Here is a 288,358-nt window from a genome sequence, read left to right on the forward strand (position 1 = left end):
TTGAAACTGGAGGCTGACAGCGATTTTTCCTGCTGTCCCAGAATTGCAGCCAGGGACCAAAGCTGAGGATACCAAGGACTGAGGGCCTCTGGTCTGAGCTCAGAAATCTACCTGGGGGTGCCAGCCCCTCCTCACAGACTCAGGAAGGGGCTGCCCCCCACCAAATGCCAGGTGCCCTGTCTCCCTACCCACTGGTGGTGCTGGAAGGTGCCCTGTCTCCCTACCCACTGGTGGTGCTGGAAGGTGCAGAAGGTGCTGGAACCTCCCAGCGCCGTGGGGAGGCGGGAGAGGGGGCCTCCTCTCCTGCAGCCTGGGTGGTAGACTGTCTATGGTTCCTGGAGGCTGGTGGCCTGGCCCAGGCTGGGCAGATGTTCAGAGCCACAGACCCAAAGCCAGCCCTGGGGCTGCTGCTGCTGCTGGAGGTACAGCAAGAGCAGCCCTGGGCACCCTGGGAACAAGTGTCTGATGCAAGTTCCCCCCATCTCCCATAGTGGGAAGAAGAGGGTGTCTGGCAGGTTCCTCTGACCCCCAAGATCAGTGTTTAACTCTGCTCTAGTTTTCTCCGAAGGCAGAAGCCTTGCCAGGAGGGCTCCGCGCAACAGAGGCTGTGTGTCTGCAAGGAAGATAGGGCAGTCCACCCCAGGTTTTCTGCCCCTGGGAGAGCCCAGATGGACAAGCTGGAGGTGCCTGGGGTCTATGTAGATGCTGGAGCACTGGGGTGAGCAGAGAGCAGGAGCAGGGGAGGCAGCTGGAGTGATGGAGCCCCAGCTCTGAGCGGGGTTCTGCAGGGGTTCATTGCCATCAGGGACGAAGGTAGACACCACCCTTCTCAGGAGGGGTTCAGACCCTAGCTACAGAAGGGACTGCAGGAGCCAACCATAAGCCCCAGAAAGCCTTGAGCGCCACCTCTGCTGAGCCCACCAACCTCATTAGCACCACCGGCATTGGCCAGAACCACCCAGAACCTGAATGAAGTGGGACACCTCTTCCCTACCACTGAGGATGGGCCAGTTGTGTGTCCAGAACCTCCTCGCCTTCCCAGGGGGCCCTGTACAAGGAGGGGCTAGAGAGTAAGAACTGGGGGGTTTAGTCTGAAGAGGGGATAGAGGGATGTTCAAAGGGAGAACAGAAGGTGGAGTGTGTGAGGAGCAGACCCTTCTCTACTCTCCAACCAGCGAAGCTGCAGACACTGTCGCCCAACACAACAGTGCGGAGCTGAGTCTGAGTTAAACCTGATTTGAAGCTGTAAAATAAATCCAATTGAGTCTAAAATACTGAAATAAAACTGCTCTGATCATCAGAGAGCGAGAAAAAAAAATGACATCTGACCAAGTTATCACCAAAAGACACCAGCTACCCAACCATTAAAGGAGGGGTTGATGTGGCCCAGAGGTCGGCAAACTACAGCCCTCGGGGTAAGGATGGTTTTGACATTTTAAAGGATTGCAGGCAGAAGGGGAGATATAGGCTGTATGTGGTCTGCACCACTAATATTTACATCTGCCTTTTACAGAAAAGGTTTGCTGACCCTATTTGTAACCTAACTGGGGAGGGGAGTGCAGCTATTTAAAAAAGTAAAACTTTCGTATTTTAAATTCTATATGAATCCTTCTGTCATTTGCTTCTTTCATTCAACATTGTGGTTTTAAGCCTCATCCATGTTAAAGACTGGGGTAGTGATTCATTTTCACTGCAGTAAACTCATCATTGCAGTTGGTTCATCTGTTCTTTTAGTGATGAGCATTTAGGTTGCTTTCAGGTTTTTGCTATTCTGCTTCTGGAGATGTTCACGTCTCCTTGTGTCCACGTGCAAAGTTTCTTTGGGATCTATGCTCAGACTTTCTGGGTCAGAACCCATTGTTGATTTGCTAAGTCATGTCCGACTCTTTCGCAACCCCATGGACTGTAGCCCACCAGGCTCCTCTGTCCATGGGATTTCTCAGGCAAGAATACTAGAATGGGTTGCCATTTCCTTCTCCAGGGGATCTTCCTGACCCGGGAATTGAACCCGTGTCTCCTGCATTGGCGTGCATGCGTGCATAGTCACTCAGTCGTGTCCGACTCTTTGTGACCCCGTGGACTGTGGCCCATCAGGCTCCTATGTCCATGGAATTTCCCAGGCGAGAATACAGGAGTAGGTTGCCATTTCCTCCTCCAGGAGATCTTCCTGACCCAGGGGTCCAGGTGGGAAGTCCATTAGGACATGTGTGTGGCTTCAATTTTTATAAAATAGTGCCAAATCACTCTCTAAAAATGTTGTGTCATTTTAGGCCTCCACAGTTAAGTGTTTTTGGGTTATCTTCCTTCACATCCTCTCCCATGCTTGATGTTGGTGGAATTTTTAATTTTTGCTAATCTGATGATGAGAAAGAGTAACTCCTGGTTCTAATTTGCCTTTGTCTAGACACACAGAGGCTAGGGACACACAGACATTGTGTGATTTTTATGTTTATGGCAATTTGGGTTTCCTCTTTTGCTCACTTGGGGGGTATATTTTTCTTACTGGTTTGTGGATGTTCTTTATATATTCTGGATATTAATTCTTTCTTAGTTTTATGGGTGCTAGTTATTCTCTCCCAATATGTAACATGTTTGTTTTGGTTTTAATGTTTTTTGAACAACAGAAATGTCTGATTTTAATGTAATCAAAATTATCAACTTTTCTCTAAAGTTTGTGCTGTCTTGTTTAATTTGATATAAATTTATAACACTTTTTTAGTTCTGCTTTTCACATTTGGATTTTTAATCCATCTGGAAAATATTTTTTGGTGTAGCAGAAATATTTGGTGTAGCAAAAATACTATTTTTTTTCCCATTCAGATAACCAAATGTTTTCATCCTTTTGCAATGTATTTGTAATGATTCTTCTGAAATATCTCAGGTTCCCACCTGACTACGGGTCTATCTGAGTGATAATACCATGCTTTTGTAATTACTGTAACTTTATGTCTTGATCCCTAGAATTCACCCTTTCTACTTCCAAGTACTTTTGCAACGTTTGGTTCATTCATTTAGATTCTACAGTTGGTTATCAGGTTCCATTAAAAAAAGACAGAAGTGGATTTTTATTAAGATTGTATTGAAAACATAAATTAATTTGGAGATAATGGGGTCACACAGAGTCAGACACGACTGAAGTGACTTAGCAGCAGCAGCAGCAGCAGCAACCTCATTAGGATATTGGCTTTTCACATCTATGAGCATGTTTTTTTCTCTCCACTTATATCGCAAGTTATATACTCCATATTGTTTAGTTTCCCTCATTCAACTAATTATTTTGAGATTCATCTATGTTCATTATTTTTTGCTGCACAATAGTATCCCATTGTTTGGATATACTTTAATTTGTTTATCCTTTTACCTATTGATGGATATTTGTTACAGAAAGCTGCTGTGGAAGTCTTCATTATGGACATATGTTTTCACTTCTCTTGGAAAATACCCAAGAGTGAAATGGTTGAATCATATAGAGGATACATGTTTAACATTTTAAGAAATTGTCAAACTGTTTTCCAAAATGGTTTTACTATTTTATATTCCCATCAGTAGTGTAGGTTTTCCATACTTCACCAAAAGTTGATATGGTCAGTCTTTTTAATTTTATCCATTCTATTAAATGCATTGTGGTGTCTCAGTGTAGTTGTTTTAATTTGCATCTACTTAGTGATTTATGTTGCTAATCACTTTTTCACATGATTATTTACTATCCATGTATCTTCTTGGGTAACACATCTCTTCAAGACTTGGGCCCATTTTTAAATTAGGTCTTTTGATTTCTTATTATGGGCCTTTCAGTTCAGTTCAGTCACTCAGTCGTGTCCGATTCTGCAACCCCATGAATCACGGCACGCAAGGCCTCCCTGTCCATCACCAACTCCCGGAGTTCACTCAAACTCACGTCCATCGAGTTGGTGTTGCCATCTCATCCTCTGTTGTCCCCTTTTCTTCCTGTCCCCAATCCCTCCCAGCATCAGAGTCTTTTCCAATGAGTCAACTCTTCGCATGAGGTGGCCAAAAGTACTGGAGTTTCAGCTTTAGCATCATTCCTTTCAAAGATCACCCAGGGCTGATCTCCTTTAGAATGGACTGGTTGGATCTCCTTGCAGTCCAAGGGACTCTCAAGAGTCTTCTCCAACACCACAGTTCAAAAGCATCAATTCTTTGGCGCTCAGCTTTCTTCACAGTCCAACTCTCGCATCCATACATGACCACTGGAAAAACCATAGCCTTGACTAGACGGACCTTTTTTTTTAGCGTTCTTTATATATTCTGCATACAAGTCCCTTGTTGGATCTATGCTTTGCAAATTTTCTTCCAGCCTGTGGTTTTCTTTAGTCTCTTAACAAAATCTTTTGAAGAGCAGATTTTTTTTTTAAGGAGTCCAGGTTTATTTATTTATTTATTTGACTGTGCCGGGTCTTCACCACTGCATGGGCTTTTCTCTAGTTGCGGCGAGTAGGGGCTACTCCCTTGTTGTGGAGCACAGGCTCTCAAGCTTTTGGGCTTCAGTGGTTGCAGCAGGTGGGCTCAGTGTTGTGGCTTCTGGTCTCTAGAGCACAGGCTCAGGAGTTGTGGCCCATGGGCTTAGTTGCTCCAAGGCACGTGGGATTCTCCCACACCAGGGATCAAACCCGTGCCTCCTGCATCATTGGATGGTGGATTCTTTACCACTGCAGCACCAGGGAAGCCCAAGAGCAGAGATTTTTAATTTTGATAAAGTCAAGTTCATCAATTCATTTTTTCATGGGTTGTTTTTTTTAGTGTTGCATTTTTAGCAATCTTCGCCTAATCCAAATTTACAAAGATTTTCTATGTTTTCTTTTAGAAACCTTACAGTGTTAGGTTTTACATGTAGGTCTATCATCTATTTTGAGTTCATTTGTGGATATGGTGCAAGATATACATTGAATTTTGTGTGTTTATTTGTTTTCTGCATATGGATATTCAATGGTTCCAGCACATTTGAAAAGTAGGGTCCTTTCTCTCACCTATTTAATGTTGGATAGCTTCTCTTGCTGAATCTTGAAGCACTCAAGACCCCCTTTACCGTGATCCTCCACCACATGCTTTCAAGAAAGACAGAGAAGGCAGAAGGCTTAAAACATGTGGCAGTTGGCATGTAGCCTGCCCCCTGTCTCAGCCCTGACTGCATCCTCCTCCTGCCTGGGGTCCTCAGTGAGGCATAATGCTGGCTTCTGCTGCTTCCCTATGCTTCCATATCCAAGAGTGAGATCTCAGCCAGTCACTAGGCAGGCCCTTTGTTTCCTCAAGAACCCGACACAGCACCCTAGAGACAAGGGGTCACACCAGCATCCCCGAACCCAAGTGTGGAGTCCACCTAATAGACAGCAGACTCCAAGAGGGCTGGGATGTGGCACGGCAGCCCCCAAGGGTGCAAAATCCATGCAGACACTCACAAAAGATGTCTGCCATATTTACACAGCGGAAGAGAGCAGTGTGGAACAATGTGAGTGGTGTGCACCCCTTTGTAAAGTCTTTTTGCTTTACAAAAGAGAAAGAGAAAAAAAGAAAAGTAAAACTATCAAGTGAAAATAAAATTTCCTGAAAATAAAATTTCAGACTCCTATCCCCAGCCTCTGTGTCCAGGAAGCAAGTTCTGTTATTACTGTCTGTGAGATCATATTCTTCCAAAAACATTCTATACATAAAATAGCATATATATGTATGTAGTAGATTACACAGACACACTTGCATATTATATTAAATTTTAATACCAGTTGGAACCATTCATTCATTTGTTCATTCAATTGTTCATTTTAAATGGGCTCAATGCTAAGGGCCTGGTCCTTGTTCTCAGAGTCCAGCGTGGGGTACAGATAGTCACCAAAAAAACCATGCAAATGAAGTATGTTTAGAAACAGACTCAGGGAGAAAATAGGTGTGAACATCTGAACTAAGTCTGGCAGGTGACAGCCCCATCTGTCAACGTTTGAGGGGCAGTCACTAGCAAGCTGGGCACCCTGGCATGGATACATTCTGAGTCGTCAGTATGCTTCCGATGAAGACTATGACTCACTGCCCTCCACCATCTGCTGCACAGGACTCACGAGACTCAGGGCCCCTGCCCCTCCCCGCCCCCCAGGAGTGCTTCTGAGGAACTACAGACAAAATTATTTCATGTGACTCAGGCAGAGAGAGACACAGCCCGGTCTGTTCATGCCCACTGCTCCCCTCCTGCCTGAGAGACAGGGGTGGGCACTGCCCTGGCCTCTGAGTGACACGTCTTTTCAGGGATGTGCTAATGGAGGGATGGTCCCCTCCTGGCAGGGGTCCTCAGAGCACAGGCTGTGATTAAGTTCTCAGAGCAGGAGCTGAGGAGAGTGAGGAGGCATGGCTCAATTCCACCTCCGGCCTCTGCAGGGCCCTCCCTGAGCATACCTATCTGCAGAGACTCCCAAGGGGTCTCTGGTCCTCTGCCATGCCAAGTCCAGGCTGGCATACCCACGTGTTTGCACAGGGCTGCCCTGCCCCAAACACCCAGGCAAAGCTCACCGTCCTTTGCTGAAGCCCAACTCTGCCTCTCGCATCTGCCTCCTTGATTGACTCCACTTTTGCCCTGAATCCTGGTTGGTCCTGAAATCCCAGAGTTCACATCAGGTCCTCCCTTTCCATCAACCCCATCATCTAACCCAGCAGGTCTGCCCCTTCCTTCCGTCCTCCTTTTGTGCCCATGCTTCTGCCTCCTTTTGTGCCCTTTCTTCCACAAGAGCTCTTTCAGGACACCCCTCCCCAGTCTTGCTGACTCCAGGCTGCAGACTTCTCCCCCCTCTCCAGGTGGTGTATTTTCCTAAACATGACTTGGTGGCAGCTCCCTGCCCTCCACTGTCATCTCCTTGGGGTCTACAGCAAAGCCATGAACTCATAGGCCCATGGAGGGCAAACAGATGACAAATAGGAAGGAAGCAGGCTCAGGGAGATAGTGAAGGACAGGGAAGCTTGGTGTGCTGCAGTTCATGGGGTTGCAAAGAGTTGGACACGGCTTAGCGACTGTACAACAACAAGGCTGAGGGGACTTGATGAAGGGCCACGGTTCAGAGGGGTGAGAACTAGGGCTGAATGGAGAATGCTTGTCCTGTTAGGGGCCGCTATCACTCAGCAGGAGCCAAGTGTGGCTTAAGGGAGCCAAGGTCCCAACATGCCAGACCTTTCAGACTTTCATGAGAACCCAGCTTTGCTTACAAAAATCTCTTGATTTATAGAAGTTGGCAACTAATCCACAAATGAAATGCTGACTAAAGTCCTTGTTCCTGCATTGCGGTCCATTCTTGGTCTGGATCCCACATGTGATTCCAGTGCCATCTCTCCTGACAGCTGACTGCCCTGCCCGTGGCCAGAGCTGCACCAGGCTGTGCTGTGTGCTTAGGCACTCAGTTGTGTCTGACCCTTTGCAACCCCATGGACTGTAGCCTGCTAGGGTCCTCAGTCCATGGGATTCTCCAGGCAAGAATACCAGAGTAGGTAGCCGTTTCCTTCTCCAGGGGATCATCCCAACCCAGGGATCCAACCCAGGTCTCCCACATTTCAGATTCTACCATCTGAGTCACAAGGGAAGCCCACGCTGTGACACTTGGCTACTCACCATTCCCAGGACACGTTTTTGCCCATCACATGGACGCTGGTCCCCTATCGCCCTGTGCTTTCCTTTCCACATCTCTCCAAACCCCACCCACCTGCTGCCATCCCTTGGCCCCAAGTCTGATTACTCTGTCCCCCTCCACTTCCGTGTTTCCCCTGAATGCTGCCTCTCTGTCCTGGTACAAGATACAGTCCGACCTGTGTCACCAGCTGTGTGCACTCCCATCGTCCCTGCGTGACTGGAGACCCTTAGATGAAGACATTGTCTTCTTCACAGAACCTGCATATAGTAGAGGCCTCAGAGATGTTTCAGACATCGTGCTAATTAGAACTGAAGAAAGTGGACCACCCCCCTTAATTGTGTACTGGGGAGTTGGGGGAGCTCTGTGTCCCAACCCCTTTGCACTCAGCCCAGCTGGTCACGCGTGGAGAGCCGCACCTGAGGATGCTCTGAATCACCATCTGAGCTGCGGCCTAATGGGCTCCGCAGGCTCGTCCTTAGTAATCTGGCCCGCTTCTTGTTTCGCATTTCCCTCAGTTTATGGCTAAAAACATCTGGAGGAAAATGGGCCCTGCCAGAGCGCGCGCAGCCGCAGCCCACCCCTCCTCCTCCGGCACCTGAAATCCTGTCCCCTTCCGCCCATTTACGACTGTTTGCTGTGGAAACGGCTTGCGGAGCGGCCCCGAGGGAGCTAGTGGGAGAGCACAGTTCACGATGGAGCCCACGGCCTGTTTCCCATTCTGACCCCGAGGAGCGAGCGGGGAACCTGGGCCGGAGCAGCCCCGGGAGGACCGGGAGCGCAGTGAACTGCTGGCTGCTTGGCCGGGAGGGGTGAGTGGGGCGGGGGGAAGGTCAAGTGGCCTCCAAATGTGGGTCCCAGAGGCCCCCAAAGTTTGAAGCAGCGCTGTGGGGAAGCAGAGCGCCCTGGACGAGAGGCGGCTTCATCTGCCTTCCTGCTCACAGGCCTGGCCACGTGGTCTCTCCCACGTGTGCAGCCCCTTGGCCCAGCATGTTCCCCGTTCCGCCACCAGGTCAGCTCCTCTGCAGGCGCCCCTGGTACCCCTGCATTGGGTTCACATTTAAGTGAGAGTTGTTGTCACTGGAGGGCGCTGTTTATGCTTGGTGATCGTATCCTTGGGCCGAGAGAGACTCACAAGCTGCTAAAAGACAAACCCCACTGGCAGGGGCTCCTTAGTCTGTGTTCAGATCTCTCATTCAACAAGCTCCTTTTAAGCTCCTCCTGTTTGCAGAGCGTATTACTAAGCTCTGCAGGAGACAAGGCACAAGCCAGAAGTCCTTTTCAGAAGGCTTCACAATCCATGAGGGGAAGTAAAACATACAAATGTCTTCAAGTGCTGCAGACGGTAAGAAAAGGGGGAGGGGGACCGCCCAGGAGGGCAGCACCTACGTTTGTGCAGATATGGGGAAGGGCATCCGCAAGCAAGGTGCAAATGGTGGGGGAGTGGGGTGGGGCGTGGGGTGGGGTCGGGGGGTGGGGTGGCAGTGGGGAAAATAGCAGAATTTGAGCACACGAGAAAGGTGGGAGAAGGTCGCCTCATCGAGCACACTCACTGATGGCTTTTCAGTCTTTGGGAGTTGGTGGAAGTCTGGCTTTGGTGGAGGGCTTTTGCTTTAGGGATTCCCTCAACAGTCACAGACAGGGGCTGGTGGTGAACAGAGGAATTGGCTGATGCAAATGGAGTCTCCTCCTTTTGGGTCAAGAGGCTGTTTCAGTGCTGACATGGAATCACTACCAGACATGGACTAATGAAGGACTCAGATCGCATCTGCAGCACCTGCTTTGGGAAATCCAGCACTGCCAGCCCCTTGGGACAGGGTGCTGACCCCAAGGTCAAGGCAAGGCCCTGCAGCTTCCTCTTTCAGGAGATGGTTAGCTGCCAGGCTCCTCCTCCCTGACTCTGGCCTTGACGTTGCCAGTTCCTCTGCTCCCTTTCCCTTCAAGTAAATAACCATCTGGTCTCCTCAGAGCCTCCACAGCCTTGCCAAAAATCACACCATTTCTGTATGGAGCCAAGCATCTGCCTGGATTGTTTTAGTACAATATCCCTCTGGGGCTTCCCAGTTGGTGCAATGGTAAAGAATCTGCTTGCCAATGCAGGAGATGCAGGAGTCACGGGTTCGATCCCTGGGTTGGGAAGATCCCCTGGAGAAGGAAATGGCAACCCACCCCAGTATTCTTGGCTGGAAAATTCCATGGACAGAGGGGTCTGGTGGGCTATAGTCCATGGGATCTCAACAAATCAGACACGACTGAGTGACTATGCACAACCACACACAATATCCCTCTACTCAAGGTCAGTGCTCTTGCTACACAACAAGAACTTCTACAATTCCTCCTTCATATTTGGAATTACTACCTTGAACAAAGTGAAGCACAAGTCTTCCCTTCCTCTCTTATCTCCTTGTGATGAATTCCTGTCTCCTCCAGAGTACTCCTTCTCCACAAGTTAAAGGGCTGACTTTTGTTGGAGGTGGGGAGGGCCCCTTCATCCTGATATTAGAAGGCTTAATTTTTGCTTCAAAGACTCCTTCCCAAGAGTTCCCATAAGGCCTAGGAGGTTTATGCAGATTTAGCTCTCCTCCACTTCCCCACCCCTCACCTGTACCAGAGTACTTGGGCAGGTTGGCAGAACAGGCAGGACTTTGACCCAGGGCCACACAGCTAATGAGGAACATCTTCATTATTCAAACAGCATCCATGTTCTTCTACTTAATAAGCCTCCCAGCTCTGCTAATAAAAGCTCTACTCAAAGAGAAGACACATGTGTCCTGAGCTCACTCATCCAGCACAACAGCTGTCAGGCCAGAGGAGGCCTATGTTCTACACAGATTTCTTATTTTTAGCTAAGAATGATCTAGATCTTATTAGCTGCTTCAGTGAGCAACTGCATAATTTTGCACAACCCCTCAGTTGGAATGATTAACCCCGTGGAACATTCGCATCAGAGGGAGACCATATGCTTTTCAGAACAACCCCCCGGTACCCTCAGAAAAGTGAGTGACACTGGAGTCTGTTCCCCAGTAGAGTTGTGTGTGATGGAGATTTGGGGAGAATTAGCATCCGCCGTGATCAGTGCATGAGCCAAAGGAGCTGTGGACATCGTCAGCCAGCCCTCCCCACCTTCCTGCCATTCACATTCTTTGCCAGGTGCCCTTTTCCAGATCTGGAGCTGCACTATAATTCCATGGGACCTAGAATAAAAATTACAACTGCAAACCTGGGAAGGACATTTTTCTGGAATGTTACCAAAGGATGATTGTAAAACAACTTGAGGACCTCAAATGAAAGGTATGTGGAGATACACTCAGAAATTGGTCTCTACATCCTTTCTGTCCATGAAGGACTTGTGATCATCTGTTCCATTTGGAGAGGGCTTCCAAGCTGTGCCCACATTGACCATTTTAACTGATCTACCCTGGGAAGTGGGAAAAAATGAGATTCACCCCACTTTGCAGGTGAGAACATCAGAACTCAGTGGGACTGCCTGGCTTGCTCAAGTCTTAAATTCTGCCTGCACACGTCTTCCTGTCTTGCCTCCTTAGCACATAGTTGACCACTTCTCCATGACCGACTTGGCGGCCTCCAGGGCCTGCTGAGCTCCAAGGTCTTGTTTCTATGGCATGGTGAAATCAATGCCTTCCTGTCTTCAAGGACTGACTGATTCTTTCTAGGTTCCTAGAAATCCTCCAGCTCCGAGGAGACATTGGCTGCTGTCTTCTGGCTCTGGGCCTTATTCCTGTCTGGAGGGTTATGGAGGAACCCAGAGCTCCATGTTCACACTAGTCTGACCTTGGCACAGCAGGATGTGTCCAAGGCTATGAATTTTGGGAATCCATGTGAGCCCAGTCAACTCTAAGTGTGCCTGACTTCCTTCCAGCCTCTATCCTGCCCCAGCCTGCTAAATCGCTTCAGTCATGTCAGACTCTGTGCGACCCCATAGACGGCAGCCCACCAGGCTCCCCCATCCCTGGGATTCTCCAGGCAAGAACACTGGAGTGGGTTGTCATTTCCTTCTCCAATACATGCAAGTGAAAAGTGAAAGTGAAGTCACTCAGTCATGTCCGACTCTTTGCAACCCCATGGACTGCAGCCCAGCGGGCTCCTCCATCCATGGGATTTTCCAGGCAAGAGTACTGGAGTGGGGTGCCATCACCTTCTCTGCCTGCCCCAGCCTAGGGAAATCCATTTCCCTGATGGTCCAGGGACTTTTGAATTGGGTGCCCAGAGGTCTGGGCTTCAGCAGAGAGGCTTTCTCATCTACTATGGAGATCCCAGGGGCTATGTGACTTGAAGACCCTGGAGCTGTGGCTCCCAAGTCCCAAGACTCTTAAGCCTCCTTCTCCCCACACACCAAATTTAGGTCTTTATGAAGCCTAAGTTTCTTGAAAAGATAATTGCACATCACAATATAATGATCATTACTTGCCCCTTTGCCTCTCTCCTGTGGCTCTGGTTACTAAGGCACTTCAACTCCTCTGCTGTCTCTGAGCCTCGCAGCAGCCCTTTGAAATAATATTCAAGTCTCTGAAGACTTGCTCTTCCCATTGCCTGAATCCTGTCTCCACCCTCTTCTACTTCACCTCCCCCAAGCCACGTCTCTATCTGGAGAACGCTTCCTCAATTAGGACACAGCTAGAACCTGTCACCGTGTCTCCTTTCACCTCTAGAACCACTGTGGGCACAGGCCACGGCTGTCTGTCTGTGATCCCACCCAGCTAGTGCCTACCTTCTCTGAGAGTCCTTACCACATCAATGGACTTGGGGTGCTGAGCTCAAAAGATGACCCCCAAACAATTCTGCCTCTTCCTGTATGTGCTTTCTTCTGCCCCATCCAGAATCGGAATCTATGTCTTCTCTGCTTGAATTTTGGCTGGGCCTGTGGCTGCTTTGAGGAAATGACCTGTGCCAGAACAGGCACCTTCTGCCTCTTTCCTCTTGGAATACTTTTCCTGGGGTGCTCCTTGGAATCCAGCCATGATGCATTGGGAAGCCCAGCTGCAGAGCTAGGCCACACGTAGTCCCTCCAGTTGCAGTCTCTGCTCCACTCTCTGCTGCTGCCATGTGAGCAAGCCACCTTGGATGTCTGGGCCTCCTGAGGACTGCATCCCTGGCCGACATCATGTGGAACAGAAGAACCACTATGCTGAACCCAGGCAACCAACACAGTCATGAGATAATAAGAATTATTTGTCGTCACTAAGTGTTGGGTGATTTGTTATAAGCGATGGAAAACTGAAACAGTTTGTTTGTATGCTCTGCCAGACTGTAAACTTCTGGAGGACAGGCGCCAGTGTCTTGGTCATATTTATGTGCCCAGCATCTAGTGCAGTGGTCTAGCTCAGTGGTTAAGAACTCAGAATCTGTTTTCAAAGGGCCTGGAGTTGATCTCTACTCCACACCAGTTGTCTGGCCGTATCAGTCAGGGTTCAGTTAGGGCAGAAGAGCTACTAAGAGTATTATAAGCCTAAGAGACTTATTCCAGGAATTGGACCTTAAGAAAATATGGCAAGAGCTGGGAGGATGGAGGTCTAGAAGGGGAGTCAGAGGTTCAGAGTGTCTACTCTGTCTGTCTGAAGTGGACAAGTCAGAGCTTTCTGGGAAATGATGATACCAACGTGCCCAGCCCCTAGAGTAGATGGATGCACAGTAAGGTCCAGTGAAAACTGCCCCCTGCCTATGCCTACCTACTGCCTCTGCGGGCTTACTATCAATCTTCCAGTTGGGAGTGGGGGCCTCTATTGTTCTGGAGGATCAGCAGTCAGAGTGACAAGCTAGATATGAAACAGAAGAGAATGAGGACAAGCTGTGACCTGCTAGATGCCTTTGCATCCGTCCAACACCATATGCAACCAAGGTAACCTTCAGAGAATAATGGCCACTGCTCCACTTTCACCTTCCAAATCTCCTATAACCCATTGCCGGATGGGGAAGGGAATCTGGGAAGTGTAGCTCTCATCTAAACTGGACTGACAGCACCATGCAGCTTTTGGCCTGTAGCAAATTACTTTTCTCTGAGCCTTGGTTCCTCATCAGTAAAGTAAAGATAGTCATACTTACCAAACTCAGATTACTGGAAATATTCAGTGAGAAATACATGCATAGTTGTCATATTCTAAATTCTCAATGCGTGCTAGCTGTGTTCTTTGTATTAGAAGAAGCCCATTCATGTTTGTTGGATGAATGAATTGAAACTCTTTGGCAAGGCATAAAGGGGGCAGGAAATAAGTCATGCCTTAGAAGTTCAGGGCCAAGCTGGAAGACTGTGGACCTCTTGTGGGACACTTGAGGCCAGAATAAATCTAGAAAATGTCTGTTAGACATCATCTGCGCCAACTGGCATTAAGAATCAAGAAACCAGTACTGTGAGTTCAGTCCCATTTCATATCAATCCATCAATTCAGCTCTTCCAAGCCCATATAAAGGCTTCCCTGGAGACCAGGATATCCAAGTATCGAAATCCTGAGTCCTAGCTCAACTCTGCCACTATTTACTCTATAAACTTATAAACTTAGGTAAACCTTCATCTGCTATTGGGCTCTGTCTTCCCATCTGTGCATGAAACAGCTGGACCAGATGATCAGAGGGTCTTTCTGTGCTTTCCTTCCACAGGGACCACTGAATGGAGGTGACATTCAGTTCAGAAAACTGCAGGCCACTCTAGAAGGGTCAACTATTCCACCTCACAGTGAAAATGAGACCACTGCATATGTGCAGCTCACACTAACCTCTATAATGCATGCAGTCCAAATTATAGTTATGGGGATAAATCTGAAATGCATGGTGGTAGATGCAGAGCCAGCCCGTATTAGCTACCAGCATGGGGGGCAGGAAGTGATGTGTTTTCATCACCTACAGTGTATCATGTGTTTGACACTCAGGATTTTATCATCCTTATGGTGGCCCTGAGCTGGGCATTATCATCCCTAATTTCCAGTTGAAGAAATAGAAGCTCAGAAAGGTTGAGCAGCCCTGAGCTCTGCCCAGGTTCAAGCAGTGGCTCCATGATGACTTTGAGGTTGAACTCAAACTGGCTTGTTCTCAGAGCCTGTGCTCATTTCACAGCACACACTTCCCCTTTGGAAAAGTCCAAAGTTCCACCCTGAGAATGGAATGACTTTCAATCTCTTCTGAAGACAGGCAACTCAAGCTGGAGCTTTACTGACAAGGCAGGCAGGAAAAAGAGCTGTTGGCACCAGAGGTCAAGTCATGGTGAATGTCAAGGGTACAAATGAGGGCAGGGATGCCAAGCCAGGCTTCACTCATCATATGGTGTTAGCTAATTCGTGAACACCAGTATTAGGGCTCCAAGGGAAGCAGAGGGTTCTTAGCCTTCTATCTTTAGTTTGAGAAAGGATAGGGGGAAAGAAGCCAGCATTTAAACTGGACCTGTGGTGCCCCATGAAGGCTTTGCTCTATCATGGGACGTTTTGCAAATGCGGACATTTCCCCACCTTTAATTCTCTAAGGCTGCCCAGAATTTCAGAGATACTAGCCATAGTGTGTGTCTCCAAGATATCTGCCAAAGGTGGGTGGGCCGAAACCAGTTGTGGGAGCTAGGACAGGATCTGGGGCCTGAGAGCACATGTCTTTGCCTGGATCTGCACTAAGCAGATTTTGACACATAGCAGGACATTGATTTGGAGAAGGCGATGGCACCCCACTCCAGTACTCTTGCCTGGAAAATCCCATGGACGGAGGAGCCTGGTGGGCTGCAGTCCATGGGGTCGCTAGGAGTCAGACATGACTGAGCGACTTCACTTTCACTTTTCACTTTCATGCATTGGAGAAGGAAATGGCAACCCACTCCCGTGTTCTTGCCTGGAGAATCCCAGGGATGGGGGAGCCTGGTGGGCTGCCGTCTATGGGGTCACACAGAGTCAGACACGACTGAAGCGACTTAGCAGCAGCAGCAGGACATTGACTGAGTGGCTAGGAGGGTGGGCCAAGTCACTAGGCCTTAGGAAAATCTAGGAGAGATTCCAGAGCAGGTTTGGCAGAAGGCAGGGGAATGTGAGATGCTGGTGCTCCCTTTTGTAGGGCAAACAGATGCCTTCATCTGGTGGCTTGCCCTGACCTCACAAGCTCATCACTCTGGTTCCACTCTTAACCCCAATGTCCATCCTTCACACAGCCCTAGTGTGATCTCGTTATTCACCACGTAACTCAGTGTGACAGTTCTCCAGTAGACAAGCAATGTGCAATGTACATCTTACACTGTGGCCCACAAGGCCCAGCTTCCTCCCACCTCCTACCACACTGCACCTCAGTTTATTTGCTGTAGAAACTGAGCAAATATTCCCCATGCACACCTCAGCCAGTGTAGGCTCAGTAAGTGCTGAACGACTTAGTAAGTGGGCAAGCAGACCTGAGCTACTGATCAGATTGTGTCTGCCCCTTTTCCAGCTTTACTGAGGTATTGTTGACCTGCAACATATGTAAGTTTTAGGTGTATATCTAAAAATTAGTTATATCTAAAAACACTACAAAATTATGACCACAGTAAGTTTACTTAATACCTCTATCCATTCACATAATTATGATTTTATGTGTGTGGTGATAGCATTTAAAATCTAGTCTCTTAAAAACTTTCTAATATAGAACACAGTTGTCAATTACAGTCAGCATGCTGTGCAGTAGACCCCAGATCTTATTTGCATACAGCTGGAAGTTTGTGCCCTTTGAAACAACAACTCCCTATTTCCACCCAGCCCCTGGCAACCATCATTCTGCTTTCCATGAGTTCAGCTCTTTTAGGTTCTGCATGTGAGAACATACAGTATTTGTCTTTCTCTGTTCAATTTATTTTACTTAGCATAATGCCCTCAAAGTGTTAGTCACTCAGCCATGTCTGACTCTTTATGATACCATGGACTGTAGTCCACCAGGCTCCTCTGTTCATGGAATTCTCCAGGCAAGAATAGTGGAGTGGGTAGCCATTCTCTTCTCCAGGGGATCTTCCCGACCCAGGGATCAAACCCTGGTCTTGTGCACTGACGGCAGATTATTTACTGTCTGAGCCACCAGGGAATGCCCTCAAAGTCAATCCATATTGTTGCAAATAGCAAGACTTTCTTCTTTTTTCTGGTTGAATAATATTCTGTTGTAGTATGTATCACATTTTCTTTATTCATTCAGGTCATTGATGAACACTTAGGTTGTTTCCATGGCTTGGCTGTTGTAAATAATTTTTCAATGAATATGGAATGCAGATATTTAGGATAGTGTTTTCATTTCCTTCAGATAAACACCCAGGAATGAAATTGCTGGATCATATGGTAGTCATATTTTTTATTTTTTTGAAGAACTTCCATACTGTTTTCCATAATGGCTGTAACCAATTTACATTCCCACCAACAATATACATGGGTTCCCCTTCTCCATCCTCACCCACACTTATTTTCTCCATGTTGACCATTCTAACAGATATGAGGTGATATCTCATGGTTTTAATTTGCCTTTCTCCTAGTGATCAATGATGTTGAGCATCTTTTCATGTACCTGTTGGCTATTTGTATGTCTTCTCTAGAAATATGTCCATTTAAATCTTTTGCCCATTTTTTAGCTATTATGTGAGTTCCTTATGTATTTTAATATTAACTCACCAGGCAGATGATTTTCATCTATTTCCTCCCATTCTGTAGGTTGTCCTTTTATTTTGCTGATTGTTTCTTTTGCTGTGCAGAAGCCCCTTTATCTTTTCCAATCCCCTTCTTCTGAGCATAAGGACTTCTTTGGAGAAAGTCAGTTTTCCACTTTCCTCTGACTAGATTTGGCCAAATTCCCATTCACTCCTCCCAGCATCTACTAATAGAAGAAGTTCTTAAAGGGACTTGTTCAGCCAAACATACATCCTGACGCAGTGATCGTGGGAGCCCTGAAGAGGGGAAGTGACTGGGCCAAGGTTAGGGAGAGGCAGGGCAGGGCCTGGGCTCCAAAGTCAGGAAGAAAACTCTGGGACTTGCAGCCACCATGGAGGACCCCCAGATGGAGCCAGTGGCCTCAGCATTCCTTTGGACCCCAGTAGGCTGTGACCCAGGATGGGATGTAGTCCAGCATCTGCATACCCTGCTCACTCCACAACAGCCTCTTGGCTGAACCTGAGCCCCTGCTGCCTCCAGGACCTCTGAGCACATCTTGAGTCAGCCCCAAGAAGGATGGCCTCCCTGTTCTAAGAGCAAGAGGGAAGCCAAGGAGGAAGATAGAGGAGGCGTCTAAGTTCACTGTGAGGTGGGAGAGGAAGATGCTCCCAGAAGGAAGATTTCACAGTTAATGGAAGAAGGGACCCGGGGTGAGGAAAGGAGGTGCAGCAACGTAGCAAAAGCGTGCAGGTAGCATTGCTTTTTACAGTCCACACAGCGGGGATGAATGCAGGGGCCCCAGAGCCAAACCTGCTGAGTTTTCCAATCTCAGCTCTGACTCTAGGGCCTTGGCTAAGTCACTTAACTCTCTAAACCTCAGTTTCCTTGTCTGTGAAGCAGGAGAGCAGTAGGTACCACTCTACAGTAGACTCCTACTCAGAGGCCCTCAGTGCAGCATGCTACTACCCTGGTGAAGTCCCCTTCCATCCTGACTCTGGGTGTGGCTCTGTGACAGGCTGTGGTCAAAGGGACATGTGCACAGGTGAAGCAAGTGGGGGTCCGGTAAGCACTTGCACACTGGACCTGGTCCTTTGAGGACATCTCTTCTTAGAACCCAACCACCACACTGAGGAAGCCCAGGCAGGCCTGTGGAGGAGAACAAGGCCTGGCCAAGAGCCCCACTGAGCTCCCACCAGCCAGCAGCAGCGTCACCGGCCAGCCATGTGACTGAGGCCATTGTGGACTGTCCAGTGGGTCCAGAGCCCTGGTCAGCACCATGTGAAGCAGAAGAAATGCCTGGGCAATGCACAGAACCACGAGAGAGAGTACATGTTGTTACTGTAAGTCTCTAGGGCTTAGGAGATTTGTTACCCAGCAATAGAAAACCCAAGCATGGTCCCCTGAAATGCCAGGGAAGATTCAAAAGGATAACCCACATAAGATGTGCAGCACAGCGCCTGGTGAGAAGCAAGTGCTCCGTAAAGGTAGTGACTGTACTGTGGCCACTTATCATCCACCAGCCATGGTGGCTCATATGGTAAAGAATCCGCCTGCATTGCAGGAGACCTGGGTTCGATCCCTGGGTCAGGAAGATCCCTTGAAGAAGGGAATAGCAATGGAAAAGGCAATGGCAACCCACTCCAGTACTCTTGCCTGGAAAATCCCATGGATGGAGGAGCCTGGTAGGCTGCAGTCCGTGGGGTCGCTAAGTCGGACATGAATGAGCGACTTCACTTTTACTTTTCACCTGCATGCATTGGAAAAGGAAATGGCAACCCACTCCAGTGTTCTTGCCTGGAGGATCCCAGGGACGGGGGAGCCTGGTGGGCTGCCGTCTATGGGGTCACACAGAGTCGGACACGACTGAAGTGACTTAGCAGTTAGCCAGTATTCTTATCTGGAGAATTCCATGGACAAATGAATCTGGTGGGCTACAGTTCATGGGGTTGAAAACAGTCGAACATGACTGAGCAACTTACACACACACATACACTCTCACACAGCCGTAGAATATGAGCCCTCTCACTATCCACACACAGACAAGAAGTTTGCAAAGCACTTTCCTGTACTTATATTATGGCAATAGAAACCCCAAAAGGATTAAGGGCCACGCCCACGATGACTCAGTGCCTACATGGCTGGGCTAAACCCAGACTCACAACATCCATAGCCCAAGCATCATGCCACATAACCCCAAACACTTGCTCACATACAGCGACGACTGGTCTTGGGAAGAAATGCAACAGCGCAGATGTAACGCTTCCCTAGAAAAAGCTATCTTAGAATCCCATCCTTAGTGTGTGATTAGAAGCAGAATACTTAGAGCAAGTCTTAGGTTCCACATCTCACAAGTGGACGCAGTGCATGGGGCCTGGCTTCCAGCAGGGAATGCTGTGAGATTCAAAGCAAAGTGTGTGTGGAACAGGGGGATGGGTTTTTGGCAGTTTTCTGCAGAAATCTTTGACAGGGTTTGGCCTCTTCCCATGCCCAAAGTGGGCATGCGCTCTGCACCAGATGGTGAGGGGCACACAGTAGGCCTACATGCCCTGGCCTCAGAGCACGTGGTGTCCGGGAACCTCTGCCCCCACCTCTGATTGGGAAAAGGGTGCCACGGGCCTCATCACCGACCAGCCTGCTTCTGGCCCCCAGCCCATGAGAGAAAAGTGGTGAGCAGAAGCTGCCCCTTGTTCTGCCTGACAGCACCCCCATTTGGATGTGAGCAGCCCCCCTCACACTCCTATCCCCTGACCTTCTTTTCATCCAGCCAGAAAAGGTGACGCACTGGCCTGGCCGCTCCCAGATTTGATATTTGTCTCCTCATCTCAATAGGAAGACTGTGGGGATGTTTCCCAAAAAGTGAGTGGGGAGCACGTGGCTTGCTTGAATGACAGACGCCCTCAGTGGAAAAGTTGATGACTCCTCAGGCCTCGAGGTGTCTGAATAAAGCCAGGAAGGGACTGAATGAACAAGCCATGTGTTATCTGGGAAACAGTGTGGCAGCAGGGACCGCAGGGAAAGAATTTTGATGAGCATGGTTCCTCCAGCTCCCCAGATCTGACACCCTTACACAGCCAGAGGACGGTCATCCAACCCAGGAACTGAACGTTCCTACAGGAGTGCTGACTAACTTACAGAGCACAGGCAAACCTGCCAGGGTCCAGTCTGGGGTCCCCGTCTGTATTTAGTGCCATGAGTAGAGTCACGGGTGGCCTCAAGGCAGCCAGTCCCATGGCTCCTCAGGACCAGTGAGGGCATCGCCACAGCAGGGGCGGGCAGGGTGGAGCTGGCAGCTGCAGGCCTCTCTCCTCAGAATGACCTGGTTCCTCAAAGCCCCGTGTGCCTGGCATCTGGCTGCAGGCCCAAACTCACCTATCACTGGGCATGCACCCTCCAGGCAGCCTGTCCCCTTCCTCATCCACTCGCTGCTCTGAGGGCCCAACAGGGAAACTGAATCTGCCACTCGATCCCCTGCAAGGGTGGGCCACTCATGGTAACCTCCCGGTTCCAACAGAGGTCTTGCAGAATAAAGAGGTGAAGAAAGACGGACCCTCCCTTCAGCCTACCCGTGAGATGGAAATACCCCTATGGGCTATGGCCCTTTGTCATCTTACGGCAGTTTCTGACATAGCAGTGCTAGCTACCATCTGCAACGCCTCTTTCCCCGGGCAGTGGACTGAGGGTGGGTGCCCCTGCTCACCTACCACATGCGGGGCCCCTCCAGCCCCGCCTGTGCCCAGACTTTGGCACCGGTAACAGTTTGTGCTTTGGGCAAGATGCCCTCTCTTGTTGACCCTCTTCATTTCTGTCTGGTTGGCTTCACACCTTGTAAACGGTTTGTGTTTTGCAGAGAAGGAAAGCTTGTGTGTGGGCAGGAGGGACAAAGAGTAAAGCCCCCTCATCTTTGCTCTGTCCTCTGTGCAGGGCCCCACAGGCAGTGAGAAGATAATAAATATTTACTGAATTAAATCAGCTCAAACTTCATCCAGAGCATCTCAGACCAAGGGGCTCATTTTACAGATGAGGGTGTGGGGACCCGGGGAGGGGACGCCCTCTGTGTGGGGCCTGAGAAGGGTGGACACACTGGACACTTGTTAGTATTGTCTGGGAACCTTGATGGCACCTGATGCTCAGCTGGCATCCTGACCGATTAAGTCAGAATTCTGGGGTGGGACCAGGTGGAGGTGTGAAAGCTCTGAAGATGATCCAGGTGATCTGGTTGGCAGGCCCTGGCCTCAGGGGTAGGTGAAGGCAGAGCCTATATGTGGAGACCAGACCAGAGAGGGTGCTGTCTGTGCCCCTACCGACCCCCAACAAGGAGGGGTATCTTTGGTGAGTTGAGTGGATGGAGAGAGCACTGGGCATTCTAACACATGCGCATCTTGTGTCTCTTGGCCCTGCCGAGAAACCTGCACTGCAGTTGGATGACCCAGGACAGGCTAAGGGGCAGCAAGGCATCCCAAGGTGGTCCCGAGCCCAGGCTAGAGAGAAAGGGCCAAACTCAGAGTCCCGCTGTCCTGAGGGACGAGACAGGACCCCAGCCCTCCACGCCCAGCTTTCACCAGACGTCTGTGCCTTCTTGTCATCAGCAAGAGAGCTAAAACAAGTATGGATCCTAAAATCTCTCAAGGCAGCAATTTTGTTTACCATTTTCTTACTCCAAGGGCACACTTTAGAGAGACCAGAACAATGCAGGCTCTCCTACCATCAGGAGACACAGAGCCACCCATTCGGGGTCTGCGCAGTCGTTTTCTGCCCCAGACAGCACAGCACTGCATCAGGTTCTGCAAAAGATAAGACTTTTTAAAAATCATAATCACACACCATTTCACACCTAAAAATAATTCCTTAAGATCATTAAATATCCAGTTCGTGTAACTGACTATCTCATAGTTTATTTTTATGGTTTATTTACTCAAAAAAGGACCCAACAAGATTTACCCACTGCATTTGATTAATGTGACTCTGAAGTCATTTTTAGTCTATAGTTTTTATCAGTTATAAGCTGGATTACTTCTATTGAGAGAAATTTTCCTTCATCAAATACTTAGCTTGAGATACAATTTATGTAGGAAAGGAAGGTTAAACGCTAAATTCTTTTCCTCTAGATACCACTGTTCAGAGTAAATAATTAGTTATCCAGAATCCTCTAAATGTATCAATGTGTGTTTTTATTTATTTTGAGCATCATTAACTCTGGGCTTTTTACCACACTTGACATCTTTCTCTGTATTTCAATTATTTCTCTCACTGATATTCAAACTGTCTCTCTTTGAGCTGCGGGAGCTTGTTTAAGTTGGCTCCTGAGTCTTTCGGTCCTGACATCAAAGGTTTTTCGGGTTTTGTTGTTGTTATTTTTAAGATTTTATTGAAATATAGTTGATTTACAATGTTGTGTTAATTTCTGCTGTACAGCAAAGTGATTCAGTTACACCTATATATATTCCTTTTTCATCCATCGTATAGAGAGTAGTCTGCATCTGCTAATTCCAACCTCCCAGTCCTTTCCTCTCCTATCACCCCTTTGGCAACCACAAATCTGTTCTCTGTATAGTATCTCTGAGTGTGTTTCTGTTTCATAGACATGGTCATTTGTGCCATATTTTAGATGCCACATATAATATTATTTGATATCATATGGTATTTGTCTTTCTCTTTCTGACTTACTTTGCTTAGTATGATAATCTCTAGGTCAATGCATATCGCTTCAAATGGCATTATTTCATTCTTTTTTGTGGCTGAGTAATATTCCATTGTATGCGTGCACCACATCTTCTTTATCCATTCATCTGTCAATGGACATTTAGCTTGCTTCCTTGTCTTGGCTATTTTAAATAATGCTGCCATGAACATTGGGTGTATGTATCTTTTTGAATTATGACTTTCTCAGAATATATGCCCAGGAGTGGAATTGCTGGATCTACTTTTAGTTTTTATGAGGAATCTCCAAACTGTTTTCTGTAGTGGCTGTAACAAATTTATAGTACCATCAACAATGTAGGAGGGTTCCCTTTCCTCTACAACCTCTCCAGCATGGTACTTATAGACTCTTAAAATTGTATTTTGTTGTTTATCTTTGACTGCACTGGGTCTTTGTTGCACGCATGGGCTGCTCTCTAGCTGCGATGTGTGGCTTTCTTGCTGCGGTGGCCTTGGTTGTTGCAGAACACACGCTCTAGGGTGCACGGGCTTTAGTAGGTGCAGCTCAGGGGCTCTGGAGACCATATAGATTCAGTTGTTGTGGTGCATGGGCTCAGCGGCCCTGTGGTATGTGGAATCTTCCTAGATCAGGGATCAAACCTGTGTCCCCTGCATTGGCAGGAAGGCTTCTAACCACTGGACCACCAGGAAAGTCCTAGACTTTTTGATAATGGTCATTCTGACTGGTGTGAGATGGTACCTCATTTTAGTTTTGATTTGAATTTCTCTAATAATTAGTGATGATGAGCCCTTTCTTATGTGCCTGTTGGGTCATCTGCATATCCTCTTTGGAGAAATGTCTATTTAAGTCTTCTGCTCATTTTGCTATTGGGTTGTTTGTTTTTGAGCTATATGAATTGTTTGTATGTTTTGGAGATTAAGCCCCAATCACTGACTTCAAAAGTCTTTGAAAACTTCCTTGCTTTTGAAATAGTATCTCAAGATGTCCAGGTTTACCTTCTACAGTCCTGGACCATTTGTCCAAGAATCTCTGGTTCGTTTGAATGGAAAATGATTTTCCATTATATGGAAACTAGGCTACTCGATGGTTGGCCATTATTTATGGCGTCTTCAATGGACAGGACAACCAAGTAGCTCTCTTCTGTTTCTGTTTCATTTTCAAGACCAAATATGTCATACATTTATACTGATTATTTTCAGTTCAAATTTAGGATTATGGGGATTTTATTGAAACTTTTAAAATTCTATACTTATATATCTTTTACACTGAAGATCTTGGTTCTAGCAACATTATCATAATCACTTATATGCTTAAATTTAACAATAAATGCAATAATTTCAGAAAATAAACTGGTATCATTACTAACAAAATGAAGATAAAAACAAGTTTTTTAAAAATTCTTTTTGCCTTAAAATATATAGTTAAGGATATATAATTAACTGAAACCGTTCTTCTGTGTGTAGTTATTCCACAAATTTGATATGTTAGGGTCATTTGTTTAATTTTCCTTTTTATTTTTAGAAATTGCTTTTTACATTTTTCATTTAATTTTATTTAAAAACATTAAAAAAATTTTTTTTGGCCATGGTACACAGCATGCAGGATATTAGTTCTCCAAACAAAGATTAAACCTGGGCCACCACAGTGAAAGTGCTGAGTCATGGTTAGTTTTACAAAACTCTCATTTAGTTTTATAATTATACAAAACATTAACTTGGTTCCAAAGTCAAGCATATAGCATAAAATAAGGTACATACAAGAAATCTAGTTCCTATCCTAGTCCCATCCATCAAGCTCCTTCCCTTCCCCCATATGTTACCATTTTACTTTTATAATTTCTACGTTAAAATTATTTTGAATTAGCTTTGAAATTAAGCATGTGTGTAGCCTCACCTTTTTTGATAAAAGATAGCATAACTATATACCTTGTTCTCTATCTTTCTTTTTTCACTTAACATAGTATTTTGGAGAAATATTTCATATCAGTGCATGGAGCTGTGCATCACACCTCTGTGCAGAACTCAATCATATAATTTTACCATGGTGTATTCAATCATTCCCTACTACGGACATTTAGCTTGTTGGTAGTACTTTATTCTTACTAATAGAGCTACAATGGAGAGTTCTGTGCATGCATCTTTTTTTTTTTTTTGGTCAGTGCATTTTGGGGGATAGATCAATGCATAAGAATTATGTTAGATATTGGAAAATCCTTTATTTTCTTGGGCTCCAAAATCACTGCAGATGGTGACTTCAGCCATGAAATTAAAAGACGCTTGCTCCTTGGAAGAAAAGCTATGACAAACCTAGACAGCATATTAAAAAGCAGAGACAATACTTTGCTGACAAAGGTCTGTCTAGTCAAAGCTATAGTTTTTCCAGTAGTCATGTGTGGGTGTGAGAGTTGGACCATAAAGAAGGCTGAGCACCAAAGAATTGATGCTTTTGAACTGTGGTGTTGGAGAAGACTCTTGAGAGTCCCTTGGACTGCAAGGAGATCCAACCAGTCCATCCTCAAGGAAATCAGTCTTGAATATTCATTGGAAGGACTGATGCTGAAGCTGAAGCTCCAATACTTTAGCCACCTGATGTGAAGAACTGACTCATTTGAAAAGACCCTGCTGCTGGGAAAGATTGAAGGCAGGAAGAGAAGGGTACAGCAGAATATGAGATGGTTGGATGGCATCACCAATTCAATGGACATGAGCTTGAGCAAGCTCTGGGAGTTGGTGATAGGGAAGCCTGGCGTGCTGCAGTCCATGACGTCGCTAAGAGTCAGATATGACTGAGCAACTGAACTGATTGGAAAATTCTCCTCTACAGGTGTAGCTGGGTGGAGGTGAGATTAGTTGGACAAGACTCTTAAGGATGCATATTAAAAAAAATAATTTTATTTATTTTTGGCTGTACTGGGTTTTTGTTGCTGTGTGGACTTTTCACTAGCTGAGGCAAGCAGGGGCTACTCTTTGTTGCAATGCTTGGGCTTCTCATTGCGGGGGCTTCTCATGGGCCCTAGGGCACTTGGGCTTCAGTAGTTGTAGCACATGGGCTCACTAGTTGGGGTTCCCAGGCTCTAAAGCACAGACTCAACAGTTGTGGTGCATGGGATTAGTTGCTTCGTGGTGTGTGGGATCTTCTTGGACCGGGGATTGAACCCAAGTCTCCTGTATTGGCAGGAGGGTCCTATCCACTGAGCCACCAGGGATGTTCTCAGGATGCACATTTTGAGACAAGTTTCTGCTTTTAAGACTTTGGATGCTAATTTATTTTGGTAAATCATACCATCAATCAAAAATGATTTGATTCATGTAAAAAAAAAAAAAGCTAATTATTTCCCAGAAGTAGATGGGTTTGCATTTCAAATTTTTGTTTTTGTTATGTTAAATTTATAAAATTTTGCACCCAGCTTGAGTTTAGTTCAGGATCCTTTCTGAACGACTTCCAAGGAATCATTGTTTAGAATTTACTGTACAAAAGGAATTGGTGAGATGCTGGGCTAAACACTGTTCAGGATAAGAGAAATATGAGACATTCTTATCTTGGCTTTCCAGAAGCTTATAATCCAGCTGAGGTGATAGGACTGAAAAATAACTATAACATAAGATAGTATGTAATACAGCTAAGCAAGATTTGCAGAGAAATATCACCATGAGAGGAGGACATTTCAAGCTAGCTTGATCAGGAAATGGTTCAGAGAAAAAGTGGGACTTGACTGAATTTGGGCTGTGAAGGAAGCACCTTTATGAGCGAAGGTGGGAAAAGGCAGAGGGCACGGGAGTTTTAGGCGAAGGTCCACATCTGGGGACAATCCTGGGCCAAGGTTAGGCTGGGTTGGGAGGAACATGGAGAGAGAGGTTGAGTCTGGGCTGCCTGACATCATTAGGAAGTCCCTGAGGGCAATGAGAAGTGGGGTTCCATGATTAACTAGCACTGTGGGGATATCAGCTGGGTCCTGTGGACAGACAAAGGCATCATCTCCTGGAGCAGGGAGAGCTGGTAGATGGTGCAGACTTGCCAGATTTAATGTAACAGGAATGAAGAGCTGCCCCTGAGGAGGAAGGCACATGTGGGGGTGATGACTTGACTGTCAGGGCAGGTGAGGGAGGGATGAGTGACATGGTGAGGTTCTGTGTCTGCAGTGCTGGGGGAAAGAGGACTGCATTGGCCAGTAGGGAGAGAGCTATACTTTCACCGATTTCCCATGGAAATGCTGTACATACTGTCTTAAGTCCAGGTGATCTGGGTGGAGGTCATGACTGAAGTCCTCAGTGGGGCCACTTGTTGATGAGGTTGTCCGTGTGCAACTCTAGAGAACCTGCGGACTCTCCGGTGTCTCCTGGGGTGAGGGAGAAGGCGGCCGAGCTACTGTGTGTCTCGCACAGTGCAGGTCTGGGACTCTCGCTGGAAGCCATGCCAATTTCCTCCTGACTCCACTGGGAGGTTTTCGAAGTTTCAGAGTCGAGGTGGACATCTGGCCATCCAGCATCATTTTTATCCTGTTCTCAATAGCAATCCTCTTAAAGTTCATCCCTCCCCAACACCTTGTCCCTGTGGTCCAAGGGGACACCCTCCAGACCTGGCTCTAGGAGGTGGTGAGTAATCCAGGGATGCAACCCACCTAATATTTCCAGGCAAGTGTGGTTCAGGAATACCATTGCAACCCAATTTAGAATTTGTGTTGAGCCCCTGGGGAAGGGGTCTCTCTGGCTCTTTCCCCCTGGATTTGAACCTGAGAGGATGTAAGGCTGAGGTGACTGTGGGCATCAAGTCACCATGTGGCTCCTGGGAATGAAGTCAATACCAGCAAGAAAGCACAGGTTGTCTTTTAAGTATTTACTTTAAAACTGTTTTGGCATGAAGAGCGCACTGCCTGAGTGCAGGTTAGATTCTGTGACATCCTACGGCCTACTAGCTGGCATTTGAAGTACCTCATCAGAAACCTGCCCTTCACAGGGAGTTGCTGAAGCCCTTTATATAATTTATCAGTGAAATGAGTGATGTGGAAGCACATGGGTGACCAGAAAGACCCTGCTCTCCTCTCCCCTCTGTCTGACCAGATTATAGACATGCCGCCAGCCTGATGACCGCCGTCCTGGCAACCTGGCTCTTCTGGTCCTGCACACCCCTTTCCCAGAGAATGGTGATGGGAGCTCCCCTCAGAGTGAATCTTTCAAGCAGATGCTCATTGGAAGATCCGAAGACAGAGTGGGGCACGGCAGAGCTCAGGTTCTGCAGGGAAAGGAAATCATTTTCCTTCTCTCCTTCTGGGTTCTTGAAATATCAGACAGATTAACAAGAGGAGAATAATCAAAAACTGATTAGCATGTATCATCCCTCCTGTATTCATGGAGATACCCAGGGAAAACTGAGTAACTCCCTGAGGTGGCTTAGAATCCAGCCTGAAATACCACTTAATTGAAAGGGGAGAGTGAATGGTGATCAGGAAAGATGAATGGGACCTTGGAATGGATGGTGGTGGTGGGGGGTGGGGAGTATGGCCTTTTGTGACAAAGTGTGTGGGTGTGTTCTCTCCTCTCCTGTGACAAGTCAGTCAGTTTGATCAAACTGCCAGGGAGGGCATTTATGGAGACTGAGTTCCTTTCGGAGGATCTCTTTAGGTAGAAAAGGGGAGTTCAGAGACAGCCCTTCCCTGTATTTGCTATTTTTCAAGTTCCTACAACTGAAAATAATCAACATACCAACGTGGTCTATTTGAGGTAGCATGCCCTGAGCTCCTATATGCCTATATTGGGGTGGGCATATTCTGCTACCCTTAAGTCCCACAACTTTTGTGTCCGTTGGCCAAGTATGTTTTTATGCACTTGTCAGGCTTTGGTAAAAGGTTTGTCTCCCTAGTTCCAGATTCCCTGACAGTGGAGGAGAATGAGTAGAGTCCCACTTGCCTCTTACAGCTGCTGAGGTGGATGTTTCCCATTGACCCCTATTCTTGTGGAATGACCACATTCCCTTCAGGCTGAACTGAGAGATGGAGGAAGAGAATGTTCTGAGGACATTCACTGAGCCCTGAATTCGGCTGTGGCCCCAGGACTTTTTCAAGAATGAAGGCATTATATCCCCTTTTTGCTCTGGCATTTTGTTTCAAACATCTGTGAAAGAGAGTCCTAACTGATCAGCTCTTCCCCAACAGGACACACGGTGAGCCTGTAACGACATGGCACCCAGTCAGTCATCCCTGCACGAAGAGAAGTCCAACACACATGTAAACGCTTTGAATTCATTCCACTTTATTCTGGGATGGATACTAGAGACCACACCTCACAAACATACCAGTGAACATTGAAAACTAAGGCCATTCTGTGAGTTATTTTTAAAACCTAGTGTTTTGCACATAATGATCTTTTTTAAAAAAGTGAATTACCAAAACCAAGATTTCTCTTCTGAAATAAGAATATAAGGTCGGCACAAGACAACTTTAGGGCCATATCTAATCTGAAGCTCATCATGTGACAAGAGCATCTTTGTTTTCTACGACATAAATCACAGCCCTGAGGCAACCGCTGCCCTCAGCATCAAGTTCTCTTTTCCAGATGTCATCATACAGTAGTACTGCCCACAGGGACCAGTGTTCTATAAACCATGTTTCTCCCAGTGAATAGCAAAGAGACTTTTACCTAAGAGACACACTGCAGGATTCTTGGAACAGGAAAAAGAAAGGGACCTGTAACTAAGGCACTGAAAGCACATTATTTATATAAAGAAATGTAAACAATTTAATACCAACAGGCTCCCTCCATTAGTCTGTTATAAAAGTGCACAAGGGCAGCACGGCCAGGCGCTTGAAGTCCGGGTGAGATGGGAACGTCTCCCTGGAGTCTCGGCTGCCGACGGTCAACAACGTCTGACCTGGGGCTGTGGACGTAACTCATTTCAAAGTGACTCAAGAGGAAGCTGTGTTTTAGTAGCATGACAAACAAGGAGAGGATTTTACGAAGAGCTTTAAATTATGGGCTCTGACGTTTATTTTTCTTTCGGTCTTCCACCATGTTCTTCCCCTGAATTTTACAATTCCTTTGGCTTGTTTCATCAGAGAGGCCTGGTGGGAAAACTTGCAGCCTCATCAGTGCCCTTCCTTGTAGGTTCCTATTTTAAGTGTAATAAACCACACTCGCTGTATTGAAAACGTTTCCGAATGGGAACGATGTGACAAGTGGACACACAGCACTGTAAATATTTCAAACTCCACTGAGTTTACTTTTGATGGACTGAAAGGGCTTTAAGATGAAGGCGAGGGCCCATATGCAGCCAGACAAGGGGCTGCTGAGTCCAGAGTGAGGGTGGCAGGTGGGGAGGGGCTCCTTCCTGGGCCAAGCAGGACCGAAGCTGCATTAACCTCTACTTGACACTACTACTAATCTCTACTTGCTATCCGTTTTAGAGTCCAAACCATGGACCATATATTTCTTTAAAGAAGAGAAGGAAAAGTTGGGTAGGAAAACAAATAATTACAATTTTAAAAGAAGCCTTATTGCAACCCCCTCCCCGCCCCCGCTAAAAAACACAAACAAAACACACCCTCCCAAACACACAGAAAAAACACCCCAAAAAGGCAACTTTTTTCTTTTTAAAGTTACCATTTCTAAGTCTTAGAGCAAGTACAATGTCTCAGTTTCTGGGCTTATGAGTTCTGGGCACTAAAAAAGGAGCTTGCATTTTATCATAAAATATGTTTGTATTTAAGACCAAAAGAAATCATGTTTTAAAAAGGAAGAGTTCCCCCTTTACAGGTTTCAGAGGGTTAAAGAGGACCTGCCATTAAAGCCAGAGGAGCCATGAGAAGCTTGGAGGAAGGGTTAACCGCCTACATTACAAACACCTGTAGGGTAGAAAGTGCGGCCTCTCTCTCTCACCCAGGACAAAGGCAATCCTGATTGCTAAACTATTTCTTGTTTCCAAATATAGCCAGAAGTCGTCTGAGAAAGACCTAAATTAAAAACTTCTTTTACTGGGGGTTGGGAGAGAAGGTTTAAAAAAACTAACCACCTTAAAAACCACTGAGGAGCTGGGTCTGGAGCAGATGTGGGTAGTAACAAATCAGAAGCCCCAGCAGTACTGAAAACAGCCTTGGGGGAGGAGTTAAATAGGCTGGGCCTTCCATAGAGGCACTAGTTAGAACTCTCCAAGTGAGGGTGGTGTGCTGACAGAGGGCTGCTCAACCAGGACCTTCCAGAAGAGTCTGCCTGGTAAGTCCAGCTCACAGCGTGCTTGCCTTTCCTGGCGATGCCTGTGTCTGCTGTTCACTGGATGGAAATCACCGTCCAGCAAAATAAGACATCATTAAGGAGAAAGCACTTGTGCCAAGAGTATACCAAGCTAGAAAGAGTGTTTGAGGCTGGTTCAAGGCAGGAATAAGCAGGCAGGTTTGCTTTACAGCACAAGACTTTTAATTGCCCCATCTTTTCTGCTACTCTGACCAGCATTCCCATTAGGACAAAATAAATAAATAAAATTTAAAAAGTAATTGCAAGGCTCCAGTGGAGTGGAAACCTCGACCACATGCTTTTTTTTTTTTTTTTTCTTTTGCCTCAGAAGGAGATTGGTACTGTTGGCTTGCTGGATTTTCCACTGACTCCAAACGACAGGAATATTTAGGAGAACAATTGGTTAAAAGTGGGCTTAAATTTTACTAGTGAAAGAGGAAGCCTGAGACTAAAAAAGAGATCCCTATCATTAAGAAAGGATTCATTTTTGTGACCGTTTTGATTTTAATAAAATTTGTCAAGGCTACAAGGGTTGAATAATTTAGGTTAAACCATTACGGCCCTGTCTGCAAGTGTTTTTGTTTTTTTAGTGGCAGAGGTTAGACACATATGCACATGTAGAAAATACAATAACCTTCCTTTTCGTGGCAGGTTTTAAAGAAATATTTCAACCGAGACACAACTTCAAAAGTGAGTTTCTGACGGCAATACCAGACTGTTCTCAAAAAGGTAAGTGACTTTGATGTATACCATTGTTAATGCAGAAAAGCGACACCTGCCAACAAGCTGTAATGAAACAAGTGCTAAATATGCAAAGGTACACAGAAGTGAAGAACTAAATTGTTTGAACTCCGAGCTTTAAAAATTTAAACTAAGGGTTCTGAGTGGAGAGCCTGTGGTTGCTCCCTGAGACTCGTCTAGGTCTTATTTTCTGCGTGAGAAAAGGGCACCGGTGGTTTTCTGATGTCTCGGTCAGTGCAAGGCTAAATGCCAAGGTTTCATGAATAATGAAGGGCTTCCTATCAAAATGTTTGTTCGGCTTAAGGAGAAGGGGTTTCTGTCTTCTGGTCTTAAGGAAGGATGCGAGGGTTTGATTGGCATAGAAAGGGGTGCAGGGACAGCGCCGAGAGGGAGCTGGGAGAAAGGCCCCTCACCTCCACAGTCAAGTGCCAGCACTTGATCTGGGCTGGTGCTCAGGAGCGTCAGCTCTGCCTCTGGGGAATCTGTCAGGAAGCAGGACTGGACCTGTGAGATCTGTGTGTACCTTGACTGCTAACAGCCTGATGATTGTTTACTAATACTCCGGCCTGCGATAATTTTGCCGCCATCGCTCCCTGCTACACAGTGTTGAAATTACATTCAGAGATTTAAAAAGAAAAAAAAATCGTGTGTGTAGCAATATTGTTCCACAAAACTAAGTGCAAAATATCTTTAACAAATAATGACGGTTGTAAGAAATATTTGACAGTCATGCAAAAATGCATCTCCATTTACAAAGGCTTAAAACATTTCTGAAATACGCCCTAGGCTTTTCCGCCCTGAACCTTAAACATCTTACTCATTTTTCTTTGCGTTTAAATGTGGCTGTTTGTGTAAGAGGCGGTAACATGCAAGTTCGAGGATCTCCAGTCCACCAAATATTCTCTCCTGCAGCACGAAGATGACAATGATGATGATAAAATACCACCGGACAAGACTGTACAGGTAGATGAACAGGCACATTGTGGGGCTGAACAGGGTCCAGTAGAGGATGGAGAGAAATTTGACCACCATGACCCTGAGCTCTGACTTGCAAGGAGGAACGACTGTCTGCCCCGTGAAGGAAAAATTCTTCTCCCCTTGATAGAAGGAGCGCAGCCTCTCTTCTTTCTCCTCCCACCGCTTGTGGCACCAGAGCTGGAGGTCCTCCTTCGACTCGGGGAGGGTGTTCACGGGGTACCGGTGGACGTGGAAGTGGATCTCCTTGGGAAAGTCCCCGAGGAGGAGGTGCTTCTCCGTCTGGGGAATGTTGTGAGGGTACGCCACCGTGATGTCATGGACGGCATCAAGGTTCTTACCTAGGTTTTGGAAAAGATAAAAATACAGATGGAGTAAAGATCCATCTGGACAACAATGCTGATTCACACTGAAGGCAGGGGAAAAAAAATCAGTACAGAGTGAACCAAGATGAACAAACAAGGGCTATAAATACCTGTGTTCCTGGGCTCTTGCGTCAATATTTACCAGTCACTTAGTTTTTTATCTGCTTGTTAATTACCACAAAGACCTTTAGAAAGAAATTATCTTTGTTCCTAGAAATAGGAATCTGCCATTCAAGAATTAAATAAATAAGCACCTTAAATTAGATTTGAGATAGGAATTAAAGAACACAGCTCTTCTCCACCAACAGGATTCACTGTTTAGAGATCTCCTATCAATAGACATCCTCTCTCCAAATAAAAAACTTTCTTTTGACCCAACATCACTACAAAGGCTACTGGAAAGAAAAACTCCGTGTCAGAGTTGATACAGTGGTCAGACACACCTGAAAACTTCCATGACTTTTTAATTTCTAGAAATTAAAAAGTGTGAAGTCGAATTCAGAGACTGAATGAGATCCTGATTTAGTATGCCATCATCCTTAAAAATTTCATTGTTTAGATACTGTGGGGTTAAGTGTTTTCAGCAAAGTCATATGCCAGGTGTTGGAGATGGAGAAGTGAACCAAAAAATGCCAATCCCTAATTTCACTCCAGAGCTCACAGCAGAATCAGGGAGACGGGCAAGCAGAGTCTCCTAAAGGGGAGCCATGGCAGGTGAACCTCCCAGCAGAGAGCACTGGAGGGCTGAAGGCGTTCAGTGAAGGTCCTCACTGTCAACACTGAGAATGAGAACTCAAGCCTGTAGGTGACAGAGAAGCACCTTAAGTGGTAGAGAACCTCTTAAGGATTTTAAATAGACAAGGAACCAGAATGTTTCATCTGAGCAGGGGTTAGCTTGAGAGCAGTAACAAGAATAGTTTGGAGAGGACCAGGGGCAAAGAGGTTGGAAGAGTAGTTTGGTCATCACAAGGCAAGAAATGAAGAGGAGGTAGGGACTGAAGGAAGTGGCGTGTTAAAAAAAAATCACAAGGAAGGACTGACCTGACAGAGTGCTCAACTGGAGGGGGTGGAATGAGCCCAGGTTTATTTCTGTTTGGGGTTCTTGAATGGACTGAGGGAAGAGGGAATCTCTGAGATTAGAAATGTGACCAGAGTGCCATCTTTAAAGAATCAAGAGGATCACCCGTGGAATCCTGTAAGAGGCCCAGGAAGGTTAAGTTTTTGGCCCAAGGACACACAGCGTGTTGATGCATAATCTCTGAATGTTGCTTTCTTCCGTACCAAGTTATCTTCAGTGACAGACTTTTGATGTGAACTCTTGATTCATCACAGGACTCTATGATGTAGGCAAAATTAACCTGTGGTGGAAATCAGAACTGTAGTTGCCTGTGGGGGTGGGGACTGGTGGGAAGGGAGCATGAGGAAATTCTCGGGGGCGGGGGCAGAGACATTCTGTATCTTGATTAAGAGTTTGGATTCCATGAAATGGTACATTTAAGATCTGTGCAGTTTCACTCACTCCAAATTTTACCTCAGTCTTAAGAACAACAAAGATATGAAGCAAATTCCCCACCATAATATCACCATGTTTCCCCTTCCTCCTGAACCATTAGGTTGTGCTCAATTTCTCTGTAATGTTGGCAGTCAGTCTCCTCTCCTCTGTGATTTACTTTAGGGAAAGGACTGGGTTTCAATCTGGTTTCAGAACTGTCTTATAAAATACTCAGCCCTTAAGAGCTATGTCATAAGAAATGACAATACCCGTATCAACAAGGTTTACACTCGGAACTGGAGGGAAGTCCTTTCGGGACGCTGCACACTGTTTACCTGGCGGCAGAGGAGGCAATCAAAGGTTGGTGGAGGCAACTCCAGTGCACTCGTACCTGATGGCCTGGGGGAAAAAAGAGGCCAGGCCTGTTCGACTTCAGAGGAGGGAAATGGGTCCTGTGGTGAGAAACCACAGGAAGATGTTTTTTAACAGCTGTCAAGAGGTGATGTGTCCACTGTTAGAGAAAAGGCTGGTTGACTCCCACCTAGTGGGCTGTAGCAGGAACCTATCCACAGGAAGGAAGGCTGTCTGGTCAAGCATCCAAAGACCAATTCTCACTGGTACAGTGAGCACGATACATCCACTAAGATGGTAATATGTCTTACCTGTTAACCTCACCTGCATTACAAATTGATCAACCTTTTGTCAATTCAACATTAATCATGATTACCCTGCTCTGTATTGATCAAACTTTTCCTTGACAAGTGAGTTTAATGTTTTAGTGCCTCCTCTACCTGCAGACCTCAGAGCCTGTTCATCGATGCCCACCAACCAGAACCATACTCCATAATCCAATTTATTAACACAAATTGGTAGCAAAGTATATAGAATACATACTGTATAGTAGTAAGAAACTGAAGATGCCCCTTTCTGCATTCCTCTTAGCAATCTGTAGGGTAGGAGGTGTGTGTGTACATGCAGACAAGTGTCTGCTCAAAATACAGCAAGTTTGGGGACAGAGATGGTACCACTTACAGAAATGTTCTGTGAAAAAATTTCTAGATTTATTGTAGTGCAGAGCACGAGGGCTGTGGAGGCAGACTGCTTGGGTTCAAATCCTAGCTCTGCTTCATAGTAAGTGAATGAATTAATCTCTGTGGCTTATTTATTAGTTCCTAGATCTATAAATTACCTCATAGGGTTGTTGTGAGGAATAAATGAGATAAGTAAAAACACAAAACAGGATCTGATATGTAGTAAGCACTCAACAAATGTTAGCTGCTGTGGCTGTTACTGAATCATATCGTTAGCATGTTGGGCTCTAATGTGAATTTAGCTTTGAGTAAAAAGCAGAGACATTACTTTGTCAACAAAGGTCCATCTAGTCAAGGCTATGGTTTTTCCAGTGGTCAGGTATGGATGTGAGAGTTGGACTATAAAGAAAACTGAGCTCTGAAGAATTGATGCTTTTGAACTGTGGTATTGGAGAAGACTCTTGAGAGTCCTTTGGACAGCAAGGAGATCCAACCAGTCCATCCTAAAGGGAATCAGTCTTGGGTGTTCATTGGAAGGACTGATATTGAAGCTGAAGCTCCAATACTTTGGCCACCTGATGCGAAGAGCTGACTCATTTGAAAAGACCCTGATGCTGGGAAAGATTGAGGGCAGGAGAAGGGGACGAGAGAGGATGAGATGGTTGGATGGCATCACTGACTCAATGAACATGAGTTTGGGCAAGCTCCGGGAGTTGGTGATGGACAGGGAGGCCTGGCGTACTGCGGTTCATGGGGTCGCAAAGAGTTGGACACGACTGAGGGACTGAACTGAACTGAGTCCACAGATGCCAGCATGGACAGTGGGGGAAATACTGCATTCAAGCATCTTCTTTAAACCACTGTCCAGGGCACTGCTCTTCTGGGCCCTGAAGACACCAATTACAGACCGCATGTCTTCCACATAAGACAAATGTTCAAACTATTATTTCACAAAGTGGCCAAGGACACTGCTCTGCCTCAAATATTTCAGACTCTTTCCCTGAAATATTTTATCTCAGCTTTATTCAATGACCAGCTTAAATTCTAAGGGTTCTAAGAAGAGTTTCCGTATGTATTCAGGCCAAGTGGTCTTGCCTGCAGTGAGTGCTTAAGACATATGTTTTGATGTGCTCATTTGGGCATTCACCTGCCATCCTGCAGGACAGTATGAGAAGCTCACGAGAACCCAGTGTCCCAGGAAAACAAGAATCTTAAGGGCAGGACCATGTCTTTGACTCCTTAGAACCTTAGTAACTAACATACTGCCCTGCACTTAAAAAAACACATTTTACCAATATCTATAGTCTATCTATCTTCTCATCTAAAGATATAGGAGGGAATTATCATGCCTTCTGCATGAGGCTGTGTAAACAATTCAGTGAACTTTTATACACAAGGCTCTTTGCATAAGACTGGCACATGGCAAGTTCGTAAATGTTAGCATCCACTACAACTTCTATATTCAGTTAATGAGACTAACTTCCTCCACTGGATCTTTTTGCAACTTGGTTCTGTGAATTCTTGGTTCTGAAAGAATTACAACAATCTTGGATGAGGGTGTTGGGAGATCACCTTACAAAAAGGCAATATTCCAGAAGTTTCTATAAGTTGCTTGTTTGGAATTTAGAGCTGTGGAATGATAGAACTCAACATTATTAAAATAGTATTATAATAGTATTTAAATGCTATTTATATTTAATAGTATTTAAAATACTACTAAGATATTATTTTAATTATGTTGAGTTCTATCAACATAATACTGCTAAGAAAAGAGATTACTTTTCACACCATTTGTTCAAGACCTCCTGCCCTGGGGCCTCTAGCCCAGGGGAGTTCTTACTACCAGACAAGGCATCTTCCTCCCAGGGGCGGGCAGGCTTGCAGAGCTTGGTTCATATATAAGTGATAATAATGAAATGGATAGTCAAAAGTTGAGATGTGCCTTTATTTCATTTACCAATTTATAATAGCTAAAATAATGCATAATAGATTGAGATAAGTTCCTGCAATGACAAAGAAGTTACACTACCTTTAAATTTTCTGGTGTGAGAGCAATAGACTTTTTAGTATGTGAATCATGATGGTTGGTTGCCATCAGTAAAAGCCATTTTTAAAAGACTATTGCTTTTTAGACAGTTTAAATTAAAAATCTAGATGCTCCATCTGGGCTAGATGCTCTCTGCCTACATGGGGCTTAGAAAATGGATCTGCTCTGTTTCTGATGCTGTGTCTACTGGACAGTTTCATACTTCAGTATAATTTTGAAAAGCAACCATTCTGTTTGAAGAACAACACTCAGCTGGGTCCAGAGATGTTTGTTCTCTAGAACACAAAAAGCACTTGCTTGATATTCCAAGTCTTAATTTTTAGTCTCAGACTGAGACTGGGGGAATTCTTAATACTTCAGTTGTGTTTAACCAATAAAAGTTTAAAAGGCATGCCTGGACTTCACGAGTGTCCTATGCAGAAGAGCGGTTCTCCCCGAATAGCAAGGGAGCCGATGATTATCCGCAGAGCTCTACTCACCAGGAATGGGGGAGGGCCAAGTCTTTACACATCTGTATGTTTAAAATGAAAGAGCTAAGAGAAGAAATCCCATTTTGCCCAGATTCAATTATATAGTTCAGTGGCAGAACAACAGAAATGTTATTTTTATTTCTTTTTTAATCCAAAGTGATCTTTAATGGGGCTTCTCCTATAGCTCAGCTGGTAAAGAATCTGCCTGCAATGCAGATGACCCCGATTCAATTTCTGGGTCAGGAAGACCCGCTGGAGAAGGGATAGGCTACCCACTCCAGTATTCTTGGGCTTCCCTGGTGGCTCAGATGGTAAAGAATCTGCCAGCAGTGCGGGAGACCTGGGTTCGATCCCTGGGTTGTGAAGATCCCCTGAAGAAGGGCTGCTGCTGCAGCTGCTAAGTCGCTTCAGTTGTGTCCGACTCTGTGTGACCCCAGAGACGGCAGCCCACCAGGCTCCCCCGTCCCTGGGATTCTCCAGGCAAGAACACTGGAGTGGGTTGCCATTTCCTTCTCCAATGCATGAAAGTGAAAAGTGAAAGGGAAGTCGCTCAGTCGTGTCTGACTCCTAGCGACCCCATGGACTACAGCCTAACGGGCTCCTCCGTCCATGGGATTTTCCAGGCAAGAGTACTGAAGTGGGGTGCCATTGCCTTCTCTGCTGGAGAAGGGAAAGGCTACTTATTTCAGTTTTCTGTCCTGGAGAATTCCATGGACTGGATAGTCATGGGGTCACAAAGAGTTGGACAACTTTAATGAAGTTGATAACAACTGAAGTGTTTTTTCTTTCCCTATACCATAATCAAATGTATGCAAAATATACAAAAATTTAGAATTTAATTTTAATGCCTGCTTTTAAAAAATTATACACACACTTTCTATTAGATCTAGATCCATAAATCTACCTATATGTATTGGAGAGTTTTCAATAAAGCAGCTTGTCGTCTAAGATGTGTTTGTGTTAAAATGCTGAGGTCACTGGTTTTGTGCACTACTTTATTAGACTGAAAAAAAACCAGGATAAAAGTGAGAGTTAGTAACTAAGCAGTCATTCACTGTGCCACTTTGATACTGAATAGTACATGGCTAAAAATAAGCATGACAGACTGACACTAGTTAGTACACTTTGAAGAACAGCTTTGAATGGACAGATTTGGCTATATTTAGACACAAAATACCAATAAAGAAGAAATCTTTCAGCTTCAAAATAATGGGGCATGCATGAATCACTTAAAACCAACTAGTATTAAGGCTCAAACAGTACCATTTTCTTTGTTAGAGAAAACATTACTGTTCCCTCCTAGGAACATTATTCATTTTTCCTTGTACAAATTGGATGCATATGGAACAAAAGGTGGTGTCAGGAGGCTTCCAGCCCTGCCTCTTATCAGCTCTATGACTTGGCAAGTTCACAAGAAGCCTCATCTGTAAATGCAAATGAAAACAGTAGCGACCCTCATAGGGTTTTGTGAAGATCAGTTGGGAACAAGACTGCAGGAGGCCTACAGAAGGGCTTGGCAGGTGTGTGCTCAAACTCTGTTATTGCTCCACGTGGGAAGATCACTGACAGCACCTGCTTGGTTTAGGCTGCTATCCTTTACCTTCCATTTTCCTCTAGATTTCCTCTTTCTTTGGGAGACAGACAAGTCTCTTGTAGAGACACTGAGGTCTACTGTCTAATATTCTGTCCACTCCTCTCCCCGGTAGAGCAGTAAAGTCATTCAGGGGCTGACCTTGGCTCTCCAGGTAAGTCCAAGCATATCAAGCCAAGTGCATCAAGGTCCCAATTTATCTCCTGATACATTTTCTTTTCCAACCTAATAACTCATCTCTTGGACATTTTAAACTCAGCATAGAAACTGAATCCTCTGATGGCATTTAGAATTAGAAGCTGATGACATGTGCTCTAGGATCACTGGTCTCTTGTCCCAGGTTGCTGTTACAGTTTTTAATAAGCTGAAGTTAGTGTCTACTCTTTTTCTAAGAAAGAACCATTCTGCACTTAAAAAGCAACCTTCAGCTGAAAGATGACACTAAAAATGGTATCCCTGTGAATAATCATGCTTATCCAGGAATTCAGCTCTTACCTACAATTTTAGGGAGACATATTTTCACTTTCTTGTCCTAAATCTGTTGAACTTTTTGTTTTCTGTGTAAATGCATGAATCTGTTCAATTACAAATCTCTATCTTCTGACAGAACTTCAAAACAAGTTTTATTTTCTAGGTACAATGGGAACCTGTTGACATTTTCCATAATTCAACAATATTGGTGCATTAGAAGATCATTAAGGCGAGATATGAATAACAGTATAGCACTTGCTGAGGACAGACAGACATACATACACTCATATGCACACATGTATATAAAACATGTGCCTCAAAAAAAGATACAGAAACTTTCAAAAATGAGATCATACTGTATATACTGTTTTATAACTGTTACATGTACTTTCCACTCATGCCACTATAATTTTCTAAAATATCATTTTATAGATGTGTATACAACATTAAAAATTACTTTATCAGGTATTTGTTTTCACATAATATTAAACATCAATATTTAAACAGGTATCTTTGTAACTAATAATAAAGATTTTATACGGTAAATTCCAGTAATTTAACTTGCTGGATCAAAGAATATGAATAGGTTTTTCCCTCATATGGGAAACTGACCCCCAGAAAGGTCAGTTTAATAAAAACACACAAGAAATGTATGATGGTGCTTTCTTTTTCATGCTACTAATGCTTGCAATTGCTACTTTTAGAAAGTTGCCAAAATATGTCATTTTTGTTTTAATTTGTATGTCTTTGGTTAGATAAAACAACGTATCACTGGGTACATACTCTAGGGTTTTCCCTATAGGTTTTGGGATTCAGTGATTTGTTATCTTACGGATTTGTAAGACCTCTTTATACATGCTTTAAATCTTTTATACCAGTGTTGGTCATCTGACACTCGTGCTTCCCTGGTCACTGATGGGTTTATTTTGTTGCCGTCTATGAAATGTAGCTTTACGTCTTTTCTAGTCAATCCGCAAAACTTGTTCTTTACCATGGATTATTAATACTCTGTATCCTTTGTTGCAAACAGTTTTATAAATCTGTTATCTGTTGCTATTATTTATGGCATGCTTTCAATATGTGTGGGTGTCTGTGTCTATACAAGTTCATTATTTTTTCTGTTATAGCTTTTAGATTCCTATCTTTTGTCTTTCCGGCCCCTAGACTGTTTGTATACTTTGTAGTTTTCTACAAGATGAAAAAACATTTTTCATTTAATTTTATAACCCACCTTTACTTTCTTTCAAGACATTTGTTTTTCTAGCATCCTTTATTAAATAACTCTTTTTTCTACTATTTTGAAATACCACTTGGTTATATATTAGATTCTCAAATATACAGCTATCCAGTCTCCTTTCTCTCTTTTGCTCCAATGAGCTGTGTTTATTCCTTTTCTTAGTTACTTAATATGTAATAAAGCAAATCTTTCTTTTTCACACTGTATTGGGCTCCTGCTAGCACCTATTTTGCAATATAAATTTAAGAGCAACCAGGTAAATAACCCTGCCAATTAAGGGGACTTAAGAGACAGGAGTGCAATCCCTGGGTTGGGAAGATCCCCTGGAGGAGGGCATGACAACCAACTCCAGTATTCTTTCCTGGAGAATCCCCATAGACAGAGGAGTCTGGTGGGCTACAGTCCATAGGGTCTCAAAGGGTTGGACACAACTGAAGCAAATTAACACACACAATTCTAACACAAAAAACCACCCCCCTCTCAACTTATCCTGAAATTGCATTTGCATTATATTTACATTATACTTTTGAAAGAAATGGTCTGTCTTTCAAAAGTGAGAGTTGGACTATAAAGAAAGCTGAGTGCTGCAGAATTGATGCTTTTGAGCTGTGGTGTTGGAGAAGACTCTTGAGAGTCCCTTGGACTGCAAGGAGATCCAACCAGTCCATCCTAAAGGAAATAAGTCCTGAATATTCATGGGAAGGACTGATGCTGAAACTGAAACCCCAGTACTTTGGCTACCTGATGTGAAGAACTGACTCATTGAAAAAGACCCTGATGCTGAGAAAGATTGAAGGCAGGAGGAGAAGGGGACGACAGAGGATGGGATGATTGGATGGTATCACTGACTCAATGGACATGAATTTGAGCAAGCTCTGGGAGTTGAAGGAAAGGGAAGCCTGGCCTGTTGCAGTCCGTGGGGTTGCAAAGAGTCGAACATGACTGAGCAACTGAACTGAACTTTAAAAGAACTGATACTTTTATATTGTTTTTTCAAGAAAAATGTATTTCCATTGTCTTAAATCTTAGTTTATCTTCCAACAAGACTTCAGGTTTCTTAACAAAACTTTTGTGACTTTCTTTAAAATTTATTCCTAAATAATTTCATAATTCTTTGGACTACTGTGGATGGGATATATGTTCCTACTTCATGCTTTTAGGCAATCACTGCTTGTTGTTCAGTCATTAAGTCCTGTCCGACTCTTTGTGACCCCAAGGACTGTAGCAAGCTGAACTTCTGTGTCCTTCACTATCTCCTGGAGTTTGCTCAAACTCATGTCCATTGAGTGGGTTACTCTCTCTAACCATCTCATCCTCTACTGCCCCCTCCTCCTGCCCTCAGTCTTTCCCAGCATCAGGTTCTTTTCCAATGAGTTGGCTCTTCACATCAGGTGGCCAAAGTATTGGAGTTTCAGTTTCAGCATCAGTCCTTCCAAAGAATATTCAGGGTTGACTTCCTGTAGGATTGACTGGTTGGATCTCCTTGCAGTCCAGGTGACTCTCAAGATCTTTTCCAGCACCACAGTTCAAAAGCGTCAATTCTTCGGTGCTCAGCTTTCTTTATAGTCCAACTCTCACATCCATGCATGACTGCTGGAAAAACCGTAGCTCTGACTATATGGACCTTGTCAGCAGAGTGATGTCTCTGCTTTTTAATATATGTTGTCTAAGTTTGTCATAGCTTACTTTCCAAGGAACAAGCATCTTTTAATTTCATGGCAGTCGTCACAGTCTGCAGTGGTTTTAGAGGTCAAGAAAATAAAATCTGTCACTATTTCCACTTTTTCTCCTTCTATGTGGTGGGACCGGATGCCATGATCTTAAGATTTCTGAATGCTGAGTTTTAAGCCAGCTTTCTCACTCTCCTCTTTAACCCTCATCAAGAGGCTCTTAAGTTCCTCTTCACTTTCTGCTATCACAGTGGTATCATCTGTATATCTGAGATTGTTGCTATTTCTCCTGGCAATCTTGATTCCAGCCTGTGATACATCTAGCCGGACATGTCACATGATGTACTCTCCAAAGAAGTTAAATAAGCAGGGTGACAACAAACAGCCTTGTCATACTCCTTTTCCAATTTTGAATCAGTTTTTTGTTTCCATGTCTGGTTCTAACTGTTGCTTCTTGACCTGCACACAGGCTCCTCAGGAGGCAGGTGAGACGGTCTGGTATTCCCATCTCTTTAAGAATTTCCCACAGATTGTTGTGTTCCACACAGTTCAAGGCTTTAGTCAATGAAGCAGATGTTTTTCTGGAATTCTCTTGCCTTTTTTTTTTTTTTTTATGATTGAGAGGATGCTGGCAATTTGATCTCTGGTTCCTCTGCCTTTTCTAAATCCAGCTTGTACATCATGAAGTTCTCAGTTCATGCACTTCTTTGGCATTGCCTTTCTTTGGGATTGGAATGAAAACTGACCTTTTCCAGTCCTGCAGCCACTGCTGAGTTTTCCAAATTTGCTGGCATATTGAGTGCAGCAGTTTAACAGCATCGTCTTTTAGGATTTGAAATAGCTCAGCTGGAATTCCATCACTTCTACTTACATTGCTTACAGTAATGCTTCCTAAGGCCCACTTGATTTCACACTTCAGGATGTCTGGGTCTAGGTGAGCGACCACACCATCATGGTTATATTGGTTACTGAGATGCTTTTTGTATAGTTCTGTGTATTCTTGCCACCTCTTCTTAAATCTCTTCTGCTTCTGTTAGGTCCTTGCCATTTCTGTCCTTTATTGTGCCCGTCCTTGTATGTAATGTTCCCTTGATATTTCCAATTTTCTTGAAGAGATTTCTAGTCTTTACCATTCTATTGTTTTTCTCTGTTTAGAATACAGAAAGTCAATTGTTTGTGTATATTTATCTTATTTGTAGCCATCTTAACATCATAAAATTAAGTCTAGTTGAGTTTTTTTTTACTAGACTCTGACTTTCTAGATTTTCTATCAGCAGCAAAAACATAGCTTTATGTTCAATTTTCTCATCTTTACGGTCTTTTCTCAGTGCTTTCACTAGCATTTGCTTAATAATAAAAAGCACAGATCTGACATTAACTAAAATGTGGGTTTAAATGCTTTAGCATATCAGATACTGTTGAGTTTTGGAAACATAGTACTACATTTAAATAACTTCTATTTTTTTTATAATTTTTATTATGAATGCTTTATCAAGAATGAAAAAGAGAATCAATGGGATATAGTTAAATTTTGAATGCCTTCCCTAAACATTTTAGCATTCTAGCAAAATTCACCAAAAATAAATAGTCAAAGAATAAACAAATGCAAAAACTAGGTATTTGATGAATAAAAGATTAAACTCTATGAAGGAGATTAAGGGGGAAAGAGAGCATACATATTTCAGATCACAGATAGCAAACGAAGCAAAATCACAAATACAGAAGAGATTAAAACAACTGTAACAATGTCAGTCTACACATGAGATAATATATTAATAAAAAAAACCACAGTAGCGGATCCATGTACATATATACTATACTTTGTGCTTCAAATCTGATTGGTGAAAATTTGTGTTTGCTTCAAAAATTGTAAAATATCATTAGTCAGTCTATTTTGAACAGAATGCAAGCTCTTCTTGCTATGTACTAAGGACAAAGAGCATGGGTGCTAATTTTACAGGCAGGCCAATGTAGCTCATGCGCTGGGTCTCCTTAGCCCTCAGGATTTTAGTATAGAATTTACAGAGCAAACATAGACAGCGAGGGATAAAACCACACCGTGCTATGATGGGAAAAGGACGAGTTCTAGTTTCAAACTGTTTTCATTCCCAGGATCTACTAAGCATAACTGCTACTTACACTGGTGCATCTGTAGATTGTGTTTTTGATGACACAGACTTATTTTGCCTATTCTTTCAAAACTTCATACTCTTTGTTTTCATTATTCTTTAAAAAACAAAAAAACATGTGCTAGAATGTTTAGAGAAGGCATTCAAAATTCAATGCAAAAAAAACAAGAGCAATATAATTTATCGTACTGTTGGATTCAACAAATTTGTTTAGATGTTCCAAAGCCCATGGACATGAATCAATACTGGATTAAAAGATCAGAAATGTTAGCATATGCATACTCTACTAATTTGCTAGTGTTTGAATTAAATGAGATCGGAGACAACACATTATTATAGTCTCTGTGCTCTGAGGTTAGGATTGAAGATGCCTAATGATGCACTTGGACATTACTATGTATTATGTGTGTATGTGCTTAAGTTGCTCAGTTGTGTCTGACTCTTTGCGACTCCATGGACCATCAGACTCTTTTATCCATGTATTGAGTGCTTACTAAGTGCCAGGCATAACTGATTGAACAGTAGGACCAAAAGCTGTAGGCATGTGGGGTATACTGGTGGACAAAAGGAAGACCCTTCCCTTGTGGCGTTTATCAGGACAACACTTTTGTGGTGGTATCCCTCTTTAGCAGTTGTGGAAACTGAGGCACAAAGAAGTGTCACTTGCTGAAGATCAGTTAGTAGAAATCATTGTGGCTGATTACAAAGCCTTTCCACTATGCCGTTCTACCTTCTATGAACTGCACATTAAGAACAGTAGGTGCAGAACCAGACTGACCTGGTTTATACCCAGGCACAGTCTTATTAGCCATGTGACCTTGAACAAGTTACTTAACCTCCCTGGGCCTCAGGCTCCTCACCTGCAATCTGGGAATAATGCTTCCCTTGGAGGGCTCGAAGAAACAAAACATATCTGTCAGCCAGTCTGTAAAGGCAGTACTTAGTAAGGGCATCAATTCTACAAAAATGAAAGATCCTGGTGTTTTTCTTTTAGTCTTGCACTATATTATTCTCAAGTATATCATTCACATATTCTGATTAACAGTCTTGCTGTAGTTTTATACAAAGTATAAATGATTAGATCTTGTATACATTTCTGTTATATACTCCTCAGTTCAGTTCAATTCAGTTGCTCAGTCGTGTCCGACTCTGCGACTCCATGAATTGCAGCACGCCAGGCCTCCCTGTCCATCACCAACTCCTGGAGTTCACTCAAACTCACGTCCATCGAGTCGGGATGCCATCCAGCCATCTCATCCTCTGTCGTCCCCTTCTCCTCCTGCCCCCAATCCCTCCCAGCATCAGAGTCTTTTCCAATGAGTCAACTCTTTGCATGAGGTGGCCAAAGTACTGGAGTTTCAGCTTTAGTATCATTCCTTCCAAAGAACACCCAGGATTGATCTCCTTTAGAATGGACTGGTTGGATCTCCTTGCAGGCCAAGGGACTCTCAAGAGTCTTCTCCAACACCACAGTTCAAAGGCATCAATTCTTCGGTGCTCAGCTTTCTTCACCGTCCAACTCTCACATCCATACATGACCACTGGAAAAACCACAGCCTTGACTAGACGGACCTCTGTTGGCAAAGTAATGTCTCTGCTTTTCAATATGCTATATACGTTGGTCATAACTTTCCTTTCAAGGAGTAAGTGTCTTTTAATTTCATGGCTGCAGTCACCATCTGCAGTGGTTTTAGAGCCCAAAAAATAAAGTCTGACACTGTTTCCACTGTTTCCCCATCTATTTCCCATGAAGGGATAGGACCAGATGCCATGATTTTGTTTTCTGAATGTTGAGCTTTAAGTCAAATTTTTCACTCTCCTCTTTCACTTTCATCAAGAGGCTCTTTAGTTCCTCTTCACTTTCTGCCATAAGGGTGGTGTCATCTGCATATATGAGGTTATTGATATTTCTCCCAGCAATCTTGATTCCAGCTTGTGCTTCTTCCAGCCCAGCGTTGCTCATGATGTACTCTGCATAGAAGTTAAATAAGCAGGGTGACAATATACAGCCTTGACATACTCCTTTTCCTATTTGGAACCAGTCTGTTGTTCCATGTCCAGTTCTAACTATATACTCCTGCTGCTGCTGCTAAGTCGCTTCAGTCGTGTCCGACTCTGTGTGACCCAATGGACGGCAGCCCACCAGGCTCCCCCGTCCCTGGGATTCTCCAGGCAAGAACATTGAAGTGGGTTGCCATTTTCTTCTCCAATGCATGAAAGTGAAAGTGAAGTTGCTCAGTCGTGTCCGACCCTCAGCGACCCCATGGACTGCAGCCTTCCAGGCTCCTCCGTCCATGGGATTTTCCAGGCAAGAGGACTGGAGTGGGGTGCCATTGCCTTCTAGGACAAGCTTAATTGACTGGTTCACCAAACCACAAGCTAGACCCTACCATCCACTTTGTAGCAGTTACCTAAACCACAGTGGAGTGTGTAAATTATAATCTTATAAATCTAGAAAATTAATAGTAACAATACAGTTTAAACTAGTAAAAAGTATGGCCCCAAATCAAAGCCTAACACTACTACTCTACAGCTTTATTATGTATGTGATTTTGCATATAACACAGAGTCTGCCGCAGTTTCATCCTTTTCTCCTTTGAGAGGGAAAGTTAATTTGGTTGGGGATGTGATCTTATTAGTGGGTAGAGACCAAGTTGGTTTCTTTAGAAATAGGTAGAAGGTAGAGTAGAAGTGAAGGTCTCTGCTGCAGGTGACACATTTTGTCCTTTCTGTGGCCCTGAGCTCTGCATTGGAAGCCACACTGATCGGTCTCAAGGTTAGGTTTATGCTACACCTCCTGCCTAGTCTTCTACGTAGATGACCCAAGAATTAAGTTACCTGCTTTCAGTCACTTGGAAATCAAAATTCCCAATCAGTAAACTTGACCTCCGCCTGACTGGGGATTGAGGATCTTACTACAAGGTTTTGCTGGTTTTTTTTCCCCCATCAACCAGGACAGATCCAACCATGGTTGCACACCTTCTACAGCGGGGGCTTAGCAATCCCAAAGTCCTTTTGGTTGATGGAAGGTGTGTGAGGTGGTATTTCTGAACAAGGTTATTCTGAAGGCTGGGTTTCCTACTTATTCCCTCTTCCACAACCCACTAATATTCTGTTCTCCTAAATGACCAAATTAAATATTCTACTAGGGAACTTTATGGCTTTTGTACTCTTTTAGTAGAAATAGTCATCATTTATTCATTCTTTTTACTTTGTTTTAATGAGTCCTGTAAAGTGCAGTGGTGGTAGTAAAGAAATGGGTCAACACAGGAAATATCCAAAATTTCAAACGTTGAAGTCTCAAATGCAGGTCTTCACTTACGCAAAAGGGAAGACAGGATCATCTAATGGGACTGGGACTTCTCTTCCAATAAAATGATAAAGAACCAGACGGTGTGTAGCTCAGCTGAAGGATAAAATTCTCAGGTTCTTCCAATGTGACAAAGGAACAATAGACTCTGTTCTTACAGCATTTATAGAGTATCTTCTGAAGTTCAAAATGAGAAAAAGAAAATGGACTTTGTGCAGTTCAGAAAGATGTGTTTTGAAGAACAGAGCAGACATACCGATAATATCATATACAATTGATACTTCTGACCAAAAGAGGTGACAATTTCCTCTTTTTCTTTTAGTACTTTTTTTTCCTTTTTGTACTTTTTCTCCCTCCTTCCCTCCCTCTCTTTCTTTTTTTCTGTGGATAAAGTTCAAAGACACATGCTAACATTACACCAAATTGAAAACGAATCCAAGTATTCTACACCTTTGTAAATGAGCAGAATCCATACACGTGGTTATCTACATTTATAGACTTAAAATTCCTGGTTTTCAATAGCTGTGGCCTGCTGTATCTTCTTCCAGGCAGGAAACTTATTTTCTTGCATCCTAAGAAGTCAATTGCTGATACAGGGGAGGGCATGTTCTATATAACACTTGTTTTTTCAGCGTATTTTATTCCTAAGATGAGAAAGGATCAAGGATTCTTCTAAACATTTCTCAACCATCAACCAACCAGAAGTTCCTCAGTGCTGACAAACTTCTCAAAACAATACTCCCCAAAGCATCAATGGAGACTGGGTGGTGGGGGAAGATATTAAGGTGAATTCATTTTCTAGTTAACTCTGTCAAATTTCCTCAGTCAGACCTCAAGCAGAGGTCAGTGCTGATGATCTAGCCCAACTGTTGACTAAACAGCTGCTTTATGTGAGCCAGAGAGGGGGAATCAGGATGGAAACACTGCAGTAAGTAAAGTATTAAAGAGCAGATGCTTTCTTTGAAGATATTCATTAGGAGACAGGAAGTAGAGAAAAGTGCTTCCATCCAGGGATCAACTCCTACGAATTGGCATAAAAAGTCATTTGAGTAATAACTCGACTTTCTGTTTAAATTAAAAAATGTAAGGAGAGTTAACATCTGGATGAATAGCTACTATGAAACTTGAGCTGTAAGAATAACAAAAAATTAGGGAAGTAAATCAGTATATGTAGTGGGTTGAATGGTCTTTTTCTGGTATCTCAGCTAGTAAACAATAAGCCAGCAATCCAGGAGACCCCTGTTCAATTCCTGGGTCAGGAAGCTCCCCTGGAGAAGGGATAGGCTACTCACTCCAGTATTCTTGGGCTTCCCTGGTGGCTCAGATGGTAAAGAATCTGCCTGCAATGTGGGAGACCTGAGTTTGACCCATGGGTTGGGAAGATGCCCTGGAAGAAAGCATGACAACCCACTCCAGTATTCTTGCCTGGAGAAACCCTGTGGGCAAGAGGAGTCAGGCAGGCTACAGTCCATGGGATCTCAAAGAGTCAGACACCACTGAGCAACTTAAACACACAGCACAGTGGGTTGAGTTTTCTCTTCCCCAAAATTTACTGTCCAGCAAAACTTCAGAATATGACTTTATTGGGAAATAGGTTCTCGCAGATGTAATTAAGGTTAAGGACTAAGATGAGGCCACAGTGGATTAAGGTGGACTTTAAATGCACCTTAAAAGATGTCCTTTTAAGACAGAACAGGGGATCGTGTAAAGATGCTGGGAGGACTAGAGTTATGTAGCCAAGCTAAGGAATGCCAGGAGCCAACAAGCTAGCGCAGGCTAGGAAAGATTCTCCCTTAGAGCTTTGGGCAAGGGTATGGCCCCTGCCAGTACCTAGATTTCAGACTTATCTTTTTTATTTTCAAGGCATCAAATATGTAGTGATTTTTTTAATGGCGGCCTAGGAAACTGATACAATACACATTAAGCAATATTGAATGTCAAGGATTGCTTCTTTTTTGAGGCTTTATTTTGGGAAAGGACATTTCTTCTAGAGATTTATTGTACTTTTGAGTTATAAAGTGGCATTTTGAGAATAAAGAGCAAGGTCACCTAACTGTCAAAGACAGCTGTACGGAAAATGAACACTTTGTTTCCTAAATTTATCTGAGGAAAGTAGCTACAGGTTCTTATGGAGAATGCAGAGCTACCATTTTATGGCAATTCCTACAGACTGCTGAGACTTGTTCCTTAGTTGAGAAAGAGAGGCTGTGCCAGTGGTTATTAGCCTTCAGTGGCCTAAGTCACCTGGGGAACTAGCTGAATATGAGGAGTCCTGGACCTCATTCCCAAGATGCTCATTTAACGTGTATGGGTGAAATCAAGGAATCTATGTTTTAATAGGCACTGCAGGAGATTCTGATCTGATGTAGAGGGTTGGAGGGCCACACTTTGGAAAACATAAGGATGGCTCTAAGCAGAGGAGTAAATGTAAATGCAAAAGTGTAACATTTCTATAGTGAAACATAGGAGAAAATCTTTGTGACCCTGATCAGGCAACAATTTCTTAGGTCACAGAGAGCAAAAATAAGAAAGGAAACAGTGGAGAAATTGTACTTCATCAAAATTAAACACCTTGACTCTCCATAAAACAATTTTAAGAAAATGAAAAGGTAAGCTGCATATTGGGAGAAAATAATTGCAAACCATATATATGATAAAGGACTTGAATCTAAAATATTGGGCTGGCCAAAAAGTTCATTTCATTAGTGAATAAGATTGTTCAATAAAATTCTTGATGAAAATGAAAAAAAACTTATTTTTACTTACAACCTCACGGACGTTTTGGCCAACCCAATATTAAGAACTTTTACAACTCAGTAATAAGAAGACGGCTGGGTTTTCAAGAATACGTAAAAGAATGGAATTGGCATCACCAAAGAACGTATATGAAAGGCGAGTAAATCCAGGAAAAGATGCTTGATGTCTTTATTATTAGGGAAATACAAACTGAAACGACAGTGAGTTACCACTGCATATCTAACAGAATGGCTAGAACTGAAAAAGCTGACAATAACAAGTCTTGATGATGATGTCTAACAATTCTCCAGCACTGATGACGGGAATGTAACTTAGTACAGCCACTTTGGAAAAGACAGTTCGGCAATGGCCCAGCAATCACACTTTTAGGTATTTACCCAGGAAAACATTAGCCTATGTCAATCCCTGTATGGAAATGTTCATGGCAATGTTATACATAATATTCTTAAACAGTAAGCAACCCAAATAGCTATCAGTCCATGAATGGGAAAACTGTGTTATATTCCACACAGCAGAGTACCACTCTGCCATAAAAAGGAATAAACTGATAATGTAAAACAATATGGACGAAATTTAAAAAGCATTATGCTAAGTGAAAGAAGCAAGGTAAAGTCAACTACATACTGCTTAATTCCATTTATATAAAAACCTACAAAAGGCCAAGTTATAGTGACAGAAAGCAGATCAGCAGTTTGTAGAGGCTGTGGGTTCAAGGAAGAGGTTTCATGGCAAATGGGGTCCTAAGAGAACTTTTAGGGATAATGAAATACTCTGTATTTTGACTGTAGCAGTAGTTATATGACTGCATTTCTCAAAATGCATCTAACTGTACATTTAAAATGTACTTGCACTTAAAGCAAATAAATTGTACCTCTAAAAGTTGTTATTTTTGAAAGCTTATCAAATATGTACTCTAAAGTAATATGTAAGAGATACAATAAAACAAATTTGTAGTATCTGCTATAATCCAAATATAGCATTATTTACACTGGTTGGATTCTCATCAAACTAAAATGTTAGAAAACAGAGTATTTAAAGTTTGAAACAAGTCCAAAATTTATTCACATGCACTAATTTTTAATGATTTTTTTTGGTTTTAGCATTTTATTGGAAACAGAACATTTTCCTATTCAAATAAACACTGACATATTCATAAGTTTTGCATTATTGTTTTGCACAAGTTTTTCCTTTCTTGGCTAATATAATTCCCTAATTAAAAAATTATGTTAAGTGCAACATGACATTTTAAAACTTCTACCATCCTAATTTCTTTCAGGGTCACAAATAATACTCAAATGTTTTCTTGCTTAACCATCTAGAAAGGAAAAGGATTGAATCAACATACTTTTGGAGCAGTTGCAAATAATTCAATTAGGATTGACAAAGAATAAAGATAACAATAAAGTGGGAGACCATGTGTCTTGCGATCAATATTTTAGAAGCAGAGCCCTCTGATTAGATTACCACAGTGGTAGCACGGCAGGGCTTCAGTATTATCAAACAAAGCTTGTGTGCGCACATGTACACACACACACAGACACCACTGCACCCTTCAATACTGAGACAGTATATCATCTGTTCTAATAGTTTAGATTTTGGAGGATATATTTCTGCTTTTAATCAACACTAGGACATAGAAACTTATGAAACATTTGGGAACTGGTTTAACATACCCATTGTAACCTCTCTCTCCCCCCAGCCGCCCCTACCACTGCCCTCCACCAAATACTTTCTCTACCACCATCCAAAATGGAGCACCAGTCTTCTCACATACCACAGCAACTCAACAGCAGCACTCTGTCAGTGCCACAGAATACGTGACCCTGGCATCAAGATTACTTTGCTTAGCTTTGAATTATTCACACACAGTGGCCAATGACAAGGCCAGGTCAGGCTGATGGGGAGGTGGTCACTCTGTGCGTCCAGAGGCTCCTGCCCTGGAATCTAGTGCCCTCCTCGCCTTTACTCAATGGGGAAGGGTCTCATTACAGTACTTTACACAGGCTGATCTATTGACTGATTATATGATATGAATAGATTTCTTAACCATTCAACCAGTCTTGAGACATAAAACCAGGAAGAAATCTGATTTAGTCCTCCCGATGATAACTTACCTTTTCCTGGTACAACTTTTCCTCCATAGCTTCGTAACGCAAGTAAGTGAAATGGAATTTGCGGGCTCAGTTCCTAAGATTTTATATCTCCTTTCACTTTACTCATTTACATAACCTCTCTGCCTGCTGGAGGTTTTTTGTCTGCTGCCTCCTCCTTGCCCAGACACTCACTTGAGCCTGTTGGATGGGTACATGCTTTGACAGGAGTATTTGATTTTTTGTTGTTGTTGTTTGTTTACTGGGATTGGAGGCTAGTGAGGGTCCTTGGTAAATTCATGATTATTAGCTGAAAGTTGGCCCTCAGCACTGCTCGGTAACCACACTGGTTTCTTTAGTCTGTTCTGTGTCTCAACCACCCGGATTTGAGTATTTCATGCCTCTGTTTTTCTTTCAAACCTCCACTACACTTCATCATCCCTCAGTCTCATCCGATTTCTCTAAGAAAACGACTCCTGAGAAACTTCTACAAGCTCTTACCACCGCATCTACCCACCTACTTGCAGGTAAGTCCATACATATACTTTGCTTTCTCTTCTTTATACAGATGACCTGCCCACACTCCTACTTAGGGCCTGTCCCTCCACCTGTGTCTCTATTCATCCTGTCTAATCTAGTGATTCTGATGATGACATTTCTCCAGCGATAATCAATCACTCCTGTCTTGCCGATCAACATGCATGTAATTCCTCCCATCCTCCCCTATTAACACATGTCCCCTGGCTACTGCTCACTTCTGTCCTCACCCATGCAGCTAAACGTCTTGAGTTGTCTGCACTCACCATCTTCAGTCTCATCTTTCTCTTGAACCCGTGCCCATTAAGCTTTGCCAAAACTGCTCTCCAGAGTCATCAGTGACCTTCAACAAAACCAACTCCAGTGATTCCCCACCTCCTTGAAAAACTATTTCACCTTGTTCCCTGCCCTTATTAATTTCTCGCTGCTTTTCCAGACTCGCTGATCAGTGCCAAGTCTTTATTTTACTTTAGTTTATCTGCACTCATTCCCTAGGTGATCTCTTTCAGTCTTAAAGCTTATGTGCTGATGCCTCCCAAATCTGTACCTCCAGCCTGCCTCTCTCCCTTCAGACTCACGTATCTGACTACTAACTTCACTTCTCCCTTTGGATGCCTATTAGAATCTCAAGTTTAACACAGTCTTGGCTTCCCACCATGGCTGTCTCAAGGAGGAAGGTAGCTGTCCTTCCTCCAGGCCAAGAACCTTGAGTCATCCTTGCTTCCTCTCTCTCATACTCCACATGCATTCCATCATAAGGTCCTATTGGCTCTACCTAAAATAGATCCAGAGTCCAGCCAGTTCTGGCCACCTCCCCAAACTTTCTCTCAAGCTACCACCTCCCACCCGATTACTGCAAATATCTAATTGGTTTCTCTGTTTGACCACCGTCCCTTCTACAGATTCTTTTCAGCACAGCAACCAGAGTCATCCTTTCAGAATGTTAGTCATTATAACCCACCTTGGTTTCCTCACCCCATTTCACTCAGAGAAAACGCCCAAAGCCTACACTCACCCAACAGCCCGTTACCCTTCAGCACTCATTTTATTCTGCTGCCCACCAGACTCACTGCTCCAGCCACAATGAGTTCTGTGTTCTCCTTTGAACACATCAGTCACAGTCCCATTCCGGGACCCGAGCTGTTCCTCTACCTGAGATGTTCTTCCCCCAAATTGACCTTTTCAGGGGGCCCCAAGGACCCTACTTAAGATGGCAGGCTTTCCTCTTCCCAGATTTATTTTTCCTCTGTAGGCTTACTATTGGATGAACTATATTTGTTTTTACTTACTTGTGTATTGCCTGTTTTTCTGCTGCTAAAATGAAAGCACCAGAGGGGAGTAGTATTTTTGTTGCTTTTACTCACTGACTTATCTCCAGTGCTTCTTCAATATGCTCGGTGAAATAGCTATTTACTGAATACACTGAGTGAGCAGAAAGAGGGAAACTGAGCAAAGCTTCCCTCTCTGGAACACTTCTGGCAGGAAGAGCACCCAAGAATAGAGCCTTTGCTAACGGCCTGCAGGAGGAAGGGGCACGGTGGGGGGAGGGAGGAGGTGGTGGCTGGGGCTTGCTGCTGTACAGTAACTGTGATGAATGATCCTCCACACCAGAGGAGAGAAGGCAGACGGAGATTTATGCTTCTGTGCTGGGAGCATCAGACACTCCTTGCTAAGTCCCAGACATGCTGTGCTTCGGGTATTCTCCACCTCCATTTGTGCAAACACTGCTTTATATTTTTTTTAAAGCACTGGTATTCTTCACAGGTTATTGGGCAACTTGAGATAATAATAGATTTCAGGTGATATACTGGGACTCAAGATCATGTGTGTGGGGCAGTAACAGTAGGTCGAGGATGCAAACCTAGGAACATGAGGACATCTCCAGGCTGTCACAAGGCCAGGAAGCTGGGGGTCTATTCACCGTGCGTAGGCGCCCCTTACAGGTGTAGAGAGCTGAGTGAGGCTGACATTCCCCCTCTCACTCCCTTCAAATCCCCAGATGAATATTTTCTGGCTTATGGCATATTCGACAACTTTAAATACATAACGCTACTTTTAAAGTAAAATTCTTTCCTGAAATTCTGGAATGGAATACTGAGAGCTTTCTGCATCATTACTCTTGAACAACAAAAGATACGTCATTAAGCCTGCTGGCATGTTGCCCTTCATTAATTGAAGTATTACAAAGCAGAGGCATTTGTTTCCTAATCAATTCCAAACATATGTCTTTAAAGAGAATCACCAACCTCCTCAAAGCCTTGTAATTTCTCTACCGTGCTATTTTTTTCTTTCTATCCATGAGACACATAGGGTTCTCACTAGCTTGAAAAAAATTCTCGCAGAGTTGGCATTTCCATTACTCTGAAACCAGTAATTGTTGCCTTACATGACATGCCATGTCTACTCTAACCGCTGCCCAGAGGGGTCTCCTCTGCAAATGACCACAGTACTCCACGCTGTTATTTCACGTGGCCTGCCACTGGGTTCATCAACCACCTCCCCTGCTGACCAGACAAGCCGCTTAAGCCTCCTCAAACCACCCCAGACCTGTGAGGAATCTTAGCCTGACCTGGTCTGAGATTCCTCTGCTGCTGGTTCGGACTCCAAAGCACCTTCTATTTAACTTTCGCCCTACTGACTCAGGTCCCTACCAAACCAGCTTCCACACGAGAAGTAGTTCACATGGGGGCAGAGGAGGCAGTCAGCCACTCTCAGGAAGGTGGAAGCAGAGGGCCCGGCAGCAGATGGCAGCTCAGGATGCTGGACTGCCTTTCCTTCCTGCCCCATGGCCCGCCTGCCCTCTGCCGAGGGCTCCACTGAGACTATGCGTGGACACAAATACATATACTCATTCACCTCTCCCCTCCCCGGGGTTTCCTGAAACTGGAGCTAAATTGTGATCAGAAGACATCATTTAGTTGGCTTCATAATAGGCTTCATTGGTATCACATACACACAAAAATGTATTTTCAGGTTTTTTTAAGCTGCAGCAAATTAGAATATATGTTTTGGGTTCATATAGTTAATTGATGTAGCTTTAATCAATTCACATGCAGACAGCAATGTAAACTTTCTCTTGCACACATAGTGGGGAAGAGGAAGGGCTAAAAGAACCAAAAAATGAAAACCTGGGCAAAAGGGTTAGGAAAAGTTATAAGAGCAAGTGGTGGGGCCAGACGTGGATAAAGTAGGAGGAATGTTGGGGAAAAGATGATTAAGGAAGAAGAAAAAGACACCAAACAAAATTAAATTCAATATCTATTAAAGGTCCATCAATGAAAAACAGAGGGAAAACAGAAGGAAGGTAAAGGGTGAGGAAGCAATAATGGTCAAATTCAAGGAGTTAAAAAAAGTTACACTCATGTCCATGGAGGCCCCCATTTCAAAATATACATCTATAAAGCTTGTTTCTATTAAAACTGAACTTCTGGTAAAACTGAAAAGGCATATTTAAATGTGGTGAACCAACTAATTGGGATGAAAACTGACTCCCAAACCAAAGGAACATAAGAATATGTAACTTTAAGGTCAGTATTTTAATATAAAACAGAATGAGTCTTCTGTTTTCAATGAGGGGCTGTTTCAGTACATGTGACACTCCTGAATTTAGCAGTGACATCACACCTAGGTGTACAGAACGATTCAAAGAGCAAGGTCTTAAAAACCCGAGAAATCTGTGACTATAAAGATGATCTTAATATTTCTAATGCTCTGGTGTTAAAAACAATTTCCACCAGACCTTGATATACAAGTGGATAAATCATATTAAATTAAATCGGTCTGTACTTATTCAGAAAGAGATTTAATGAAAAGCCTTGGCATAGATGAATCCTCTTAATTATTACAGGCTAATATTTGTCCACAAAGAAGAATTTGTTTCAGGATTAGTCAGAGACCAGGGGAAACCAGAGATACCAATTCAATAATGGAAGGCCTAATTAAATGATAATGAATCATAATTATAATATATTGCTTTCCCCTGCACATGATTTATTTACCACAACTGCTTTTCACTTGGTTCACTAAAGAAAACTAAGTAAAATGCAATTACTAAAAATAAAAATGGAACAAAAAATAGGTAAATTAAAGCTTTGTTTTTTAAGTGTGGAGAAATTCAGATGTAACAAAAAGTTTAATGATGCAGGGGTTGGGGGGTGGGAAGTCCTGCTGTATTAGACAGGGCTGTGTTCAACTAGTACATCTAGAAACTGGATGTCTGTCCAACATTCTTTAATGATCAGGGATCTGACACCTGATGATCTGAGGTGGAGCTGACAATGTGATAATAACAGAAATAAAGCATACAATAAATGTAAGGCACTTGAATCATCATGAAACCATTCCCCCCTACCCAATCCTGGTCCATGGAAAAAGTCTTCCATGAAACTGGTCCCTGGTGCCAAAAAGGCTGGAGACCACTGCTTTAAGTTAGTCGTTGCCCTTATGTGCTTACAATTCAGTTAAGAAGACATACATCCATCAAATCAAAGGTACTGATGTAAAGTCTAGTGCATGAGTGCTAAGTTGATTCAGTCGTGTTTGACTTTTTGCTGCCCTATGGACTGTAGCCCCCTACCTGGCTCCTGTCCATGGGATTCTCTAGGCAAGAATACTGGAGTGGGTTGCTGTCCCCTGCTCGAGGACCTTCCTGACCCAGGGATTGAACCCGCGTTTCCTGCATTGGCAGACAGGTTCTTTACCACTAGCACCACCTGTGAATCCCCAGAAAGTCTACTAAATCATGGCTACAATGACAATTGCAGATCCTGTGCTAGCTATAGCTACTATGGTAAACTCAAAGTCATGGAAATACAAGATATAATCATGTGAAAAGTAATAACAAGGGAAATCACTCAAAGTTAACACAAAATTTTAAAAGAACTAAGTGCAGTGGAAAATAAATACTACGGGTGAGTTCAGAGAAGGATAAGATCTCAGGGCTTAAAGGCCTAAACAGTTCTGAAAACAAGGATATTCCGGTTTAACATATGCATGAACTAGTTCCTTGAGATTTAAAAGAAATAGCATTTTCGATATGGAAAATACAATCTAAAAGAATCAAGTAGTTATAAAAAACAAAATCAGATGTCTCAAAAAAAAAAAAAAAAAGACTAATACCATAGAGAATAGAGTTCAAAGCCATTCTCATGGATACATGGGAATTTAATGTACAACAAAGATAACATCACAGATCAACAGGGGAATGACAGATGTATAATACATAGTCTTGGAGAAAAATAAAACAGCATCCTCTCACCAACAACATATTTAAAGGAGGACTTGAGATGATAAAAATTTAAATGTAAGATACAGTTATACACTTACCAGAAGACTATTTTTCTAATCAAGTAGCAAGAAAGGTTTTATTAAAATACTTCTAAGAGCATAAATTATAAGAAAAAAATCTTAATGATTTTGATTATAGTGAACATTTCTGTTCAGTCTATATGTAATAGAATAAAATATTTGCAATACCTAAAATGAACAAGGGATTAAAATCTATAACTCAAAAAGAACCAGTACAAATCAATAAGTCACTAAAGTAATCTCAAGAGAAAAATAGAAGATATAAATATAGAAAAAGAAATGCACAAACCTAACTGGCAGATGAAAATCCTTTGAAATCAGACAACAGCAAACAAATACCAATAAGGGACTTCTTTATACAAAGTAGAATGCTGGATAATGCCAAATGCTGGTAGCAGTGAGAGGGTGATGCATTGCCATAGGGAATTAAGAGGGGAGTAATCATTTTGGAGAGCAACTGGGAGCTAGTCAAATTGGGGCTACCTAATTAATCCTCCTGACTCAGCAATTCTACTTTTTCTTGTTGTTGTTGTTAAATATTTGCTTTATTGCTGTGGTCTTGAACCAAACCTGCAGTACCTCCAAGGCAGGCCTGTAGTGTTTCAGCAGTTCTTAGGCATTGCTGTGAAAGTGCTGCACTCAATATGCCAGCAAATTTGGAAAACTCAGCAGTGGCCACAGGACTGGAAAAGGTCAGTTTTCATTCCAATCCCAATGAAAGGCAATGCCAAACAATGCTCAAACTACTGCACAATTGCACTCATCTCACACGCTAGTAAAGTAATGCTCAAAATTCTCCAAGCCAGGATTCAGCAATACGTGAACCGTGAACTTCCAGATGTTCAAGCTGGATTTAGAAAAGCCAGAGGAGCCAGAGATCAAATTGCCAACATCTGCTGGATCATCAAAAAAGCAAGATAGTTCCAGAAAAACATCCACTTCTGCTTTATTGACTACACCAAAGCCTTTGACTATGTGGATCACAACAAACTGTGGAAAATTCTTCAAGAGATGGGAATACGAGATCACCTGACCTGCCTCATGAGAAATCTGTATGCAGGTCAAGAAGCAATAGTTAGAACTGGACATGGAACAACAGACTGGTTCCAAATAAGAAAAGGAATACGTCAAAGCTTCCCAATTTCGTGGTCTAGTGGAACGCAATTTAAGCGCTTCTTGAATCTGTAGCTCCTGGGTGCTGTCCTAATAAACCCCACATAAACACCTTATTTCAATAAAGTCTCCTAAAATTTTGGTTAACAAACACAAATGTATTGATATTTTAAAAGCAAAAGGCTAAGTGAAAATGCAAGAAATAGACATCTAGGGTGTCTCATTTGTGTAAACTTAAAAATACAGGAATACAAAACAACAAAAATTTTACAGGAACAATAGAAGCAAAAAGGTACATGTTAAATAAATAACATGTTTAGAAGGGAAGATTTAACAAAATTTTTGAAGCAAGATTTAAAGCTCAATCCTCACTGCCATGGAACAGTATAATTTTAATACACATCATGGGATGGGGGAGGTTTGTCTTGGCCAGTAGAACCTATTCTAAACTGGAGTACTACAAATTCTGAGGATGAGATTATTTAGATCTCTGGTTTTAATGTGCAACATTTTAGTTTTGGGTTGTAAGTCAAATGAAACCTGTCAAAATATTTTTAAATTTAGAAACAGCTTTGCTGTGACTGCTCAGCTCAGTCCCCTTTAATTCTCACATGTGAATCTAAGGTCTTTACTTGAACTATCTTCATCTGCAAAGGATTTATATGAGGATCTATAATTTCAAGGTTTATAAAATGTTGCAAAGTAAGCATTAAAATGACTCGGAATGAACTTCACCCACCATCCCCAAAGATTAACATATTATACAGCTATAATACAATTAAATAAAACCAAGAGATTAACATTGACACTTTACTATATTAGCTAATAGTAGATTTTACTATTGATCAAATTTTACCCAAACTTTGCTTATTTGTTCCACTATTGTCCTTTCTTCTGATTCAGGATCCAATCCAGGAACCAATGTTGACAATTATTTTCTTTCAATTTGGTTTGTCTGATGTTTCCTTATGATTAAATCCAAGTTATACATTTTGGCATGAAAACTTTCGAAGTGATGATGCACTCTGCTCAGTGAAGCATATCACCATCCACTATCTTTCTCTTAAAAAACTTTTTATATTATGTTGCAGTATAGTCAATTAACAATGTGTGACAGTTTCAGGTGGACAGCAAAGGGACGTAGCCATACATATACATGTATCCTCTCATCCAGGCTGCCACGTAACAGTGAGCAAAGTTCCATATGCTGTACAGCAGGACCTCGTTGGTTATACATTTAAATATAGCAGTGTGCACATTTCGATCCCAAACTCCCTAACTATCCCTTCTCCCCGTTCTTTCCGTCCTGGCAACCATAAGTTCATTCTCTGTCTCTTTTTTGTAAATAAGTTCATTTGTATAATTTCTTTTTAGATTATGCATATAAGAGATGTCATACAGTATTCCCCTTCTGACTTGCTTCACTCAGTGTGACAATCTCTGCGTCCATCCGTGTTGCTGCAGATGGCATTATTGCACTCTCTTCTAATGGCTGAGTGATATTCCATTGTATATATGTAGCACATCTGCTTTATCCACTCCTCTGTCAGTTGACACTTAGGTTGCTTCCATGTCTTGGCTATTGTAAACAGTGCTGCAGTGACTGTTAGGGAGCGTGTATCCTTTCAGAACATGTTTTTCTCTGGGTACATGCTCAGGAGTGGGACTGCAGGGTCATATGGCAGCTCTGTTTTTAGTTTTTTAAGGAACTTCCATACTGTTCTCCATAACGGCTGTACCAATTTACATTCCCATCAACAGTGAAGGAGGGTTCCCTTCTCTCCACACCCTCTCCAGTATTTACTGTTTGTGGAGGTTTTTGATGACAGCCATTTTGACTTTTAATACAAACTGATGCAACTTGGATGGGCAACATTCACTTTCAATGTACACACTGCTGTGGTTTACGATAATGATGATAACATTCAAAGGTTATGTTTTTTCCCAGTTATTTGAACTCTGGGAATCGATGATAATATATATATATTATCACTTCTCTAAATTCTATAGCTCTTTCTGTAAACTTCTCTTACAGCACTTAACATTTTTCTAGTTTATATCAGTTTTTGTCACTTATATTTCTTGGATTAGATTATATATTCAAGGGCAGGCTGCATGTCTCTCTCTCCATATTCTCTACATTGCTTTGGACATACCACTTATACAAAACCTGTTAGAGAAATGATTCCTCTGTATTATGAAGGCTAAGAAAAAAGAAACACACTAAACCAAACAGTATGCTATGTACCTCCTCATACTATTTTTATTCGATATTCAAAATAACCCTATGAAGTGGGTACTGAATCCCAGGTTAAGTAATTAATGCAAGGTTACAAAGCCAGTAAGGGACAAGGTGATGATTTTAACCTAGGGCAATCTGATTCTAAAGCCCTGGGGAAAGGATCAAGAATTCAATATAGGGAGACAGTTCAGGATTTCTCATTTTCAGTTTGGTAAACTGAAGATCAGAGAGATTAAGTAATTTTTCAAAGAGGCTTAGAGTTAGCTGAATTAAAAAGACTAAATTTAGAAGTCAGGTTTCCTGCCTCCGAGCTCTAGTTAGCTCTTTCCATTGCATAAAAGGACTGGAGTGCAGGCCCCTAAACTGTACTTTAGTATTCTCAATAAGCACAATTTTTAAAGGTTAAGATCTAGAAGAATATAGTTGGTCTTTATGTTATCTTTTAAAAAGTCTCTCAAAAAGTTAAGTTTGGCAGCAAAAGCCTTTTAGACAACTTAATATCTTAATTTTATTTCACTGCAAATATAACTGAAATTCTTTCCGTTTCTGAAACACATTACAAACAAAACATCAATTAATCTACATTTACCCACAGGAGAAGAAACACACTATTTTAATTGAGAATGTGTCCAGTGGAAAAGGACTGGGCTATGGTATATTTTCTTGCACGTTTTTCTGAAATGGAAAAGTTTTCCATTACTCTTCTAGGTATGATTATGAATACCTAATTCTACCCGAAAGAAATAGCAGCTCACACGTGAACTTTTAAATGGTCTTTAATTGACCTGTAATAAAGTGAGAAATGGTATGGTCTATCACACTTCTAGGGCAAACTAGGTTATTTTTTATTCCAGTGAATGAACATTGTTTTAGAATAAATTTGCTACTTAATATGAATACACCTCATTTTAGTAAAGTATCTATTATATCCAGCCTGACAGAAAACTAAAGATTACTAAGTGAGCAGGATGACCATATAAATGAATATTCTCCTGTGGTTCATTCATCTCTGTCTACAGTTTTATCTCTATGGTGCTGCTACTATCCATCATTCTCTTGAAAACCCATCAATGACTCTTGGGGCAATATTTCCCTTTCTCTCTAAAGAAATAGAAATACTCTGTTATACCTGGCTCAGCTGGAGGTATAGCATTACTTTGAGTCTGACATGACTCGCTGTAAGTCTCTCTGTAGATATGGCCTCCACCTTTCTTAACCATAAGTATACATACAAAACCATTGCCTACATGGAGAAAGTTAGGAAAGGCAAATTGATAGTAACATACATTCAATAAGACTCACTCAGAGACAGAAGCTTGCACAGTTAAAATGAAGGCTGAACTTACATTTTGGTGCATCTTTCAGTCTAGGAAAAAAGCTCAGTCATTCTAAGACTGACTGACTGCTGTTTTTCTCATTTTCTCATATTCTCCTTGATGCAGCTTCTTTTGAGATCACGTGTGTGTGTGTGTGTGTGTGTGTGTGTTATTTGCCCCGAGTTCCAAGGTCAAAGTTGGTTTCAAAGTCAAACTAAGCTGTCCTTGCTTGTGGGAGACATGGGGCAGGGGGCTTAGAGTGGTCCCTGAAAAAAGACATCATTCTTTATTCTACTCGTGTCTAGAATGGTTTAAAGTAGTCACAGGATCAGATCTAGAGCCCTCTGAATGCCTACATAAGTAGGTGTTTAATACTTAGGCGCCCCCCCCCCCCAAAAAAAAATACTTAGGCATCCCAAAACTGACCTTAGAAATTCATCAACTCATATTGAAAACAGAATGCTTTTAATTTCATAGTTTTTGTAATTGTTTTGTTTGTAATTCACCAACTCAGTCAGAAATTATACTGGATTGTACAGGTTCCTCAGGAGTAATGTCTGAGTATTGCAGTGTCTTTGTATGTCATATAGCACTTACAGTTTGATGCAGTCTCACTATGGACATTGAATAAATATCTGCTGTGAGTTATAACTATTGTAACTGGCTTAATAAAAATGCCTTAGCCTTGCTAACAATCATTTCCATTAAAGTACCAATAAGAGACAGTTTAAGATAAAATGATTATTTAATCCTTTAATCAATGATTAAAACAGTGACTTATGTGGCTAAACTCTAAACTCATGACTCATATACCCTTGGGATAATTAATGATAATGATATCACACTGGCCAGAAAATTGGGTGCTTGCTTTTCTTATTGAATCTGAAGCCTAGGTGTATCTGATCCGCAGTCATGAAGCTGAAAAAAAGCTGCATGAGCTACTCATCCAAGAAACACAGAGTGGAATGCCACTTGCTAAACTATTTTATAATGTCACTAAGGCAGGTCTACATTTATAGCCCATAAGCAACCAATAGCCCTAGGGTGGTACCTTGAGCTACCTTTTACTCATGAAGCTTGAGAACAGAGTAATTTTAGGACTGACTGGGAATTATGTTCAATAAAAACTTCAGATGATTTGAAACTGTTGATAAAATTAAGCCCCCATCCTCCATTCCTAAGAAGGAATAACATAAATCTCTGTATGGTGGCCATGGAAGAAACTGAAGGTACACGAATGAGGGAGAACTATGATTTCACTAGGTCATTATTCACGGGATGGGACTCTCATGTGTATGCTTGGGCGAAGAAGTACTTGACTCTATTCAGTGGGTCTAGCACAAGATAAATTTTGAGCATTCATGAAAAGGAAGAGGTGAACTATCCTTTGATTTTCTACATTAATCTTTGTGGGCCTCCTCCTAGAATACTTCTAGCTTGATGAGTACATAAAAATGGCACTGATGAACAAAATGGAGAAGTTGAGAAGAAAGTAAGTACTTTGGTATTAGAAATATTATATTTGGGGTGATAGAGACATATCTATAAATAAAATGTCTACTTGTTGGAGATCCAGGTAGGTCAGACCTCAGGAGACAGGTTAGTTTGAAGCATACATTTGAGAATTATTAGCAAACAGATGGCAGTGGTAGTCACAGAATGGAGGCGTATTCCAAAGGAGAGACTATACTGAGAGAAGAGCCGATAGCAGAGGACAGAACTCTCGGGAATGATCTTTCTGTTGGAGATCAGAAAGGAGGAAAGGACGCCAGCAAAGGACACCTAAAAGGAAAAATAATCGTGGGGAAAATCGGCAAGATGTGAAGGTCCTGGTACATGTGTGTAAGGAAGAGTCCAAGATACCAACAAGGATCTAGTCGGCCCTACCCACTGGCATCTGCATTTGTGTAGTGCATTCTGATTACCGGTTTGGGGCACAGACTGGGAAGGAGAGTCTTAAGTTTTGTCAATGTAGCAGCAGCCTCTTGGTTATCTCCTGATTAATGTTTCCTCGTGGGAAATCAGTCAAAACTCAAGATTTTTAGGAATAAAAATATGAACCTGGCATTTAAATGGGCACTTTCAAAACATAAAGGATAATTTAGAGAACTTCATATGACAAAGGATTTTGCTCATCCATTTTTCTACCTGGCACTATCTAGATTCATTCTGATTGTTCATGAAAACGGTTACTCAATCTTTCTTTAAGGTGAAGGTTCGGTGCTACAGGGGGAAAAAACCATGTGTATTTCACTCTAAGAAGGGGGATTTATGTCACTAATGCAGAAACTATTAAATAGCTTTCAGAATTTTTTAAAAATTAATTTTGCGAGGCTAAAATTGCTTTAAATATCTAAATATATTAGATATTTAAACACTTCTTTAAACATGAAAGGAATTCCTAAGAAAAGCAACACAGAGAGAAATCTGGAGAAATAAATGTACTAAAATGCGACATGCAAATTGGTCTGCTTTAGAATAAATCTGCATATAGTGTCCCGCAGTGGTACATTTTACAAAGAGAATTAAAGCCATGAAATTAACATTTTAATGAAGCAGACAGACTACTGACGTCAGGACTACTCACTGATTGCAGCTTCCAGGTGGCCTAATGAGATGAAAATGAAGTTTATACCTTCAGCTAGTCTAGGCTAGGGCTGTTTGGAGATTATGATTGAATTTAAATTAGAAGATACTGCTGTGTGCAAACATGTTTAAGCTAGCAAGTGGTCTTTTCAAACCTTGGCACCATAAATGCTTAATAGAAAGTATTTATGCCTCTCCTCACCCTCAGCCCTCAAGCACACGTTCTAGCCTAACTTTTCCTAAGCACTGTCCTAAAACCAGTGGGAAATGACTGTACTTTGAAAAACAATAAACAGCTTCATCAGAATGATTCATCTTAATCATGTTACAGGGCCATGAAATGTAAGGATAAAGGCACATGGACACCAAGTGCCCCCTCCCACCTTAGGGTGAACGTTTCAAGCACAGGGACACCTTGGGGCAGTCTTTTTCATTGCAGGCAGCTTTTATTTTACAGTAATGCTCTCATTATGGGAGGAAATTTGAGGCTGAAATTGATCCCCTTGGGACTCTCACTCCTTTGTTCTAGTTTTGTTCTCTAAAAGCAAACGTATGATGCTATTAGCTTTTGTGTGTAATGATTTTTTGAATATTTAGAGCAGGGGTAGGCCAACTGCAGGCCAGTTCCACCTCTATTTGTGCAGCCTATGAGCTGAAAATGTTTTTTTTCCTGCCATTTTTAAATGGCTGGGAAAAAAAAATTAAAAGAGTATATTTTATGACATGTGAAAGTCATGAAATTCAAATTGCAGTGTCCATAAATAAAGTTTTAATGGAACACAGACCCTTATTCACTTGCACCACAACAGCAGAGTCAAGTAGTTGCGAAAGAAACCATATGGCCTGCAGAGCCGAGAATATTTACTATCTGGACCTCTCCAGCAAAGTTTGTCAACTCTTCTCTTAGTCCTTTCTAAAAAGTCACAGTTCCAATGAATGCAGGAAAGATTTCCAGACTACTGGACGGATTCCAGTCTGTCCTTGTCGCTTGCAGGTTGCTGAGGTCCCGGAAGAAGGAGTTGACGGGTCACACAGTTGCAGTCCATAAATGACACACATCCCTTCACCTCTGTGTGGGCCAGAGCTAGTCCTATGGTTCAGCAGCTGGAATGGTATTTGGGCACGTATGTTTCTGTTCCCCCAGGAATAAGAGAACAATATGGATGAACACTAGTAACCACCATGGCTTCTAATCAATATAAAAAGCAATCACCTGCCCAATTCCTCCCTAACCTGTAACGTCACTCCCCATAGATAACCACTTCCAACACTTTAAGCTGTTTATTCTCATGTTTACCTCCATACAGCTATGTAAAATGCCTATGCTGACATTTCCTTTTTTTTTTTTTTTTTTTTTTGCACTCTTCCTGTTATCTACTTTCTACTATGAAAAATGAGGATTTTGTAACATTTATTCCGGTTCCTTCCTTTCTCAATGGCCCTAAATACAGTTGTATCATAATCTTGGTAAGGTTAACATTTATAGTGTTCACATTAAAAAAGCAGCTATTCACAGTGTTGTTTTCTAGTTGCTGTTACATCCTTTTCTTGTGCTACTAATCACTTTCCCTGGAGTTAATAATCGTCTTGTTTTTCTGTTTGCTTCGTTTTCTAGAAACCTGCCACTAGTTCATCTCCCAACTTAGCCAGAAGTACAAATCTTCCAGTACAGTCACACACACCAGACAGTCTATCAGGTTCATCCCCCTGGAGAAGTTTTTTGTAGAACTCTCCATGCTCCTGCTCTGATCAGGACGATGGTCTCAAGTCCTGAGTCTGCAGCTGCCATCCTGGATCTCCCTTCATCATCATGCTGGAGATTCCCTTTCCTAGTTGAAATCTTATTATTGTTTTACTCTCTCTGAAAGAAAAGTTGTACAGTCTCCATTTCTAGAGATGTCATCTTTCTCTAGATTTATATGTGCTTGATCTAAAGACAAGTGGTGGGAAACGGGCTGAGTTAGCATGATTGAAAGAGCACACCATTCAAGGATGGATGTGTGGGCAAAGCCTTTGAAGTAGATGGCCACGGCTTGCTTAGGATCACTCCTGTATTTCAGAGCATTAAAACAAAAGCTTTCCGTTACTAAATGTGTATAATACATAGAAAGGAAGAAAGAGAAGGGCATTTGGGAGAAATGATTAGATTAACTGGTCATCAAAAGCTCTTAAATGAGACTCAGAACCAATGATTTTGGACAAGCTCAGAGTTTAGAACAATCCCCAGTGCATGTGTGTCCAAGTAGAAAACTAAGACGGCCAAAGATGAGCAGGATCTCAGTCCAGGATGAGGAGTACAGAAAGGATAACAGGTTACCTCTGACACAAACTTTATCTCTTTAACCATGTTACTAAAGACTGGCTTCATGAAAGAACTTCTCAAGGCTCTCTAACTCTTGGGGTTCAAATACTTGACCTGGTTGTATAGTGCAGAAGGAATGAAATAAACACTCTTCTGGAGGGGGCATTTTCCAAGCTGCTAGTAAGATTCAATAAGATCCACCATAGTAGAAAGTGTCTGAGATTTTAAAAGCTCAGTAATCTACACTGCTGTACTGTTAACACAGCTGCAAGGATAATCTCTCACACACACTTATCAGCCCATTATTTCCTGGTAAAAACCCAATGAGTCTTCTATTTCTCTATCTGAGTAAACCTACTGTAGCCTAAGGCTGGAAATCCTTTTGAGAAAGAAACTGGGTAGATAGCAACCAACCAGTCCCCTAACAGAGTTTTCACACTAATAGCCTACTGTTGGAGTTGGCCCCAAATCTCTCTTGTTCCCAAATTTATGCTATTCCTTTCTTTTGTATTTTTAGTTTTTTATTTATATGATCAGTTCAGTTCAGTGGCTCAGTTGTATCCGACTCTTTGTGGGCACATGGACTGCAGCACACCAAGCTTTCTTGTCCATCACCCTCTCCCGGAGCTTGCTCAAACTCATTTCCATTGAGTCGATGGTGACATCCAACCATCTCATCCTCTGTCATCCCCTTCTCCTCCCACCTTCAATTTTTCCCAGCATCAGGGCCTTTTCTAATGAGTCAGTTCTTTGCATCAGGTGCCCAAAGTATTGAAGCTTCAGCATCAGTCCTTCCAATGAATATTTAGGACTGATTTTCTTTAGGATTGACTGGTTTGATCTCCTTGGAGTCCAAGTGACTCTCACGAGTCTTTTCCAACACCACAGTTCAAAAGCATCAATTCTTTGGCACTCAGCTTTGGTTATGGTTCAATTTTCACATCCATATATGACTATTGGAAAAACCATAGCTTTGACTAAATGGACCTTTGTTGGCAAAGTAATGGCAGACAGACTGAAAACCACAATCACAGAAAACTAACCAAACTGATCACATGGATCACAGCCTTGTCTAATTCAATGAAACTGTGACCCGTGCCTTGTAGGGCTATCCAAGACAGATGGGTCATGGTGGAGAGTTCCGACAAAACATGGTCCACTGGAGAAGGGAATGGCAAACCACTTCAGTATTCTTGCCTTGAGAACCCCATGAACAATATGAAAAAGCAAAAGATATGAGACTGAAAGATGAACTCCTCAACTGGGAGGAGGAGTTCTCAACTCCTCATTGGTAGATGTCCAATATGCTACTGGAGAAGAGTGAAGAAATAGCTGCTTGAAAGAATGAAGAGGCTGAGCCAAAGCAAAAACAACACCTAGTTGTGGATGTGACTGGTGATGGAAGTAAAGTCTGATGCTGTAAAGAACAATACTGCATAGGAACCTGGAATTTTAGGTCCATGAATCAAGGTAAATTAGAAGTGGTCAAACAGGAGATGGTAAGATTGAACATTGACATTTTAGGAATCAGTGAACTAAAATGGACTGGAATGGGTGAATTTAATTCAGATGACCATTTATATCTACTACTACGGGCAAGAATCCCTTAGAAGAAATGGAGTAGCCCTCATAGTCAACAAGAGTCCAAAATACAGTTCAGTTCAGTTCATTTCAGTCACTCAGTCGTGTCCAACTCTTGGCGACTTCATGAATCGTAGCACGCCAGGCCTCCCTGTCCATCACCAACTCCCGGAGTTCACTCAGACTCACGTCCATCAAGTCAGTGATGCCACCCAGCCATCTCATCCTCTGTCGTCCCCTTCTCCTCCTGTCCCCAATCCCTCCCAGCATCAGAGTCTTTTCCAGTGAGTCAACTCTTCGCATGAGGTGGCCAAAGTACTGGAGTTTCAGCTTCAGCATCATTCCCTCCAAAGAAATCCTAGGGCTGATCTCCTTCAGAATGGACTGGTTGGATCTCCTTGCAGTCCAAGGGACTCTCAAGAGTCTTCTCCAACACCACAGTTCAAAAGCATCAATTCTTCAGTGCTCAGCCTTGTATGGGCAAGAATCCCTTAGAAGAAATGGAGTAGCCCTCATAGTCAACAAGAGTCCAAAATGCAGTACTTGGGTGCAATCGCAAAAATGACAGAATGATCTCTGTTTCCAACGCAAACCATTCAATATCACAGTAATCCAAGTCTACGCCCCCACCAGTAATGCTGAAGAAGCTGAATGGTTGGTTCTGTGAAGATCTACAAGACCTTCTAGCACTAACACCAAAAAAGAGATGTCCTTTGCATCATCAGTTCAGTTCAGTCGCTCAGTCGTGTCCGACTCTTTGCGACCCCATGAATCGCAGCACGCCAGGCCTCCCTGTCCATCACCAACTCCTGGAGTTCACTCAGACTCACGTCCACCGAGTCAGTGATGCCATCCAGCCATCTCATCCTCTGTCGTCCCCTTCTCCTCCTGCCCCCAATCCCTCCCAGCATCAGAGTCTTTTCCAATGAGAGGGGACTGGAATGCAAAAGTAGGATGTCAAGAGATACCTGAAGTCACAGGCAAGATTAGCTTTGGAGTACAAAATGAAGCAGGGCAAAGGCTAACAGTTTTTCTAAGAGAACACACTGGTCATAGTAAACACCTTCTTCCAACAACACAGAGAAGACTTTACACATGGACATCACCAGATGGTCAACACCTAAATCAGACTGATTATATTCTTTGCAGCCAAAGATGGAGAAGCTCTATACAGTCAGCAAAAACAAGACCTGGAGCTGACTGCGGCTCAGATCATGAACTCCTTATTGCCAAATTCAGACTTAAATGGAAGAAAGTAGGGAAAACCACTAGACCATTCAGGTATGACCTAAATCAAATCCCTTAGGATTATACAGTGGAAGTTACAAATAGATTCAAGGGATTAGATCTGATAGAGTGCCTGAAGAACTATGGATGGAGGTTTGTAACATTGTACAGGAGGTTGTGATCAAAACCATCCCCAAGAAAAAGAAATGCAAAAAGGCAAAATGGTTGTCTGAGGAGGCCTTACAAATAGCTGAAAGCAAAAGGCAAAGGAGAAAAAGAAAGATATTTATATGATACACCAACTGAATTATACTGTTTACAAAGAAATTACATGCAATATCTATGTCACTTTGTTGGTATGTCTCTGGCACTGCATTGGAAAAAAAAAAAAAAACCTTGCCAAATAACTTAAATGCTTTCATTAAAATGTATTATTTTCTGCATCTGTTAACTTTGGAATATGAAATTTGCACCACTGACCATGATAAATGGGTTTGTGCTAAACCAGTCATATGCATGTGAATAATGAAAAATATTTTTGGGTGGGAAGTTAACAGCCCACATGCAATTAAACCCACAATCTTGGTCTTATTGGTCTTTAACCAAAAGAAATAATAAATATACTGAAGTAAAGTAAGTGTTCTGCCTTGGTTGTTTTACCACTTCAATAATTATCTTCACTCACAGAGGAACTTTAGTGTTGAAAAATCGCCCAGAAATATGACAACAGTTCTTGGCATGTAGTAAAAATATTTGAAAAGTGATAGCATACCATATTCAGACTTAGAATCCCAAAACAAGGCGCTCTCCTACAAAACTATGCAGACCTATTATTTGAAGGCCTTGGTATAAATATCACCTTGATATAAATAAACCTTTTAAGGTATTATTTTTAAATATACCTAATTAAGGTCAGCAAAAGCTCAGCGTAGCTGAGTCTTGATGGATGGATGAGAACAGCACTGGCGAACAAGGTCAAATATTCCAGTTGAGAATGAGCACAGTGTGTTCAGGAAGCACTGAGAATTCCAGTTTAGCAGAATGAAGATAAGGTGGAGGTATCAGGATAGCTCAAGTTAGAGCTTGCACATAACTGTACTCAGTTCATTAGTGACTGGAATGAAAGACGAAAACTTAAGAAAACTTCTAGGTCTTCTATAAAAATCAGGAAGAGAAAGAGACAAGGAATGGGAAACCAAGTAAGAAGGAAAAAAGTCAGGAGCTGGGGTACACTGGTTAATAATTTATCATAGAACAGTAACTAGAAAGAAAATAGATACAAGATGGAAGAAATTCCATACTAAGAAATGGGTGTATACCAGAAAACAATGAAAACTGATTCTCTTTAAGTTTCAGGGAATAAAAGATACATAAGAAACTTATTCACAAAAAAAGCTAGGATTAAAACTGATCTTTAGAGAACACAAAGAGAAGGAAAAAAGGTCAAAGACAAACCAATAAAATTTACAGGCAGCATTTCTGAAAACTAGCATAATCAAGGAGATAGCCTTTAAGTTCATGATTGATGGCGGGGAATATATGTGTATATAATGCTCATTTTATGTTTCATTAAAATAAGAGGATTATATAACAAGATTCCAGTATGGAATAAATGTTGTAGATACTTTTTAAAATGTCCAATACTTTGTTTCATTGTTTATTCCTAGAGAAGTATTAATTATGTACTGTTACATTTCAATTAAAATGGAATTCCTGAGACAAAAGTAGAAAGATGGGAAATCAAAATCTTATACATTATACAAAGAGACCTTCCCAAATAATAGTTAATACAACAGAAAAAAACTGGCCACTTTGGTATAAATACCTGGAAACTGTGATTTTGAAAATGTATACAGACCCCCACACACATTATTAAAGGAATCTCAGATAATGAGGCTAAATGAAATAGCAGTACAACTTGATGCCAATTAATAAAACTAGTAAGCCAAAAAAGGAATTCATAAAAGAGCTCTAGTCTAAGATTTGGAGAAAGCAATGGCAACCCACTCCAGTACTCTTGCCTGGAGAATCCCAGGGACGGCGGAGCCTGGTGGGCTGCTATCTATGGGGTCGCACAGAGTCAGACACGTGAAGCAACTTAGCAGCAGCAGCAGCAGTCTAAGATTACCTAACAATCAGTTATCTAACAGATTTTTTATCAAATAGAGTAAAATTTTGGGGGCAGAATCTAGATGGTGGGTACATGGGTGTTCACTGTTAATTCCTTTGAATTGTGCTGTATATTTAAATTTTTCATAAAGAAAAAATTGTATAAAAACCAACTAGGTGAATTGACAGGACTCTGAATACAGAGAAAACATGTATTCTGGCATAAACAAGTTTCTGAAAGTTTTGATTATTTTTCCTTAATTTTACAATAACATACACACATAGAGTAATAATTCAAATAAGCACAATGAGGCTCATGATGAAAAATGGCACGCCCCTACCATATCTTTGAATGTGTGGGGGGAATAAAATGGAGAGTAATGGAATGATAATTTTAGAATTTTCCATATTCTGATGAAACTCACAGGAAGTTGTTTTCTAAACACAGGGAGCCTAGTACAGCAGCAGTTTCTTAGTGGTGCTTTGAGGCAAGAGAAAAAGGAGAAAGCTCAGCTGACTAAGAAAACAAAACAATAATCACTGAGACCTGAAAATATGTATCATTGCCCAATCCATTGATTAAAACTCCAGCCTGAGTAAATATTACATGAGAAGACTGGATTATATTTCCTTGAAAAGTGATTCAGAAAAAACTTTGTATTAGTCTCTAACTAGATAGATGCGGAGAAGGCAATGGCAACCCACTCAAGTACTCTTGGCTGGAAAATCCCATGGACGGAGGAGCCTGGTGGGCTGCAGTCCGTGGGGTTGCTAAGAGTCGGACACAACTGAGCGACTTTACTTTTACTTTTCACTTTCATGCACTGGAGAAGGAAATGGCAACCCACTCCAGTGCTCTTGCCTGGAGAATCCCAGGGATGGGGGTGCCTGGTGGGCTGCCATCTATTGGACAGAGTTGGACACGACTGAAGCGACTTAGCAGCAGCAGATAGATGCTAGGATCAATCTCAGGTAAAATCTATAAGGAAAATATGCCATCTGCCAGACTTTTAATATTTTCATATGGAGCTTGCAGACATATTAAGATTTAATCGACCAGCCAGATTAACTGGCTAGTGATACTGTTTTTTAAAGGCGATAATAAATTCTAATTAAATAATCCCAAAAATAATTTAAATGAACAATTTACCAAGCACAGAAAAAGTATTTTCTTAAATATGACTTTGGAAAGACAAAATATAATCAATCTGATACTTTACTGACGTTTAATATTGAATTGTATTATTTAAGTATAATATTCTCAATAATTTTTAAGTTTAGGACTTCTTTCATTTTGCCTTAAGTAATTAGATAACTGAAAATAGCATTGGATTTCTGGAGTGTTAACTTACATGAACTGAGAATCAAAAAGACACAAAGGTGAATGCAGAGGTGAGGGGCAGGCAGGTAGACTGATACGCAGTTAAACAACACTCACGAAGTCCAGGAGATACAAAATCAATTCCAGGTCTATTAAGTTTTTATCTAAGTCCAACTTGGTCATACAAAACAAATTTCATTTTAATATACATGTAAAACTAAATGTCTTTGTTTTCAAATAACAAATATGGTTGACAAGAAACAACTTAAAGAATTAGAACATTATCCTAAAATATTTAATTTTGTTGCATAGAATCATAAAAGGGTCAAGTCAGGGCAACACTGAAACAAAAATCAGCATAAGTAATAAATATAATTCTTTTTCCTAATGAAGTCTTAGATTTAGCTCCTTTCATTTCACAAAAAGTGGACTTTCAAGTGTTGAGAATGATTTTTGAATAACAGCTTTGAGATACATCTACTAAAATCCTTGATTAAAATTAACCACCAGTGAATGCTCTGTCATAAATAATGATTATTAGTATGATCCATATGCCACAATATACTTATCTATTGGATTTGATTTGAAATTATAAAAGTTTTTCAACTAAGCCTTTATTGTCCAGTCTTTCAACATTGAGGGTAGGGAATTCAGGAGCTCTTTAATTTGAATTAACTGGGAAGAGCTACTTCCCAGTTCAGATTGCTTTAAGAATGGCATTTTGATTGTTTTATGTATATTTTGTAAAAGGAAACAACCAGTAGCACTTTGGCAAATAACAGTTCCTAATGGACATACCTTAATAAATAAGTGACTCTGTTGTTAACATTTGTAATCAGTCCAGTAACTGAATGGATGTAAATGGATGCTATTAAAATGAAACAGATTAAACAATCCCCTCCAGCAGTTTTATTCACACTGTTCTCTGCTTTGCAACCCCCTTCCTTATATGTGAAATGATGTATTTCAGTACTGTTCTATAAACAATATAACTCATTCTGAATTGAGAAAGTCACATTCATAAAGTTTCATTATACATGACTAACTATTAAGCTAGAAAAAATGTTTTCTTGTCTATCAAAATATTTAATATTCCCTTCTACTAATGAGTTCTGGTTCATTTCTGAGATGCTCCATCACTTCTTTTCAAGGTGTGTGTTAGAAAATGAGAAACAGATTGGAGAGGGAAGAGTAGACAGTATCCATCCATCCACATTTATGGAGTGCTTGGTAGGTGCTAAGCCCTGTGCTGAGAACTGAAATCACAAAGATGAACGATAACTCTTATGATATTAACAGTCTGGTAGGAGAGACAGGCATGTAAATAAACAAATCACTATATAAAGAAAGCTGAGCACTGAAGAACTGATGCTTTTGAACTGTGGTGTTGGAGAAGACTCTTGAGAGTCATTTGGACTGCAAGGATATCCAACCAATCCACCCGAAAGGAGATCAATCCTGGATGTTTGTTGGTAGGACTGATGTTGAAGCTGAAACTCCAATACTTTGGCCACCTGATGCGAAGAGCTGACTCATTTGAAAAGACCCTGATGCTGGAAAAGACTGAGGGCAGGAGGAGAAAGGGACGACAGAGGATGAGATGGTTGGATGGCATCACCGACTCGATGGACATGGGTTTGGGTGGACTCCAGGAGTTGGTGATGGACAGGGAGGCCTGGCGTGCTGCGGTTCATGGGGTCGCAAAGACTCAGACACGACTGAGTGACTGGACTGAACTGATACTACCAGTATAAGAATGTACTAGATACAGAAACATTCAAAGAAAGAAAGAGATATAATGGAAGGGGTGAGGCAAGTAAATACTTATTCTATTTCTTTAAAAAAAAAAAAAAAAGATGAAATGGTGCAGTATGTTATTAATTGTTCACATGTTTGTTCCCTTAATAGCCTGTGGGCTTTAGATCATTAAGGAAGATAGGCTATGTTTTATTAACTTGTAGTTTCAGGGTCTGATTATAGGGAGTGCTCAATAAAACTTTTGCAGGATTATTTCCTCTGTTACCATAACATTTCAAAAATAACACAAGAATATAATATACTTGTTTTTAACAGCTGTACACACTGATAACCTACATTTAAAAATTAAATAAATATATTATTTTATTTAATGCAATAAAAATAGTGCCAAAAGGACTTTCAGTTTTTGCCCTTAAAGGGTCCAGTATAAATACTCTAGTTCTTAATTCAATGCTAAACTCAAAGCTTGAGTGCTAAAACCTGTACCTGAACAGTTAATTAGTAATACTTACGATGTGTTTATGGAACACTTTAGTGTGGCCCAGGTAATGAGCTAAATTCTTTATACAGACTGTCATTTATGTTCCCAACAATAATCCCAAAAGGTGAGTATCCTCATTTTACAGATCTGATGAGGGTAGTTTAGCAGGTGGAAAGTAACATTTTTTTCTTCTATAGTTGTAATACATACATTTTAGATATACAAACTATTTGTACAATGCACTAATCTGTGGAAATAGCACCCTTTTACCTGCTGATTGACAAATGCAAAGAAAACTGCATATCAGCTACCCAATTTTACCTCTAAGTTAAAGGACTGAAAAGAAGGGAACATTTAGAACATTAAACCTGTATCATCACAGCATGCTTTGATGTTACATTAGTGTATTTCATTAGTGGTATCTGGACAAGTAATGTCTGGCACATTAATTAGCCTTGGCTAGGCATATCCTTGCTGGTTTACAGGTCCTTACTGTTTTTTCTGGCTTTAATATGATTTTGGCAACCTTGAACTTATTTATGTAAAAATAAATTGACCTGATCCTTTTGCATGCTCAAGGATCTGAGTGTTCTATATATATTTAATATTATTTCCATGTTACTACCTGCTGCTAGATAATTAGTTCTTGAAACTCTTCCTGAGTTTCAAGCGGTGAGCACATATGATGATCTGTTTTAATGTCAAGTTTCCATTCCAAGTTTGTAATTTGTCTATTAATTTCTCTCTGCTATGTGGGAGCCATGCTTCATCACTCCCAGAATATATATGAGGACCCACCATCACATTAAGAGTGGCTAACAAATAGGTGTATTACCTCGTGGTAGAACAAATCAAATCTCCTTTCTAATGCATTCTTCACTTCTTTTAAAAAATCAAGTGATTTCCTTGCCCCCTATAAAGCTGTTTCAGCTAATGGATAGCTAAGCAAACTGCCTTTTTTCTTCTCTAAAAGGCAGTCTCTCAAAAGACCCCTTGAGTATTTTAAGATCAGTGGGAGAGGTTCAAAGTGAATAGCTGACAAGAACTATTTTAAGTGGTGTTTTAAGCCACATCTTTACCCACAAATATTCTAGAATTAGGAACAGTTTGGAGGAAACCCCTTTTTAAGCAGAAGGATCCAGAACTCTTACACAGGAGGTTCCAAGAATCTTGTCTAGATATTTGTCTACGAATTGAATGATTCTATGAGTGAAATCATGGAGAAGGCAATGGCACCCCACTCCAGTACTCTTGCCTGGAAAATCCCATGGACAGAGGAGCCTGGTAGGCTGCAGTCCATGGAGTCACTAAGAGTTGGACATGACTGAGCGACTTCACATTCACTTTTCACTTTCATGCATTGGAGAACGAAATGGCAACCCACTCCAGTGTTCTTGCCTAGAGAATCCCAGGGAGGGGGGAGCCTGGTGGGCTGCCGTCTATGGGGTCGCATAGAGTCGGACACGACTGAAGCGACTTAGCAGCAGCAGCAGCAGCAGCATGAGTGAAATCAAATACACCTGAAGGGCAGAGCTGAAGGTAGATGTCCTTGAACTCTGAATCATGAAGAAACATATTTAATATATCACCTCTGTTTTAAAACAAACAATTCAATAGGATAAAATAGAAAATGCCATATATTAGAGAAGCTGGTTACAAGGGATCTTTCTCAAATGCTGGACAAACAGCAAGAAAGAATCCTACCCTGTTGCTAAATATTCGTCAAAGACAGCAAAAGAGCCACAGAAGCTTGTAAGAGCAACAGAAGACCCAAAGGGCACTACTGATACAAATCTAGTGGGTGAAAGTTCATCCCTTTATAGTAGGATACTCTGATATAGCAAATATAAAATAGCTTTTATTTAGAGTTTATCTATCTACAGGTATACAAATCTTGGGTTTGTGTTGTTGCTTTGATTTCTAGTGTAATACATAAACTCGATTCACTCTGATAATTACTAGTGCTTAAAGAACATACATCTAATTTCAATAGTTTTATAATTTGGGAATTAGGGGAACAGGAAAAAAACACATTCTTACTCAGCTCTATGTCTAATTTAAGTCTTTAGTAGATGGCAATACACTATCCCCTTTCTCTGCTTTTTTCTCAACATGGCACCCCTCGTAGTGGTGCTCCAGGCTCAGAATAAACACACATTCCAGTACCACTCCTTCCTAAATTCAACCAATTAAAAATAAATAGAAGCAAGGTCAGCATCCAGTTCTGTTACAGAGGACTCTAACATGATATCCTAGAACTCGTGTTATTGTGCTGCACGCAAAAACCCCAGAGAGATGACAACATTTTGTTCTCAATAAAACTAAATGTGGAATTTGAAGACATAATATTTAAATGTTCTGAAGCACACTGTCATGAAAGAGCTATGGCAGTAGGAAATCCCAAGGGAACCTGAGATTTACTATCTGATGAACTGGAAAGCAGGCCAATTTGCTAGAGGTTTGATTTGCCAAATAACCAATTTGCAGAATTTACAAAATGTACTCTTTACCAAAATCTTGTTTAACTATGCAGTTCGTAGCAATTCAAATTGGAAAGGAAAAAACTTTTATTTTTAAATAACTTTTGACGACTTCTGAGGTTTTGATTGGCTTTCATTGGCTTTTATTAATTTGCTACAGCTGGACAAAATTGAGGGGGAAGGGGTAGAGACTGAAAGGTAAAGGGAGAGTCTGAAGCCTCAGGATCGTGGACCTCTGGTTCCAACGGCTGTGCTGGCCTCTCTGATGGGACTTTGCTTCCACTCTTCTGCCCCTTCTCTGCCACCACTTATGTGAATGTATGGTCTGGCAGAGAAAAGAGACCCTCTGAAGAGGATGTCTGGGGCCTAGACACGGGGCAGAAACTGGTGAAAAGGAGGCAAGGTGCTTTTCCCCAAGGACTGAGTCCCAAGGAAAGAGAAAATTCTGACTAAAAGCTCAAGGAACTCTTTCTGGAGGGACTTTTGCCAGGATGTGGGAACACAGGGCTGCCTGGCCCTTGTAGAGACATGGAGCCATGCCTTAGGCAGCGACACAGTGTCTCACGCTCATGCCAGCCATGGGATGACCTGGTCATGGTGTCTTCCCTGCGTGGACTGCAGAGTAGACTTCTCCCAGCAGGTCAGAGTCCATGAGACAGCAATACTTGGAAATTCTTGGTGGACATTGGGGAGAAATGACAAGGTTCAGCAGCCAGGTTGGAGGGGGCTCCAAGATAGGACTTTCTGACATTACTCCGAGCTCATCTGCACCTTTGGTCCAGGAAGACTTGGCGACATACTTTTTAAACATTGTTCTTGAATTAAAACCAAGTTACTCCACGGCTCTGCTGACACCCCGATTTCAGATTTCTAGGAGAAATAAATTTCTGTTGCTTAAAGAAAAAAAAAAATCAGGGATTTCCCTGGTGGTCCAGTGACTAAGACTCTGAGCTCCCAACGCAGGAGGCCTGAGTTCAATCCCTGGTCAGGGAACTAGATCCCACTTGCAACAACTGAGACCCGACACAGCCAAATAAATAAATAAAAATTTTTTAAAAATCTTCTAATAGAGACAAATTATTTGTCTAAAGGAAGAACTGTTCAAAAAATTTGCCTTAAACAACTGAGTTCATACTATAGATATTGTTAGGAAAGGGAGGAAATTATAAACTATTCAGTTTTAACTCTTTTATGCCATTTAGTTTTCATTTTCTCTTAGATTATTTGTCATCCTACTCTCTGAAAAAAATAAATTAGATAAAAAGTCTATTCTAATAGATGTAAAAACCTTATATTACAAGAGAACATTTCAGGCTTCAGAACTTCAGATGATAAGTTGATGCATCAAAATCTGTATCTCTGAATCACAGAATTTTAAATTCAGTACAGTTTGTTTCTATTTAAAGTTCCCCTAATGTGTTTTCTATTTCTGAGAAATTGTATAATAACAAATACAGTTACTAAGAATAATCTCTTTGAAATTACAGTAACCGCATGAGAAAGATGCTGCATTCTGTAGTCTCAACATTTTTTTAAGCACTACTATGTTTAAATAGCCAAAAATTGCTGAGAATTTTTATAAACAAAAAGAGCTGAAGATTCTTGAAATCTCAGAAAACCATCAAGCCTTACTGAGAGTTGGGAGAGATCGCAGAAGTCTCCTAGTTCTATTTTATCCTCTCCCCTAGTTCTCAAGGCTGGGGCTGTTTCTAGAAGGGAATATCTACCACAGTCAAGTGTTGGTGGGGAGGGCAAGAATGGACAAGGTTGGGGTTTTATGAAACTGGGGAGACTGTCATGGTTCAGTTGAATGTAGGGGTGGGAGACTGACTGCAAAGCTTGTACAGCTGCTAGGGGTAAGGCTCTGGCAATAGTGTCCACAGCTCTTCTAAGAAGTTTGTGTATGAAAGGAAGAAACTGAGCTAAAGGTGTTACTGTGTAGATGAAGTATGCGGATGTTTGGACCAGGGTGGAGTGGAAGGCTAAGAGAGGTGCTAAGTTTCTTCTCTCCAGTGAAATCAGGGCTGAGGCAGAGGATGGAGGGGTTTGACTGATATCTGAGAATGGTAAAAGTTGCCATATTTGGACACAGAAGGCTCAGAAAAGAATCAAGTTTTTTTTTTTTTTTTTTAACTCCAAGTTGCATTACATTAGAGTTGAATTAAGATCATAAGGTAGTAAGGTGTGACAATGACTAGTTTTTCCTTGAGAGGAGAACAGGGAAGAACCTACTCTGCTGCTGACTGAATTTTTCTTATCTACCTCCTATTTCTCTTACAGAGATTGCAACTTGGCTAGTACAAAGCTACTCTAATATCTAACACTTTACCTTTATTCATGTCTTTTAAGGAAGCCTAGAGTTTTTAAACACAGTGATGTTGGTAGCTTATTGATTGGTTCTTCCTTTTTCAATGAGCATCAAAGAACATTGTTGGAAAGAAAGATCACTAATACTTTATGGTGTGCTTGAGCAGCATAGGACATCACTGAAGACATAAGGATTTATATCAGTCTAGAATAGCTTACCAGTTCTTATGTATTCTAATCATGAAGGAAGTCTAGTAACCTAAAAGTGGAAAAAAAGTCACACTAATTGTCACTACAGAAAGATTTTTTTTTCTATAAGCTGCATTATCAACTGTGATCAATTTTAGATGACAATTATAAGAAGACATCCAACGAACCTTCCAGAATACTGTCAGAGTGTGGCCATATGCCATCAATCTCTACACTATACAAAACAATAATCTTCTTTAACCTTCTTTAAGACTGGCATCTGTACCTACAAAACATATCTTAAATGTATTCATTCAAGTCACCAAGAAGCACCCACCCCTAGCAAAAAATAAAGCCATTCTATGAAAGTGAAGAGGAACTAAAAAGCCTTTTGATGAAAGTGAAAGTGGAGAGTGAAAAAGTTAGCTTAAAGCTCAACATTCAGAAAACTAAGATCATGGCATCCGGTCCCATCACTTCATGGGAAATAGATGGGGAAACAGTGGAAACAGTGTCAGACTTTAGTTTTGGGGGCTCCAAAATCATTGCAGGTGGTGACTGTAGCCATGAAATTAATAGACGCTTACTCCTTGGAAGGAAAGTTATGACCAACCTAGATAGCATATTCAAAAGCAGAGACATTACTTTGCCAACAAAGGTCCGTCTAGTCAAGGCTATGGTTTTTCCTGTGGTCATGTATGGATGTGAGAGTTGGACTGTGAAGAAGGCTGAGCGCCAAAGAATTGATGCTTTTGAACTGTGGTGTTGGAGAAGACTCTTGAGAGTCCCTTGGACTTCAAGGAGATCCAACCAGTCCATTCTGAAGGAGATCAGCCCTGGGATTTCTTTGGAAGGAATGATGCTAAAGCTGAAACTCCAGTACTTTGGCCACCTCATGTGAAGAGTTGACTCATTGGAAAAGACTCTGATGCTGGGAGGGATTGGGGGCAGGAGGAGAAGGGGACGACAGAGGATGAGATGGCTGAATGGCATCACTGACTCGATGGACATGGGTCTGGGTGAACTCTGGGAGTTGGTGATGGACAGGGAGGCCTGGCATGCTGCGATTCATGGGGTCGCAAAGAGTCGGACACAACTAAGCGACTGAACTGAACTGAACTGAGATGTGAATCAGATCACCAGAATAATTAACAACAGAAAAAAAAACCTAACTGAAACAATGAAGCTATTTTTGGCTATATGTACTGAGGACTGCAAAAACAGGGATCAAAAGCAGGGTAGTCAACAGGTTAGTAGTGTAGAAAAGTGAGGTTCATGTATGCAACTGCAACAAAAAGTGGTGTCTTTTTTAAAAATTGAAGTATAGTTGATTTACAATGTTACATTAGTTTTAGGTATACAACATAGTTATCTAATGGATTTACTCATTTAAAATTATTATAGAATTTTGGCTATATTCCCTGTGTTGTGCACCATATTATCTTATTTATTTTACACCTAAGTTACGTCTCTTAATCACCTTCCTCTATCATTCCCTTCCTCTACGCATTCCCCACAGGTAACCACTAGTTTGTTCTCTGTATCTATGAATCTGTTTCTATTTTGTTATATTCATTCATTTTTTAGGTTCCACATATAAGTGAAAACATACAGTATTTGTCTTTCTTTGTCTGACTTATTTTACTAAGCATAATATCCTTTAGATCTACCCGTGTTGCTGAAAATGGCAAAATTTCTTTTTTTAAATTGAATTATAGTTGATTTACAATGTTGTGTAAATTACTGCTATATAGCAAACTGATTTAGTTATACATGCATATACATTTTTTATATACTCTTTTCCATTATGGTTTCTCGTAGGATATTAACTATAGTTCCTGTGCTTATACAGTAGGACCTTGTATATATCCATTTTATATATAAAGGCTTACATCTGCTAACCCCAACCTCTCCTCCATCCCTCCTCCAACCCTCTCCCCCTTGGCAACCACCAGTCTGTTCTCTATGTCTGAGATTCTGTTTCTGTTTCATAGATTCTGTTTCTGTATCATTTGTGTCATAATTTAGATTCTACATATAAGTGGTATCATATGGTATTCATCTTTCTCTTAGCATGATAATCTCTAGTTGCATTCATGTTGCTGCAAATGCCATTATTTCATTCTTTTTTATGAATGAGTAGTTGTTGCTGTTACTCAGTTGCTAAGTCATGTCTGACTCTTTGAGACCCCAGGAACTGCAGCACACCAGGCTTCCCTGTCCTTTACTATCTCCAGGAGTTTGCTCAAACTCATGTCTACTCAGTCAGTGATGCCATCCAACTATCTCATCCTCTGTAGCCCCCTTCTCTTGCCCTCAATTTTTCCCAGTCTTTTTCAGTGAGTCAGCTCTTTGCATCAGGTGGCCAAAGTACCGGAGCTTTAGCATCAGTCCTTCCAATTACTATTCAGGGTTGATTTCCTTTAGGATTGACTGGTTTATCTCCCTGCTGTCCAAGGGACTCTCAAGAGTCATCTGCACCACAATTTGAAAGCATCAATTTTTTGGCACTCATTCTTCTTTATGGTCTAACTCTCACATCCATACATTACTACTGGAAAAACCATAGCTGTGACCATATAGACATTTATTGGCAAAATGATGTTTCTGCTTTTAAATGAATGAGTAGCATTCCACTGTATATATATACCACATCTTCTTTATCTTTCCATCTGTCAGTGGATATTTAGGTTGTTTCATGTCTTGGCTATTGTGAATGGTGCTGCTGTGAACACAGTGGCTCACATATCTTTTTGTGCAGATATACAAATAGCAAAAATTCATTTTATGGCTGAGTAGTATTCCACTGTGTGTATAAATGTGTATGTGTATATATATTTATATATACTACATCTTTATCCACTCATCTGCTAATAGATTGTATCCATATCTGGTTAAAACTGAGTTGTCTCAATATGAATACAGTTAAATGGCTATAGAAATTTAGGGAAAGAAGAGATTACTTCTAGATGATAGAATCTGGAAGGTGCATGGATGAGGTGGCCACAACTAATATGATCCTCTTTAGCTCATCTTCTTGACCATATCAAATATCTCTATTTAATAATTTCAGCAGGAAAAACAAAACAAAGCTAAAATACTGAGTGATTATCCAAAGAAAATACCCTATACGATACATACACCAATACATAGGAACCTGAAAAATCCAATGAGTGGAAATTTAACATTATAGGCAGAAACTAGCACAGAATTGATGGCAGTTTTGGCAAAATTGCTTTTCCTCTTTCCTCTGCATTTTATTTACTTCAGTTGATAATACACTGGCCTACTCTGGACATGTCAAGAGATAGACCTAGACTTTGAGGGTTTTATCTGTTGTAACCATTTCTTCTCAAGGCAAGAGTATGACATTTTAACAGTATCTTACCAGATACTGTGCTGGGGTTGAGATGGGAAAACCTGGATACAAATGGATGGACAAGTATCACTGAAATAAGGAAAAAAATCAAGAGTATGTTCTCTGGGCTTTGGGTATGGGCAATGGTGATGGGGAATACTTCTATTGCTATGGTGATGTAGAAGTCAACATTTTACTGCATTTCAATGAAAATAATGAAGTCTGTGATCTTGGAGTTGAATTATGATTGCTATTTGTACCTCTATGCCCATATGGCAAAAGAGGCAATTAGAAGCATCTGAGAAACTTCTATTTTCGCTCCTCAAATGAATAATGCCAAATGAAATTCTGTAATGCAAATTAAGATCTAAATACAGAGTTTTACTTTATCAATAAGCCAAAATAATATCCTCTGAATTGATACCCAATAAATGACTAGTTGTATCTCTTAGGTAACTTACCTATATCTTAAATTTGTGTAGGCCAACACTTTAAAAACACCTCCCCCTCAAGAGGAGCTAATTAAAGTACAAAATGGAATTAACTGGTTCATAAAGAGGTCCATCCACCACTCTCACACAATTTGGTGGATTTGCTTCATTCACTAATTTATTCATTCACTTTTACTGACCGATAGAAGAGCACTGCCCTAGGCAGAGAAACGGAAACAAAGACAACTGGCAAACCCATGATTCTTAGCCCCCCAAAAACCTACAATCTAGGAAAGAAGATAAAACATACTTGCAAATTACATGATTCTTAAGAGTGGTTCAGCTACTGTAGAAGACTACAGGGTGCCAGCTGAAGAATTCAAGAAATGATCTACCTGAGCTGGGTATAAAAGAACGGTAGTTTTGCAGAAAGGCTGAAGAGACAAGACAGTTGTAAAAGGTGACGGGAAGGAAGGAGTGAGATGGGTGCAGGCAAAGTGAGTCTCCACTTTGGCTGAAGCTTCAGTTATTGTGGGAAGCCAGACTGGGCCTGGAGCATGAGATCAGAGAGCTCAACAATGCTTTTACTTGTTTTTATCAGCTTCCTTTTCTCATTTTCTACAGCAATTATTCCAAACTCTCATCATTCACCTCTGCCCCCATTTTTCTCCATCATAAACATCACATTACCACCTAACCTCTGACCTGACAGAACAGTTTTTCATCAAAGCACCTCTCTCTTACCCCTTACTCCCCAAACCAATATATATATATATTCAAGCTCAGCTATGTTTCCTGCCTTAGGAAATGAGGAATCCCTTTAATTTTGTTTCTGTTCCTAATCACTCCTATTTCTCAGAAAATTTGCTCCATCATCAATCCATTTCTCTTTCAGAATTTCCACTATTAAATTTCCTCAGCCTTTAAAAACACTCAGCTCCACTAGTAATACTTGATATGGCTTCCTCTTCTGCTGATTACTGCAGCAAACTCCCTGTAGGAAGCACCTATACTTGCTGTCTTGACTCACTCCATACACATCTGGTTTCTGGCAGCCCCAACTCCCGTGAAACTACTCTAAGGTCAACAAATGCATTCTAATGCTGCACCCAAAGGGTTCTTCTCTGACTTTACATCCAAAAAATCTATTGGCACCTAGAATTTCAGATAAGTTGATATTATTTTAGAAAATGAATCCCTCAAAGTCAATGAATATTGAGCCCTGCAAATCAGCCAACTATTGCTGAAGAAGATTGATTTAGATGAAATCAATATTTACTGATATTTATTAAGGGACTCCCTATCAGGTCATGGGTTTCCAACTTCAAAAACACACTTTAAGGCATAGCTATTAAAAGTATGAACTGGGGTATTATGGAGTAGGGATTAGGTTTTATGGCTAACTCTGTAGGTCACTAGAGTGGCAGTCACTAAGTAAATGGTCCCACACACACAAAAAATTGCAATATAAAACCATGGCCATTTACAGCCATATACAGAAAAAGCCAAAAAAATTTTCTTTAAGTCTGAAAACTATTTGTAAAAACACAAGTAAGACATTTCTCCAATGATTCTTTCTTAGGGAACAGCTTTGTAATTAGGATGAATCATACTTTTTTCCCTACTATATGCCATCATGCAGTCTGCAAATACCTCTCTCATAGATCAAAAAAGATGTTTAAAAAAAAAAACATGAGATGCAATCACTTTTACTGAGTCTTCCTTTAAGATGAACATAATTAAGGCAGAAATCTCAAAATAAAAGACTATTTTGGGATGACTATGAGGATGGAAAGCCAATAGATCTTATTTTATCTGAGAACAAGTAGTAAATTGCTTAGGAAGATAATCAACTTTCTTAGAATACTAAGAAGGGAACAATTTACTAAAAAAGCCCAGAATTTTTACAAAGTAACAAAAACTACCTTCATAACTTCCACCATTTCTGACTCCTTTTGTTTTTCACTTTGTTAGAAGTGGGATTTCACAACAACTAAGACTATCTATGGATCACAATAAACTGTGGAAAGTTCTTCAAGAGATGGGAATACCAGACCACCTGACCTGCCTCTTGAGAAACCTGTATGCAGGTCAGGAGGCAATAGTTAGAACGGGACATGGAACAACAGACTGGTTCCAAATAGTAAAGGGAGTCCATCAAGGCTGTATACTGTCACCCTGTTTATTTAACTTCTATGCAGACTACATCATGAGAAACGCTGGGCTGGAAGAAGCACAAGCTGGAATCAAGACTGCCGGGAGAAATATCAATAACCTCAGATATGCAGATGACACCACCCTTATGGCAGAAAGCGAAGAACTAAAGAGCCTCTTGATGAAAGTGAAAGTGGAGAGTGAAAAAGTTGGCTTAAAGCTCACCATTCAGAAAACCAAGATCATGGCATCCAGTCCCATCACTTCATAGGAAATAGATGGGGAAACAGTGGAAACAGTGTCAGACTTTATTTCTTGGGGCTCCAAAGTCACTGCAGATGGTGACTGCAGCCATGAAATTAAAAGATGTTTACTCCTTGGAAGGGAAGTTATGATCAACCTATATAGCATATTGAAAAGCAGAGACAATACTTTGCTAACAAAGGTCCATCTAGTCAAGGCTATGGTTTTTCCAGTAGTCATGTATGGATATGAGAGTTGGACTGTGAAGAAAGCTGAGTGCTGAAGAATTGATGCTTTTGAACTGTGGTGTTGGAGAAGACTCTTGAGAGTCCCTTGGACTTCAAGGATATCCAACCAGTCTATTCTAAAGGAGATCAGTCCTGGGTGTTCTTTGGAAGGAATGATGCTGAAGCTGAAACTCCAGGACTTTGGCCACCTCATGTGAAGAGTTGATTCATTGGAAAAGACTCTGATGCTGGGAGGGATTGGGGGCAGGAGGAGAAGGAGACGACAGAGGATGAGATGGCTGGATGGCATTACCGACTCGATGGACGTGAGTTTGACTGAACTCTGGGAGTTGGCAATGGACAGGGAGGCCTGGCGTGCTGCGATTCATGGGGTTGCAAAGAGTCGGACACGACTGAGCAACTGAACTGATCTGAAGACTATCTAACTCTTATCACTTAAAAAGATGAACTCTGAGTTCCAGTCAGGCCAGTCTCCATCACTGGATCTCCAACCCCAACTGTACTCTCCCAATATGTTTACCAAATCAAATGCCAACTGTTCCTCAGGATCTAAGTCAAAGTCTGGTTCCCTAAACTCTCCCCTTGTTCTGCCAGCTGTTATTCACCCTTCTCTTCTGCCTGGTGTACTGTCTCCATGGTAACTGACCATACACTAACTTAATGAATGTGAGCACAAGAAGATGCTCATCATAAATTTTTATTCTCATGCTGTCAGCAGCATGCCTTGATCATATAGGATTATGTTTTTTAAATAAAACAGTTTGGGGTTCCACGTGGGAGACTTTGATAGAACTTTTGAGACTGTGGTACGAAAGTTTTAAAATCCTGTATTCATAGTTTATTTATGATTTACATCTTCCGAATTTCCTCATAGATTTAAAATGGCCTTTAACAGAAGATAAAATAAGAAAAACATGGCTCACAGTGCCAAAGTCGGGTATTAAAATATGTGTGTGCACAGGGCTTGCAGGAAAGGCATATTATTATACAAGCTAAGACAAACTGCTCTAGTCAAACATAAACCTTAACAATGACCTTCTCAGAAGTCAAGGCATAGTCTTCCTAGATTCTGCTCACTGCATTAAGCTTTTGGTGATTTACAATGGTGATGAGCTAGCTTATAGCAGAAAAGAAGTGTCAGTCAGTGTCTTTTCTGGGCACAGTTATCACTGCTCTTGGGGAGCAGACCTGACTGAATCTGGTTAACTAGCACTCCTCAAAGCTGAACAACAAATTATTCCTGTTTTTGCAGACTGCACTTAGACATCATTATTATAAAAGATCTACCATTTGGCCCTGATAATGCTTCTAGTCAGGAGAGGGACTCCACACTATTGGTGTGAATACATGGAAATTATACTTTGAACATGCTTTTCTGGGTCAGAGGACTTAGTTGCTTTCATCCAGAACAGAATTTTAACAACGACATTTAACAACGACAATAGGTTCACAACAGTAATCTAAATGAAGTTTCCAAATAGTTAATGAATTATTTTGTTAAATTATTAATAATACCCTCTCTTATTTGTAAAAATATCATTAATATGTTGGTTCCAATATTAGTTTTCTTAATAATTCAAGCCATTGAGACACATGTGCTTTCCCCTCCTATATAACTCTATTATGAGAAAGCAGGTGAATTAGAAAGTTACAAACACACTTTTCACATCTTACATTTCATGAAGTTCAGAGGGGCCAGCTTGGGATAACTGCATCAGAACTTGTTTTGCTCAGTCCATCTATGACACAGTGCATTTGAGTGCTCTTAGCAATCAGATGATAAGTAGGGGATGCCTATATAGTAAAATATATAATAGCACATATAAATGTAATTATTTTATTTTATATGAAATATAATTATGTGAAATAAAATGGAATAATTCTTTCATCTAGAAAGCCATTCAGGTAATTTTCAGCATTAATAAGCAAATAATTTCTGTACTTAGTTTCATGTTCTTGTGGAACTGATTCCTGGTTGGAATCTATGTTTAAAAAGTGAAGGCACATGAACTTGGCCTACATGTGCACACGCATAAGCATACACACACCCACCAGCAAAGGTCAGTATTGTTTTAAAAATACCTTTGCAATACTCAAAATGAGCGTCAGTTCATTTAAAAACAAAACAACAAAAACAAAATGAGAAGAGGTCCTGGCAACTGCAAAATATAGAAAAAAATTATTTTTAATTATATTTAATTATTTTAAATAAAGAAGGAAAAAGCCTATAAAGCAAATCTACAAAGCTAAAAGAGAAAGGTACTTTTAAAAGTACTGAAATGGACATGTGCTCAGAAAAAAGGACAGGCCCCAAAAAGAAAAATGATACATCCACAATGAAATTATACACTATATAAAACCAAAAAGGCAGACATAATTTCCTGTTCAAAAGAATTTCTGTATGAAAAGGTCTACAGCAGTTAGATTCAGGCCAACATCTCCACGCTGAGAATTAACTTTGATTTTCAGATGAACAGGAAGATAAAATATATTGTTACATACATTGTGCATACGCACTGAAACTCTTGTTTTGCTTCATCATAAGGACATGAAGATTGAGTGTTTAGGTGCCAGTTGGTGAGATGACACCATGAGGGCAGAGCTGCTAGCATTCTCTGCTCTTGATTCATCTCTCTCCCTAACACGTTCAGAGTGAAAAACTGAAAGATTTTAATGTATGTAACAGTATTTTTTACAATCAGATACAGCGTACAGAAAATTATCACGCAAAGGAAGTTCCACAAATTTTACTTACAAAGCTTCTTCCACAATTCCAAACTTTAAAATAAACATATTTTATAAGTGTCAGTTATCAGCATTTTTCAGTGTACTACTTTTAAGATAATAATATAAACATTACACAGAGTACCAATACTTGTATATAATTTTCACTCATTTACCCAAATGATAATCTTCTAACCAATAGGAAAATATGTATTTTGAAAATTTTAAATAATGGTGTCATAAGACATGAACTCATCACCAGGCCTACCTTTCACACTATGATAAATAACTACCTTGACATTTATCATAGATGGCTAGTGTTAGAGAAATAGTACATAACCCAAGAACAAGATTTCTCTCCTACTGAATTCAAGTGGTACAGAGAGGCAAAAGTCTGCAGTGACTGTCTTGTGAGGGCTATCTCAGAAGCTGAAACTGGTTGAGTAGAAATACTAATAAACCAGGCAAACATTTAAGAACTCCAATTCTATACTGATTTTTACATGATCAAATGCCAAGAGCTGGTCATCTAAGTTACAAATAATATTCTTCTGTATGTCCCTTCTAATAGTATAAATAATCTGGAAAAAGCCTTACATGTATCCTGTAGTAGTACAAAACAAAAGAAAACAAAACAGGCAAACTGTCTTAAGATGGCTTTAAAAAAAAAAATCAACTGTGCACCTGCCTTATGTGGCCCTGAAGCACTGCCATAAATCTCACCTCCACTAAAATGAAGGGGTCTATGTGGAGTGTCTGATCTCTAGACTGAACGTGATAGAAGGCATTACCAATCACAAGTGCATTAACAAGCAAGTGAGGTCCATCTGTGTATCTGTGAGATGCTGAAAACAGTATCTACAAAAGTCTGTACAAATCTACACTGAGTACCGGTAATATTCATGACACAAGGACCTCAGACATAAAAACAGGACAGTATCTACCCTAAAGGAGCTCAGGGTCCAAGCTGCTGCTGCTGCTGCTAAGTCACTTCAGTCGTGTCTGACTCTGTGCGACCCCATAGACGGCCCAAGAGAGAGATTAAAAAAAAAAAAAATCACTGATTAAAAAAATATAGAAAAATGATTAAGACAAATGCATAGAGTATGATGAGAGTTAAGAGGACAGAACCTGATCAGGAGATTGTCTGAAAAGGAAAAGACATTTGAATTGTTTTGAAGGACCAAGAAGAGCTACCCAGATGACTGGGACCAGTTCAGGAAAAGGAATAGCATGAGAAAAGCATGTTCCACCTGTCTAAAATGAAGACAGGGCATGCTCTTACAGCAAGAAACAAGACCAGAAAGGCCATACAGACAGGGACTGAGCTTTGGGCAATGGTCTTCTCTCTGTGCAAGGCACCATTCTGTTAAACATTGCCAGCAGTATCACATAAATCCAATTGTTTTATGCAGACCACACTGGCCACCCTCAGTTCAGAGGTACAGTCACTGTGTAAAATCTCAGTAGAGAAGCCTACTTCCAGCTCCACCTACAACTAAAGCCCTTGGACTAGAACTTAACTTATGATACAAAATATGCCTTATGAAGAGTCACCAAAATCTGTACAAACTAATTCTCATCCAAAGCTCATGAGTGAAATACCAATTATGGAGAATGGTTTAAAGGACATGCAGCCTCTCCATACCTTTAGTTAAAACAATGTCTTGACCTCTTATGAGGCTGCTTTTACTGAACTGCTCTTTCTCATTCTGCCATTAGCCAATGTGGGCAAGCACTCTGAGGCTATGTGGAACACTGAACATGAAGGCTGCTGGACACCACGGTACACAATGTCCTTGGTGAGGAACCAAAGAGCTTTAGTTTCATAAATGGGCATGCTTTTTCCGAGCATGTGGTTTGCTTTATTTTTTCCAAAAAAAAAAAAACAATAGATTTATCATGAGGATACCCTTGGGCATAAGTAGACTGGACCATTAGCCCCAGGGCCAAGCCTCATGGGAACTCAGGAACAGTTGTTCACTCAGGCCTCAGAGGCACAGGAGGGAACAGGGTTGGTGAACAAGGAGATCACTGGGGTCCAGTGGCTGGGTCACACATCCCCCAAGCAGCTGGAGTTGACAGTCCCAACTGAGGTCCTCTGCAATTGGAGGGGCTCAGCTCTTTGATATTTATCCTCCAAACAATCATCTTCCTCTTCAATGTTAATATCCTTTAGCTTCTTTTACTCAAGGGTCCTCTTAGTTCTTGTTCTCGTCATCTTCTCTTCCTCCTCCTCCCCACCACCACTGCATCCTCCTTTTTCTTCTTTTTTAAACAATGTTTACTTTGTTTGTTTATTGGCTATACTAGGTCTTTGTTGCTGGGCGCGGGCTTTCTCTAGATATGACGACGAGCAGGAGCCACTCTTTACTGCGATGCACAGGTTTGTCATTGTTGTGGTTTTCTCTTTTTGCAGAGCATGGGCTCTGGGGCACACAGGCTTCAGTAGCTGTGGCTTGTGGGTTCCAAGCACAGTCCTAGCAGTCACGGCAGGGGCTTAGCTGCTTCACAGGATGTGGGATCCTCCTGGACCAGGGACCGAACTCATGTCCCCTGAAGAGGCAGAGAGACTCCCAACCACTCCTTCCCACCAGAGAAGTTCCCTTTCCTTCTTTAATGGCTTCTGCCTTCTAATATCTTCTGGTTCTTCTACAGCTTTTAATTATGTCTTCTATCAACTCATGACCTCTGCTGTTTCTTGGCCTTTGCTACCCTACCTCCTCTCTCTATGTGTCTTTCTGCTTCCGAGGCATGTGGTTTGCTGTAATCTTATGGCCCCTTGTCAATGATACCATTCGGTTCCTTTATTTATAGAAGGTGCCAGAAAGCTCAGGGCCAATTTATAGATCCATATTTTATAGGAATATAGAGCTTATAATATATTTTACATATACAATAACCTTGTAAGACATACTTTGTCTATTAAATTCATACCTTTATTGTCCCTTTACCTTAATTTTTCTTCTTATGTTGTGCTGCTGCTGTTATCATAATATACATATTTATGTTTGCCACTTTAAATCAGTGTTGAACCATGGCAGAGTATAAATTACCTCAACCAAATAGGGATTAGTTGAAAAAATCTGAAGAGCATCTTTAATACGCCAGGCCTGTGCTGAAGTCTAGGATAAAAGCTGTCAATGGACCTGACCTGATCCTTATGGTCAGGAAACTGAGAGTTAATGGACAAAATGGATAATTAAATAAGTGACAATATCACAGGAAAAAAATGTTTATATAGGGCAAATATAGTAGGAAAAGCATTCACATAGAGAATAAAGAAGTCTTACAATAGCTGGGAAGGCTTCCCAAATGAACTGTCATCTAGGCTGTAACCTCCAGGCTGAGCAGGAGAAGCTCTGCTCTAGGGGAAGGCTCAGAGTGTTGTGCACCCTGGGAGAGGAGAGGAGATCAGCATGGCTAGGACAGTGGGACAATCAGAGATGGCAGCTGCCCAGAAAGGCAAGCAAGGACCAGGTCACACGGGGCCTGGCAAATAGTCAAAGGAGTAGATTTAACCTTGGAACATGGTGAAACCCGAAACCGTTCACCGGGAGCTGACAGAATCCAATTTGCACTGTAACATTTATTGAGTGCTTGCTATTTTTCAGGCACTGTGCTAAGTGCTCTTGGCTGCTTCAGATGGCACTGTTGTAAAGAATCCACTTACCAATGCAAGAGACGTGGGTTCGATCTTTGGGTTGGGAGGATCCCCTAGAGGAGGAAACAGCAACCCAGGCCCAGTATTATTGCCTGGAGAATCCCATGGACAGAGGAGCCTGGTGGGCTACAGTCCATAGGGTTGCAGAGTCAAACACAGCTGAGCAACTACGTGCACACACAAACACGTGCACGGGCTAAGTGCTTTACGTGCCTGGCTTTACTGAATCCTCCAGAGTCCTACAAAATCACAGGAAGTAAGCACTGTTATTACACCTATTTTACAGAAAATGAAAATGAAGCTTGATGAGAGAAACGGATCTGACCAGCCACATACTTCCTGGTCCCAAGGAAACCAGGATTCGAGGCCAGGTCTTTTGACTCCAGGCCCCAAGTGCCTAATGTAGTGTGCTGTCACATTCATCTAGAAGTGGCCTGATTGACAGTGATGATAATGATGCCACGGTGTGAGGACTAGAGGAGGAAATGCAGTTTAGGGCAAATGATAAACTCAATTATGAGCATATTGAAATGCCTGCAGAAACTCCATGTGGCAAAGGGCACAGATATGGCTCTGAACTAAGAGTGGTTTTGGACTAAATATTTAGAATTAGGAGTCGCGAGCACATGGATGATTATCTGAGCCACCACCCCGAATGACACGTCCCAGGGAGAATGTGTGGCATAGAACAAAGGAGTCTGGGAGACCCTTATGAGGAACACAGAAAGGAACAAAGAACCTGCAGAAGTCTTGAGAGGAGGCCAGAGAAGTAGGAGAAAAAATGTAAAAGCCAAAGGGAGAGCATATATCAAGAAGAATTAACAGTGCCAAATGTTGCTAAGAGGAACGTAATATAAAAGCATGAAGGTATTCATTAAATTTAGAAATAAAATCTTTGCCCTTAATGGTTTAAGTGACATAGCCGTTGCTGTCCTTTTAGGAAGGTAAGAGGTAAAATGTATTAAAGTGGCTATTAAGGGAAGTGCTAAGTCCTATTAGAGAGGAAAAGGATATTCAGTCCAGATGTCTGCCAGGCAGGGGAAATGAGAATGGACCCTTAGATGAAGATCATTAAAGGAAGAATAGCATTTGGAGGTTAAAGATAAGAGCAAAACCGGGAAGGTTTCAGCCTGGACAGATATAACCAGAGGCAAAAGTCACAAAGCATAAGGCACAGTCAGGAACAGTCCATTAATTCAAATAGGTTGGCTCACACTGCGTAAAATTTAAAAAATAGATTGGAACCACATTATAAAAAGTCCTGACTAAGGAATATGGAACTAAGGCAAATATTTAAATGTTCTTTCTCCCTGGAAAATGCCTCATTATTCTTTCTCGGTTCACATGCCACCTATTCCATATCAAAAAAGACTAACTTTTCTGTATGTGCTTAAGTTACTTTTTATCATATCTCTTGAATGATAATGCATTTTAATGTTTCCTAACCTGATGTCTTGGTGTCTCAGAAAGTCATGTAACATATGTGCCCAAGAAATATTTTCTGAACAAACGGAAACACACACAATTACATTAGAGTGGTATTTTATGAAGACCAACTGTTAGCTGTGTGCAATACGGATTAGCAAAGAAGACACCAGAGGCAGACCAGTGAGAAAGCCAGGAGGAGTGCAAAGAGGTAATGGGACCCCACTGAATGGGGCCACTGTTTGAAATGCAGGAAGTTTCTCTAAGAGATGCTTCCAAGGCAATATCATAGAATTTGGTGACTGAATGAAATGCAGCAGAGCATAAGACAAATATTTTTTTTTTTAACTTAAAAAAAACATTCCCTGGACTCAGTAATTAGATTTGGAAATATATCCTAATAATTAGAGATGTACACACACTTTGGCATTATCTATAAGAGTGGAAAACTGGAAACCATTTTAACTGAATAACAGAGGCCTCATTAAATAAAGTGGTACCTCTATCTGATGAAGCCCCATGCATATATTAACACAGCATACTTATAAAAAATTATGTAAGAATGGTGAAAATGTGCACATTATAGTAAATAACAAAAGAAAAACTTTACTAACAAAATAGAATTTACCCAGATTTTAAAAATAAAATGTGGAGAAACACAAGAAGACTATGTCATAAGGCACTGGATGTTTCTGAGAAGTGCCTGCCAAGACTATGGGTGCCATTTTCTTTTTTGTAATTAATTTTCCAACTTTTTTTTTTTTTTTTTTACAATAAATAAAAAGATATATATCATTATATATGGGGCTTCCCAGGTGGCACTAGTGGGTAAAGAACCCTTCTGCCAATGCAGGAGACATAAGAGATGGCGGTTGGATCCCTGGTTTGGGAAAATCCCCTGGAGAAGAAAATGGCAACCCACTCCAGTATTCTTGCCTGGGAGAATCCCATGGACAGAGAAGCCTGTGAACTATGGTCTATAAGGTCTCAAAGAGTTGGACATGACTAAAGCAACTTAGCACACACATACACATCCTACATATATAGGGGTGTGTGTGTATACACACATATATATGAAAAGAGCTAATATGGAGAATATCAAGTCATCAAGCTATTTGAGAGTTGGTGGCAAAAAGAAAGAAAAAGATAGTTTAAGCTTTAAGGATCAGAAAAATAAAGGAAGAGCTGGTAAATAAAGGAACCAGAAAAAAAAAAAGGTGCTTACAAAAAGGAAATCCTTGATGTATTTTTCCATTTAAACAAAACTCAATAGTATAGCCAAGGATATCAGACAGCAATCTGGGTAACAGAGAAAAAAACCTCTACACAATGATGATGGTTTTTTTGTAGCATCTGGAATAGAAAAACTGTTAACTTATTACATAGCAGGAGGAAACATAGGCTTTGCCATCAAAGAGACCTGAGTTCATGGTACTCCACTCAGCAGCCATTGAGACCTGGGCACGCTGCTAACTGAGCCAGTCTCCTTTGGTGTAGCACAAGGCCAACCACCAGGAAGCACAGTTTTGAAAACTAAGTGATTCGTAAGAAAGCAGCTAGTGAGGTAGCTGAGCCCGGGAGTGTACCACCAGACTCTGACTCAGCAGATCTGAGCCTAAACCCGAGTATGTATGTCTTAAAGAGCTCCCTGGGCAATTCTACTGCATGACAGCAACATGTGAACAGTTCAGTGCATGGAACCTGGCAAGTACTTGATCAATGTGACCTGGCTGTTTTTATGGACCTAATAGGGTTTCTACCATTTTTAATTAAGACTGTCATGACTTTCTTCACTGAACACAATGGCAAGTTCTGTCCGAAGTGAGCATCTCAGATGTTCTGCTATGACAGAGAGAGAGAAAATGAAAATGAACAATATAAATGCCATTTATGATCTAAAGCAGTACCATGGCATTCAAAGATTTGAAATGAGTGACTCCAAAGGTCTTTAACATATGGTCATATATAATTTTGCTCAGGCGAGTGTGGATCATTTCTGCTTCATGATGTATTAAGACCAAGTTATTTAGTTGATCTGTGTGATTTCCCACTGATCAATATCCAAATTTCCTTTAGGTTTTGTTGTATTTTATTCATCACCATAGATAAAAGCTTTTAAAAGCTTTTTAAAATGGCCTCAAAAGAGAGTCTACAAAGATATCTGCAAATTTGGGGAAAGATGAAAATTTAGGTCTCAGGAAATATTCTAATAAATCTCAAAGATCTACTTCCAGAATTACATTTTTTTTAACATAAGGGAAAGGTCTTATTGTATTTTGTAAATAGTTTCCAGCAATAAAAAAAGTCACATAGAAAGGTCAGAGTGCAATGACACTTAATGTACAGAATATTCCAACAGTTGGTCTGCCTTTTCTTCCTGGCCTCCTCGAACACGCTGTTGGGTAGGAAGGGTCATCAAAATGCAATCCTGGGGGAGGTTCACCAATTAAGATAAATGTAGTGTTACGGCTCCTGCTGGCCACTGTTCATCCCCCATTCACACAGCCACTATGGGCAAGAAAAGACTGGGTTATCAGCAGGTAGCAAAAAGCCCAAGACATAAAAATGGTCTAAAAACGCCACTGAAGACTGAGCTCTCTATGATCAATATATGGTTATTACTTCCTAGAAAACAACCAGCTTTCTCAGAACAAATAAGAACTACCACAGACCAAAATGAGGGAGCCCAACTCAGGACTATCAGATACTGTAAGTGTAATCTGGGTGTTCAGTTAATGCTTCTCTCTCCCTGAATATAAACTGAGGAATTTTGGTCAGGTGTGCTGATCCAAAATGCCTAGTGGGAATTTACTTAATCTTTACCTGTTAAGTGTATATCCCCTAGATTAGTGGCAAGACAGTATTCTTCTTCATATTCAGAATTTAGGCATATGAACTAAATATGAGCTAAAATATGGATTGTTTTACTTTGACTTAAAAAATATTTTATTTCAAATCTGAAACTTAAATATATCCATATGTTTTAGAGTCTTAACACATGAGCTGTTTGCTTGAGTGACTTGATCTAGAAATGGAAAAAAATAAAAACACGACTCTTTGGGCGCAGGAATTAAGTTTTTCAACAATAATGGCTCCACACAGCCTTCTTAAGTACTATCTGTTAGTTTACGGCACAGGGCTTCAGCTCAATCAGATTGGTTTTCCCCTAGCTGACCACTCAGCTCCACCTGGCCCAAACTCGGTGCCCGTTCTTGTACTCTCTCTTTCTTGTCCTCAGCCATCCTTATTTTTTTTATGCCTATCCTAATTACATAAGGTCTCTAAGCTCCAAGGGAAATGCAGCTTCTTGAAGAAGCCTTACCTGAGTATTTCAACATGAGCTCTCTTCACTGAACATATCTGTAGTTGTGTCAGTCAGTCCAGTTGCTCAGTCATTTCCGACTATTTGTGACCTCATGGACTGTAGCAAGCCAGGCTTCCCTGTCCGTCACCAACTCCTGGAGCTTACTCAAACTCATGTCCATCAAGTCGGTGATGCCATCCAACCATTTCATCCTCTGTCGTCCCCTTATCCTCCTGCCTTCAATCTTACCCAGCATCAGGGTCTTTTCCAATGAGTCAGTTCTTCACATCTGGTGGCCAAAGAATTGGAGCTTCAGCTTCAGCATCAGTTCTTCCAATGAATATTCAAGACTGATTTCGTTTAGGATTGACTGGTTGGATCTCCTTGCAGTCCAAGGGACTCTCAAGAGTCTTCTGCAACGTCACAGCTCAAAAGCATCAATTCTTCGGTGCTCAGCTTTCTTTATAGTCCAACTTTCACATCCAAATGTGATTACAGGAAAACCATAGCTTTGACTAGATGGACCTTTGTTGGCAAAGTAATGTCTCTGCTTTTTAAAATGCTGTCTAGGGTGGTCACAGCTTTTCTTTCAAGGAGCAAGTGTCTTTTAATTTCATGGCTATAAGTCACCAACTGAAGTGATTTTGGAGCCCAAGAAAATAAAGCCTGTCACTGTTTCCATTGTTTCCCCAACTTTTTGCCATGAAGTGATTGTATAATTCAGCATAATAGTGTATACTATATACCACACAACCCAGCACATAATTAAAGTCATATTATTTTTTTTATATTTCCATGAACACTGTTCTTATCTATCCAGGAAGATTATAAACTTTTTAAAGGCAGGGTTTTGTTCAATGGAGTGTTTGACTTGGGAGTGTTTGACTCACTCCCAACTACTTTAACTTGATTTTAAGTTGCCTCAAATGTGCACACTTGTGCCCTCTAATGATGAAGGCAATTACTGCATGGTTACAACTCAGTGATGGCTTCCAAACATGTAACAAAACCAATGGTTGGAGGAAATCCTTACTTGTTTAAAATCAAAGAAGAATAAAGCTACTATTGTTAAAAATAGTATAGCAGCAGTGATAGTAATGAGTATAACTACATTTCAGTGCATTGAGTTGTGTGATAAATTTATTAACACTGTGTAACTAAAAATCAAAACCAAAAACTTTCTCGTGGAAAAGCTCTTTTCTAAGTGAGCAACTTCTTTTGGATCTGGGTTAATCTAGTACCAAAAAGAGTTACATAATCACTTACTGAATTGTCCCATGATTAGAGGGGGGACATATAAAATAAAATATCCGTGATAGATACTGATCAGTGTAACACACACTGTGCTGGGAAGATGGTAGTACACTGTGCTTATCTATTCAGACAAAAGAAAACATTCAACTCACCTAATACTGATTTAGTCTTTATTACGTGAAAGACAATACATATCCTTAAGAAGGTTATAATCTAGTAAAAATATAGAATCAAGTACAAAAATGGAGATCAAGGTACTCAGGAAAAACTTTTCACCGTTATGATTACAAGAACAACACATCTGTATCATGTTATATAATGGGTGCTGTATTTCAGGTTAAGTGTGTGTTTCTAAATATTCTTAGTCTTGGTGAAATATATTGTAAACACAGGCTCAGAAACGACTTTCTTTGTTAAGCATTTTCTCTTCTTCAGTATTTCCTGCTAAGACTTCTTAACCGTAACTTCTTTATGTCTTAAACTTCTCACCTGCCTTGTGTTAGCTATTAGGTGTCAGAAACAGTGAATTCAGTTACATGCATGAGTTAGCAGTAAAGATGTTCAGTTCAATTCAGTTCAGTCGCTCAGTCATGTCCGACTCTTTGCGACCTCATGAATTGCAGCATGCCAGGCCTCCCTGTCCATCACCAACTCCTGGAGTCCACGCAAACTCATGTCCATCAAGTCAGTGATACCATCCAGCCATCTCATCTTCTGTCATCCCCTTCTCCTCCTGCCCCCAATCCCTCCCAGCATCAGGGTCTTTTCCATTGAGTCAACTCTTCACATGAGGTGGCCAAAGTATTGGAGTTTAGCATCAGTCCTTCCAATGAACACCCAGGACTAATCTCTTTTAGGATGGACTGGTTGGACCTCCTTGCAGTCCAAGGGACTCTCAAGAGTCTTCTCCAACACCAAAGTTCAAAAGCATCAATTCTTCGGTGTTCAGCTTTCTTCACAGTCCAACTCTCACATCTGTACATGACCACTGGAAAAACCATAGCCTTGACCATAGATGGACCTTTGTTGGCAAAGTAATCTCTGCTTTTTAATATGCTAAGTAAGTAAGTGAAGTCGCTCAGTCGTGTCTGACTCTTTGCAACCCTGTGGACTGTAGCCTACCAGGCTTCTCCGTCCATGGGATTCTCCAGGCAAGAATACTGGAGTGGGTTACCATTTTCCTCTCCAGGGGATCTTCCCGACCCAGGGATCAAACCCAGGTCTCCCGCATTGGAGGCAGACGCTTTAACCTAATATGCTACCTCATGATAATTGTTCTTTTAATTTAATTTTTACTTCATATTAGAGTATAGTTGATTTACAATGTTGTGTTAACTTCAGGTGTACAGCAAAATAATTTAGTTATACATATATCTGTTCTTCTCCCGTATAGGTTGTTACAGATTACTCAGTAGGGTCCCCTATGCTATACATTAGGTCCTTGTTGATTACCTATTCTATATACAGTAGTATGTAGATATTACTGCCAAACTCATAATTTGTCCCTCCTCCCACATTTGCCCTTTGGTAATTGTAAGTTTGTTTTCAGAGTTTTATTTCTATTTTGTAAATAAGTTCAGTTCAGTTCAGTTGCTCAGTTGTGTCCGACTCTTTGTGACCCCATGAATTGCAGCATACCAGGCCTCCCTGTCCATCACCAACTCCCGGAGTTCACTCAAACTTACATCCATCGAGTTGGTGATTCCATCCAGCTATCTCATCCTCTGTTGTCCCCTTTTCCTCCTGCCCTCAATTCCTCCCAGCATCAGAGTCTTTTCCAATGAGTCAACTCTTCGCATGAGGTGGCCAAAGTACTGGAGTTTAAGCTTCAGCATCATTGCTTCCAAAGAAATCCCAGGGCTGATCTCCTTTAGAATGGACTGGTTAGATCTCCTTGCAGTCCAAGGGACTCTCAAGAGTCTTCTCCAACACCACAGTTCAAAAACATCAATTCTTCGGCACTCAGCTTTCTTCACAGTCCAACTCTCACATCCATACATGACCACAGGAAAAACCATAGCCTTGACTAGACAGACCTTTGTTAGCAAAGTAATGTCTCTGCTTTTGAGTATGCTATCTAGGTTGGTCATAACTTTCCTTCCAAGGAGTAAGCGTCTTTTAATTTCATGGCTGCAGTCACCATCTGCAGTGATTTTGGAGCCCCCCAAAATAAAGTCTGACACTGTTTCCACTGTTTCCCCATCTATTTCCCATAAAGTGATGGGACCAGATGCCATGATCTTCGTTTTCTGAATGTTGAGCTTTAAGCCAACATTTTCGCTCTCCTCTTTCACTTTCATCAAGAGGCTTTTTAGTTCCTCTTCACTTTCTGCCATAAGGGTGGTATCATCTGCATATCTGAGGTTATTGATATTTCTCCCAGGGATCCTGATTCCAGCTTGTGCTTCTTCCAGCCCAGCGTTTCTCATGATGTACTCTGCATATAAGTTAAATAAGCAGGGTGACAGCATACAGCCTAAATAAGTTAATTTGTATCAATTAACTGTATCTGATCTAATTTGCTATTTAAGGCCAGTGTTTCCTGATTTTCTTTCTAGATGATTCTGTCCACTGATCTAAGTGTGGTGTTGAAGTCCCCCACTATTACTGTGTCAATTTCTCCTTTTGTGGCTGTTAGTATTTGCCTTATATATTGAGGTGCTCTTATGCTGGGTGCGTATATATTAACGGTGGTTTTATCTTCTCGATCACTTGATCATTATGTAGTATCCTACTCTGTGTCTTGTAGTAGTCTTTTTTAATGTCTATTTTTTCTGATATGAGGACTACTACTCCAGCTTTCTTTGAATGCCATTTGCATGGAATATCTTTTCCATTCCTTTACTGTCAGTCTGTATATGTCCTAGACTGAAGTGGGTCTCTTGTGGACAGCATATATACAGGTCTGATTTTTGTGTCAGTTCACCCATTTTGTGTTTTTTGGTTGAAGCACTTAATCCATTTACATTTAAAGTAATTGTCAATATTTATGTTCTTATTGCCATCCTGTTAATTGTTTGGGGTGTGTTTTTTGCTTTTTTTTTTTTGGTTGTTTTTCTTCCCTTCCTGTTTTGTTTTCCTCTCATGTGATTTGATGGCTATCTTTAGTGTTTTGTTTGTGTTGCTTATCGTGTGTGTGTGTCTACTGTAGAATTTTGGTTTGCTGTTGCCATGAGGATTTGATATAGCAGTCTATACGTGTGTGTATGAAAATACACACACATACACAGACACACACAAATTAAGTTGCTGGACTCTTAATTTCAAATGCATTTCCAACATCTTTCATTTGTAATTTCCTCTTGTCAGAGCTGCTCATTTTGATCCTGCATTTGTGAGTGGGTGATTTCTAGCTTTACTGTATGTTTGCCTTTACTGGCAAAGCTTTCTCATTCATAATTTTGTTTGTAGTTGTGGCCTTTTCTTTTCCATCTAGAGAAGTTCCTTTAGCATTTGCTGCAAAGCTGTTTTGGTGGTGCTGAATTCTCTCAGGTTTTGCCTGTCTGTTTTGATCTTTCCATGGAACCTGAGTAAGAGTCTTCCTGGTTATAGTATTCTTGGTTGTAGCTTTTGCCCTTTCATCACTTTAATATATCATGCCACTCCTTTCTGGCCTTCAGAGTTTCTGCTGAACAATCAGCTGATAACTTTATGGGAGCTCCTGTTATGCTATTTGTTGCTTTTGCCTTGTTGCTTTTAATATTTTCTCTGTGCCTTTAATTTTGGTCAATCTGATTAGTGTTTGTCTTGGTGTGTTTATCCTTAGGTTTCTCCTGTATGGGACTCTCTGTACATCTCGACTCAGGTGACTATTTCCTTTCCCAGGTTAGGGAAGTTTTCAGTTATTATCTCTTCAAACATTTTCTCAGGCCCTTTCTCTCTTCTGGGACCCCTGGAATGCAAGGTGTGTTTAATGTTGTCCCAGAGGTCACTGGTACTGTCCTCATTTCTTTTCATTCTTTTACTCTTTATTCTGTACTGCAGCAGGGGTTTCCACCAATCTGTCTTCCAGCTCAATTATTCTTCTGCCTCATTTATTCTGATATTGATTCTGTCCAGTGTATTTTTTCAGTTAATGTATTGTTCATCTGTTTGTTCTTCAAAGCTTCTAGCTCTTTATTAAACATTTTTGTATCCTTTTGGTCTGTGCCTCCATTCTTTTTCTGAGATCTTAGATCATCTTTCCTATCAAAACTCTGAATTCTTTGTCAGATACATTACCTATCTCTAGTTTGCTTACCTGTTCTTCTGGAGTTTTATCTTATTCCTTTCTCTGGAACATATTTTTCTGCCATCTCATTTTGCGTAACTTTCTATATTCATGGTCTCTGTTTCTTAGGCTGTAGGATTATAATTCTTCTTGGTTGTGGTTTCTGTCCCCCAGTAAGTAAGGCTGGTCCAAGGAGGCTTGTGCCTGCTTCCTGGTGGGTAGAGCTGGATTCCAGCTCTCTGGAGGGCAGGGCTGTGTCAAAGGGTGTGTTTATAGAATGGCTGTTGGCTCAGGACAGCTTTAGTCAGCTTGTCCCCTGATTGGTGGGGCTGTGTTCTCACCTTGTTGGCTGTTTGGCCTGAAGCGTTCCATCACTGGAACCTGCGGGCTGTTGGGTGGGGCAAGATCTTGGTGCCAAAATGGCAACCTCCAGGAAAGCTCACACTCAAGAGAATCCCCTGGGTGTCAACCATCAGTGTCCTTGTCCCCAGAGTGAGCCACAGACTACCTCTGTCTCCCTCAGGAGGCCCTCCAAGACCCACAAGCAGGTCTGGCCCACGTTCTTATGGAGTCATTGGTTTGCTCTTGGTCCCTATGCACATGAAACCTTGTTTGTGCTCTCTTAGAGTGGAATCTGTTTCCCCCAGTCCTGTGGAGCCCCTCTACTCAAGCTCCACTGGCCTTCAAAGCCAAATTGCTCTGGGGGCTCCTTCTCCTGCCAGGAGGGGAGGACCTGCAGGCTGGGGAGTCTGAAACAGGGCTCTCAGTTCTCACTCCTGTGCGAGAACCTCTGTGATATGATTATTTTCTAGTTTGTGGGTCGCCCACTCAGAGGGATGGGATTTCATCATATCATGAAAGTGCTCCTCCTACCATCTTTTTGTGGCTTCTGCTTTGTCTTTGTGGGTAAAGTATCTTTTTTGGTAGGTTTGTGTCTTTTTTGTTGATGGTTATTCAGCAGTTGTGATTTGGGTGTTTTAGTGAGAGGAGGTAGGTCTGAGTCCTTCTACTCTGCCATCTTGTCTTCATAGATTTCTTCAGTAATTGGTTTTAATATGTGGTCTCCAGGTTGCCACTGGAATATTTATTTATGATGGTCATTTGTTTAACACAAGCTGCTTTTTCACTTAATTGACTACTAAAAGCAGATCTCAAAAAGATAAGACAGTTGTGCTGGGCCCTGTTTGAGTATTAGACTGCTTTTCTAAAAGGACACTCTGACTAGATGGTGGTCTAAGAACCACTTTACCTCTGATTCTTGATGAAACCTATTCTCCTTCTGTCCACTTGCCACCTCCTCACCCCAACCAGACTGTGCCTGCTCCCCTTGTTATCTCAGGTAGCATCATAACCACTTCAACTTGTGACTACCATCTCTCCATTATCTGGCCATTTAGCCTCTTTTTTCTTTTAAATACTTTCCTTGAAGAAACCAGCCAGCTCACTATTACAAAGGTGCTTCAACTGAAATCACACTATAAATACAAGAGGCACCATATTACAGTAGAAGGAGCACAGCCTACTCAGTCAGACAAACTATATTCCAATAACTCTGAACTGATTCTTCCCCTCAATTTCTGCTCTATAAGTTAAATATTGGTTGTTGTGAGGGTTAACTGACTTTACGCACACAAAGCACTTAGCATAATGCCTGGTACTTAGTAAATGTTCAATAAATGTTAGCTACTGTTCTAATTAGATTACTATTATAATTATAGCCATCACATTTCTTGTTTCTATTATTATCATAGTATATAGGACCCATTCTACTTTTCTAACTGAAGTAAAGAGACTCATCAACTTTTTTTAACTGAAGCAAATGGAGCCGTGTGTATTACCTTTTTTTTTTTTTTTGACTGGTACATTGAAGGGGGTACAGTTGCCAGTTTGGGCAGGAAAAATTATATACTGTGGTTGTTAACTAGTACTCTGAGTGATGACTAAGCAATACACGTTCCCCAAAGTTATAAATCAGTGTGCTACTAAAATATTTTCCAGATTTCAGAACAGATAGTTCTATAGATATATCCTTATCCACTGTAAAATAATTTCTCCATTATCCTGCCTACAATTAAAAAGATCTTTATTAGCAAAAGATGTGTTCCAACAGAATGTTCCATGATGTCAGAAATACTTTAAAAGTAATCATTAAATACTATAAAATAGTAGACAATTAGAAAATAAAAAACATATTATGGAATGAGAAGGGTGAGCCTAAACTGAATGCCACAGTAAGTGGTACCATGTTTTGGGGAAGAAGAAAAAATAGCAGGATCACTGCTTTAATGTCTTGGGGCTCCCTGTCCTATTCCATGGGCATAAAGAACTGTGTTCTCCATGAGTTTCTATGGGTAGACGGTCATATACAATATGACCATCAAGCCCATGTTTCCATTTCATTTTAGTTATAACCACTGAATTCCAAAGGCAAGCCAAACTAATAGGGGCAACATCTTTAGTTTACTATACTAATGTGATTTTGGACTTCTTATACATTTCTTTAAACTCATGAGTACTTAGTTGTAAAGATACTTCTTTTGGCAGGGTTCACTAAATGAGGTTATACATTCCATCTTAAAGTACATTAAACCCTAAAGGAACAACAGTGATGCCAATTAGGGTGATTCTGGATAGTTCCTTTTCCATATATATCCATATGTCTATTATTTATTTGTATGTACATATGTGTATGAAGATATAAATACTTAAATATGCAGCTAGAACAAAATGTACAGTTGTTTCTTTCCCCATAAAAATATCAAAATGTAAACATTTAAATGAGTGTGACATGGTCAATGGAATCAACCTTATCTCTAGATGCCCTTCGATAGACATGGTTCTAGAGGACATGAGGGGCAGAGGGTAGTACAAGCCACAGAGTAGGAAGCAGAAGAATGAGGTTCTATCCATGACCTATGGAAATTTACTAACCACCTTGGATGCAACTTCTATTTAACAATAAAATGGAGGTAGCAGTACTTCCTTTCTACCAACCAGAATCATTTGTTGCACTTAGTGGAATAATGAATATAAAAATATTTTTTAAGCTATAAATAACTATAGGTGATAAGATACTCTCAAGACAGTTTCACGACTTTTAAGAAACATTTAAAAATGGAATGATAGTCTAACTATGCATTATTTTATTATTTTCTATTCCAAAAAAGGGGAAAAAATGTTTTCTTTTGATTGTTTTAAAACATTTTAGTGCATGGAGTCAAGTCAGTATAAAAATACAGTACTATTCTTATTTCTTGAAATAAAGTATAAAAAAGTGCTTTGTAAATTCAAAAGAGCTACATGTGAAGTTCACCAATTTTTGCCACTTACATAAAAAAAGTGCATTTTGAGACAGGTGCTTACCTTTTCTTAGACGGTCAACTACAAAAGTAAAGCCTGTAGTTCTTGGATGTAAGACATATTTGTATTTCTGAAGTCCATTCTTTTCAGCAAATTCATTACTTCGAGTCATGCTATTTTCTAAACAAAACGATAGTAGAAGCCATAAAATAAAGAATGATAAGTAAAGAAAGGAAATGGTACAAATTTTTTATAAAAATGGCAATTAATTTTTCTGTAATTATTCAATATAACATGCTGAATCAAATGATAGAAATACTTTATTAAATCCCTAACAATAATCCTAGAGTTACCTACTTACTGGAATTTTGAAAATTCTTATAATAAGGTATCAAAGATGTTTTATAACATATTCAATTCTTTAAGAGATTTTATAAAATAGTCAATACACAATGAAAACTGAAATATAAATAAAATACTAATAACTAAAATTTTCATAACATAATAAAAATTGAAATGCTAGAATATAAAGATGAAATAAAATAGTAATAAAACATAAGGATCTGGACATCCAGAAGAAATTACCAACAATTTGCCAAACAGATCAACACTGTTTTAACCCCATAATTTAGGGCTTCAGTGCAATGTGAAGTATCTGCCTTGCTCAGGCGCACAGCACACTAATACTACTAACTAAAACCACTCCACAACAGAATGGGCACATGATTAGCACATCATGTACAAACATCTGAACATGGTTTGGCTGAATATAGTTACTGAGTCAAGTATATGTTCCAACTGTTGGCAAAAACTTTTTCCATTCCATGAGGTAACTTTATAAGTCCCAAGAAGAACCAAGCCCATTATTCAGCAATTATATTTGGAAAAAGTAAAGTGTTTAGAAATTTGGCCTCAGCTGCTGGTGGAGATCATGAAATACTTTCTGATGACAACAGATGTTAGAACCTGCAATTCTCAGCTGCATCCTGAAATTTAGACCATTCCAAGTCACCAGGGGGTGGAAAAAAAAAAAAAAAAAACCTATATAAATAAATACTATTTTCTGAGGAGTACATTTAAGACCATGGAGTTCTCAAAATCTCAAAAAAGTATAGATGGATTCCACAACACTAAAACACTAAAAGAACACTCCTGTAAACTGAGTCAAAAGATTAAACAGATCTCTAGCAGGTCAAAAGTAAAAGCCCTAAACAAGAAAAGGAATAAGCTCCTCTCTTATTCTGGGGGTATTGTGGGCATGGGACTACAGAACAGTATTTTATAGACAACTGGCAGGATCTTACATGGGATGGGGAATCCCAGAGTCACCACAAAGATGAGTAGGTAACTACTCTTCAGTTCTCTCTTGCAGCTGGTCATAGACTTGGGGGATCTGAAGACCAAAACTGAACTCTGATGTAAAATGTGAATACAGGTGGAAGTAGTTCTAAAAAGCATGGGCACGACGTGGGAAGACAGAAATAATCAGACATAGATCAGAGCTGCAGATTTTCTCCTCCTTGCCCACTTCATCTGCCTACCCCCAGACTCTGTGATTATTAGGACTAATGGACTAGCACCTCACTTTCTCACCACAGCCTCCTGTCTCATCAGCTGGCTCCCTCTTAACACTCTTAACACCAGCATGCCCTGCCACTCCAGTGATACTATCTGCTCAGATGTTCTCAAACCAGCCAGTCATGTTCCACCTCAGATTCTTCCTGCTAGCCAGAATGCCTTCTACTCAGACATCTGCATGATCTTCTACTTTGTTCATTTAGTCTCTACTTAAATGAAAAGTTAAGGGGTCTTTTCTGGAGAAGGAAATGGCAACCCACTCCAGTAATCTTGCCTGGAGAATTTCATGGACAGAGGGGCCTAGCAGGCTACAGTCCATGGGGTTGCAAAGAGTCAGCCATGACGAGCAACTATCACTCAAGGGGCCCTCTCAAACCACCTTACTTAAACAGCACCCTATGCCCCCATCTTTTATTACTCTCTCCTTATCTTGCTTTTCCTGTAAGGCATGCATGAATACCTGGCATATTTTTATTGTTTTTTTATCTGTCTTTCCTCTTAGAATATAAGTTTCATGAAAGTAGAGATTTTTTGGTATATGAGGCTCCAGGCACTCATATATTTATTAAATGAAGAAGTTTACTAAATATACAAGGGTGTTGAACTGCATGTAATATTATAGTTGTTAAATACCAAGAAAAGCTTTCCTTTCCAAATCAGGAAAACAAAACACAAAATCATAGTATACCAACTGTGATGGTTAATTTTGTGTGGCAAATCAGCTAGGTCAAAGTACCCAGATATTGGTCAAACATTATTTGAGCTGTGTCTGTGAAGGTGTTTTTGATGAGATTAATATTTAAACCAATAGACTTTGCATTATGTGAGTAGGCTTCATCCAATCAGTTGAAGGCCTTCAGAGAAAAGGACTAATCTCCTTAAACAAGGGCTTACCTGGTAACTCAGCAGCATAAAAAATCTGCCTGCAATGCAGGAGACCCTAGTTCGATTCCTGGATTGGGAAGATCCACTGGAGGAGGGAAAGGCCACCAACTCCAGTGTTCTTGGGCTTCCCTGATGGCTCAGCTGGTAAAGAATCTGCCTGCAATATGGGAGACCTGGGTTTGATCCCTGGGTTGGGAAGATCCCCTAGAGAGGAGAACAGCTACCCATTTATTCTGGCCTGGAGAAAATGTATAGTCTATGGGGTCACAAAGAGTCAGACATGACTCTGCGACTTTCACTTTCACTCCTCAAACGAAAAAAAGAGTTCTGCCAGCAGACTGCTTTTGGACTCAAACTGCAACTCTCCCCTAGTCTCCACCTGATATACCCTATCTATTTTTAATTTACCACCCTCCACAATCATGTGAGCCAATTCCTAATTTGACCCACCCCTTCTCTCTCTTTTCCTCTCTTTCTACACACATACACACACATACAGAGGTGGTTCTATTTTTCTGAAGAACCATGACTAACAATGTGTGATATTACAATATAACATTAAGTACAAAAAGTATAAATTTCCCCAAATTAACTTGTGTAGTATTGTGTATATTACTTGCATAAGCAAAAAAAAGGTTTATAAACAATGATAACATATGAAAATAGAAATATATTTAAAGTTACATTTAAATGCACTAATTAAAAAATGTGCCAACAATTTGGATTCAGAACCTAAAGAGGATCATAAAACATTCTCTTTGGGCTTAAAAACCCAAGTTTAAAGTTAATCATGGAAGGTAAAAAACACCTTTAACAAATATTTTTTCACACCAAAGGTAATTTGCTAGCTTACTTAGAAAAAAAAAATCATATCCCAACTCAAAACTATTTGTAAAATACTGTTTAAAAAATTTTTTTAAGCTTTAAGATCAGTCTGTTTCCTCTATCTGGCAAATACTGTTCTAACTTTAAAAACATGCAACTACATCATGGAATAATGAGTATTCTGGACCCTGAAAATACTCAAATAGATGTTAACTTCATCACTTAAAAACGATACTTGAGAAAAAATAGAGTGAAAAAAGTTTAAAATATCTACCTTATAACTTCTGAATATCTAATGTATGAACATTTTTATACTGATATACCAAAGTAACAGCAACCCATGAGCTTTTACCCAATTATCTTTTTAATAACTAAATAACTTCCAAAGTTGCCACTCTTTGGTGTACATTTTGGCATTCACAAATATAAATCTATCACTTCCGAAAATGACTTTCTATACTCTAATACAGCTGATTTCAATACCCAAATTTAACTGTTACACATTCTAAATATTAAAAAATGTAAATATGGCAGTCTGTCCATTAAAACTTCCCAATGATAATTCAGCTCTGGGAATTAATAAACTTACAATATAATTTCAAGGTTAAACAATATGCAGCCAATATTATGCTCAGTATTACCCTCTGTGATCTAACTACTATAGAATTTAAACTATAAAAATCAAATATACTAATATATAATTAGTTATATAATATAAACATATATAATATATATTAGTTATATAAACATACTAAGTATATAATTTAGTATATAATACTAATATATAAAAACACTATTTCTTGGAGTTGCCAATTATAAATTCTATGGGCTGAACATCAGGAGTTCTGGGTTCTGATGTGCCAACTGAATGACTCCAGGGATGGGCCATTAATCTCACTAGTGTTCAGTTGCCTGAGGACTGAGAAATTTAGACTAGATAGCTGATTTCAGAGTACCTTCATGTTAAAGAAGAAAATGGCAATCCACTCCAGTACTACTGCCTGGAAAACCCCATGGACAGAGGAGCCTGGTAGGCTACAGTCCATGGGGTGGCAAAGAGTCAAGGAGTCGGACACAAGTGAACGACTTCACTTTCACTTTCCTTTCATGTTGTGAAGTTCTGTGATCCAAGCCCAGGCCACCTTACCTGTGAGATCAGTCCCCTCAGGGAATAGGAGGAGTTGAAGTGGTTCACGGATATCACAAAAATAATCAATCATGTCTTCAAAATGGCTCTTGTCATCCTTCCATTTCCTATGAATGAAGATATAGGCAGCAGCCTGCATAGCCCAACCTAGAATCAATTTAACAAGTATTTACATATAATTTTAACCAATATCTACATTTAAAATATATATTTTAGAGTTTTGGGGTTTTACTATAAATTACTTTCATAATGAGCATCTCATGACATACCTTAAATTTGGCACTGACCTTGGATTAAATAACAGATACACCAGATGACATTCTTAAAGGAGTTAGCTAAATTGTAAGATTTTCAAAATTCTCCAAAGCCTCTTTTCAAGCCAAACCTAGCTATTGAAATACAAAGAAGAACTGCCTTAATATTTATTAGTAACTCATCCAAAGTTAAAATCCCAAATTAAACAGACATTTTAACCAAGTTACTATGTGTTATCAGGCTTACAAAAGCAGTAAGCAAAGGATCTGTTCTCAAGCCATGTGTACAAAGTCTTTAGTATTTCCCTTTCGGTACTACTCAATCAAAAGTAAAAGTGGAGAGTGAAAAAGTTGGCTTAAAGCTCAACATTCAGAAAACGAAGATCATGGCATCCGGTCCCACCACTTCATGGGAAATAGATGGGGAAACAGTGGAAACAGTGTCAGACTTTATTTTTCTGGGCTCCAAAATCACTGCAGATGGTGACTGCAGCCATGAAATTAACAGACGTTTACTCCTTGGAAGGAAAGTGATGACCAACCTAGACAGCATATTCAAAAGCAGAGATATTACTTTGTCGACAAAGGTCTATCTAGTCAAAGCTATGGGTTTTCCAGTAGTCATGTACGGATGTGAGAGTTGGACTATAAAGAAAGCTGAGCACTGAAGAATTGATACTTTTGAACTGTGTGTGGTGTTGGAGAAGACTCTTGAGAGTCCCTTGGACTGCAAGGAGATCCAACCAGGCCAATCTAAAGGAAATCAGTCCTGAATATTTATTGGAAGGACTGATGTTGAAGCTGAAACTCCAATACTTTGGCCACCTCTTGCGAACAGCTGACTCATTTGAAAGGACCCTGATGCTGGGAAAGATTGAGGGCAGGAGGAGAAGCAGATGACAGAGGATGAAATGGCTGGATGGCATCACCGACTCAATGAACATGAGTTTTGGATAAACTCCGGGAGTTGGTGATGGACAGGGAAGCCTGGAGTGCTGCAGTCCATGGAGTCACAAAGAGTCGGACACAACTGAGTGACTGAACTGTACTGAACTGTGGTAAATACACCTGACTTAAGGCAGATAATCAATAGTCTTATCTGACAGTCCACGAAGCATGAAAACCCCGGGCCATGCACAGTAACTATCTGGCCAATCCAATGTTTTCTCTCAGAAATTTTACCTGGGACCATGGAGAAAACAAGTTGGTATGTCAGACAAACGGAGGACAAAAAAGCAGATAACAGAGACAGTAGTACCCAAGGCAAAATAAAGGGGGCCCACTGTAGTGAAGACCTAAACAACCTCTGCTATTGAGGCCCCTAAAGCTGACTGCGATCCAGAACAACAGGCAGTTTTCCACAAGGGCTGGTCAGTCTTTGGTTTCACCTCTTGAATATCCACAAGACTCCATCTCCCTTACTGCCATGTGTATCTTTACAACATGCTTTTCTTATTTCGGCTAGAGGGGATGAGTGGTAGTTTCTTGCAATCAAACACAACTAAAACAATAGTTACTGTCATTAGGTAGATACGGTAGGACCCTGAAAACATACAGAACTATCATTACATCATTTAATCAGTGACTTTAAAGACTGTAGGGTTTTGTTTTTTGGGGTTTTTTTGACTTTACTTGGTTATTTAGTAAAGTTGTAGGACTTTATTTGGATTTTATTTTTGGTTATTTCATGGCTGAAGTCACTGTCCACAGTGATTTTGGAGCCCAAGAAAATAAACTGTCACTGTTTCCATTGTTTCACCATCTATTTGCCATGAAGTGATGGGGGCAGATGTCATGATCTTAGTTTTTTGAATGTTAAGTTTTAAGCCAGCTCTTTCACTCTCCTCTTTCACCCTCATCAAGAGGCTCTTAAGTTCCTCTTTACTTTCTGCCATTAGAGTGGTACCATCTGCATATCTAAAGTTGAAGATATTTCTCCTAGCTGAAATCTTGATGTCAGCTTGTGAGTCATCCAGCCTCACATTTCACATGATGTACTCTTCACAGGAGTTAAATATGCAGGGGGAGGACAGCATACATACGCCTTGTCATATGCCTTTCCCAATTTTGAACCAGTCTACTGTTCCACATCTGGTTCCAACTGTTGCTTCTTGACCTGCATACAGGTTTCTCAGGAGACAGGTATGGTGGTGTCTTCAAGAATTTTCTACAGTTTGTTGTGATCCACACAGTCAAAGGTGTTATTGTAGTCAATGAAGCAGATGTTTTTTTGGAATTCTCCTGCTTTTCTTATGATCCAATGAATGTTGGCCATTTGATCTCTGGTTCCTCTATCTTTTCTAAATCCAGCTTGTATATTCGGAAGTTCTGGGTTCACATACTGCTGAAGCCTAGCTTGAAGGATTTTGACCATATTATTTGGTTTGAGTAAGTACAAACTGGGGCTTCCCTGGTAGCTCAGCTGGTAAAGAATTGCTTGCAATGCAAGAGAACCCAGTTCAATTCCAGGGTCAGGAAGTTCCCTCAGAGAAGTGATAGTCTACCAATTCCAGTATTTTTAGGCTTCCTCTGGTGTCTCAGATGGTAAAGAATCCACCTGCAATGTGGTATCCCTGGGTTGGGAAGATCCCCTGGAGGAGGGCATGGCAACCAACTCTAGTTTTCTTGCCTGGAGAATCCCCATGGACAGAGGACCCTGGTGGGCTCCATTCCATGGGGTCTCAAAGAGTTGGACATGACTGAGTGACTAAGCACAAGCAAGTTCAAACTAGAATACTATAGTCTACAAATATAAATAAGTTTAGCATAGGTCTTGCTGACACGTGTTCAACTGCTGCTCACCCACTGTATTTATTGTCAGTGACAGCCACCAGATAGACACCTACATGTCTCTCCTCTTTCACCTGAGGACACCTACACCCACAGTGCAGTCGGTAGGCTTTGTGTAACTCTGGAGTGAGACTGTGTGGGTTAGAATCAGGGAGCCACCACAAACCAGCTGGTCAGCCTTAAGCCATTGTCCCTCATTGATCCCAAATGTAATAATAAGCATAATGTCACAATAGTATTTTACCTGATAGGAATTGTAAGAAATAAATAAGATTATTTAGCACAAAGTATTCAATAAGTAATCACTATTATCATTATTATGATTAAGTTACAAAAGTACCAAGGATATTGCGTCAAGGAACATAAAAATATAACAAAAAATTTTCCCATTCACAATTGTTCACCCCTCTTCTAGTGACTTGGAAATTATAAACTCTATTATTTTAAAGGTCATGCTTTACTTTACTTTTCTATTTCTAACAAAGATTTAAATTTAAATAACTTCACTTTTCTATTTCTAACAAACATTTTAATAACTGTCAACACTGAGTTAATAAACAATCTTCCCCTAAACAAAAAATTATGGTTTCCTCTTGTCTCTCTTCCAAAATTCGAACAAATCATCCAATAGTTCCCCCAAACTGCCATTATTATTACTACTACTATTCCTTATGTGTCACAGAAATATTTCTAAATATTTAGACTTGACTCAGTAAGTCTGTCTTGGCTTCTCGTATCATTTGTTTCTTATATCTCACATCCTTCTGTTAGTCCTCCTTAAGGAATTTCTGTCAAAAAATGTTTGAGTCTTCATATTTCTGAAATGTAATTTTTGTTGTTGTTGTTCTCAATTTTGGAGGCTAGTTTTGCTTAAAACAGAACTTGAGACTACCAAATCATTTTCCCCTCAAAATTTCAAAGCTATTTTGCCCACAGTCTTCTTTAACTTGATATAGCTAATAAGAAGTCTGATATCAATCTTATTTCTGTAGATCACCTAATTTTCCCCCTCTGAAAGCTTTATTGATTTTCTCTGTATCCCTGGTTTTGTGAAACTTTACCAATATGAATACAGGTATGCAACTTTTTCACTAATTCTGCTCAGCAGTGAGGATACTCTTCTAACATGAATGTCTCTAAAACTGGGAATATTCCTTCCATTATTTAAGAAAACATTATTTTTTTCTCTTCTTCATTCCTTTAGACTTTCTATTTAGAACATCTCTTAGATAGATGTTAAAAGTTCTGGATTTTTCCTCTCATGATTTTCATCTCCTATCATTTAAGGAAAATCTTTTAGCTTGGTCATCTGACTCATTAATTTGTTCTTCTGTGGTGTCTGGTCTACTAATTGATCATTTCAGCAAGCAACTCTTTAATTTTCAAAATTTACAACTGATTCTGTATCACAGAAGCCAATTTTTTACGGAAAAAGAGCAAAAACTATAATAAGCTATGACACATACAGACAGAAGTAGTTTTAATAAAAATGTTGACTGAATTAATTCATTTAATTATCAAGACAACTATATAAATTAGGTAAAATTATTCCGATTTTATGGATGAGGAAACTAAGGTACATTGAGACTCAAAGAACTAGTATGTGGTAAAACCAGGTTTCAAATGCAGGCAGTCTGGCTCCAAAGCTGATGTTTTTAACCACTGTACTAAACAGCCTCTTTGCAATATGTACTTGAATCTCTCTAAGGGTTAGTTAAACACAGTTGATGTTCTCCTCAGAGAAATACCTGTTCTTCAGAGAGTCTATTCTCAGACTTTCTTTAAAGCTGTGACTTTCCTCAAATGTGAATTCTGCATTGTCTTCACAGTTGTTCTAGACTGAACACACTGACAGGTTGAGTGTATTTCTCCATTCCCAGTGAGACAGCTATAGGAAGACCCACAGGACTGTCATAAAACTTTTCTAATATTTTATGTATGTTTCAGAAATCCCAGAATGGCAAGTAAAATGACTGAATCGTCAGCTTCTTAGAACTCTCCTCTGAAGATATGATGATTCTTTGTGCTTTGCCTTCTCATGTTCCATTTATACATCACTAATGCTTTTCAATCTTTTTTATTCTCTTCAACTTAAATGTTCTTCTCTCTTTCATAAAAATCACAAAGCCTTGTGAGTCTTTTTCTCCCCATTTCATTACCAATTCTGCATGTTATTTATGTTTAAAGCAATATCCCTATTTTTCTTAAAAAGCAATATCCAGATTTTTCTTAACAGTTTTCTTAGTAATCTTGAGGTTATCATATATTATTTCATAGTTTTATGGACTGATAAGTAACAGTGCAACTAATCATGTAATTTGGAATTAGTCTATATAACCTGCCTGTCTCATACTTTTTCCATTGGAGGACACTTCGTCTTATCACCTGAATTTCTCAGACAAGGATGGAGAGTCTAGCAGGTTTATAAAGATAGATTCTGTGGGTGCTGGCATGGCTCTGCTACAACCATCTTTTTTTCAAAAACCCCATTTACATTATCAGTATTGCCTTCTCAAAACAGACAGGCATAATCTCTGACCATACTCTATAGTCTAAAGATATTCCATAAGTTTAGAACCTGGTGTTCCTTGGCTTAAATTTTCTTTTATCAAGTTTTAGAGTTGGCTAGGGGGGAAAAAAAACTATTTGAGTGTATTTTTAACATTATGCATTCTTTTTCCATAAAAAGTAAGCCTTCCACAGCATTTTATTTTTCCTTTTTTCATTTTAGTGTAGATGAATATACAGTTAACCCTTGATCAGTGTGGGGGTTAGGGGTTCCTGCCCTCGAGCACAGTTGAAAATCCACTTATAACTTTACTGTTATTCCCTCCATATCCATAGTTACACATCCATGGATTCAACCAACCACACATTGTATAGTACTACAGTACATATTTATTAGGGGAAAAATACCTCAAGTGGATTAAATTCACATGCAGTTGAAACCAGTGGTGTTCAAGGATAAATTGTAGTTACGAGAACCACAGAAATATCTATACTACTCACCTAATGTGCTAAAAACTGAACTTCAAAGATAGATTAATTTATCACTATTGTCCAAGTTTTTATTAATTCATTACAGTATCTACTATGAGACCATGGATGCAATGCCAGAAACAAAAAAGCAATGTGCAAGAGATGACAAACTGTTCTCTTCCACAAATTTTTAATCCTGAATATAGGGTATGGATGCACCAAGGAAATGTTACCCACAGGCCTCTCTTAAATGAGAATGAGTGATAATATGAACAGATGCAAATTTTATATCAACTCATATCACAACAATCATGAGCAAATACTATTTACTGACTGTGGTTGTGCATAACAATGGTTATACAAATAAATCCAGGAGAGTAAGTTCTATTTCTCAGAATTTACAAAATAAACAACAGTACTATTAGATTATAACCCAAAGAATAAAATATTGATAATTAAACTAAATATTAAATTAAATTAAATTTAAAAATTAAATTAAATATTGATAATTAAATATAAATTATTATAAAAATAATTTATAATTAAATTGATAAATAAAAAATTGATAATTCATATTGGATAATTAAACAACTGAGGAGAAGGGACAAATCTCCTTCACACAATTACAAATAAAATACGTAGATACTCCCCACTCTAGGAGGTGAAGTTTAATTCTGCTATCCACAACCAGCACTTGTATGTGGACTGCTCTTACTGAATAAAATAGAGGAGAAAACATTAATTTTGTGGTGCAGAATTCTGGCAGACAGCACCTTAACCAAATGATTATAATTAATATCACCGTGATAAGCTAGGTTGATATAATGAACCCTCCCCATGAAATGAGTCAGTTCACATTTGTGGGGCTTTTCCCCAAAACCCATAACCCCCAACTAATCCTGAGAAAATGTCATTTTCTGTGGAAAATTCTTAAAGAGATGGGAATACGAGACCATCTGACCTGTCTCTTGGGAAACCTGTATGCAGGTCAGGAAGCAACAGTTAGAAATGGACATGGAACAACAGACTGGTTCCAAACAGGAAAAGGAGTACGTCAAGGCTGTATATTGTCACCCTGCTTATTTCACTTCTATGCAGAGTACATCATGAGAAACGCTGGGCTGGAAGAAGCACCAGCTGGAATCAAGGTTGCCGGGAGAAATATCAATAACCTCAGATATGCAGATGACACCACCCTTATGGCAGAAAGTGCTTTTCACTAACTAAAAAGCCTCTTGATGAAAGTGAAGGAGGACAGTGAAAAACTTGGCTTAAAGCTCAACATTCTGAAAATGAAGATCATGGCATCTGGTCCCATCACTTCATGGGAAATAGATGGGGAAACAGTGGAAATAGTGTCAGACTTTAGGTTTTGGGGGTTCCAAAATCACTGCAGATGGTGACTGCAGCCATGAAATTAAAAGACACTTACTCCTTGGAAGGAAAGTTATGACCAACCTAGATAGCATATTTAAAAGCAGAGATATTACTTTGCCAACAAAGGTCCATCTAGTGAAGGCTATGGTTTTTCCAGCAGTCATGTATGGATGTGAGAGTTGGATGGTGAAGCTGAATGCAGAAGACTTGATGCTTTTGAACTGTGGTGTTGGAGAAGACTCTTGAGAGTCCCTTGGCCTGCAAGGAGATCCAGCCAGTCCATCCTAAAGGAGATCAGTCCTGGGTGTTCAGTGGAAGGACTGATACTGAAGCTGAAACTCCAGTACTTTGGCCACCTCATGAGAAGAGCTGACTCACTGGAAAAGACCCTGATGCTGGGAGGGATTGGCGGCAGGAGGAGAAGGGGATGACAGAAGATGAGATGGCTGGAATGGCATCACTGACTCGATGGACATGGGTTTGGGTGGACTCCGGGAGTTGGCAGTGGACAGGGAGGCCTGGCGTGCTGTGATTCATGGGGTTGCAGAGAGTCAGACACTACTGAGCGACTGAACTGAACTGAACTGTAGTAAGGGCTTCCCTTGTGGCTCAGCTGGTAAAGACTCTGCCTGCAATGTGGGAGACCTGGGTTCAATCCCTGGGTTGGGAAGATCCCCTGGAGAAGGGAAAGGCTACCCACTCCAGTATTCTGGCCTGGAGAATTTCATGGGCTGTATAGTACATGGGGTCACAAAGAGTCATACATGACTGAGCAACTTTTACTTTTTCTTGCACTTTTACCATAGTAACACCAGTAAGTGACTGACTGAATAATCTTAAAGCCCAAAACCATTTCTCCCAACCAAAGAATCTGTCAACTTCCACACAGCTCAGAGCTTGAGCTTTGTTAGGAAGTCAGTGAACACAGTCAAAACAAGAGCTTCATTTAACTTCCCAGGTGGTGTGAGTGGTAAAGAATCTGCCTGCCAATGCAGGAGACTCAAGTGACCTGCATGGTGTTCTATTCCTGGGCTATGAAGATCCCCTGGAATAAGAAATGGCACCCCACTCCAGTATTCTTGCCCGGATAATTTCATTGACAGAGGAGCCTGGTGGGATGCAGCCCATGGGGCCACACATACACACACGCACACATCTCAATGCAACCCTAAAAAAATTACTTAGTTCTCAATGTAATTCTAGAAAAAAGTATAATCCTGGTATACTGCCTGGCAGATGACTTAACTAAATTTATTAAACCTTTGTTCCCAATGGGTTTCCCTGTCTTTTTGACAAAAAAAAAAAAAAAAAAACACATCAAAACTCAGTCTCAGCCAAGGAAGTCTGGCAACTGAAACTACAAAAACTTATTTTTCAACTAGTAGAACAGCTAAGATGAAAATGGTCTGGGTTATGTATCTGAAAATACAGCTGTATATGATATCCAGCCAAAGAAGTAAAATATTTTAATATACCTATTTCTTCTGACAGTTTTCATATAAATTTTAATTCATTATAACCATTTAATAAAATTTACTGAATGAGTAAATCAATTGTTGGATACTTTTCTGTATACATTGGTGAAATGTGGGAAAGAAGTTGTATCAGGATGCTCTGGGCTGTGTTAAATAACAGATACCAATCCAGAGGTCTTAAACCGTGGGTGTACGTGTCTCACGTCAAGTCAAGTCTGGCCCCAAGGCTGGTTCAGAAACCAGTCTCTCACAGTTCTATTTGGCCATCCTCTTGGATGCAAGATGGTTGCAGCAGCTCCAAGTATGATGTGTTCTCACAATAATGTCCCAAAGTAGGAAAGGAATGGCATTATCCCTTCATGAACCTATTTTATTAAGGAAGAAAATCCTTCCCAGGGCCTCCTAAGAAGTCTCCCTATTACATGCCTTTGGTGGAACTGGCTGATGGAAGGCTAAGAAAGGCAATATGGGGTATTTTCATATGCTTTCATGGGATGTGCTTATCACAGAAATACATTGTTAAAAATAGTGAAACATCTTCTCTGGCCTTAGATATTCTGTAATAGATACAACAACACAGGAAAGAAAGCTGCTATGAAACCTTCCATGATTTAGATATAGTAGGAAGCAATACGGAGAAGGCAATGGCAACCCACTCCAGTACTCTTGCCTGGAAAATCCCATTGATGGAGGAGCCTGGTGGGCTGAAGTCCATGGGGTCACTAGGAGTCAGACACGACTAAGCGACTTCACTTTCACTTTTCACATTCATGCATTGGAGAAGGAAATGGCAACCCACCCCAGTGTTCTTGCCTGGAGAATCCCAGGGACGGGGGAGCCTGGTGGGCTGCCGTCTATGGGGTCGCACAGAGTCGGACACGACTGAAGCGACTTAGCAGCAGCAGGAAGCAATAACATAATCAATCTACCGTTTAGTCATTAAATGGTTAGGAATCCTTGACTAGAAGCGCCCTTTGAAGAAAGGGTCACAGAGGGAGCTTCAAATATATTTGCTGTAGAGATCCTCAGCAGCTGGACTAGGCTCACTTACTTAATGAAGGTAATAAAACTGATGTCTCAGGTGTACCAAAGAAACTGGCGGGAGTGGGCTATTATTAACTCTTGTGGAGAGTCTTACTTCAATCTAGGAATGTATTCATCTTTTCTCTTGAGTTGTAAAACAGAAGAAAGGCATGAAATGTTAAATTTAGAAAGTGTCCACACTATACCAAGAACAGCGGTCCTGGTGGGTAATTGTGTGTTTATGTCTTTCTATAATTTGAAGAGAGGAATCGGGTGTGTCATTTTTCATAATTGGGAGGAAATTTAGAGAAAGAGTCACATAAAAATGTTTTATTTGCTATAATAGTTGCCTTTGAAACTTAATGTGCCCAGCAAGCTGTGTATTCTCTTTGATCCTGGTAAACATAACCAAGTGAGGGAGTGAAGGGGTCAGAGGCAATCAATGAGTTTTTAAGATGAGTTTAATTAATCTTGAAGTTTATAAAAAGTGACACTTTCTATTGATAGCAGCAAAAAGAAAATGGAGAGTTATTGAAAACTTCAGATATTAACCTGGTACTGAGGGGTGGGAGCTTATTAGTGCTGTGGATGACATAAAAGGCTGAGACATTTCAGCCAAAAAATGACTGACAGGGAGTTGGTCAGTTGATAGAGAACTCTGTCAATTCATGTAAAACTACTGAATTTATATAATATGAGATGCATGACATATAACCTATTTATAACATTGAAAGTGTGCTAAAAAAACCACCTATAGTAAAAATGATATGTGTGCTCATTCACACGGTTGTGTCCGATTCTTAGTGACCCCATTGACTGTAGCCTGCCAGGCCCCTCTGTTCATAGGATTTTTCAGACAAGAACACTGGAGTAGGCTGCCATTTCCTCCTCCAGGGGGATAATATAATACCCCCACCTTAGGGGGATCCACCAAATTGGATGATATCAAAGACATTTATGGCTTAAAGATGGTTCTAGTCTTCGTGAATGTCCATTTTAACCAGGAGGAAGCTGGGTAGGAAGCGGAGAGTTTCCCTTCTCCATGGAGTTAAGTTTGGTATTATAAACACAATATTTCAAATAGAAAATTATCCATTCTTTGTACTTAATATACATGTGTGCTAAGTCGCTTCAGCTGTATCCAATTCTTTGTGACCCTATGGACTGTAGCCCAACAGGCTCCTCTGTCCATGGGATTCTCCAGGCAAGAATATTGGAGTGAGCTGCCATTTCCTCCTTCAGGGGATTTTACCAGGGATCGAACCCACATCTCTTTCAAATCTCCTGCATTGGCAAGCAGGTTCTTCACCACTAGCATCACCTGGGAAGCCCTACTTAATATACAACAGATAATAAAATTTAGGTGACTTCAGTAAATTTAGTGACTCTTAAAACTGTGAGAAACATCTTTAAGTGAATTTATACCTAACATAAATAGTTAAATACAGTGAAAACCGAAAATTTGACCCCATAAAATGGATTACGTTCCCAGCTAATGTATGACCCGTTTTGTTGCATGTTCACGTGTAATAAAGTGTGCACTATAATCACTGTTTCTCCCGTGTATTGGGCAAGGTGGACAACAGATTTTAACCGAGTAGTTTCTATTCATGATCTTTGAAAAAAGGAGAATGCATATACAACACCAAGGGCGATTTTTTAAAATTCCAGTTATTTTTGTAAATCAGATTTGACCAAAAAATGTTTAATATTTTGTCAGACAGGTTATTTTCAGGGAGGTCAGACTTAGGAGAAGTGGTGTCTGACCCAGTTTCAAATGTCTTGCTAAAGCAGGACCCACAGGAGCCTCTGAGGCTTCATTCAGACTTTGCATGCCTTGAACACACTGAGAATGGATAAAAGCATTCATCAGAAGTCATGTGGTTACTTCTCACTTCTCCTTAGTCTCATCCTGAACAATCTAGATAAATTTCACAATTTGTGGTGGTTCCGAGTTTTTGCCACAATTCTTATGTTGCAGTTTGACAACAGTAGGATTAAATGATAATCTACGTTGAAACCATGAGGTATGTGAGGTAGATTTGCAGTTGAATCCATGACCTAGACGCTTTTTAAATCACTATCTCTTTAATGTTTACTCCTCTTTTCGTGCTTTCTAAAAGCGCCAAGCTCTCTTTGCCAGTCAAGTGTGATCAGTCAGCAGACCACAGAAAAACCCACGGAGCCGTGAGCCAGGTGGGCCAAACGGCGCATGAATTCCTTGGTACAAAACACCGGGAGAATGGGCTTCTTATGACACCTCTGGGCTTAGTGTTTCCTTCACTGTTACTAAGTAGTTACGAAGTTAGCGAAAAGTGAAAATCTAGGTCTAAACCACCATTACAGACAGTTGAAATCTAACTATCTGACATTTTTCTTTAAAATCTAATTTCACGTAACTTAGGAGACTCTAAACTGTTTAGTTAGCTTACCAAAACTCTTCACTACTTGAACTGGAATCTAAACAGTCTTAATGGTTTCTTACACAACGTCTGTTACTTACATACTGTAAGAAAAAATTTCCAAATTCTAAATTCTCATCCCTTCTCCAAATGGATAATACAGATATTATTACTTCCCTTTAGTCATTTATAAATGAACTAAAAGAACCAGATGATTATATTCCAAACTCTGGTAAGCAAACATTTAGAAATGATTATAAATAGCAACATTAAATACACTCTAAGGTCATGGCAATTGTCAACAATAAGTCTAGCATAGTCTGAAGCAGGATGGAGCTCACCTGTAAGACAAATCCATTCTTTTTCTGAACTGAACTGAACTGAAGGTCATGGCAACTGTCAACAAGCTAAGTCTAGCATAGTCTGAAGCAGGATGGAGCTCACCAGTAAGACACATCCATTCTTTTTCTTTTTTTTCATTTTCTCCTGCAAAGTCCAACCTTAATACTCCATTTGCAGACACACTCTGTTTTATTTTTCCTGCCTACACTTTTGCCTTGTTTAATGTACTTTAAAGATTCTAAAATTGGGTTTTCTTCAATCCAAAATCTGTTCTCATTAATGGTTTGCCTTTTCAAGAAATCCTATCAAGTCTACATATACTTTGTGGGCCCACAATATGAAAGACACTCTATAAGAAGCTTGTAACTTTTGAGATAAGAAAATGGGATAGCTAAGAACGAAATACATACAGGCTCAAAATGAGACAGTTTAACATTGTTAAAAATGACTATACCACTGCAGAGCGGGAGGAAGTAAAAATCAGGTGGTCAAGGAAAGAGAATGTGGGTCTGTGAGACACTGGAAAAATCAGAGGTCTGATACAGATCTCTGTAAGGCAAAAGGTCAGAGTGTAGATGTACCAAAAGGAACTAGAGAAATAAAAGGCAGCAGCAATACTGTACTGGCATTTAATTTAATCTTCACAATCACCCAATAAAGCTGTATTACTACTTTGTTAAACTGAGATATAAGTGACAAATAACATTAGGCATAACAGTTTTAGGTGTGCAACAAAATGATTCCATATATGTGTATTCACGGAATGATGACACAGTAGGTCTAAGTTAACATCTATAACCACAGGTAGTTACAAAGTTTTTTCTTAAGACCAGAATTTTTAACATCTATTCTCAGAAACTTTCAAATATACAGTAGAATATTATTAACTACAGTCACCATGCTATACATTACATCCTCATAACTTATTTATGTTTTGACTGGAAGTTTGTGCCTTCTTACCAACCTCATGCATTTTGCCCATCCCCAAATCCTGGCCTCTAACAACCACTATCCATTCTCTATATTCAGTTCAGGTTTTTTTGGGTTTGTGTTGTTTATTTTGGGGGACTGCACATGTAAGTGAGATCACATGGAATTCTCTTCTATCTTATCTTTCACTTAGCATGATGCCCTCAAAGTCTATCCAGGTGATACAAATTACAGAATATCCTTTTTTATACCTGAATAATATATGCCACTGTCTATATTTACCATTTTCTTTATCCACTCATCTACCAATGGACACAAGTTGTTTCCATCTATTGTTTATTGTAAATAACATTGCAATAATCATGGGGATGAGATATCTTTTCAAGTTAGTGTGTGTGATTTCTTCCAATAAATATCCAGAAGCAGAATTACTGGATCATATGGTAGTGCCATTTTTAATCTTAAGAACCTCTGTATGGTTTTCCACCATGTATGTATCAATGTACATTCCCATCCACAGTGCACCAGGGTTCCTTTTCCTCCACATCCTCCCAACACTTATTATTTCTCAGTTTTTCGACTGTAGCCATTCTAACAGGTGTGATGTGGTATCTCATGGCTTTTGATTTGCATCTCCCAGATGATTCCTGCTGTTGAACACCTTTTCATGTACCTGTTGGCCATCTGTACATCTCTTTGGGAAAATGTCCCTTTATGTCCTATGCCCATTTCTTAATTGAACTGTTATTTTGCTATTGAGTTCTATGAGTTCTTCATATATTTTGAATATTGACCCTTTGTCAGATAATATGATTTGCAAATATTTTTCTCCCATTCCAGAGGTTGCCTATTTATTTTGTTGATGGTTTCCTTTCTTATGCTGAAGATTTTCAGTTTGAGGTAGTACAACTTATTTTTGCTTTTGTTTCCTTTGCTTTTGGTACCAAATCCAAAAAATCATCACCACGACTAATGTCAAGGAGCTTGCCACCTATTTTTTATTCTAGGACCTTAAAGGTTTCAGGCCTTATGTTCAAGTCTTCATTCCATTTTGAGTTAGTTTTTGTATATGGTGTAGATAGTAGTCCAGTTTTCACAACACTTTTTACTGAAAAGACTATCCCTTCTTTACTGTATACTCTTGGTTCTTCTGTCATAAATTAATTGACCATATATGTGTGGGTTTATTTCTGGGCTCTGTATTCTGTTGTACTGATCTATTTGTCTGTTTATATGCCAATGCCATGCTGTTCTGATTACTATAGTTCTATAGTATAGCCTAAAATCAGGGAATATTATACCTATAGCTTTGTTCTTCTTTCTCAAGATTGATTTGGCTATTCTGAGCCTTTGCAGTTTCATACAAACTTTAGGACTGTTATATTTCTGTCAAAAAATGCCAACTATGAAAACTACGAAATTGTTTTTGAAACAATTTCAAGTTGAAAACCTTTCAAATTGAAAACCATGCTTTCAATCCACAAGCATAAAATATCCTTACACTTATCTGTCTTCTTCAACTTCTTTCATCAATATTGTATAATTTTCAGTATTTCACCTTCTTGGTTAGATTTATTCCTACTTTACTCTTTGATGGGATTGTAAATGGGGTAATATTCTTAGTTTCTCTTTCTGATTAATTTGTTATTAGTACATAGTGATGCAACAGATTTTTGTATATTAATTATGTATTGTGCAGCCCCACTGAATTCACGTATCCTAACAGTTTTTGCTGGAGCCTTAAAAGAGTTTTCTATATGTAATATGATATTTGCAAATAGTGATGGTTTTACTTTTTTCCAATCTGGATGCTATCTATCTAATTTTGCCTAATTGCTCTGGCTAGAACTTCCAATATAATGTTGAATAAAAATGGACAGTATGGGCATCCTTGTCTTATTCCTGAACTTAGAAATTTTCATTACTATTAAGTCTGATGTTAGCTATGGGCTTGTCATCTATGGCCTTTAATGCACTGAAATACATTTCCTCTATATCCATCATATTGGGAGTTTTAATCACAGATGTATGTTAAATTTTGACAAATGTTTTTCTTGTTATTGCATCTATTGTATGTATTGAGATGATAAGATAATTTTTATCCTTCCTTTTGCCAGTGTGGTATATCTCACTGATTGGTTTACAGATGTCAAATCATTTTTGTATCCCTAGGATAAATCTCACTTGATCATAATGCATTATCCTTTTAGTGTATTGCTGAATTTTGTTTGCTAATATTTTGTCCAGGAATTTTACATCTATGTTCATTGGGGATACTGGCCTATAATTTTCTTTTGTGGCATCTTTGGTTTTGGTATTGAGGTAACGCTGGCCTCATAAAATGACTTTAGATGTGTTCCCTTTTCTTCTAATTTCTTGGAATAGATTGAGAAGGATTAGCATTTTTTTTTTTTTTTAAATATTGGGTAGGAATTCACCACTGAAGTCATCTAGACTTCTGTTTGTTGTGGGGGGTTATGATTACTGATTCAATCTCCTTACTAGTGGTGTCTCTGTACAGTCTTTCTGTTTCTTTATGATTCAGTCTTACTAAGTCATGTGTTTCTAGGAGTTCATCCATTTCTTTTAGCTTGTCCAACTTGTTGACATATAATAATTATTCATAGCAGTCTCTCGTGATTTCTTGTATTTCTGTGGTATCAGTTGTACCTATTCGCTTTCATTTCTGATTTGTGTCCTCTTTTTCTTGGTGAGTCTAGCTAAAGCTTTGTCAATTTTGTCTTTTCAAAAGACCAACTTAATTTTACTGATCTTTTTTGTTGTCTTTTTAGTCTTTCTTCCATTTCTTTCTTTCCTGCCTTCTAACTTATTTCCTTCCTTCTAACTTTGGGCTTCATTTGGTCTTTTTTTTTCCCCAATTCCCTGAGGTGTAAAGATAGGTTGCTTATTGAACTCCCCTCTTAGAGTTACTTTTAATGCATCCCATAAGTTTTGATGTGTTGTATTTCCATTTGTTTCAAGGTATTTTTAAATTTCTCTTTTGATTTCTTCTTTGACCCATTGGTTGTTCAGTAGTACATTATTTAATTTCCACATATAAGAAAATAACTGGAAAATTCAAATAATTTATTTCTAGTTTCATAACACTACGATTGAAAAAGTTTCCTTGACGTGATTTCAATTTTCTTAAGTATAATAAAACTTGTTTTGACATGATTTCAATCTTCTTAAATGTAATAAAACTTGTTTTGCAGCCTAACATATGATCTATTGTGGAGAATATTCCATGGGAAAATGAGAGAAGTGTGTATTTTATTGCTTTTGAATGGTGTGTGTGTGTGTGAAAGTCGCTCAGTCATGTCTGGCTCTTTGTGACCAATGGACTGCACAGTCCATGGAATTTGGAATGTTTTATATAAGTCTATTAAACTATATTAGACCAATTGGACTTTGGCCAATGTTTCCTTATTAATTTTCTGTCTGGATGACCACCCATTGATGAAAATCATCTACTGTTAATGTACTGCTATTTCTCACTTAGGTCTCTCAATATTTTTTTATACATTTAGGTGTTCCTATGTTGGATCCATAAATATTTACATATGTTATATCCTGTTGTTGGACTGACCCCTTCATCATCATATAATGACTCTGTCTTTTATCAAAGACTGTCTTAAAGCCTATTTTGTCTGATATGAAATACAGCTAACTCAGCTTTCTTTTTATTTCTATTGCATGGAATATCTTTTAATTACTGATAGCTATGTACTTACTGCCATTTGATTGCTTTGTGGCTGTTTTAGAATTCTTTTGTTCCTTTCTTTCTCTCTTGCTTTATTCCTTTGTGATTTTCCGTAGTGGTGGGCTTAGATTCCTTATTCTTGATCATTTGTGCATCCACTATAGATTTTCGCTTTATGGTTTCCATGAGACATAAAATAGTATTGTTTTAAGTTAATAACAACTTAATTTGGAACACATTCCAAGGCTATACATTTTTACTACTCCATATTTTGTTTCTGAGGTCACAATTTACATCATTTTATCTTCTGTATCCCTTAATTATTTTAGGTATAATTATTGTTAATACTTCTGTCTTAAAATTTATTTTAGCTTTAGAAGTAGTTAATTCACAAACCTTACAACATTAGATTATTTTAGATTTTACTATATATTTATATTTACCAAGGATATTTATTGTTTCCCTGTACTTAGCACCTTTTCTTTTCAGCCTAAAGAAGTCCCTTTAACATTTCTTTGTAAGGCCAGCCTAGAGGTGATGGACTCCTTGAGCTTTTGCTTATCTGTATCTCTACTTCAATTCTGAAGGAGATATTTTGTCAGATACAGTCTTCTTGTTTGGCAGTTTTTAAATTTCAGCACTTTGAATATAGCATGTCACTCCCTTCTGGTGTGCAAAGGTGCTTCTGAAAAATAAGCTGATGATCTTATGGGAATTCCCTTGTACATAACATGTTTTGCACTTGATGCTTTTAAAATTCTCTCCATGTCTTTAGATTTCAACACTTTAATTATGTGTCTTGACATGAGTCTCTCTAAGTTCATCTACTGTTTCCTTCCCTTCCCCAGGTTGGGGCAGTTTTTAGCCACTGTTTCTTCAAATAAGTTTTCTCCCCTTTCTCTTTTCTCTTCTCCTTCTGGGACCCCTGTAATGCAAGCGTAAGGCCTCTTGATATTTCCCATAATCCCCTTGGTAGAAGTAGTAGTGTTAGTTGCTCAGTTGTGTCTGACTCTTTGCAACTGCATAACCTGTAGCCTGCTAGGGCTGTCCATGGGAATCTCCAGGGATAATTCCCTTAAGTTATCTTCAATCTTTTTTTCTGTTTGCTGCCTTGATTGGAAAATTGTATGGCTCCATCTTCAAGTTCACTGACCTTTTCTACTGCTTTATCTAAACTGTTAAACTCCTATGTTTTCAGTTCGGTTATTGAGTTCTCCAGCACTGTGAGTTCTTTCTTATATCTTCTATCTCTGTTAGACTTCTCATGTATTGTTCTCCTGAGCTCAATGAGCATCTCTAGGACTACTGTTTTGAACTCTTTACCACCAGGTAAATCACTCCTCTCCAGTTCATTTAGGTCTTTTTCTAAGGTTTTATTTTGTTCTGTCATTTGGAATATATTCTTCTGTCTCTTCATTTTCCTTGACTGTGTTCATTTTTATGCATTAGATAAAACACCTACCTCTCTCAGTCTTGAAGGAGTGTCCTCGTATAGGAGATAAACCTTACCATTCAACCATACTCTAGTTCTTGGTTGTCTCACCTTCTGTGATTGTCCAAGCAGCCTACCTACTTTATTCTTAGTGGCTCCCAGTAGTTGAGGACAGATGTGCCAATAGAGAGGATCTCAACACCTTGATTCAGGCCAATTGGAAGTCACACCCTCAGACAGCAGCTTTTAAATTATGCAAATATACTTCTCTTCTTTTAGAAGAAGACTTGGAGATGGGCTCTTCTTCCTGCTCCCTCCACACTAAGCCCTAGAGCAATGGTTAGCTAAGAACTGTTTCTTCTTTGGTTGCTACCATCCCATTGTCCCCACCCCCTACCCCCTGAACACAAACCCCTGGTTACAAGAGCCAGACTCCCAAGGGATGTATTCTCTGGGTAACAGCCATAAAGTCAGAGTTCCAGAGTATATAAGCTTCCTTCTCAGAGACACTGGTGACCAGAGGTAGTATGTGAACGATATACCCACCCTCCAAGGTCTCTGGAGAGGATTAGATGTGTGCCCTTAGATGTGTGTTTTATTAGAACCCCACCCCTCTGGCTACAGCAAGGAAGACAAGCAAATCTTTCAGATAAGCCCTCTTTCACAGCAAGACTGGGTGCTTTCTATTCAGCTGCCTTTGCACTGGATCCAGGAGTATAGGAACACAAGTATGCAAGAGCCCTTTAAAAATTGTTTTGCTATCCTATTTTATATAGGTTTAGTTTCCTATATGAGTCTCACAGATGTAAAACTATTGGTTTTCAAAGTTAGATGTTTTGAAGACTCCTCTCTCAGGTGCCAGTGTTAAAACTGGGGAGCTAAATGTGGGGTTCAAATCCTGTACTCCTGAGGGAGAACCTCAGATTTCTCCTGACTGTGGGTCACCCTGTGTTCCTGGCTGCACCAGTATGGGACAGAGTTTCTGTCAGGCTGAACTGGGAGTGGGAGAAAATGAGTGTGATGCAGGGAGCCAGCACAGGAGATCCCACCCATGACAAGGTCATGCGGGAGAGGCCTGACAGGCAAGGCAAATCAGGACTCGAGGGACCCCCTGGACCTGCTTGGGCATCTACCCCAAAACCAGATCTGTCTGTTTTACTGTTTTACAACTTTCACCAACTCCTCTGACATTAACGTGGGGCTATCCCCGATCACCTTTCTCTGAAGGAAATCAACTTAGAGTTCTAGTTAATAAGCCTCCTGGGCACAATACGAGTGTTTCAATCCAAACCCCTCAGATGGCTTTCTAACTTGCGTGACAGGTTTATCCGGAATCCTACAGCTACGCATATGATTGTTTACAGCCTCCCAACCATGAGAGGCAAGGAAAGCTTAACATATTCAAACAATATAGAGCCTTTTGAGGATTTAAGAATTATTAGAATGGAACTGGTGAAGGATTTCATTGTTGAGCCAATGCTTGCTGCCAAGTTCCATATCCCTTACCCACTGTGTCCCTGGGAATATATTAATTAATATAGTTGGTATATAGAAAAAATAAGTAGTGGCCTTGGTGTTAACAACTTTAGACCCTTGAGGTAGTAAATTCTTTCCTTGCTACAGCCCACTGCACCTTTGCCCTATTGGAATGCAAATTTATCTAGTGCTTTTGGAGAGTGGCACCAAACTTTAGAAAAATTACTTTTAGAGAAAATAAGTTTTCTGGTTAACTAACCTTTATCAGAACAGAGAGTCATAAAATGTTAACAGGCCTTCTGGCAAGAAGATGATGTAAATCACCTAAAGCATTTGTATATGATAGGTTTGCAGAAAGAAACCCTGGTCTTGATAAGGGTCAAGGACTGCTGACTTTGCATGACTCTGCACCCCCTATTATCCTCTATGTACAACTTAGGGTATAAAAGTTCCTTTTGAAAATAAAGCTACGGACCCGGCTTCATCAGAGCTTGGTCTCCCCGTGTCATTCTTTTTTCCTTTTCCCTCCTTTTCTCTCTCTCTTCTTCTTTCAGGATGACTACTTGGGACACAGGGGCTCTCTGAGTTCACCTTTTTGCCTGGGCTTCTAAGACCCGATCAGGAAGGAGCCCTGCATCTTCACCAGGGAGAGGGCATCCTGTGTCCTCACCCCACCAAGAGGGCGCCTGCGGCCTCCGTGAACAGAGCAAGTTCCGAGTCAGGAGCTTTATTAGCTTTCTGTGTAAACCAAGGAAGATCAAGCCTCTTTCTCTCCCCTTTTACTTTCCTTATCGCCGACGCCATCCTCCTGAGGGAATTCCTGGATCCTACCAGGGTTGGACCCCAGTAGTGTGTCTTGTTTTAAAAAACACAGATTCTCGTTCTTGACAAATCGTGGTATAAATTTTCTTGAATAAATGTATTTTCATTTTCTGTATGCCTTCTGGACCATTTCCAGAGACTTTAAATGACTGCTACTTTAGATTTTCCAGTTTCACTGGGAAGTGGGTATAGACAGCTCCTCATGCTGTCATGCTGGAAGTGCCTCTCCAGTCATCTTTTATGCCCAAGATTTCTCTTGGTAATACTTTAAAATATAACCCTTGTAATATTTAAAATATTTACATTGTTTTGATTGACTCTTTAGAGGCTCCAGTTATATAGATGTTAGAATAACTATGACTATCGTTCATTTCAACTACTTCCTCTGACTTTTTTTTTCTTGTTCCTCCTTTTCATTCTTTTTTAAAAATTTTGTTGGAATATAGTTTATTTACAATGTTGTTATTAGTTTCAGGTGTGCACCAAAGTGATTCAGTTATACATATGTTCATTCTTTTTCAGATTCTTGTCTCATGTAGTTTATCACAAAATATTAAACAGTTCTCTGTGCTAAAGGAGGTCCTTGTTGGTTATCTTATATAGTTTGTATATGTTAATCCAAGGCTCCTGATTTATTCTGCCCTGCCTCCCACATTTCCCCTTTGGTAACCATAAGTTTGTTTTTGATATCTGTAAGTCTGTTTCTGTTATGTAAATAAGTTCATTTTATCTTTTAAAAAAAACATTAGATTCCACATATAAGTGATATGATATTTGTATTGACTGAGTATGATAATCTCTGGGTCCATCCATGTTGCTGCAAATGGCATTATTTCATTATTTTTTATGTCTGAGTAATATTCCATTTTATATATGTACCACTTCTTCTTCATTCATTCTTCTGTTGATGGACATTTAAGTTGCTTCCATGTCTTAGCTATTATATATAGTGCTGCATTGAACAGTGGGGTGCATGTATCTTTTTGGATTATGGTCTTCTCTAGATACATGCCAAAGAGTGGAACTGCTGGATCATATGGTAGTTCTATTTTTAGTTCTTTAAGGACCTCTATACTGTTCTCCATTGTATCCTTCTCCATTGGGCTCCTTCTCCAATGGCCACAGTATCCATTGGAGGATGGCGAACGGTGGCCAGTTGGATGGTCTCTTAAGTATAATACTGTTCTACAATTAGACTGGTTCTGTAAGGAACAAGGGAAATGGGTAGAAGTAGCATATGTGTTGACTAAGTGACTTCACTTTCACTTTCCACTTTCATGCACTGGAGAAGGAAATGGCACTCCAGTGTTCTTGCCTGGAGAATCCCATGGACGGAGAAGCCTGGTAGGCTGCAGTCCATGGGGTCGCACAGAGTTGGACACAACTGAAGTGACTTAGCAGCAGCATACTGTTCTCCATAGTGGTTATACCAATTTACATTCCCATCAACAGTATAGAAGGGTTCCCTTTTCTCTAGTCTCTTCAGCATTTATTGTTTGTAGAGTTTTTGATGATGGCCATTCTGACAGGTCTCAAGTAATACCCCACTGTAGTTTTGATTTGCATTTCTCTAATAATTAGTGATGTTGAACATCTTTTCATGTGCCTCTTCACCATCTACATGTCTTCTTTGGAGAAATGTCTGTTTAGATCTTCTGCCCTTTTTTTTTTGATTGCATTGTTTTTATTTTGACTACATAAACTGTATATTTTTGAGGTTAATCTTGTTGGTGACTTCCTTTGCAAATATTTTCTCCCATTCTATGGGCTGTCTTTTTGTTTTGTTTATGGGTTCCTTTGCTATACAAAAAAAGTTTAATGAGGTTTCATTTAGTTTTTAAAATTTCAATTAATAGATGGACTGAAAAAAATCCTGCTGCAAATTATGTCAAAGAGTGTTCTTTCTATATTTTCCTATAAGAATTTTATAGTGTCTGGCCTTACATTTAGGTCCTCGATCCATCCTGAGTTTATTTTTGAGTATGGTGTTAAGAGAATGTTCTAATTTCATTCTTTTACATGTAGCTGTTCAGTTTCCTCAGCACTGATTATTGAAGAGACTGTCTTTCCTTCATTGTGTAGTCTTATCTCCTTTGTCATTGACTAATTGACCACAGCTGTGTGGGATTATTTCTAGGCTTTCTATCCTGTTCCACTGATCTGTATTTCTGTTTTTGTAGCTTTGCAGTATATTCCGAGGTAAGGGAGCCTGATTCCTCCATCTGTTTTTCTTCCTCAGATTGTTTTGGCTATTCAAGGTCCTGTGTATTTCCATACAAATCTAAAACTTTTTTGTTCTAGCTCTGTGATAAATGCCATTGGGACTGCATTGAATCTGTAGATTACCTTGGGTAGAACAGTCATTTTGACAATATTGATTCTTCCAGTTCAAGAACATGGTATATCGTTCCATCTGTTTGTGTCATCTTTGATTCCTTTCATCAGCATCTTGCACTTTTCAGAGTAGAAATCCTTTGCCTCATTAAATAGGCTTATTTCTAGGTACTTAGTATTCTCATATGATGATAAATGGAATTGTTTCATTAATTTTTCTTTCTGATCTTTTGTTGTTATATGTAGAAATTCAAGAGATTTCTGTGTATTAACTTTGTAACCTGCAACCTTACCAAATTCACCGATGAGCTCTAGTGGCTTTCTGGTAGCATCTTTAGGATTTTTTTCTTTATGTAGTATCATATCATCTGCAAGGAGTGACAGTTTTACTACTTCTTTTCCAGTTCTGATTCCTTTTATTTACTTGTTTGACTGTTGTGGCTAGGACGTTCAAAACTATGTTGAATAGAAGTGGCAAGAGAATGGGAATTCCATGGGGGTCCAGTGGTTAGGATTCAGCATTTTCACTGCCGGGTTCAAGTCCCTGGACAGGGAACCAAGATCCCACAAGCTGTGTGGCATGGCCAAAAGAAAGTGGTGAGAGTGGACATCCTTGTTTCGTTCCTGATCTTAGAGGACATGCTTCCAGCTTTTCACCACTGAGTCATTTTACTCTATTTCCTCTTGGATATTTCATAATTCACTCTTTATTTCTGGTTTTGCTTTTTTTAATTTTCTTTTTTTTTTTTTTGCTTGAATTCAGTTGACATATTTCTAATTTTTTTGTTCATTACTATTCATTGTATTTCTCAAAAGTTTTTTTTTTTTAAACAAAATTGTCAAATGCTTATTTAATAATTCAGTCCATTTAGAGTGCTGTGTTATGGTGTATGTTTTTTGACTTTTTGGTTTTTCAGTTCTCCCCTCTACTTAAGTTTTTTTTATGGTTATGGAGTTTGGGTGCATAATTTGCGTGCGATGAGCAAAGATTTTTATTTCATGTTTCTCTTTTTATTCCTGCCAGATCTTCAATTTCCTTTTCCTTCACTGCCACACTTTCAAGGGAAGTTTACCCCATCTCTATATATCTGATTCTCCCTCAGAAGCAATGCTTCTCTGAGGCATCTTCAGGTCTCACTCTTTCTAATCACTTTCCTATGTTTTGTGCTATGAGCTACTATGTCCTGACCTGTGTTTAGTTGGTATTTTGGCATTTAGCATTAGACGGGAATCTTTCTGGGGATGCTTTTGTCTGTGCTTCTTCTAAGTTGTCAATGCCTTTACTCTTAAGCCTTTCTTCACTCTTAAAACCCAAAGGTTTGCAATGATGGATGGGAGAACGTAGACTTTTTATTTCTCTACTTAATACCATGCCTTCTTTGTCTCCTGATCATGCTGAAGAGATGAGTGATATGTGGTTATATTTTCTGTTTGTTGATTGGACGAATTTTTTTTTTAAGGATAAGGAAAATCAGGCAGCTGCCACTGTCCTCCAGAAACCATTCTGGGAAGGCTTTTTATTATGGATTCAATCTATTAAACACAAAACTGTTTTAATTTTTCTTTTTCATTTCTATTTTTCTCAATGTAACGTGTTAATTTCACATACATTTTCAAGCTCATTCACGTAATATTAATATTCTGTTAATATATTTATGTAGAATAAGGAATGATAAACAAGACATTATCATTCTTGATGAATGTGGCAGTTTTTAAAACACTGAAAAACCTTTGATATTTCTACCATCAAGAGGTGATGTGTATGCTTCCTCCCCTAGTCTCTTTAAGGACAGTGACAGCTTCTACGAGTAAGGTACTGTGGATAGGCTGTTATATGAATTTTGGCGCTATGTCGTAAAATGTTGCAGCTTTCTGCTGGTTCTATGGAGATGTTTGCTCGAGGGAAAGTCAGTTGACATTTAATGTATTATTGAACAGAGATGTATTAATATGTCTTTTGTTACCTGAATGTTATTGATTGGAGATGTTTCAATATTTATTTACATAACAAATTGCCAGCCATGGGCATTTAGTTTCTGTGAAAATCTCCTGGGGCAACAATGAGTTAACTAGTCTGACTATACTGACACTATAATACTGTTATGTGACAAAGACAAAACTATAAGCATGAAGACAAGTAAAACACAAACAGGCAATATTTCTTACCAGTCTGTTCTGAGGACAATGCCTGCCCTTTGCTGTCAAAATCCTACACAGTTTCAGTACACTATTGATAGGGACATGGTTTAGAGAGCAAAGAATTCAAATAAGAAATATTACATAGGAACCAAAGAAGTACAGATGTAATGGATGAGGCTGTCAGGGAATTTAGTGGGTGCTTCATCCACTCACATGTGAACAATAGGTTTGAATACATTTCGTCTGTTCCTTACCCCTTCTTCACATCAAGGAGTGAAGGGCAATTAAGCAATGCTGAAAAATCCATACTTATCCACCACTCAATGAACACATTGCGTTTCTAACTTTGGAAAGTAAACATTTCTAGGAATTTAAAAATGATAGATTAGGTAAGTTCAGAAAACAATGGCACCTAGTATACTGCTTGGAACCAAAGGGTATTCATTACTATTTATTAGATGCATGTGAGGGAATCTGGTCCTTTCAAGTATCTTATCAGCACAGACCAGTTTCTGGTCTAAATTACCACAAGTATGGCATGAAATAAGAAGTTACTGAACTATTAATTCATATCCTTCAAATTTTTGTCCTTCTGGGACCATATATACTTCCTTAAGAATAGTTTATTCTCTTTCAACATAAGATGTTTCCAAAAAAGAGATTAAAATAATCTATTATCCCCTAAGGAAAAAGAAAAACTGGTGATTGTCTTTGGCTGCTGCTGCTGCTACTGCTGCTAAGTCGCTTCAGTCGTGTCCGACTCTGTGCGACCCCACAGACGGCAGCCCATCAGGCTCCTCCGTCCCTGGGATTCTCCAGGCAAGAACACTGGAGTGGGTTGCCATTTCCTTCTCTAATGCATGAAAGTGAAAAGTGAAAGTGAAGTTGCTCAGTCATATCCGACTCTTAGCGACCCCACGGACAGCAGCCCACCAGGCTCCTCCGTCCATGGGATTTTCCAGGCAAGAGTACTGGAGTGGGATGCCATTGCCTTCTCCGACTGAAGACTATAGAGAAATACTAAGCAAGAAAAAAGAATAAACTACTGATACATAAAACAACTTGGATGAATGTCCAGGGAATCATGCTAAGTAAAAAAAAGATAAATCGCCAAAGGCTACCCACTGTATAATTCCATTTAAGTAACACTCTTGCAGTGACAGAATTATAGAAATTGAGAACACATTAGTGATAGCCAGAGGTCAGAGAAGGGGATGTGAAGCTATCAAAGGACCATATAAGGAATCCGTGTGGGGAAGCTGTTCAGCTTCTTGGTTGTATCAATGTCAACATTCTGGTTGTAATACTGTACATTGGGAAAAACTGTATAAAGGGGACATGGGGAAATTTTTGTATTATTTCTTAAAATTGCATGTAATTCTACAATTATCTCAAAATAACAAGTCTTTTAGAAAAAAAAAAAAATCCCTAAACTTGCCTGTATAACAAATCCACATAAACACAGAATATTACTTTCTTCCAAAAGGTGGTACACAGATGGGAAACATATATATAAAAAGTTAATTCTAACTTTGTGACTTTAAGTAATTAATCTCTTCACCTGCAATACATAGATTAACAAATACCTTGGCTATATAATGACCCTCTCAAAAGATACCCACATAAGGTATTAATCGTTTGAACCTGTAAACATTACCTAAGCAGAAAAGGAAAAAACAAAACAAAACAAAACACTTTGTAGATATGATTAACTTAAATCTTTTAAGATGGAGGGATTATCCTGGAATATCATGCCTGTAAGTCCCTTCAGTCATGTCTGACTCTTTGCAACCGCATGGACTGTAGCCTGCCAGTCTACAGTCCATAGACTGTAAAAAAATGGAAATGGCTTTAGTACTTAAGTGGAATTTAGTAAGTTATTCTGTAGTTTTTGAGTACATCACATATAAAATAAATGAACAACTTAAAAGAATTTATGTAAACCTACCAAATCCAGGAACACTTTTGAGACTGGCTTTCAGACAAATTTTCTGTAATCTGAGGTAGCTGTATCTCATCAGACAATTCCATAGGAACATCCAGTCCATTCTTGTCCGATGATTCATGATAATGACACTCCTTTCTCCAGGAACAAATGCATCACCTGTTATAACCACTTTCACACCAAGCATCGTCTCCAGCAATGCCTACAGAAAAAACCACATAGATATTTAACAATTTAAAGTTATGATTTCCCATAGGTAAAAGTTTATCATGTCCTATAAATAAATCTCATTTCTAATAAGTCAAAAGCATATTTCCCCCCATTATTCTTGCTTCTATAATAAATTAATCTGGAACAAAGTACTGTTTGTATTTTCAGTTCTATTAATTTAAGCTTCTAGCAGTTCCCTAACTTAAAAATGCTAACTTTCAATGAAATATTCAAGATAGATTATTAAGATGCAAAGTGCAAAAGTCATACAACAAGATCTCCACTGTGTAATTTTTTTAAGTCTACAGATATATAAGATTATTACATTTTTAAATAAAAGAACAGTCAAGAAATGTAATGCTGGATATATGACTGAGGGAACAGCCAAAATTTTCATTTTATACCTCTTTGTACTATGGTTTCTTTTAAACAAACACATATATCTGTTTATTTTTTAAATATATAAGCAGTGTATGTTTACTAAAGTACTTCAGCCACAGTGCTTGACACATAGGAGATGCTCAAATATTTGCTGAATTTATTTAATTAACTTTACTGATGGAGAGACATAAATTATATATGAAATATTTAGAATAAATTATAGACTGAGGTTCTTGAAAGAACAGTAACAGATATTAAGAAGCCCTGATTACTGACTGCAATGCCCATTTAAATTTCTGAATAATTTCCAAGTAATAAACTTAGGGAAAGAAAACTGGTCCATGGCAGATAAAAGAAAATAAAAAGTTCTCTTTGGCAATGTTAAAAAAACTTTGATCAAAATGTAGCAAATAAGCCAACTGTGGTATAGTCATACAATGGGATATAATACAACAGTGAAAATAAATGAACTATTGGCATCAGTAGCAACATGGACAACATACGAGCATAATGTTGAGAAACAAAACAAGAACATAATAATTGTCCATATGTAAAACTTCCTAAAACAAACAGTAACTACGATATTCTAGGGGTAAACATGCTTGCGTGCTCAGTTCATGCTCAGTTGTGTCCAACTCTTTGCGACCCCATGGACCGCAGCCCACCGGGCTCCTCTGTCCCTGGGATTTTCCAGGCAAGATACTGGAGTGTGCTGTCATTTCCTTTTCTAGGGGATCTTCCTGACCCAGGGATTGAACCTGTGTCTCCTGCAATGGTAGGCAGATTCTTTACCACTGAGCCACCAGGGAAGCCCAGGGGTAAATATAGAGGTGGCAAAATTAAAAAGAAGAGCAACAAAATAACTAAAAGTCAGGATATTCCTGTTGAAAAGGGTTTTGTGACTGAGAAGTTAGGTGGTTTGCTGACAGTTTTCTATTTCCTTACCTGGTTGATATTTATACTTTAATAAAATTATTAAAGTGCTTTCATGTTTTATTAATTTTTCATTATATTTCCAAAAAGAGCTTTTTTAAAAACATACAAAAGAACAACAGGACTTCAAATAGGCCCAAGAAAAAAAAAAGGTTAAAAGGAATACAAGCTAAAAAATAAAAGATTAGATACGTTTGTTATTATATCCACAGAGTCAGAGTGTTAAGATGTAAAACATGATCATTTAGGCTAAAGTAGCTAAAAAATGCCTGTGTTTTTTGTTAAATTTTCTAAAGCGTCCATAACCACTCAAATAATTATAACCCCCTCCCCCCAAAGTTTGGAAAGCTAAATTCCAATGTAGAAGAGACTTCAGGATGGAGAAAATCAGGGAGGAGTCCTCTAGACTTGGACCCACAGCAAGAAATATCCATTTTCCACTTATAGGCGTAAAGGGCTGTCAACTACCAAAATGAAATCACTGAATTATATGTCTTGGCCCAGGTGATGTGTATGAAGTCACCATCCAAGGTTAATTTGGATTGGCTCCACTCTGCATTCCAAATATGATATATAATTTTCAGAGTGTGCAACTAACTAAAATACAGGAACACTTCCTTTAAGAGTCAAAAGAGGAAGCTGACTACTAATTGTGTACTATACTATGTGTGTGTGAATGCTCACTCAGTCATGTCCAACTCTTTGGGAACCCCATGGAGAATCCACGTTTTTCACATTGGCAGGCGGATTCTTTACTGCTGCGCCACCTGGGACAGCCCATGTTGTACTATAGAAAAGGGATGAAAATCTTAAGCCTATAAATGCCAAACATCAACTCTAGCCTTACAGGTGAAATTTCCAATATGTGTTTCCTATGGACCCCAAAACAATCTTTAGCTTTTCATTATAGTAAATGTCAAAAGTAAAAAATCCCAGACTGTTTGTTGAGGAGCATATCATAAAGTATTCTCTTTCCTGCCATCCAGCACTCTATCAGAATGTGCTTGAGAGTTATAATATATAACCTTCTGGACAACCTAGAGCTCTAGTTCACATTAATCATTTTTAATGCCAGAAAAGACATATCTAGTCAACATTATTTACAGCTCCTGCAAAAGCAGACTAACAAATACACTACACAGAGACAAAGTTCTAATGCTTATAAAGAATTCCAGAATTCAAATAATACAGATCAAAAACTTTAAAAAAAGCCATTATTCTTATATTTATTCTCTTTCTAGTATAGAAGATAAGTTTCAGCAGTAAGAAACGAATCTTATAAAATTTTATAATGCTTTATGTCTGAATCAAGAGTGGTAATAATTCTTAGGACTTTTATTTAATTGATCAAAGATCTCACCTAGAATTAGAATATATGAGGAATTTCTGAGAATCTTTTATATACCACTGTTTACTACCTCCAAGTGTTCCACTGTGTACGAAAACAAAAATAAGGGGTTACCCTCATGATCAAAGAGAATCAGTTTTGCCATGATGCCTATGCTCCTATTTATCATTCCAGTGGATCTTTACTTAGTCTGGTGTAAGAAAGATCTGTGACATTCCTCATCTCCAAGTCTGCCTTGGCTCTGTAGACCCAGGTCCTCAAATCCTTAGGTATTGAAGGATGCACAATCTGAAGTCACTCAAAGACCGAGACCCTCTTTTTTAAGAGCAGCAGTCTAGACAGAAATTATATTCAGTCATCTATGTTTGTTGAACACCTGTTGTGTTCTAGAACGGGAGTGGAATCAGCAAGCTGTGGGAAGAGATGTGTCCTAGATGGCGAGTTAGAAAATGACCACTAAATTCCTAGGACATGATTTATGGTGAAAGGACAGAACTCCAAGTAGTTCTCATAATCTTGGTAATTAATTAGCTAACAATCAGACAGTTGGAAAGACTCAGAATTTTGAGAAGCAAAAATTTCTCTGGGCACAAACAAAGTTTGACCTGACAGTATTGATTATGTTGAATAGAACCATCCAAAAATGAAATGAACAAAGACATGTACTTCTCATTACAAAACGTTTCAAAGGAGAATGAATGGCTACTTTGCAGACTACAGGTACTTTGCAGACTTTGGGAAAGGATTCTTGGACACACAGGTAAGTTAGACTAGGTGACCTCTAATTCTAATTAATTCTCATCTAATTCTAAAATTCTAGACGATTTTACTGTGGAACCTCATTTAACAGAAAATGTACCAATTAAAAATAGTAAGATAAGAAAAATCTTGCCAATGAAATCATTTTAATGCACAAGCGAAACTTACAAAAGATTATACCAAAGAATAATTTTTGATTATTTCTATGAAGCAATAATTAGTCTAAATGCATTTACCCTAATTTATTTTTAGTGAAAAATGACTTTTAACTGTTTAAGAGTATTTCAAATAAAGTACACCTATAGAGGAGACAAAACTAAAATTCCTTCTGAATAAAAAGTGATCTATTGTACTATTTGCTTCAAAGTAGAAATTCCATTAGCACTTTGCAAAAGTACGAAATAAAAAATCATAAAGACACCATGACAGTTTTTCTTCATTTCTTTTTAATAGAGATGTTCACTTTCTCAAAATCAGAACATGATTTTCTGTAACCTAGCTACAAGGGATTCAACTTCTATAGATTTCTAACTGAAAGACTCTGCTCGATATACCATTACCAGCGAGCAAGTCAGTGAGTGAAACAGTTGGGTAACAGAAGTTTTTACAAATATATACCAATTTGACACTACAATGGTGGTTGAATCTTGCCTCTATGATAAGTTCTCAAGACAGGTAATAAGGCAACCGTCAGGAATAGCTGAAATCACCCTTGAAAATCTCAAACAAAAGTACTTACAAGAGACTAGCACACATCAGTAAGTACAGCTTAGCCAGTTTTTCTAAATGTTGGACCAGATTTCTCCAACCCACCATCAGATGAAATTATTGATTTGCATGCGGTTTTAAACACATGAAGCATATTTAGCACCAGACCACTCAGATTTCAAACATTCATTCTTATCTCTCCCCTCATCCATTCTAGGGCACAGAATTGAAGTTGTCAAAGGTAAATAGATATGACATAATTCTGCTGTATTGGAGAAGGAAATGGCAACCCACTCCAGTGTTCTTGCCTGGAGAATCCTAGGGACAGGGGAACCTGGTGGGCTGCCGTCTATGGGGTCGCAGAGTCGGACACGACTGAAGCGACTTAGCAGCAGCAGCAGCAGCAATTCTGCTGTAATTGATTGCTATTGGTTGTAATAGCAGTAGTAGCAGCTATGGCAAAATCTGTCCATTAATTTGTCCAATAAAATCCAGCATTTCTTCCAAAGTAATAGATTTTAATTGTGTACGTGGCCATCCAGAAAACAAAACACTACATTTCCAACACTTCCCAGATTCTGTAAGAGCTTTTAGCTGTTCTTACCTATGCAGTGAGCAAGAGGTATTATATATAACTTGTAATTCACTGGTATAAATGCAAAGCTATTGCTCTGGCCTTCCTTCCCTCCTCACTTCCTGCTGAGTAGGGCAAAGAAGGGGTAGTGAACAGTCTTAACCATACAGAAGAAGATGCTATGCCAGGCTGGGTGGAAGGAATCTGAGTCCTTGCATAACAGCAGGGAGCAGAGCTAACCTGACAACCAGGACTTGAAGGTAAAGGTTTTGCCTTATTCAAGCCACTCCAAATTCTCCTTGATAATGCAGTTTAGCCTACCCCCTAAAGCTGGTAAAGCAGAAAACATTTACTGCTTACTTTGCAAAGTCTACATTCAGTATCTCATCTAGTCATCACAATAACACTCTGTGGTAGGTGGTATTAACTTTCCTTAACTGATGAAGCAAGAGAAATTTAGAGACGCCAAGTAGCCAAGTTCAAATTACTAGAAAGTGGGAAGGCCAATAGTGAAACCAAATGTCTGTCTCTAATATCTGAATAAGCACTCTGCCTACACTGGCTCTCCAAAGAAATTAGATTGATTAGACACTGAGAAGCATAACAGTTATAATGAGTTACCGATGTAGTAACTTATGGAAATCTTTGAACTCTTAAGGTTATGGTAGAGAGATTCAGCCAAAAACACATGATTTACAATCAAAAGATCATACACTATGGAAAATTTATGACATTAAAGAAAATGAAGTATAGTGGCAACATATGACATTAAAAAAAAATTATTTACCTCTAAATGTTTGCTTTAGACTCAATAAGGAATCACAGGCCTTAAATGACACATTAAATTAGATGGACTCAACTGATATTTCTTGAACATTCCATCCAAAAATAGCAGAATATACATTCTTCTTAAGTACACATGGAATATTCTACAGGACTGACCACATGCTGGGCCACAGTGAGCCTCAGTAAATTTAAGAAAACCAAAATCATATTAAGCATCTTTTCCAACCACAACACTATAAGAATAGAAATCAACTACAAGGAAAAAAAAAATGTAAAAAACACAAACATGTAGAGACCTAACAGTATGCTAACTCAACAACAAATGGATTACGGAAGAAATCAAAGAACAAATCAAAAATACTGACAAATGAAAAAAGCTGCTGCTGCTAAGTCACTTCAGTCGTGTCCGACTCTGTGCAACCCCAGAGATGGCAGCCCACCAGGCTCCCCGTCCCTGGGACTCTCCAGGCAAGAACACTGGAGCGGGTTGCCATTTCCTTCTCCAATGCATGAAAGTGAAAAGTGAAAGTGAAGTCGCTCAGTCGTGTCCAACTCTTAGCGGCCCCATGGACTGCAGCCCACCAGGCTCCTCCGTCCATGGGATTTTCCAGGCAAGAGTACTGGAGTGGGGTGCCACTGCCTTCTCCAAATGAAAAAAGCATGATGATCTAAAACCTATGGGATGCAGCAAAAGCAGTTTTAAGAGGGAAGTTTACAGCAGTACAATCTCACCTCAGGAAAGAAAAAAATCCCAACAACCTAATGTTACACCTAAAGCAACTAGAGAAAGAAGAACAAAGAAAACCCAAATCAGTAGAAGGAAAGAAATCATAAAGATCAGAGCAAAAATAAATAAAATAGAGATGAAGAAAACAATAGATCAATGAAACTAAAAACTGGTTCTTTGAAAAGATAAACAAAATTGATAAACCTTTAGCCAGTCTCATGAGGAAGAATGGGGGAGAGAATTCAAACTACTAAAATCAAAAATGAAAAAGAAGTTACAGTAGACACCACAGAAATCAAAGCATCATAAGAGACTGCTATATGCAACTATATGCCAATAAAATGGACAACCTGGAAGAAATGGACAAATTCTTAGAAAGGAACCATCTCCCAAAACTGAAACAGTAAGAAATAGAAAATAGGGACTGACCAATCACAAGGAATGAAACAGTGCCATCTGCAACAACAGAGATGGACCTGGAAATTATCATACTAAGTGAAGTCAGTCAAAGATCGTATGATATTGCTTATATGCAGAATCTTAAAAAAAAAAAAGATACAAATGAACTTATCCAGAAACACACTCACAAACTAGAAAACAAACTTGTCATTACTAAAGGGGGAAGTTGAGGGGATGGATAAACTGGGAGTTTTGGATAGACAGTTACAAACTACTATATTTAAAACAGATAGCCAACAAGGACCCACTGTATAGCAGAGAATGCTGTTCAATATTCTGTAATCACTTAAATGCGAAAAAAATTTGAAAAAGGATACATGTATATATAATAAATAAATAAGACAAACATGAGAAATAAAAACTAAAATGCAATATAAAACTAACAATGTAAAAATTCTTCAGTCTGCATCTTTAGATTTGTGCATTTTACTAAAGCACACCTCACTAAAGGAAAATAAATTCACGAGGAATATGGAAGATATTCTATTAAATAGATATTCTGTTTAAATAGATAAAATATTATATTTTAAACACATTAATTATTTCATTTCCTAGCATTTAAAGATGAAAATACAAAAACTAATGTGCCTCTTATGTAATAGGAATATGTTTCTCATAATATTTGACTAAATCTGACTCACAAAATACAAATCAATAGGATAGGCTACTTTGGTACGATCCCTTTCTCTGCTGTGTGTGTAACTTACCACAGGTAGCGTGAGCCAGGTTGCCACAATCCGGTTGTTGATCCAGCGATACCAAGATGGGCTTATAAACATTAAAGGTAAAAAGGGACCCAGCATGAAAATGCTTCCAAAAAAGCTTCCCCAAAACAGAGTGAGTATAAAGTATATCCCTCTCCATGACACCATGATTCTGAAAGACACACACAAAAAAATCAATATGTTTTATTACTACAACTGCCCAAATTCAATTTCAGAATGATACATTTAATGATTTTTAATTATAGGGCTACAGAATAGGTTCTGATAAAGAATCTGAGTTTGAATGCCCTCTTACATGTCCTACAACTCTAACAAGTTGTCAGTACATTAGAAATGGATGCACTCCAGAAAAACAGACCTATGGATCAATGGATGAAGAGCAGAAATAAACCCACACACCTACGGCCAATTAATCTTTGACAGGAATTCTCTAGTGCTCCAGTGGTTAGAACTCTGTACCTCTACTGCAGGGGACACAGGCTGGATCCCTAGCTGGAGAACTAAGATCCCGCATGGTGTGTGGCGCCTTCGACAAAGGAGGCAAGGATATATATATAATGGAGAAAAGCTAGTCTCTTTAGCAAGTGGTATTGTGAAAACTAGACAGCCACATGTTAATTGATGAATTTAGAACATACCCTCAACACCATACAAAAATAAACTCAAAATAACTTACATATTAAGACATGAGACTATAAAACTCCTAAAAGAGAACACAGGCAATACATTCTATGACTTAGCAATGTTTTCTTAGGTCAATCAATCTCCCACGGCAAAAGCAAAATTAAATAGGAACCAATAAAACTCACAAGTTTTTGCACTACAAAGGAAAGCATAAACAAAATGAAAAAAAACTATGAAATGGGAGAAAATATTTGCCAATAATGTGACCGACAAGGCCTTCATTACCAAATTGTACAGACAGCTCATACAACTCAGTAACAAAAACACAACCCAATTTAAAAAATGGGCTGAAGACTTAAATAAACATTTCTCCAAAGAAGACATACAGATGCTCAAAAGGCACATGAAAAGATACTCAACACTGCTAATTATTAGAGAAACACAAATCAAAACTACAATGAGGTACCACCTCACATCAGTCAGAATGGCCATCATCAAAACATCTACAAGTAACAAATGCTGGAGAGGGTATAGAGGAAAGGGAACCTTCCTACAGAGTTGGTGGGAATGTAAACTGGTGCAGGTATTATAGAAAACAACATGAAGCCCCCCTGCACCCTTTTCTGTCAGGTCGCACTGCTCAGTATATGGGATCTAAGTGCCCAACCAAAGATCAAACCTGTGTCCCCTGCATTGTGAGCAGAGAGTCTTAACTACGGGACCACCGAGGAAGTCCCTGGCAGTTCCTTAAAAAATAAAAGCACTACCATATGATCCAGCAATCCCACTCCTGGGCATATATCCATAATCCAAAAAGACACGATCAGTGGCTATTTGCAATAGCCAAGACATGGAAGCAACTTAATTGTCCACTGACAGATAAAGATGCGGTATATACACACAGTGGACTACTACTTGGCTCTAAAAAAATGAAAAGGCCATTTGCAGCAAAATGGATGCAACCAGAGATTATAAAAATAAAAGAGAGAAAGACAAACACTGGTAAGCTATCACTTGCATATGGGATCTAAAATATGAGACAAATGAACTTATGAAACAGAAACAGACAAGTCATAGAAAACAATCATGGTTACCAAAGGGGAAGGAGGGAAACGGTAGGAGTTTGAGATGAGCAGTCCCACAAGGTAAACAACAGAGTCCAGTGGATCCTTGACCAACGGAGCTATCAGGGAAGACCAACTGTATAGCACAGGGAATTACATTCTCTATCCTGTTTATATTCTATATAAGCCATAATGGAAAAGACTATGGAAAAATGTGTATGTGTGTATATATACATGTGTGTATATGTATAACTGAATCACTTTGCTGTACAGCAGAAACTACAACATTGTGTATCAACTATACTTTGATTAAAAAAGGAAATAGATACGCTTAAAGAGTAAATGTCTGACTGCCACCCCCCCACCCCCCCCAAAAAAGCTGTTTTAAAAGTCTTGGGTTTTGTTTTTCCTGGCTATTAGTCTTAAAACAAAACTATATATTTTCTTTTCCAAGATGTTATCCAACACAAAATCTTAAAATATTCCACAGTTTTTTTTTCTTAATCCCTTACTATAAAAAGTAGACTTAATGGACTAAGAACTGCAGAACAGCTTCCTAAGGGTGACTGTGCTTAAAAGTGATGGCAATTTTACAGAGTGCACTAAATTTTTTTTAGTCTAGAAATATTAATTCTTTACATTAGAACCTAAAAGTAATATCTTTGGGCAATTGGTCTTTATGAGCTGAAAGGTTAGGTAGAAGTCAGATTCCTCAATCACTTGCCTCAATTATTTGCCAGAGGATTACTTTTGAGGGTCCTCATAACCAGATGAATATAATATTGATGTTTTAAAATGAAGTGTTGCAAGCACAGTCTAAAATGAATAATTAAATGTTTGATTTTACGACCTAAACTCTGTTGAGCAAAAATATGGTTTGCTTCAGGATAATAAAACTGTTGGAAACATTAAAACCATGAAAACAATAATGGCCTTAAAAATCTATACATTGAAAAAAGCATTTCAGCAATCAAGACCTTTGAATATTTGAAAAGAACTGCAACAAGAAAAAAAAATTTTTCAAATGTCATGGTGCTTTAAAAAATGACAGACAAAACAGGTCAAATCCCTTAACGCAGAATCAAGTTTATCTGTATATTTGGTATATTTTAAAAATTCCTACCAATACCTGACAGTGTGATACACAAAATCCTTCAAAGTACAAATAGAACAAATATCTGCTGAGAATTGGCTTTCTGCTCAATTCCAGATCGGAACTTCTAAGAACAAGGCTGAGGGAATGAGGGCAGAGAAAAAGAACACTGGAAAATAGCAGCCAAACACTTGCTCACACAGGGCCCAGGATGCTCTGTAAAGTCCTACACACCCTTGGTTTTGCTTTCACTGAGGCTCAGCTCCTCCGCTCTGCATTAACCATAGGCTGCTTCTCTCTAGTCTAACTTAAAGCATTTAAAACTAATAGTATCCATAAAAATGAGCTTCTAAATTCAGTACTTTCAACCCCTACTTCCTTTCATAGCCCCTGTCCCAAATATATCACTGCAATGTTGCTACTTGATTTGAAAAGTCTCTTGTAACTACTTTTTAATCTGTTTCTGCCATTAGCTAGCTAGCTTCTGTTTAGACACTCACCCCTAAACTCCCTGAAGGGCTGTACTTCCCATTACATCCACACGTCCACATCAAAGGATCTGACATGCTTCTTTTTCACTTACTGAATTATTTTTCATTTGATGTCATAAAAAGGAAAAAAAAATCATTAAAAGAGCTTAGATATCATCTAAGAGAATCTTCTCAATTTATACTGATGAAGTTGAGAACCAGAAGAGTTAAGAGATGTGTCAATATGAATATTAGTCAGACCAAGTCTAACCTAAATTTACTTTTCCATTCTACTCCTAATCTCTACTTCTTCCCTAACCTCTCAATCATTTGTTCAATGATTTGATAAATATGCAACGAGATTCCTACAGTGTGTCAGGCACTGTGTCAGTCATTTGGGGATACAACAGTGAACACCACAGATAAACCAAGCTCTCACAAATTGAACAGTCTTTCCAACCCCTCCTTATGATACCTGCATTTAATCAAGCCCTATTTTATCTCTTTTTCCAAGTCTCAAGGCTTTGCTAGAAAACTTGGTTAAGAATTATGCTAGCTACACAGCTATTTAAAGCAACTAAATTTTGGGGTTTTTTTCTTTTTTGGCAAAACCAAGTGCTGGTAAGGATGCAGAGCAATCAAAACTCACATTGCAGGTGGGAATGCAAAATGGCACGAGAAGCTATTTTCCACTTTGGAAAATAGCTTCTTAGTTTCTTAAAATATTAAATGTACATTTACCATATAGCCCAGCAATCCCACTACTGAATATACAGGACAGACTGAAAACTCATACTGATACACAAACCTGTACACAGTTTTTTATAGCAGCATTCTTCATAACTACAGAAGACCAGACACAACCCTGGATAGAGGAGCCTGGTAGGCTGCAGTCCATGGGGTCGCAAAGAGTCGGACATGACTAGAGCGACTTCACTTTCCCTTTTCACTTTCATGCACTGGAGAAGGAAACGGCAACCCACTCCAGTGTTCTTGCCTGGAGAATCCCAGGGACTGCGGAGCCTGGTGGGCTGCCGTCTATGGGGTCACACAGAGTCGGACACGACTGAAGCAACTTAGCAGCAGCAGCAGACACAACCCTCATGTCAGCCTGGGAGTATGTGGATGCACACACTTAATACATCCATAGAAAAGAACATTACTCAGCAATGATAAGACTGATACATGCAACATCTGGGGTTAACCTCAAATGCATTATGTTGAATGATGGAAGCCAGGCTCAAAAGAAATGATTTGTTTTTAACTGTATGATTTTGTTTATAGGACACTCTGGAAAAGGCAAAACTATAAGCAAGGAAAGATCAATGGTGGTCAAAGGTCAGGAATAGGGAGTGAGTTTGTGAAGGCACAGCACAAGGGAATTTTTAGGGGTTGAGGAAACTGTTCTATTTCCTGATTGCAGTGATGATTACAAGACTACACAAGCTCACAGAACATATTTTAATATTGATCTTTATTGTATGTAGAGTAAGAACTAAGTTAAAAAGAATAAGAACTAAGTTAAAAGGAATGTGCTATGTGAGATAAAATCTGATAGAATATTCATTAACCTTTTATGATCTGGAGAATTCTATATGTTTGGATTATTTCAATTGTTATCATATCTGAATTATGCCAAGCTTTTAGAATATGCCAGGCATTGTTTCATGTACTTCAAATGTGTGAACCTATTTAATATAGTGATCCCATGGTATAGATATTTTCATTACCCCACACTTTATATGTGTATACTGAGGCACAGAGTGGTTAAATAACATGCTCAAGATTATACAACTAGTAAGTGGCGGAGACGGGATTTGAATCTGGGTAATTTTGAGTCAGAGTCCATGCTCAGCCTAATAAACACTTTGCTCTTTTCAAGCAGATACTGCTTTTGTAATTAAACACACACACTTTATTCTGTATATAAAATCAAGATGTCACAAATCTAAACCAAATTTAGATTTAAACTCAATGGACATGAGTTTGAGTAAACTCCGGGAGTTGGTGATGGACAGGGAGGCCTAGTGTGGTGCAGTCCATGGGGTCGCAAAGAGTCTGACACAACCAAGCAACTTTCACTTTCACTTACAAAGACTTTGCTATAAAACTTGATAATGCCCAATGTGTCCTGAAATAGGCAGTTTATAAAACATTCTCATCCAATTCAAATACTTCAAAACAAGATATTAATTATATCAGTGGTTATTTACAGGTGAAGAAATATGGGACTTTGTTCTCTTAATGAAAAGTCCCTAACACTATTTATACTGAGAGAGGATCTATTACCAGGGGCATGCCTGCAAAATGTAGTGGAGAATTCAGAACAGGGACCAGTAGGATTGAAAGGCCAAAAAGTAAATACTGGGTATTTAAAGTAAAATGAAGAGTCAGGCATATTGTTTAAGCCTTTGTCTTCTCTGGAGAAGATAAAACAAGAGTTTCTGGGCTGGCGGATACACAGCTGAGGGCAGTCACTGCTCTAAGAAGAGTGGGATTAGGTAACCATATACCTTTTAAATTGTGAACATTGAGACCCCACAGAGTCTTTCTTCACTGAGCTCTCAGATGACTGCAACAACATTTTAGTTCTAGTCCAGGACACTCCAATAAAACTTTCTGCAGTGATGGAAATGTTCAGTAGCTGTGCTGTCCAACATGGCAGCCATTAGCTATATGTGGCTACTGAGCACTTGAAATGTGGTTAGCTCAAAAGGGAAACAAAGGTCCGTCTAGTCAAGGCTATGGTTTTTCCAGTGGTCATGTATGGATGTGAGAGTTGGACTATATAAGAAAGCTGAGCACCGAAGAATTGATGCTTTTGAACTGTGGTGTTGGAGAAGACTCTTGAGAGTCCCTTGGACTGCAAGGAGATCCAACCAGTCCATCCTAAAGGAGATTGGTCCTGGGTGTTCATTGGTAGAGGACTGATGTTGAAGCTGAAACTCCAATACTTTGGCCACCTGATGTGAAGAGCTGACTCATTGGAAAAGACCCTGATGCTGGGAAAGACTGAGGGCACGAAGAGAAGGGGACAACAGATGATGAGATGGATGGATGGCATCACCGACTCAATGGACATGGGTTTGGGTGGACTCTGGGAGTTGGTGATGGACAGGGAGGCCTGGCGTGCTGCGGTTCATGGGGTCACAAAGAGTCGGACATGACTGAGTGATTGAACAGAAATGAACAATAGGGAAACTGAATTATTAATTCAATGGTATTTACATTTAAACAGGCACATGTGGCTACTGTGTTGAGTATGAGTAGCACAGCTCTATGCAGAGTTACAGGAACAAACTTCTCTGAGGAATCTTACCAGACCATGAGGCGAGATGAAACTATAGAAACACTGGTGGTTCCCTAATAAAAAGTTGACCTATTAACTCTACTGTGAAGCCCAAAGTTCATATAACCCACACTGATGTGCGGGCTTCTAGTTGGCTTTGTAAGTCCCTTGGTTTTTATTCTGAGTAGGTTATAAGACATCTGGGAAAAGACTTTAACATGACATTAGATACGAAAACAAGAAGAAAGTATACTTGAAAGAAACAAACTATTTAGGAAGGAAAAAAAAACAATCTTTAACATTTTCAAAAAGACAAGAAATATTGTGTCCAGTAGACAACAATAATATGTTCTTGTGGGGAAAGAAATTTAAGTAAAATGAAAAATAGAAACTTTCAGAAAATAGAGCAATTGGAAGTTTAAAACATAGCAAATGTTTAGTAAAAACATCAGCAAAAATGAAAACTCAACAGAAGAGTTAGAAAATAAACCTGAAGAAATCCTCCCAAAAGTCAAGCAGAAGATAGAGAAATGGCAAGTAGAAAGAATATTAGAGGACCAAGACAAGGGCCATAGGCAAATTATATAAACTCCAAAAAGAAAGCAGTGAGAAATTGGAGAAAATCAGCAACAAAGTAACAAAAACCTCCCCAGAACCGGAGAACATGACATTCCACATTACCAGAGCCTACTGAAGGCTAGGATTACAGAAGAGAACAAATGCTGGCTTTGGCACATGGCTGTAGCTTTCAGATTAGAGGAGACAATGGACATTCTACAAAATCTCTGGAGGGGATGAAAATAGGTCAAAAAGGATCAAAAATCAGATTGGCTTTGGACTCAGCAGCAATAGCAAAAGCAAGATGAAAACAGAGCAACCCCTACAAAATTCTCAAGAAAATTATTCCATTCGGTCACTCTATCAATCAAGTATAAGGACAGTAAAAACACTACCACAAGGTCTCAAAGTTACCTCCCATAAAATCTTTTTTTCAAGAAGCCATTGGAAAAATGAGCTCTGCTAAAACAAAAGAGTAAACAAGACTGACGGAGACTTGAAACACAGGAAATGAGATCCAACTTAGGTGAAAACCTCTAAGATAACCATGAAGGGAGATCCCAGGGTAATAGTCATGCATAAGACAGAGAAGATATCCAATCTAAACAAACCAGGGGTGGTGGGGCTGACTCAAGAAAAAGACTTTGAACGCTGTATCACCAAAATCCTTGCTGTGAAACAGAACAGAATGCCCAGGTAAACCCAGCACAGGTTCTAATCTGTACTTGGCTTCTTGAACAGGTGCTGGTAAAATTTCTGTTCTCTCTTCCACACCCAGCTGCCAGATCAGTGGATGATACTCATTTTATCTATCATAAATACTCTGCTCTGACCTACTCCTGAGAGATGGAGGGAGGGCATGGTGAATTTAGAAGCACAAATAGAGCAATCCCACTACTGGGCATACACACTGAGGAAACCAGAATCGAAAGAGTCACGTGTACCCCAATGTTCATCGCAGCACTGTTTATAATAGCCAGGACATGGAAGCAACCTAGATGTCCATCGGCAGATGAATGGATAAGAAAGCTGTGGTACATATACACAATGGAGTATTACTCAGCCATTAAAAAGAATACATTTGAATCAGTTCTAATGAGGTGGATGAAACTGGAGCCTATTATACAGAGTCAAGTAAACCAGAAAGAAAAACACCAATATAGTATACTAACGCACATATATGGAATTTAGAAAGACGGTAACAATAACCCTGTATATGAGACAGCAAAAGAGACACTGATGTATAGAACAGTCTTTTGGACTCTGTGGGAGAAGAAGAGGGCGGGATGATTTGGGAGAATGGCATTGAAATACGTATAATATCATATATGAAACAAATCGCCAGTCCAGGTTCGATGCACGATACTGGATGCTTGGGGCTGGTGCACTGGGACGACCCAGAGGGATGGTATGGGGAGGGAGAAGGGAGGAGGGTTCAGGATGGGGAACACATGTATACCTGTGGCGGATTCATTTCGATATTTGGCAAAACCAATACAATATTGTAAAGTTAAAAAAAAAAAAAAATAGAAGCACAAATAGTAAACACTTGCAGAGTCCTGACTGCGGTGAGCCCTCCCACGGTAGTTTTCTAGGACTTATTTATGCAGGAACTTGCCCACTGTCTTCCCCTTAAAAAGGATCTATCTGGTGAGCCTTCTGGGAAGCTGAGGTCTGACTATCACCCAGTGACGCTCTACCTCTAGGAGCCTTCATCTAACTGTGGCAGTGTTCGATGGCAGTGTTTAACAGATTATGCTGACCTCTCAAGTTCTCAAAAAAAGAAAAAAAAAAAAAAAATATATATATATATAGTCCAGGGATACAAACATAGGTAAACTTTTAAAGTAAAAGAACAACAGAAAAGGATAACAGCTTTCTTAAGTATGGTGGCTATTCATAGGTTGACTTTTAGAATATAATATCAAAGGCAATTTTTGCCAGTCTGCACACACTCCATACATCATACAGTACTCTAATTGTATAGTACATTAGCAAGAGTAACAAAACCTTTTAGTGACTACCATCTTTGGTGGAAACAGGGAAAGACCACAGCTTTCATGTTTATTCATGTATTTCTATATTACTCTAATTTTATAAAGAATAAACATATTAATTTAGAGTTAAAGATATTTTAATTATAAAAGTGTTTAAGAACACGTTAATGCAAGTTAGGATGATGTTATAATCCCTAATCAAATACTCTGCCAGAAAAAGCAACCCTTGGGAATCAGCTGAAACAAACATATGGGAAAAGTTTATAATTTTTCTAAGACTACTCCAAAATAAATAAGCAACATGCTGATCCTGATTCACGTGACAAAATCAAATACATAAACTGAGAGCATAAACACTAGTATCAATCACTGCATATATATAATATATAATAAGAGTTATGATCACTTTGCAATGAAAATAGTTTTAACAGACAGCTACAACAATCATAGCCTGATGATTGAAATTATTCCACAACCTGAAAGAAGCTAACACTGTTCATTACTGAAATAATTTAAGCACATGCTCTTTATGCTCTACTCCTGTAAGCTAGATGAATACTTCACAACCAAATACCATCACACTGACTTAGTTTTTTCACAAACGTAAGTGAAATGTTTATGAGCTGACTGATTTCTTTTAAACCCATCAATACGTTGTAAAATCCCTAGATACATGCTAATTTGCATGACCTGATTCTGAGGAACATTTATTCATTTTTTGGAATTTAGTAACAAACACATCTGCCTTGCCTGATGAAATAATGAGCTTCCTTATTCCCAAGTGACAATTATATTTGTTTTCAAGTCTCAAAAGACAGAGGCTCAAAGCTAAATTTAACACCCAATTCTGGAAGCAAAAATTATGGTAATTATTATCTTTTTCTCCTCTTACAATCTTATATTTTTATTCTTATTGGCATTACTTCATATGTCTTTTACTGTAAATCACTTTAAATTCTTTTAGGAAGCAGACTATCAATTAAAAGTAATTTTAAACAATGTCATCTATAAAGAACCTTACTCAGTTTTACACATTTTACTAGTTAAAAGACAGAAGTTAAAACCGTTGCTTATCAGTTAAATGCTTATAAGGCAACCAGGGGAAGCTGGAAAGGATAATGTTTAAAGTTGCAGCAGGTCCCTTTACCTGTTTGGGAAAACAATGATAACAGGAAAGGGACAAACTATAGAGTTTCATTCTTCCTAAAGCGGCACAAGAGAATAATACTTTCCCAGATACAAAAAGAAGATAAAAGGTTAAGCAGCAGTCTCGTTACAGAGCACTAAGAAGAAATAAAACCGGTTTGCAAATTCTGACAAAACACAAAAAGACAGCTAATGAGCAGAATAGGATCAAACCATAACTAAACCAAAATGAAGCAAGAACTTTCAGCTATCAACTGGAGCTGAGTAAATAAGTCCGTTAACGCCCTGGTGGGGGGAGTCCACTCTTGAGTTCTTACACCTGTATAAGGACATTGGGGGGTTATATAAAATGACACAATGTATCTCTCAAAGTTTAGTGAGAGAAGAAATTATCTGTATAAATATAAAGATCTCTACACTGATACAATTTTTTACTTAAAATATATTCAAAAGCTAATACTAAGAAAGAAGCAAAGAGTATGTACTATATGATTCTATTTACCTAACAATGAAAAGCATACAAACTAACTTATACTATTAAAAGTAAGGATAGCAGTTATCCTGGAAGTGCAGAGCAGGGTTAGTTACTGAAAGGGGCACCAGGAGGCTTCAAGGGCTTTGGCAATGTTTCTTATTTGGGTGCTGGTTACACATGGTGTATTTATTTTTTGAAAATTCACTGAGCTGTATACTTGTGGTTTATACACCTTTCTTTATGTATATTTTAATAATATTTACCCCCAAAGTTATCATTTAAACTGGATAATGAGTTTGAGTAAACTCCAGGAATTGGCGATGGACAGGGAGGCCTGGCGTGCTGCAGTCCATGGGGTCGCAAAGAGTCAGACACGACTGAGCGACTGAACTGAAATGAATCCAATTCAACATATGCAATTTATAGGAAAAAACACAAATGGTCAAGTCAACAAAGTTCAACCTATTTTTAGAAAATGCAAAAGTTAAAATAACAAACACCATTCCTTCTCAAAGATTGATAAAAAGGCCTATGTCTTGACTTCGATATTCTGAAACTCATGTGGTAGGATCTTTGCCCTCACAGTTGGAGAGGAATATAAACTTTAGAGGGAAAACAGATAAGCAGTTATTAGAATTTTGAGTGCCTACCATCATAATGCCTTCTCAGTATCTACCCTTGAGAAATACTTTAGTTTTAGGTATAAAGATTTTCATTGTAGCATTGTCTATAACAACAGTAAAAATTGGAAATACAACTGCCCACTGATGAGAGAAGGGCTAAATAAACTGTGGTGCATGAAATACCACCAGCAGCTGTAAAGAAACAGAGGGTAAGCTGTCTTTTCTAAGATAAACAACTCTCCAAGAGGTATTGCTAAGTGAAAAAGAATATGGTACCATTTTTGGAAGCGGGGGAACCACATTTCCTCCCCCCACCCACACAAAACGCTATGCTATCTGGCTTATATAAATAAATGTAAATACACATAAATCAGTTCAGAAGGATACATGCCAACATCACAATGGTTGCTTTGGTGAAGATGGATGAGGTTGTGACTAAGGGTGGTCAAAAAGGAATAGAGCTCTATAATGTTTTAAAAAGAGAACATTTCCACTTACATAGTAAAAGGCAAAAAAGGAAGGAACAAAGGGAGGGAGGAAAAGAGAAAGGAAAAAAGCAGCAGCTTAGGCACAGTCAAAAAAAATCAGCTTGCTGGTAATGCCAGTTTTTCCGTGATGCCATAATCAAAGTAAAAATCAGAGAGTAGAAATAACCCATATCTCTTAAACAAATTACTATTTGCCAAACTTTAATTTTTACAGACAAATTAAAAACCACTCAAAACATACACTGAGACACGAATGATTAAAGCGTCCTAGGTAAACTAAAACTACACGGGCATCCTCAAGGATCCTTGTCCCAACAAAGGTCACTCAAAACCATCGTTCAGTTTACTTTACAGCACTTTATTTCCATCAACCTGAAGTTTAAACTCATGTTGTGCTTCTTCCCTCATGAGACACAGAGCTACCCAGTAAAATGTATAATTAAAGTACTAAGTAATGGAGGTACACAGACTGTCAGAAAGCAAGCAAGTTAATTGAATCTTTTCTTATACACAAAATATAAGCCCATGAATATATACACATATGAGTGTCATAAGGATAAAGTTCTAGCAGAAAACAGTTATTAAAGTTACCAAAAACAGAATGGAATGGAAATTAAAAATAAAAATAAACAAATGGGACCAAATTAAACTTAAAGGCTTGCATAACGAAGTATAAGCAAGGTGAAAAGGTAGCCTTCAGAATGGGAGAAAATAATAGCAAACGAAGCAACTGACAAAGAATTAATCTCCAAAATATACAAGCAGCTCATGCAGCTCAATATCAGAAAAATAAATGACCCAATCAAAAAGTGGACCAAAAAACTAAACAGACATTTCTCCAAAGAAGACATACAGATGGCTAACAAATACATGAAAAGATGCTCAACATCGCTCTTTATCAGAGAAATGCAAATCAAAACCACAATGAAGTGCTCACATGCCAGTCAGAATGGCTGCTATCAAAAAGTCTACAAACAATAAATGCTGGAGAGGGTGTGGAGAAAAGGGAACCCCTCTTACACTGTTGGTGGGAATGCAAAGTAGTACAGCCACTATGGAGAACAGTGTGGATTCCTTAAAAAAATGGAAAGAGAACTGTCATACAAACCAGCAATCCCACTGCTGGGCATACACACAGAGGAAACCAGAATTGAAAGAGACATATGTACCTCAATGTTCACTGCAGCACTGTTTACAGTAGCTGGACACAGAAGCAACCTAGATATCCATCAGCAGATGAATGGATAAGGAAGTTGTGGTACATATACACAATGGAATATTCAGTTCAGTTATGTCCGACTCTTTGCAACCCCAAATCGCAGCACGCCAGGCCTCCCTGTCCATCACCAACTCCTGGAGTTCACCCAAACTCATGTCCATCGATCGGTGATGCCATCCAGCCATCTCATCCTCTGTCGTCCCCTTCTTCTCCTGCCCCCAATCCCTCCCAGCATCAGGGTCTTTTCCAATGAGTCAATTCTTCACATGAGGTGGCCAAAGTATTGGAATATTACTCAGCTATAAAAAAAGGGAATGCATTTGAGTCAGTTCTAATGAGGTGGATGAAACTGGAGCCTAGATATACAGAGTAAAGTAAGTCATAAAGAGAAACATCAATATAGTATATTAACACATATATATGGAATTTAGAAACCCAGAAAAGACGACCCTATATGCAAAAGAGACACAGATGTAAAGAACAGACTTTTGGGCTATGTGGGAGAAGGCGAGGGTGGGACGATTTGAGAGAATAGCATTGAAACATGTGTATTACCATATTGCAAGTTCAATGCATGAAGCAGGGCACTCAAAGCTGGTGCTCTGGGATGACAGAGAGGGATGGGGTGGGGAGGGAGGTGGGAGGGGGGTTTGGGGGGTTCAGGATGGGGGGAGACATGTACACCCGTGGCTGATTCATGTCGATGTATGGCAAAAAACACAATACTGTAAAGTTCAGTTGAGTTCAGTAGTTCAGTTGTGTCCGACTTTTTACGAGTCTTTAATTACTGTAAAGTAATTAGCCTCTAATTAAAATAAATCAATTAATGTAAAGAAAAGTTATCAAAAACAGAGTGTTCATTTCTGACTATACCATGTCTACTTTAGTCAAAGCATACTCTTCAAAAGAAAAAAGTTAAAATATCTATCTAAATTTACCAAGTTATTTTTCATTGTTTCATTTACACAGAGAATATGACCAATTAGAGTCATTCTACAGTCACTGAAAACTCATGATACTTGCACTATCAAATACTAACCAGCCTCAGGCAAGGTATTAAAGACTATTGTTTGTTAATGTTAACAGAAGTCTTTGCCCTTCTAGGGCAGATCATCTATCTAGGTGGAGAGGGAAGAACAAATCTGAAAAAGATGGGAAGAAGGCAACACAACAAAGTATATATTAAATGCTAAATTCATGAAAAACCAGTATGCATGACACTCAGTGTGTAACATTTAGAAGTCCAGAGCTAGAATTAAGACCACTGAGCTATGGGAGCTCCCTGGTGGTCCAGTGATTAGTACTTGGTCCTTTCACTGCCATGGACCCAGGTTCAATCCCTGGTCAGGGAACTAAGATCCCACAGGCTACATGGGATGGCCAAAAAAAAGAAAATGGTAGATTAAAAAAAAAAACAAAAATCACCAAGCTTTAAACCTCTTTTGGTTTCACAGATGATTCTCTAATCATACCAGTGAAGAAAGTGAAAAGCAGAAACGTTTAGGGACCTGACTGTGCTCACAGCGGCAAACCCAGTGATGATGGAACTAGGTGAAGACCTCCCATCTCCAGTCAGCAGCTCAGTGTTCTTTCCCTTGGAAAGGGATCCTAAAGGTCTAAGGCAATCAACTAAAACATGCTGAATGAATCAGGATGCAAACAAGGCCTGGGCCTGGAGGAAGAACAGTATCCTGTCAAGCTGGAAGGCAAAAGCTAGGCAAGAGGCCGACTTCTTGACATTATTCTTTATGATGCACACTGCATGGGGGCTAGTTAGTCATAAGGAAGTTTTTCCAAAGTCTCAGGATTTCTGTTGGGTTTTGTTTCTTTGAAATTGTTTCAAACAATATGAATTATTAAGAGCAAGTATTTTTTTTTTAATGAAAATGTCACCAATTTTCTTCTGCATAAATGGCATGCACACTCACTATATGTTAACAATTTCCTGTTATTACACGAGGTTTCCTTTTAAGATGTAAAAGTTTAAACCACAAACACCCACACTAAGTGGAACATTACTAGATAAAATCATGAAAGACAGGTTGGTATAACGCTATTATATTTCTTACCTGTTATTCATAAGAGTTTTTTCCCTGTTCAAATTACTTACATACTTCTCAAAATGTTAACTATAGGGTACTATATAATCCCAGCACTTCTATGCCCAGACAAAAACATATACAGGAATGCTCATAGCAGGACAATTCATAATAGAGTGGAAACAACCCAATTTTCTTCATTTGATAAGTGGTATAGATATCAGCTATCATTCAACAAAAAAAGGAACAAAATGCTTGATACATGCCACAACACAGATGGACTTTGAAAACTCATGCTAGGTGAAAGAAGCCAGCTACAAAAGTCCACATATTCTCCGATTTCATTTATGTATCTCCAGAATAGGCAAATCTACAGAGACAGAAAGTAGATTAGTGGTTCTCTAGGGACGCAGATTCCAAGCCTGAGTTGGGAAGATACCTTGAAGAAGGAAATGGCAACCCACTCCAGGATTCTTGCTTGGAGAATTCCATGGAAAAGGAACCTGGTGGACTATGGTCCACAGGATCACAAAGAGTTGGACATGACTGATGCAACTTAGCACTAGTGACTAGGGCTCAAGGCAAGTGGACTAAGAGGCGACTACTAATGAGTTTAAAGTTTGTTTGAGGGTAAAAAAAAAAAAGTCTTCTAACATCAAATAGTGGTGGTCTAAAAGCTACTGCTTGTATATTTTAAATGGCTGAATTGTATGGCAGGTGAATTATATCTCAAAATAGAAGTTAATTAGCTGGGCGATTACCAAGACATGAGTAACTCTATAATCAACTCTACCCTGGAAATCATGAATCGGGAAGGAAAAGAGAAATGATAACTGACATCTCAGAAATTAGAAACAAGAGGATGCTCTTGCCTTCTGAGATGACTCACACTTGGTCTGTGGAGTGTGTTTCTCTCTAAATAAATCTACTTCTTACCTATCAAACAGACAAAAAAAGAAATTAGAAACAAGAGCATATACAAATGGAGCCAGAGAACAAAGGGGACCAAAACATGGACAGAATGAAATCACAGAACAGAAAAAAGACCACAGAAAGACATCAAAATGTTACCAATGACTGTCCCTGTAGAGTGAGACTATGCTTGGTTTTTTCCCCCAAATTGTGGGACAAACTATTATTTTTAAAGAATTTTTCAAAAGTCCCAACAACATTTATTTCAAAGGGAAAAATCAAGTGCCAGAATTTCTTACATTAAGAGACTGGACAAGGTGCATCACAAAGAAAATACTGAGGGTAGAGTTAACCACCAAGAGAGATATAAAGTGTGAACTATCCGATATTAAAGACACTGGCCCCATGTTTTCCATACATGAAAGAGCTGATATTCTGACATCAATAGTTCCCCCCCTCCAATTACTGGTATTCACTGGAAGGCATAAAATACCAGTTACAGGGAAACATCTAACAAGTGATTTGACTGGACAATGAATAAAATGTTTTTCTTCCTATTTATTATTACAAAACAAGTTGATCACATTATTTCTAAAAGCTATAGTTATATAGCTTTAATAAAAGACATCAAAGTTACAGATGTGGGGCTTCCCAATGGCTCAGCTGGTAAAGAATCCACCTGTAATGCAAGAGATATAGGTTTGATCCCTGGGTCAGGAAGATCCCCTGGAGAAGGAAATGGCAACCCACTCTCCAGTATTTTTGCCAGGAAAAATCCCATGGACAGAGGAGCCTGGTGGGCTACTGTTCACGGGGTCACCAAAGAGTCAGACATCACTTAGTGACTAAACAACAACAAAAAAATCATTAATAGTATTTTTTTTCTTTTAATAGATAAAAGGAAATGAAGAAAATATTTACAATCTAATCTTCATACAGCAAAGGGTAGTTTACCTAGAGGTAGTTCACAGAATGTATTCAGGGCTCTACTGCTTTAGGGAAATACTTGAACCACAGCCTAAAATGGTTTCCTGTTACCAGGAATTCTAAAGACATTAACTCTCAAGAAACTATGCTATGTAATTTTCTTCCATGAAACACAAGTATCTGAAAAAGGAAACAGAACCAAGGATAAATCATATATAGCCACTATTCTCATTAAGAAGTCAAAAAACCAACAAAGTGTGGTGGAAAAGGGTAGAAATAATACAGATCATTTATTTGTATTTATTTATAGTAAGCCTTGTCTTAAAAATATCTGAAATGTCACTATTATTTAATACCTCATAATATGAATAAAATCAAATATTTTTTAATTCAAGGTTTTTCTGACTGAAATCCATTAACTGCTTTTATTCATAAATACAGAATTCTGGGTCAGTCACAAACACACATAATTTTTGAGACAGAAGGGTAGGGCTATCCAGGACTTCTCAGTCTATCTCCCTCAAGTTTACTCTGCCTCTCTTTCAGAGACAGTTAAGAGACATGGAAGAGAGAAAAGGACAAAGTACTTTACATACAATATTCCTAATCTCACAACTCTGAAAAATGGGTAAAAGTATACCCATTCTACGGTTGGAGAAAGTGACCTCAAAAGCATCCAAATATTCCCAGACTATACAGTTGACAGGTCACAAAGCTAGGATTTAAACTTGCATCCATTTAACGCATAAGCCTGTGCTCTTTCCAGTGAACTGTGTTACAGCTGTAAAGCACAAATGCCAAAAAAAAGGAAAGAGGAATCCATGGTCCAAGCCAGGAAAAACATCCAGAGAGTCTCCAGAATAGTATCAAGGTATTTACTGACATGAACACCTAAGTTGGCAGCACTGAAATGGGGTTGTGAGAAGTATAGCTGACAACACAGTAAGACAAAGCAAAGCCAGGTTTAAATTAATGAGGCATAGCTGCCAAATGTAAAGAAAGTATCACCAACGCATATTCAGTAAATCAACGATGAGAAATGAAATTACTGTACTTAAGCAAAAACATGAAGATTTTTTGTACTTAAGCAAAAACATGAATACCACAAAGGTATTCATTAACTGATCTTTGATCTTGATTACTTGGAATCTATTTTATAAAAAAATTCAATGTATAAGGCTAAAGTCAAAAGTATCAAAATTAAACTACAACAGAATTCTGCGTAACTGGGAAAATTCAGGAGCAACAGTCCGAAAGTTATAGGGGATGATGCTTCCTCCAAGAAATTAAATGGGATGAAAATAAAAAGGAACCCAAATTTGTGTGCTGGTGGTGCTTTATATTGGGCTCTAGTCCAAGCACTTCCGGAAACACCAGAGTATAGCAGAGGATTGAGACTGGAATATAAACAGCACTTCTCCACTGAGAGTCAATATTACTGTATTTTGGAAATAATACTTTTACCTTCAACACAAGCACATAGGGTAGACTAGAAAATTCTCATGGAACCTACAATTGAGCAAGGAAATAAAAATTCAAATCAGTAAAGAGTGTAATGTAAAAAAAGCTCTGCAAGCATCTAACCAAAGGCTCTGTGTTCTTCTAGAAGGCCTCCTTGACATACAAGTAGTGGAGCTAAAAGAGAAAAATTTTGCTTTAAGTTTTTTGTTTGTGTGCTTACTGAGGGATGGAAGAGGAGGAGGTGAGGACTGAGCTGGTGAAGATAGTTGCTGGGGAGAGGACAAAATGTGTGACATCCTGAAGGCAGGTATTCAGAAAAACCAGGAAGCAAAGTCTGGCACCTACTGACTAACTAAAAGTGGCACCTGGACTCCTGGCCCATTGGATTCCTTCAGAATCCAGGGCAGCTTCAGGAGCACTAAACAGCAAGAGCAGCAAGGCAGAGCCTCAAACCCAGAGTCCCCATCCAAGCTCTACTGCTAATAACACTTGTGTAATTCTGAGAAGTATACCAAGGCCCATCCAATACCCACCTTCTGCTCTCTTACACCCACCCCTTACTTACTTTACCTATGAAATGAGAAAACTCATGGTTCTCTATGGAGCAGCCCATCCCACAAGGAGCATTTTAGAAATCTGTTGGGTTGCTCTTTGCCTTTGGAGGTTCTGACTTCTAGCATGGTGGTGGTGATTTAGTTGCCAAGTCGTGTCCTTGCGACCACATGGACTGTAGCCCACCAGGCTCCTCTGTCCCTAAGATTGTCCAGGCAAGAATACTAGAGTGGGTTGCCATTTCCTTCTTCAGCATACCTCATATTATATTTCCAATAATTTTCCTTTTATTTTTCTTTTATATTACACTTACAGAATTAAATTGATTTAATTAAGTGGGTAAAATTTTTCATTAACTGAATTTCACTTCTGGACACTAAAGAGTACTGCAAAATATTTATTACAAAAAGGGGGTTTGGGTTAGACAGAATTAAGAGTATTTGACTAGAAGATTTCAAAGGTTTTTCTAGTCTTGTAATTTCCTGATTCTATTAATATGTTCAATGCTAATAATGAGACAAAACACACTGATAAAGAATGGAGATGATCTGTGGGTAAGGAAAAAAACTCTAAATCTGCTTCTGTACTTGATTAAATAATTAAATTTGTTAAAAAAACAATCATATCCCACTGCCTAGTGTTATATATCAGAATACTGTGTGCTTTACTTTTAAGGAAAAATTTTAAATGGCCAGAAAACTCATTATTATAAGCAGAAGCTTAGGGATACATGATCGAAAGGCAGCCCTGAGGTTGGCAAAGATTCAGCCCATATGTCCCAATCATCAATTAAAAAAACAAAATCACCTTTTATGAAATGGGTATACTGTGATATGAACTCTGAAATATTAAGGTAAAGTTAAACAGACTTGGTATTCTCCCCTCCAACCCAAAACAGAAATTTATTGGTGATAAATTTCTGGGGGAAAAAAATAAACTTATGAAAAAATTATTAAAACAGAAAGTTGGTATTTTGAGGATCAACCTTCCCATTCCAGAAGCTTTTGGAAGGATGGAGGGGTGGGTGAGAATCCAGATAACAAGAGGACATGATATTCTTTTACCAAGCTATTCCAAAGTTACTGTAAACTGTATTATTTCTAATTTTTTTAAATTGGTAGAATGCCTACTATGCATCAGGGCACTTACACATATATGAACATACACACCTGTGTCTGTGTGTAAACATGTATTTATATTTATAGATTTATTTTTTCAAATATATATGCTTATATATATATATATATCATCACATTTAATTACTGTAACAACTCTCAAGGTAGAGACTATTTTCCACTCTTTCTTATGAGGAACATGAGGCTGCTCAGTCATGTCCAATTCTTTGCAGTCCCATGGACTAGAGCCCACTAGGCTCCTCTGTCCATGGGATTTCCCAGGCAAGAAAATTGGAATGGGTTACCATTTCCTTCTCCAGGGGACATGAAGTTAAAAGACATTTAACACAGACACTTCCAACAGTCAAAGCCATGTAGAACAAAAAGTCTTTCCAAAATATGCCTAAAAGCCTCTGAGCAAGGAGAAAAGAGCTGTTAAACATTATGCAAAGTTGACCCTAAAAGAAGAGTACAGTTAAGCTTTACCTATTGACCTAATATTATACATGAAACTAATTTTCATTAAGTCCTGGTACTTACATATGCCAAGCACTTTTGCATACATTCTTACTTGATATTCCTCATATTTTGTCATATTTGATAAGATATTTATCATTTGACAGCCTTCACTAATACATCCATAAAGGAAGAAATGAAAAACAGACCAGTGGTGGCCAGGTGAGGGTGTGACTATAAAGGGACAGATAGCACAAAGGAGTTTTGGGGCTGGGAGAACTATTCTGCTCCTGACTATGGTAGGAGTTACACAATCCATACATACATTAACAGCGATAGATGAACACCAAAAAAAAAAAAAAAATCCATTTAGAAAAAAATTTTAATGTATTTCCATAACAACATGATATAGACAATGGCTGATACAGAATATTTCTCCTGGATTTCATTTCCTTTCAAAGCCACAGCCCAATTTCACTTTCAGCTCATGAAATAACCTGGTAGAAACACTTTAGTCCTTTAACAGTTCAGATGTTTTTACGGAGATTCTAATTAAACCACTGCAAATTTATCTTTTTTTAACTGTCGATAAGTTCTCTCAGCATATCGACATTTTAAAGATTCAAGTTATTATACAACAAAGTCAGACTTTGCAAAAGTAACTGACTTCCAAATTTCTTTTAAGTTCTGTTATATGAGTCTATTTAAATTAAGAAATAGTCTCTACTCACAACCATTTCAAAGTCAGAAAGGAAGGAGAGAAAATTTACTCAATATATACTTCCAAAATGGGCCAAACATCATTACTGCATTCTCTTTTAAACAGTCTTATCTCATTAAACAATCTCCCACCGATGGGAGAGAGATAATTCTCCAGTTTTACAAAGAACGAACATGGAGTTCAGCAGGTTAAACAATGCAGCCCACAGTTGCTGAATTAATGAGACAGCAGGGCCAAGATAAGCCAGAGCTTTAAAATGTGAGCAAGTTTGAGTTTGCCTGGTAATAAGGGTATACATTAACTGGAAATTTATAATACAAATATGGAAATTTATAAACAAAATTAACCATAAGTGCAAAATACTGATTTGTCATCTCTAAAAACAGTCAAGTATTTGCTAGTGATATAAAATTCTTCCAATCAGGAAGTCAGATGATGCTAACAAAAGCTAATTTTAAGCATTAGACTTAACTAGGAATCAAGAAAACAAGCCCTTCAGTGTTTCTTGTTACCAAGAACTAAAGATATCTAGCATTTTAAGTCAAGAATATAACTTATTAGGTGATGTCCATCACATAAGCAGTAAATCAAGGATAAAGTATCATATATCCAAAGCTTTTTTTTCTCCCCTCAACTCCAAACTTCTTAAGGAATGCAAATTCCTACCATTGGAATTTAAGGTCTTCTACAAGTCTGGCCCAAGTCTTTATCTTCCTAACACTCTATTACATGGCTGAATTCTTCCTGTTTCTTAATCTCTACATGTCCCTCTCTATGTCTAAAGTTTTGTTCACATGCCCTCTTTACTCCACTTAAGGAAATCCAACATATCCTCTAAGACCAGCTCAATTCTTTCCTCTTCCTACAACCTTCCCAAGTTACTAGTTCAAAAGCTTCCTCCTTTTCTCAGAATTCCTATAACACCTATTTGTCCCTTCACGATGTACACAGTGTTACTGAACTGAACTGGTATTTCATTTTTTCATGTGTGTCTTAATTCTATAGGACAGGGATCTGTGACAGCTATTCTTGTATCATCTACAGCATACCACATCTTTTGGTAGGCAGAAAAATATTTTTAATTTTAGGTAACAACTAATTTAGAATTGTACTTAAATATTTATGTAATACATGTGGTATAAGTATCTAATATACGCTCCACCTAGACAAAGTATTATCGTTTCCCCTTCAACATAAACACTTTTAAAACATGTGTTATCTTTACTAAGTCTAATGCCTAAATGATAGCTCTCAGAAAGAGAAAACCCAAGGCCAAATTCCTGTATTTTCTTTTGATCCCACTCATTTAAATTATAAAAAGTTTATTGATTACCATTTGGTCATATACATTTCTCCCTGAAAGTCCAGGCAGAACTTTTATAATATACAAAATTTATGGAATATTATCACAAATACAGTTAATAGGCTAAAATTAAGGCATTAACAACCAGCCTTTTAAGGGGAAGCTAAACAAAAATTACTCACTCTTAGGAACTTTAAATTTATAAACAAAATATAACTGCCAAACTAAAAAAAAAATTCCATGGGTTATATTCATGAACATACTACCATACTAAATCATAAGATTCAAAAATACAACAAATCACAACGTCAAGTACTGGGCTGGCCAAAAAGTTCATTTGGGACTTTCACTCCATCTTACGGAAAAACCCAAACGAACTTTTTGGGGAACCTAATGGTTTAAAGAGGTAATAAAAAGAATGGTTAAGAGTATTGACTCTGAAGCCAAACTGTATAGACTTGAAGTAACTCGTTACTCACTATACTAACTACGTGGCCTTAGCTTAACCTTACTGCACCCTCTTCGGTACCTGCCTAACAGTGTTACTATTAGTATTAAGAGAGTTAATATATGTAAAGTGCTTAGACGAGTGCCTGGTATATAGTAAGAGTTCAATAAATATACTACTGACTTATATATGGTATAAATATATCTATTCTTTCAACTAATTTATTTCTTCAAACATTTTCAAGTTATTATAATATATATTATTCACCCAAGTAGGAGACAACATTGATGCACTCAGATTTACCAGATATGCATATTTTTCCCATCTACTTCACTCGTTTCCTGCCCAGAGGAAAAATACCTTCTTTCTCTCACTTAAGACTCCCTATAACAGTACGTCCAACAGAAATACAAGGTGAGCCACATCTGTCATTTGAAATCTTCTGGCAAACACATTAAGAAATAAAGAAAAACAGATACAACTAATTTTAATAGTTAACCCAATATAAATAAATATCGTCTCAAAACGTGATCAAATTTAAACAGATTACTAATAAAGATACTCTACATTCATTTTTTCACAATAAGTTTGTAAAATCTGCTGTGTATTTTAACCCTATGGCACATCGCAACTAGACACAGGGCAACGCATGTAGTATATACTGCATACTGATGACTATAGGTAAGGTTAAATCTGTAATAAAATCTTCATGCTTCACATTTATTGAAAAGAAGTACTTAGGCACTGTATCTGTGGATTCAAAATCCTAAGACTTCTCCAACAGCAAGCACTTTAAAGGCCTAATTTCTTAAAACTCTTTATTTTAGAGATAAACTCAGAGAAATAATTCAGTGCTATGAGTAGAGGCTCTCAGGCAGTCCTAGGCCTCTACAATGAAACTCACTCGTCCTTGAGATCAGGCTTGTCCCTATCTACCACAGCCTGTGGTCAGACAGGCTGTGGATTTGAATCCCAGCTCCACCACTTAATTGTGAACTGCCAACTTGTAACTTCCTCAATTTCAAAAATAGGGGTAATAGCAGTACCAAGTCAGGTCAATAGCAGATAGAGTTGTGAAAAATCTGATGAGTTAATACATGGAAAGTGGTTGGAGCAGCAATTGATGCACAGTATATACTGGGTAAATATTTGTTTTTATCATTGTTATTAACAGTAGGCTCTAGGTTAAGATGCCCTTGTTTGAATCAAGATACAAATGCTTCATATGAAAGTTAAGAGCTCTCTTGGGCCAGGCCAAGGCCACAGCGCACTCCCCAACTCCTGTCTTACAAAGCTCTGCAGGCGAAATTAGCCCTTCTTCCTTGACCACGTGACACAGAGCTGGATTCCTTCCCCACTGCATCTTGCCTGTGTGGTAAGAAACTGTGAAGCATGGCTGCTATCAAAAAGTCTACAAACAATAAATGCTAGAGAGGGTGCAGAGAAAAAGGAACCCTCTTACACTGTTGGTGGGAATGCAAAGTAGTACAGCCTCTATGGAGAAGAGTGTGGAGATTCCTTAAAAAACTGGAAATAGAGCTGCCATACAACCCAGCAATCCCACTGCTGGGCATACACACCGAGGAAACCAGAATTGAAAGAGAGACGTGTACCCCAATGTTCATCGCAGCACTGTTTACAATAGCCAGGACATGGAAGCAACCTAGATGTCCACCGGCAGATGAATGGATGAGAAAGCTGTGGTACATATACACAATGGAATATTACTCAGCTGTTAAAAAGAATGCATTTGAATCAGTTCTAATGAGGTGGATGAAACTGGAGCCTATTATACAGAGCGAAGTAAGTCAGAAAGAAAAACACCAACACAGTATATTAACGCACATATATGGAATTTAGAGATGGTAACAATGACCCTATATGCAAGACGGTGAAAGAGACACAGATGTAAAGAACAGACTTTTGGACTCTGTGGGAGAAGGCGAGGGTGGGATGATTTGAGAGAACAGCATTCAAACATGTATATTATCATATGTGAAACAGATCGCCAGTCCAGGTTCGATGCATGAGACAGGGTCCTCAGGGCTGGTGCACTGGGATAACTCTGAAGGGAGGGATGAGATGGGGAGGGAGGTGGGAGGGAGTTTCAGGATGGGGAGCACATGTACACCCATGGCTGATGCATGTGAATGTATAGCAAAAACCACCACAATATTGTAAAATAATTAGCCTCCAATTAAAATAAATAAATAAATAATAATCATCATCATTTCCATGCAAAAAAAAGAAGAAGCTGTGAAGCTTTTTATGGGGTGAAAATCCCTTCCTTTCCTTCGGGAGGTCTACGAAAGTTATGTTACATTTGCTTTTCTCTCATACCTTTTCAGCTATAATAGCAACATAAAATCCACTCTCTTGGTTGGGGGGGGGGGGTGGGGAAATCCTGCTTATAAAACCTACCTTTATCTAAAATACAAAATTTGTCTTTAATCAGAAAACCACTTGACAAAGTCACAGAGTAAGTCAGTGGCAGAGCCAGGCCTAGAATCACTGTGGAAGTAAACAGTTCAAACTGCAATAAAATCATTTGTTAACTTAATCAGTTCAAGAGGAAACTCAGTTAAGTCGCTCAGCCGTGTCCGACTTTTTGTGACCCCATAGACTGCACTATACCAGGATTCCCTGTCCAGCACCAACTCCCAGAGCTTGCTCAAACTCATATCCATCCAGTCAGTGATGCCATCCAACCATCTCATCCTCTGTCGTCCCCTTCTCCTCCTGCCTTCAATATTTCCCAGCGTCAGGGTCTTTTCAAATGAGTCAGCTCTTTGCATCAGGTGGCCAAAGTATTGGAGTTTCAGCTTCAACATCAGTCCTTCCAATGAACATTCAGGACTGATTTCCTTTAGGATGGGCTGGTTGGATCTCCTTGCTGTCCAAGGGACTCTCAAGAGTTTTCTCTAACATCACGGTTCAAAAGCATCAATTCTTTGGCACTCAGCTTTCTTTATGGTCCAAATCTCACAGCCATACATGACTACTGGAAAAACCATAGCTTTGACTAGATGGGCCTTTGTTGGCAAAGTAATGTCTCTGCTTTTTAATATGTTGTCTAGGTTTGTCATAGCTTTTCTTCCAAGAAGCAAGCGTCTTTTAATTTCATGGCTGCAGTCACCATCGGCAGTGATTTTGGAGCCCAGGAAAACAGCCTGTAACTGTTTCCATTGTTTCCCCATCTATTTGCCATGAAGTGACGGGACCTGATGCTTGATCTTAGTTTTGTGAATGTCAAGTTTAAAGCCAAGTTTTTCCCTCTCCTCTTTCATTTTCATCAAGAGGCTCTTTGGTTCTTCTTCGCCTTCTGCCATAAGGGTGGTGTCATCTGTGTATCTGAGGTTATTGATATTTCTCCTGGCAATCTTGATTCCAGCTTGTGCTTCATCCAGCCCAGCATTTCGCATAATGTACTCTGCATGTAAGTTAAATAGGCAGGGTGACAATAAACAGCCTTGATGTATTCCTTTCCCAATTTGGAACCAGTCTGTTTCATATCAGGTTCTAACTGTTGCTTTTTGACCTGCATACAGATTTCTACTGTGTGGATCACAACAAAATGTGAAAAATTCTTAAAGAGACGGGAATAACAGACCACCTACCTGCCTCCTTACCTACAAGAGGAAAGTAGTCCTGTGACAAAGAGTAACTACAGACTGAGACAAAATGATCTGATGCTTTATATAAGATATTTGGAATCAATACTTTTAGACACTGTGCTGCTGCTGCTGCTGCTGCTAAGTCACTTCAGTCTTGTCCAACTCTGTGCAACCCCATAGAGGGCAGCCCACCAGGCTCCCCCATCCCGGGGATTCTCCAGGCAAGAACACTGGAGTGGGTTGCCATTTCCTTCTCCAATGCAGGAAAGTGAAAAGTGAAAGTGAAGTCGCTTAGTCATGTCCGACTCCCAGTGACCCCATGGACTGCAGCCTACCAGGCTCCTCTGTCCATGGGATTTTCCAGGCCAGAGTACTGGAGTGGGTTGCCATTGCCTTCTCCATTAGACACTGTAATAGAATCTAAATAATCTCCTTAGGGTCAATGGGAGCCTACCTTTATAAGCATTATTTATTCCTATGGAAGTACAGTGATGGAACTGGAAAAAGACACTGAGGATGGAATTTAGGATTACTGAGAATCTAATACAAGCTTTGCAGTGACTATGTAACTCTGAACACTAGGCACCTTCTAGCTCTAATTTTTTTTTTTTTTTTTTTGGTGTAGCTAATTTTTTTCACATATGGTAATATACATGTTTCAATGCCATTCTCCCAAATCATCCCACCCTCGCCCTCTCCCACAGAGTCCAAAAGACTGTCCTATACATCTGTGTCTCTTTTGCTGTCTCCCATATAGGGTTATTGTTACCATCTTTCTAAAGGAGCTAAGACAGCCAAGATGTTTTGAATATAAATCACTAAAAGGAAACAAAAAGCAAGCCTGAGTCTAACGGCAATGCTCTTGGGCAAGTGCCATGTCAGTAAGGGATGCAACTGCAAAGCCAGTCAAGCGAGTCTCCGTCCCAAATCAGTCATTACTGAGCATAAGCCAACATTACCTTTTCCTCCCAAGTTATAGAAAAAAATGGATAATCATCTACTGTGACTTTAGCAGCAAGCTATGAAGACTGCATATACATGACCAGATTTTAGTGCTGAAATTTTTAAAAACTTAAAACAGTCCATGTAACCTGACATGGATTCACTAATAATTCATAATGATTATTGTGCTTCCCAGTATCTGGTCTAACTGGAACATAATTTGTGTGATTCACTGCAATGACTACTACTACACACCCTACCATTTCTAAAGAGAGAAGTAAGGAAAAGAAGGATTTTCCCTGGGTCAAAGCTGAAAATCTCTAAAGCTTGATGGTTTTCTTCTTAATAGCTTTACTGAGATATAATTCACATACCAGAAAGTTCATGCATCTAAACTGTACTTTTCAGTGGTTTTTAGTGTATTCACAGAGTAGTGAGATGGAAGCACCGCAACCAACTTTAGAACATTTTCATTATTCTCACCTCAGGCTGAAGAGCACTTGTGGTCTCCTCTATTTAATAGCTCTTCTTCCAGTTAGCCACATGGTTTCTATTCACCTGGTTCAGGTCATAGCCCAAAGGTCACTTTCTCAGAGAGGCCTTCCCTGACCACCCAATTAAAACCTGTAACGCAACCCATGCAGCACCCACGTCAAGCGTCATATCACCTGCCACCCCACACCCTTACCCCATGCATGCACTTCCTTTTTCCCCAGATATTGATCACATCTAGCATTCTAATGTTGACTGTCCGTAAACTCCATGAGGGCTTCTCTGATAGCTCAGTTGGTAAAGAATCCGCCTGCAATGCAGGAGACCACAGTTTGATTCCTGGGTCGGCAAGATCTGCTGGAGAAGGGATAGGCTACCCATTCCAGTATTCTTGGGCTTCCCTTGTGGCTCAGCTGGTAAAGAATCCACCTGCAATGTGGGAGACTGGGGTTCGATCCCTGGGTTAGGAAGATCTCCTGGAGAAGGGAAAGGCTACCCACTCCAGTATTCTGGCCTGGAGAATTCCATGCAGGGTAGTCCATGGGGTCCCAAAGAGTTGGACACAACTGAGTGACTTTCACTTTCAAACTCCAAAAGGGCAACAATTTTTGTCTATTTTCTGCTGTAGCCCTAGGGCCTGGAACAGGACCCTGCTGTAAATGTTTCACATGTGTAGAAGGGAAAGGGGGAGGGAGAAGAGATGAAAGTGACTTTACTATTGCAAATTTTACTAGTTTGAGAGATCTTTGTTCTAATTTATTAAAAGGATTTTTAGTATTTTTCTCCTTTAGAATGAAAGTGTAACCAGAGAAAATTAAATGAAGTTAACTAAATTTAGCACCACTGCAGACAATCCATGCTTTATATTACAAAGATTAGCAAATACCTAATAAGTAACAAAAGGTTTCCCCAGTGACTTAGCTGGTAAAGAACTTGCCTGCCAATGCAGGGCAACCCACTCCAGTCATCTTGCCTGGAAAATTCCATGGATAGAGGAGCCTGGTGTGCTATATAGCCTTGGTGGGGTCACAAGGGGTCAGATACAACTGATGACACATGTAACTCTCTGCAATAAGTATGAAAGAACGGGGGGGAAGGGAGGAATGGTGATCTAAGTGAACTGAAGGAAACTGCAAACCACTCCAGTATTCTTGCCTGGGAAATCCCATGGACAGATAAATCTCATGACTTAGCAACTAAACAACGACAGTTCTAGCCAATATGTGAGAGCAAAAAGTCGTAAAGAATGAGGGGCTGCGGCCAAAACAAAAATCTTATTGTTTACAGAAGTGACTGTCTATTTAGAAAAACCAAAATAAAACTTCAGGTGAAATGCTCTTTTCGCTAGAGAAATTCAAGCGTCATCATTCAACTCAGATAATAATAAGAATTTTATTTGGAATAAAGGAGTGTTAAATTTAAACACTAAAGAAAGTGAACACTTAGAAAGTCCTTATAATAAATGGAAATATGTACTTATCAAAGACAGAAAGCTAATTCCAAGCCTCTTAAAGAACAAAGCCCATAAAAACCACTTTTTCTACCTTTTATCCTATATACCACTAATGGCAAGGCTTGAAATGACGACACTGCACAGCATGCTTTCTTAAAAATGGAGAGGAAAAAGCTGTCAAGAGAAGTAGAACCAATGTGAATTCTATTTATTGGAAGCCCGGAGTATGCTTCAGGAAGTTCCAAACATCATGCAAATATTAGTCACACATCTTTCTATGCAGTTTAGAATTTGCTTTCCATGAAAAATGTTCAAATATTCACTGCGGAAAGATCAGTCTAAGTGGAATCATTGAAAACCATTTCTACCACATCAGTTCAGTTCAGTTCAGTTGCTCAGCCATGCTCGATTCTTGGCGACCCCATGGACTGCAGTACCCAGGCTTCTCTGTCCATCACCAACTCCCGGAGCTTGCTCAAACTCATGTCCATTGAGTCAGTGATGCCATCCAACCATCTCATCCTCTGTCGTCACCTTATCTTCCTGCCTTCAATATTTCCCAGCATCAGGGTCTTTTCCAACGAGTCAGTTCTTTGCATCAGGTGGCCAAAGAATTGAGTTTCAGCTTTAGCATCACTCCTTTCAATGAATATTCAGGACTGATTTCCTTTAGGATGGACTGGTTGGATCTCCTTGCAGTACAAGGGACTCTCAAGAGTCTTCTCCAACACCACAGTTCAAAAGCATCAATTTTTCGATGTTCAGCTTTCTTTATGGTCCAATTCTCACATCCATACATGACCACTGGAAAAACCATAGCTTTGACTAGATGGACCTTTGTTGGCAAAGTAATGTCTCTGCTTTTTAATATGCTGTCTCGGTTGGTCATAAATTTTCTTCCAAGGAGTTTCTTTTAATTTCATGGCTGTAGTCACCATTTGCAGTGATTTTGGAGCCCAAAAAAATTAAGTCTGTCACTGTTTCCACTGTTTCCCCATCTGTTTGGCATGAAGTGATGGGACCATATGCCATGATCTTAGTTTTCTGAATGTTGAGTTTTAAGCCAACTTTTTCACTCTCCTCTTTCGCTTTCATCACATAGCACGTAGCACTACCACATAGCAGTCTGTTAGAGTTTGGATCATTCAGTTGGGTTCTAAAGCACTTTCTGAGAGCTGTTGTTGTTGTGTAGTTGCTAAGTCATATCTGATTCTTTTGCAATGCTATGAACTGCAGCCCGCCAGGCTCCTCTGTCCATGGGATTTCCCAAGCAAGAATACTGGAGTGGGTTTCCATTTCCTTCTCTAGGGGATCTTCTGGGACCAGGGATCAAACTCGTGTCTCCTGCATTGGCAGGCAGATTCTTTACCTCTGAGACACCAGAGAAGCCCTGCTGCTGCTGCTAAGTCACTTCAGTCGTGTCCGACTCTGTGCAACCCCATAGACGGCAGCCCACCAGGCTCCCCAGTCCCTGGGATTCTCTAGGCAAGAACACTGGAGTGGGTTGCCATTTCCTTCTCCAATGCAGGAAAGTGAAAAGTGAAAGTGAAATCGCTCAGTCGTGTCTGACCCTCAGCAACCCCATGGACTGAGCCTATCAGGCTACTCCATCCATGGGATTTTCCAGGCAAAAGTACTGGAGTGGGGTGCCACTGCCTTCTCTGAGAGAAGCCCTAAGTTACTGCTTTTTAAAAATTTAACACTCACATACCATTACCATGATAAAAGATCTGAAAAGTTATTTATACAAATAAAAAGAGTTTCAGTTTACTAAAACTCAATTTACCACATACTTGGCAAAATGAAATAGTAGCCGATAAACTGTTCAATTTTTCATTATTTTAAAATGAAATCACTTTTTTAAAATGTCTGGCAGACATGTTACTAAATGCTACACACTTAGACAAACACTGTTATACACACTGATCATACTAGTTTTAGTAATATTAAAATCTTTAGCTAAGAATTATTATATGTATGGACAAGCTGTAGTTCCCCCTAAGCGAGGGAAAAGAAACAGACACCAGATCTGCATTAGAGATTTTATTCTGTACAACATAGCTCTTGCCTACAATTCTCCTCCAGCACTACAATAATACTGGTCAATGGGAAAGCTAAGAGTTACATGACATTGAAAAATCATTAGAAATAAGAGTTTAAAATAAGAGTCTCAAATCTAGGGTCACAGAGACCAATGGGAAGTAAGTCCCATAAAGCAAATCAACTTATAAAGAAATAACAGAGTCATTATTCCCAAATAAGATGTGTATGCTTCAAAACACACTGGCTTAAACAAAACAAAACAAAAAACTGGCTCCAACATGCTGCTGATGCTTATAGTATTTTTTTACAATTCCTTTTTGGGAAATCTCTGCAGAACGTTTAGCATATTTTACTAACTACCCTTGATGAATCTTCCAACTTAGCATATTTGAGTTTTTAAACCAATGAAGGCGTCACAAGGTTTGCTACAGAGAACATGAAGGAGTCACACAGTTTTGCTATAGAGATCATCAGCAGAGTAATATATATTTGGTTAAAAATGTGATGTACAGGAATTCTCTGGTGGTCCAGTGGTTAAGACTCCGCACTTCCACTGCAAGGGGCATGGTCTGATCCCTGGCTGGGGAACTAAGATCTCTCATGCTCTGCAGCACAGCCAAAAAAAAAAAGAGAGAGGGAGAGAGATAAAATAAGGCAATGGCAATTTTCTTTTGTGAGAAACCCTGGAAAAGTAAAGTAGCCCAAAGTGTCTGTTCCAAGCACATTTTTCACTTAGATGTCAATGTGAATCAACTTTTACAACTATCATTCATTCCAACTCTTTTATCAACAAGAAAACTGAATTTCTAAGAAATTTCTAAGAAAACTGAATTTGAAAGAACAGGCTTCAGCAATACGTGAACCGTGAACTTCCAGATGTTCAAGCTGGTTTTAGAAAAGGCAGAGGAACCAGAGATCAAATTGCCAACATTCGCTGGATCATGGAAAAAGAGAGTTCCAGAAAAACATCTATTTCTGTTTTAGTGACTACGCCAAAGCCTTTGACTGTGTGAATCACAATAAACTGTGGAAAATTCTGAAAGAGATGGGAATACCAGACCACCTGACCTGCCTCTTGAGAAACCTATATGCAGGTCAGGAAGCAACAGTTAGAACTGGACATGGAACAACAGACTGGTTCCAAATAGGAAAAGGAGTACGTCAAGGCTGTATATTGTCACCCTGCTTATTTCACTTCTATGCAGAGTACATCATGAGAAACGCTGGGCTGGAAGAAGCACCAGCTGGAATCAAGATTGCCGGGAGAAATATCAATAACCTTAGATATGCAGATGACACCACCCTTATGGCAGAAAGTGAAGAGGAACTCAAAAGCCTTTTGATGAAAGTGAAAGTGGAGAGTGAAAAAGTTGGCTTAAAGCTCAACATTCAGAAAACTAAGATCATGGCATCCAGTCCCATCACTTCATGGGAAACAGATGGGGAAACAGTGGAAACAGTGTCAGGCTTTATTTTTGGGGGGCTCCAAAATCACTGCAGATGCTGACTGCAACCATGAAATTAAAAGACGCTTACTCCTTGGAAGGGAAGTTATGACCAACCTAGATAGCAAATTAAAAAGCAGAGACATTACTTTGCTAACAAAGGTCCGTCTAGTCAAGGCTATGGTTTTTCCTGTGGTCATGTATGGATGTGAGAGTTGGACTGTGAAGAAAGCTGAGCGCCGAAGAATTGATGCTTCTGAACTGTGGTGTTGGAGAAGACTCTTGAGAGTCCCTTGGACTGTAAGGAGATCCAGCCAGTCCATTCTAAAGGAGATCAGTATGCTTTTTGAACTGTGGTGTTGGAGAAGACTCTTGAGAGTCCCATGGACTGCAAGGAGATCCAACCAGTCCATTCTAAGATCAGTCCTGGATGTTCTTTGGAAGGAATGATGCTAAAGCTGAAACTCCAGTACTTTGGCCACCTCATGTGAAGAGCTGACTCATTGGAAAAGACTCTGATGCTGGGAGGGATTGGGGGCAGGAGGAGAAGGGGACGACAGAGGATGCGATGGCTGGATGGCATCACCAACTCGATGGTCTTGAGTGTGCGTGAACTCCAGGAGTTGGTGATGGACAGGGAGGCCTGGCATGCTGCAATTCATGGGGTTGCAAAGAGTCACAACTGAGCAACTGAACTGACTGACTGACCCCAAATCTCCTATCAATACTTAGAACCAAACTAGGAACTAAACATCAAGTCTCCTAATTCCTGTTCAGTATTCTTTCCTATACACTATATTGCCTATGGTCTTCAAGGCTTGAGAAGAGGAAAGTAGAATTGCCTTTAAAATTCATTAAGGGTTTTTGTTTTAAAGTTAAGGCAACTGAGAATCCCCCAAATTCTCTAATAATATGCAATGTGATTTTGAAATACACATAATTTTAGAGATGTCGATTCTAACTGCTATAAAGAGGAGACAGGGACTACAGAAAGTCAACTGAAGGATAGAGGTTCAATGAGGTTAGGCCCTAAACTAGGGCCAGCATGGGAAGGCCACACTTCTCATAGCTCAGTCAAAATGTATGAATATGCTTTGTTTCTTATGCAGACTTAAAAAAAAATTTTTTTGAGTTGACATCATTACTGTTTAATAGCACTTATTGAACATTTACAACACCAGACAGTATGCAGCTGCTGCTAAATTGCTTCAGTCGTGTCCGACTCTTAGTGACCCCATGGACTGCAGCCCACCAGGCTCCTCCCTCCATGGGATTTTCCAGGCAAGAGTACTGGAATGGGTTGCCATTGCCTTCTCCAATGCATGAAAGTGAAAAGTGAAAGTGAAGTCGCTCAGTTGTGTCTGACTCTAGTGACCCCATGGACTGCAGCCCACCAGGCTCCTCCATCCATGGGATTTTCCAGGCAAGAGTACTGGAGTGGGTTGCCACTGCCTTCACCGAGATAGTATGCTAGGCACTTGTATTTCCTCATTTAACCCTCAAAACAACTCTACTAGGAAGGCACATTATATCCCTATTTTAAACATAAGGAAACTCGAATCCACAAAGCTTACATAACCAGAGTAAAAAAGTATGGCAGATTGTATTTCCCAACAATGGCTACAAAAATATCTCCTATCCCACGTGTTCTTTTTCCCCCGAAATAAACTTTTATTTTAGAACAGGTTTAAATTTACAGAAAAACAACTCTGTAAAACAATTTCCTATAAATCAAATTTCTTGTCCTTAGAATTTTTAAAAGTCCCATGTGTTGGTCAGTGCAGTGGGCCTGAACTTGGCAGATCAATCACACTTGGAAAGCAGATCCTACAATAAATAGGGTTTTTGTGCCAGTAACTACATTAATACATAGTATATTCAGAAGAATATATGAATGAGCTGTCATGGTATTTAAGACCATGTCACTCTAATATAAAAATCTGACTCCAAAATGTAAGTATAACATCATTCCCAGTGATATGACCAAGCAGGTAATACTACTTCTTTTTAAGTAGCCATATTCTCTTCCCACACTGTAACAGAAAAATACAAACCAGAGATGTTTCTACATAGTCAAATAAGTCCCATTTACTTTCATTTAATAGCAGTACTTACAAAATATTATTAAATTTATTATGCACATTTTAGGATTAAGTTGTTGCCAGTGCTAATTATAACATGCTTGGAAAAAAATTTAAGCTATACTGATTAAAATTCTATTTATAAAGGGAAATCTAAACCACAGAAACGGTGCTTAGTTTAGAACATGTACATAACTGCCAAACTCAATCCCTGTTTAGCTGTCACTCACTGAAACACTGTAATTACAAAAAACCAAAATGAATTTCTAAGTGTTTCAAGATGAAACAGTCCTGGCTTAATTTTCGAGGCTTGTAATTACCTTCCTGAAAAGGTAAATACTCTAAGTTTTAACTTAATTTAATATTAATTCTAGAAGTTAACACAGATTGAACATTTGATTTTACTCTAAAATGGAAGCCACCTATGAAATTTAGAACCTTATAAATTAACAGTCAACTGCTAACCAAAGAAAATTACTTGGGAGACAAAGGTCACTGCTAGCTTCCTACAGTCATTTATGGATAATGGAAACCTCCAGGCTTACTGAATGGGTTTGGAAGACTCTTCATGTACATTAAGTTTATGTCTGCCCAATAGAGGAATGCATCACGATGACAGAGTCCCTCACTTCCCACTCCCTCTTCAATCAACTTCAGTCTGACTTGTTGCTTCTACCACTCTACTGTAACCATGTCAGCAAAAAAAGTCCACTTTCACCTTGTCAAATCCAATGGCCACTTTTCTGTCCTCATTTTGCTTCACACGCATGGCCACTTCCTCCCCGAAAGGCTTGCCTTTCTTTGCTTCTGCAACACCGCTTTCCTGGGTTTCTTGTGACCTCACTGCTCCCTCTCTCAGGATCTCCTGTGGCTCCTCCTCCTCTACTGGACCTCTCAATTCTGGGGCTTCCTATCACTGGGACATTGTCTTCTCTCTATCCTTCCTCTATCCTTTTCCTCCTTCCCTCCTTCTCTACTCTCCACATTGTGACCTTTCCAAAACATATCTCCAACACAATCCTCTCCTCCAAGCTCGACTCACAGATTCAGCTGATTACCTGACACCTGGGTGTCTAATAGTTCTATCAAACTGAGCGTGAAAGTGTTAGTTGTTAGTTGTGTCCGATTCTTTGTGACCCCGTAGACTGAGCCTGCCAGACTCCTCTGTCCATGGAATTCTCCAGGCAATACTGGAATGGGTTGCCATTCCCTTCTCCAGGAGTTCTTCCCAACCCAGGGATTGAACTCAGGTCTCTTGCGCTGCAGGTAGATTATTCACCGTTTGAGATACCTGGGAAGCCGACAGCATATCCAGAACATATCCAGAATAAATGCCATTCCCCCATTCCTCTACTCACCACTCAGCCTTTGTCCTTCCCCACCTCTGTAAATGGTATCAGCAACCACTCAGATTCTCCACCAAGAAACGTAGGAGTCATCTTTCATTCTTTCCTTTCCCTTACTCCCATCTCTGTCTTTTCTCTTGAACGTGACCAGCTTATACCTATTCTTACCAAAACTCTTCATTTTATTTTCCCAGATCCTGGGCCATAGAATTCAAGACCACAACTTATCCCATAATTCTCATCCCTGAAATAACTCTTAAAGATTTTTCACCACTATAAAAAACTTTTGGGAGAAGGACAAAGAGAAATAGGAAAAACAAATGAAGCAGGATCATAAAATCTTAAGAAATTTAACATGTGCCAAAAGGCACATGGAGTTGCATGCAATTTTTCTAAGCTCCTACTTTCATTGACATTACCTTCTCTAGAGCCCTGCTCAACCTTTCTAGACTTTAAAAAATCCTAGGCTGGGCACTTTGAGTATCTCCTTTCCATTAAGAAAGCTGCTATTTTGTTCCTTTTCACATTCTCTCTCACTTCTTACTGAGACCCTAAATGGAAAAATAAAGAAAAGGGCACACTGATAACAAGTCTTTAGGTATAAACACAGAACCGAAATAGGGAGAAATGGAGATTAAGGAGTAGTCAGGCCTTTAAGGTCAACATTAATGTAAATTATTAAATACAAATTAGGAAGTGTACACAAATGATTTAGAGCAAAGACACAGTTTCATAAATGAACACCAAATAAGTTTCCAGAAATAAGAAAAATCTACCTTATATATCACAATATTCTTTTGTTCTAGGGCGCACCTTCTCTTTCCAATAATTATACCAAAAATGCATGCTATACTGTTTCTGTATGACTAACACTGACCAGAGTATACCACAAGTAGATAAAATCCAGGGTATCAAAAAGCCAACACTCTCGATCTGATGAAATTAACTTACCAACAAATGGAGAAATCAATTTCTACTTGGTCTAAATAATGAAAACCAAATGGAGAAAGCTACACTGGCCTCAAGATTCAATGAAGAAGATGGTAAATGACTCTGAAAGCCAAAAGTCATAAATGCCCTCAAAGAATTCTTAAGCATAGGAATAAGCAGTAGATTCTCCGAACTTTAAAGAATAGATATTTTACAGAAAGCAAACTAGTAAAGTAAGACTGTATCATTCTGTCAAATAAGTCTTTAAAATAAGTATCTAATGGACCAAAAATTATTAATAGACTAAAAAATTTAGATACAAATTACTAAACTACCACTTCTCCTATGAAATAAGAAACCATACTCTTAAGTGTAGCAATGTAAAGATAATGTATCCAAAAGTAATCTGAACTAGCTTGAAATAGAGAACTAACCGCCCAATCAGAGAGCTACCAACCTATAAACCCTGATGCTGGGAAAGATTGAGGACAGGAGAAGAAGGGGAAGACAGAGGATGAGATGGTTGGATGGCATCACCGACTCAATGGACATGGGTTTGGGTGGACTCTAGGAGTTGGTGATGGTCAGGGAGGCCTGGCGAACTGCGGTTCATGGGGTTGCAAAGAGTCAGACACGAGTGAGTGACTGAACTGAACTGAAACCTATAAACAATTAAAAATCACCTTAACCTATTCACTGTTACTTTACACAAGATGATCCTGGTTCTATCACTTACTGTATGAGTTGGACAGATAATTTAATCTCTATGAGTCTTGATTTCTGCACTATTAAAATAGAACTAAAGAGGTTACTACCTCATGATTATTGTGAGGATTAAATGACATAAGGTAAATTATTCTGAGCAGCTTCAGGAACAGAGTAAGTGTTCAATAAAGGGTAGACACTATTGTTTTCTCCAAACTGATGCAAAAAAGAGTTACTTGAAGTCACATTCGTACTGTAACAATACCTTTGAAATCTTCACAACTCTCAGGACAGTGCCAAACACTTTGGATGCTCAGTATTTATGACTGAAGACTAGCAATTCATATGAAATCTAGAACTTTGAAACTGAAGGAGATTTTAGAGGTCATCTGGAACAGTTTCACTTAACAATAAGACTTGTGGGAGATTATCAAATCTTTGCTTAAACACTTCCTGGAACAGAAACTTGCCTTCTCAACAAGACATATAAAAACAGTTCTAACTGCTAGAATGTTCCCTTTGAAGATTTCATTGTACTCATTACTTCCTCTCATAACTTCTTATCTGAAAGGCTGAATTCACTAGATGGCATCACAATATTAGGAAAAATCATCTATCAGAAAAGACCATGAAAAGAAAAGAATCACTCAACATTTATTCTGGCTAATAGAGAAATACTACACCCAACTGTATAAAACATGTATGTTAACTTATTCTGTTTAAACATACATGAAAATGTTCAGAAGGAATTAAAAGAAAGTTAAACTATAAAATCATAATTTACATATCCTTGTATAATCTAAGGTAAGTAATTCAGATTATTATAAACCTTGGGCTCTTTCCAACCCCACAATAAGGCCTCCAAAAATTTTTAAGCAATTTCAAAATTTATGTGTTTATAAGAGAAAAGCATACAAAACCAGGTGATTTATTAATGTTCCTTGCAGCCATACTCGGAGAAGGCAATGGCACCCCACTCAAGTACTCTTGCCTGGAAAATCCCATGGACGGAGGAGCCTGGTAGGCTGCAGTCCATGGGGTCACTAAGAGCCAGACACGACTGAACGACTTCACTTTCACTTTTCACTTTCATGCATCGGAGAAGGAAATGGCAACCCACTCCAGCGTTCTTGCCTGGAGAATCCCAGGGACGGGGGAGCCTGATGGGCTGCCGTCTATGGGGTCACACAGAGTCGGACACGACTGAAGCGACTTAGCAGCAGCAGCAGCAGCAGCCATACCCCATCACCAGCTTTCCATAAAAAGACCCAGTACCAGAGAGAAAACTACCAACTTCTATAAAAAAATCTTCAAACTTGGATCTGTGTATTACCAACTATTTATATGATCCAAAACCAAATTATTTTAACATGTCCACATTCATTCACAGAGTGATGGTACAACTGTAGAGGTCTATCAGGTCCTAAGAGGATCCAGAAGAACAGTCCTAGAACATCTTCTAACTCCTACTCACAGAGAAAAAAACATGGAAAACCAGGCACACTATTTATAGCACACCCTCACACCTCATCATATTCCAACTTCTATGGAAATTTTACAAACCTGTAGATTGCAAGTAACTAAAAGACGAGCAGATACATCCTGTCAGGAAGAGGGTTCAACTGACTTCACTCACTTCTCAGTGGCTCCCCCTCCCCCATAAACCACTTCTGTATCCGTTTGCCATCCATTTCAACATTACTTTACTCCATATATACACTTAATGAAACTTTTTTTTACTTTTCTTTGAACTCGTTATATACCATTTGCCTGATTCCCACATTGAGTATGAATTAAATAAAATCCTTAACACATGTTTATTTTTATATCTAAGTCATTATATTATCGTTTAATGCACTGGGATTCCCTGGTGGCTCAGAGGGTAAAAGCATATGCCTGCAATGCGGGAGACCTGGGTTCAATCCCTGGGTTGGGAAGATCCCCTGGAGAAAGAAATGGCAACCCACTCCATTTTTTTTTTTTCCCCAAACCTACATATTTTATTCTCCCACCACAAAGAGGAAAAATATTCTATTTCTTTTAAAATAAGTTGTTTCCCATACAAATAGCTATTTTAAAATGTACAAATAAGGTTCAAGCAATAAAATCTTGCCTGGAGAATCCCATAGGCAGAGAAGCCTGGTAGTCTACAGTCCATGGGGTCCCAAAGAGTCGGACACGACTGAGCGACTTTACAACTTCACTCATTATATTATCGTTTAATGCACTAGTCAACTTTCTTGCTATTGGAAAGACACCATTCAGTCCTTAAGATTATCAACATAACATGATACTCCAACAGTGAGTATGAATCGCACTGGAAAGGTCCATCTCACCATGTAAATTAATAAACTAACCCTTGGCTTCTGAAAAATCAATCCTGTGACTTGGGCTTGCATGAAATGAATGAAATCATACACACTTGAAGCAAGAAAATCAGGTTTCAGAACCAGAAAGCCCATATTCAGACAATGGATGATGGTGAAGCCAAGGAATAGCAATCACAAGCTGCTGCCTACTCATTTCCACTATCCATTCAATGACTCCCTTTAAGAAGTTCAAACGATTAAAGATAACGGCCAATCCAATGACAGAATTCATATCAGAAAATGGAAAAATACATTTTGTAGTCCCTGTTCTATTAAAGGTTTTACCATCCCTTTGCATATATCCACGCTCATCTCCCACCCATAAAAGCAGGTACTAATCAATTTTTATCTCATTCTAGAAGAAATCAATGCAAAATCTTTGTTTAGTTTCATAAAAGTATAATTATGGAGAATCATTAATATAAAGAGAAGTAAACATATCAGGATGAGAAACATACTGATAACAGAGTCAAAGAAGATGTTCCAGATGCAAGAACTCACATTAGGAGAACCAGGTGACTTCTAAGCCAACCAGGTTCTTCTGCATCTACCCACTCCCTTTAACGAAAAGACATGAGCTTAGGTAAGAAGGATCTTAATGGATTTCAACTCCATTTACTTATAAGAGGCACAATGTAATGGCTAATTTTACAGGTCAACCTAACTGGAGTACCCAGATTAAACATTATTTCTGGATGTGTCTATGAGGGTGTTTCAATATAATATTAGCATTTGAATAGAATATTATATTACATTCAAATGTTAATACTATGTATATTAAATACATAAATACATTTAAATTTTTAATATTTAAGATACAGATATATATACAAATATCTTATCTCCTACTGGTTCTGCTTCTCTGGAGAACACTAATAGACACACACACACACACACACACACACACACACACACTTCTCTGGAGAACGCTAATAGACACACACACACACACACAGACATCCTGCCCTTGTTCAGAGCTGTCTCAGAAATAAATAAATATAGATATAAAATAAATTAGCAATCAGAAATATCTAGTCCAGGCAAACTATTTTCCAAGAGGAAACACCTGCTCTCCACTGACTGGTGAGGCCACAGATACACTGTATACAAATATCAACTATATTCAGAGATAACAAATCATTACACTATTTTTTAAACTCCAGAGAGGATGGAGAGAAAAGGATAATTATGGTTTGTCTAATGCAAAAAGTTTTTGGAAACACACTGATCCAAGCTAATCTTTTCTCTTCCTTACCTCTGTGACTTAAAATGTCTCACCTGACACACATTAGCTGAACACGGCACAAAAGACGAGGGGCAGGGCTGGGGGGAGGACGGCTGGCAAGATTCAAAGAAGCAAAATTGGGTATGCTGAAATACCATAATACTGAATACCAAAAAATGCCCAAAAAAGTTCTTGGGTATTTTTCCTAAAAATGTTTAGGAAAACTGAAAATAACACGCAGGTATACCTGTGGCGGATTCATTTCGATATTTGGCAAAACTAATACAATATTGTAAAGTTTAAAAATAAAATAAAATTTAAAAAAAATAAAATAAAATAAAAAGAAAGGTAATTACCTCCTATCTCTCTGAAATATATTTCTAAGACCTTGTCCATCAAAAATATTTTGCCTAAAGCCTATCTAAATGTCACTAAAATAGCTATAAGGAAGTCAAGTAATATCTTGCAAGATCAATGTGCATTCTGACTCTTAGGGCCACTCCATTTTAATAAGAAAATGAATTTCCATTTTTCTGAGCAACTTCTGATGTAGTCATTGGTCAATTAGTTACTGGTCAATGGTTCTTTCCTCTTGTGTAGGCCTCAGAAAAAGAAACTTACTGATATTTATAAACATTTATTACAAATCAACAAAGAAATCAACACATTAAAAAACATTTTTCGGGACTTCCCTGGGGGGTCCAGTGTTTAAGACTGTGAGGCCAGTTTGAGGGGGGGGATGTGGGGGTGGGGTGCAGGTTTGAGCCCTGGTCTGGGAACAGATTCCATATGCCATGCAGCATGGCCAAATGATAAAAAAAAATTTTTTAGACCCATGTTTAAATTTTAAAAGATTCAATCTGGCAGTAGTTCAGAGAGTAACACTCTGTATTCAGTGAGTTCTCAAGGTCCTGTCTCCTTTTCTCTCCTTTATCATAAATGCTTTTTGTATATTCTTGAACATTTATGAACCAAAAGTTATTACCATGCAAAAATTTATTCTGTTCTCAATTTTGAGACTACTTCCCATAAACTGGCAAAAATACTTAAATTAGCTTATGTAAAGTTTTACAATTAACCCCATTTCGAAAAATTTTAAGGTTTAAAAGAAAAATAAACTATGGCTAACATCATACTTAACAGTGAAATAAACTACAGATTTAGTGCAATGTCTTGAAATTCTGATAGCTTTTTTTGCAGAAAAGGAAAAGCTGATCCTCAAATTCGTATGGAACTGCAATGGGTCCCAAGTAGCCAAACAGTAATTTTAAAGAAAGAACAAAGTTGAAAGACTCACACTTCCCAATTTCAAAACTTACCACAAAGCTTACAGTAACGAAAACAGTATGGTAGTAGTATAAGAAAAGACATGCAGATCAATGGGATAAAAGTGAGAGTCCAGAAATACACCCATATGTCTGTGGCCAACAGATTTCTGTCAAGGGTGCCAAGACCACTCAATGGGGAAAGAACAGTCTGCAGCAAATAATACAAGAACTGCTGGAGTTCCACATGCAAAAGAATGAACTGACTTTGGTATTACACCACAGATAAAAATTAACTCAAAATGGATCAATAATCTAAAGGTAAGAGCTGAAACTATAAAACTCCTAGATAAAACATATGGGTAAATCTTCACAACCTTAGATTTGGCAATAGATCCTTAGATATGACACTAAAACTACGAGTGACAGAAAACAAAATAGATAAATTGGACTTCATCAAAAATTTAAAACATCTGTGCATCAGAAAATAGTATCAAGGAAGTGAAAAGACAATGCACATAATGGGGAAAAACCTTTGCAAGTCAAGGGCCTAGTATCCAGAACATTAAAGAGCTCTTACAATTCAACATCAAAACGACAACTCTTTTAAGTGAGCAAAGGACTTAATTTAGACATTTCTCCAAAGAAGATACACAAATGGTTGATAAGCACATTTATAAAATGCTCAATGATAATATTACGGAAACACAAATCAAAACCACAATGAGGTACCACTACCGACCCAACAAAGGTGGCCATAATTTTTTAAATGGAAAATAACAAGTATTGGTGAAGATGCAGAAAATCTGGAAGCCCCCATACATTGCTGATGAGAATGGAAAATGGTGCAGCCACTGTGGGAAAAAAGGCTGGCAGTTCCTCTAAAAGTTAAACACAGATTTACTTTATCATTCAGCATTTCACTCCTAGGTATATACCCAGAAGAACTAGAACTAGATACTCAAATACATGTTCACAAATGTTTATAACAGCACTATTTACCCACAGCCAAAAGGCAGAAACAACCCAAAGGTCCATCAATGGATGAATGGGTAAACAAACTATAGTATATACATACAGGCAACATTACTCAGCCTTAAAAAGGAATCAAGTACTGATACATGCTACAATATGGATGAACCTTGATAACAGTATACTAAGCAAAATAAGCAAGACACAAAAGGTCACATATTTATAATATTTATATAAAATATCCAGAATAGGTAAACTCACAGAGCTAGAAAGCTGACTGATGGTTGCCAGGGACTCAGGAGAAAAGGGAGAAATGAGATTTCCTCTTGGGGTGATGAAGCGTCATGGAACTAGACAGGCAGCAGTGGCACGACAATGTGGACGTACTAAATGCCACTGATTTGTTCACTTTAAAAAGGTTAATTTTATGATTTGTTAATTTTATGATTTTCATCTCAGCTTCTTTAAATTGATAGAAACCAAATGTCATAATCTCTTTATCAAGTATCCAGAGTGGAGGTTATTTACAAAAAAAATCAGTCATCTCTTAAGCCATAATGGCAATCTTAATGAATTTACAAGGCGTATTTTCTGATTATAACACAATAAAACCCGGAATTAATAAATTCAAAACAAAGAATCCTAATGAATGGGAAGTTTTAAACTCCTAAATAATGTTGAATTACTTTTTTTAATTAAAAGATAAGTAAGATGTAGTTCTCAAACTTCCGTGTACACTCAGATTACCTGGGGAGCTTGTTTAAAACAAAGAAGCTTAGGCCCTACATCCAGAGATTCTCATTTAATAGGTCAAGAGTGGAGTTAGAGCATCCGTATTTTAATAAGCCCTCCAGCAAAGTTTAAAAACAATAACAAAATATTAAAAAATCTAAAGATACTGCGTATCAAAAGCTATGGAATTCACACAAAGCTGTACTCATATACACTGTCTAAAATAATAGAACTTAAGAGAACATAAACTCAGCAGTCAACTTAAAATTTTAAAATAAAGGTATTATAAAAGAAAGCAAACATAAATGAAACTAAAATTACATGACTAGGAAACTAAAAAAGCAAAACTTTAAAATGAGTTTGGTTAAAGTCCTGAAAATCCTAACAAAATAAATTCTCAAATAGACAAATGTAGAATTGGAGGAAAATTAATCATCATCTTTTTAAAAAATAAAACATAAAGAAAATAAACTTTTCAGAAAACTCTGGAAAATAGATTTTTTAATAACTCTAAATCTCTACATGGTTAATCAAAAATATAAGAAATTATTTGTCAATGAAAAAGTCAGAACTTCAATTATGACATTAGTTACAATCTGCTGTGCAGTGCTGTGCTTAGTTACTTAGTCATGTCCTACTCTTTGCAACCCCCATGGACTGTAGCCCACCAGGTTCCTATGTCCATGGGGATTTTCCAGGCAAGAATACTGGAGTGGGATGCCACATCCTCTTCCAGGGGCTCTTCCCAACACGGAGATCGAATCTAGGTCTCCAGCATTGCAGGCAGATTCTTTACCACCTGAGCCACCAGGGAAGCCCTCTAATCTGCTACTTGGTTAAAAAAAAATTAGAACTTGTAAAGTGAGGAAAATCTTAACAAAATTCTATGAACCTTAAATTCCTTCCATTGCAGGGAAAAAAAAAAAAAAAAGTCAAACATTCAAACTGGTTAATATCACCCAGTTTGACTAATAAGAGCAATAGACTTTATTCTCAATTCAAAAGCAAATCTAAAAAAAAAAACAAAAAAAAAACTCATGATATAAATGATTCTAAATTACTCATTTTTCAGGTTTAAAAAAACCTGAAAATTTTTATCAGTCAAATTTTATCACAATCTTTACAAATACCATAGAAGTTAAATTTTTCATTTTTATCTTAAAGTCACTTTGAAGCATGTTTAACTTTAACCTCTGTTATTCAACAATGTATGTGTGTGTGTGCTCAGTCATGTCCAACTCTGCAACTCCATGGACTGTGGCCCACCAAGTTCCTCTGTCCATAGGAACAAATATATAATGGTCATTAGCTAAGAGAAGCCAAGAGCCAAGTGTTATTACCAATAATTAATAAAAGGGTAAATAAAATGAAATGGTCTTAGTTTAATAAAGGGGAGAGAGCTAAGGCTCTCCTCTCCTTAGGAGACATATTTCCTCTCCATGGCTGCTGTGACAAATTACTTGATGGCTTAGAATGCCAGAAAGTTATTCTTTCACAGTTTTAGAGGCAAGATGTCTGAAATCAGTTATTAGTAGGCTGTTACTGAAATCAAAGTATCAAGGCAACACTCCCTTCAGAGGCTTTAGAGAGAATCCATTCTCTGCCCCCTCCAGCTTCCGACCGCCGTCAGAATTCCCTGACTTGTGGCCTCATCACTCCGATCTCTGCCTCCTTGATGGGTCACCTTGCTCCTCCTCTTCTGTATGTGTACAATCTCCTTCCGCCTCCCTCTTAGAAGGGTATATGTGATTGCCTTTAGGACTCAACCAGATAATGCAGGATAACTGCACCACTTCAAGACCCCCAATTTAATCACATCTGTAAAGACCCTTCTGGGCATATGGTGTTACAGAGATCAGCACTTGACTCTTTAGGAGAGCCATTTTCGGCCTACCACAGTGTGTCTCCTTAAAAACATAGGGCAACCTTTCAGTCAGAAGTAGGTAATCTTAAGTCTCCAGATTTTACAATGCAAGGTCACAAACCTTCTGATTCTCAGAACTCTCTGCAATATATCACCAGGTACATAAGAAACCATCACAGGAGACATCCATTTGTCTCTTGAAAATACAAAAGAAAAATTAAATCTCTATTTACTGTAAAATGAATGAAATTCTACTCAAATTTTGCAGTCTCTCCTAAACTTTCTACATAAATAATAATTTACCCAATAAAGCAAGTTTTTTCTCCCTTCTACATTGGTAAAGAGGGGTTCTTTTGTTGGCAGGGTTTTCTTATTTCTCCAACAAACTTTATAGAATTGGGTAAAAATAAACTAAGTTTTTAAATGAATTTGAAATGGACTACTTTCCAAAAACAGCAAAAATTTTATTGTCTAAATTTTTCCAATACATAATTTCAAGGCCCACTAGCCCTTGAATCTCCTCCAGAATCAAGCATTTTCATTCCATAAAATCAAAATAAATTCCAGATGAATTAAAGAGTTATATATAAAGTATGAAAGCATTAAGAATTAGAACAAAATATAGCAACAGAAAAAATAAGCAAGAAAAATAGTCACACATGAAGCCACTTTAAAAAAAAAAAAAAGAAAGCAATGTGATGTCATGTTTCCAACTATTACCCTTCCATATTTGATAATGATAATACCTAGCAAAGGTGAGGGTGTGGGGACACAGGGACTCTTAAACATACTATTACCTGAGTATAAACTGAGTAAGATTTAAAAGTTAAATAGATTTCTACCCAATAATTCCACTTCTAACTTCTATCTTACAAAAATACTCATAAAAGTACCTTGGTAATCAGTAGTATGTTCTCTACTCAGCCATATTGTCTACTCAGGAAAATTACTCAGCCATAAAAAAGAATGAACCATTTGCAACAACATGGATGGACCTCCTGGAGAGTATTATGCTTAGTGAAATAAGTCAGAGAAAATACTACATGTTATCACTTACATGTAGAATATAAAAAATGAAACGAATGAATATATCCAAACAGAAACAGACTTACAGATGTAGAGAACACGCTACTAATCGATTACCAACGGGGAGAGAGAAGGGAGGTGGGGCAAGATAGGGGTAGGGGATTAAAAGACAAACTATTGTGTATAAAATAAATACGCTACAAGGATATATTGTACAGCAGAGGGGATACAGCCAATATTTTAAAATAACTTTAAATGACATATACTCTATAAAAATACTGAATCACTATGTTGTACATCTGAAACTGTATTTGTAAATCAATTGTACTTCAGTTTAATAAACAAATATTGTATATGCTCACTGAAATTCTATTCGCATGTGAAAGAAATATTATAAATGCCCATCAATAGAGAAATGGCTAATGATGGCATATATCTAAAATGGAATACAATGTGGCCAGTAAAAAAATGAAACACAACAATACAAGCTGTCATTTAGAAAGCCAGCCACAATACATTAAGTGAAAAAAGCATTTGAAATATAGTAAGTAAATTATTCTGTTTTTACTTAAAGGGAAAAACAATATAACAAAGTTATACATATTATAATATTAATAGAAGCCATATTTTCAAAAAAATCTTATGAAATGGGAAAATTGTTATAAAATTAAATGAAAAGAATAGATTACAAAATTGTGTATGTAATTACATAAACAAAAACAGTGCAGTATTAATAAGGGTGAGTGATTACCTCTGAGTAATAATGTGATTTTAATCTGTTCTTTATACATTTATTTTTCCAAAATGCATGTTATTTAAAAAATCAAAACAAAAATTAAAGCTTTGTTTTTAAATGGGAGCCCAAAAACTCTTATACTTTAGAGTCAGAAATGATTCAAACCCTACAGAATATAGAATACTAAGTATAAAATTATGCAGTGACTTCAGGTACAAAGAAGACCTTTTAAAATACATATTTACCAAAACCTGCCCAATATAAACCGGAGAAGGCAACGGCACCCCACTCCAATACTCTTGCCTGGAAAATCCCATGGACGGAGCAGTCCATGGGATCACTAAGAGTCGGACATGACTGAGCGACTTCACTTTCACTTTTCACTTTCATGCACTGGAGAAGGAAATGGCAACCCACTCCAGTATTCTTGCTTGGAGAATCCCAGGGACGGGGGAGCCTGGTGGGCTGCCGTCTATGGGGTCACACAGAGTCGGACACAACTAAAGCGACTTAGCAGCAGCCCAATATAAACAATGCTGTCTCCTTCAGACTGGTTACTTGAAATACTGTATTTATTCTGATGTTGCATTACTGAAAGTATTTTTGAACTTTTATAGTTTGAAATGTTTTTCAAACTATAAAAATGAAACTTTTATCCTTTGATCAGCTCAGGTGACATATAAAAAGATTATACTTGTACCTTAATTATACTTGTCCTCAATTATACTTGTACCTTATATTTAAGTAAAATTGTATAACCAGTATGATCACTCCACCTTTGCACCTAAAGAGGTCCTAAAATAGTTTTGTAGTCATTTCAAACAACTCTGGTTTCAAAGAACAGAGACTGAGTACAAATTCAGCTAGTTAAAATATTATGCTGCCATTTTTGAAATAATGTTTTGAGACAGGGACTTCAGAAAAAGGTTCCCTCCAGATAAGCTTATTCACTGCCATCAACACCACCTTTCCATACATGTCCAGTAACCCACTCCATTCCTTTTCATTCATGAGCATCCTGCCTACAAGGGTCCTCTCCCCAGATACGACAATTACCAAAATCCTACCATCTCTTTAAGACTGAGCTCGAAATACATCTGCTCCATTAAGCTGTTGCTCTTTGGAACTCCAGAAGCATTTCAGTATCTGTATTTGATCAGCATGTGCTATTTTTATACTGACAATCTTTAAATATATTCTGACTTCCCAGTTATAGTTTATAAGGAACTGGAAGATATGTCTTCCATCTCTAATGCAATTCACTGGAGATACAAGATGAGAAGCCCATCCAAGAAATACAATAGTTGTTTGATTCCTTTGCTTCTATATAGAGATTACAACAGTTACTAGTTTGGGCTAGAGGGACCGTGGTGAGCCTTGGATAGCGGCCTAAGAAGTGTGGGTTTTATCCTGCAATGATCTAGAATATAAAGTTCTTAAGCTCAAAAATGATGTAATAAAAGCGTATTTTAGAAAAAGCACTCTTTCATCTAGATTTGGAAAAGGCCGTAACATCTAAAGCAAGGGAGGCAGTCAGCTTTGCATAAAGGGTTAAAGTCAGAAAGCACTGCACTCTCTAACCCTTCTAGCTCTGGGCAAGTAATATGGCTTCTTAAAGGCTTCCTTTTCCTTATCTACAAAACAAGGATGAGAAAACCAGAGCCTACCTAGCCGTAGGGACTATTACAGAATATAACACCCAACACAATGCCTGATGAGGGAGTAAGCACACTGTATTCGGACACCAGTTCTCTGACACCAACTGGGTGTCCTACAATGCAATTCTGATGCTTATTACTGAGCGTGGGCATCAGATCCCACAGGTGAAAGAGCAAGACACCCAACAAGACCGCCCTTGCTTCAGACATCCCCAAGCTATCAGAACCAATGTCTAACTTAACTATAAATTTAGGGGCTCCCATGATCCTCCTTCAAGTACAATAATTTGCTAGAACGAGTCACAGAACTCACTAAAATACAAAAACACAAACAAAAACTACACTTAGATGAATATAGTTTATAATCAAAGGATACAACTCAGCAACAGCCAAGTGGAAGGCATGTGCAGGGCAAGGTCTAGGAAGAGATGATGGAGAGATTCAGAGATGCCATGCCCTCTCTTTCACCCGGCCAGCACATTCAACAACCCAGAAACTCCTGTATCCCAGGGTTTATATGAAGGGCTTCGTTATACAGGCATGGTTGACTAAATCATTAGCCAAGTGATTGGATTTAATCTCTAGTTCCTCTCCCCACCCCAGAGATCAGGGGGTGGTGCTTCCCACCCCCCAATCAAAAGCTAAATCTTTCCAAACAACAACAACAAAACCCAATTTAAAAAATGGCCAGAAGACCTGAACAGACATTTTTTTCCAAAAAAGACACAAAGATGGCCAACAGGGACATGAAAAGATGTTTAAAATCACTAATCATCACAGAAATCACCAAATCAAAACCACAAGGAGATATCACGTTACACTTGCCAGAACAGCTACCATCAAAACGAACACAAATACAAGAGGTTGGCAAGGATGTGGAGAAAAGGGAAACACAGTACACTGCTGGTGAGAACGCAGACTCGTGCAGCCACTATGGAAAACAGCATAGAGATTCCTCAAAAAACAAAAGATAGAATTATCACATGACCCAGCAAGTCCAAGTCTTTGCCCCAACCAGTAACGCTGAAGAAGCTACAGGACCTTCTAGAACTAACACCCCAAAAAGATGTCCTTTTCATTATAGGGGACTGCAATGCAAAAGTAGGAAGTCAAGAAATACCTGCAGTAACAGGCAAATTTGGCCTTGGAGTACAGAATGAAGCAGGGCAAAGGCTAAAAGAGTTTTGCCAAGGAGAATGCACTGGTCATAGCAAACACCTTCCAACAACACAAGAGAAGACTCTACACATGGACATCACCAGATGATGGTCAATACTGAAATCAGACTGAGTATACTATTTGCAGCCAAACATGGAGAAGCTCTATAGTCAGCAAAAAAGGCCAGGAGCTGACTGTGGCTCAGATTATGAACTCCTTATTGCCAAATTCAGACTTAAATTGAAGAAAGTAGGGAAAGTTCAGTTCAGTTCAGTCGCTCAGTCGTGTCCGACTCTTTGCGACCCCATGAATCGCAACACGCCAGGCCTCCCTGTCCATCACCAACTCCCGGAGTTCACTCAGACTCACGTCCATTGAGTCAGTGATGCCATCCAGCCATCTCATCCTCTGTCGTCCCCTTCTCCTCCCAGCATCAGAGTTTTTTCCAATGAGTCAACTCTTCGCATGAGGTGGCCAAAGTAGGGAAAAATCACTATTCAGGTATGACTTTAATCAAATCCCTTACAATTATACAGTGGAAGTGACAAATAGATTCAAGGGATTAGATCTGATAGAGTGCCTGAAGAATTATGGATGGAGGTTTGTGACATTGTACAGGAGGCAGTGATCAAGACCATCCCCAAGAAAAAGAAATGCAAAAAGGCAAAATGGTTGTCTGAGGAGGCCTTACAAATAGCTGTGAAAAGAAGAGGAGCGAAAGGCAAAGGAGAAAAGGAAAGATATACCCATTTGAATGCAGAGTTTCAAAGAAGAGCAAGGAGAGGTTTCTTACCTCTTAGTGATGAATGCAAAGAAATAGAGGAAAACGATAGAATGGGAAGGACTAGAGATCTCGTCAAGAAAATTAGAGACACCAAGGAAACATTTTATCCAAAGATAGGCTCAATAAAGGACAGAAATGGTCTGGACCTAACAGAAGCAGAAAATATTAAGAGATAGCAAGAATACACAGAAGAACTGTACAAAAAAAGAGCTTCATGACCCAGATAATCACAATGGTGTGATCACTCACCTAGAACCAGACATCCTGGAATGTGAAGTCAAGTGGGTCTTATGAAGCATCACAGGAACAAAGCTAGTGGAGGTGATGGAATTCCAGTGGAGCTATTTCAAATCCTAAAAGATGATGCTGTGAAAGTGCTGCACTCAATATGCTAGCAAATTTGGAAAACTCAGCAGTGGCCACAGGACTGGAGAAGGTCAGTTTTCATTCCAATCCCCAAGAAAGGCAATGCCAAAAGAATGCTCAAACTACAGCACAATTGCATTCATCTCACACGCTAGCAAAGTAACACTCAAAATTCTCCAAGCCAGGCTTCAACCTTACGTGAACTGTGAACTTCCAGATGTTCAAGCTGGATTTAGAAAAGGCAGAGGAAACCAGAGATCAAATTGCCAACATTCACTGGATCATCCAAAAAGCAAGAGAGTTCCAGAAAAACACCTACTTCTGCTTTATTGACTAGGCCAAAGACTGTGTGGATCACAATAAACTGTGGAATATTCTGAAAGAGATGGGAATACCAGACCACTGACCTGCCTCTTGAGAAACCTGTATGCAGGTCAGGAAGCAAAAGTTAGAACTAGACATGGAACAACAGACTGGTTCCAAATAGGAAAGGAGTACGTCAAGGCTGTATATTGTCACCCTGCTTATTTCACTTCTATGCAGAGTACATCAAGAGAAATGCTGGACTGGATGAAGCACAAGCTGGAATCAAGATTGCCAGGAGAAATATCAATAACCTCAGATATGCAGATGACACCACACTTAAAGCAGAAAGCGAAGAAGAACTAAAGAGCTTCTTGATCAAAGTGAAAGAGGACAGTGAAAAGGATGGCTTAAAACTCAACATTCAGAAAACTAAGATCATGGCATCTGGTCCCATCATTTTATGGCAAATAGATAGGAAAACAAAGGAAACAGTGATAGGCTGTTTTCTTGGGCTCCAAAATCACTGCAGATGGTGACTACAGCCATGAAATTGACAGACGCTTACTCCTTGGAAGAAAGGTTATGACCAACCTAGACAGCATATTAAAAAGCAGAGACATTACTTGGCCAACAAAGGTTCATCTAGTCAAAGCTATGGTTTATCCAGTAATCATGTATGGATGTAAGAGTTGGACTATAAAGAAAGCTGAGCACTGAGTAATTGATGCTTTTGAACTGTGGTGTTGAAGAAGACTCTTGAGTCCCTTGGACAGCAAGGAGATACAACGAGTCCATCCTAAAGGAAATCAGTCTTGAAAATTCATTGGAAGGACTGATGCTGAAGCTGAAACTCCAATACTTTGGCCACCTGGTGCAAAGAACTGACTTGCTGGAAAAGACCCTGATGCTGGGAAAGACTGAAGGCAGGAAAAGGGGACGACAAAGGATGAGATGGTTGGATGGCATTACTGACTCGATGGACGTGAGTTTGAGTAAACTCCAGGAGTTGGTGATGGACAGGGAGGTTTGGTGTGCTGCAGTCCATAGGGCTGCAAAGAGTCAGACACAACTGAGTGACTGAACTGTACTGAACAGTAATTCCATGCCTGGATATGTAAGTAAAAAAAAAAAAAAATCACTGACTCAAAAAGATACATGCACCTCAATGTTCACAGCAGCACTATTTAGAATTGCCAGGATATGGAAGCAACCTAAGTGTCCATCAATAGATGAATGGATTATGGAATACTCAGCCATGAAAAAAAAAAAATGAAATTTTGCCATCTGCAGCAACATGGATCAACTGGAAGGTAAGTGAAATAAGTCAGAAAAAGACAAATACTGGATGATATTCCTTATATGCAGAATCTAAAAGTAAAATGAACTAGTGAATATAATAAAAAATAAACTCACAAATATAGAGAACAAACTAGTAGGTTACTGGTGGGGAGAGCAAAGGGACAATATAGGGGTAGGTGATTAAGAGATACAAACGATTACATACAAAATAAGCTACAGGGATACACTGTACAACACAAGGAATACAGCCAATATTTTATAGGAACTATAAATGGAGTATACTCTTTAAGAGAAACAAAACAAAAACCAATTATCAGCTTCAGGTTATAGATTAAATAAAAATGACAACCTCACAGAAAATTTTAAAAAGAGCAAACTCCGGTATGACCAGCCCCTCCCTTAAAACTATGTGTGGGCCCACCCTGGGTCAGTTTATTAGCATAAATGTTCTTCCTGGAGAATCCCAGGGACGGGGGAACCTGGTGGGCTGCCGTCTATGGGGTCACACAGAGTCGGACACGACTGAAGTGACTTAGCAGCAGCAGCAGGTATGGTTAAAGGGGACTTATGAACAAAGGATACTCCAATTACTCAGGAAATGCCAAGGGTTTTTGAAGGTCTGTGTCTGGAATCAGGGACAAAGACCAGATATATTCTTTATTATCTCACATACACAATAAATGGAAGCTATCATTTTAGAAACCAAGTAGTAGGCTATAAAAACAATACAAGCATAAGATAAGGAAGGAGAAAAATCAGAAGCATTACAATGGAAGAAACACTGGGAGGGAAAAAGGAGGGGCGTCAACTGACTCAAGCCTGGGTGACTGAACAGACAGCGACAGGCGCATCCAGGCAGACACAGAGGAGACTGAGAATGAATTCAGTGTTAGCCAAGTTGAGACCGGTAGCAACGACCAGGGATTTCAAACGGACCTAGACAGAAGGAGAATGTGAGCCCAGAGATTGGGGAGATCACAGCCAGAATCAGTTGTCAGAGTTTTCCACAGAGATAAAATCTGCCCCCCACCCACAACATACACACAAAAAAGCCATCACTACTCAAAGGAGGAGATCAGCTAATGGTGTTACATAACCATCTAAGTCAAAAAAAAAAAAAAAAGCAAATTACCACACACAACATAAAATGTAAGGGCTGAATTCTAGGACATATTTGGTTTAATATTTTGAACTCTAAACAAAAGGGTGTACCTCATTTTTAACATAAAGATTCAAACAGAATCACATGATTAAATGCCAAACAGAAATGCTGGGTTTTGTTCTTTGATAGAAAAGGACCATTTTATTTTCTATCAACAGGAAACCTATATTACATCTCTCTAACAGAAATGTTTATTTTTCAAAGAAAAGTTTATGGAACAACCACAGAACATTTCAACAACACAACATAAACAGGACAACTATGATCAATTTAGGGAAGCTTCCTGTAAAGATACATGAAGCAGGATGAACATTTCAAGCATGGAAACCATTACACAGACATTCAGAGCTTTTACTGCCAGCTTTTAGAAAGCACATTCAGTAACTAGAAACTGTGTTGTTAATTGCCCACCGTTTTGAAGCATCACAATTTACTCTTCCCTACAACTTACACATCATCTTATCCCTTTGTTGCTAACAGAACAAAGCCCCAACCCTTTCTGCCAGTGAAGGTGACAAGTGGGAGAAGAAACGGAAAGTGGAATTTGGGCCAGTACACTGGTAGTCATATGGTTCCTAGTATAAGGCTAAGGGGCCATGGAACTGAGACATTCAAGTACTGACTAGATTGATGAACAGGCTTATTAACTCAGGAAGCCTGCAGGACTGTGCTTAGGTTAGGAATGCCAGAGAGCAGTGAGAACTCAGTACGTGCTCCCATGCCCTCAGGCTCCAGAGAGAGAAGACATGGAGTGGGTGAGTGCAAAGTCTCTTCAGGTGTGCCTGACTCTTTGCAACCCCAGCAACTGTAGCCCACCAGGCTCCTCTGTCCACCAGGATTCTCCAGGCAAGAATACTGGAGTGGGTTGCTGTGCCCGCCTCCAGGGGATCTTCCCAACCTGGGGATCAAACCTGCATCAGGTTCACCACTAGCGCCTCCTGGGAAGCCCAAGGCTGGCGTGCTAAAACCAGCCGGGTCCTTGAAGCTTCAGCTTTCCCCTCACCGCAACACCCTTAGGCAGAATTTGGACAGTGAAGGCAAAATCTGAGCTCAGATCTCAACCTCCAGAAGGAATGGGGTAGGCGGCAGCTCCCCTCCCCACATCCAACACTTGGGGTATTCAGGTTTCAATGATGGCAAGAGGAACCTTAAGACCTTCTGTAAGAAGGCAAGCAGACCCCACACTCTTCCCACTTCTGGGGCCCCAAGTCTAAAGCCAAATTACAAGGACTATTTTACTGTGCATAAAACTTTAAAATATGTTTGGGCAGACTCTTGCTTTCGTGTATAGTAGTACTTAATTTTGTTAAGTCAGAATCAGTGTATAAGCCGGTTATAACTATGGTTATCTGTCAATGAATAAACTCCTTGTTCATGAAAAGGTTCAGAACATGCATCCCCAAGATGTGTCCCTCTTGCGAGAAGACTATTTTGAGCTGAAATCAATCCAGATTCTGGAGGTCCAAGAGATACAACTGAGAGAGTCAATTCCTACGCAGGTTTATAAGAAGTTCGGGGGTCCCCGAGGAGAGAGGGGCCTGGGGTTCTCAAGGAGGAGATAGGGATCTGGAATTCTCAAGGAAGAGGAAAGGACAAACTTTTTTTCCCTCTACATTCCTTAGCCTTAGTCACATAGAACAGTATTTTCCTTTAAGTCCTTTAAACTGATGATTACACAACTCAGTTTAAACTCTGTACTAGGGATTATATAACAATAATGTATCCTGCTTGAGGGCAGTTTCTCCTTCCTGAAAACCTTCCAACTAATCCTGATATCTTAGAACATATATTAGGGGAGTGGGTCTGGTAGGATCTTCCTATTGTTAAGTTCTAATCCTGTTATCCTAAAATGTAAATTGTGGGAGTGGGTCTGACAATATTTTTACAACCTTGAGACATTCTTTTGATTTATTGTAATAACTAATTAAAAAGAATGTAATTCCCTTGCTAAAGACTAGCGAGTGGGGCACTCTCCACCCCCTTTTGATGTCTATGTCAGAAGTTTTTCCGTCCCTTTTCGCTGTAATAAAACTTCTGCCACACAAGAGCCCTGAGTGGTCAAGCCTGGTTTCTGGTCCCGAAGGTCAATCTTCGGAGATCACAAATCCGACACTGTTTGCCTATTACTACTGCCTCTCCCTTGACCACCCAAGAAGAATCTAAACTGGGGATTTCCGTCAGAAAAAGAGTAACTATCAGAAATTAACTAAGTGGCCCCATGTGTAAGACAGGACAACACCTGCTCTTCTGTCCTGCGAATAACCTTCCTCTCTGGAAGTCCTGGGCTTCCCAGGTGGTGCTAGTGGTAAAGGACCTGCCTGCTAATGCAGGAGAAGTAAGAGACATGAGTTCAATCCCTGGGACAGGAAGATCCCCAGGAGACTGGTATGGCAACCCACTCAGTATTCTTGCCTGGAGAATCCCCATGGACAGAATAGCCTGGCGGTCTACTGTCCATAGGGTCACAAAGAGTTGGACACGACTGAAGTGACTTAGCACACACACATGTACTTTGGAAGTCCCTTAGCTCAGAAAGACATACATACCTCAATTTTACCTTTCTGTCTTTGAATATCCCATGGATGTGAAGTTTCTGACCTTCTCATGTATGTGGGATTCCTGTACTTACAAAGTTAGGATTGATTTCTCCCAATAATCTGTATCGTGTCAATTTAATTCTTAGACCAGTCAGAAGGATTACGAAGGCAGAGGAAAGTCGTCTTCCTCCCCATACTGACCTGGCAGTGCAGCTGAAATTATTCTCACTATCCTAAACTAAGAGTGGCTGGGGATACCCTTGCCTTGAACTATCCCCTGGCTTGCTCCAATTATAGGTCTTTCCCAGAAGGCCAACGTCTCTCCCAGACCAGCGCTAATTTTTGAGGGATTTAAATTCTCTCAGCCTAAGGATCCCCTCTTTTAGCTCGAACAGTTCACCAACTGAATCCTGCTCGCATCTACCTAAACCCCCCAAAGGCCCAAAAAACCCTTAGGTAAAAACACTGGTCAATATTGAGGGTCAGAGGGAATGGTCAATTTAAGTAACAGTTATCCTGGAGCCATTTTTCCAGCTCCTCCCTCTTCTTCAATTGTCCCACCTCCCCACTTGCCCCCAAATTGCCCTTACAACTCCAAATGGCCCTCCCTGTTTAACAAAACTCAGCCCTTTCCAATTATACTCACTAGTGAGCATGCCCACACACTTGAGCTCCAAGTCTTTCATCTATCCTGATCCACTCTCCAAATTGTTTTATGGCAAAAAAGAGCATTCCTGTTACTCTGGTAAGCCCCATTCCCAGCCCTATTGCTTCTTCCTAGTCCAAAGGCCAGCACAGCAGGATCCCCTCAATCAAAGTTTAATGATCGAATTACCAGGCTGCTGTTTTAATGAATGGCTCACCAGATCCAACTTTACATTTCTCTTTCTCAGAGCAGCAAGGTGACTTGCATGTTTAAAATGTTCTTCCTTCCAAAAGCAACTACTGCTACTTCTTCCATTCCATATGGCCTAACAACCAAGTAAAAAAGTTCCTTTTTTTTTTAAAATAGATTAAGTCTCAGGAAGGTAAAATGGTTGCCCACAGCCTTGTAACAGTAGAAAGCAAAGTTCTTAAGATGTATGAGGTGCAGTGAGATGAGTGTTCCTTACAACATTTCTTTCAGTCCTCACAAAAACATCAACAGGAAAATAGCACTGTGACCCCTTTTTATAGTGGGTAGACAGACTTAGGTTAAAAGATAAAACTCCCTGCTCCAAATCACAATGACAGTAAGTGTTACAGTGGGATTCAAGCACATCAGAGTTCAAGTTGTTAACAGCATAATTCAAACAAACAAAAAGATAACATTGTGTCTCCCATACTAATATAAAATGAACACCTATGATTTTACTTAACTCATTAATTAATTATGGAATAAATAACATGCTTCATCTGGTTCAAAAGTGAATCCAAAGAACACGAACACACAGGTAACTGGAAATGGTGAAATGTATTTGTTTAATAGATCTAAAACCGGCTTCTCCCATAAAAGAGGAAAAGAAATCAATAGTACCTCCAATCAACAAAACTCAGCCGCATGTCTAAAGACATTTGCACTCCTGTCAGTTATCCACAATTTGCAAAGTTATAAAGTCAGTCAAAAAATAATAAAAGCTGCAGATTCCATAGATCACATCTCCAGGAAACGTGTTTTAGACCACCCAGTTTCCAAGATACCCCATGATCTGTTTTGTACATTTCAAAGACTTCCACAAATTTTCCTTATGTAGTTCTTAACCACAATGCCTTTTTCCTCTTTAAGAAAAGAATCCACAGCTTCAAGATCTCTATTAGAAAAACTGAGTTAATCCCTCTATAAAACTAATCTTTCACTACAATAAATTTTTTTTCTATCACACACTAAGCCAGAAATGTAGAATTATGATGCATTTATAATATATAAATGCAGAAATAAATTAGTTCATTGGATTTTCAAACTTCTTTAAAAGAGATCTTAAACTAATGCGGGTTTGGTTTTACTGAACAATGACAAACAGAATTACTCTCTAGGGGAAAAGAAGACATAGTTGAACTGTCACTTCAAAGTAACTGACCCAAAACTAACTTAAGTATCTAACTAGCCAATTATGTATCTTAATTTCTACCCTATGTTTTCTTCCATTAAAAAAAAAATTAATCTCAGTCCAACTACTTACTGCTCCATAAAATCCAGTAAATGTACTGCTCCTACTGCTTCAGTTCAGTTCAGTTGCTCAGTCGTCTCCAACTCTTTGCAACCCCATGAATCGCAGCACACCAGGCCTCCCTGTCCATCACCAACTCCCAGAGTTCACCCAGACTCACATCCATTGAGTCAGTGATGCCATCCAGCCATCTCATCCTCTGTCGTCCCCTTCTCCTCCTGCCCCCAATCCCTCCCAGCATCAGAGTCTTTTCCAATGAGTCAACTCTTCGCAGGAGGTGGCCAAAGTACTGGAGTTTCAGCTTTAGCATCATTCCTTCCAAAGAAATCCCAGGGCTGATGTCCTTCAGAATGGACTGGTTGGATCTCCTTGCAGTCCAAGGGACTCTCAAGAGTCTTCTCCAACACCACAGTTCAAAGGCATCAATTCTTCGGTGCTCAGCCTTCTTCACAGTCCAACTCTCACATCCATACATGACCACAGGAAAAACCTACTGCTTCAGCTAAGGGCAAATAAAAACCCTGGACATTATTGGTTCAGTCACTTAGTCATGTCCTACTCTTTGCAACCCTGCAAAGAGTTGGACAAAGACTGCAGAACGCCAAGTTTCCCTGTCTATCACCAACTCCCAGAGCTTGCCCAAACTCATGTCCATCGAGTCAGTGATGCCATCCAACCATCTCATCCTCTGTCGTCCCCTTCTCCTCCTGCCTTCAATCTTTCCCAGCATCAAGGTCTTTTCTAATGAGTTAGTTCTTCTCATCAGGTGGCCATAGTATTGGAGCTTCAGCTTCAACATCAGTCCTTCCGGTGAATATTCAGGACATTATATGTGAAACAAACAAAAGAAGACTCTGAAGGTGGAGAGAAGGCACTTTAGTTTGGGAAGGACCCTGGGATCTGTGGAACAACATGATGGTGAATTCTCTGGGTTTTCCTTTTGCCTCAAATACCGCATAGACACAGAGCTGAAGCAGCCAATAATCCAGAAATGCCAATGGAGGCAGACAAATAAAGTCCCTGCTCTTTCAGAGAACCAAGAAAAGAGCAGCAGAGCAAAACAGAAAACTTGTAGACAATAACCACTGGCACTCCAGCCAAAAACCATAGGATAAACTGTAGCTCACCCGTACCCTGTGACAAGGTAAGCCAAGTAAAGAGTCTAAACTTTCCTTCTCACCAGGCTATATACTGTTGTGCCTCAACATTACAGGAGGCTACCCCCTTACTCCCTCCCTTACCTCCTACCTTCACCTGTGGGGATGATACCAAAGGCAGAACTTCCTTCCCTTGCTAAGGACCCCTGTCCCCTGCCACACAGCATCTAGGAAGAACACCTGGAGAGCTGTACTTCTACTCCTATGACAGTAACGAGGCTCCCCTTCTCATCTCCACCAGAGTGGTATGACACAGCCTAGCAGAGAGTCAGGACTTCCTCTATCTGCAGGTGTAAGAAGGCCATCCCCTCCCAGTGGTGTCAGTTTAGGCCGTGTGGGGAACAGCAAGAAGGCAGAGTCTATCAGTAAGGCCTACAGAAGACCTGAAACTCCCACGGCTGCCCAGCAGCAGTGAAGAGCCCTGCTTTGTATGTCAACGGACCAATTCCTCAAAACACACAACTCACTCAAAATGAAACAATCTGAACAGCCCTATAACTATTAAGGAAATTAAACTCATAATTAAAAACCTCCCAAAAGAGGAATCTCCTGGCCCAGATCGTTTCATTAGAGAATTCTACCAAATGTTTCAAGAATTAACACAATCTCTTTGGAAAACACAAGATCACGTTAAGAATCCAGCATCTCCCTGATGCAAAAACCAGGAAGTGCAGTGTGTTAGTGTTAGTCGCTCAGTCATGCCCAACTCTTTGCGACCCCATGGACTGCAGCCCGCCAGGCTCCTGCGTCCATGAGATTTTCCAGGCAAGGATCCTGGAGTGGGTTGCCATTTCCATCCCCAGGGGATCTTCCCAACCCAGGGATCAAACCTGGGCCTCCTGTACTGCAGGCAGATTCTTTACGAACTGAGCTACAAGGGAAGCCCTCAAAAAAAAAAAAAAAAAACCCCTCAAAAACCAGGAAAAGACATTACTACAAAAAAAAAAAAAACTATAGACCAATACATGAATATAATCACAAAACTCCTTAGTTCAATATTCAAGATCAATGTAACCCACATACTAACAAACTGAAAAAAACACATATTTACACGATCATACCAGTCTACACAGAAAAAAATCATCTGATAAAAGTCAATCCTGTTTTGGGTGTAAAGGATAGTTAAGGGGTTTGGGACTGACATGTACACACTGCTGTATTTAAAATGGACCACCAACAAGGACCTACTGAGAGCACATGGAATTCCGCTCAATGTTATGTGGCAGCCTGGATGGGAGGGGAGTATGGGGGAGAATGGACACATGTATGTATATGGCTAAGTTCCTTCGCTCTTCACCTCAAACTATCACAACATTGTTTGCTAATCAGCTATCAGTTCAGTTCAGTTGAGTCGCTCAGTCGTGTCCAACTCTTTGCGACTCCATGAATCACAGCACGCCAGGCCTCCCTGTCCATCACCGTCTGCCGGAGTTCTATATTCCAATACAAAATAAAAAGTTAAAAAAAAGAATAGCATTCTGTTGACTATTATTTTAACTCCCTAACTGACCTACTCCTGTGTAATATAAGAATAGCAAGTCAGCCACTTTTCAGCTGTGCCTGTTCCCAACAATATAAACTGTTGTATGGTCACTGTCTGTGACATCATACATACCATAAACACCAATTCATTTAAAATAAAAATTTAGTGAGTTGGGCTATACAAAGGAAAAAAAAATTTTTTTTAATAAACAAACAAAATGAATAACCAGCAAGGACCTACCATATAGTACAAGAAACTCTGCTGAATATTATGTAACAACCTAAATAGGAAAGAATTTGAAAAAGAATATACACATGTATAACTGAATCATTTTGCTACACACCTGAAACTATCACAACACTGTTAATCAATTATACCCCAACATAAAATGAAAAGTTAAAAAAAGAGACCAGAAAACTTGGTAAGAGCTATAATAATAATAATGATGTCAATCCTGTTCAAGAGAAAAGCGCTCATAAAAATAAGGGAATACAGGGAACTTCCTCAACTAGATAATGAGCATCTTTTAAAAAAAAAACCAGCAAACATTACTACACATAATGATAAATGAAAAAAATGAACACTGCATTCATTGCCTCTATTATTGAGAACAAGGATGTTCATTCTCACCACCCTTGTACAACACAGTACTGGAAATTCTACAAAATGCAAGAAGGCAAGAAAAGGAAATAAAAGCCATACAGAAAGAAGAAATAAACCTGTCCCTATTTGCAGATGACATGATGGTTTACATACACAATCCTGAAGAATCTGCCCCAAAACGTCCTAGAACCTCCTAAAGTGTGAATTCAGTAAGGCTACAGATACAAGATAAATATACCAGGAAAGGCTGATTCATGTTGATGTTTGGTAGAAACCAACACAATACTGTAAAGCAATTATCCTTCGATTAAAAATAAACTTAAAAAAAGAAAGAAAGAAAATCAACTGCAAACTGCATTTCAATAGAAAAGACAACCTACAGAATAGAAGAAAACTTCTACAAATCACACGTAGGATCAGGGGCTTCTAACTGGAATATATGAAGAACTTGTATAAGGCAGTGGTAAAAAGGCAAATAACCCAATTAAAAATGGGCAGAGTTGTATAAATCTTAATTATGTTGAATTGGTTCACAGTGCTTTTTAGGTCTACTATACCCTTCTACTTCTATGTATAGTCATTCTATTAATTTTTGAGCTTGATATTGAAACTCCAACTAAAAATCTTATTTATCTATTTAAAAGAAATTGTAATATATAGAACTATATATAAATTTGCTCTGTATTTTCCAAGTCTCTTGCAAATGTGTTATATTTTCATAATTTAAAAAATAAAAAAGGAAAAAATGGGCAAAGGATCTGAATAGATATTTCCCCAAAGAAAATACACAAATGCCTAAAAACCACATGAAAAGATGTCTGACATCATTTCTCATCAGGGAAATGCAAGTCAAAACTGCAATGAGAGATTACCTCACATCCAAGAGAATGTTTTCTTACAACTAGTCTAGATTGAAGAAGCTAAACAGACATGAAAACACTTCTTTCATTGGATTCTTAATACAGAAATAAACATCTATAAAGGACAACTGAGGAAACATACATATGGATTGTATATTAAACAACAGTATTATATTAAATTGTTGAGTAGTATTATTATACTCTTGTTATGTATGACCTTGTTTTTAGAAGATAAATGGTGAAGAATTTAGGATTGAATTATTATGAAATACAATATTTTATTACAATAAATAATATTGTATTTTATTGTAATAAAGATTTTTTTTATTCTTTAAGAGATGTTTTATTACAAGAGAATGTTTTATTACAACTTCTCTAGAATGGTTATAATCAAAAAGATAATAGCAAGTGTTGGAGGAGGATGGAGAAATATGGAAATCCCCACACACTGCAAGGGGATTGTAAAATGGGAGAGTCTGGAAAAGCCCTGAAAAGATTAAACACATAAGCTACCCTATGACCCAGAAATTCAACTCCTAGGTATATACCCCGCCAAAGAAATTACAGCATAATTATGCAAAAAAATTGTGCAAAAACTTGTACATGAATGTCCATCAACTGGTGAATGGATAAATAAAAAGTAGTGTATCCATACAATGGAGTATTACTTGAACATAAAAAGGAATTAAGTATTGTTATATGCTACCACAGGGATGAACCTTTAAAATATTATGCTAAAAAGTGAAGGAAACCAGTTACAAAAGGCCATATATTGTGTAGTTCTACTTAAAGGAAATGCCTAGGATAGGCAGAAAGTAGATGAGTATTTGCCTAGGTCAAAGGTAGAGGAGGATGAAGAAAGATGAGGTGTCCCTGTTAATGGATACAGGGCTTCTTACTGAGGTGAAGAAAATGTTCTAAAAGGAATTGTGGTAATGGTTGTACAACTCAATGAAAATAGTATTAAAAATTACTGACAAACAGATCCACAACTGACGTCTTTGTTGAAACCAACAAGCTGATTCTAAAATTTGTAAGGCCTTACAAGGGACCCGGAAAAAACAACACAATTTTGAAAAAGAAAGTAGGAGACCTACTTCCCATTTTCAAAACTTACCACAAAGCAACGATAATTAAGACAGTTTGGTATTAGCATTAGGACAGAAGAGAATTAAGAGTTCAATGTACCCATACAACCACCATATGGTATAGTAACTGCATTCCTGGGCATTTATTCCAATAAAATAAAAATTGATGTTTACATAAAATCTGTACATGAATGTTCACTGTAGCTTTAGGGAAAACAGCCAAAAACTAGAAAAAAACCAAGATGTCCTTTGGTAGCTACATTACCAGGTAGCTCTATGGTAAAGAATCTGCCTGGCAACACAGGAAACACGGATTCCATCCCTGGGTCCAGAATATCCCCTGGAGGAAAATTCCCTGGACAGAGGAGCCTGGTGGGCTACAGTCTCAGTTCAGTTCAGTTGCTCAGTCATGTCTGACTCTTTGCGACCCCAAGGACTGCAGCATGCCAGGCTTCCCTGTCCATCACCAACTCCTGGAGCTTACTCAAACTCACGTCCATTGAGTCGGTGATGCCACCCAACCATCTCATCCTCTGTCGTCCCCTCTGCCTCCCGCCTTCAGTCTTTCCCAGTATCAGGGTCTTTTCCAATGAGTCAATTCTTCACATCAGAGTTACAGCCTACAGGGTTGCAAAGAGACAGACACAACTGAGTATGCTCGCGCAATACCAAAAAATACTGAAGACTATAGAGAAATACTAAGCAAGAAAAAAGAACAAACTACTGATACATAAAACAACTTGGATGAATGTCCAGGGAATCATGTTAAGTGAAAAAAAGATAAATCGCCAAAGGCTACCCACTGTATAATTCCATTTAAGTAACATTCTTGCAGTGACAGAATTATAGAAATTGAGAACACATTAGTGATAGCCAGAGGTCAGAGAAGGGGATGTGAAGCTATCAAAGGACCATATAAGAAATCTGTGTGGGGAAGCTGTTCACCTTCTTGGCTGTATCAACGTCAATATTCTGGTTGTAATACTGTACATTGGGAAAAACTGTATAAAGGGGACATGGAATTTTTGTATTATTTCTTAAAAATTGCATGTAATTCTACAATTATCTCAAAATAACAAGTTTTTTAGAAAAAAAAAAAATCCCTAAACTTGACTGTATAACAAATCCACATAAACACAGAATATTACTTTCTTCCAAAAGGTGGTACACAGATGGGAAACATATATATAAAGAGAAGTTAATTCTAACTTTGTGACTTTAAGTAATTAATCTCTTCACCTGCAATACATAGATTAACAAATACCTTGACTATACAATGACCCTCTCAAAAGATAGCCACATAAGATATTAATCGTTTGAACCTGTAAATATTACCTAAGCAGAAAAGGAAAAAAAAAAAAAACCAACACTTTGTAGATATGATTAACTTAAATCTTTTAAGATGGAGGGATTATCCTGGAATATCATGCCCGCAAGTTGCTTCAGTCATGTCTGACTCTGCAACCGCATGGACTGTAGCCTGCCAGGCTCCTCTGTCCACAGAATTCTCCAGGCATGAATACTGGAGTGGGTTACACCACTGTCCTCTAGGGGATATTCCCGACCCAAGGATCGAACCTGAACCCTTGTCTCTTACATCTCCTGCACTGACAGGCAAGTTCTTTACCACTAGCGCCACCTGGGAAGCTGGACTATCATGGTGGGCCCTAAATACAATCACATATATTCTTTCAAAAAAGAGGCAGAAGGCAATCTGACCACAGACAGAACAGGAGAAGGCAGTGACCACAGAGACAAGGAATGAGTGATGTAGCCACAAGCCAAGGAATGCAGGCAGCCACCAGAGGCTAGAAGAGGCCAGGAGCAGAGTCTCCCCTAGAACCTCTGGAGGTGGCAGAAACGGTACCTACTCAATTCTGTCTCCATCACCAAGCTCATAGTAACGGTTCAAAAATGTTCAGATTAAACAAATAAACATTTTGGTATTCAAGCCACTCCTGGTTACCATCATTCTTCTCCATAACCCTCAAAAGGCAAATTATTATAGGCTACATAATTTAAGCCTTTGACTGTGTGGATCACAATAAACTGTGGAAAATTCTGAAAGAGATAGAAATACCAGACCACCTGACCTGCCTCTTGAGAAACCTATGTGCAGGTCAGGAAGCAACAGTTAGAACTGGACATGGAACAACAGACTGGTTCCAAATAGGAAAAGGAGTACGTCAAGGCTGTATATTGTCACCCTGCTTATTTCACTTCTATGCAGAGTACATCATGAGAAACGCTGGACTGGAAGAAGCACAAGCTGGAATCAAGATTGCCGGGAGAAATATCAATAACCTCAGATATGCAGATGACACGACCCTTATGGCAGAAAGTGAAGAGGAACTCAAAAGCCTCTTGATGAAGGTGAAAGAGGAGAGTGAAAAAGTTGGCTTAAAACTCAACATTCAGAAAACGAAGATCATGGCATCTGGTCCTATCACTTTATGGGAAATAGATGGGCAAACAGTGGAAACAGTGTCAGACTTTATTTTGGAGGGCTCCAAAATCACTGCAGATGGTGACTGCAGCCATGAAATTAACAGACACTTACTTCTTGGAAGAAAAGTTATGACCAACCTAGATAGCATTTTGAAAAGCAGAGACATTACTTTGCCAACAAAGGTCCGTCTAGTCAAGGCTATGGCGTTTCCAGTGGTCATGTATGGATGTGAAAGCTGGACTGTGAAGAAGGCTGAGCGCCAAAGAATTGATGCTTTTGAATTGTGGTGTTGGAGAAGACTCTTGAGAGTCCCTTGGACTGCAAGGAGATCCAACCAGTCCATTCTGAAGGAGATCAGCCCTGGGATTTCTTTGGAAGGAATGATGCTAAAGCTGAAACTCCAGTACTTTGGCCACCTGATGCGAAGAATTGACTCATTGGAAAAGACTCTGATGCTGGGAGGGATTGGGGGCAGGAGGTGAAGGGGACGACAGAGGATGAGATGGCTGGATGGCATCACTGACTCAATGGACGTGAGTCTGAGTGAACTCCGGGAGTTGGTGATGGACAGGGAGGCCTGGCGTGCTGCAATTCATGGGGTCGCAAAGAGTTGGACATGACTGAGTGACTGAACTGAACTCAATTTAAAAAATAAATCTAATAAAAGTATTCGTATTTGAAAAGGAAGGCAGAAATAATAAGAACCCAGACAAAGATGTCTTCCCCAAGATACCTAACATTTATGTGTGGAAAGAATCACTGTCAGAGTTAAAAAAAAAAAAACCTTTCAGTCCACATTACTGGCCACACAGAGCCTAAGAATGGCTGCTACCACTCACATCTCTTCCCTCATTGCATCTTTATTCCTGTCTCTTATCCATCATTTGCTTTGTGACACCAGTAGACACTAGCTCACCACAGAAATAAGCTATGTCCCTGCTCCACAAGGTCTCCGGAGGGGGTTAACTTTCACTTACAAACATAAAAAGAAGGTGATCTCTAATTGAGATGGAAAACTAAGGACAGCGTAAGTACTCCTCATCATCCCTGGAATAGTAATCTCCTTCCTGGGAGGAAGTGAGCATTGTACCTGTGTAGAAACCTCAACTGTAACAGAGTTATAGCTGATACTGTGGTTAATCATATCCAGTCAGCTCTCACTGGTGGCTGCCCCTCAGACTTCTGCCTCCCAGGTCCTCACAGCAGGATCCACCCACCCCTCGTCCTCACTGTCAGTTAGAGAGACCTAGGGAGAGAAGTAGCTCAGTCAGCAATGCAGGAGATCCTGGTTTGACCCCTGAGTTGGGAAGATCCCCTGGAGAAGGAAATGGCAATCCACTCCAGTATTCTTGTCTGGAGAATCCCATGGAAGAGGAGCCTGGCAGGCTACACTCCATGGGGTCGCCAAGGCCGAACACGACTTAGCTTCTAAACCACCATCACCAGCAAGGAGAGGTGTGATAAACACTGTCAAATCTGATGGTAGCTCACAAAGGCCTTTTTTGAGCTTTACCTCGCTGCTACAGGTAGCTCACCAAAGGCTTTTCTTAGCTCCATCACTACATTCGAGACCCTGCAGCCAAAGGAATCACAACTCAGGGCTCATTCTCAAGAGCCATCAGTAGGGATGTGGAAAAGCCACACAGTGACTTCTCTTAAACAGGGACCACATTTCATATTGATGAAAAAGAGATTTGATTAGAATTTTTCCCCTCAAAATTAAGCAAAATATACATCAATTTATTTCCCATAACATATCTTGTATTTACCAAAACCTAGGTTACACTTGAAGTTTCTTGCATTAATTCTTAGGACAAGGAACTAATCATCTGGTACAGAGTTTGGAACGTAACTTTGAGACCAAACTGTAAAACATCATGATATAACAGCCTTAATTTCACATTTGCCTTTTACAAGACAATTATATAAAAGACATTTTTGTAAAATAAAAAATAAAAAAATCTAGATTTCATCATTTCCCTGGGGCCTCTCATACTCCTTTTATATTCCTTTAAAGCACCTTTCTCACTGTCATTCCTGCTGGTTTTCCTCATCAAAAGTTAACTGGTCTAACACTGCCAAATTCTCACTAGCACCTCTTTTTAAATTAAAGTGTAAGAGAAACTGTACAAATCTTAGGTATGCAACTTGAATTTTTCATACACATACACCCATGCCATCTCAGGATACAGAACATTTCCAACATGCCAGAAGGTTCCCTCATGCCCCTTCTAGTCATTACCAACACCACCCCTTGGAGGAACCACTATTCTGACCTGGAAACAGTTGTTACCTGTTTTTGAACTTCATTTGAATGGAGTCACATAGTATTCAATGAATTATCTGGCTCATTAAGTCCATGAGATCCATCAATGTTGATGTGTACATAAGCAGTAGTTCCTTCCCTTTTATTGCTTCTTTAATTTTTCATTATATAAATAAACCACAACTTATTCATCCATTCTACTGCCAATGTCCAGTTGGGTTTCATCTCATTTTTGGTTATCATGAATAAAGGTGCTCTGAACATCCTTTTACTTTTGGGGGGAGGGGTAGAATATACATCTATTTCCCTTGGGCATATTCTTAAGAATGAAAATGATGGGTCATGGGTAGGATTAGATACAGCCAATTTTCCAAGATGACTGTACCATTTTACATTCCTACCAAAACATTTAAGAGATCCTGTGGCTCCACATCCTTGCCAACAAAGGCACTGACACTCTTTCATTTTAGCCATTCCAGAAGGCAGACAATAGTATCTCACTGTTGTTTTTTCATTATTGTATTAATTAATTTGCATTTCTCCATTGACTGATGTTGAACACTTCTCTATACGCATACTGGCCATACAGAGATTCTATTCAAAACTTTTGTACATTTTAAAATAAAACTGTCTTTTTCTTACTAAGTTTACATGATATACATACATCTGCCAGATGAACTGCCATTTTCTCCTTCCAATCTGTATTTTGCCCTTCATTCTCTTAATGTTGTTATCTTTAGATGGGGAAAAATTCTCAATTTTAACAAAGTCTGAAGTCAAATTTGTCAATCATTGTTACACTCATCGCCTTAAGTCTTTTTCAAGAAATCTATGCCTACTCTACTTGGTAGTCCTTTGATTTCTGCTTATGGTTTGAACAGTTCTTGGCCTTGCTCTGAATTCATGAATTCCTGCCTCTCTCCAAGGTTTACAATTTCACCATGTGGTTGATTTCAAATGCATTCATGTTATGTTGTTGGTGATAAGACAACTCTAGTACTATGGAAGTTTGAGCAGTGGTCAGTTTTACAACTAGAGAATTCATTTGTGACTACATTTGTAATATGATTTCTGTACAAATATATTAAAACATAATGTTAACAAAGGGGGGGGGAGAACACTCTGTAACACTTGTTATTCTAATATTTTACTTCAACCGTACCCTCTTCCCATTCCCTTTGAGTGGCTTTCCTTCAATGGAAAGCCTACTGTCTTCAAGGATATAATGAAAAGTTCTGTAGTCTCAGAAATCAAAAGCCTAGAGGCTTCTGTTAAACCTGGTTGTTACACTTTATGTAACCCAGCACCTGAGAGGGTTTACAGGTTTCCCAAAACCCAGTAACAAAGAACTCCTTGCTCCATCCTTTTCCCTAAAAATTTTAACAGTATTTCTGATCTCTAACCATATGGTTACCAAAACACCCCAAATATAACACCTTAGTCTTACCTTCACTTGCTCAGCAGGTGCTTCCCTCCCCACCCCACTATTCTTCACACCCAGCCATCTTCCGTTCTGCCTTCAAAATGTGTGTGGTGGACTCTGAACTTTGCTGTCACAGTTAATGCCCTGCCTCACTCCCTCACCATCTCTGATCTGGAGTATGGAACCTGCCCTTAACTGGTTTCTTCCTTACATTCTGTCTTTGACCCTGCCATCACCAAAGTTCCCTTTACAGAGCATAAAGTTGGTCGTGTTACTCATCCTTCTATAGGTCCCACTGCCCACAGGATAAAATCACTCTCTCAACTGAGAATTCATAATATGGCCCTGACCTTTCCTGGCTTCTTTCTCACCAACTTTTGCAAAACTCTGGCCTGACTACTGGGCACTCATGCCCTCTCAACCCAATCTGACACCGCCTCCTCCTTTGCCTAAAGCTCCTTCCCCCTTTACCTTGCAATCAGCTCCCTTTCTTTCTTGCACAGGATCACAGAAGAAGCGACTGTTACCTGCTATGCGTTCCTGCAGCTCTCTGTACCCACCGCAACTATAGTTGAGTCCTTATCACCTGCATTAGTGAATTAAACTTCTTTGTCTCACTCAGAAGCAGTAATTAATCTTTATATCCCAAGGGCTTGGCAGGGCAGTTCCATGAAGGCTCAAAGAAAGAACGAACGTCCCAGCCACTTTAATTCATGTTACCTTTTTTTTAATAAACAGAGACTAGAAAAATACATCAAAGCAATGAATCTTAACACCTAACACAAATTATGTTGTAACAGTCATCTGGCAAAGTATTCTTTTGAAGAGTTTAATAAAAACTAAAACCTTCTTCAATTATTGATTTGTGCTTCCTCTTAGAAGTCAGTAACAACCCTGTTTTAAAATACTTTTAAAAATAATGGACATTAAAGGTGGGATGACTATATCACTTAACCTAAGTAACTGTAGTCATCACTATATAAATCACTATTGGATGCCAATGGAATGAGTCACGGTCATTATCTATATGACTAAAAGACCACACACACAAAATTACTTCACTGAAAGCCTGTTCATATATATCCCCCTAACACTTTAACATCTGCAAGTTACAGAAGATAGTATGCCCAGTGGCTAAGAACACAGCCTGGCACCATGACACTAGTAGTGCAATTGGGGAAAAAAACTTAAAAGTTCAGTGTGTCTCAGTTTCCTCATCTGTAAAACAAAGATGATAAAGTACTCACTTCACAATGCTGCTGGCTGAGCGAGCCTGTATAGGGCTCCTGGAACAGTGTCTATAATGTCACTGTCATCACAGTGCTTTTCACTTTTTTTAAGTCCTTTTACCTATACTTTTTTTTTTCTCCTCACAACAACAGTGAGATTGCTTGGAGGAGAAACGCTTTGTCCATGTCAAAGACAAGGTAATAAGGAAACAATGATTTCCCTAAGATATTTTCAGTGGCAGAGTAGGAACTAGAAACTGTACCTAACTCCAGCCCAACACCAAATCTCCACAGATGCAGTGTGAAACAAAGTCTCTTTTAAGCACCTGGAGGGAAGAAATGGACCATCATTTACTCAAATTAGAACAAGGAAGACACCTCATTTTCACAGTGCCTGATTCACAGCAGGCCCTCCAAAGATGGCAAATGAAAAGTGCCACTGTGCTCTCTCTCAATAACAGAACAAGGTGCTCCACCAAATCAAGACTGCTACAGAAAACAAAAATCACTTAACCTGCTTTTCTGTCACATGGAAGTACATTTCATGCAATGTACAACAGGCACTTCTTTGAAATGGGGGAAAAAATTAAAATGAATCTTTTTCTTTTACTCTCAAAAGATACAAGTTTTGCAAAAAGGACTTTCATCAAGATAGTTTTTTTAAAAAACTAACCCAACCTAACTTGGCACTGCCTCCTCCTTTGCCTAAAGCTCTTTCCCCCTTTACTTTGCAATCAGCTCCCTTTCCTTCTAGGACAGGACCACAGCAGAAGCAACTGTTACCTGCTATGCATTCCTGCAGCTCTCTGTACCCACCCCAACTATACTTGAGTCCTTATCACCTGCATTAGTGAATCAAACTTCTTTGTCTCACTCAGGATCAGCAATTAATCTTCATATCCCAAGGACTTGGCAGGGCAGTTCCACCAAGGCTCAATGAAAGAACCAATGTTACTTTTTTTCTATAAACAGAAACCAGAAAAATACATCAAAGCAATAAATCTTAACACCTAACACAAATTATGTTGTAAAAGTCATCTGGCAAAGTATTCTTTTGAAGAGTTTAATAAAAACTTAAAACCTTCTTCAATTATTGATTTGTGCTTCCTCATTTATCATGACAAGTCTTTGCTCAAATAAGGGACTGACATGAATGGACAAAATTTCATTTCTGTAAGACCTGCACAGATACGTCTATCTTTTACATTCCTGAGCTTAAACGGAATGTCAGTCTGATACTGAGCAGGGCCCTGTCGGGCTCCTGGGCCCATTGGAGACCTCTTTTGTTCCCCATTTCTTGTAGGCAAGATTCTGGCCTCCCATGACCTTCTCTGAGTTCTAAAGGGCAGGAGGAACAACAAGGGTAACCACCTGAGGCAAAGATTAAAGGGAACAGAGAGGCTCATCAAGATTAGGAGATTGACCTGCTGAGACCCTGTACACACCCTCATCTTGTTAGCAACCCCCACCGTTTTGAAACTTCTCAGAAGAGGTAAATACAAGACTGTTACTGCCTTGATCCTTATCACATACTGCTGTCTGACTACATAACCTCTCCTGCTAGCATACTGAGCTCCTGCTTTGTCTCCTGGCAAAGTAATAAAGCCACTCTTTCTTTCTCTTCCATAACTCTATTTCTGTTTGGTTTTGGTGCTCAGGGAGCCAAGATTTTGGCAACAAATCCTCAATTGTACATGCAGCCACGTGCACGTGGAATAGAGCTAAAGAACTTCGAAGGCAGGGGCAATGCCCCCGGGGAACCGACCCGAACCCAGAAAGTACAAGGAGGAAGACTGTCTCCCCAACACCTAAGCGCCCAAACTTTGTATTTCTTCTCTTCCAGTGGAGAAGCAGGAGCTCAGACACTCGCCTTAACGATCGGACTTGACATCAGCCCCTCGTTGGGGCCTACCCTTCCTTGGGTGGCACTGCCCCTCTTGTCACCTACAAGCAGGCGCCTGGAGGATACAGATAAACCAGTTCCAGCCCCTGCCTTCTCCAGTTCACATCTAAGCCTCGCACGTGGCGCCCACTTGGGACCTTTTGTACATCCGATTTAACAGTGAAAGGCTGGACTGTGTTCGCAACGGTGCAGCTCCAACCAGGTCTGTAGCAAGGACGTGTTGGTGAGCTTTCTGTAAACACCGAGCAAAGCGGCCCATCGAGCCGGCCGAGCTGCTCCGTGGCCCCCGACGCCTCCGCTAGCCTCCGGGAATCGCTTCCCCACGCCTCCTCTCACCTGAGCCGGTGGCACAGCCACCCGCATCCGGACCCCAATTTCCCGTCAAGTGACCGTTACAGGGGGCCGCGTCCCGGGGAGGCCGGCGGTCCAGGGAGGTGCCCATGGGACTGCTCCCCCTCCGCCAACCGGGGATCCCCCGACCGCCGCCGCCATTTTCCCGGCGCCGGAACCCCCACCTGACGGTTCCAGCTTCTCACCTGTGGCCAGCAGAGGACTACGCGCGACGCAGTGGAGAGCGCGTGGGTGAGCTGCAGAATCCGTGGGGGTCACAACCTGGGTGCAGAACCCGCCGCTAATTCATCCCGAAGCAGGAGGCGTCGGGCCCGTCGCCCTAGTAATGCGTCCAGGCAGACTTCATCCTGATTGGCTGTGAGCGCCATGACGCAGCGGCGTCCCCGGCTGCGTGGGAAGCCCGGGTTCCCGGAGCCCCGCCCCTGCTCCCGGCCTGGGGCTCCCCGGGGCCAGACTCCGAGGGCTCCCTTAAAGGGACCACCTTCATTTCTCCGTCTGGCCTCCAGAAGAAGAGGGACATAGAGAGCGAGGGGGTGTAGGGGCGAGTAGCAATAAGAAATAGGAAATCTGAAGGTCATTGTCCCTCTAACCCTTAGAGTTTCAGAGTGACAATAGAAATCTGGGGAGCTTAAAAATGTATGACCTAAAAATTGAGAACCGAGTTTTCCTGGAGGAACATACTGAGGACTTAAGCCCAGGAGGCAGCCTCTCATATTGCTCTGAGGGGCTGTTCAGAAGAGATAAGGGAGGAGCCAGGATATTTAGGAACTTTTGCAACAAAAACTAGGTAGTCGGAATATTAAAAAATTACTATTAATTAAAAGCCAGACAGCTTAAATTAATGAAGTTAGCACTTTCTACCTATGGGAAGATGCAAGAGTCTGAGCTCACTGAAATAGTTCCTCTGACAGGCACCATAACTATCTAGAGAGTGGGGGCGTTGGAGGGAGTGGCTGATGGCCACAACATCCTGTCTTTACTGATATGGCTGGTGATACTCGTTGTCCACAAAGCCTAACCTACAGAGGCAGATCAGTAATAGAACCAGTTCTAGAATTCAGGTTCCCGACGCGCAGCACCAAGCTCTCCCTAGCATGAAGTTTTCCCAGAGGGAAACGTTACCTCCTCTGAGCATCCCTCACAGAAGGCTTTCACTGCCACTTTCTGTCCTGGGACATCTGTTCCTTAACCTAAACTCTAAAGCTCCATGATGCTGGGGACTGCAGTTAAGCCTTTTTTCATTTCCTGCACAGTGCCTTCCTCCTGCTAGTTTTCAACGAAGATTCACTGATTTAAAATCCTAAAAAAAATAAATTTAACTACCCATCACACACTTAGCCACTTTACCTATGTTTATGCGTTTTGTTCGTTTATTCATCAGGGTACAGAAGGGAAAGAATTTTTTTTCAAAATACAGAATTCCTGTCCTGACAAAATATGGAGTGTAAACAATAATGAACATCTAAGTTTAGGATGCATAGCTTCAGTATAGCTAAATTATACTCCGTTGGAGTTCCCTGGTGGACCAGTGGTCAGGACTTTGTTCTCTCACTGCTGAGGCCTGGGTTTGATCCCTGGTCAGAGAACTAAGATCCCACAAGCCACAGGGTGCACCAAACAAACAAAAAATTATACTCCAAACTCTCTGTGAATCAAAAGTTTACATGTTCTTTTTCTAAAATTAGCTTCACAAACTCTCCAGTTCTATTCAGAAATATTGAAATATTTCAAATGCTGAAATTGTGTTAGAAAATGAAGATTAAACAACAGAGGGAAACACCAATACAAAAGCCAGCTCTATCAATTACCCCTGTGACCTTAAGCCTCATTTTTAAAAAATCTTTAAGATTTCTAGGAAAAAAGTTATCTAAATAAAGTCTTACCTCCTCCGCTCACCCCGACAAGTTTTTTAATTTGTTGTTATTAGAGGCCAGGGGGGAAATCCTAAAAGCCTTGGAGATGGATTTTTGAAAGAAGGGATTATATAATAGTTTATCTTTGCGTCTCTGTAACTCCTAGAATAAACACTGCCAACTGATGAAGAACTGACTTCTGACATCAAGTCAGAACATTAACTGACTTGATGAATCATCCTGGTTTCTTCTCTATCTCACTTCCCTAGCCTTAGGAGTTTTTGAGGAATGGAGCAGTAGAACCTGAAGGAAAGGGTCAAAACTGTGGAGACTAAAGGCATTAGCTCTTGTTTACCACGTGTGTGGCTTTTCCACGCCAAGCTATTCTCCAATGCTCTATGGACACCCACTGAGTGTCCTGCAAGCTAATTCAGTTTTGACACTCACAACTCCAAAGTAGTGCAGACCCCAGAGGTTCAGGGCTTAGTTGTGCAACTCTGCTCCCTACTTCAAATGCCAGTGGGAAGTCTAGACCTTGGGTACTTCTGACAAACTGGCTGTAAATCGGGACATCCCACAATACCCTGCTCAGGGTCCAGTTTGCTAGAACAGATCACAGAACTCAGGAGAACGCGTTACCTCTGTCTACTGGCTTATTTTAAAGGATACAACTCAGGAACAGTCAAATGGAAGAGAGGCATGGAGCAAGGTCTGGGTTGTGGAGAGGGGACTCAGCTTTCATTCCCCCTCTGGGTGCGTCGCCCTCCCAGCACCCTGCTGTTCACACGAACCAGGAAGCTCTCAGAAACTGTTGTCAGTGTTTTTTTTAATGGAGATCTCATTCAGTTCAGTTCAGTCACTCAGTCGTGTCCGAGTCTTTGCTACCCCATAGACTGCAGCACGTCTGGCCTCCCTGTCCATCACCAACTCCCGGAGTTTACTCAAATTCGTATCCATTGAGTCGGTGATGCCATCCAACCATCTCATCTTCTGTCATCACCTTCTTCTCCTGACTCCAATCTTGGCATAATTAATGAAATCACTGACCGCTAATGATTAACTCAATCCCTCCTCGGGGGATTGAAGGATGGAGTTGAAAGTTTCAAGCCTCTAATCTCAGGGTTTGTTCCTCTGGCAACCAGCTTCCCTCCTCCCAGAGTCAATTCATTAGCTTAAACACAGGCTCAGAGAGGCTTGTTATAAATACCAAAAGACCCTCCTATCCGCCTTTGAAATGGAGCAGGACTCTGTGGTCCTTTCCCACCATAAGTTTCACCTGCCTTTTGTCTGTGGAAAAACTTTAGCCAAATAATAAGTTTAATCAGAAAAGTGAGGAAAATGCAGAAACAACCAAAGAAGACCAAATAATAATAGGTTAGTCATTATGCAAAGTCAAGGATGTTTATTTCCTTCTTAAGGGCTATAGATAATATTCTGAGCCATATCCTATGAGCTGTTTTATAGATACCGAAACCCCTACCAGGTGGAAGAAGTTACCTACATGATGACCAGACTGTAGCCATGACATAAGCTGCCACAATTCTGAGAACTGGCCTCAAGGAAATGGGAACAAATCAATCCTGCAACTAAAGATTAATTATACTTAATCAAGATGATGCTGTTCAGACCACCAGTAATCAAGTTCAAATAACTCTCAGAGCTGATTATGCTGTTTCTGCATGTACACCCCAACCCCCAACCCCAACCCCCATCTATAGATCTATAAAACTGATGGTGATTTAGTCACTAAATCATGTCCAGCTCTTGCGACCCCATGGTCTGTACCCCACCAGGCTCCTCTGTCTTTAGGATTTTCCAGGCAAGAATACTGGATTTGGTTGCCATTTTCTTCTCCAGGACGTCTTCCCGACCCAGGGATTGAACCGGAGGCTCCTGCACTGCAGGCAGATTCTTTACCCACCGAGCTACCAGGGAATTCCCTGTCTATAAAACTGTTACCCCCTAATTTTCAGAGGGGGGAGTAGGCCTTTGGACAGGCATCTGCCCTCCCCCACCCCCCAGTCCCAGCCCATCCAGCTCCAAGTCTAATCATTGGACCACCAGGGTAGATGCTTTTCAAATGGGTATGTTTCTCTCCCCCAGTTGGTTCGGCCATTCTCCAGAACTGTAATGGGCTGCGCTGCGTCTCTTCTTTTGGGTCTTGCCAGAGACTCCAGTCGGCCTTTTCTCTACCACAGATACTTCTTTTATCATGAGATGTGTCAAGGGATAGAGCACAAATCCCAGGGCTGCTTGTAATGAGGCTGGACTTGCTACTGAGTCCTTTATGGATCTGAGCCCTTCTTAAAACTAGAAACCTTCCACCTTAACCTGAAGAGATCTACCAAGCACTCTTTCTTAGTGGTAGAAGGTAAGTTGTCCTTTACTGTGGAGAAAAATCTCTGGCATGCCTTTGACCATTGGACTTCTTCACCATCCACGTAAAGTCTGTGCTCTAGAGAATAGTATTATACCAAGGTTGGGCTTCCCCCAGTGGTACTAGTGGTAAAGAATCCACCTGCCAATGTAGGAGATATAAGAGATGTGGGTTTGATCTTTGGGTCAGAAAGATCCCCTGGAGGGCATGGCAATCCACTCCAGTATTCTTGCCTGGAGAATTTCATGGACAGAGGATCTTGGTGTGCTACAATCCATAGGATCAGCAAGAATGAGACATGACTGAAGCATGGCCCAGCAACAAGGTTATTTTCTTAGTTTTGATATATGTTCTATGCTTATATTAGATGTTAATATAAAGGCAAGCTGGGTAAAATGCTTGCAGAAATCTGTGTTCTTCTTACATCTCTCCTATGAATCTAAAATTATCTCAAAATGTTAAAAGTAATAATTGCCATTTAAAATTTTCATCAGTATAGCAGGCTTCTGAATTTTTATTTAGAAGGGTTTATTCACCCTCTGGAAAGCATGTATCTCATCAAGACATCCGGATTACTTGCATTTCTTGCTTGTCAGGCCCAAGCAACGTGATATTTCACTATGATAGACTAATGTGGTGTTCTGTGGAATGGCCAGATGGCCTGGGTCCCTTTGGAATGTATCATGACAGAAAACAGGAAAATAAACATAGCCCTGGAGCAAGACTATAAAAGTAGAACTGCGTTCTTGCCCACGTGAATGTTCTCTTCCTCTGAACGTTGCTGTGGTTTACTACTTGGTTGGGGCAGAGGTGACACAGTTCCAGGGGCTTTACTTGGCTTTTCCTAGACAGTAGCTCTCACTCTACAGACTATTGGTCTAAGGACCAATGTGAGGATCCTGGCAGCTACTAAGTGCCTCCATTCCAATCATACATTTGGGAATCAAGGAAATGACCGCCAGTTTGATAAAAGGAGCCAGTGAGCCCACTCTGAGACAGACCTGGGTGAAGTCTCCGTTTATTATCTGATTCCAATATGCCCCTCCTCCAACAGGAGGGCCTGATGGTGCTTCGGACTCCTGGGTATCCTCATCAACTTAGACCCTGTATCCAACATCCCTCAAAATATTAGATTAGTCCTCTTTCCTGTCCAAGGAAATAGCCATAAATCACTTTGGAGAAGAACTGAAAAAAAAATCTGTACACACTTGCCCTGGTGTTCCAGATTCTTTCTCATAGACACATAGTCTTTCCTTTGGTTCATGCATTCTAGGTTTGAGTACAGGCTCAGGTCTTTAAATCAGGCAAGTTATTATAACTTTTCATTGGAGTAATGTTGACCCCAGCCTTCTACTATTAATCTCTTCTTATTGTATGTTACCAGTCTATTCTAAAGGAAATCAGTCCTGAATATTCATTGGAAGGACTGATGCTGAAGCTGAAACTCCAATACTTTGGCCACCTCATGCAAAGAACTGACTCATTTGAAAAGACCCTGATGCCAGGAAAGATTGAGGGCAGGAAGAGAGGGGGACAACAGAGGATGAGATCGTTGGATGGCATCACCAACTCGATGGACATGAGTTTGAGTGAACTCCAGGAGTTGGTGATGGACAGGGAGGCCTGGCGTGCTACAGTCCATGGGGTCACAAAGAGTTAGACACAACTGAGCAATTGAACTGAACTGAACTGATTGTGTGTTAATCAGTATCCTTTCTGTCTGCCCATCTATCTTGTCCCTAGAAATAATGCATTCTACTAGACATTGCCATTGATCAGGTTGATCCTTACTATCCATTATGGTAATCAGATCACCACTGCTTCTCTTAGTTGTCTCTACTATCCTAGGATCCTGTCCTCTCTACTGCTACTAGATCTTATTCTATAAAGGCATGAGCCCTGATCTGCAGAGGACAAACACAACTGAGCATCTCAATGATGCTGGTCCCCTTTCCAGGGCATTTGCTGTCACCTGGACAGTTGTCCAGGCCCTCCTGAAGAAGAGAGTCAACTGAAAGCTTTCTGGTCTTGTTTGGTAGATGCATTTTAGGATGCTTGTTTCTTGGAATTTTTTGATTCCCACATCCATATTCTGCTATGACTGTTCCGGCAACTCTGCTTTATTTAATGTGGTCAGTGCTTTTCCCAACTTCCAAGTACCATGCCAGCAGTATATTAGAACTGAGTCCCAGAGCTCCTACCATGTTCTTAAATACTATGTCATGGGAATAGGCCTCATTGGCAAACTCCTCTAAACTAGCTTTATGTGCTCTTATCCCCTTAATCCAGCACCTCAGGTTCTACATGTAGGCAGAATGTAGTCTGGTGGGTCAGGACCTACAGCCCCTGTGGCATAGAATCCTTTCTCTTCCTTATAGCTCCAGAACTTGCCTTGTGAGGCCAAGGTGAGACCTGACCCATTTTAAGTAAGGGTTGCCTCTTTCTTCCAACAAGGCAGAGTGACCTACTTCTGCCAGCCCAGACAGCTTAGAGAATCTGAAGTTTTAGGATTCTCAAGTACATCTACTCAGATATCCCATCCCCAGATTTCAAGGTTTTTTCCTCGCTTTACTCAGATATAGTTGACATATAACACTATGTAAATTTAAGGTGTACAATGTAATGATTTGCCATACACATATATTGCTGAAATGATGACCACAAGAAATAATTGGCCCATCTCTCACCTCACATAGTTATCTTGTGTGTGTGATAAGAACTTTTTAAAAATCTACCCTCTTAGCAACTTTCAAGTATATAGTACAGTATTGTGAACGATAGTCACCAGGCTGTATATTACACCCTCAGAGCTTATTTATCTTATAACTGGAAGTTTATACCCTTTTACCACCTTCACCTCTTACTGCACACTCCTCCCCTGATCTCTGGCAGTCACCAGTCTACTCTCTGTTTTTATGAGTTCAGTTATTTTTAGATTTCACATATAAGTGAAATCATACAGTATTTGTCTTTCTCTTACTTTTTTTTACTTAGCATAATGCCTTCTTTTATGTTGTTGCAAATGGCAGAATGCCCTTCTTTTCATGGCTGGATAATATTTTTTATGTGTGTGTGTGTGTGTGTATATATATATAATATATATATATTATATATATATATATAAACAGTTTCTTTATCCATTCATCAGTTAGTGGACCTTGGCTATTATAAATAATGCTGCAACGAACATGGAGGTATAAATATATCTTTGAGATAGTGGTTTCATTTCCTTTGGATGTATAACTGGAAGTAGGTTGTTGGATCATATAATAATTCTATTCTTAATCTTTTGAGGAATCTCCATACTGTTTTCCATAACAACTGCATCAGTTTACATTCCCACAACAGTGCACCAGGGCTCCCTTGTCTTCACAACTTGGCCAGCACTTATCTCTTGTCTTCTCAGGGTTCTACTTGTTTCCTATCAAGGTGGTGACCTTGACATTGGTGATTTACCAAGCAGAGAAGACAGCCTTCTCTGAACTTCTGTCACTCTTACAGCTAAGCCCTATGTCTGATCTTCAGCCCTGGCTGTCCTCTGGCTGTAGATGGTGAGAATCTCTTTAAATGCTTCTATAAGAAGCCTTTGGGGGGACTTTCCCTGGTTGTCCAGTGGTTAAGATCCCATGCTTCCAATGGACCGAGTGCAGGTTTGATCCTTGGTTAGGAAAGTAAGATCCTACATGCCGCACAGCCAAATAAATAAAATTTTTTTAAAAAGCCTTTGGACTCATATACATTGCTTGCTTAGCAATAGTCACCCATTTCCACAGTCCTTGTGGATACTAATTTGCTCCATCTCTCTCAAACCCCAGGACTTTGCACCAGCCAGTGAATCCTTTCCCACCTGCGTCCTTTCCTGGCTCGCCAGAAGCAGTGTGCCCCACCACAGCACATCAGAAACAATCAATATCCCACCTATAACCAGTGACTGATGGATCCTCATCACCACCCTGCCATCAAATGATTTATCTTCAGAATTCCATCTTTAGAGTCTGTTTTCTAGAACCAGCTCTCTTAAGAAGACTTCCTAGAAGCAGGACCTAAGGCAAGTACCCTTGTACAGATTATTCTTTGAAGTATTGCTCTCAAGAGCAGGGGAGTAATAGAAGTAGGAGAAAAAAATTGAGAATCTAGTCTGATCTAACAGAAGTTCTGGAGCGTGAATTATACCACAGGGTTATTCAACTTTGAGACAGGGGTCCAGGCTCTTTTTCTCCTGTATCAGTCAGTTATCGACTACAGGCTGCCTGAGAGTAGGATGCATAATTAGCTGAGTAAGGCAGCTCCTTTTTGGCTGCAGGGAATCCTTGGAGCCCGGGGGCAGCTGTGAGCCATCAGCTGTCAGTGGTCACAGCAGCTGGGTGACCAGTGCCCCATATGAGTAGAGCACCAACAATATCCACTCTAGACACAACATAAATACTAAGTAAATGTCAGTTTTTTCGAAGATTTGCTGGCACTCCAAAGGCTAAGACAGCACTACCACTGCAGGAAGTGTGGTTTCCATCCCTGGTTGGGCAACTAAGATCCCACAAGCCATGCAAAGAGGCCAAAAAAAAAAAAAAAAGAAGAATACATTTATGATCAAATATGCCCAGAATATCTGGGAAGGCTCTGCAAGAACCACAGCTGTAGTTGCTGCTGGGAAGAGAAACTGGACACAGCATATGGACACATCATGATATTTCCTTTCATACTGACAGCATTTTAGCCAGATATATGTGTTACCATTCTAATTTAAGGAAGGAGAAAGTTAAAAACCCCTTTGAGGTGCCTATGAGCTTAAGAGATGGGGTTAACCTTCTCTGCTGCCCAGAAAAGTCATTTTCCCCAGAGGTTTCTGAATCCTCCCTGACTCCTGCAACAGAGTGTCATAACTGATGGATTTCTCAGCCTTATGAGCCATCGATTTAACAATCAGATTTAATAGGGCACTCTCTGCAGTGCTCAGAGAGGCCCTGTGACAAGCAGGGAATCCCAATTCTTCGTTCTATTGCTCTTTTATTATTATTGGGGTACTCTCTATGCCTGTATAATGGCTTCCTCCTCCTCAAAACGTGAGAGTAATAAGGTGCAAAAATAAGTACTCAATAACAGACCTCAGAAAAGAGCTAAGAGAGCTGCAGCCAATAACACTGGGACGACTCTTCAGTGGTAATGAGTGCAGGGAACGGCAGCCCAGAGCTGGCAGAGGCCGCAGATACTGAACCGGAGGCTTAGAGACCTGCAGTCTCCCTATGGCTGGGACTTAGCATCCTCTGTGCTACCCAGTGATATTCTGGAATTCAAAAGGTATTTGAAATCCAAGGTTTTGATTTTCTGAGAAGGCAGCCAAGTCTTTGGTAGTTTGGGAGGAGTCTTGGTGCTAAAAGGAGTAGCTTAGAAGTGACAGTTTCACATTAACACAGACCAGTCGTGGAAATGAATTCTGATTATTCTCTTTTTGTTCCTCTAACTGCTTCCCCTATACCCACACCCACATATTATGCCAAGGACTTATCTAGCTTGCATCTCCTGGTCTTTTGTCTCTGGCAGAGTTAAGCCAAGGCAAGGCTGGAAGGAGTCTGCAGGGTGGACTGAGAAAGAGAAGAGAATTGCTCTCTTGACTCCCTCCCTCCCTGTGGGATTAGAGGGTGGAGGTGGCTTCATACACTACTTAAGGCCTGGCGTGCTACAGTCCATGGGGTGGCAAAGAGTCAGACATGACTGAGCAACTGAACTGAACTGAACTGAACTGAAGGCCACCTCTCTTCTCCTTTGCTTCCACTGTGGCTCAGCTGGTAAAGAATCTGCCTGCAATGCGGGAGACCTGGGTTCAATTCCTGGGAAGATCCCCTGGAGAAGGGGAAAGGCTACCCACTCCAGTATTCTGGCCTAGAGAATTCCATGGACTATACAGTCCATGGGGTTGCAAAGAGCTGGACAGGACTGAGCGACTTTCACTTTCACTTCTTCTCTCCTACAGCTCAGCTTTCAGGACTTCTGGGCCTCACTCCCTCCTTTTCCCTTGGGCAAAGCCCACTGTGTGGCAGCCTAATTTATTGTATCTAGCCCCAGGATGCTTCATCATCTGCTGATTACACCTTTGTTCAGTTCAGTTCAGTTCAGTCGCTCAGTCATGTCTGACTTTTTGCGAACCCAGGAACAGCAGCACACCAGGCCTCCCTGTCCATCACCAACTCCCGGAGTTCACTCAAACTCATGTCCATCGAGTTGATGATGCCATCCAGCCATCTCATCCTCTGCTGTCCCCTTCTCCTCCTGCCCCCAATCCCTCCCAGCATCAGGGTCTTTTCCAATGAGTCAACTCTTTGCATGAGGTGGCCAAAGTATTGGAGTTTCAGCTTCAGCATCAGTCCTTCCAATGAACACCCAGGACTGATCTCCTTGCAGTTCAAGGGACTCTCAAGAGTCTTCTCCAGTACCACAGTTCAAAAGTATCAATTCTTTGGCGCTCAGCTTTCTTCACAGTCCAACTCTCACATCCATACATGACCACTGGAAAAACCATAGCCTTGACTAGATGTACCTTTGTTGGCAAAGTAATATCTCTGCTTTTTAATATGCTATCCAGGTTGGTCATAACTTTCCTTCCAAGGAGTACGCGTCTTTTAATTTCATGGCTGCAATCACCATCTGCAGTGATTTGGGAGCCCCCAAAAAATAAAGTCTGACACTGTTTCCCCATCTATTTGCCATGAAGTGATGAGACCAGATGCCATGATCTTCGTTTTCTGAATATTGAGCTTTAAGCCAACTTTTTCACTCTCCTCTTTCACTTTCATCAAGAGGCTTTTTAGTTCCTCTTCACTTTCTTCCATAAGGGTGATGTCATCTGCATATCTGAGGTTATTGATATTTCTCCCGGCAAACTTGATTCCAGCTTGTGCTTCTTCCAGCCCAGCATTTCTCATGATGTACTCTGCATAGAAGTTAAATAAGCAGGGTGACAATATACAGCCTTGATGTACTCCTTTTCCTATTTGGAACCAGTCTGTTCCATGTCCAGTTCTAACTGTTGCTTCCTGACCTACATATAGGTTTCTCAAGAGGCAGGTCAGGTGGTCTGGTATTCCCATCTCTTTCAGAATTTTCCACAGTTTATTGTGGTCCACACAGTCAAAGGCTTTAGCATAGTCAATATACACCTTTGTAGTAATCCCTTTAACTCTCTCTAGTCATTCCTTCTGTTTGTTGCTAAAACCCTAACTGATATATTAATGAACTGAAATCTCACTTAGGCTAAAAAAATTAAAATGCAAGAAAGCAAATCTAGCCACTCATCCAACATAGACCTTTCTCCTGATGGGTGGTTTAGTCACTAAGTTGTGTTCAACTCTGGTAACCCCATGAACTGTAGCCCAACCCCCCCACACCCCCAGTTTCCTCTGTCCACGGAATTTCCCAGGTAAGAATACTGGAATGAGTTGCCATTTCCTTCTCCAGGGGATCTTCCCAACTCAGGAACTGAACCCAGGTCTCCTGCATTGCAGGTGGATTCTTTACCAACTGAGCCACCAGGGAAGCTCACCTTTTATTATTTAAAGCAAACTCTCTATATCTGTAAAGAATGCTTTCAGCCAAAAGTATCATCAATTTACAATGGCTTAAGCCACAAGGACATTTATTGTTACTTAATTTAATGGCACCCCACTCCAGTACTCTTGCCTGGAAAATCCCATGGACGGAGGGGCCTGGAAGGCTGAAGTCCATGCGGTCACTGAGGGTCGGACACAACTGAGCAACTTAACCTTCACTTTTCACTTTCATGCACTGGAGAAGGAAATGGCAACCCACTCCAGTATTCTTGCCTGGAGAATCCCAGGGACAGGGGCGCCTGGTGAGCTGCCATCTATGGGGTCGCACAGAGTCGGATACGACTGAAGCAACTTAGCAGCAGCAGCAGCAATTTGAACTATAGAGGTAAGCAGTCTCCTAATTGGTTCTGTTAACTCAAGGATGACAGCAAGGACCCAGGTTCTTCCCATCTTTCTGCTTTGCCAATATAAAGTATGTTGGCTTTACATTTTCATGCTTGCTGCCTCATAGGCACAAGATGGTTGCCACAACTCCAGGCATGACAGTCACATCCAGGGGCAGGAAACAGTAAACAGAGGAAAAGGTGTTCTTTTTGTGAGGCTTTATCTTTTTCTCCTGGAAGAAATCTCCTTCCCAGAAATTTCATAACAAATGTCCCCAATTGTCTCACTGGCCAGAACTTAGTCACATGGCTACCTCTACAAAGAGAGTATGCAAGTATCTGGCACCCTAGTCTTTGTATGGGGAGGTGTCAAAAGAAAGGTGGGGTTGGGAATAGAAATTGAGCAACCAGCCAAGGGTCTGTCACATCCTATGCTGCAGGTAAACTTTCAGCCCAGTGTCATTCTCTGAGAAATTACTTATGCTATCTTCCAAAAAGAAATGCCTGTTACCTCTTGTCTGTCTGTTGTTTGTCTAAATAGTAATAAACTTTAAGACCCAATTCAAGTTCTTTCAACATCTATTTATGATCTTCATTGAATTATACCCTTGATGTCCACATAATCTGCTTGGGAAGGCCATCTAGAAAACTGTACTTAATATATTTTCTTATTTTCTGCATTCCTGACGCACTGGCATCTGAGGCCTCATTCCTAGAGATAGCAAACAACTAGCCTGGGAGCACTTTTTATGTGGACTTCCATGATGGCTCAGCAGTAAAGAATCCCCCTGCAATGCAGGAATTGCAGAAGTCGTGGGTTCTATCCCTGAGTTGAGAAGATCCTTTGGAGGTGGGCATGGCAACCCATTTAAATATTCTTGCCTGGCGAATCCCATGGACAGCAGACCCTGGCAGGCTTCAGTCCATAGGATCACAAGGAATGGGGAACACACATACTTTTTATATGTAAACCAACCATCCAGGGCTTACTCTGACCTGCCTCAACACACAAACATACACACACACACACCCTTACATCCAACTCTAGGCAATTTTCCCTGCCCTAATCCCCCAAGGCCAGGTACCAGACTTGTTGAGACAGCCCAAATTCCCCAGAGTCTGCTGAAATTATTCAAACCAACCAATCCTAAACCACTTATCCTATCTCCCCCATTCCTTCCCAAGGAAACCACAATAAGGGCTTTTGCCCACCTTTTCTTCCACCACTCCACCTCCTGACTGAATCAGGTACTTCCCCATGTAGCCGCCCCTCCTCTTGGGAACAGTAATAACCTATTTTCTCAATGGTAATCCCCTGATCTGTTGTCTCACCGGTCCTGAATAATAACAAAACCCACCTTTAAAAACGAAACCCTTCCCGATAACCTACTTCCCTTGGTGGTTTTCTACCTATTTGCCTTCTCTACTCAGGGGCCAACTCTGTGAATTTATTGCCCCTGGACTCCAATTGGTCAGGTCTTACTCTCCTTCTCCATAGTCAGCTCATATGTCCCCTAGTCTTCCTACTATAGTGCCTAAAACAAATCTTTCCTTGCTGATACTGGCCACCTCTGTTAGGATAACTTACATCAAAGACCACACGCTCTCAGAGTGGAGGTAAAAGGAATAAGAGGCAAAGTAGGACTAGATCCTATCTTTATGGAGTTAAATTATTTAACTTTACTATAACCCCAGAAAAGATGTATTGTCCTCACTTTACAGATATAAAACTAAGACTCGGTGTATTCATTTCCTATTGCTGCTGTAACAAATTTCCACGAACTCAGTGGCCTGAAATAACAACACAAATTCATTCTCTTACTAGAGGTCAGGAGACCAAAATCAATTGTACTGGCCATGCTGTTTCTGCTGTTTCCCTCTGGAGGCTCTGAGGGGAGAATCCATTTCCTTACCTTTTTCCTTACCTTTTACTGTCTTAGTTTGTGCCCCTTCCTTCACCTTCATAAACATCATGTCAATCTCTACTTCCAATATCTCATCACCTTCTTTTCCATAAAAGAAAACCTCTGTCTTCCTCTTTTAAGGACACTTGTGATGACATTTATGGCCCATCCAAATAATCCAGGATAATCTCATCTCAAAATTCTCAATTTATTGTTGTTGTTCAGTTGCTAAGTCGTATCTGCCTCTTTGTGACCCCATGGACTGCAGCACGCCAGGCTTCCCTGTCTTTCACTATTGCCTGGAGTTTGCTCAAACTCATGAACATTGAGTCAGTGATGCCATTGAGTCAGTGATACCATCTCATCAACTGTCTCCCCTTTCTCCTCCTGCCTTCAATCTTTCCCAGCATCAGGGTCTTTCCCAATGAGTCAGCTCTTCACAACAGGTGGCCAAGTATTGGAGTTCAGCTTCAGCATCAGTCCTTCCAATGAATATTCAGTTATTGGGTTGGCCAAAAAATTCCTTTGGGCTTTCCGGTAACATCTTAAATCCTCTTCCCTCCTATCTTAGCTCATGTAATAAAGGCATTTATTCCTTTCACAATAGAATTTCAAAGTCCCTTTGCTATATAAGGTAACATTCTTAGGTTACAAGAATTAGCACTGGGTATTTTTGAGGGTCACCATTCAGCCTAACCGGAGAAGGCAATGGCACCCCACTCCAGGCCTCTTGCCTGGAGAATCCCATGGATGGAGGAGCCTGGTGGGCTGCAGTCCATGGGGTCGCTAAGAGTCGGACATGACTGAAGTGACTTAGCTTAGCAGTATTCAGCCTAACACACTAGGTAGTGTCAGCATTCCTGAATGCTGCATTCTTCTGGAAGGTCTAAGTGAGGATCCATTTCCTTGCCTCTTCCAGCTTTTAAAGGCCACCTGAATTCCTCGGCTGTGGCTTCTACTTCCACTTTCACTTTCACAGTCAGCAGTGTATCATCTTCAAATATCTCACTGACTCAAACTCTGCTTCCATCATCACATCTCCTTCTTTGACCCTCATGCCTCCTTCCCTCTTTCCCTTATGATTATATTAGGCTCAGGAAAATCTTACCTGCAAACTACCTTTGCCTTTAATGTAATAGATTCACACTTTCAGGGGATTAGGACGTGGACATCTTTGAGAGGGGGGATGTTATTTTTGCCTACTCCACTCAGACAGAAAGCAGCTTAGTGGTTTCTGGGAACCAGGGTGGAGAGGAGTAGGAAGAGGGGCCTGCAGAGGAGCAGGAGAAAACTTTGGGGGGTGATCAGTGTGATTATCTTGACTGGATGATGGTTTCATGGATATACCACACATATATCAAAACTTAACAAATAAGAGAAGAGTGAAAAGGTTGGCTTAAAGCTCAACATTCAGAAAACTAAGATCGTAGCATCCAGTCCCATCACTTCCTGGCAAATAGATGGGGAAACAGTGGCTGACTTTATTTTTCTGGGCTCCAAAATCACTTCAGATGGTGATTGCAGCCATGAAATTAAGAGACGCTTACTCCTTGGAAGGAAAGCTATCACCAACCTAGACAGCACATTAAAAAGCAGAGATACTACTTTGCCAACAAAGGTCTATCTAGTCAAGGCTATGGTTTTTCTGGTGATCATGTATGGATGTGAGAGCTGGACTATAAAGAAAGCTGAGTGCCAAAGAATTGATGCTTTTAAACTGTGGTGTTGGAGAAGACTCTTGAGAGTCCCTTGGATGACAAGGAGATCCAACCAGTCCATCCTAAAGGAGATCAGTCCTGGGTGTTCATGGAAGGACTGATGTTGAAGCTGAAACGCCAATACTTTGGCCACCTGATGCGAAGAGCTGACTCATTTGAAAAGACCTTGATGGTGGGAGAGATTGAGGGCAGGCGGAGAAGGGGACGACAGCGGATGAGATGGTTGGATGGCATCACCGACTCGATGGACATAGATTTGGGGGAACTCCAGGAGTTGGTGATGGACAGGGAAGCCTGATGTGCTGTGGTTCATGGGATTGTAAAGAGTCAGACATGACTGAGCGACTGAACTGAACTGAACAAATTGCAAACTTTAAATACATGCAGTAAGCTGTATGTCAATTATATCTCAAGCTGTAAAAAAGAAATTAAATGAGAAAAACCCCGGAAGCTCAAGGACTTTGGCCAAGTTTACAGAACTAGGCAATAGTGAAACTAAGATATACATCCAGGTCAGTTAACCTGATGCTGAAAATCTATGCCTGTGATAGAGTGCCCTTTCCTTTATCCTCTTATCATATTTAGGATGATAATACTTGCCCCTTAGGGCTGTTGAGTCCATGGTTAGATGCTTCATAAATGGCCAGTTCCTTCCCTTTCTCCTTTTAGTCGAAATTTCTGAGTATCCTGGAACAGATTCTAGTTTGCAGAGCTTGAAAATCACCATATTCTCCATGAGAGAGAGAGAAAGGTATCTAAGAAAAATGGAGCTAACAGGCTACTAAATAGGTCTCCCCCCAGCCAGAAACATCTCAGACTCTACAATGCAAATCAACACATAGGATCTGACATAAGTGTGTTATTTGGGTCTCTCAGCTGGTGCAATTGTTTGCCTGGTGATGAGAGATGATGCTCACGAACAAGCAAGAGAAGGCAAGCATGTGGAAGCCCCCCACTGTTGTAAACAGGGTTATAAATGCTTGCTATACCCAAGATCACAAAGCCCTTTTGACTGATGTACCACACTTGATCCAAAGTGGTGAAATAAAACAGAATGATGCTTCCAGAAACCCAAAACTGGTTCCATGGTTTCCTCAAAAGAAGAAAATGTACCCATGTTTCCCTCATTTAGGTACTCCTGTGCTTAGAAGATAGCATCTTCTATTCCTAGATAAATTGAAAATGTCTTGAAGAAAGGGTTCACATTTCCAATTTCCTCTGGAATTCTTCATTAGTTACTGTATCCCTGATGGGGCTGTCCTAGGCTTCTGATTCAGGTTGTAGGGTTCACCTTGGATTCATCTCCTATTTCTTGACCTTTCTGTCTACTTCTCCCACCCAAGGCCCTGTGCGTTAGATGATCACATTAAGCTTATGTTGGTCGCATCAATAAAATTAGGAAAATAGGAATAAATAAATCAAAAGTACGATGAAAAAGAAGAGGAGGGGGAATAGCAGATGTTGCAATCTTCATTTGTCACCATAAAGCCCTGTCCAGTTCATAGACCTGCAGGCAATCTACCAAAGTGAATTTGGTATATAAAGTGAATTTAAGATTTATAGTCATGATTTCAGGAGTGGTAAATACAGTAAGAGAGAGCCGGCGCAGTTAAGTTCCACTGCTCCTGATCCACTCCATGATTTGAGGCAAATTAGCTTAACTCCCTATGCCTCGGTTTCCTCATCTGTCAAACCAGAGTAATAAATCGTTTCTGATTCATGGAGCTGTTACAAGGTGCAGACACGTGCAATAGATCCTTAGCAGATGGATGTTGCTTTTCTCATCTTCCTCTCCCGTCCACGTCCACCTTTATCTAATTTGGGCTATGAATTTGCTCCAGCTAAATACCTCAGGCGAGATGAGAATGTGAATGTCAATCAACCTAGAAAGAAAGTGCTGGGATACTGCGACCCATGGCGAGCCATTAGTCCTCAAAAGCTCTGAGAGCAGGCAGTTTTGGGCTGCAGCCAGGTTTTGGCACAGAATCATGTCCTGTTTTGCATTGTTCGCTAATTGTTTCAAGTCATTTCCCCTCTCTAGGATTCAGGATCTCAGCTAGTTAAAGCATGAGCCTGGCAAGATCCTCCTTATGATCCGTCTAATTCTTCTCAGTTCTTTCTTCTACCATTTTCCTCCGCATGCGTGCTGAGTCATTTCAGTTATGTCCGCCTCTTTGCGATCGTATGGACTAGAGCCTGTCAGGCTCCTCTGTCCATGGGATCCTCCAGGCAAGAATACTGGAATGGATTGCCATGCCCTCCTCGAGGGGATCTTCCCAACCCAGGGATTAAACCCGAGTCTCTTATGTCTCTTGCATTGACAGGTGGTTTCTTTACCACTTGTTCCACCTTTACTTAGGAGCCTGTTCCTTATAAGTCTACTTAAAAAAATTTAAAAAACAAAACAAAACAGAAACTAGTAATAGTGATGGAAAGCTAAGCCAAGCCCTTATGTTTAGAGCAAGTTCTCTCCAGCATGAAGTTGAGGTATGTACTGGGGCCTCTGATGTCAGGCCAAAACACTTGCTCTCCTGGATCTGTCTATGACAAAGTCATCACCCACCACGCTCAACTCAATCTTGACCCCTCAGAGAGTGGCTGATGACAAAAGAGGTGGTTTTGTCATCAAAGGTGGTTCAAGACCAGGGTTCAGAGGAGTCCTGTTAGAATCAGTCAGGTGTTTGTGGCTGCTGCTTCCTTTAAGGTAGCTGAAAGGGTCGCGCTTTATGCTTACTCCCAAGAACTGTGGTTCTAAACTTTGCCTACATTTTAGAATCACCAAGGGAGCTTTTAAACCGGCAGAGATGATAATTGTATTGGTTTGGGATGGGGCCTGGGCACTGGTATTTTTTAAAAGCTCCCCAGGCAATTCTAAGTGCATTCAAGATTGACGAGCATCGATCTAGGTCAGAGGCTGGAATGTAATTGCTGGGGCCCGTACCTGAGTTTCTGAACACACCTGCAATAGCACAAGTGATAGGCCTGAAGTAGCATAGTTGCGTGAATCCCCAGTACTTAACGAGGTGCCTCCCACATGGTAGGTATGCAATAAACGTTTGGCGGACAGATAAACACGTGAATAAACAAATAAGTATGAGATAGTATACAGAAAGAGTATTGGACTGAAGGCCAGAAAACCATGTCCTCAGTTGTAGTATTATGGGGTGACTTTTGGAAAGCTCCTAGGTAACCTAAGGATGGGGGCTGGTTTCTAGGTGAACCAATCCTGTGATTAGAGGGTTGGAACTTTTCGTCCTAACCTTGACCTCTGGGAAAGGGAGAGGAGCTGGGGATTGATCCCAGTCACTACTGGCCTGCCCTGACCCAACCACTATATAAATATGGGCAATTATTTTCTCTAAGTCCCAGTTTATTCTCTTATGATAATAGGGCCTACTTTATTTTATGCACAGCATTATTGTGAAAATAATGTTTGGAAGAGTGCCTATTTGTATTGTATAGCTAACGTTTTTAGAAATCACACCTAACAGTCATCCTTGCTGCCTAGTTTTTCTATCAAACTTGGAAACATGCAGAAACTACTCGTGTGGAGGCTTGATGGAGGGGTCCAAGTGGGAAGGAAGCCCCCACTGCAGTGGTATTGCTTCTGTCCCGCTGAGTAGGGGCCCAGCCTGGCTATTCTTCTTGGGGATCTTGAAGCCATGCAGGCTGACCCACATCCCAGCGAGCCGTGAGCAGTCAGACGCTCCCCAGGCCGTCCTTGATTGCCTTTGCTCATAAGTCCCTGATTCTCAACACAGTGTTGGCCCAAAGTGGATCCTCAGTGGATGAATAAATGAATGTGCCTGGATTTCTGCCTTTGAGGACAGTTTTAATATGTGCCTCTGTCTCTTTTGTTTTGTCAACTCTCTGGCCACGTATCTCGTGGCTGTGGACTTAGTTTCCTGAAAGGGGCATGACTGTGCTGGCTCCTCAGTTTGGATGTGCCCTGATGGCACATGGGAGACTCATCTGCCCCACCACCCACAGCTCTTTAGGCCCCCACCAGCCAGGCCAGGCCTTGGCCCTTCACTCAGGGGGATTTGAAATTCAGACAAAACATATGGTGTTTGCCCACGACCTTGCTGTTTTTATGTTTTTAAATAACTTGTTTTTCATATTATTACAAAATAACACATGTTTGCTTGGAAAAACCAGGCAAGCAAAAATTAAGCACAAATCTTTCATAAATCCCTAAGTCTTAGAGAATCACTGTTTAGTGTTCCTAGTTTTGTGTATGCATGCACACACACACACACACACACACACACACACACGTGCATGCACACACAAAGACATATTTAGAAAAATGGGGTCATCCTGTACTTAGTGATTTGTGACCTGCTTTGTTCACAGAACAATGCCTCGCTGCCTTAAATGGTCATCTTGAATTATTATTAATCCCCACCCCCAAGGACCCACTTCTGTGGTCATCAATTGCTTACAGTTATTTACAAAATGAGCAACATAAGTCCAAACAACCCAAATCAGTCAGCAACGGGGAGAGCATTTCTCACTAACTGATGCAGTGGTAATCTGTGCTTTGAGCAGTGGTGTCTGCTCAGAAACAAGCCCTACATCCCATGAAATGTTTGTTTCATCAAGGGCTCCAGGGCTCAGGCTGTAAAAGAAACAAAGAGTTTACTGAGCAGCCATAACCTTAAAATTGCTACAGTTTCTATGAAACTGGAAAATTCCATCGCTACAGCCAATGTCAACAGCCCAGGCAAGAAAGGAATGTAGGAATTCAAAGGAAGGGAAGAATTTGATTAAGAGAGACTATGGGTAACTGGCAAAAACTCGATGAAAATGACCAGAAGTTACTGGCTTCCAGCATCTGCGTCCAGAAATTAGATTACAGGCACTGGCCCTCCCGGGAGTGGGTAAGGTAGCAGGCATATAACACGTATTTGTATAAAGAATGAACCCAGGCTAGGATTCAGGTTCTGGCAACCATGCAGCTGGCTAACAGTATCCTGAGAAGCCCCTCCCCACTGCCTTGGGGCCTGGTCTCCTCCCCTGATCTATGGAGCTCTTCTGCCAAGTCCACACACGTGCACACCTCCGGCACCTCCTATAAAAGCTATGCCTCAGAATAAGAAGCATGATGGCTGGTGGAGGGGAGAGCATGGAGGCTTGCAGGGATAGTGATAGGAGTCAGACTGAGAGAGAAGACAGGCAATATCACTCTCAACACACATCAAACAAAGAGAGGTTAAGTTCAGATACCTTCTGGGTTCATCCTCCCACCAAGGTTATGCAGGAACTTCTGAACTGAGGTCCCTTGCTTCCGAATGCCATTCTTCATGACTCATTCCCCCAAATGCCACCCTGAGTAGTTTTTATACTCTCTATATTTTCTTGTTTAAAATGTTCTCTTCTTGTGACTTCCCTAGAGGTCCAGTGGCTAAGATTCTGTACTCCCAGTGAAAGGACTCAGGTTCAATGCCTGATCCAGGAACTAGATCCCACATGCTGCAGCAGGCAGCTAAAAAGAACTCACATCTGCAATGAAGATCAAAGACACTGCATGCTGCAACTAAGACCTGGTGCAAACAAGAAGATAAATATTAAAACACATTTTTTTTCTCTTTTGATATTTGTGAAAAGCAAGTACCACCTGAACATTGTTCAAAAATTAAACTGAAACAAAAGGCCCATAATGGGAAACATCGTTCACTTGCTTCTACTCCCCACTGATTTCCTACCATCCCCGCCCCAGCTCTGGCTACCAGAGGCAGCTAACTTCTACTTCTTTATTTTTTGGCAGTTCTTCTGCCATTTAGCTCCATGTTTCTAAATAGTTTGCTTATATTGCTATTTCCCAACCCTTCAATTTTAAGGTTTATAGCAGGACTTGCCTGGTCCTCCAGTGGTTAAGCATCTGCCTGCCAGTGCAGGGGACATGGGGTCAATCTCTGGTCCGGGAAGATTCCACGTGCCGCCGGGCAACTAAGCCTGTGCACCACAATTACTGAGCCCATGTGTCCAGAACCCGTGCTCTGCAGCAAGAAAAGCCACCTCAATGAGAAACTCTCACACTGCAACTAGAGAAAGCACATGCACAGGAGCAAAGCCCCAGCACAGCCAAAAATACATAAAAATACATAAATACAAAAAGTTAAAGAAAACAATAAACTTGGCTACCTCCTTTATATGTAGGTGAGGATTTTTTTTTTTATTTGCAAACGTGCTATTGAACTATGATGGACATATAGTAAATTGCACATAAAGTGTACAATTCCATAAATTTTGACAAAGGTTCACTGATGAAACTGATGGGAGAAATTTTCACATACTAAGGCATGGGGAAGTCATTCTGACTTATACATGATTTGGCTTGAACTTTATGCTAAGAACAGCCTTACAGCCTATCAAATATACATTGTACATCTGCTTTAACCATTAAAGAAAAGAATGTATTTAAAAGTCAAAATGGAGCGACAGTGATTCAGGCATTCACAAGGGAGCCTGGTGGCCCTAGCGGATGTGGTTGCAGACACATTCCTTCATCACTGAGAGCTTGAATTTTCCAAACTGTATCAAACTCAGGGACATCACTAGCTATTTTCAAGACAACACCTGCTAGTGTTAATAGCTCCAGCTTCAACCTTCTGGTGCCAAAGTCTCCCTTTGTATCAATAACTATGCAGCCATTTTGGATCCCAAACAATCCTTGCTTAACAAGCACCCTTACTTCTTACCAGCTCCAATCCTAATTCCTGATGAACTACTTACATAACTTCTGTAGTCTGGCAGAACACAATTAAGTGCTTCTTGAATCTGTGTCTCCTGGACTGTAGTTGGTTTGGCTCAAATAAAACTCATTCCTGTTTCTATTATAGATTGTTTATTGATTATTTGTGTTGACAAAACCATTACCACAATCAAAATTAGTCATCTAACTCTGTCCTTTTTTAAAAAGGTGGTTTGGGCTCTGCTAGGACCTTTGCATTTCTATTAAAATCAGCTGGTCAGTTTCTGCAGACAATTCTGTTTTAATTTGGTTGGAATTACATTGAATCTGCACATCAATTTGGGAAGAATCAACACCTTGGGAAAGTGTTATATATCTGAGTTTTGGAGAATGAGCAGGATTTTGCAAAGTGGAGAATATGGAGGGAAGACATTCAAGAAACAAAGACTTAGAAGTAAATGAAATTGTGTGGAGAGGAGCTCATTGGTACCACCGGAATATAAAACACATCTGGTAATCACAGGAGATGAGACGCAAATTAGCAACCAGATGTTCACCTTCTAGGCTGTAGCTCAAAGAATCCTTCTTTAGACACAAAGAACGGCCCCAGGAGCCTCCAGAAATTGATCCATGAGATTCCACTGTGCTAGTGAAATGTCTAATTTGCCCCATCAATAAAAAGGAATTCCTCCACTATTCAACCTCTGCTGCTACTGCTAAGTCACTTCAGTCGTGTCCAACTGTGTGTGACCCCATAGACGGCAGCCCACCAGGCTCCCCCATCCCTGGGATTCTCCAGGCAAGAATACTGGAGTGGGTTGCCATTTTCTTCTCCAATGCAGGAAAGTGAAAAGTGAAAGTGAAGTCGCTCAGTCGTGTCTGACTCCTAACGACCCCATGGACTGCAGCCTACTAGGCTCCTCCACCCATGGGATTTTCCAGGCAAGAGTACTGGAGTGGGTTGCCATCGCCTTCTCCGATTAAACCTCTACCATTCCTCAAAGTTTCCAATAGCTTTTTACCATGCTCTTAAATATCTACAAACAACCAATAATCACCTGACATTTGAGAAAAGACCCAACATAAAAAAGACTAACTCAATGAACAGAAAAAAAAAGGAACTCAGAAGAAAAAGAGATAGTTTAGGGAATAAGAGGGTGGGGGATGTAAAAAGAGATATGAAAAGGTGTTTTATCTATAAAACAAGAATAGAATGCAATTAAATGAGAACCATATGCAATTAAATCAGAATGGCTGCGATCCAAAAGTCCACAAATAATAAATGCTGGAGAGGGTGTGGAGAAAAGGGAACCCTCTTACACTGTTGGTGGGAATGCAAACTAGTACAGCCACTATGGAGAACAGTGTGGAGATTCCTTAAAAAACTGGAAATAGAACTGCCTTATGATCCAGCAATCCCACTGCTGGGCTTACACACTGAGGAAACCAGAAGGGAAAGAGACACGTGTACCCCAATGTTCATCGCAGCACTGTTTATAATAGCCAGGACATGGAAGCAACCTAGATGTCCATCAGCAGATGAATGGATAAGAAAGCTATGGTACATATACACAATGGAGTATTACTCAGCCATTAAAAAGAATACATTTGAATCAGTTCTAATGAGGTGGATGAAACTGGAGCCTATTATACAGAGTGAAGTAAGCCAGAAGGAAAAATACCAATACAGTATACTAACGCATATATATGGAATTTAGAAAGATAGTCACAATAACCCTGTGTACGAGACAGCAAAAGAGACACTGATGTATAGAACAGTCTTATGGACTCTGTGGGAGAGGGAGAGGGTGGGAAGATTGGGGAGAATGGCATTGAAACATGTAAAATATCATGTATGAAACGAGATGCCAGTCCAGGTTCGATGCACGATACTGGATGCTCGGGGCTAGTGCACTGGGACGACCCAGAGGGATGGTATGGGGAGGGAGGAGGGAGGAGGGTTCAGGATGGGGAACACATGTATACCTGTGGTGGATTCATTTTGATATTTGGCAAGACTAATACAATTATGTAAAGTTTAAAAATAAAATAAAATTAAAGATAAAAAAAAAATAAATCTTCATCCTAAAAAAAAATAAAATAAAATAAATGAGAACCATAGCAGGACAAAAAAGTAGTTCTTTAAAAAGGTAGAAATTCCCTGGTGACTCAGTGGTAAACAATCTGCCTGCCAGTGCAGGAAATGCAAAGGATGTGGGTTCAATCCCTTGGTCAGGGAGATCCCATGGAGAAGGAAATGGCAACCCACTCCAGAATTCTTGCCTGGGAAATCCCATGGACAGAGGAGCCTGGCAGGCTACAGTCCATGGGGTCACAAAGAGTCGGACATGAATCAGGGCCTAAACAGTAACAACAACAACAATAAAACAAGTAGAAAAAATCGTTAGAGGTTTGAAAATAAAGTTAATGAGATCTTCCAGAAAACTGAACAAATAGTTAAGAAGATAATGAAATTTAAGGGGGAAGAAAATGAACTTCAGCCAGGAGGTCCAGCTGAATGATAATAGCATTCTGATTTTAACATCTGATACTATGAATTTGAATAAAAATAAGTTGGCCAGATTTAGCAAATAAAGACACGGGATGCCCAGTTAATTTTGAATATCAGATTATTCAGATACTTATCCCACCACCAACCAGTTTTATTCATGAGTTTCTGTATTGTGTTCCCATTATCTCTTGTTTGTATCTTCACCAAAGCACGATCACAGGTCTAGCTGTTACAGTTTTCAACTCTTTCTACCACTCCACCCCCTGAACCAAATGATCCTCCCAAGAAGGGAACCGTTTCATTTCCTGGTCTCTGTATCCCTCCACACCCAAAGAGCCCCTTGCACATCTTGCATCTAAAAGAACTCTGAAAACACTAGTTGAATGAACTGAATTGGCTGCTCTGTCTTCCAGGTCATCTCCGGCCAAGTCTATACTTGAGGGAGCCCGGCCAACCACGAGGAGGGAATGAGAGAGAGACTGTAAAGGAAACAGAAGTTGGGGAGAGCACTGCAGACAGCAAGGCCAGAGGGTCAAATGAATAGAATGGAGTGAAGGGCAATGAATGTCAGAAGACAGCAAGGACGGGATTAAGATGCCAAAGAGATGAAGGGTAAGAAGTCAGAAGCTTCCTCCAGGAAGCTTGCCCCGGTCTCCCCACTCAGCGAGGTGAGCCTCCCCACCTGATTCACAGCCTCCTGTGACAATTCTGGTAGAGTGGCAAGCCTCCTGTACTTCATCCCTTACTTTCTTGTCAAGGAGACTAAGTGCTCCCAAGGGCAGGGGTGGGGGTCCGTTTAGTCTTTTTTATCCTAAGAGGTAACACAGTGCCTTCTCTGTGAATGCTGGGATGCATAGACAAATGGAGAAGGTCTGGCTGCTCTTTTGGGAGGAGTTGGGACTGAGCCACAGAGCTGCTCAGGCTGCTGTTACTTATCTGCCAGCTGCAATGCCCTCACCTCCTGGCTAATGGGGTTTCCTCATCTGATGAGGAGGCATTACAAGGTTAACATGGTTTGTGTTTAATCAGTTTGTGTCCTAATCTCCAACCATATGTTATGAAGTCTATGTAACCACATGAAAAATGCTCATTGTGATGTTAATTGGAATGATGCAGGGCACCAAATTACATGATTGTGCTTAGGTGCTCAGACTGTTGTGTCCGACTGTTTGTGACCCCATTAACTGTAGCACGCCAGGCTCTTCTGCCCATGGGGGTTCTCCAGGCAAGAATACTGGAATGGATAGCCTTTTTTTCTCCAGGGGATCTTCCCAACCCAGGGATTGAACCCAGGTCTCCCGCACTGCAGGCGGATTCTTTACCACCTGAGCCACCAGGGAAACCCAAATTATATGATTAGATTTATGATTATATAATTAGAACTATATGATTAAATAATATGATTAGAAATGTGTTAAAAAAAGAGAGGGGGCACTGGAAAGATGCATAGCAGGAAATACTGTAAAGCTCTGACCAATTATATTGTTAGAACTGTTTATCTCTTTTTTATTCTCTAATAGTTTTGAAATACATTTAGATCAATAGATAGCATTTTCTAAGAATTTACCATGGGTCAAGAACTGTGGATTATTTAATTTAAATCTCACAAAACCTTACCAAGTCGGTAGTATTATTATTGCCATTTCACAGAAGAGGAAATTGAGAATCAGAGAGGTTATGTGACTTTGGTCCAAATTGCACAGCCAGTAAATAGTGAATCTAGACTCACTTTGTGTTACTTTAAAGGCCAGACTCTAAAACTCTCATCTAAACATTCCAAGTTAAGCATAATAGGGCAGAATGTCATCAAATACACCCATCCCTTCATCTAGCTCAAGCTTTCCTTAGATGAGATAACCAGTGGAAGAGAGGTTCAAGGAATTGAAGCAAAAAGCAGCTTCAAAAGAATCTATAGATCACCCCATCTAGGCCTGCATTGCCTGCAAGGCGGATGGCAGCTTGAGACTGGGAGGGGGCCTGCAATATAGAGACATATTTTCTTTCTTTGGCCACTTTTTCTTTCTTTTCTTTCTCTTTTTCTCCTTTCTCTCCCCCTTCCTCCCTCTTACTTCCCTCCCTTTTCCCTTTCAGCCTTCTTTCTTTCTTCCTCTTTGCCCACTCCTCTCCTTTTTCTTCTTCTTTTTGGTTCTTTGGAAATGACAGACTCAATAATGCTATTTTTCATTCTGGGGGAAAAAGAAAAAAAGAACCTCCATCCTTGCTAATGAAGTCTATGGGAACCTCAGAACATCCAGTGCTGGGGATCACTTCCTACTCTCATTTTAACTCCATGAATTACCTCCTACACTCTATGGTCTCTCCTCCAAGCAAGACAAGGAGACAAACTGAGTAAAATGACCTCCAGGGAGTCCTGGACACAGAGACTTTGCAAACTGAGAAGGACTTCTCTACGGAGTAGGTTTAAACACCCCAGCCCACTCTTGTTCCTCAAAATCACCATGACACAGGAAGTGTACCTCCCACCCACACACAGACACTCAGGGAGGAGAGAAGCGTGTTTAGGGGCTGCAAAACTTTACCACCACTTCAATTTGCTTTAGAGAAGTGGAGAGTTCCAATCTGGGACAGAACACCTTCACGGGGACACGAAGATAAAATCTGAACATTGCTTCTGTTGCAGTTGATACAATTACTTCACAGATATTATCTGGTACTCAGCTCTCCGGACCCAGGAGATGGCATCAGATTGAAAAGAGTACATAGGAGGAGGCAGGGTGGAACTCTAGCAGATTTCAAGTGTGAAAAACAAAAGCATTCAAGCGTTGTTTCTGAAAATCAAATCAGAAAAGTGAATGAAAACAAGCTATGGAATTTCTCCATTATCTGAACTGATATGTAAATAACCGATCAGTTCTCTCCTGATTCATCAGACTTGGAACCATACAAAAACAAAAGCAAAAAAAGAAAAAAAGTCCTATCTGAGAGATTCTGAACACAGGATGCTGCTAAACATAAACAGGAGCAATTCTGTAAGTGATAAAGAGATGGAGGATTCAGATAACACATGCAGGAGGGTTCTCTGCATCAGACAGACAGCTCTGGATCTAGATAAAGAAGGCAGAGGAGTTATTGCCTTGCCTTTTCTGTTGAGATAAAGGCTGGTGGGGACTCGGGGAAATTGCAAGCAAAATATTGCTGCTCAGGGAGGGTCTCTGCCAGAAAGACAGGAGCTCAGAAAAGCAATAATCTTGTGACTCACATATCAGAGCCTGAAATGACAATGGCTTTGAAGATGGGGTGTGAGGGGCAAGAGGAAAACTGGCACTGGCAGAACATGGACTGGCCTGAGGGCAGGAAATAAAGGGGAGCAATAAAACTGAATGTTTCAAGGTAAGAAGACATTGTTGGTGATGAACTGCCGGAAAGAGATTTGGGAGAGCAACGTTTTATTACTTTTGGATGCTGACAACCAATGTATCATATCCAAGTTTCCTGGTTGTAGAGTAACAACAAAGGCAAAGCAATAATACAGGACAAAACAATCAAATAGAAAAAGATTTATTTTATTTAGTTACTATAGTTGGCAAAGGCAGATGTGGTGCAAGGCAAGGAAATAGAGACCAATTTGAGGGAATAAAGGGGAAAATATGTGAACCAAATAGGAAATCCAATTACACAAAGCAGGATAAAGAAAGACAAGGGGTTAGAATGGGTAGTTGGAACAAGGGATAAGAATATTTTGTAAGACGCTGGATAATTGGAAGTATTTAGAAGTCTCGGTCTTTTTCCAGAAAAGAGCCCTATTGTCCTTTGTCACTATGTCTGTGACACACGTGGGGGCTGATGACAGCTCTCCCAAATGCTACAGAGGATCTCAGCTTCTGAGATCCCCAAACTTTGCAGTTCCCATGCAAGGGCACCAAGGAATTGTTTGGTCAGCCTCACTAGTGTAGAATTTTAAAACTGGCCTTTTTAACCTCTGTGTGAACCCGTGAGATTGCACACAGACTTGAGTTCTGTGTATATCTGACCTTCAAGTCCTCTTCATTTAGGTCTTTGCTGCCCCTCTGGCTAGATGCAGGTCATGGCTTTCCTACAAAAGGCCTGGACCCCATGCTTCTAATCCTCCCTTTCGGATTCTCCTCTCAGTCAACCCGCTGGTGTCCCATTCCCAGATCATCAATTCAGCATCTCCATCACCAATGAATATTTACTAGGTTGTCACAAGATTCAAGACCTTCCTCTTTGCACTCTGAGATTGAGGAAAAATGACTTAAGGTTGGGAAAAATATATCTGCAAACAGATACTTCCCCCACGTTTCAAAGAAAATCAAGGACCCCTTCCTCCTTTTGTTGTTGTCATCAGCATCATAAATCATCATCACCATTGCCATCCAAACAGATGTTGAGCACTATGGCGTTCAACTGGGCCTAGAGATTTAAATTTAACACATTGTGTAATCTTTATCTCAGTACTATGAAGAAAGCACTATTATCATCCCCATTTTTAGATGAGGAAGGAGAGGTTTAGTTTGCCCAGATTTAAGCATCTGGGGAATAGTAGATCTGACAATCACATCAAGAGCCTGTGAAGTGAAGTGAAGTGAAGTCACTCAGTCGTGTCCGACTCTTTGCGACCCCATGGACTGTAGCCCACCAGGCTCCTCCATCCATGGGATTCTTCAGGCAGGAATACTGGAGTGGGTTGCCATTTCCTTCTCCAGTCAAGAGCCTGTACCTTACCCATTAAGCTCACTACTCTCATAATCTTCTACTTCTCCCTATCACTTTATTTTTTCTTGGTGGATAAAAGTATTATCAACCCTGAATACTCATTGGGAGGACTGATGCTGAAGCTGAAGCTCGAACACTTTCGCTACCTGATGCAAAGAGCCTGATGCTGGGAAAGATTGAAGGCAGGAGGAGAAGGGGACGACAGAGGACAAGATGGTTGGATGGCATCACTGACTCAATGGACACGAGTTTGAGCAAGTTCCAGGAGATGGTGAAGGACAGGGAAGCCTGGCATGCTACAGCCCATGGGGTTGCAAAGAGTCAGACATAACTAAGCAACTGAACAACAAAAAGTGTTATGAATTTCCCTACAGGTGTGGGCTAGGTATATTATAGGAACTCAATAAATGTTCAATTGACTTTAAACGAAAGAGCCCCGAGCTCTCTGGAGCTCACAGCTGCATTAAGAATCCAATGGCCCCATAGATCCTGCTTTTGAGGTTTTATCTTGATCACTTCTTCATCAGCTCTGGTCCTTCAGTCTGCCAACCTTGCGTTTTATAAAGTAACACTTTTCAAGCCTCAAGCCCTGAACCACTGTGCCCCAGAGAGGGGAGATACACGGGATAAATTCTCATTATTGGCAACTCAGTGTTTCACCCACAGCTGGAGAGGGAATGCTGAACCTCAGAGGCTAGGAGGCTGCCAGCTTGACTTGGTGTCTTGGCACCCTTAGCTATGGTCGTGGAAAAGCTGAATCCAGAATGAACATCTGCCCAGGCTAGTCAGAGTGGAAACAGCTTTTGGTTAGCTAATTAATAGCTTTTTCATCTGCATCAGATGATTCCATTCTGGCACAGTGGCTTGAACACAGGGGCTTCAGAGCCCAGAGTCACTCTTTTCACATTTCTCAGGTAGTGCTCAGAGGTCATTGTACCTCCCAGTGCCAGTCCCATCCTGCCAAGTTGAGACTTTCGGAAGAAGAGGACCTCACATCTGTCTGGGCCAACTCAAGGATTGACATTCTTCCCTACAGACATGGGTATCAGACTTAGAGGCCTTTCTAGCCCCAGGAATCTGGGGACTGGGACCCACGTGTGCCTCTCGTGGTACACAGATGGTTTCACCTGTGATGCACCAGAGTTCTACATTCTAGTGATAGAGACTTACAATCAGGGCTGATTGTGTCATTTGTGGGGCCTCTTGTTCAAACAGCAGGAAAAAGTGCCATGAGATGTACAAAATTATACAGTTTTTCCTTTTATTCCCCCTGCGATCTCCCTCTTGTCATAGCACTTTTTATGTCCTATTTTTTGTCATTCCAAGAAAACTATCATTTCAAACCTATCTGCATGAATTTTACCGTTCACCTTTATAGTATGCAATGCCACTTTACGTGCAAGAGCATTTAACTCTCCCATGTGATCATGACATTACATAATGAGCATTTCATAGCTCATACTTGCATATCCACTCAGTTTTATATCCACTCGGTTTTTTCCAGAACAATGGAAATGCTGCATACAACTCATTCATTTTAATTTCTTGATACACGATATTTTACCAACACTGTCTTCCACTTTATTGATGGGTAAGGAAGGAAAAAAAGGAAAAAGGACCACCAGTTGCCCTATGAGTGCCTTCCCTTCTATGTCAACATGTGTTTATGTAGACAATCCCCAGAGGCCACCCCAGAATATAAGGCCACCCCAGAAATAAGGCACTGGTGTTCTCAGAAACACAAATGGCTGAGGAACTCTATCATGTCCTTTCCTACTCATGTTACTTTCCTGCACTATATTAACATTGGGTTGGAATGTGCCTTTCTAGAAGCACTGTATATTTAAAAAGAACCACAAAACCTTTGACCCTTTTTCCACTTTGTCTTTTCCATTATGCTTCCTCATAAAAGAGAGCTCTGTAAGACTTGGCAAATGTTCCTTAGAAAAGCTTTGACCCAGAATCTAGGCTCACTCCCATGGCCCAGTGGTATAGGAATTACTGAATTCTTGATTAAAAATAAGGGGCGTTTGCCTTTGTGGTGACATCACTGGGGTGATTCTGGAGGATGTGTGCTGATGTGTGTGGGTGGTGAGTGTGTGTTTTGTCTGGGTGAGGTTTAGATGGTGAGGGCAATACCTGTTTGTGTGTACGGGATTTGTGGCACATGTTCTGTGTGTCTGTGTGATTTGTATGTAGCGTTGGTGGTGTGTTTGTCCATGTGTGCCTTGTGAAATGAATATTAATTTCAGTTTTCTCAGCAAACTTTTCCTCTGGGCTGGAGAGCACATATCTTTTTCTTTCCCCCTGAAACGCCAGTATGTTCTCATGTTCTTCTAAGTAAAATAACATGCAGCTTTTTGACGTTCACAAACAAAACCCAGTGGTTTTTATCTGAGTCAAGTGCACCCTGGGGCTTTGTTTTTTTCTCCCTCCTCCTTCCTGTAAATCCATTTTATGCGTTGGAGTTAGAAGATGACATCTTGTTACATCATGTTAGACAGCACCATAATTTTTTCCAGCAAACCATTTCCAATCTGGCGAAGCAGACAGAACTGAACAAAGACAGACAACCCAGCATAAATAAAGGATCAGCTCACGGCCGCCTGCAGGACAGACCCAGAAGAGCCTTGTCCCCAAATCCCAGGCTGACTTGCCGTTTTGAGTTTTAACTCTTAAGACTGGAGTGGAGAAATCGATCCAAGAGCAATGCCCTCCCAGAGATACTGCTCTGCAGGACACCAGGATGCCTGTTGGGGGTGGGGGGTGCTCACATTGCAGGAGGGAGCATCTGGGGAGACTGATGCCTGCCCCAGGGTCCTCTCTATACTCTGCACAGGTCAAGCCTGTCTTGTGCTTTCCAGTCACAACTGCTGTTTATAGTCCTGTCTCTTGTTGGCCATTCTGCCTGTGACCCCTGTGGTCGGCTCAAGGTTTGTGTTTAAAAAGAGCTGTTCTGTGCTCAAGTTCCGGAGAAGGCAATGGCACCCCACTCCAGTACTCCTGCCTGGAAAATCCCATGGATGGAGGAGCCTGGAAGGCTGTAGTCCATGGGGTCGCTGAGGGTCAGACACGACTGAGCGACTTCACTTTCACTTTTCACTTTCATGCACTGGAGAAGGTAATGGCAACCCACTCCAGTGTTCTTGCCTGGAGAATCCCAGGGATGGGGGAGGCTGGTGGGCTGCCGTCTATGGGGTCACACAGAGTCGGACACGATTGAAGTGACTTAGCAGCAGCAGTGCTCAAGTTCAAGCCTACCACCGCAGCTTCAGTCTGCCATCTTGGGGATAAGGGCTCACCAGCTGCCCTCCCCTTGCCCTGGTATGCCATGTATCAGATTGGGTGTGTGGCTTCCCTCATCCCCGTCACATGTCTGTAAACGTAGCCTGTGCTGTGGTCAGAATTAGTTCTGGGTGGGGTGCTGTGCTGTGTCTCTCCAATATTGTGGCTGATCTGCCAGAATGTTCCTTCGAAATATCTCGTGTCAGCCTTTGGCTTGAAAATATTGACTGGCTCATAAGCTGTACAGGCTAGATAACTAAGGCACAAAATCCTAGATCTATAAAATCTATTAAAGACAGAAAGAAAAAGAATACTGGACTTAGAACCAGATGACCCAGGTCTGAGCCACAGTTCCAAGCTGTATGACCCTAGGCAGAGAGCAAAACGCTCTGAGCTCTACCTTCCTCTGTTCAAAGAGAGTGACTGCCTCTTGGGGATGCTCTGAGGACTAGATGAGACCGTGCACAAGTGCAGGTCGGCTGGAAACTTCCCTACCCTCATATTCTATTATTTCAGTTTCTCTTGCTTCTCAAAAGTACTTGACAGGAAATGAATGTAGGAAGAAATTGAGATGTTTTGGAGATAAAAGAGTAAAAGACTCCTCTGTATGATTCAGTCACCCAGCAAAGAGAGGTAAAAATTGATTTTTTAAATAAAAAAATACTCCAAATTGAAACCTTAGGATGGTATTAGTATGTGCTAACAATTTAATACAAGTCAATAAAGATTCATTTAACACATACTACATGGCAGTCAATATAGCTGACACCAGAGATACTAAGAAAAACAAATAATTAAAACAGGTTGATTTTTTTTAAATCACAAAATAGGGAAAATGAATCAACACAGAAGGAGAGAGACTCCAGAACTCAGTCATACTTATACAAAAGTATAAATCTGATCTGTAATAAATAAGAGAGTTTAAAAAAAGCTTACTTTAATAACCATCACTCATCATACATTTGGGAAATGATCTATTTAGATCAATACTGTCTATCATATCATAAAGGAAACTCCACATAGGCTAAGAATTATATATAAACAGATGAATTATAGGGCAAAATTACCAAAAAAGTCAGCATAAAGGTTTCGCCAGTTTTGAAGCAATAAAGGAAATCATCAAAATTGATAGGCACAAGTAAATATTTTAAGAGTTTTTAAATGATGGGAAATGTTAACTAATATAAAATACCAAGAGAAGACTGGAGAAATATTTTTATTGAACATGGAAAAGAGTATATACTGACGTTACTCATTAGACTGTGTGGATCACAATAAACTGAGGGAAATTCTGAAAGAGACAGGAATACCAGACCACCTGACCTGCCTCTTGAGAAACCTATATGCAGGTCAGGAAGCAACAGTTAGAACTGGACATGGAACAACAGACTGGTTCCAAATAGGAGAAGGAGTACGTCAGGGCTGTATATTGTCACCCTGCTTATTTAACTTCTATGCAGAGTACATCATGAGAAATGCTGGACTGGAAGAAGCACAAGCTAGAATCAAGTTTGCCGGGAGAAATATCAATAACCTCAGATATGCAAATGATACCACCCTTATGGCAGAAAGTGAAGAGGAACTAAAAAGCCTCTTGATGAAAGTGAAAGAGGAGAGTGAAAAAGTTGGCTTAAAACTCAACATTCAGAAAATGAAGATCATGGCATCTGGTCCCATCACTTCATGGGAAATAGATGGGGAAACAGTGGAAACAGTGTCAGACTTTATTTTTTGGGCTCCAAAATCACTACAGATGGTGACTGCAGCCATGAAATTAAAAGATGCTTACTCCTTGGAAGGAAAGTTATGACCAACCTAGATAGCATATTGAAAAGCAGAGACATTACTTTGCCAACAAAGGTCTGTCTAGTCAAGGCTATGGTTTTTCCAGTGGTCATGAATGGATGTGAGAGTTGGATTGTGGATAAAGCTGAGTGCCGAAGAATCGATGCTTTTGAACTATGGTGTTGGAGAAGACTCTTGAGAGTCCCTTGGACTGCAAGGAGATCCAACCAGTCCATCCTAAAGATCAGTCCTGGGTGTTCATTGGAAGGACTGATGCTGAGACTGAAACTCCAGTACTTTGGCCACCTCATGCAAAGAGTTGACTCATTGGAAAAGATTCTGATGCTTGGAGGGACTGGGGGCAGGAGGAGAAGGGGACAACAGAGGATGAGATGGCTGGATGGCATCACCAACTCGATGGACATGAGTTTGAGTGAACTCCGGGAGTTGGTGATGGACAGGGAGGCCTGGTGTGCTGCGATTCATGGGGTCGCAAAGAGTCAGACACGACTGAACGACTGAACTGAAATCATTAGAAACACAGAACAGAATATTAAGATCTCAATATGTGAATGAGAAAATGAAATGAGAAGTAATTTATAGAAAAAAAAAACCACTGTAGATAGCTTATAAACTGAAGGAAGAAAAGTTTATAATTAAATATTGGGTTGACCAAAAAGTACATTTGGATTTTTGAGCAACAAAATAAATGTAGATAAAAGCAACATCGAAGCATGAGTTTACATTGTAAAACCAGGAGAGGTTAAGATACAGGGTGACATACAGTGCTAGTCAGGTTATGAGTGACAAGGGAAAGCCTTCCATTACTGGTGGTGATCTGAATCATTGTAACCCATTCTGAAAGGAATATGACAAGGTGTCTCACAACCCACAGACACAGTCACACACTATGAGCTAGGTAGTGCCCTCCTGGCAAATTATCCCAAAGAAAGAAATCAATAAGAAAAATCTATATGATCAATGTTGTTTCAGCTTTGTATAATAATAATAAAGAATAAACTGAGTGTTCACCCACAGGGCACAATATAGAAAAATGTGATGATTATGAAAACTTAAGAATACTATGCAGGGATATAAATGGAATACAACATTTAAAAATTGTAATCATTATATTGTACACTTGTCATTTTATTATGTTGCACATCAACTATACTTCAATTTTTAAAATTACATTAAAAAAGAATGCTATGCTGATATTAAACTAAAGATAATAAAAAGTTGATATGTAGGGCTTCCCTGGTGGCTCAGTGATAAAGAATCCGCCTGTCAGTATAAGAGACACCAGTTCGATCCCTGTTTGGGGAAGATCCCATATGCAACAGAGCAACTTTGTGCCTCCAACCATTGAGCCTGTGCTGGAGATCCTGCGAGCTGCAACTTCTGAGCCCATATATCTCAACTGCTGAAGCCCACATGCCCTAAAGCCTGTGCTCTGCAGCGAGAAGCTATCACAATGAGAAGCCTTCACACTGCAACTAGAGAGCAGCCCCTGCTCGCCAAAACTAGTAAAAAACCCTTGCAGCAACAAAGACCCAGCACAGCCAAAAATAAATTTAAAAAAAATAGTTAATGTATAGAAAATGTTTATGACAAAATGACAAAAATGAGAATATGAGATTTAATATTGTATCAAGATAATAATTACAATTTATGTAGAAGGAATTATCTGTTTTAACAAGAAGAAAATATGCAAAAGTATGAAAATATTTGTATGAGGGTGACTTCTATTATTATCATTATTTTTTTTATTTATTTTTTGGCCACACGGCATGTGGGATCTTACTTCCCCAGTCAGGGGATGAACCTGTGCCCTCTGCAGTGGAAGTGCAGTCTTAACCACTGGACCACCATTGCAGGCAGATTCTTTACCATCTGAGCCACCACAGAAGCCAAGAATACTGGAGTGGGTAGCCTATCCCTCCTCCAGGGGCTCTTCCAGACCTAGGAATCGAACTGGGGTCTCCTGCATTGCTGGCAGATTCTTTATCAGCTGAGCTACCAGGGAAGGGTGAGGTGGGAGGAAGTGGAAGTGCTTGAGACAGGGGTAACAGCGTTAGCAAGGACCAGTCTGAGTGACAGCAAGCATGGGAAGCATGCTGAGAACTACTTTTCAGCTCCCTGCTGCTTTTTTTAAGAAGCAAGTTATTTTAGTGTCAGAGACAAGATCCACTCCTTTTAATCATTCAGGTATGCGAGAGAAGCCCTTCTCTTGAGCATTATATTAGGTTGGTCAAAAATTTTTTTGGGTATTTCCTGTAAGAGGTTACAGTAAAGCTGGAATGAACTTTTTGGTCAACCCAATACTGGGGACCCCAGTCTTTGATCCACTTTCACTCCTGGTCTCCTCCTTTCTGCTTCTGTCTCTGCGTTATTTCTTTATTCTTCCTGAAAGTCCTTGCCTTTCATCTCTAACCCCATGTTTACATTTTCTATAGCTTTCCCACCATCCTTCAGCCCCCTGTCTAACCCTGGTTTGAGGCAGGGGAAAGAATTTTCTATGGTGCTGCTTCCACTGTTAGTGTTGAGTCACCATTTACAGGCAAGGAATGACTCCCTTTTTGCTTAATTTATGACAGATTCTAACAAGACATACACATTTATGGAGGGCTGTAAAGTCAGCTCACCTCCTCCTATCGGTTCATGTGCTCTGCTTACCAAAAAACAACCCATGAGATTTACTTTCTAACTCCCTTTGTTTTACATTATTAGTTTAAAAGTCCATGTGGTTTCCACTTGTGAACATGTAGCAAGCTTGGATGCTGTTACCTTTTTCTGGAATGGATTCTGAGGTGTGTAGGGGGAAGTCAGATTGATGCAACTGCTATATATATATTTTAAAATCTTGGTATTGTCAAATTTTTTATATCCCAGGAATGAATAAATAACCTTATTTCAAGTGATGAGTTCAAGAAAGTAACAGTATAAAATATGAATGAGGAATTGATTTCCAACAAGAGTATGAGGCTATTGAGTAGGAAAGAATAATCTTTTGAACAAATGGTATTGGGACAGATAGCTATCCACACGCAAGACAGTGGACTTGGATATCCTACCAGATATAAAACCTAATTGGAAATAAATCAAAGACAAATATGAGAGCTAAAATAGAAAATTCTTAGAAGGAACTGTGGGTATAAATTTTCAGGACCTTGGATTAGGCAATAGTTTCTCAGATATGACACCAAAAGTACAAAAAAAAAAAAACAAAAGAAAAAAAATTGGACTTAATCAAAAACTTTGTGCATCAGAGGCTACTATCAAGACACTGAAAAGACAACCCACAGAGTGGGAGAAAACAGTTTTAAATCACACAGCTGATAGGAGTATCCAGAATATATAAAGAACTCTTAAAAATAAGTAAAAAAAAAAAAAAAGACAACACAATTTTAAAATGAGTAAAGGACTCGCATAGACATGTCATCAAAAGGAGATCTACAGATGGCCAGTAAGCACCTGACAAGATGCTCAACCTCACTAGTCATTAGAGAGAATACAGTTCAAAACCACAGTGCTATACCATTCCATACCCACTAGGATGGCTGTTCAGTTCAGTCACTCAGTCGTGTCTGACTCTTTGTGATGCCATGAACTTCAGCATGACAAACTTCCCTGTCCATCACCAACTTCCAGAGCTTATTCACACTCACGTCCATTGAGTCAGTGATGCCGTCCAACCATCTCATCATTTGTCAACACTGCCCCCTTCTCTTGCCTTCAGTCTTGCTCAGCATCAGGGTCTTCACAAATGAGTCAGTTCTTCGCATCAGGTGGCCAAAGTACTGGAGTTTCAGCTTCAGCATAGTCCTTCCAATGAATATTCAGGACTGATTTCCTTTAGGATGGACTGGTTTGATCTCCTTGCAGGCCAAGGGACTCTCAAGAGTCTTCTCCAACACCACAGTTCAAAAGCATCAATTCTTTGGTGCTCACCTTTCTTTATCATCCAACTCTCACATCCATGCATGACTACTGGAAAAACCATAGCTTTGACTCTATGGACCTTCGTTGGCAAAGTAATATCTCTGCTTTTTAATATGCTATCTAAGTTGGTCATAGTTTTTCTTTCAAGAAGCAAGTGTCTGTTAATTTCATGGCTGCAGTCACCATCTTCAGTGATTTTGGAGCCCCCCAAAATAAACTCTGGCACTGTTTCCACTATTTCCCCATCTATTTCCCATGAAGTGATGGGACTGGATGCCATGATCCTAGTTTTCCAAATATTGAGTTTTAAGCCAACTTTTTCACTCTCCTCTTTCACTTTAATCAAGAGGCTCTTTATTCTTCTTTGCTTTCTGCCATAGGAGTGGTGTCATCTGAATATCTGAGGTTATTGATATTTCTCCTGGCAATATTGATTCCAGCTTGTGCTTCAACTAGCCCAGCATTTTACATGATGTACTCTGCATATAAGTTAAATAAGCAGGGTGACAATATACAGCCTTGATGTACTCCTTTCCTGGTTTGGAACCAGTCTGTTGTTCTGTGTCCGGTTCTAACTGTTGCTTCTTGACCTGCATACAGATTTCTCAAGAGGCAGGTAAGGTGGTCTGGTATTCCCAGGATGGCTGTAATTTAAAAAATAAAGTAAAACAACAACAACAAAAAAGAAAGGAAATAGAAAGCACTGCCAAAGATGTGAAGAGCCTTCATCTATTGCTTGTGGGGTTGCAAAATAATGCAGCTGCTTTGGAAAGGTTTGGCAGTTCCTCAAAATATTAAATATAGAGTTACCATATGACCCACCAATTCCTCTCATAGGAAACATATGTCTACATAGAAACATGTAAACTAATATTCATGACAGCATTATTCATAATAGCTAAAAAGTAGAAATAACCCAAATGTTCATCAACTCATGACTGGATAAACAAAATGTACCAACAAATGCTACAATGTGGATGAACCTTGCAAATATTATGTTACAAAAGGAGCCAGAAACACAAGACCACATACTATGTAATTCCATTTATGTGAAATGTCCAGAATAGGCAAATCCATAGAGATGAAAGTGGATTAGTGTGGTTCCCCGGTGCTGGTGGAGGAGATGATAGGAAGTGATTATATAATTGCTATGGGGTCTCTTTCAAGGATGATAAGATGTTGGAATTAATGGAATTGATAGTTTCCCAACACTGTGAATATACTAAAATCCACTGAATTTTACAGTTGAAAATGATTTAAATGGTGACTTTTGTGTCATGTAAATTTTATCTCAAAAAAAAAAAAAAAAGAATAGAATGAGGAGGGTCCTTTACACATCACTGCTCTGGATTTAAGCTGGCATTTGGGACTCTATTGTGACCATATGTGACATAATTCAATTTGACAAGCACTTTTTATGGTAGCTTCTGGGAGTGGGTGGGAAAAAGATATGAATAAAACACAGGCTGTGTCCTCAAGGTGCTCACCTTGATGGAGGACACCAATGCATGCTTTAGTAACTAGTCCACAAATCAAAAGACAGTAAGCATCTCAATGGAAAGAGAAATGATTCTGCTGGAATACAAGGGAAGAAGTGATTTATTTTGCTTGAAGGAATATTTGGAAAGCTTTGCAAAAATGGAGATACTAGGACTGGGTTTTTAAGGATGAGTAGATCAGTCCTGGGTGTTCATTGGAAGGACTGATGCTGAGACTGAAACTCCAATACTTTGGCCACCTCATGCAAAGAGTTGACTCATTGGAAAAGACTCTGATGCTGGGAGGGATTTGGGGCAGGAGGAGAAGGGGACGACAGAGGATGAGATGGCTGGATGGCATCACCGACTCGATGCACATGAGTTTGGGTGAACTCCTGGAGTTGGTGATAGACAGGGAGGGCTGGTGTGCTGCAATTCATGGGGTCGCAAAGAGTCGGACATGACTGAGCAACTGAACTGAACTGAACTGAGGGGTTTGACAAGCAGAGAAGGTGGTACATTCTAGGCAGACAGACACACCTGAGCAAAGACCTGGAGCTATATGAAGCATTCAAAGACATACAGATGGTGTGATTTTTTAGCTATGGATTTTCCTAGTATTCTGCCACTGATTTTAAAATTTATGTTTAATTGGAGGATAATTGCTTTACAATATTGTGTTGGCTTCTGCCACATAACAGCATGAATCAGCCATAAGTATACATATGTCCCCTCCCTCTGGAGCCTCCCTCCCATCCCTCTAGGTTGTCACAGAATAACAAACTGAGCTCCCTGTGTTATACAGCAACTTCCCATCAACTAATTTACATATGGTAATGTATATGTTTCGATGCTAGTCTCTCAATTCGTCCCACTCTCCCCTTCCTTTTCTATGTCCTAAGTCTTCTCTATGTTTCTGTGTCTATTCCTGTCCTGCAAATAGGCTCATCAATACCATTTTTCTAGATTCCATATATATATCAGATCAGATAAGATCAGTCGCTCAGTCGTGTCCGACTCTTTGCGACCCTATGAATTGCAGCACGCCAGGCCTCCCTGTCCATCACCAACTCCCGGAGTTCACTCAGACTCACGTCCATCGAGTCGGTGATGCCATCCAGCCATCTCATCCTCTGTCATCCCCTTCTCCTCTTGCCCCCAATTCCTCCCAGCATCAGAGTCTATATATATATATATTAATATATATTGGTTTTCTCTTTCTGACTTACTTCACCCTGTGTAACAGGCTCTAGGTTCAATCACCTCACTAGAACTGACTCAAATGTGTTCCTTCTTATGGCTGAGCAATATTCCATTGTATTGGAATGGAAGCTATGTCCCACATAGCTTCTTTATCCATTCATCTGCCAGTGAACATCTAGGTTGCTTTCCTGTCCTAGCTACAGTAAATAGTGCTGCAATGAACATGGGGGTACATATGTTCTGCAATTATTGTTTTCTAAGAGTATATGCTCAATAGTGGGAGTACTGGGTCTTATGGTAGTTTTAGTCCTACTTTTTTAAGGAATCTCCATACTGTTCTCCATAGTGGCTATATCAACTTACATTCCCACCAAGAGTGCAAGAGGGTTCCCGTTTCTCCACACTCTCTCCAGCATTTATTGTTTGTAGATTTTTTTTTGATGGCCATTCTGACTGGTGTGGGAGGTGACACCTCATTGTCATTTCGATTTGCATTTCTCTAATGATGAGCAGCATTGAACATCTTTTCATGTGCTTGTTGTCTGCTGCTGCTTTTTATTAAACATCAAAATCATGTCCACTTTGATCCTTGATTCTTGCTTCACAGAATATGAGCCTTCAGTATAAAAATAAGAAACAGAAATGTGAAGCTTGAGCCTTGGTGGGGTTTAGCAGGGTCCCAGGTTCCCAGCTCTCCCCACATCCTGTGGTTGTCTGAGCGCCTGGAACCTACATGGCAGCAGATGTGCTCCTGCCCCGTTTCTCCAATCCAAGAGCCCTATTGGCTGTGACAACTGGCTCCATCCATCTGCTAGATAGATGAGCCCTTGTTCTATCTTGAAAAGACAGATTCTTGCTTGAATAGTGGCTCCTTCATCCCAGCCCTGCCTTCTCTCTGGCGTATCCAGAGGAGGAAAGCAGAGAGGCCCACCCTACTCCCTCAGGGGAGAGTCATCCCTTCTGGTTCATTCAGCAGCTGCTTGCTTTGGCTGCTGTTTGAACTGTGAACCCATTGCTTTGAGTGGAAAGTGGGAAAACAAGCAATCTAGACATGCTCTTATAGGAGGAGTTTGGTGCTTAATGACTTATTCAGTGAAGAGGACTAAGCAGAAGACATTCTGGAAGGAAGGAAAATTTCAATATGGAGCCCTGAGACCCCCAGGGCTTCCCAGGTAAAAAGCTAACAGCGTGGTCCTCAGGACTGTGAGTGACTGTTACTTGCTCCCTGAGGCACTAAGCCTGCTTTATTGTGTTTACAACTGCGTATCTTCAGAGCATAACTGATTCATTACAAACCAGAATGCTCTGGACAGTGGAGGCGTCTCTGAATAGGCTTTACCCTAAAGCCAGGAATAATTCCCTGTACCAGAGGTCCAGTTTGATGAACTATTCAGTGTTCCCAAGCCTCATATGCTTGGGGGAGATCAGGACACAGAGACATCTGGTCTCGGGAAGCTTTGTTCAGCATAGAGTATTGTTCTCCCAGAGGAGATCTTGTTAGCAGAGGCGGCCAGTGTGCCCTCCTGAGACTGGAGCTCCTGCCCTGTGAGCCCCAGGGAGGGAGTCCCGGGCCAGACAGTGCTGTAAAAATGCTCCCCTAAAATCCTAAGAAAAAGAAACATGGACTTACTGCCGATTTCTCCTTGAATGAGCTGATCTTATATATATATATATGTATGTGTGTGTGTGTGTGTGTGTGTGTGTGTGTGTGTATGTATATGTATTATCGTCTTCAATCTCATTGTTTCCAGTTCTCAGAGGCATGACCGCTCTGACAGTGCAGACAAGGAGCAGGTCTGTGGTGGAAGGGTCACTGTGCTGGTAGGGATGAGGGGAGACGAGGAGAAGCAGGCCTGAATGTCGTTACTTGAAGGGGTCAGGGGAGTCAGTGACAGTGGCAAGGAACAGATTTTTCCAGCTGCTTTCAGGCTGAGATTTGCACTGCATAATCTGAATGCTTTTATCTGTTTCTGAAAATAGACAGGAATTTTTTCCACAGCCTGCTCCAATCTGGCCGTGGAGACGTGAGGGGGGACGGCTGGGAGACAGCTCTATGTGGTCCAGTAAGTACGTTTTGTGACCCCCCTGCCCCACAACTAGCCCTCTTCCATACTGGTTCCCTGAGTCACGTGGTCTTAACATCCCTGAAGTAGGGAGTCAGAGACGCTGGAAATACTTTCCATAAACTTTACATACCTACTGATACAGTGAGTTATCATTTCTTACTATTGGTGGTTTAGTTGCTAAGTTGTGTCTGACTCTTGTGACCCTATGGACTGTAACCCGCCAGGCTCCTCTGTTCATGGGATTTTCCAGGCAAGAATACTGGTGTGGGTTGCCATTTCCTTCTTCAGGGGATCTTCCAGACCCAGAATTGAACCCGGGTCTCCTGCTTTGCAGAAGGACTCCTGCATTGCAGGCAGATTCTTTACCAACTGAGCTACAATTACTTAAATATTAATATATAGCCTGAATGGTCTTGGTTGAGTCAGAAGTACCTGTTCGGAGGAATGGTCACTTGAGTCTTTACAGAATGACCTACGTTGGAAGCATAAACAGGGCAGAAAGAAGAAAATGGTTTGATCAGAAATTATAGTTTGCGGTTGTTAGCAATGCCACAAACCATTGTCTCCACCTTTGTCCTGCATATAGACTACAAAGAAGCATCGCAAATTATCTACAAAGATCTTCTGGAAAGTTCACTCTGGATTAAATCAGACTCCATCTCTCAGCAGCTGGTCCCTCTCATCTCAGATCAAAAGGATCTTGAACTTTCTAAAGTGAACTGCTGTCAAGCAAACAGCAGGGGAATCTCTACTATTATTTACATAGCATTTTCCTTTTTTCTTCCCCCCAGTTATGTATTGGTTTCTCCCTGTTATCAGTCTGTCTTATAAATGAGGCAAACCGAGACACGCAAAAAAATGAAACAATGTTTAAGGTCAGGTAAAGTCAGAGGTGGAACTGGGCATAACAGAACAGCCTTTGAACCTACAGATCAATGTGTCTAGACACAGCCTCAACTTATTCCAACAGTCCTGTACAATTGCCTTCACCCACCTACCAAGAATGAGAAGTTATCTGTGCTGAGCTTGCAGTGAAGGATGCCAATTTCATTGGTTTTTCAACTTGGAGAGTTTCTTGGACCCGAAAAAAAGTGGTGCCAGTCTTTGAGGCTGGAACTTATTTGCAAGTTTCCTCTCAAGTAAACCTTATTGTGAATGGAAGAGAAGAGTGCCAGATTATCCTGGAAGGCTGCCTATGTCCTGTGTCCCTGGGACTCCTTTGCTATCCTTATGACCAAAGTGCCACATGGCTAAGTCAGGTGTGTGAGGAGGAAAGATGAGCAGAGCTATGAGCTCTTGAGGATCTGCAGGCTGAGGTCTCTCCTGCACAACTGAATGCTCCGTGCAGCAGCTGCAATCTGTGCATTAGGGTCTTGATGATGTGGTTCATTCAGCTCCAGACCCTGCTGAGCATCAAGTGGAATGTCTCCTCTGTCGGCCCCCCAGGAACCCCACATCTGGCACTGCAGTATCATGAAGATTTCTGCATTTGCAGGAAGGCGATCTCAACCTGCGGTGTGTATAACACTGTGTGTCTCCCAGTTTCATTAGCCACCTGCTCATAAAAGAGAAGGAAGCATGGGAAGACAGAGAGATCAGAGGGAAAAGGTCAAACAGTCACCAGGGAGAGGGACTGGAAAGATGGAAAGAGAAAGCTGGAGAAGAACATAATGGAGAGGTAGGTGATAGGTTTTCAAAGTACCAGGGCAAGCCAAAGGGAAAAGGGGAAAAGCTTTAGCAGGAAGAATGGGGCATACAGGGGCACCTCTGCCTCCCACATCACAAAGCTCGTGATGGAGCCGGACAAATAGCCTAACCCTCCCAGGGACTTCAAGCATGATCATACACAGGGCTTCAAAGGAAGAAAGAGCAGAGGTTAGTTGGTTTCAAGTCCTTGGAAAAGAAGTAGGCTGGCATCTGACTCATCCTACTCTGTTCCAAGCTCCCGGAACACACAGATGAGGTCATCTGAGTATCACTTGTAAAAAGGTTGATTTGGTGGCATATTGGGACGGCTGCTTTATTAACATTATTCCTTGCTTTTCCTTGCACAGTTTGAGGTGGGTAGCACTGCAGTTCTTTTATAATAATAAATAATTTATGGACAGGAAAAATGAATTTCAGATCAGAGTGGATGTAAGCTGGTGGCAGAGCTGGGATGGGGTACCTGGCTTCCAAGGCAGTACTACTTCCTCCCCACCTGCCTGCCTGTTTGTGCAGCTGATCCATCTTGATTGTCCTCAGACACAGTCAAGTGCATTTTCTCCTGCTGTATTACCAACTGGATGGTACTTCTTTGTGATAACTCCTCAGAGGAAAAGATACAGGTTAAAACTAAATGAACTAGCTGTGTGTCTCCTTATTCCTCCCCATCCTTTGACCACCCCAGGTCATGGTACAAAGCAGAGAACCCTCCCTCTCCTGGGTGCTGTTTGGAGGCAGCAGAGAGACTCCTGCCTACAGCAAGCTAGTGGCTCCCTCAAGCCTTGACCTGATTTCCTGGGACTGCAAGGACTTGTCATGGTGGGATGCTTTCTCCAGCAGCCTTGGCTTGTGGAAGGCCACCCCGTGACTGTGCCGGAAGTCAGCTCAACTCTCTGCCAGTAAGAAGGTTCAAAACTGGCCAGAACCTCAGGGATATCTGAGCTATTAAGGGAAAGTGGATCAACTCCAAGGCCCTGTGAGGCCCATGTAGGATAAATGACATTTCTGTGGACTGCACAGTGCATCTGAAGAGCCTCATGGAGAAAAGGAAGAGAGAAACAGCCTCCTCCTAGGCAGTTCATGTTGGTCAGGATTAGGACAGGCCAGGTTAGGCACGTCTTTTAGGATAGAAGTGGAAGTCAGGAGGGCAGGACATTTAAGAAGATGAGAGGAGACTGATTGGAACTGAGAAGACAGACTGCCTGGGGCTACTCCTGGGCCCAGTCTTCCCTAGGGGCTGAGTTCAAGGCAGGCCTCCTCTTCCCTTCAGCTGGAGAGAGAGAGAGGGCCAGGAATGGGGGGGAACGAAGAGAAGCCACTTTTCTGTTCCCTATACAAAGGGCTCTCTCTCTACTCCCAGGTGAGAGTTTGTATTTTAGAAACACGGGTGCTGAGGTGCTGACTGGGGCAGAAACTATTTCCTAGACGCCCCTGTGCAGAGGGCCCCGATGCCCCTGGGCATGGATGTCTTCTTCATCTGGGCATGGGTGCCTTCATGTTGGCCAGATGTTTTCAAGTCTGGGATAGCAAAACCAAGGGCATCAACAGGCTGCCAACATCCTGTCAAGCCTAGGACTCAGGCTGCTTTGCCCTCTACCTGGGTGGGGGAGGGGGTAGGAGAGTCCCGTAAACATATGAAAGGGCAGGTCAGACCCCCATGGGGCTGGGCTGGGGAGGGAGGCAGGCGGTTCTGAGACAGCCGAGGGCCTTTCTTCTCCCTTGACAACCCCCCACCCAAGATCACCTCCTGCTCAGTCTCCCCTTCATGCTCACATGAGGGCCAGGCTCAGGGGTGCACTTTGGGAAGAAGGCTGCCTGCCCACCAGTCCTCTTTTTCCTACACACGCATACACACACCTGCAAGATCTCCACTCTTGACTGACTCTATCAGCCCAGCCTCATCTCCTTGCACGGCAGGGCCCTTGGAGCCCAGCGCCGAGCTGGTGGTGTGTGCTCTAAAAATAGCTGTGTCCGCCGTGATGGATGGGGAGGCTTTGCTCTCCTTTTCCTGCCTCTGCGCCGGGGTCTGAATCATGTTGGGAAATGACATTCTGTTAACACAAGCACTTCTGCTTCCTCCCATGCTCTCTCCCCATCCGGTGGGGGCCCTGGCCTGGGACTGACTTTCAATGTTTAAAGCCTCCCTGGGGGTTCCATTCAAGACCCTGATCCATCCACTGACGTTAAGGAAAGCTGTGGATAGAAAAGGAGAGAAGCATCCTGTATCTCCCTGGGGATGCTCAGGATGAGTTGAGGTACAGGTATGTCCCCACCTGACTCCTTCAAAAGAGGCCCAGAGCACCAGATGCTCAGGTCCATAGTGCCTCCCACTCCCAGGGCCAGGAGCTGCCTCAGCCCGGCCCCTGGCAGAGGCAGCCGCTCAGTAAGGTCCACAGAAAGGCAAGTGAGAGGGGCCTAGACAGATGACCCCTTAGCCACCTCTCCATCAGAGAGGGGCTCTGATGCCACCTGCACCCAGGCTTGTTGGGGACCTGACTTCTCAGCCATGCAGGGGAAGCATTTTTGGAAAGCTATTTTAAAACTTCCCCAATTCAAGGCAGTTTGAGCTCTCTTGACCTTGTTCTAAGTTCTGCGAGGCTGCAGATCCTGCTCAGCCTATCTTTGCTTCCCCAGAAACCCAACCACGGTGCCTGGCTCAGAACAGGTGTTTGAGAAGTTTGTTTTGGCTTCAAAGGAATAAATAGCACCTAGAGGGTCTCAGTGGGAGAACCTGAGTCATTTACCTTTGAAAGAACAAAGTTAGGGCCTCTGGTCTGGAGAGATTCTATGAAGCCCACGTGACAGTCCAGGAGAAAGATCATTTCCTATAGCCTATCTTGAGCCTCGCTTCCATCCTAGCTCAGTGCCACTTGGGAGCCTGTGATTCTCCACAGCAAAGGATCTGACAGCTCATCTCCCCAGACAGAAACCAGGTCCTTCTGCAGAGCCGCTGTTCTGGCCCCTAAGTCTCACGTCTATTTTCCTGCATGGATTTGTACAGGATCTTGGTTAATGGAACCTGTTTTAAATGATCTTTTTGACCCCCTATTGGATGGATCCCCTTAACCTTTAACTAGTTCTTAAAAAGACAGAAGCTTTGGACTTCAGCAGTAAACCCACAATCAGAAGTCAAGGAAATCCACATTTCTCAGTCACGGGAGTTTCACTGTTCATTGTTGGACTAGAGCAGGATGTAACCAGCACTCAGGCATGTGTTACCCACAGACTCCCACATGCTCATCTCTCCCATCTGTGTGTCTGCACATGTGCAGGACAGGTCTTAGCAGCCACCTGCCTGTTCCCTCCCCTGGAATCACACACGTGCCTACCCTGGAAGGAGGTAGGGAACATGTGGATCTGAGAGCATAAGTCCACACCCCTGAGGAGGCCGGGAGAGGTTCCTGAGCTGGCATCGAGAGGTGGCAGCCAACAGGCCCACAGCAGCTGGCAGATGCTGCCAAACAGGTGGGAACCCAGGAAGCAGAGGTTCACATGAGCAAGAGGCCAAGATGGGAGGCTCTCTAGGGCAGAGGGAGAGACAGACACCACGGGACACTCTCAGATCCTTAAAGTGGGGGTGTAAAGACACACACCCTCAGGGGGGGCCAGAGATTGATGGAGAAAGGGAGGAAACTGGGGCATGGGAAGGAGCAGAACTTGGCTCCAGTTGGGGCTCGACCACCAGCTCTCGAGGTGACTTTGGGTTTCTTCATTGGTGAAATGAGAAGGCAGGATTGCTTTCCAATTCTGTGATGCTGACGCACTTTTGTATTCACAGATATGGGAGGAATTTTCAACAGAAGGAAGAGAAAAGCTGCTGTGGCTCACCTGGTTGGTGGTGGAATGGCCCAGGAGGCTCCTAAATAGAAAGCATTCCTTTGCCTTTTCAATTTCTTGACTCTTTCCCTGTAACTTTTTGTAATGGGTCAAAGGCACTCAGAGGACCTGGACTCTATCTTGGCGGTTAGAGCCCCATTAAATTCTACCCAACACCTTCCCCAGTCCCCTCCCTCTTCTCTGCCTACCTTCCCAAAAACTGTTTTTTACCCCTGAGTTCCTTGGCTGCTGCATGAGTGGGGAGCCTTCTCTTTGGGTTCTCTGGGCCTTCAATAGAGATCAGTTTGGATCTGACTTAAGAAGGTCCCCAGGCTCCTCGAGGGCGCTCTGCCCTGCCCTCCCCCTACAGGAACTTCTTATAAGTGTGTTCTTAGTTTGAGGCATCTCTTCCCCAAGTCAGCTTCTCTGCAGCTCTTCATGTCCTTTCTTGATCTCCAAACTTTTTTCGTGACCACTCCCTGAAGACCTTCCCTGAGTCAACTCCTTTTCACAACTGACCTTCCCAATATTTCTTGTTTGGACATATGACTCATTGTATCTCTTCCTTTTCCGTCTTGCCTCTTCTCCAAGACTTTCATTTTCTATTTTTACTCTAGCTCTTACAGTGATTATCAGAGATTAAAATATAGTGTCTCACCGAGGTGTCACCAAGGAAAAAGAGATCAAGCAGACCTAAACAGCCCTGCCCAACATAGTTACTGCAATGGAGAAGAGGTTTCTGCCCCATCCCAAGAGTCTGGGGAACCTTATCCCTGTGGGTTAGGATGGTTAATAGACCTCAGGGATGTTTTTAGAGTGGAGCCAAAGTTCACCTTCAGGATATTTATAGAGGCCACTGGAAATCTCCAGTGCTGATACATGCAAAGCATTTGCATGCAGTACTCGCCTGCTTTTGCTAAATCCTCTGCATTTGTAGGAGTAACTCCCTTGCTGAGGGTTAACTGCTCAGGAGGCTTTTGATCTGCCTGTGAGAAAGCAACCCTAGTCGATCCAGCAGGCAGCCCAGTCAGCTAGCCATCTCCTTTTCTTCTCTGCTTCTAGATGACATCCAAACAGCCCTGTTCTGATGACTGCCAGAAAGTAACTATTCTAAAATTAAAAAGGAAGTCTTTGCAAAAAAAAATTTTTTTTTTTTTTAATAAAACTTAGGTCCTCTAACTTAGCCTTTCCCTCCATGAGGTAGACTTCTAGGACAGCTGGTTTTACTGCCATAAAGATAAATGAAAGGCCGAGTGGGTGTGAGAGCACCTCCCCGGGCTATGGCTGGTGACTTGACAAGTCATTTATTCCAGGGCACAGGCTGGCTTCCTGCCAGGCCCTCCAGCATAAGCCCAGCCAAGGAGAAAGCAGAATGAGGTGGCTGACCCCCGGCAAGGGTCCTCTGCTTCCAGCGAGGGACTTCCAGCATCTGGTGGATGTGCACAATTAGTAATGCTTTTGAGGATAATGACTTGGTCTCATGGAAAACGGAGAACCGGTCCAAGATAATGTCTGGTAAACTTTGACATTCCACCCTGAAGTGATCGTACACTCATGTAGAATCACTAAACAGCTGCACGATCATATTACAGACCCTTCTTCAAGAGCCAACTTGTCATTGAATCCATCCCCAAATTCCAGATTTTCTCAAACAAAAGGAGCCCTGATGTGGAAGGAGCTGCAATCAGCCAGATGGAAGAGAGGTGTGGATTGCCAAGATTGGAAGTACCCTGTAAGATGTTTTGGCTCAGTCCCCCTCATTTTGTACATGAAAAAACTGAGGTCCAAAGAAGAGAAGAGATTTCCCTAAGTGGAAGAACCCAGACAAGAGAATGGAACTCTTGAAACACAGAACCCCCAGACTGAGGTGCCCATTCATCTCTTAGGGATGGACAGACCTCCTTGACCCCACTTCTTAAAGAATCTCTGAGGGTGAGAGTCTAGGCCAGAGTGGGTAGTGATGGAATCTCTTTAGTGAAAAGAAATGAAGTTGTATCAAGAGAGTCTGCCAAAAGGAGAAATCTTGCAGCTGTAGGGAGGAGAGGGAGAGGAGGTGGTGGCAAAACCCAGGTTTTACTAAACCATATGTTCTAAGTGAAGCTAGTCTGGGATGCTGCTGAGAACCTGCATCATGGAGGTGTTTCCAGAAGACCAAACAGAAAAGAGCAAATGATGTCACTCACTCAGTAACAAGTCTTAAGTACCTGCTTTGTGTAGGACGCTTTGTGCCAGATACTACAAGATTAAAGAAGGTGAAGTGAGGCAGAGAGTAGAGGTCCCAAGAGCCAGTCTCCAGCTCACGAATGACAGCATTTTTACATGTACACACACACATATGCACACACAAATGCACGCACATGAAGGCGTGGAGCGTTTCATAATGCCCAGTCTGTTCTCCTTCTCCCGAGATCATGTCCTGTCTTTTTGCCCATTGTTAATCCAACTTTTTCGGTTCTTAACAATAGCCTCTCAATAAAATGTTGGCAACCCAATCGGGGTTCTCTTGAGTGTTTTTGAAACTGCATTGGTTGATGAAATCCAAAAGCCTGGCAACCATGGCTGTGGCTGAAAAGACATGGGCTCCAGGGACAGACCAACATGGATTGAAATCAGGGTTCAGCTATTTATTCACTATGTGACCTTGGGAAAGCTTCTTAACACTCAGAGTTCAAGTTTCCTTCCCATGATACACAAAGTCCCCAGAATAGTAGGGACTTCCTATGGAAGTACTCACAAAAGTTACTGCCCATCTCTTAGAAATATTTCATGTGTATGTGCACCTATGTTGTATGAAGTGCTATATGGGAAATGAGAGATCTTCAATAGCCTCTGCTCCCAAAGACTTAAAAATGTTGCTGGTGAGACAGTTACCTCACCAGAAATTGTGGGAGAGATGTGAAGGTTAGCATATCTTTCTCCTGCTCCTGAACAATTTCTTTGGTCTGGTAACAGTGACAGAATTTTCAGATATTGCTTTCCACAGTTCACATTATATTGTTTTTCCATGGCTGGTTTCAGTTTATACTAAGGCTCCCTCAAAACTCATAAAGTTCCCTTTAAAACCTCATAAAATTTCACCTGTGGATGTTTATTGCCCACAGGATGTGAGCTATGTCCGTTTGGTTTTGATAGATTTACCATTATTAAACTTGGGCCCCCATTTCCCACCAGCCTTATGAAGATAGCTGCCTTCTGATTTAGCATAGGGGGCTCTCCCTCTTTGTCCCTCAGTAAGGAAATATTTCAGCTCCCTAGAAGTGAGTTTGGCTCATGGGCAATGATTCTTACTCCCAGACTCCTAAGGTCCAGGAGTTTGCTCCAGCTCTGGGTAGTGAATGTTCTCCATGAAGGTCACCAAGCTTTCCCCACCCTCTCCAGGCAATACTCAGATGCCATCCCCCCAAATTCATCTACTATTGTTCATGCACTGACACAGAGATTGGCATTTGAAAGACGAAAAGAAAGTTAAAGATGTTCTTGCTAAAGCCAAGGGCAATTCTCAAGTGCATAAAAATAATCCAAAGTAATTCTTTTGGATTCACCTCCCTGGGACATTCATTCATTGGCTATAGTCTTATATGACAGTCCTATAAACATTTGCAGAAAGATATCATGTCTCTCTTTTAACCTCTTTCACAGGCCAAATGCCACAGGTTCTTTGCATCTGACTTTAAGGACCTGGTTTCCCGTTTCCTTGTCATACTGGTGAGTCTTCTTTGGGATTTCCCTTTGGGTGTATGTCTGATTCACACTGGAGTTAAGAAGTATTGTTGAGGTATATTTAAGTCTCCGTGGCTCAAGATCCTTCTTCCCAAGACAAAGAATGGACCTGGATATATGGAGGCAGTTTAGGGTTGACCAAAGATTTCTCAAGGTTCACACTAAATTCAGATCCTGGCCAACTAAAGGCCAACTCTGAAAAGTCCAAACAGAGTCCCAGACCAGAGAATCCAGAACAATCTGGAAGTCTAGGCCACAGAGTCAAAATCAAAGAAAGAGTCCAGTGATACCCACTGGGATAATGTGGAAGGAGGAAGTAGTCACCTTCAACTGAAGGTTACTCTAGTCTCTAAGCCTGGACATGATTGACGTGTGGGAGGCTTGGGGAGAGGGAAACTGGAGGAACAGTCTGAGTCAAGAATTTTTATTTAACTCTGAGCTTCAACAGAAGATAGGACTAAAGCTGCTGACCTATCCCTTGTCTGTATTATAAGGATTCCTTTGCTTGGAAGGGCAGACACCCAACTAACCTTAAGCACAAAGATTCCTATAACTGCAAAGTACTGGTACCGAGGGCAGCTTCTGCTTCAGGGACTGCTGGACCCAGGTGACTTCACCTCTCAGCTCTAAGTTGATGTTCCTCTCAGGCAGGTGTGCCCAAATGGTAGCTTCTAGCAGCTTTCATTGAGAAAGCTGAGAGGTAGCTCCTCTCAGCTTCAAATTCAGCTGAAAACGAACTTATATTTCCTAAGAATTCTAATACAAAATCCCAGAACTGGGTCATGTGCACATTTCTAGAAAGAAGCGGATGTCTAACAATGTAAGGCAGAGAATGATGGAGGGGTGATTTCCCAGAATTCTGGGGAAGCATAGCTGGTAGATGTCTACCACTCCGGATTAGCTTTGGGTCTGGGGATACTGCCCAGGATGGGACAATGGGAAGAGCTGGCAGTGACAATGGGTTAAAGGTATCTGCAGCTGGAAGGCCTCCTTTATCAAAACTCAACCCAGCATTTCAGACATCGTCCAACTAGTGAGGGGCACAAAGGGAACCATTTCCTTATTCCAAGTCCTTTAACAAAAATCCAGGTCTGAATTACACATGCCCTTCTGAAGCTTCAACACTTCTTCTGGACACTCAGGTAACACCCCTAAATCCTCTGCACATGAATTGTCCTTAAGGTATTCCACCCCTACCCTTTCTCAGCCGGAGTGTTGTACCTGCAGGATTTTGCTTTTAGCTCAATCCCTTTCCAACATCAGGGGACATTTTCTGGGGTGAATAAAGAACATTTTAAGCAAGCCCGCCTCCCTTCATCTTTCTCTTTTTCTGGAAATAATCACAACAAAGCCTCACCATAATTTTAAAATTCAAGACTTGGCTCAGTTTGGTAAGCCAGGGTCTGACTTGGACCTCAATGCCAACGTGGAACTCAGCTCAGCCTGGAACCCTGCTGAGTTGTTTATCTTCCTGATCCCAATCTCAACACTCTCTCTTGAAGGCTTTCTGGGGGAAGGGCACTGCTCAGAGTCGGGGCTTCTAGGAGAAACTGAGTGATTTCTTCTCCCTTTCCCCTCTGGGCATGCAGCCTTCCTCTTTTTAGAAAGCAAGAATCTTATCCTTCCCTGTCCTCCATTTCAACTCTTTCATTCAAGCTGGAAACGTTCCTGATGAAGTAAACTCAGAAGTGACAATCATATATGGGTCCATTCCTCTACCTCCTCCTACTCTTGGCTACCCCCAGGCTAGAGAGTCTGGAAAGCCTCAAATGATTCAGAAAGTGAGCTGAATGGGTTCTTCATGCTTCACATTTGGTGCCAGGAAGCAGAGCAGTGGCTGATGCAAGAATTGGACAGAGTAGGAGTTAAGCTTTAAAAAAAGATAAAAAGAACTCAACCATAACCAAGGACTCCCACACAGAGTATTTAGAAGAAGAGCTCAGCAGGGGACCATGCAAGGCTTTGGAGCTTCAGTTGATGCTGGAACACAGTGAGGGCAGGGCTCTGCCTGCAGGGTGTGCTGGGTCAATGCTACAGGATCCCCTCTCTGGGCCTGGGGCCATAGAAAAGGAAGTGGCACCATCAGGTAACTGGGGCAGTCGGGATGGGGCTCAGCAAAATCCTGGGGTATGGACAAGTGTCACTTATCACGTCCACAGGTGACAAGCAGCTGTAGGGCAGTGACTTGCATCCATGCTGTTCATCAGCACGCTCAATAGACGTGTACAGCTCAGTGCTGATGGCGGCCTACAGGCATGGTCTTTGGAAGTGTTCCACCCCCCTCAGTGAAAAAGACTGACTGGGTCACTGCTGACTCCACCTGTTTCCTTGAATCTGCCAGGACCACCTTCTCCACCCTAGCCATTGGTCTTCTGCTCATCGCCCTCCCATGCAGCTCCCCACCCTGGGGAACTTCTCTGGTTTCCCTGGGAGCAGGGGCTAAAGTGGGGTGGTCAGGTTCTTCCTAATCAATGATGAGCGCAAACTTGCCATCCTGTTTCCTTCAAGGATACCCTCTTTGATGCCATGAGCCTTTCCTCTTTCAACAAAACTCTCATATAAATATTAATAGAACAATTAGGTTTTCAAAAATTTTTAATTTGTAAGTAAAAAAAGAGACATTGGCTTTATCCCCTTTGCACTGTTGTTTGAGCAATCATAATTATCCTCCAAATGACATAGATATCTCAAGGAGGATTAAGACTGAGAAAATGAAGACAAGAAAATCATGGTGACTGATGTTTCGCTCTCATTGGTTCTTTGCAACTAAATAATCTGGTAGCAGAAAACTAACCTCCACAAATCATCTTTTTTTTTTTTCTTTTTTACAACTATATTGTTGTGATGTTTGTCACATATGATATAATTCACTCATCTAAAGTATGTGATTCAATAAGTTTTTGTTTTATCATATTCACAGAGTTGTCATAAGTAATCTTTCACTACAAACAGTGCTTTAGGAGAGTAACTACTAGGGCAATGGTACACATTTTTTTTTTTAGAGTCTACAAAAAGTCCAACTCGGACACACTAAACTGCCCTACGTATTAATAAAATCCAGTCCAGGTATATTTTCAGGCATAGACACAAACTCAGGATGAGGGGAAGAGGGAATACATGCTCTTTAATGAGCCCAGTCCCTGACACATATTCTAGTATGTTATCTTTACAAGAAGATTTTCCCTCTAGCAGAAGATATTATCCCCTTTTTCAAATGAACTTAAAGCCACTCAGCTAAAAAAAATAAAGAAATCAAATGAAGTCATTTATGGCCAGTAAGTGACAGAGTTGGAGATTTTAATGCAAGTCTAAATGAATCCCAAAGAAGGGCGTTGCCAAAGAATGTTCAAACTGCCATACAACGGGGCTCATTTCACATGCTAGCAAGGTAATGCTCAAAATCCTTCAAGCTAGGCTTTAGCAATACATGAACTGAGAATTTCCAGATGTGCAAGCTGGCTTTAGAAAAGGCAGAGGAGTCACAGATCAAATTACCAACATCTGTTGGATCACAGAGAAAGCAAGAGAATTCCAGGAAAACAACTACTTCTGCTTCATTGACTACGCCAAAGCCTTTGATTGTGTGAATCACCACAAACTGGAAAATTCAAGAGATGGGAATACCATTCTACCTTACCTGCCTCTTGAGAAACCTATATTCAGGTCAAGAAGCAACAGTTAGAACTGAACATGGAACAACGGACTGGTTCCAAATTGGGAAAGAAGTACATCAAGGCTGATACTGTCACTGTGCTTTATTTAACTTATATGCAGAGCACATCATGTGAAATGCTGGACTGGATGAAGCACAAACTGGAATCAAGATTGCCAGGAGGACTATCAATAACCTCAGATATGCAGATGACACCACTCTAATGGGAGAAAGCGAAGATGAGCTAAAGAGCCCCTTGATGAAGGTGAAAGAGGAGAGTGAATAAGCTGGCTTGAAACTCAACATTCAAAAAACTAAGATCAAGGCATCTGGTCCCATCACTTCATGGCAAATAGATGGTGAAAAAATGGAAAGTCTACTTTTTGTAGACTTTATTTTCTTGGGCTCCAAAAGCACTACAGACAGTGATGCAGCCATGAAATTAAACGACTCTTGCTCCTTTGAAGAAAAGCTATGACAAACCTAGATAGCATATTATAAAGCAGAGACATTACTTTGCTGACAAAGTCCTGTACAGTGAAAGCTGTGGATTTTCCAGTAGTCGTGTACTGATGTGAGAGTTGTGCTATAAAGAAGGCTAAGAGCTGAAGCATTGATGCTTTCAAATTGTGGTGCTGGAGAAGACTCCTGAGAGTCCCTTGAATAGCAAGGAGACCAAACCAGTCAATTCTAAAGGAAATCAGTCCTGAATATTCATTGGAAGGACTGATGCAGAAGCTGAAGTTCCAATACTTTGGCCACCTGATGGGAAGAGCCAACTCATTGGAAAAGACCCTGATCCTGGTTGACCCTGACTGAGGACAGGAGGAGAAGGGAGCAACAGAGGATGAGTTAGTTGGATGGCATCACTGACTCAGTGGACATGAGTTTGAGCAAACTCTGAGAGATAGTGAAGGATAGCGAAGCCTGGTGTGTTGCAAACCATGGGGTCGCAAAGAGTTGGACATGACTGAGTGATTGAACAACAATGACAATGCTGTATATTGTCACCCTGATTATTTAACTTATATGCAGAGTACATCATGAGAAATGCCAGGCTGTATGAAGCGTAAGCTGGAATCAAGATTGCTGGGAGAAATATCAACAACCCCAGATATGCAGATGATACCAGCTAAAGGCAGAAAGTGAAGAGGAACTAAGGAGCCTCTTGATGAAGGTGAAAAAGGAGAGTGAAAAATCTGGTTTAAAACTCAACATTTAAAAAACTAAGATCATGGCATCCGGTCCCATCACTTCCTGGCAAATGGATGCGGCAACAATGGAAATGGTGACAGACTTTGATTTTCCTGGGCTCCAAAATCACACTTCCAAACTTTGCAGCCCATGGGGTTGCAGAGTTGGACACAACTGAACAGCAACATGAAGCCAAGGGCATTCTGTCCACAGCAACTTCTCCTGCCTCACGACAGCCTCTGAGGCCAAAGGACAGCATGAGAGCTGTTTTAGAAGAGTTTCTGAACTTCTCTACTATTCAGGGACCCCCTTAGAGGAATTACGCAACATTTGCTCCCAGGGTCCCCTGAGCAGCTGAACCCCACAAAGAAGCTGTCCACTGGTCAGAGCAGATTTTTCTGGGAAGCTAGCAAACCTAAACCTGCAGGACCCTTTAAGGTCCAGTAGCTACTGTTGCATTTGTGATTGCATAGCCTTTACTTCTGAGAGGATCCCCCAGGTGACACGAACTTCAAACCCCATCAGAGCCGGATCCACCCCGATCCAGAGCGCCTTTCTTCTCTCGCAGGCAGGACTCCTCCTTCCCTATTCCTGGGGCATCTATTCTTTCCTAAGTGTTCAAATGCCAGGTTTCTTGGTCCTGAGTGTGCCCACCCCTTATTTGTCATCTTAACTATCATCTTCTGCACCTCAAAGCCCTGTTCCCCAGGAGGGTAGACTGGGTGTTTTGGGTCTCCAACGGTGTTCAAACGTTTTGGGAAGCCAAGAGGGAGAAGCACATTATCAGTCATCAGACCTCAAAGGTCAACTGAAATGTCAACTGGAGCCTCACAGGGCTGCATTGTACCTGCTCTTGTGGGGACGCTGAGTGCTGTACTCCTCAGAAGCCTGCCTGGCAAACACATTCCTCTATGATTAATTAGAACATGGAGAAACAAAGTCATCTTAATGGATCATTTAAAAAAGTCATTTAATTGCCTGGAGACCAAATCTTTTAAAAGCAAATGTTTGGGCAGAGGCTCTTGGAAACAAAATATTGAGAATCACTCCTTTAAACCTTCCGTCTCCGGAACGATCAGCCTCTTCACCAGCAGAACAGATCCCATACCCAGGAGCAAGCAGTTCTTAGCATGTTAGGTAAGATGGGGCAGAAAACACACACCCTCGCTCTGGGACAGTCTCTCCCAGTGTGGGGCTCTCAGAAGGCTCCCTTGGAGGGAGACTGATGGGTTTTATTTGAAGGAAGTGATGGCTCCTGCAAAACCCCTTCTGTTAACCCTGGACTCTGCTCACATAGCTTGACTCTCCAGGTGGTAGGAGAGGCTGTCTGCGTGTGGCATATGGTTTAAGAATAGTTCATCTTTTGAAAAAACTCCCGTCTAGCCTCCCTCTTAGCCCCACGTAATCTACTCTGGAAATGTTCATTGGCCAGAAGAAAAGAGCAAGAGAAGAAAAGGAGAGGAGCAAAGAGTAAGAAAGCGTGATAATGAAAAGCAAAGAAGAAAAGTGAGGCAGGAAGATAGAAGAGAGACGCAGAATTAGATGAGAAAAGGGAAAAGGGAGTATGATCAGTCCCACCTAAAATCAATAAGGTCAGTGAGAGAGCTGTGGCCCCAACGCCAATGGCATCCTTTACAAACCCTCAGGGAAGGAGAATGTGCCTTCCCTACAAATGTACCCTGCCTCCTCCTTCCCAGGACTTCTCTCCCTAGGACTTCTCCCTGCTCCCCCTTCATTCCTAGAACCCACTTCTCCAACACACAATGCTGGTTTCTTCCAGCCAATCTGGGGGAGTCCTGTGAGATGACTCTGGTTTTTCAGGATCATGATGGGATTTTGCAAAACCCAAACAACGCATAGTGGAGACATTGCTCAACTGATCCCTCAGATACCACCACCTGGGGTAAATGAAGGCCAGCTGTTGAACAGCTGAACCACGGCAGCACTCAGCACCAGAGGTGAAGCAGAGCAGTAATTCAGCCAGATAAGGAGGAACCTCCTGGGCAAGACAAGCACAGTGGGAGCCCGGCAGAGCCTGGCGCAGCATCAGCGCAGACCCTTGGCCTGGCTTTTCTTCGACTTCCCAGTTGTATTGTAAATACACTCATATAAAAATAAGTACCACTCTAGTTTTGTAAAACACTTTATAATTTAAGCATTTCCCATGCATTGTCTCATTGGATCCCTCATCATTTAAATTTGTTTAAAAATTAGCTAGTGTCAGATGTATTTATAATTCTCCCCACCCAACCCACATATTTTCCACAAACATTGTCTCTTACTTTCTAATAAATGCAGCACATGCAAAAAAAAAAAAAAAAAAAAAATCCTTTCACCTTTTTCTCTGTTTTTTTCTAAAGCAGTCTTTCCTCCTCTGGCCAGTGCTCTTGACACCGTAATTACTGGTTTCTGCAATTTTGCTTTCCTGTCTACATCTCCAAGACTGTAAGCCTTTTGTTCCTTTTTCCGCTTACCTTTGGAAAAGGTTTGTTCTTTGCACCTGTGGCTTACTCCTTTCCCTCCTCCTCCCACACTTGTTTAACCAACTGTCTTTAACTTCTTTCTTGACCAGAGGGCAATTAGAGGCACAAAAATAGGTGCTGCTGAATCACCTCCTGTCGACATCCTCTCCCTGTGGCCGCCTTCTGCCCCTAAGCATCATATTATCTTGAATACAGTGCTTCCGTTACTAGCCAGGTGACCTTGAGAAAGTTATTTAACTTCTCTGAGTCTCAATCCCATAACTGTAAATCAGGATACTAGGAGGCCTGACCTCACATGGTTGAGACTTAAAGAGATAATGAGGCTTGGGTACCATAGCGCCTCATGCCTGGCACAGCATGCTGCTGCTGCTAAGTCACTTCAGTCGTGTCCAACTCTGTGTGACCCCATAGACGGCAGCCCACCAGGCTCCCCGCGCCGTCCCTGGGATTCTCCAGGCAAGAACATTGGAGTGGGTTGCCATTTCCTTCTCCAATGCGTGAAAGTGAAAAGTGAAAGTGAAGTTGCTCAGTCGTGTCCGACTCTTAGCGACCCCATGGACTGCAGCCCACCAGGCTCCTCTGCCCATGGGATTTTCCAGGCACAAGTACTGGAGTGGGGTGCCATTGCCTATAAATGTCAGTTCCTAAGCCAACCATTGCACTTTCCCCTCTTTCCTCACTAACAGGAGCATAGTATCATGAGAGGAACACTTGCCTGTGCAATCACAAGACCTATGTTTAATTCCAGCTTTTGCCTCCTTGGACAGACGTTCATTCTGGTCTCATTTGGCATGTGCATAAAATGAGGATACTAAAAGTCTTCTATATCCATCAATCAACATGGTTGTAAGGATCAAATAGGAAGAGTGTAAAAATGCTTTTGTAACTAAAATGTGACCAGCCAGCACAATTATTACTGATAAGACATTCCTAGCATAATACCGTTTGGTCCTATTTTTAAAAATTTCCTGTCACTTTCTATGTAGCTTTCAAAAATAGCAATAAAATACAAATATATAATGTATCACTTGGCCATTTTTAAGTGTCCAGTTCAGTAGTGCTAAGTATATTTCACACTGTTGTAGAACCGGTCTCCAGAACTCTTCCTGGACCCTTAGGGGAGAACTCCTGTTATGTTACAAAAACTTTGATGGTAAAGAGCCAGGGATCCTGCAATCTGATTGTCTGAGCTTGGATCCTGGTTCTATATGACCATGGTCAAATTATTCTCTGTGTCTCAGTTTTCTTATCTTTAGAATGGGAATAGTCTTTGCCACAGAGAGTTTTTGCGGGGATATTACAATTTGGAATAATGGAAAAGGAATTTCCTCCCAGAAAGCAGATCTAGGACCTGCCAGATTGGTTTTACTTCACTGCCAGGCCAGGAAGTTTTCCCTGTTTCTGATCAGTAGGAATTGATATGTTCTATGGTGCGACGTGCATTTGGTACTTTCCCTTTCTGTGAGTTGTGCTGGAGTTTTTATTGTGGTTATTGTTTTCTTCCTTACCTCTGAACATCAGGTATAGGCAGGCAGATGAACTGTCTTTTCAATTTAACAGACTGTGGTCCTGAGAGGCACACACAGGCTGATAGGGAACTCTGCACAGTAACCAGAAATCCTAGACTTTGAAATGGACAAAACTTTGGGTTTTCTTCCTTAGTGATGGGTGGGTTGCGGGGTGGGGGCGGGTGTGTGTGAGAATATGTAAAAGAATAGGAACCCTTGGGTTCCAAAGAGCCAAAGAAGTAATTATGACAGATATCATTCAGTAACTTATGAGTATTCATTTTAAATTACCTTCTTTGCTATCTTCCTAGTGTAAAGACACAGTTCTCCATTTCCCAGCTACCTTACTACTGAGGGTGATGTATAATGCAGTCTGGTCAATGAAATGTAGATGAGTCCACTGGAAAAGTCTTAGCTTCCTGAATGAAAGCACCAAGACTTGTAGGCAGAAAGCCCTTCATCCGTTTTTCCCCTCTTCTTGCCTTAAACATGGATGCAAGGCTACAACCTCATGGCTGTAGACAACAAGCAAGAAGATGGAAGCCGGGAAGCCAAGTTGGAGGTAAGGGAAGAAGGTGCCCAAGTGTCCCCAGTGGAAGGATTGAGCAACTGCTTCCCCGACCCTATGTCTCCAGTACATGAAATGTGAACTTCCTATTTGTTTAGGCCATAGCTGATTTTCCTTTTTTTCTCCTTTCTTTAAAAAATTCATTGTAACACTAGCTTATATAGGGGCAAGGGTGCTAAACTTTTAAAAAATTTAGTAACTATTCCCTGAGAATGGGGTCCCTTAAAGCACCTGGGGATGTGAAGGAGTTGTCTATTTGTGCAATGAAGAACTTAAGTAATTCTGGACCTGAAGCAGAGAGCATTTGGTTCACACAGGGGCTGTGAGCTTTAGATGAGGTGAGAAGTTTGTCTCTTATGCAAGAGTTAATTTGAGGACTAGAGGCTCCTTGGAGGATGGCCTGTGGGACCCCTTTGAGGCTAGGCTCAAGGCACAGTGTAGAACAATAGATTCACAAAATAACATTCAGGCTGACCAATCCTGATTGTACTTCGGGAAGGTATGACATGCTGGAGAGCTGTGGATACTAAGATCGTGCATGCTCGTTAAACTAATCCTTAGTTTCCTATGTTGATGATTACTGCATTTGTGAGTACTGGGGGAGTGAAGTTTGGGTTTCCTTTTCCAAAATATTCTTCTTTATAGGTTTTAACTTGAAAGGTATCCATTGTTTCTCTTTGCACAATGAGAAAAATCCATGAACTGAAGATAGGCACAGTGCTGCTGATGGCCCTCTCAGGCAGAGAAGTGGGGAGAAGCCAGCTAAGCTAGAGCAGAGACTTGGAAACTCTAAGGATAGGAAGGCTGCTGAGATTCTGTGTTCATCTCAGGTTTACACCAGTGTTCCTTCCTTGAACCATTGATTTCCCTCCCACCAGCTGTGCATTAACACCACTTGGCTGCACCTGTTGGTCATTTTACCGTTTTTCCATACTTCACTACATTTGTGGGAAATTGTGTGGTCCCTAGCAGTGAGGTTACAGAATTCTGGGGCATGGCCCTCTCATCAGCCTGATGGGCACTGATTTCCGGAGCACTGATGTCTGTCGTGACCACTCTCAGGGCTGATCCTTGAGTGGCTCTTGGAAGGCAGGCTACATTCTGGACCTCTCCTTCTGGTGTGTCACTTTCCATCTTTCTCTTTGTCCTTTTTCTTGTCTAACCTTCTCTATAGTCACTCATCTCCATGGCCATGTTTATGGAAACTTTCCTCATTTATTCTTTGATTTTTGCTATTTCTGTTTCTCTTTTTTCACCTTTACAGGGGAAACTTGCTCTGCATTGATCATTCCTGAGTAAGAGAAGAGCTATTCTGTTATTTAAAGTCCTTGGCTTGGTGCCTCCCTTTGAGCATTTTTAAAATTTATTTTTAACATGTCCTACTTCTTCATGGCATCTTGAAAAGGGAGCAAGTCTCCTCTCCCCTTAATGATCCCTTTTATAGTTCTACTTTCTTCCTGTTCCAATAGGAATTTGCATATGCTGTATTTGATCTTGCCAAGTTTCCAAGATTTTGAGAATACCATTTTGATCAGGAGGGAGAATTTTGGTCGTCACCCCACTTCCTTGAGCCATGTGACTTTGGGTCAATCACTTGGCTCTGTGCATCTCTGCTTTTCCATTTTAATAAAGGGATAAACATACTTTACTGAAAGGCAAAGTGATGGATAAGCTAACTTCTCAAGCATCTTTTCTGCTTTAAGACCCAGACTTCTATTGATTAGAAAAGAGATGGCTTTTGTTTTGTAATAACTTTTATTTCATGATTATCCTGTCCTTTTGATGAGCCATTTCTCACTTTTAGTAAGTTTATGTCAGATTACTAGGATAATGAACCTACTGTACCACTTAAAGTGTTCAATACTTTTATTATTATTATCTATCTTTGTTCCAGTGGTAGTGAGTGTAACTAATGAGCCTTACATTCTGCATCCCTAAAATTATCACATAGATTATGATCAGGCTATGCTTCCCCTTTGTCACTCTACATTCCCCCATAAGTTTATATTAGGAACTCAATACAAAGTTAGATATGTAGTTTTACCTTCTCCTTTTTAATGGTTGCATAATATTCAACTGTATGGACATACCATAATCTAATCTAATCAATCTCCTAAAAATGAGATAATCAGGTTGCTTTCCGTTTTTTTGCTATTATAAATAATACTGCAATGAATGTACTTGTACATATGTATTCATGCAGTTACTTCTGTAAGACATTTTCTAAGATACAGAATCACAGCTTTTAGAATATGCTCATTCTTCGTTTAATAGCAATGAGTCTAAAGTCTTTACATCTGTATATTATTTTTTAATATCTGATTGTCCCTTTTCTTCATGACAACTGAATTATTCTCTATTTAAAACATGGCATTGTCCTGAAATAGATATGTCCTTCCTTTGATAAAAATTCTATTTCTGGAAGTTTATTTGAGGATGAACACAGAGATCTGCTGTAAGGACTTGAACAAAATTGTCATCATATTAGTAGGTACTTAGTATGTGCCAGGCATTGTACAAAGAGTTTAAAATATATCATTTCACTTAATTCTAACAAGAGATTTTAGTGTAGATACTATTATTAAACTCATTCCACAAATGAAGAAACTGAGCCTTAAAGAGATTAACTTTCCCAAAGATACACAGTCAACATTCAAGGAATCTGGGAGCAGAACTTAACTTGTCACTGGAACCCACAGGTTTCAACATGAACTCCTTATATCACAGTATATAATAAAGAAATGTTGGGAATAGACTATCCAAAAATAAAGGAATGGTAAAATAAGTATGAATATTTACACAATAAATATTATATGTAGCCATTTAAATTGCTGCTCAAATTTATTTATTGTTATCTATATGACAATATATTCTTGACATGGTTACTTAATAAGACATATTGTGAAACAGCATGAAGATGAGCCCATATATGTTTTTTTAAAAAGGTGAGTGAATTTAGTTCCTTCAAAATGTACAGAAGAATTTGAAGAATGCAAGATTGTCTTTGGGTTGATAGGATTGAGAGTATTTTTAATATAATCATTTAGATTTGTTTATTTCTTCTGTTTTTTTTTCTATAATGATCATATATTACTTTTATAATAAGGTTAAAATAAAGGCTTTAAAATAATTAAAAAAGATTCAGTTTTGCTATAGAGGTGTTTTGTGTTTACATATTGCAGGAAGAGATATTGTTGAAATGGGTTTGAATTTCTAATAAATCTGTTTCACCTGTTTGATATTTTAGCTTGTTTCAGGTATTACTTGTAAACTGATAAAATAATCAACTTTGCTCATTTTGAGAAAGTCATGAATATTTGCAAGTCTGTCCTTTTACTTTCCCTTTCCCTCTTTTACTTCCTTTTACATTCATTCATTTTTCCAACCAGCTCCCATAGCTTTTGAAAATCCACATTCCTCTCACAGCTTTATCTCTACCTTTGGAGATGCTGGGCTCTAATACACCTTTAGCTTATCACCCATGTCTCCTGACCCTGTAGAGTTCCTAGGGAACCTCTGTATTCATTTTGTAGGAAGCTAGTCACAACTATACATATTTAACTGTCAGGAAGATCCCCTGGAGAAGGAAATGGCAATCCAGTCCAGCACTCCTGCCTGGAAAATCCCATGGACGGAGGAGCCTGATAGGCTACAGTCCATGGGGTCGCAAAGAGTCGCACATGACTGAGTGACTTCACTTTCACTTTTACTTTACAGTTTAAGAGTGTTTTGCAT

General features: G+C 40.6%; 1 protein-coding gene across 3 annotated transcripts; it reads right to left on the reverse strand.

Annotated features, from left to right (window-relative positions):
* Positions 1-29,077: 29,077 nt before the first annotated feature.
* On the reverse strand, positions 29,078-222,887 carry LCLAT1 (lysocardiolipin acyltransferase 1). 3 transcript variants are annotated; one of them, XM_061432932.1, is made up of 7 exons: positions 222,725-222,887; positions 221,102-221,247; positions 148,073-148,241; positions 140,484-140,682; positions 113,058-113,204; positions 108,686-108,802; positions 31,624-33,132 (listed from the first exon to the last, which is right to left on the reverse strand). In XM_061432932.1, the coding sequence occupies exons 3-7, from the start codon at positions 148,235-148,237 to the stop codon at positions 32,630-32,632; spliced, it is 1,131 nt and encodes a 376-aa protein (XP_061288916.1). In that variant the 5' UTR covers positions 148,238-148,241; positions 221,102-221,247; positions 222,725-222,887; the 3' UTR covers positions 31,624-32,629. The 3 variants fall into 3 exon arrangements, with proteins under 3 accessions (XP_061288915.1, XP_061288916.1, XP_061288917.1); XM_061432931.1 differs by lacking the exon at positions 221,102-221,247 and having other exon boundaries at positions 29,078-33,132; positions 222,725-222,877; XM_061432933.1 differs by lacking the exons at positions 148,073-148,241; positions 221,102-221,247 and having other exon boundaries at positions 222,725-222,868.
* Between the last annotated feature and the right edge of the window lie 65,471 nt (positions 222,888-288,358).

This window comes from Bos javanicus, chromosome 11 (assembly GCF_032452875.1).
Source record: "Bos javanicus breed banteng chromosome 11, ARS-OSU_banteng_1.0, whole genome shotgun sequence".
Classification (NCBI taxonomy): Eukaryota; Metazoa; Chordata; class Mammalia; order Artiodactyla; family Bovidae; genus Bos; species Bos javanicus.

Excerpts from the sequence above, each read along its gene's own strand:
- LCLAT1 (XM_061432931.1), bottom strand. The coding sequence starts at position 148,237 with ATGGTGTCATGGAGAGGGATATACTTTATACTCACTCTGTTTTGGGGA. Across the intron at positions 140,683-148,072 it reads CCTGGCTCACGCTACCTGTG|GCATTGCTGGAGACGATGCT; the intron begins GTAAGTTACACA and ends TTTTTTCTGTAG. Across the intron at positions 108,803-113,057 it reads TGAGGGGACTGATCTCACAG|AAAATAGCATGACTCGAAGT; the intron begins GTAAGGTGGCCT and ends CGTTTTGTTTAG.